The following is a 280,682-nucleotide window of genomic DNA, read 5'->3' on the forward strand; positions in this document are numbered from 1 at the left end:
GTGAAAAGCATGTTACATATCAATCATTTTCCTTTATTTTGTCTGTCATGAAGTCACATACTGTTGATTGATCGTCAGGAGTGGGTTTCGTCCCGTAAAATGAGTGCCCTGTGTTTTTTTGGATATGGGTCAATGACAAATAAGGCTTCCGCAGAAGGTATTTTTAAAAGAACTCTGTTGTATCTACAATATTTTAAGATTATTGCATTCCAGTGGCCAGGTATTTAGTATCTTTAGCGTCCAATTTTACATTTAAAGACGGAATAATAATTATACAAATATACAAATGAATGCATTTAATACAATATCTATTCACATCATAGTTGTCAACCATTCGTTCACTTTAACCTATTATTTATTGGTTTAAATGAATGTTTTATGTGGTCGCACCACCTGACATCAGTTGTGCCACCTGACTTTTACAGCTAATTTTAAATTAGACGGGCTTCTACTTGGACACCTGTATTGGCTACCTTGGCTGTCAAGTTCATACATATCATTTTTAAATAGAATAGGGAGTTTTATGATAAAATCACATTTTCCTAGTTTTACATTGGTTGTACCGTTTGACATTTTGGGGGTTTGAGATGCCAAAATGTAAAGTAACATATATTATCTGAATGTACCTGAAAGGTATTCAAACTAAATAGGTTTTATAGAATAAAGTGATATATGTCATAAATTGATTAAAATCATTTTAAAGGGAAATAATGCACCCGGACACCAAAATATGCATGCCATGTCGTTGACCCATATAGTGTTCATGAGCCTACTGTCATTGGCTCTGAGGGGCAGTTTGGAAGTGCTTATTGCAGTATGTTGTTGTTATCTTGGTTGCGAGTGAGTCCTGAGACGAATGCGTTAAAGCTTCTCTGGACCTGTTGACCCATTTTGGCTGAACAGGGGCATCAAGCCGGCCTGTCCGAACTGCAGTTTGTTGCCACAAGGGTTGCGTTTCTGGGTCATGTCATTTCGGGGGAGGGCAGATCCCTCTCACCTGGCAGAATTACGGCCATTCAGAAGGAGAGACGCCAGAACTGATCATTAAGAAACAAATGATGTAAATTCTGGGCTCCACCAGGTATTGTCGACAGTGGGTCTCGCATTATGCAGAAATTGAGGCACCATTGGCAGCAATTGCCCATGGAGAAGGCCTAAAAGCATCAGACCCTGGTACCTAGACTGACGAGGCTGACGACGCCTTCACTGACCTGAAACTGACGTTACAGACGCCTCCACTACCTGGACTGCCTGACTGTTCACGACTTTTCGTCCAGACTGCGGACGGAAAGGGGGGTTACATGACTTCAAGTGCTACAGCAAGTTCTTAACCCTTACCCTTTTGCCAACAGCGGATGATGGAGAACCACTCGCAACGCTAACATCCATTTGTTCCCCAAGACCTGAATTTGAGTGATGTTGCAATTGACAATGCTGACTTTGATGTTTGTTGATCTTTTTTGTTGTTGGTTCTGCTTCCAGGGCTCCTGCTACGTGAGTTAACATTGCAGGTTTTGCTTTTGGGGCTTTTGTCCCCGATGCGTTTTTTTTATTTTTCCACAGGTAGACCCATAGCGCATCACGTGGATACAATGTTCCTGCCTACACAAATTGCTGTGTGTAAATGTGGTGATCACACTAACAATCTGATTTTGTCTCTCAATGAAATGTTCAAGCTGACGCAGCTGCAAAAGATACTGCGTCCAAACAACCCTTGTCTCTCAAAGTACGATCTGTCTCCCTGCTACTTCCGTCCTCGGCTGTGACCTCGGTTGAGATTGGTGAATTGTAACTAAGGGCTTTGCACACTGAAATATGGTCCTGGGAGGATGCGGACTGCAGGGTAATTAACAGGGTGTGAATGGGGCCCGACGGCCGGCCATGTCTCCCCAAGAATTTCTTCCCTCACTTTGCTTAATTGACACACGGTTTCATGTGTCAAGGGGTGGGGGATGCTTTTCCCACAACAAGACAGGACTCCGCCGCAGTGACCAAGGCTTTGATGCACCTGATAATTCCCAGGGATTCCCGGAGGATTCTGGCGAAAAATCAGTTCAGACAATGGCGCTCCGTTTGTGAGCGCGGCACTGAAACAGGTCGGTGAGTACATGGGCGTAGATATACGACAACATTGCGCCTACCACCCAGCCTAATGTGGTGCTAATGTGGCGCGCCAGAGAAGCAAAAATGGCCTGAGCCCCTTTGAAATCCTGTTTCAAGAGACCTTTAAACAGGGATTGGGCCCGTTTAAGAGGCAGCAGCAAGAAACGGGCCTTTGTGAAGACGAAATGTTACGATATTGTGCAACCTTGTCGTCTGTTTTGTCTGATATCAACAAGCAGGTTAAGGCGGCCCTCCCCAGGCCGGCAGAGACGAAACTCCATGACCTCGGAGTGGAGACTACATCGTGGTCAAAGACTTCAGACGTAAACACTGGAAAGCTCGGAGGTGGAACAGACCGTTCCAAGTGCTTCTGGTGACGGAGACAGCAGTCGAGGTTGCAGAGAGACGTACCACGTGGATCCACGCCAGCCACTGCCGACGGGTTCCTGATCCACGCGCACGCCATGCACCTGATCGAGAGGCCACGGCCGTACCATCCCCTTAGGCAGTTCGAATGCGGCCTAAGGGTGGCGACCAGCGTCCTGCTGGTCGTCTCCTTAGGGGTGAGGTTGCTTCTGCTGCTGTTGGAGAGCCTGCACGATCACACGTCACAGACCAAATGCACGACAATCTCACCTCCCCCAGACCACGATTCTGAGGCGGCACTTGCCCCTCATTGGCTGGTGAGAAGGGCTGCTGTTTACACGAACAACACGACCAACACGGCGTTGCAGCTACAGGACAACATATGGTTCCGTACCATGACCACTGTGACGAGGCAGCTGACCAACGAGATCGATGTGACACATGTTGTTGGACACCTGAATGAATTGTTGCATTTGCAGAGGAGGTCCTGGTTTTCCATTTCAGGGTGGGAAACTGCGCTGTTCAACCTCTCTGCCCCTGAACTGACTATTCTTTTGGGTTTGTGTGTTTTTCTGTATTTTATTGTGCCATGGGTGAAGAAACTAGTAGCTTCTGCCATTCCCACCGCACCTGGACGGTTTGCCCAGGAGATGGACCACAATGATGAGTGGGTTCCTCCTTCCATGGAGGATCCAGAGCTACTTTAATTTATATTCTGCATTAATCCTTCCTCAGGTTGATGATGTTTTTTTTCATTTATGCTGTTTTGAACTGATTATGAGCTGTTATGTCCTGTTGACAGGTTGTGAGGGAATCAAGCATTAGCCCCGTGGTACGGTGGGTTAAAACATGGAGGGTTTTGCCAGGACATGTGGAGAATTTTGTCATTTTTTATTATTATTATTATTATTATTATTATTATTTTACATGTTATCTCATTTTATCCTTGAACTGCATAGTCACACAGTGCCTTTGATTTTTTTCTCTTCTCCTTTTCCCTTCATGGACTATTGTGCTGAATGTGATTTGTTTTGGTATTGTTTGAAGTAGATTAGTTTATATTCCATGATGGGTTTTTCCCCTACGGGGGTTTTTTTCCTTCCTTATCTATGATAGGGTAGCTAGACAGATTGAGTCTTTTGACTCTCCCCTTTGTCTATTGAAGGGAGAGGTTTTGGCTCTTCTGTACCCGTGACTTAGATCCTCTGTTGGGGTTTCTGTAACTCCCGCGTTGGAGAAGGGGTGTGCTAGCGTTTGGCTGGTGCGCGACAGAGCATATTGGTCGCGGGGTAGGTCAGTGCAAAATTTCCTATTTTATTATGGTTTAGCATACAATGCTAAAAGGGGTGGAATGTAATGGAAAATTTTGGTATAACACTGTCTGTTGCCTGTTTTTCATTCCTATGCCAAGGTCATGTTCCTTTGACACAGATCATGGCACGGTTGCCAGGGTGATGGGTGATGTTTTGTCTTTTCCTGCTCTCAACTATAAAATAACCTGTCGCTAATCTTCTTCAGCTCACTCAGGACTGATGGTTTGTGTGACCGGTTGGACTGTGTGGCTCCGTTCAATTGAATGTTTGTCCTCTTTTCATTAAATCTTCGAAAGACAGCTGAGGTGTCCTGACATTCTTTTTGAACAACAATTTTTGCCACCACACTACCAAAACTAGTAATTTATTCTCACAGCCGTCAATAAAAAAATGCTGAAGAGTTTTTGATATTCATATCCATCAGAAAAGGCATGGTTTGATGAGTAAAAACTGGCAAACAGGTGAAAATGAAAAAGTAGCTGATATGGCCAACATTCAAAGCAACTGCAAGTGCTGTAATCAGTGTAATAATACATGTTATAATCTGTGGTGATGTGTGTAATGGGCTGGGAGTAGAAAATGCTGATAGTGAAGTATGCTGATGTTGCTTTATTCTGGACATTTTAACCCCACAAATGGGCTAAATGGCACCGCTCCCCATGAAACAAATTGCCTCATGCTTGTCATTATCAAATTAACTCTGCATCAGCTGTCCACAAAGGACCACAGCAGACATCGTCTTCCTCGCACTTATACACACGTTTCTCATCATCTTTAATCAAGTTTACTAATCTGCAAAAAAAAGATGGATATTCTCCTCTAAAATACTTTTTCTTTGAATTTTATTGGAAAATACCCTGGAGGTAAAGTAAAGAAGGATGACGAGGGCATAGAATTAGATGAAGACGCCAACTCCTGGTGAGGCTTCTTTGATATGCAGAGTTTTTCAAAGAGGGAGTTTGCTTCATTTGCAAAATGCTACACAAAGACTTGGGACATTTTGTATGTCTATTTGAAAGTGATTGGATGTATAAGCCTTACTCATTTATTGCACATCCTTGTGCATGCATAAATACACACGGACACACACATCTCACCAGTGCAGTGTCTTACTTATGCAGACCCTCTGGAATCTACAGAACGGATTCTGATCTTCTGTTCCCATGAAGTGGGATCTGATCTTCATGTAAGCACTTCTCTGCTGCTGATGTTTGCCAGAGAGCATCTTGGCAGTGCAGCAGAACATTGGCCCAAAACACTAAAGTACATCCACCACAGAATGCCTTTAGAAAAAGAAAAAAAGCTTTTTAGAGGCAGGGTCCCTTAGAGAATGTTGTGAAGGCCCCTTCAGAGAACCATTCACAACACATATCCTACAAATATATCTGAGCTGAAATAGTTTTGTAAGACAAATGGTCAAATATTCCTCCAGAACATTGTGCAACTCTCATCCAACATACTTTTTTCATTCCCTTTGTCTGCTTATATATTAAATTAACCAAGTTCGGCATAAACTAAAAGCGACATATGCATTTTAATATTGCTAGAGAGGGTTTTTTTTGCTTTTGTTTTAATTTCTAACTTTTCACGCAAACTATTTTCTTTCATTTTATTATTTTGCTATTGTTCACTAAATTTTACTTTTCATGTCATATTTTTTTGATAATTATGTGTAGCGCCCCTTTAACCGACCTCAGTTCTAAAGGCGCTCCCCAGGTTCACTAACCTCTTTAAACACACACTTTTTTGATACCTAAAATAATAGGTGATATGGATGTTGATAAACGCTATCAGATGCTTCCGTTTTCACACATTTATTACACAATTAAATAAATAAAACAAACCCAACCAATAATATGTTCGTATATCACACACAAAAACAGAAATAAACCACGGGTTCAGTGCACTTCAACCCTGTGGGCACCCTAATGGCTCACTAAATTGTATCAACCTAAAGCCGGCACTCTAGCTTTGATAAATAAACCCTTAAAGGTATTGTGACATCATTTTTAACATGCTTTTAACACTATTAAAAGTCTTGGCCAACATCCCTCAAATGTGTCTAAAAGAGTGTAACAAGAAAAACTTCACTCTAGTACTCCATTCCTGGCTTTTTATTACAGTGTTTTTTTGCGCCGTGAAAAACGGGTCCTTTTTCCCCTTTCCTGTCAATCATTGCTCCGATCCTCCTCCAAACCTCCTCCAACCAACCGCTACACACTTCTGCCGGCGTCTTCACACACACGCGCGCACACCGACCACAAACACCCACATACACAGCCCAGACAGGGCGACTACAGCCCGGGGATGAAGTCCAACCGGGACCAGAGGACCGGGACCGCAGCTCCCCGCGAGCAATACGCTCACAGCGGCGTCGGAGAGTTAAGCCGGGAGCGACAGGCGAAGCATGCACGGAAAAGCAGCAGGGCGAAGCAGACAGTCCACAGCAAACAATCATAAAAATAAAGGCATGCAAGCAGCAGTGTCTCCTTATCTTAAGTCCAGTCAGTGGCCGCGGGTCTTCTTAGCAGTTTTCCTCCAGTGATTAGAACAGAAGAGGCTCTAAACAGCTCCTGATTTATGGTTCTGCGTTAAATCGACGCAGGCCTACGCCGTAGGGTTCAGCGTACGGTGCGCGTCGCCGCGTAACCCTACGCCGTAGGCTCTGCGTCGGTGTAACGCGGAACCATAAATCAGCCTTTATGGTGCGCTGGAGAGGAGAGGAGGCAGGGAGCTGGGTGGAGGGGGCGGTGATTTAGCGGATCGTTACGTAACGATCCGCCAGCAAACCAGGTGCGCCGTTTTTGCACAGTTATGCGGAAAATCCCAGAAAGCACACAATACACTGAATGTTAAAAGTTCGTTGTTTTTTGGGTGTAATTGATGTCAAGACACCCAACAAAACACAAAAAATCAAGAAAAATGTGTTTTTCATGTCACAATACCTTTAATACAAAAAAAACACAGTCACCAGTATTGGGTACCCAAATGCGCAACGTTGCAGGCCTGTTTCAATCCTTACTTGAGCTGGAAGTCAGGATCTCAAAATGGTGGTGCGCCTTAGCACCCAAGCTTAAGATGGCGGTGCGCCTTGCACCAAAGCACAAAATGGCGGGTGCGTCTTAGCACCGAAGGAAAAAAAACCCACAACCTGAAATGGCGTCGTCCCGGCACCACGTGTGGCTCCGCGTGCTGCGGCACTGCCGGCCGTAGACAGGTCCTTGGTCCCCGGTGGTGTATGCGACCAACACTCACCCAGGGCCCGTCAGACGGGTTGACTTGTACAGCTGGGCGACGGTTTCACCTCGTGGAGTGGCTGTCCGCTGCTCACGGTGATGGCCGTCCCGTAATTGGCGCGGGCTGCACCAACTTCCAACCGCACTTTGCTGGGACACTTTCCCAGAGTCCTCTTTAGACGTAGGTTCAATGCTGCATTGGAGGGCGCAGGCTCACTGTCCGTTCACCTCTTTTTCCACTCCAACCAACGTGTCTTCTAACCACAGTCTTTCCGTCTTTCTTTTCCCCAACTCGGTTTTCCTCCCGGCCGCTTCGCCGCTCTGCTCCCGTCTCTCTCCGTCTTCTCGGCGTCACTCTGACACCTCCTCCTGGCTCCGCCCCCCTGCTTGCTGATTGGATCCCCACAGGTAAATTAAACTTAAACTTATTTATATTTTTACATTTACACATATACTTTCCTTTGTTTTAACAGTCATCTTTAACAGACACCAAAATAAACAAATTACATTTAAAGGAGCTTGAGGCTCCTTTTAAGAAATGAGACTCTCTAGCGCCACCCTTCACCACGACGGCCGTTGGGGGTACTGCAGCCAACAGTGAAGCCGGCACGGGAGAACGGGGAGAACGCACATGCAGCGTCATGTGACGTCACATGCGCAGCCCAGCGCGGGAAATTCGGGACTGAATTGCAGCACATTTTGCAGCACACAGCCTGTTCAAGGCAAAGGAGAGATACACAAGAGGGCTCCTTCTTTTGTGTTTGGAACGCTTCATCTGACATTATTACTAAAAAACTTAAAATGTATACGGATTTTTTTCATAAATCTTGCCACAATCCGGCCTCAAGCTCCTTTAAATAAACAATTATTCCGTTCATGGGATTTTACCATAGGGTTACATATGTTTTATTCATTTGCTTTTACTTCCTTATGTTACATTGTTTTTTTTGTTATTTTCCAATTGTGTATTGATTGCTTATTCCTCATCTTTCTGCATATATTAGAGTATTATTTTTTCATTTTATATCACAAATGAGAGTTTTTGTCACATTAATGCAGAGAAACTGTTATTTCCAGTGGGCTCACATAGCTTTCCTTGACAATGTATGATACATCCTCATTTTGATATATATTTGTTCCCCGAGTTGTATTTGCTATTTAGATAGTAATGACATGGAGTCTGTTTTTTTTTGTTTGACTCATATTGTATTTGTTAAACAACAGTTAGATTGCCTTGATCTTAAATTAGACTTGCTGGAATCCCACAATGACAGTGATTATGGCATCCTTTTCACAGTTAAAAATAGTATAAGGATGTGCAATCTGTTTAACTGAGAAAGCGAGTGAGGGTTGATCTTAATGTATCTAAACAGAGAAGATACTGCAATTAGATCTCTCAGCTTTAGGGCCACACTTACAATGACTCATCATCATACTGAAGAGAAGAAAAAAGAACATGCAGTGTTGGTAATAGAAATATAAAATCAAGAGGAGAAATATGACATTTGTTAAGCTGGAAATAGAAGGAACTGAAGTTTAAACAAGAACAAGTGGAATTTTCGATTTTTACTCTGTCATGTACTGCCTAATGGAGTATTTCATACAGTATCTTAGTCCAGAGCACAATGTTAACTGCTAATGTCCCTGAGCTCTGCTCCTGTGCTGCTCAGGATGTACATTTTCCAGGAGTATTGTAGTTTGACTTTTTTTCAATATTTTAATATGAACTTGTAAGCTGTCTGCATTGGTCTTATTGGAGAAAAACTCGGCAGCAAAGCTTTTTTTCCCCCCTCCAGAATAGTTTAGAAGAAGAACGTCTGGGCCAAATAATATTTTCTACTTAATGATATTAAATATGAAAAATGCTTTGAATTTACACTAATCCGTATAGTATCTGCTTCCACATAGTCACAAGTAAGTCTCACAATGCCTCTGTTTCCCTTTAAAAACATTAAATTAATGGGAAGAAAAAAACTATAGCTCTGAAAACTAAAAATGAATCTTAGTTTTGAACCAGTTTACATTGATGAAAACCATGATGAAAATGTACAACTTCCACCCGTTAAATTGTAAACCTCCTTATATGTCAGCTATAATCAAGTACTTGCCTTACTCGGTATTCCTGCACATGACCTCCATTCCCATGCTTAGTCTATATTTGAAGGCAGTCTGCACCACCCCCAAACACCACACTGATGCAACTTCTGTACATTTTAACTGTGAGCTCAGATTAGTGCAGCACCAATGAGGGGGAAGACCTCTGATCATGTAAGTGTCCCATCATGGTAAGAATAGGGTTGCCACTTTTCAGAAATAGAAATAAGGGACGCCCCGATTTCAGCAGCGCAGGCGCCAAGAAAAGGGAACATCCCCAAAACTTCTAAAATGCATATGTATTTATTTTATATGAAAGAACAAAATGATTTGATATAAAGTTTAAAGTGCTTTAATAGCATTGAACTTGCATGACTGTACAGACAGCCAACCATATAGCAACTGAAATGCTATGTATGTTCACATCAGCCAAGATGTACATGCAAGTAAATATAAATATAGCTACAGGTGAAGGTTGGAAAATTTGAATATGGTGTAAAAGTTAATTTATTTCAATAATTCAACTTAAAAGGTGAAACTAATATATTACATAGTCTCATTACATGCAAAACAAGATATATTAAGCCTTTATCTGTTATCATTTTGATGATTTAATTGTTTATTGATTTCATAAAATATTCTAATTTTTTTAATTTTTTTTATTTTGGGTTTTCATAAATTGTGAGCCATAATCATCAAAATTATAACAAATAAAGGCTTGAAATATCTCACTTTGCATGTAGTGGGAAATAATATATTTAATTAATATATTTGTTTCACCTTAGTTGAATTTACTAAAACGAATGAAGTTACATGACATCAATAAATAACAGAGCGTACCAACACATGTTGCTGTCTTTAATATATCCTGTCCTTTATTTTGTTCATTATTATTAATTTGTTGTTCATGTGTGTGCGAGTGTGACAGGCGTGCATCATGAGAACTACAGAAATACAGAATAAACTGCGTTCCGTATTGGAAGAAGGACTTCCCCCTAGAGTCCTATGGAGCTGCAGGTTCATGTTATAAAAGGCTGCAGTTCATTTAAAGCAATTCTAAAATCTGAGAGGCTCTATCTGACCAACTAACCACAAATAAATTAGATTTATACTGTATAATGTGGTTAACACAGAATACAAAAGAAACCAAAAAACCAAACAACATACCGGTGATGCTGGTAAGAATAATGTTTAATAGAATTAACAATCAGCTATGAAGTAATTTTCTCTCTCTGGATCATGATGTGCAGAACAGATAGATTCTAGTAAGAGATCGGGTTAATGCTCTGATCATCTTGTAATAGCGACAGTGAAGGTCTCTTATCTCGTCAACACATCGGTGTAAGGGACTTTTGGAACCAGGTCATAAATTGTTGATTGTGGTGACATCTCTAACAGCAAGGCTCATGGCAGAGGTGTTTACAAGCTGTTTGGGTGGAGCATGAACTAGCAGGGTTTCATAATCTTTGACTTATCAGTCTATGCTACATGGCTAAATGTAAACAAGGGTGTAAGCATGAAATTGCTCACACAGGCTTGCTATCATCCATTATTTATCACTTTGCCTACACACAGGACAAGATGATGTTCCTCCCACATTCTCTCTATTTCTGTCTCTTACGGCTCAGGATTTGACAGATGGCTAAACAGATCACCATAGTTGTTGTGTGATTGTGCTGATTTGGCAGTGCTATAGGGCCTATTGCACTCCACTTTCGGGTCTTTTTTAATTTTTTTTTTAATCTTGTCTTTGAATCAACAAGTGTAAAGTTTACTTATAATATTGAGTTAAAAAAAAGAAGAAAGGCTTATTGTGTCATTGCAAGTCATCTATACATATGGAGTCAGCACATGAACCTGTCCTGCTGTAGCGCTGGACAAATAGAGGAATTTGACGTGATGTTTTAGTCCACCGAACACAATCCTTTAGATTTACACTCCAGACTCTGCAGTTAACCGCAATTTGAACTCAAGAGGACACAAAGTCAATAAATCAGTGGCGTCATGTTCAGTGAAAGGAACTGGCAGCTGAACTTCTTGTCACCTTGACAGATGAATGACTCGTCTCCTTGTTACCCCTTTGAACATCTCCACTTTTATCACTTCTCTTCCTCTCTTTTCCCCGAACCTCTTTTTTCATTTGTCTTCATCAGTTCCTCTTTCACTGAGTCTCACTTGCATTCTTCAAGAGCTCTAATGACCTCTTTCTTTTACATATTACATGTTTTCCCTCCCAGTTGCCTTTAAGTTCTTTTATGTGATCTTCTTTGCTTTCTCTCTTTCTTTCTTCTCTGTGCTTTTGTCCTCACATTCATTCGGATTTGATGGGGACGTGGTACAGCATCGTGTCTCGGGCCACTGGAGGACTTTTAGAGGTCAGCAGCACACCCACACATATTCATTTACACACATACCAATGTAAAGCTCTCAAAGTCCTATCAAAGAACATAACTCCCACAAGGCAAGATGCCTGCAGAGCGAAAAACAAAGAGAAGGAATATTTTCTTTATGTCTCCCATTTTCCATCTCTTTCTCTGCTCTTCTCTTCTTCAGGAGTTCTGCAGTGCGGTATAAACATGCAGAGTGATCAAAGAGCCTGGGCTTCTAGAAGCGAGGGACAAGTTGGACGTGTGTGGACGACAGGATGAAGAAAGAAGGCAGGCAAACAGAGCTGTCAATCATACCCTCCGTCAGACTGAGTGGGGCTTGTTTCTCAGTGGCATGGATTGAGTTTAGCTGAAGAACCATGGCTTTAAAAATCTGGGATTTTAACTTTAGAAATAAGTAACAGAGAGTGGGACATGAAATTCTTTATAATTTTGTCCTAAAAAAATAACAACTCACACTCTAAAAATGAACAGGAATCTGATCTGTGATCATAATGAATTTTAATGAAGACAAATAGCACTTTAAAAGGTTTTGTCATTTTTTTCCTGCCTTTTACAATGAACCCATTGGAACATTAACAATGACATTATGGCATACTCACCATCTATTAAATGGTCTTAAGTCGACATCACAGTCTATTTGCTTCTATCTTCTACTTTAATCTGATGTCAAGTGAAAAGTATATTCATCAGGGAAAACTACCCTAGATCAAACTCAGTTACACCATCAACTCTTTTGTTTTCTAATTTTGAAGAATGCTATCTTTGGCTTGAAAGCTGACAAAAACACTAAAAGAAAGCTTGTTGAGTAACGTTCTTTAAAAAAATAAAAGTGAAGTTGCTATGTAAACCATGTAGTCACAGCACCCTCTTATGGACTCACAGGAAAGAAGGAAAATATCATTTACAATAGTGCAGCGTGTGTCTTTGATTTGAGGTCCAGAAACTGTGCTGTGCATCGTGGCTTGCCTCATACTGTAGGTTGCACTCACTGAGTCCTGCTTCAGCAGCTGTTTGCTGAACAACACAGCCCAGTGTAGGTCGGTCAGTGCAAGGTCCGTTCCTATTAGCTGTTCAGCGTGCACAGGTGAGAGTGGGTCTCGATTAGACACTTTGCCAGTATTTCAAAGTAATCTTTGAGAACATGTCATTAAAAAAAAAGGTAGAAAAAATCAACAGTGGGGCTTTTCAAACATTCTACTACTTTGTTTCCTCAAAGGATATTGCCTTGATCTATTTTTCAAAGTGCCTACGCTACCTGAATGAGCTGTTTTTACATGTGAACTTTATGTAGTCCTGAAATGGTCTGGTCTGAAAATCTGATCTCACTGCACAGAGTAACATTGTAGTTTCACATTATAAGTGAGTAATTACAAAACTTAAAGTAAATAAATAAAAATAGTACTGCCTGATTGTGCCTCAAACCTGTCTCTGAGGGAATTTGGAGGATATGGGGAAGAAGCCTCTGGATTAATGCATGACTATGTCCTAGCTCAGTGGTCCTCAACCTTTTTTCAGTGATGTACCCCCTGTGAAATATTTTTTCAGCCAAGTACCCCCTAACCAGCGCAAAGCACTTTTGGTTGTAAAAAAGAAAAACCTAAAACAGAGCACTGTGCTATCAGTAACTGATTTATTAAACATAAAGATATTGCTGCTACACTTCAACCATGACTCCATCGTTGGTCCAAGTGATTGACAGGTGAAGCCAGGTGGCATTTGACAGGTTAGGTGGAACCATCCTGATGTGGGGGATACTCTGGGGTTTTAGGATAATAAGCCTACTCCTGAAGATAAAATAAATTTTATGAATTTAGACTTATATTTTCCTCAATTATTTATGAAATTTTTATTTTTAAAGGATTTTTCCATGGATGCTACTTTTTAAATATATGTATATTTTAAAATCTCACGTACCCCCTGTAGTGCCTTCACGTACCCCCAGTGGTTCACGTACCCCCATTTGAGAACCACTGTCCTAGCTACACCAGTTGCTGACTGACAATGTTTCTCTTAAGCATAATGAAGTATACCAAGGGGTTTTCAAAATTCTTACTTATCTGTGGATTTGAGATGGTGCATTTAACATTAACAAGCCTTAAATTGCTGCTGTTGTTGTACAGTAGAATGCAGTTTTAAGAAGGAAGGTTGTAACTGTTTTAACTTCAAGTTTGAACTTCATTGATAGAGTTATATCCTGTTAGAGAATCACCTCTGATGTTTTCAGTGAGCCTTCAGTGGCCTTGCAAGGGACTGGTGAAATGTCCAGGGTGTACCCCTGCTCTTCACTAAAAGAAAACTCGGATAGACTCCAGCAGACTCCTGTGACCCTGAATAGGAACGAGTGAGTGTGGATGGATAGATGCTTTTTAAAGAAGTGTGGGCCCAGTAGATGACCTATGACAGTGCTTAGTAGCAGAAAGACTAAAAAGCATCATTCTCTCCTCATGAGTATGTACTCTTGAGTCAGAATAACCAAGTTTGATAGTCTAAACTTGGCATACTGTACCTGGCACATAGAAACAGTCCCTTACATTGTAAAGGACTGTCAAGTTTACAATGTTGCTTCATGATGATGACATCAACCTGTGATATGACATTAAAGTATCACACATTCTTAACTCCTTATTTTGTTACTTGGTGGGGTTGTGGGTGGTGTCAGGCCACTCCTCTCCTTCTTATGAAACCTGTCTGATGCAAGTCTAGACAAAACACCCTTTAGTTTTATTTCCATCTAACAATTTTCAGCCCTAAATAGTGACACTGTTACAAAGCAAGCACGTGGAGAAGCAGCATTATTATTTCCCTTGATAATGAGTTCAGAGTTGCTGTAATTAACCTTTTAGATATTGCATGAAGTAAACAAAGAGAACTCCAGTGTTAGACATTTTCTAACAACTCAAAATATCCCCCTGTGTTGTCTGGATAGAGTGTAGGAGAAACAGGACACGACTCAAAGAGAATTCTGCATAAATCACTGTGTTTTATTTACAGCGACAGTATTCAAGAGTAGCAGACAAAGCAATCACATTGTTTTTAATGCAGGTTTGTGCATTACATTAAAGGAGCTTGAGGCCGGATTGTGGCAAGATTTATGAAAAAAATCCATATACATTTTAAGTTTTCTAGTAATAATGTCAGATAAAGCGTTCCAAACCCAAAAGAATGAGCCCTCTAGCGTATCTGTCCTTTGCCTTGAACAGGCTGTGTGCTGCAAAATGTGCTGCAATTCGGTCCCGAATTTCCCGCGCTGGGCTGCGGATGTGACGTCACATGACGCTGCATGCGCGTTCTCCCCGTTCTCCCGTGCCGGCTTCGATGTTGGCTGCAGTACCCCCGACGGCCATCGTGGCGAAGGGTGGCGCTAGAGAGTCTCATTTCTTAAAAGGAGCCTCAAGCTCCTTTAAGTACTGAAGGTATTTACAAATTCAATCGATATCAACAAAGGAATGCTAATCAGTTCAAAACTAAGAACAAAAGTGCAAATAATAATTATCAGCATTTTCAGCATGTACTTAGCTTGGCATGAATCCTTCAATTACCTGTACAATTCAATCAGGGTTTTTTTGGATGTGGCACATGTGTAAAGAGTGTAAAGACAGCTACTGTCTCATTCACATAGCAGGCAACCAAGAGGAAATCAATTATCGCAAGTACATCCAGGAATGGATTACTGTAAGTGCAAAAAAAGCTATATTTTTTTTATTTGATTTGATTTATTTTATTTTTGTACATGTAATAAAAAAAAAAAAACACTTCATGAGAAGTTTAAGAAAACATAACAACAAAACAAAGAATTTCATTCTTTAAAACTTGCTATCTTGATTTACATGTGCCAAAAAAGGAGTAGGAAGAAACATAAAGAAACATATACAAACATACAATAAAAAAAACCAACAAAATACAAGAATGCTCCACAAAATCATAATGAAGCTTTAGAATCTGTTGCACAAATTGTTAAATTGGATAAAAAAATGTTCGCAACACATTCCAAAACTAACTAACTAACTAAAAAAAGATGATAATGATGATTTAGGCAAACAATATGACATAACCTTCCTGCAAACACGTGTTAGGTACATCATTCCTCCTGTCAAAAAAGCGGAACTGACCTTTGCGAAAAGCACTACTGGATCTCCTCATACCATCACACTTGTTGGTGATAACAGTCTGAGTTTTTCTTTTCTTTTTTCTTTTTATATATATTCTTTTTCCAGAACACACGACATCCATTTTTTAACATTTTTTAACCAAGAAAGAAATTTGGGGCATTGATTCGTCTGACCACAATACGATGGCCCATTACAGATGTTTCTGATCTCAGTGAATTCCTGACTTGCTGTCTTTTATCAACCATTTATTTGTTTGAAAAGCCATCAGTATTTTATGTGTTTTTTAGATTTTTTTCTTTTTGCACAACCATTAAACGATGGATATTAGTATGCTTTCAAAACCTGATAAAATATAAATCATAAATATAAATCTTCAGTAAGGAAGAAAACATATCTTGTTTGACTATTTAGTCACCAATTAGTATTGTGAAAAAAAAGATGTAAACTAATTACAAAGTTTCACACAATTTGTTTATTAATTCCATCAAATCGAGGAGACTCTTTTTCCACCACAAAATTGACTGATTTGGAGTATTTCAAGTTTTTGTGCTTTGGATGTTGCACACCGTTGATGCAGCAGACATAATTTACTAAATCAGTTCAGTTAAAGAAATTGCTTCAGTACCTTCACTTATATGCAAATCTGATGCACTACTGTTGAAAGTGTGTTGATCCTTTGTGCTTATTGTTTTTCAGTTAATAACTTTCTCTAGCTCCCATAAAGTGCTGGATTCAAAATCCAACATTAAGACCTACAAGCAGAAAGCATTCAAGAGTAGGCCTAATATCCAAAAATGAAGAAGCTGACAGGCTAACACACATAAAGTCTGCTGTTTGTCTTTGAAACACGACAGCATCATTCCACCGATCAATTATTCTTCTAAAAGGCTTGCATGGGAAACCTCTTTCTTTCTGAACAGTGAAAATGGATGCATTATCTCACTTGTGGTCACTTCTACTCCTAATGGCTTAAAACTGTTTGCCTTTTTGTTTCTGTTCCTGTCTGGCATAACACTACACTGCTCTCGCATCTTGATTTTCATCTAGATGCCTCCTTCCCGGATCCTGTTCACTTGAAAGCTAATATTATTGTTCTGTTCAGAGGGGTTACAGGCTCCTCCTTCCATCTTTAGCCCACATCCGCATCAGTTCTATTTCTTCATCTGTCTATACACCATAGATGCATTCCTCTGAGCATTTCCTTTTATTTTGAAATAAATATTAAGAGAAGACACGAGATGAGTGACCGGTCAGTACTTGTCTCTTTTATCTCCTGCTGCCTCCCACTCAGGAAGGAAGCTATGGATTAAACGATGATGGCTGGGGATGGGCTGTTTAATTTTTTGTTTCCAGGGCAGGCTGGCTCTGTTCTGTGGGGTCTTCTCACCCAAACAACGAAGGACTGTAGATGCAGTACAGCCTTTCTGTTTTTCACTCCACTGGCACAAGGTGTCCCCTTTTCTTCTAGGAGTTCAAGTGGTCATGTAGCCCTTCAGCTGTGTGGTGGTGGTGGGTGGGTGGGGGTGATGGGGGGGGCTTTTTGAATGACTAAATGACTACTCTGTCTGTCTCTGCTGTCTCCATTGATAAAACATTATTACTCATCCCAAAAGAATGAGGACACTATGTTATCTACCAGAATGTAAAATATAGGCGTTTGGCTGTTTGGGACTAAAAGAAGGAGTTTTGGTGTAGGCTTTCACTTAGTTTTATTTACGATGAACAAAAGCGTAACTTTGTCATCGCTCTTTTTGATCCTATCCTATTTTGATCCTATAATAATATAATATAAAATCCTATAATATTGTGACCACCTGTTTTATGTTCTAATATGACATAATTTTATTGTACATACATGTCAAAACGCGTTTAAGAGGATAGGGACATCACAAGCTTTTCCAAGTGTGTCTGAAATTCTGATACAAATAATCTCTTTAAATCTCTTTTAAAAATACACTTTTTAAAATGTGCTTTTACTTAACATCTAATAATGTACTCTATAATATCCAATGTTAGTATTTTCTAATGTTTTATTGTATTTCTATGTTCTTATGTTTTTATATTTTTGTCATTTTATTGGATTCTGCCTTTTAATTCTGCTCTTGTAAAAGCACCTTGTAACTGTGTTTGGAAAGGTGCTATACAAATAAAGCTTATTATTATTATTATTAAATTATTCTGTCATCTTTTCACTCTTTGGTATCAGTCTGTGTCATTTTCTTTTTTCCATGCATCTATCGATTGTTTTTGTTTTGTCTTGTTTTTTTGTTTTGTTTTGTATTTTCAATTCAATCGTATTTATAGAAAACATTTTACTCTAATTCATTTCTAAAATTCTTGTGGAAAATACACCCTTTATCTGCCCTCTGCTTTCGGCTTTTTTCTCTTCCGTCATTGGACCGACATCCATGAGATCAACCGTTATTAGGCTACAGACACTGCCAGCCATGTCCTGCCTCTAAACAAAATACAGATTTTTTTTTCCATATCATTGTAACGCACATACTAAGAGCAGACTTGCTAATTTTATCTTTTTCTATTTCATTACACTTTTTTTAATTCATAAAGAAATAACGCTGTTTTTAAATACTGATATTTGGTTTGAGCACACGGAGGGAAAATGTCTTCAGCCGCGCAGGAGAGGCGCTCCGGCGCTCCGCTGCTGAGCGCGCTGCTGCTGCTGCTCTCGCTTTCTGGTAAGAGCTCAAAACAGCCAAACCGAACCACAATAGAAATATAACCTATATAAACGGATCAAATGCGCGGAAGGATGATGCTTTCCTTTCACTCATGAATGAGTCCTTGCCATCTCAATGCGGAGATAAAGAAAGGGAGGCGGTGGAAGGAGCATAATGGATGTAATTTTCTCCATTTTGATAAGGCCTTCCATTAATACCATCTTGTCTTCAATACTTAACTGAAATTATTTCTCATTGCCTTTGATTAGACTGAATGGACTGATGTATGCACTCCACCAGTGTTCTGGTGCACCTGCACCCTTTATAGGCTTGTGACGCACAATATACGCAGAAATATTGGTTTAACGTGCGTTAGTAATAACAGATGTTTGTGTTTTCAGTGCTGTGATATATTGAAACGGGCTTTTAATGGGATTGGAACCATCTGATGTTGATGTTTAAATGCATGGGCCCACTCAGCAGCAGCCAGCCTCACAAGTCTTTGAACTTAGGTGAACTACTGAAGCTATAGATGGCATGACACGCAGACTTGTTATACATGATTCTCAGAAAATGTCATGCATATCACAAGGATGCCTCAACACCATGTTGTCCACACCAACTGTGATTACCGTAATCAAATAGGCCAAATATTTAGGTATGCAGTGACAACCAGCTGAAAGAACTGTGACATCACAGCCTCAGGCCCGCCTCCCCATCTTCATCTCCACCCAACTCCCCATCACCTGAATTTCCTGTACCGTGAAAGTTGGCAGCAAAAAGCTTGAAAAGCAGTTTTAAACTTTTTTTTTTTCTGCTTTGGACCATGGGAATCCATCTTGAGAACACTTTGTCATGTAAACTTGTTACGCTGAGCAGCAAACAAGATATTGTGAAGGGTCATCGTGCAGGGAGAGATCATTCCGTGGTCCAGCCAATGGTACGCTGGAGAAAAAGAGAAAAAAAGTTTATAAATAGACCTCAAATCGGGAAAAAAAGAAGCATTGTATCATTAGATGTGTGCAGTCACTTGCGTCATGCAACCTAATCTGGCAACATTTAACCACAGATAAGATTATTTTTGGTTTGGTGGATTGAATGACGCATTCATTTCCTGAATACACTGGCCTGAGCAGCCCAGTTTTAAAGATAAAGATAAAAGATGAAGATAAAGATAGGATGTGCAAAGTAGTAACAGCCAACCATACTGTTGGAAGACTTTCAGAATAACACCATATAAAAATCGAGGTTACTGGAAAATCATGAAGCATTGCTTGCCTTTGAACCACAGAGCTACAGTTCCCACAAAGAAGCACTAGAGGGCAGCAGCGCCATGAGCTGAACAGGCACCAAAAGCAAGGGAGTAGAAAGGAGATAAAAGAAAGGAGCTGCAGAGGAGGAGCAGCCACATCCACGTCAAAATTTTAAGTAAAAGGAGTCTGACAGATGTCATGATAATATATAGCTCCCGGTGCTGGCTTTTAGTTGGTCAAAGCACCTTTCTAGTAAACAAGATATCCAGAGTTCAAATCCCAACAGTGCTTTTTACCCCCAATAATCTGACAACTCATTCCTAACGTAAACTAGTCGTCTCCTGTGACACGGGACGTATTTACTCAGTCGTATTGGAATCAGTCCAAGCATACAGCTACAACCATAATGAACAGTTTTTACACTGTAAAAGAAAGAGGAGGGATGCTGGGACTGCCAAAATGTGAAAGATAGCATTGCAATAGCTCGCATCTGTACTGTAAAAACTGCACACAGGCAATAATGTAACTGTTACAGAAAGATGAGAATCACATCGCAATACTTGTCTGCAGAGTAATATCCAAGTCTGGTCAGTGTGGTTTATCACTTAAATGACTCCTATCTGTCTCATATTGTACAAATCTTCAGCAAAAATAACCTTGTTATTGTTGTTTAAAAGTTTAAACTCACTGTCTCCGAAGTGTACCTTAAGACAGCCAGATTGGAGGGGCAGAAGATCATAGTACTGGAAATATCCTTGAAACAATTTGACTGAAAACGCTGATCTATAGTTTCCAGGTTGCTTGCGACTTAATAGATGATAATAGCACTTATTATTAAAGCAGTGAAATAAGGTCATTTTACAGAACAGTGTGTCCCCATATGTGATTCTTTGTCCACAGGACACTAACACTGCAGCAGCATAAAATACTAACAGACGAAGACTGCATTGGTTCTTTAATGATTTTACAGGTTCTGATAGCCAGCCATATTCTAGTTTAGACCAGACATAATGAGAGTACTCTTCTATCCAATAGGAATTCTGCAGCTCCCTAAGGAACCCCCAACAGACATATTTTAGTAGTGTGCTATATTGGCCCACGGCTGCCGCAGTGTGCAGAACGCAGTGTAACTTTCTCCAAAGCAGGGGGCACTAGCGACTACCCCAGCAATCAACAACATGGCTAAAGCACATGTCAGGAATTCAAAGGCGCCGTGTTGAGACTGAAGTATAACGCACGTGAATGTGTGTATTTTACTAGAAACAAGAGTAACATTTACCACCAGAGCTGTCCGGGGCTACTTTAGAGTTATTGGTCCGCTGTTTACTGTCTTCCTCACATTTCTCTCACACCGAATACACAACAAAATATGGTTCAAGGGCCAAGCAGCCGCTGAGGATACATTTATTTTGGATGAATCTCTTTCTCTGCTCTAATGTGAGCAGCATGATGTACAGTTTTTGGTATTTTATCTGTGACAACTAAAAAACAAATAACCACCTCCTGCACCAGCAGACCATTCATGACCGAATGCAATGCAGAAATTGCAGCAAGTATTGTAGGATCAAAGCTGGTAATACGGTTGACACCACATATCGGCAGCTAATATTGCACTGCGGCTTATAGAACTAATGATAAACAAGCTAAGCTAAAAAGATGCCACTTTTAAAGGGGTTATACCACTGAGTCCCTATAAAGGAAGATAAACCTTTACTTTGAGCATCCTCTCAAGTATTAGCTGTTGGTTTTTGCTCTCTTTAGGCAGCTGTGGACCTTGTGTTTTCTCTTCAAGTTGGTATTCAGTAGGCTTTTAATCTGAAAAGCTTATCATTTTGTCATTGCGATATCACAGATTTCGATATCAGGATTTCACAAGACTGGATTTTCTGGATTGTAGTAAATGGGAGTCGGTTGCATTTCCAAGTTCTATTGATTCACACGCAGTACGTTTACATGCACTAACAGAAAGTCAAATTTTTGCCTTAATCCGACTGATATTGAATTTTCAAAAGCCATGCATACACCTTAGCCGGGCTGTAGTCAAACCGAACTGAAGCTCTTGAGATTGATCTTTTAGTGCCAGATAATGTGGTCCTACTTCGAGTTATCCGGCAACCCACGCTGAACCAAGCTAGCAACTACCCACTATCTTCCGGAAGTGATGACATCGCAAAAGCCAGAATATTAACACAGTAGGAGAAGAAGAAGAAGTGTTTGCCCCCTTCCTGATGTCTTATTTTTTTTGCATTTTTGTCGCACTTAAATGTTTCAGATCATCAAACAAATTTAAATATTAGACAAAGATAACACAAGTAAACACAAAATACAGTTTCTAAATGAAGGTTTTTATTATTAAGGGGAAAGAAATCCAAACCTACATAGCCCTGTGTGAAAAAGTGATTGCCCCCCCTGTTAAAACATAAATTAACTGTGGTTTATCACATCTTTGGAAAGCTGAGTTCAGTTTCTCTAGCCACACCCAGGCCTGATTACTGCCACACCTGTTCTCAATCAAGAAATTACTTAAAAAGGCCTTTCCATGAAAAAGTGAAGTAGATCAAAAGATCCTCAAAAGCTAGACATCATGCTGCGATTCCAAAGACATTCAGGAACAAATGAGAAACAAAGTAATTGAGATCTATCAGTCTGGAAAAGGTTTAAAAAGCCATTTTTAAAGCTTTGGGACTCCAGCGAACCACAGTGAGAGCCATTATTCACAAATTGAGAAAACATGGAACAGTGGTGAACCTTCCCAGGAGACCGGCCGACCAAAAATGACCCCAAGATGACTTATCCAAGAGGTCACAAAAGACCCCATAACAACATCCAGAGAACTGCAGGCCTCACTTGCCTCAATTAAGGTCATTGTGAATGACTCCACCATAAGAAAGAGACTGTGCAAAAATAGCCTGCATGGCAGAGTTCCAAGCCACTGCTGAGCAAAAAGAACACAAAGGCTCGTCTCAGTTTTTTGGCAGAAAACATCTTGATGATCCCCGAGACTTTTGGGGGCTGACGAAACCAAAGTTGAACTTTTTGGAAGGCGTATGTCCCATTACATCTGGCGTAAAAGTAACACAGCATTTCAGAAAAGGAACATCATAGCAACAGTAAAACATGATGGTGTTAGTGTGATGGTCTGGGTCTGTTTTGCTGCTTCAGGACCTGGAAGACTTGCTGTGGTAAATGGAACCATGAATTCTGCTGTCTACCAAAAAATCCTGAAGGAGAATGTCCAGCCATCTGTCGTGATCTCAAGCTGAAGCACTTGGGTAATGCAGCAGGACAATGATCCAAAACACCACAGCAAGTCCACCTTTGAATGGCTTAAGAAAAATAAAATGAAGACGTGGAGTGGCCTAGTCAGAGTCCCAACCTGAATCTGATTGAGATGCTGTGGCATGACCTTAAAAAGGCGGTTCCTGCTCAAAAACCCTCCAATGTGGCTGAATTACAACAATTCTGCAAAGATGAGTGGGCCAAAATTCCTCCACAGCGCTGTAAAAGACTCATTGCCAGTTATTGCAAACACTTGATTGCAGTTGTTGCTGCTGAGGGGCCCAACCAGTTATTAGGTTAAGGGGGCAATCACTTTTTCACACAGGGCCATGTATGTTTGGATTATTCTTTCCCCTTAATAATAAAAACCTTCATTTAAAAACTGTATTTTGATTTTACTTGTGTTATCTTTGTCTAATATTTAAATTTGTTTGTTTAAGTAGAAACAGATTTTCACACAACTGTAGCTAGATTTAGATGCACATGTAACCGCACTGACTTTGAATGTTAATAATATAGTTGGCCTATGAGATTGGTCCCTGCTGCCCCCCCAGCTTAGGTAATGGAGGGTGAATGCTAAAATGTATAGAAATTATAATGACCTTCATGAAAACCGAAGGGAAAGAGAAGTGAGGAAAACAAACAACCCACTCACACACAAAACACACACAGAGTTGTAAACCACTGTATTATTATCCAACTGTTTGGATCAACACTAAATGTATTCTTCCACAGGCCCGGGTCTACGAGGGTGCATAAGCATGCATTGCACCCCTCAGTTTGTGTTTGCATGCTCAGTTGAAAAGACGAAAAGAAAACTGACAAATGCGCGCGCGTCAGCCGGATTTATGGTTCCGCGTTAAATCAACGGCGTAGCCTACGGCGTAGGATACGCGGCGACGCGCACCATACGTTCGCGTCACCGCGTATCCTACGCCGTAAGCTCTGCGTTGGTGCCACACGGAACCATAAATCAGCCAGTGTCCGTCACTGATCTGCTTCCAGCAAGACGCTGCTCTCTGCTGCTCCGTTAACACAAAGTAACGATGGATATTCGGAAGTGGTTCAAGCACAACGATGCAAGCAAGTTTACAAGACTGTCTCAGAAAATTAGAATATTGTGATAAAGTCCTTTATTTTCCTGTAATGCAATTAAAAAAAAAAAGTCATACATTCTGGATTCATTACAAATCAACTGAAATATTGCAAGCCTTTTATTATTTTAATATTGCTGATTATGGCTTACAGTTTAAGATTAAGATTCCCAGAATATTATAATTTTTTGAGATAGGATATTTAGGTTTTCTTAAGCTGTAAGCCATGATCAGCAATATTAAAATAATAAAAGGCTTGCAATATTTCAGTTGATTTGTAATGAACCCAGAATGTATGACATTTTTGCATTACAGAAAATAAAGGACTTTATCACAATATTCTAATTTTCTGAGACAGTCTTGTATATTTATGGTTAAATTTATTTTTGTTGCTATGTTTTATTTTCTGTTGCTAGATTGTCTGATGGGTGAGGTAGTCCAGACTAAATGTAGCATTTTCTTTGTTCTGCAGCGATATTGCTGCAAAAATGCACTTGAAATACACTTCAAATATTGTTGTTTTGCTATTATTATTCCGCTTGAAATTATGGGAAAATGCATAATTTAGTGTTAAATAACGTGCCAGGCATGTGCACCCTCTCTGATCTGAAATGCACCCCTAGTCATCATTTTCTAGAACCGGCCCTGTTCTTCCACACTTCTACTTGAGTTTAACTACTTTGTTGTAAATTGGTCCTCACGCTGGTTTCTTTGGCCATGAATTTACCGGGAAAATAGATTTTGTGCGTGTGTGTGTGTGGGTGTTTTATATTTAAAAGTGTTTACTATTTTAGTAATCTGGCACTCCAGTTAAATTGTATTCTTTTTTTTTTCAACAAAAACATGATATTGCAAAATAATTAATGGATTTACATTTTTGTAACATCTGTACAGGCTATTTAGGGTCTATGTTGGTAGAAAAGCATAAAGTTATTTGTATGTATATTGTGACTTCTACTGTTATTGCAATATTCAGCAATGATATTGCACATCGCATATATTGCTAATGTAGTGAAACCCTAGCTTGTGTCATATTATCCAAGTCAAACTGGATTTAGCTCTGTAAATTAAAAAGTGTCACTTTCCTGATTAAAAGCTTTCCAAATTGTTTTAAAAATGAATAATAACCTCATCAGATTAAAACAACAACAGCAAAAACGTGTACTTTGCATACTGCAGTTCCTCTCCCGCTCAGCTCTTAAGTAGAACTACTATACAAGCATGTGGAAAATTCTCTGGAATTTCAGTCTTGTTTTAACGACAACCATATTTATTCTCCAGTCAATTTAAAATACAAACAGAAAATACCGAGACCTGGCTCTCTTAAACCGAATCTGGCGGTCAACTAATGTTGTTTTTTTTTTCTGTGTCTAAATTGAACTGCTATATGCCTGTCATTTTCAGAATTGTCAAATTATTAGCTGTGCATTCCTAAAATTAACTTTGTGACTAGGGGTGGGTATTGGGAAGGACCTCACGATACAATACGCATCACGATACTTGAGCCACGATACGATACACATTGCGATATCCCGATTATGCGATATCCCGATTATTATATTCTACATAGTTCACCGAAAAATTTAAAAATGCATTACACATCTTAAAATCCAAGTTGTATATATGTACATCAGATGATAATGATGGATCTTAAAATCCGAGTTGCACGTTCATCAGATTATAGTGACAATTCATGGGACAAACTGAGTCAAAACAATGTTTTATTATAACTATACAAGCTAAAGTTACAACATATTTGTAGGTATGTTTTTCATGTTATTTACATCATATGAAATTAACATTAAATCTAGTATGAGGTTGCTTTAATTATGTGGCAAATGATAATAAACACAAGAAAGATGGTACTAAAACCAAGGACAGGCACAGTGATCAGTCAGTATAGATATAAATCCATAAATAAATAAACCTCTGTCCATTATTTTTCATTTTTTAAGGACAAGCAATTGTGTTATATAAAAAATAAATTATAAAATGAAATGAAATAAAACCGGAGCTCAGTGCAGGGCCCTCCCGGGGTTGGTAGAGAGTGGCAATGCCCAGGACTGTCACTTAGGTAGGAGCACTGGGTGATATAATGGGAAAAAAATCGGGGATAAAAAATATATTAAAAAAAAAAAAAAAAAAAAAAAAATCGATATTCAAATTTTGAATATCGATATTGAATCGGCTGGAAAAGTATCGCGATATATTGCCATATCGATATTTTTGCCCACCCCTATTTGTGACACATTTTTAGCGTGTTTAACAGTAGCTATGTTTTTTCTGTAATCCTGCAACACTTTTATGAGTCAGGGACTAAGGATCAGTGAAAATGAGTATTTACACAAAATGTATCCATCTTGCAGGATTGGCATTGTAAAAGCATGTTGCTGTTCTAAATTTAAGCTTGTTTTTTTTTCCTATACCTAAACAATCAGTTTAGTCCCTAAAACTGATATGTTGTTTCCGATATCTAACATGGATTTGAACTTAATGCAAACATGGAGTGCTATGTAAATGGATAACTAGGAAATGAAAGAATATTAAGTAACAGTCAAACCTGTGACTTATTGGAATAAAACCTTTTCACGAGTAAACACTCCAAGACATGCATTTGTTCTCGGTGTTAATATTACTGTGGCAGGTGTGTCAGGGCACCAACACCAAAGAACCCCCCCAGCATCTCAGCAACGGCAGAAAAAAAAAGCACAGTTTTCAACACCCTGCGATAAGAGGAATGATAATCTTTCTAATGAGATAATTCCAAATCTGCTCAAAATATCACTTTGAAAGCACAACTACAGGCACATGCAGACAAGGGGCTTAACCTCCTAACAACTGACTAAAATGCATATTTTCGCTTTAAACATTTATTGGAAATGGCATTTTGCAACCACATTGAAAATGTGGGTCCACGAAGCAAAGACAACGCGGTAGTCCTGCCTTTCTTTTACATCTATACCGCAATGACCTTGTGATACAAGGGAACGGTTAAAGAAAACAAAGCAGTGAGCACGAAAAATGCATAAGGTACTGGAGCACAAAGATGGTTACATAGTGAGGTGGTCGTGGGTTTTGAAAGAGGAGTACGGGGACAGAGGTGTGAGAGGAGGCAAGGGAGGTGGACAAAGATGGGGAGAGGAACGAGGGAGGGGCAGAGAAAGAGGAGTCGCATGAGGGTTGCTTCACTGCAGTATTTCATCTGTTTGCAAGTCTCTGCATCTGCCTCTCTTTCTCACTAGCCACAGGACTGCTGAGTCAGCAAGAGCAGGAGTCTGAACCAAACTGTTTCTCACACTGCATATTAGTGCATGACTGATAGTAGCAAAGGCACTATGTCAGTGCTAATATGTGCATATGTGACAGAGGTGTCTGCTCAATCGCATCGCTGAAAGGTGTGTCTGCAGATAGGTCAGTTTTTACTGGGACGACATTGACAAAACACAGCTATGGGGATGAGCTCACTTTTGACGACGCTCACCCTACATGAGGGTGGTTGTGCATGTCACGTCCTGAATATGGAGCTGTGCTGCTGCATCCACACCAATCACTTAGGTGCGGTGTGCACATGGACAATTGTGTGTATGAATGTGTGTGAATTGTAAATATGGGGTGGGTGGAGATGTGTTAAGTGCAAGTGTGTGTGGTGCAGAGAGGCAGGCCTGTGGAGTGGTGCAGCAGCAGTGGGAAGAGAGCCAGAAACACTCGACTGCAGAGGAGAGATTGGTGCAGAGTCCCATTGCACACGCAAACACGCACATGCTGAAAGAGGCGCAGGGCTTCTGTCTGGGGAGTGTAAAGCCATGCTGAGACGAAATGTTTCAGGGCAGAAAAAAAACTTTTGGAACCTAAACTATGCTTTTGATTCCTTTCAAAGTATATCTTATGTGGTTATATTCTGTAGTATATTATACATTATATAAATATTGAAAGCAGAATGGCTTTCATTTAAAGAAAAGAAAAACCTTGGATAAATATTTTGGGTGTTGTGCATTTAATCCTCTTAAAGAGTCTCTTAAACTGTCTCCAGATTTTGTTTTGGGGATTATTATGTTAAAGACATTCTCCTCGGTCGGTCCTATACTGGTTTACAACAATGCTGGCCAACTATGTCGATCAATAAATAGATTCATTCTTATCTCTTTGGGCATAATGTTCCTGGTGCTGCTCACGTAACACAGGCACAAACCATGACCAACCCACCCCCATGCCATGTCCATGCAATAAAATTATAACATTTTGAACACTGGAAATAACAATAATAACAATACATTCTATGTCAACTTCAGCAGTCCAAAGGACCAAAATGCAGAGGACTTGTTTAGTTGTTGATTTACAAACTTAGGAGGCTAAACTTTGATGTGGTGATATAGAAGGCTCTTTTTTTGTTTCCTAAAGGCTCCTCCATGATGAACACCATTTTGCGAAAGTAGCTCAAGAGTCCCAAAAACTCTCCTGGCATTCTTGCGGCTAAAATAATTTGCACTAACGTCTGTTTAACTTGGAGTTATAGTTCAGCCAAGATCCCTCAAATATCCAAATCCCTCTAATGTATAAATACGGATTATGTTGGAATCATTCACCTAGAGATGCTGCCAAGAGGGACTGCTTATAAGTCAGAGCTCTGGATTTGATTCATTGTGTATTAGCCTACTGCAGTAATGACATAAATGTGACAGACAAAGGCTTACCAATTGATGCTGACAATATCTTAAGTGACCAGTGACTTAACTGGAACTTTAGATTCATACCATACTATCTTTTTTTTTTTTTTTAAGCACTTTAAGCACTGCTGAATTGGACCAAAGTGCTTTGCAGTGGGTAAATAAAAAGGTATGAGACTAAAACATTACAAAAACATAACTTGCATTAGACATAAAAACACAATATAAATAAAATGAGTTAAAATCAATTTCTAAAATGAAAAAGATTAAACCTATGTAAACAAAAATAACAAAAACAGCTTAAAGTCAACGTCTTGCATGGTGGCAAAGGCCAACTTAAAAACAGAAGGTAAAAGGAAGATTCAAGGATTAAGGTTAAAATGATGTACCAATGTAATGTAAAGATGGTGCAAGAGACCACAATATCAACTAAAAATAATCTTGCTATGCTAGCAGTTCACCTGTTCTTAACAGTTTTTTAATTCTTTTAATATTCAAATAAAAATGGAGAAAAATACATATTTCTTTGCTGTTGTTTACAGCATTGCTAGAGCTAATGTTGTTTTTATTTACAGGTTGTTCAAGCATGGATGTAATCGTGCCCAGCCGCATTAATGCACTTAATGGAACAACTGTTATAATCCCCTGCACGTTTACTTCCTGCTACAAGATGGACCTCACCAAGTTTGCCATGAATTGGACGTACCAGGACTCAGTAAACAGCACAGAGATGCCGGTAAAGTGGCTGTACATCTCCAAAAAGGTCATCTCCTGAGTCTGAAGTTTAAAGCCAGTTCTAAACTTTTTCTTCTCTTTCCATAGTTTATGACCTATTATAAGAAAAAAGGAATGCTACCAGTGCGCTCTGAGCGTTTTGGAGACAGGGTTGTGTTCACCGGGAACTTGGACAAGAATGACTTGTCTTTCACTCTATCAGACGTCCAGATGGAGGATGAGGGGTTGTACAAGTGCCACGTGAGAAACCCCCCAGACCGCATCCAGGGAATGGGTCTTATTGAACTTTATGTTGTCACAGAACGTAAGATGTAGACACTTCCTTCTGCAAATACAGAACACGTCTTTACTTGAAACCTAAGCCCGGCTTTGTAAATTAATTCCTTAATTTTGTTACAGCTCGCAGTCGTATCCGGTTAACCTAAAAATTAACAGTTTAATCGGAATTAGACATGCAGTGGGAAGCTTGATTTTACTTTAAAAAGCCATGAACCATTTGACTTTTTATGCCGTCACAGCAAATATATTTACTAGTTTAAGACGGATTGAATGTCTGGCTATACTATTTTATTCAAGAATATAACTGTAAACTGTATCCTGATATTTTAATAAAGAATACATTATCCGCAGCATCTGTAGCATATTGTGTGTGCATTTGCTTTGTTTCTATGGGGATCTGCCGGTGATGAGTCAGCTTTTTTACTTATTAATGACCAACAAGAGGTTGAACTCAGTCTTGCGGCATACCTCTCACTCTCTCCCACACACACAGACACGACATAGGCTAACTCAGCACCACTTTCCTTCTTTCCACTATGTTTAATCAGGCCTGCCGAGCTTTTAGCCAGCATTGCATTTGTCTCCATTCCTTGTCTGCATATGAATTAACCCTCTCCTCTTCCTACCCCAGTTCCTCCTCCAAGAGACTCAACCATTGCAGTTATTATTGGGGCATCAGTGGGCGGAGCATTGGCTCTGCTCATCCTGTCCATGGTGGTAGTGAAATGCCTTCGCCGACATCAGAAACAAGAGCTGATTTCAGAGGAAAAGATGGAGGAGGAAGGGAAGTTGGAGGCGGAAGCTGTTGCGGAGGAGGGGACCAAGTAAGAAATCTCTCCGTGAAATCAATAGTCCTCAACTGGAAATGTAAAACTACATCTAACATCAAAAACTAGTAAATGGTATGCCGTTCTTGTGGTAGTGACATGAGATGTTAATAGAGGTTGGCTTTAAGTATACAGCTGTTCTGGTAGCACATGCCAGAAACAAAGAGATAGTCATTTTGGCTATAGCAGGAAAATTAGGAAACATCTCCAGATCAGCATTTAAACTCAGTCTTTATGGCACCTGGTTAAACTGAAAAAGGACTTTCCCCAAGAGTTTTCATGGAAATAGAAAAATGCACATCCTTTTCTGGAAAAATCCTTGACTTTTAGACTATCTGCCTAAACTAACCCCCATGGTTGCCACGAAAACAGTAGTTAAAAGGAGGCAGATCCTTAGTTCCTGACTCATAAAAGTGTTGTATTCTTGAGGGGGTCTTTACAAGTGATGTGAAGGTTTGGTGAAAGTTTTTCAATTCGGTCAAAACATAATGTGCCAATATGCCTTTGTGCCATGTTACATTTTGGTTTATTAATTACATGACCATACGTTATCAGAACGAGTGCCCTAACACTTCAAATTCATAATTCATATTCATAATTCTTCCCTGAAGGCAAATTAATTGTTGCAGTAGTCATGTTTTTAAGCCTTTCCGAAGAGTCATTGTAGAGGTTTATTGGTGTGAGCAGGAAGGATCAAGTAGCGCAGCATCCAAACAAGGATGAATAATAATTCCAAAACCAATAATATTATTGAACAGGCTAAAATAAATGAGTGAAAAGTTAGTAACGATGGAAAAGCTACTCCAGCAAAGCTACTCCATGCTACCATGAGCAGCACTATTCTATATTCACAAGTGGAGGGAAAACTCAGCAAATTAGAATTGAGAGTTAAATGTCACTTGCTCTTGATTGGCTAAGAGTTTGCCCAACACACATCTCTGCCAAGGAGAAAAACATTTAATCCCACTCAGATTTAGGAAGAGAAGAGGGAACTTTAGAAGAGGATTTTAAGGATTTGGGGGGAATTTTCAGATTGGGAGAGGTTTGGAATCCTTCCAGCTCTCGGCTGCATCTCCCTCTGTTTCGGGCCACATGTCCTTCGACTCAAGGCTTTACCCAAGTTACTTTTGCTTCAGCTCGATTCCAACTGCTTTAACCCCTTTGTCCTGTGGCATCTTCTGTATTTTTAATTTTGGGACCTGCAGAACAAATGCTGCGCCTGAAAGTTTTTCATTTAAATCCTTTGGATTTTTACTCCTGTTTTTGTGCTTCTGTAAATTCCTTTTTTCTCATGCGTTAATCGTCAAATGTATGTCTCTGCAGACTCAAATTCAAGCAGATGTGAGTCTGTAGAGTCCATCTGGGCTTTTTGCCTGCAGCTGAACATGCATCACGTCGACTCACAGATCCCCAGGATCGTTACTTTGTTGTAGCGATGCTGTCTGTGATTTGAATTGCTGTATACATTGGCCAAAACTATATAAAATTAATTACGTTTAATAGATCAAACTTGACTCCCAATTCATAAGATCCAAGTTTAAATCTGCCTCTTCATTTTTGAAGTTTAGGTTTATTTATATTCTTTTTTTTTGCAGTCTGACAATTTCAGTATTATCATTTAACCATATTATAGTCACATATTACATTCTATGGCTAATACACATTTCTCGTACATTTGAACTCTTTGTCACCCAAGTATTATATAGGCAGGCAAATATATTAGGTTTTGTTTTGTTATTTTGGCTGTAACCATTTTTTTCAGAATGACCTTCAGTCTGCAACATCTGCGGTAATATGAGGTACACATGGTTAAAACTAGGCAGAGCTTATTCAGTACATCATTAATGCTTTGCGCTAACATAAAACATTCCTGCATTATCCATGTCCCTGCAAAGCTCTTCCCCTGTACTTTAGGACTCCTTTTGAATTTATTCTCTAGGACAAACAGGTATGGTGTTTTCGAGAATTTGAATAGCGCTTCCAAAATGGGTCAGATGAAAATTCATGACTTCAGATGGTCAATTATTGCTCAATTTCAATTTCTTCCATTAAAGGAAGTGCTAATTCAGTGAGGAGACCATCAATTTAATTGTCATAATTAATCATTCATACGGGTATGCTGCACAAGTGGGCCGGAGAAAATGCTCGCCTTTCTTGTGTAACCACAAAGGAAAGTTTAAACTTTTATTAGCTCAGCAGTGGTATATATCATTAAGAAAGACCAGTGAATCATGTGTTTTTCTTTTTTTACATGGCATAAGTAAGTAGAGAAGTAAAAAGAAAATGCTTCATCTTTTGTGTATGTTATTGTTGCTACATATAGAATAGCATGTATGTGCACTACACATGGCACATATATCCATTTTAAAAACAGAAAAACTAAACAGTACAAAACATTATTCTGGTATTCCTTTGAAAGCTATAGTAATGTGGTATGTTGTTGTGTTCCTCTTTTACTTTCTTTAAGGCAACCATAGCTGGATTTTTTGACTGAACCAGTGTCTCTGGAGCTTCCACTTCCACCAACTCATCAGGTAATAACCCACGACTGTCATCTGAACCATCACTCTCAGGACTGCAGGCAGAGGAGGCCATAAATGCAGGAATTGGTGTGGACAATTATGAATAAACAAATGAAGTAAAATCAGATGTCACACATGAGGGAAAACACTTTCATAGTTAAACAAGAAATAAAGCAGAAGCTACAAAATTTAAGTTATACCCACTACAAGACAAGGATCAAAATTATAAAACAACTGGAAACAACTGAACAATTTAATTAAATCAATCAATCAATCAATCAATCAACCAATCAATCAATCAATCAATCAATCAATCAATCAATCAATCAATCAATCAATCAATCAATCAATCAGTCAATCAGTCAATCAGTCAATCAGTCAATCAGTCAATCAACCAATCAATCAATCAATCAATCAATCAATCAATCAGTCAATCTGTTGTGTTTAGACAATAAAAGCCAATGTGCCATGCTTAATCAGAACCAAAAGCTAGAACTACTCAAAAACTTGTGAAGGAAACTGCTGATGGAGCTAATCTATTTGTTAAATTAAAAGGCAAAGTCAAAAACCCTACCAAGGTTCCTTGCACTTGTGATAGAAAAAAGCTAATAAGTCAGTTGCACTGTTATAACCTTGTACAAGGATGAGTTCTCCACACACGATAATCTCTGTCTTGTTGTTATTCCAATATTAAGAACTTTATTGCCAGTCAAGAGTGTCAGTGAGAATGTCAGATAGCTTTGTAGACCATCTACAAAATAATGAAAAGAGACATTCTGTTTTTTCAAAGCTAGATCCCAGGGAAACATAAAGACCAGGGGCCCCAATAGGGAACCCTGGGGTACCCCACAACTGAGTGAACACAAAGTTGAGTATATTTGACCTAAATTAACACAGAAACTATTTGGAAAGGTAGAATTGGCACTAAAAGGTTGTACCTTTTGATTCAGAATCAAAATACTTTATCTCTCAAGAAAGTTCGTAGGTTCGAGCAACTGCGATAGGCTGGATAGAGTTTATTCAAGGGCACAATGGCGCTTATCCAACACACAAGCCAGGATGAACTGAAACCAGACATTGGAAAAATCCAATTTAATTTGAGGTATGACCGTGATCAATTATAAACTGCCTTTTATAAAAGCTTAGAAATGGTCCTAAATTTAGTAAGAATGGAAGGATCAACACCGTTCCGGTTGATGACGGGCTGTATTTGTGACACAGCCAGACACCAGAGTGAAATTGATTAGATGAACAATTCTACATGTGATTTTTTATTTAATTTAAATATCTAATAAAAACATTTAATATTGTGAAAATTACAATATTGTTTAACATTTTCTGCTTTCTTTCAGACATATCCACCCCTCCCAGGAGAAGTTGTAGCGACTGCTTGAATCATTATCCACAGGACGTGTGTGTGTGTGTGTGTGTGGTTGCGTGCGTGCGTGTGTGTGTGTGTATCAAGTGGATTTGTTGGTATGGGAACTGAATATTTCTATGCGTATGTGTGTATTTTGGTATGTCTACATTAGATGTGTGTTTTTCCTTGAAACAAATCAGGGAGTTGCACATTAAACCTTCTTTATTTTATTTACACCTAAAAGAGGGTGTCACTACCTTTAGGTGTCTTCCATAAAACGCTGAATGCCATTTTCATTGCGTACTATTTCACAGGTTGGGCAGTTTGACCTAAAAATCTTTTCCACAATATATTTTGAATATTGAATTAAATAAAAACACATTTTACTTTTTTCGCTCAGTCTTTCAGAGGATATGATTTAGAATTGATTTTCATTCTTTAGTGGAAAAAAATAATATATATATATTTAAATTCCTTTCAGCTACAGTCAGTAAACATCAGTGACCTTTAACAGAGCTTGTAGAGGCAGAGTCTCTTAAGTTAAAACTTAATTACCTGAGAGCTTTGAGCACTTTTACATATTGAGTCCAATGTTTTCTACATAGCCTTAAAGCCATGTCTTGTAGATGATGTTGGTACAAGTTTAATGTCCCTCCGCAGCTGGATTCTGTTGTCATACATATGGCAAACTAGTCAGCGACTCAGTCAAAAACGTTTACACGCATCAAAAAGGTCTACCTGTGTCTAAGCAGGAGAATATTCTTAAACATTCCTTCCGCTTTTGGAGTTTTGACTAAACAACTGGCCTGTTCACCATCCTCTTTCAGAGAAAACATTGTGATTTGTCACAGTGGGTTCAGCACAGATGCAGGTAATCATATTTGCAGTTACTTCATTCTGTTCATGTGAGGTGTAATGAACTAAATAGTCAGTCACTATTATCTTTGAGCATCTTTTTTTGTATGTGAAGTGTATGTACTTGAGATTGCCCTCAAAAATTCTCACAAGTGATATAAAGGAGAGTGAGAATATCACATACAGTAGACACTATATCTTATTTTGATGGTGGAAGTATTATTTCGGCATTAAAATACATTTGTCAACTCAAAACCACAAGATTTCAAGTGAATTTTCTGGACAAAAGGCATCTGTTTGTGCCATTTTTTTTTTACTTCCACTTTTTACCAGTTAGTTTTTTTTTTATTTATTTTTATTTTTTTACAGCAAACATTAGAAGTATGTTCATGTTTTTATTGGCCTGGGAGTGATATAAATGAATAACTCCAAGTTAATGCTGCATGAATTCCTCTTCTGAGCACTTTTATGAGATTTAATACAAACACTATAGCCAAATTTATATATTTCTACTGCATATCAGACTGTCCACCCCTATGGTAGATATTTGTCAGTTAATCCTGGCTACTGCATCGTCATTTGGACTTTTTGGAAATGGCAGTGGCAGTATGGAGCATTTCACTCACCACAGTACCTACAAATCTAACACTGGATTGGGGGTACATAGATCAAGTTATCATTAACAATGTGACAACGTGATAGTAAAAAACTCACTGCATCACTATATTTTTCTAGTTTATGTTAGTCTCAAGCTAAATTAATATCTATGGCAGATTTTAACAAAGGCCATCACACAGCAAGCAGTTATTTACCACCGCTTACTATTACCCTTGCCACACACTTGGGCTCAAAATAAAAAGGAATTTGTACCAAATAAGTAGTAAGATGTTTACATGAATCGACTGACTACGTAGAACAAAACTCTAAGCACTAATGAACCTTGATTGATCTACGAGGTGTAATCATCCACTAAAAATGGTCAAATGTCTTATTTTGACAGCTGAAGCATGCACAGTTAACTCTACTGCCATGATTGCATTTTGTTTCACATATTACATTTTCCAAAAGACAATTGTTATATTGTAAAAAAAAAAATGTTAGAACTTTATTCTTTTAGAAATGAATGTCTATGTGAGTCAGAGCGTGTTTAAGCTTCCCTTCTCTGTACTGTAGCTATTTATCAATTATTGTAATCCCTGAATATTATTTTTACTTCATTCACGCATTTACCCACACACTTAAGTTTTGTATCGCTGGGATCAAGTTGAACTTGGATGTGTTTGCTTTGCATCCTGCAAACCGTCCATTAACAACTAAATGTTAAAAATATTTTGTATTTTGGAAAAAACGCTAGTACAAGTTTTGCTATTACTCTTGAAGCTGAGCTTAACAGGAACCCTATTATTGAAGACTTGAGAAACAAATAACAGAATGGCTATAATCCAAAATACACACTCCCAAGTTTGTAGATAGTAAAATATAACTATATGAAATAGCTGTTAAGTTTATTGAAAAAAGAAAAAATCATTCTATCGGACTCCAAAGTAATGCCTTTACCTCAACAGTGGTGTGTGAAACCATATGTATTGCTTTGCACATTAACACGCTAACACCTGTTCTAATGTACAGTAATCACCGCTGAGAGCATGAGGGTAGAAGTGAAATGAGGAAAATATATGATGTTCTACAAATATTTAGATGTTTCTTAGATGTGGTAGTGTAATGATCATTCATTCAGTTAGAGCAGTTTGATTGTTCCAACAAGTCATCCTAGTTAATGACTTGATCACTCTTAATTGATCTAGCATGTGAACTTTGAATCTCTGGATGTCCTATGATGTTTTAATTATAATGTGTAACAGGCCTGCTGTGTCACAGAGGAATGTCTTGACTGATACATATAATACTGGAGGATGGTGAAAGCCTCCAGATATGGTTGCGTGGCCAGGCCTCGTTTTCTGTTATTGTTTACAAAGAAAAAAAAAGTATACATGTCTGTGTTTGTGCCTTTTTGGGTCGAAGGCCTCAATTAGGATCTTTTTTAATGTTTTATATCAATTATGATTGTACATTTTGTGTATATTTAAATGAAAAGTATGTCCATGTATATTTAAAAAAGCACATGTTTATCATCACAAAAGTATATCCCCAATGATGTGGAGCTGTTATGATCAATAAAGCACTGGATATTATTGGTTTTTGATGAACCGCAGTAAAGTGGTTGTTAGTTAAAATGCAAAAGTTGTTGGAGAGGGGGAAAAATATCCTTAAACCACACAGCTGTCTGGTCTGGAAAGCCCTAATTCTGTCGCCTTTCATGGAACGCTGATTTCTCTGCGGAGTCATGCATGTTTAAGTTGCAGTTTTGCAGGTTTTGTTTGAAGTATGACATTATAAACTGTATTCTATTTTTCTTGTATTTCTCAAGTAGGAACAAGTAAACCACAAAAGATAACAATATTATATATAAAACAGATTTCCCATTCTGTGTTACTGTTTCCCACCTGCAGCCTGAATTTGCCCTGAGTACTTGCTCTTGTTTCACACTAAATGTTAGTTGACATCACATAAATGCTTGCACTGTGCTGCCTCTGAACAAGTAGCAATCATTATATTATGTATTTTGAATAAAGATATAGAAAAATGTCTCGTTTTTGTCCTACCTCGTATCTCTGCATTCTGTAGCTTTAATGCTGAGTGTCCCTTGAGCTGGTCCTATTTGGCACCAGTCAAGAAATCACTGCATACAAGGTATCACTGATGGGATATGAAAGAAAAGCTACTTTATAATCAACTCACATCGCACGTCTTTGCAATGTGAGATAGAAGCAAGTAAACTTAAAAAAAGGAAAACTTGGAACAACATAAAAACGCATAGAATTGTCTTAACAAACAACTACACAAATCTACCAGCACCCTCAACTCTTTGATCCCCTCAGTGTAACAATCCATAAGCCATTTCTTAATTTTCCCTGGTGCATCATCAAATCTGCTCTATGTTGCGTCCTTTCTTTCACAGTTATATTGCACCGTCATGCATGCATAGTTTCCCAGCACAAGAGCAGTTTCAGTTGTGTCAAAGAATGCCTCCTCTTTACCACAATGACAGCTTAAATATTGAATGTAGCATACATGAGCGTTAACCAAACCCAGTCCTCAGATCTCATCAAGGAGGACAGCCTGGCACCACTCCCTTGAGCTAGTCAGAGGTGACTTTGTGAATGCAGGGTATGTATTTTCAGCTTTTAATGAACAGACAAAATATAATATGACGCCCTTAGTCTGTAAGTTTGGACATTTCTCAGAAACCAAAACGGCATACGTCACAACAATTTCAACAAATAAGATTTTGCAACTCTTTGGAGATGGTTATCAAAGCGACTCCCTTTCACCATGTACATTTTTGGATTGTCACAAATATCACAAGTGGATCTGATGAAAGTAGTGGTGACAGAGTTCACTTCAGTGCCACCAAAAACCAAGATAGTGAACCAGAACCACAGGAATCTTACTCGTCTATTCAAAGTAAAAAAAAACAAAAAAAAAACTGATGCAATGATGTGCAGCAATATACAAGCTGTAAATTTGTGCTGCATTTGTCGTCAGATGCAGCACTCTGGGTACATCTGAGAAAATGAACAGGAAAATGAACACGAAAACCGCAGACCTCCTTGACTACTAAAAAAGTATAAAAATCTACAGTGGCTGCTAAAATTGCAGAAAGCCTATAGGGAGTATTTCATTTGTCTGCTTTAGGACATAAATACGGAAATAAATATGGCAGACTTGATGGAATCTACAAAGCTCCACAGCCTCAACCAAGTGATTATTATTCATTCACACGTGCACTGACACAGATTGAAGACAACCTACTGTATCATATCATCTCTTAATATAAATGGTTCTTTTTAAGGTAACAAAAATGACTTTTGGTTTAAGATAAGATAAAAGTTATACTGAATCTGTTAAGTCGTCTCAACGGCCCAAACAGCAACACCAACTGTACTGCAGAGAATAAAAGAAATATTAATTTTGATTTTAAGCATTTGATATGAATGATCAAAATTAAACAGTGCCTTTAGGATTATTTGGTTTACTGCTCATAAAAGTATTTAAGTTTTTATTTTATCAACAAGCAATGTAGCAATGAAAAGGTCCCTTGTTATAGTTTGCAAGTAATAATAAAGCTTTTTGACACGACTTGATGTCACGCGCTGAATACAGAATCTTGTAACACACAGGTGAACAATATCAATGATAAGAAAGCAGAAGGTGTATTCAAGTTTCCTTGCTTTGATAATCTGATCATTTCCTGCTCAATACCTCCATATTGACACAGATATTCTGAACCATGCAACTTGGGGTAAAACCAAATCTCCAAAAAGGAAGCCGTCACTCAGAGGGCATCTGCACAGTCTGCACAGGTTTCATTACAGCACTGATGTCCGCTATTTAACAACTCCAAATTCTAAAGCAGAGGTGTGTGTGAATCTTTATGTACTGCAGACGCGGCATTAACTTTAGATAAAACTCACCTTTTGATGGTTGCTGTTCCTCACTGAAAGACAGGTGCATGGACACACATTAACACGAAAGGTGCATAATCTGCGGCAACATTACATGCTAGACAAAAAAAAGAGGAAAGAGATGCAACTGCAACAACTACCAAAGGAACAGAGTCAAGCATGCAGCAACTAAATAAAAAAGGTAAAAAGTGAAATAACACAAAAAGATAGAAAAAGGGGATGGACAGATGAAGAGATGAAGCAGGGAGAGGCCCACCCCACTTGTCCTGGTCCACTCAGATGCGCTCTGAAATATGCTCACTCACCGGCTGGTGCAAAGAGAAAGAGAAGCAGGCAGAGAGAAAGGGGGAGGGGAGAGAGCAGGTCGAAGTGCAGGGTGAGATGAAGGTTAATCAGGGAGGTGAAGTAGTGGATAAAAGAATAAGACAGAGGTATAAAAAAGAAATTGCCAGAATTCTCGAAATACTTAGCTGGATTCAGACCAGCTCAGATGCACAAGTCCATTGCAGCATTTTACTGCCTTGGCCGTCCCAGAAACAGATCTTCCACTCCCTCCCTCTCTCCTCCTCCCATCTCACCTCCCTCCTTTGCCTCCTGTCATCTCTCCTCCCCCAGCTCCTGTCATACCCCCCCTACACAATCTCCCGTGCTCCCCTATCCGCCCCTCCCTGCTCTCCTCCTACACTCATCCTGTCCTCCCCGAACTCCTCTCCTCTCACCCTTATCCTCCTGTCCAGATCCCCAACGTTCTCTTCTGCTTCTGCATCAGTGTTACATCCCCAGCCTTCCTTTTACACACTGAATCCAAGGTCACCCTGTCCAAAGACAGGTGTTTGTGCATGTGTGCTCATGTGTCAGTGTGCATGTGCAAAGATGTGTCTGTATCTCATTACAGTAAGTGTTTGTGTTTAATTATCCTTCACTTCCTTTGCATTTGTTTTTTTGTTTGTTTTTGTAATCTCAACTTTGTATCTGTAAATGTACCTACCCATATACCCCACTCCATTACACCATTGTACCTCTCACAATCATATTTCAGATTTTACTGCAGCTGAAAAGAAATATTTACATGTACATCATCATTACACCTTTTTATTATTATTATTAGGGCCCGAGCACTTGCAGTGCGAAGGCCCTATTGTATCTGTAGGAATTCTTCGCGTTATTAGGGCCCGAGCACTTGCAGTGCGAAGGCCCTATTGTATCTGTAGGAATTATTCTTCTTCTTCTTATTGTTCTGACAAAAGGAAGGCCTTTTTGCCCCCCTAAACGTGCCCAAAAAGTCACCAAATTTTCCATGCAAGTCAGGCCTGGCGAAAAATTTGATATTTAATGGTTTACATTAATGGGCGTGGCAAAATGGCTCAACAGCGCCCCCCGGAAAACTTTGTGCCTCAAGCCCCACAATGCGGTTTGTCGTACATGCACGAAAATCGGTACACACCTGTATCATGGCCCAACTTAAAGAAAAGTCTCTGGGCGTCATGTCGAGAAACCGAACAGGAAGTCGGCCATTTTGAATTAATCGTGTCATTTTGGCGAAATTTATGCCTTCCTTCGGCAGTTAATACGGCCCGAACCGTAACGTGCACCCAGGTGTGTTATACATCAAAATGTGCGTCTCCATCCTCCGACACCACGCATTACTTTTCTCTTTCAAAAGCGTTACCGTGGCGACGCTAGACGCCGAAAAGCGCGCCCACCCTTCGTCTGATTGGTTCAGACAGAAAAAACTTTGCGCCTCAAGCCCCTCAATACGGTTTGACGTACATGAACGAAAATCGCTACACACCTGTATCATGTCGCAACTTAAAGAAAAGTCTCTTGGCGCCACGGCCGAAACCGAACAGGAAGTCGGCCATTTTGAACATTCTGAATTAATCGCGTAATTTTGGAGCAATATATGCCATTCCTTCGAGAATTAATACGGCCCGAACCGTATCGTGAACCCAGATGTGTTATACATCAAAATGTGCGTCTCCATCCTGCGACTACACGCATTACTTTTCTCTTTCAAAAGTGTTACAGTGGCGACGCTAGACGCCAACAAGCGCACCCCCCCTTCATCTGATTGGTCCATATTTGATAGTTCCCCAAAAGGCACCAAATTTGGCACGCAAATAAATGTGATATTTCATGGTTTGCATTAATGGGCGTGGCAAAATGGCTCAACAGCGCCCCCCGGAAAACTTTGTGCCTCAAGCCCCACAATACGGTTTGACGTACATGCACCAAAATCGCTATACACCTGTATCATGGCATAGCTTAAAGAAAAGTCTCTTAGAGCCATGGCCGAAACCGAACAAGAAGTCGGCCATTTTGAAATCTGATTGGTCCATATTTGATAGTTCTCCAAAAGTCACCAAATTTTGCATGCAAGACAGACTTGGCGATAAATTTGATATTTCATGGTTTGCATTAATGGGCGTGGCCTAACGGCTCAACAGCGCCCCCTAGAATACTTTTCTCTGCCATAACTTTTGAATGGTTTGACATAGGAAGTTGTGGGTGGTGTCATGGGACTCTGTATGGAGTCCTTGAGCTTCGTTGGCCTTAATTAGCCCCGCCCCTTCTTCTGATTGGTTGTCCCGATTTTCTGCTATATCTTTGGAATGGTTTGACATAGAGAGTCGTGGCTGGTGTCATCAGATTCTTTATGGAGTCCTTGACCTTCATTGGCCTGAATTAGCCCCGCCCCTTCTTCTGATTGGTTGTCCCTTTTTTCTGCTATAACTTTTGAATGGTTTGACATAGGAAGTTGTGGGTGATGTCATGGGACTCTGTAATGAGTTCTTAAGCTTCGTTGGCCTTAATTAGCCCCGTCCCTTCTTCTGATTGGTTGTCCCGGTTTTCTGCTATAACTTTTGAATGGTTTGACATAGAGAGTCGTGGGTGATGTCATTAGACTCTGTATGGAGTCCTTGACCTTCGTTGGCCTGAATTAGCCCCGCCCCTTCTTCTGATTGGTTGTCCCTTTTTTCTGCTATAACTTTTGAATGGTTTGACATAGGAAGTCGTGGGTGGTGTCATTTCTGATATGCTAATGGGGGGCGGTGGCCCTGAGTGCGAGGGCCCGTTCATCGCTGCTTGCAGCTTTAATTATTATTATTATTAGGGCCCGAGCACTTGCAGTGCGAAGGCCCTATTGTATCTGTAGGAATTATTTGTATTTTTTTTATTATTATTATTCTTATTATTTTTCTGACGAAAGGAGGGCCTTTTTGCCCCCCTAAACGTGCCCAAAAAGTCACCAAATTTTGCACCCAAGCCAGGCCTGGCGAAAAATTTGATATTTAATGGTTTGCATTAATGGGCGTGGCAAAATGGCTCAACAGCGCCCCCTTGAAAACTTTGTGCCTCAAGCCCCACGATACGGTTTGACGTACATGCTTGAAAATGGGTACACGCCTGTATCATGACGTAACTTAAAGAAAAGTCTCTTGGCGTCATGCCCGAAACCGAACAGGATGTCGGCCATTTTGAATTAGTCGTGTCATTTTGGCGAAATTTATGCCATTCCTTCGGCAGTTAATACGGCCCGAACCGTAATGAGCACCCAGGTGTGTTATACATCAAAATGTGCGTCTCCATCCTGCGACACAACGCATTACTTTTCTCTCTCAAAAGCGTTACCGTGGCGACGCTAGACGCCAAAAAGCGCGCCCACCCTTCATCTGATTGGTTCAGACAGAAAAAACTTTGCGCCTCAAGCCCCATAATACGGTTTGACGTACATGAACGAAAGTCGGTACACACTTGTATCATGTTGCAACTTACAGAAAAGTCTCTTGGCACCATGGTCGAAACCGAACAGGAAGTCGGCCATTTTGAACATTCTGAATGAATCACGTAATTTTGGAGCAATATATGCCATTCCTTCGAGAATTAATACGGCCCGAACCGTAATGTGCACCCAGATGTGTTATACATCAAAATGTGCGTCTCCATCCTGCGACTACACGCATTACTTTTCTCTTTCAAAAGTGTTACCGTGGCGACGCTAGACGCCAACAAGCGCACCCCCCCCTTCATCTGATTGGTCCATACTTGATAGTTCCCCAAAAGGCACCAAATTTGGCACGCAAGCCAGGCCTGGCGATAAATTTAATATTTCATGGTTTGCATTAATGGGCGTGGCAAAATGGCTCAACAGCGCCCCCCGGAAAACTTTGTGCCTCAAGCCCCACAATACGGTTTGATGTACATGTACGAAAATCGCTACACACCTGTATCATGGCACAACTTAAAGAAAAGTCTCATGGAGCCATGGCCAAAACCGAACAGGAAGTCGGCCATTTTGAAATCTGATTGGTCCATATTTGATAGTTCTCCAAAAGTCACCAAATTTTACATGCAAGGCAGACTTGGCGATAAATTTGATATTTCATGGTTTGCATTAATGGGCGTGGCCTAACGGCTCAACAGCGCCCCCTAGAATACTTTTCTCTGCCATAACTTTTGAATGGTTTGACATAGGAAGTTGTGGGTGGTGTCATGGGATTATGTATGGAGTCCTTGAGCTTCGTTGGCCTTAATTAGCCCCGCCCCTTCTTCTGATTGGTTGTCCCGATTTTCTGCTATAACTTTTGAATGGTTTGACATAGAGAGTCGTGGGTGGTGTCATCAGATTCGTTATGGAGTCCTTGAGCTTCGTTGGCCTTAATTAGCCCCGCCCCTTCTTCTGATTGGTTGTCCCGATTTTCTGCTATAACTTTGGAATGGTTTGACATAGAGAGTGGTGGCTGGTGTCATCAGATTCTTTATGGAGTCCTTGACCTTCATTGGCTGAATTAGCCCCGCCCCTTCTTCTGATTGGTTGTCCCTTTTTTCTGCTATAACTTTTTAATGGTTTGACATAGGAAGTCGTGGGTGGTGTCATGGGACTCTTTAATGAGTTCTTAAGCTTCGTTTGCCTTCATTAGCCCCGCCCCTTCTTCTGATTGGTTGTCCCTTTTTTCTGCTATAACTTTTGAATGGTTTGACATAGAGAGTCGTGGGTGGTGTCATTTCTGATATGCTTATGGGGGGCGGTGGCCGTGAGTGCGAGGGCCCGTTCATCGCTGCTTGCAGCTTTAATTATTATTATTATTATTTTTCTGACGAAAGGAGGGCCTTTTTGCCCCCCTAAACGTGCCCAAAAAGTCACCAAATTTTGCATGCAAGGCAGGCCTGGCGAAAAATTTGATATTTAATGGTTTGCATTAATGGGCGTGGCAAAATGGCTCAACAGCGCCCCCTTGAAAACTTTGTGCCTCAAGCCCCACGATACGGTTTCACGTACATGCACGAAAATCGCTACACACCTGTATCATGGCACAACTTCAAGAAAAGTCTCTTGGAGCCATGCCCGAAACCGAACAGGAAGTCGGCCATTTTGAATTAGTTGTGTCATTTTGGCGCAATTTATGCCATTCCTTCGAAAGTTAATTCAGCCCGAACCGTAACGTGCACCCAAGTGTGTTATACATCAAAATGTGCGTCTCCATCCTGCGACTACACGCATTACTTTTCTCTTTCAAAAGCGTTACCGTGGCGACGCTAGACGCCAAAAAGCGCGGCCACCCTTCATCTGGTTGGTTCAGACAGAAAAAACTTTGCGCCTCAAGCCCCATAATACGGTTTGACGTACATGAACGAAAATCGGTACACACCTGTATCATGTCGCAACTTAAAGAAAAGTCTCTTGGAGCCATGGCCGAAACCGAACAGGAAGTCGGCCATTTTGAACATTCTGAATTAATTGCGTAATTTTGGAGCAATATATGCCATTCCTTCGAGAGTTAATTCAGCCCGAACCGTATCGTGAACCCAGATGTGTTATACATCAAAATGTGCGTCTCCATCCTGCGACTACACGCATTACTTTTCTCTTTCAAAAGTGTTACCGTGGCGACGCTAGACGCCAAAAGGCGCCCCCCCCTTCATGTGATTGGTCCATATTTGATAGTTCTCCAAAAGTCACCAAATTTTGCATGCAAGCCAGGCCTGGTGATACATTTTATATTTCATGGTTTGCATTAATGGGCGTGGCCTAACGGCTCAACAGCGCCACCTTGAATACTTTTCTCTGCCATAACTTTTGAATGGTTTGACATAGAGAGTCGTGGGTGGTGTCATCAGATTCTGTATGGAGTCCTTGACCTTCATTGGCCTGAATTAGCCCCGCCCCTTCTTCTGATTGGTTGTCCCTTTTTTCTGCTATAAACTTTGAATGGTTTGACATAGGAAGTCGTAGGTGGTGTCAAGGGACTCTGCAATGAGTCCTTGAGCTTCTTTGGCCTGAATTAGCCCCGCCCCTTCTTCTGATTGGTTGTCCCTTTTTTATAATAAAATCGCCACGAGCCGCCAGTCGCTCTCGCGCTGACTCCCGCTTCCTGATTCAAACGTCTGCAAGCCCCGCCCCCCGACCAATCGGTGGCGAGTAGGGTGATGACGGCCCCGCCTCCCGACCAATCAGTGGCGCGGAGGGTGATGACGGCCCCGCCCCCCGACCAATCGGTGGCGAGTAGGGTGATGACGGCCCCGCCCCCCGACCAATCAGTGGCGAGTAGGGTGATGAGGCCCCGCCCCCCGACCAATCAGCTCCCTGTAATGTGGTGACGTCAGAAATATTCCCAGCTCAGCCCGGTTACAACCTTGGCAGAATGGTTACAGAAAAAGTAATAATTAAAATAGTAGGGTTTTACTAATATTTATAACTTACAAATATTAAAAAAAATTAGAAAAAACAGCTCCAGACTTACATTACTAAATATCGATATGTTGGTCTCTGCTAAGTCAGTAGGTCAAATAGAAATGAGAAGCTGAGTCTTAGCTCAGCCAGAGCGTTCCCGTCTTTGGAGTCAGCGATCACAGTTCGATTCCCGCAGTATCCAGACTTTTTTGTCAGCAATTTTTTTTTTTTCTACATCAATATGTGCGTCCCTGTCCTGCAACGACGCACATTACTTTTCTCATTTAAAAGCGTTACCGCGGCAACGCTAGACACCAAAAAGTGCGCCCACCCTTCATCTGATTGGTTCAGAGGGAAAAAACTTTGAGCCTCAAGCCCCATAATACGGTTTGACGTACATGAACGAAAATCGGTACACACCTGTATCATGTCGCAACTTAAAGAAAAGTCTCTTGGCGCCATGGCCGAAATTGAACAGGAAGTCGGCCATTTTGAATTAATTGTGTAATTTTGGCGCAATTAATGCCATTCCTTCAGCAATTAATACGGCCCGAACCGTAACGTGCATCCAGGTGACTTATACCTCAAAATGTGCGTCTCCATCTTGCGACTGCGCGCATTACTTTTCTCTTTCAAAAGTGTTACCGTGGCGATGCTGGACGCCAAAAAGCGTGCCCCCTTAATCTTGACATAGGAAGTTGTGGGTGGTGTCATGGGACTCAGTAATGAGTCCTTAAGCTTCGTTGGCCTTAATTAGCCCCGCCCCTTCTTCTGATTGGTTGTCCCTTTTTTCTGCTATAACTTTTTAATGGTTTGACTCCCGCTTCCTGATTCAAATGTCTGCCGGCCCCGCCCCCCGACCAATCAGTGGCGAGTAGGGTGATGACGGCCCCGCCCCCCGACCAATCAGTGGCGAGTAGGGTGATGACGGCCCCGCCCCCCGACCAATCAGCTGTTGTAATGTGGTGACGTTAGAAATAGTCCCGTGCTCAGCCCGGTTAGAACCGCGGTGGAATGGTTACAGAAAAAGTAATAATAAAATAGTAGTGTTTTACTAATATTTATACCTTACAAATATTTAAAAAATTAGGAAAAAAAAGTTCCTGACATTATATCGCTATCTTGGTCTCTACTAAGCCAGTAAGTCAATGTGAGGTATCAGCTGAGATATGGCTCAACCAGATCATTGCGATCTTTGGTGCCGTTGGTTGGGAGTTCGAGCCTGGCAGGATGCTGAAATTTTTGTAAGCTAATTTTGTGTTTTTTTTACATCAAGATGTGCGTCTCTTTCCTGCGACGACGCACATTACTTTTCTCTTTCAAAAGTGTTACCGTGGCGACGCTAGGCGTGAAAAAGCGCTCGTCCCCTTCATCTGATTGGTCCATATTTGATAGTTCTCCAAAAGTCACCAAATTTTGCATGCAAGCCAGGCCTGGTGATACATTTGATATTTAATGGTTTGCATTAATGGGCGTGGCCTAACGGCTCAACAGCGCCCCCTAGAATACTTTTCTCTGCCATAACTTTTGAATGGTTTGACATAGGAAGTTGTGGGTGGTGTCATGGGACTCTGTAATGAGTCCTTGACCTTCATTGGCCTGAATTAGCCCCGCCCCTTCCTCTGATTGGTTGTTCCTTTTTTCTGCTATAACTTTTGAATGGGTTGACATAGAGAGTCGTGGGTGGTGTCATTTCTGATATGCTTATGGGGGGCGGTGGACGTGAGTGCGAGGGCCCGTTCATCGCTGCTTGCAGCTTTAATTATTAGGGCCCGAGCACTTGCAGTGCGAAGGCCCTATTGTATTTGCAGGAATTTTTATTAGGGCCCGAGCACTTGCAGTGCGAAGGCCCTATTGTATCTGTAGGAATTATTCTTCTTCTTCTTATTGTTCTGACAAAAGGAAGGCCTTTTTGCCCCCCTAAACGTGCCCAAAAAGTCACCAAATTTTCCATGCAAGTCAGGCCTGGCGAAAAATTTGATATTTAATGGTTTACATTAATGGGCGTGGCAAAATGGCTCAACAGCGCCCCCCGGAAAACTTTGTGCCTCAAGCCCCACAATGCGGTTTGTCGTACATGCACGAAAATCGGTACACACCTGTATCATGGCCCAACTTAAAGAAAAGTCTCTGGGCGTCATGTCGAGAAACCGAACAGGAAGTCGGCCATTTTGAATTAATCGTGTCATTTTGGCGAAATTTATGCCTTCCTTCGGCAGTTAATACGGCCCGAACCGTAACGTGCACCCAGGTGTGTTATACATCAAAATGTGCGTCTCCATCCTCCGACACCACGCATTACTTTTCTCTTTCAAAAGCGTTACCGTGGCGACGCTAGACGCCGAAAAGCGCGCCCACCCTTCGTCTGATTGGTTCAGACAGAAAAAACTTTGCGCCTCAAGCCCCTCAATACGGTTTGACGTACATGAACGAAAATCGCTACACACCTGTATCATGTCGCAACTTAAAGAAAAGTCTCTTGGCGCCACGGCCGAAACCGAACAGGAAGTCGGCCATTTTGAACATTCTGAATTAATCGCGTAATTTTGGAGCAATATATGCCATTCCTTCGAGAATTAATACGGCCCGAACCGTATCGTGAACCCAGATGTGTTATACATCAAAATGTGCGTCTCCATCCTGCGACTACACGCATTACTTTTCTCTTTCAAAAGTGTTACAGTGGCGACGCTAGACGCCAACAAGCGCACCCCCCCTTCATCTGATTGGTCCATATTTGATAGTTCCCCAAAAGGCACCAAATTTGGCACGCAAATAAATGTGATATTTCATGGTTTGCATTAATGGGCGTGGCAAAATGGCTCAACAGCGCCCCCCGGAAAACTTTGTGCCTCAAGCCCCACAATACGGTTTGACGTACATGCACCAAAATCGCTATACACCTGTATCATGGCATAGCTTAAAGAAAAGTCTCTTAGAGCCATGGCCGAAACCGAACAAGAAGTCGGCCATTTTGAAATCTGATTGGTCCATATTTGATAGTTCTCCAAAAGTCACCAAATTTTGCATGCAAGACAGACTTGGCGATAAATTTGATATTTCATGGTTTGCATTAATGGGCGTGGCCTAACGGCTCAACAGCGCCCCCTAGAATACTTTTCTCTGCCATAACTTTTGAATGGTTTGACATAGGAAGTTGTGGGTGGTGTCATGGGACTCTGTATGGAGTCCTTGAGCTTCGTTGGCCTTAATTAGCCCCGCCCCTTCTTCTGATTGGTTGTCCCGATTTTCTGCTATATCTTTGGAATGGTTTGACATAGAGAGTCGTGGCTGGTGTCATCAGATTCTTTATGGAGTCCTTGACCTTCATTGGCCTGAATTAGCCCCGCCCCTTCTTCTGATTGGTTGTCCCTTTTTTCTGCTATAACTTTTGAATGGTTTGACATAGGAAGTTGTGGGTGATGTCATGGGACTCTGTAATGAGTTCTTAAGCTTCGTTGGCCTTAATTAGCCCCGTCCCTTCTTCTGATTGGTTGTCCCGATTTTCTGCTATAACTTTTGAATGGTTTGACATAGAGAGTCGTGGGTGATGTCATTAGACTCTGTATGGAGTCCTTGACCTTCGTTGGCCTGAATTAGCCCCGCCCCTTCTTCTGATTGGTTGTCCCTTTTTTCTGCTATAACTTTTGAATGGTTTGACATAGGAAGTCGTGGGTGGTGTCATTTCTGATATGCTAATGGGGGGCGGTGGCCCTGAGTGCGAGGGCCCGTTCATCGCTGCTTGCAGCTTTAATTAGGGCCCGAGCACTTGCAGTGCGAAGGCCCTATTGTATTTGCAGGAATTTTTATTATTATTATTATTAGGGCCCGAGCACCTTCAGTGCGAAGGCCCTATTGTATCTGTAGGAATTCTTCGCGTTATTATTATTATTATTATTATTATTATTATTTTTCTGACGAAAGGAGGGCCTTTTTGCCCCCCTAAACGTGCCCAAAAAGTCACCAAATTTTGCACCCTAGTCAGGCCTGGCGAAAAATTTGATATTTAATGGTTTGCATTAATGGGCGTGGCAAAATGGCTCAACAGCGCCCCCTTGAAAACTTTGTGCCTCAAGCCCCACGATACGGTTTGACGTACATGCACGAAAATCGGTACACACCTGTATCATGGCGCAACTGAAAGAAAAGTCTCTTGGCGTCATGCCCGAAACCGAACAGGAAGTCGGCCATTTTGAATTAGTCGTGTCATTTTGGCGAAATTTATGCCATTCCTTCGAAAGTTAATTCAGCCCGAACCGTAACGTGCCCCCAAGTGTGTTATACATCAAAATGTGCGTCTCCATCCTGCGACAACACGCATTACTTTTCTCTTTCAAAAGCGTTACCGTGGCGGCGCTAGACGCCAAAAAGCGCGCCCACCCTTCATCTGATTGGTTCGACAGAAAAAACTTTGTGCCTCAAGCCCCATAATACGGTTTGACGTACATGAATGAAAATCGGTACACTCCTGTATTATGTCGCAACTAAAAGAAAAGTCTCTTGGCGCCATGGCCGAAACCGAACAGGAAGTCGGCCATTTTGAACATTCTGAATTAATTGCGTAATTTTGGAGCAATATATGCCATTCCTTCGAGAGTTAATTCAGCCCGAACCGTATCGTGAACCCAGATGTGTTATACATCAAAATGTGCGTCTCCATCCTGCGACTACACGCATTACTTTTCTCTTTGAAAAGTGTTACCGTGGCGACGCTAGACACCAACAAGCGCACCCCCCCTTCATCTGATTGGTCCATATTTGATAGTTCCCCAAAAGGCACCAAATTTGGCACGCAAGCCAGGCCTGGAGATAAATTTGATATTTCATGGTTTGCATTAATGGGCGTGGCAAAATGGCTCAACAGCGCCCCCCGGAAAACTTTGTGCCTCAAGCCCCACAATACGGTTTGACGTACATGCACGAGAATCGCTACACACCTGTATCATGGCACAACTTAAAGAAAAGTCTCTTGGAGCCATGGCCGAAACCGAACAGGATGTCGGCCATTTTGAATAAATTGTGTAATTTTGGCGAAATTTATGCCATTCCTTCGGCAGTTAATTCAGCCCGAACCGTAACGTGCACCCAGGTGTGTTATACATCAAAATGTGCATCTACATCCTGCGACACCACGCATTACTTTTCTCTTTCAAAAGTGTTACCGTGGCGACGCTAGACGCCAAAAGGCGCGCCCCCCCCTTCATGTGATTGGTCCATATTTGATAGTTCTCCAAAAGTCACCAAATTTTGCATGCAAGACAGACTTGGCGATAAATTTGATATTTCTTGGTTTGCATTAATGGGCGTGGCCTAACGGCTCAACAGCCCCCCCTAGAATACTTTTATCTGCCATAACTTTTGAATGGTTTGACATAGGAAGTCGTGGGTGGTGTCATGGGATTCTGTAATGAGTCCTTAAGCTTAGTTGGCCTTAATTAGCCCCGCCCCTTCTTCTGATTGGTTGTCCCGATTTTCTGCTATAACTTTTGAATGGTTTGACATAGAGAGTCGTGGGTGGTGTCATCAGATTCTTTATGGAGTCCTTGAACTTCATTGGCCTGAATTAGCCCCGCCCCTTCTTCTGATTGGTTGTCCTTTTTTTATAATAAAATTGCCGCGAGCCGCCAGTCGCTCTCGCGCTGACTCCCGCTTCCTGATTCAAACGTCTGCCGGCCCCGCCCCCTGACCAATCAGTGGCGAGTAGGGTGATGGCGGCCCCGCCCCCCGACCAATCAGTGGCGAGTAGGGTGATGACGGCCCCGCCCCCCGACCAATCAGTGGCGAGTAGGGTGATGACGGCCCCGCCCCCCGACCAATCAGCTCCCTGTAATGTGGTGACTTCAGAAATATTCCCGGCTCAGCCCGGTTACAACCTTGGCAGAATGGTTACAAAAAAAGTAATAATTTAAATAGTAGGGTTTTACTAATATTTATAACTTACAAATATTTAAAAAATTAGGAAAAAAAAGTTCCAGACATTTTATCGCTATGTTGGTCTGTCCTAACCCAGTAGGTTAAATAAAAGCATAAGCTGAGACTTAGCTCAGCCAGATTATTGCGGTCTTTGCTGCCAGAGGTGGAGAGTTCAAGCCTGGCTTGATATGCCAAAATTTTTGTCAGCAATTTTTGTGTTTTTTTTACATCAAAATGTTCGTCTCTGTCCTGTGACGACGCACATTACTTTTCTCTTTCCCCTTCTTCTGATTGGTTGTCCCGATTTTCTGCCATAACTTTTGAATTTGAGTGGAGTTTGCGCGCGCAGCTCCCGCGGGGGGAGGGGCTGATGTTCAGCGCGGCCGCCATCTTGGTCGAGGCGCCGCATTGACTGCCTGAGAACGTCGGGCGTGGCCGCCATCTTGGATCGGTATCGCTTTAACTCTAGAGCGTTCACTTCTATTGTGGAAGGAGGTGTCTGCATAAGTAAAATAACTATAACTCACTTGATTTTCAACCGATTTTCACGCGGTTTGCTTTGTTACAAACGGCAGACATGTAGCTATGATACAGGATGCTTGATGTACGTTAAATATGCAAGCTTTCATGCTAAAATACGTTCTGCAGGTAGTCACACTTCAGGTATACACACACACACACACACACACACACACACACACACACACACACTATATATATATATATATATATATATATATATATATATATATATATATATATATATATATATATATATACACACACACACACACACACAATATACACAATACAAAATACAGTATAGCATATTAATGAATGTATTAATATATTTGAATAACAGACATAACAAGCTTAAAAACAAAAAACATAACGGATGACAGCATACAATTGTCATAATGGAGAAAAAAAGAAACATTTGGAAGGAGTGTGTGTGTGAGGAATTGTATATTAGTGTTATAAATTGAAATTATATAATAATGCAATCGCTATGATATATCATTTTACAATATAATACAGTCAAAAATATATGAAATGAAGCAACATACAATGCAATAATACAATATGCTATATTACTGGGTACGCTAATATGAAATAACAACATGTAATATAATATGGTATAATAGATTAATATAATATCATACATTCTGGACCATGAGATACAGCTGTACTGTATGATCGTCGTTCATTTGAGTGATCTGATTTTTTTTTTCATGGTTTGCATTAATGGGCGTGTCCTCACGGCTCAACAGCGCCCCCTAGAATACTTTTTTCTGCCATAACTTTTGAAAGGTTTGACATAGAGAGTCGTGGGTGGTGTCATGGGACTCGGCATTGAGTCCTTGACCATAATTGGTGACAATTAGCCCAGTCCCTTTTTCTGATTGGTTGTCCCTATTTTCTGCTATAACTTTTGAATGTTTTGACATAGAGAGTCGTGGGTGGTGTCATGGGACTCTGTAATGAGTCCTTGATCTTCTTTGCCCTGAATTAGCCCCGCCCCTTCTTCTGACTGGTCGTCCCTTTTTTCTGCTATAACTTTTGAAGGGTTTGACATAGGAAGTCGTGGGTGGTGTCATTTCTGATATGCTTATGGGGGGCGGTTGACGTGAGTGCGAGGGCCCGTTCATTGCTGCTTGCAGCTTTAATTATTATTATTATTATTTTCCTGACAAAGTGAAGGCCTTTTTGCCCCCCTTAACATGCCCAAAAAGTCACCAAATTTTGCACCCTAGTCAGGCCTGGCGAAAAATTTGATATTTAATGGTTTCCATTAATGGGCGTGGCAAATTGGCTCAACAGCGCCCCCTTGAAAACTTTGTGCCTCAAGCCCCACGATACGGTTTGACGTACATGCACGAAAATCGGTACACACCTGTATCATGGCGCAACTTAAAGAAAAGTCTCTTGGCGTCATGCCCGAAACCGAACAGGAAGTCGGCCATTTTGAATTAGTCGTGTCATTTTGGCGAAATTTATGCCATTCCTTCGAAAGTTAATTCAGCCCGAACCGTAACGTGCCCCGAAGTGTGTTATACATCAAAATGTGCGTCTCCATCCTGCGACAACACGCATTACTTTTCTCTTTCAAAAGCGTTACCGTGGCGGCGCTAGACGCCAAAAAGCCCGCCCACCCTTCATCTGATTGGTTCAACAGAAAAAACTTTGTGCCTCAAGCCCCATAATACGGTTTGACGTACATGAACGAAAATCGGTACACACCTGTATCATGTCGCAACTAAAAGAAAAGTCTCTTGGCGCCATGGCCGAAACCGAACAGGAAGTCGGCCATTTTGAACATTCTGAATTAATTGCGTAATTTTGGAGCAATATATGCCATTCCTTCGAGAGTTAATTCAGCCCGAACTGTATCGTGAACCCAGATGTGTTATACATCAAAATGTGCGTCTCCATCCTGCGACTACACGCATTACTTTTCTCTTTCGAAAGTGTTACCGTGGCGATGCTAGACGCCAACAAGCGCACCCCCCCTTCATCTGATTGGTCCATATTTGATAGTTCCCCAAAAGGCACCAAATTTGGCATGCAAGCCAGGCCTGGCGATAAATTTGATATTTCATGGTTTGCATTAATGGGCGTGGCAAAATGGCTCAACAGCGCCCCCCGGAAAACTTTGTGCCTCAAGCCCCACAATACGGTTTGACGTATATGCACGAAAATCGGTACACCCCTGTATCATGTCGCAACTTAAAGAAAAGTCTCTTGGAGCCATGGCCGAAACCGAACAGGAAGTCAGCCATTTTGAATTAATTGTGTAATTTTGGCACAATTTATGCCATTCCTTCGGCAGTTAATTCAGCCCGAACCGTAACGTGCACCCAGGTGTGTTATACACCAAAATGTGCGTCTCCATCGTGCGACACCACGCATTACTTTTCTCTTTCAAAAGTGTTACCGTGGCGACGCTAGACGCGAAAAAGCGCACCCACCCTTCATCTGATTGGTCCATATTTGATAGTTCTCCAAAAGTCACCAAAATTTGCATGCAAGCCAGGCCTGGCGATAAATGTGATATTTCATGGTTTGCATTAATGGGCGTGGCCTAACGGCTCAACAGCGCCCCCTAGAATACTTTTCTCTGCCATAACTTTTGAATGGTTTCACATAGAGAGTCGTGGGTGGTGTCATGGGACTCTGTAATGAGTCCTTAAGCTTCGTTGGCCTTAATTAGCCCCGCCCCTTCTTCTGATTGGTTGTCCCGATTTTCTGCTATAACTTTTGAATGGTTTGACATAGAGAGTCGTGGGTGGTGTCATCAGATTCTTTATGGAGTCCTTGAACTTCATTGGCCTGAATTAGCCCCGACCCTTCTTCTGATTGGTTGTCCTTTTTTTATAATAAAATTGCCGCGAGCCGCCAGTCGCTCTCGCGCTGACTCCCGCTTCCTGATTCAAACGTCTGCCGGCCCCGCCCCCTGACCAATCAGTGGCGAGTAGGGTGATGGCGGCCCCGCCCCCCGACCAATCAGTGGCGAGTAGGGTGATGACGGCCCCGCCCCCCGACCAATCAGTGGCGAGTAGGGTGATGACGGCCCCGCCCCCCGACCAATCAGCTCCCTGTAATGTGGTGACTTCAGAAATATTCCCGGCTCAGCCCGGTTACAACCTTGGCAGAATGGTTACAGAAAAAGTAATAATTTAAATAGTAGGGTTTTACTAATATTTATAACTTACAAATATTTAAAAAATTAGGAAAAAAAAGTTCCAGACATTTTATCGCTATGTTGGTCTGTCCTAAGCCAGTAGGTCAAATAAAAGGAATAGCTGAGACTTAGCTCAGCCAGATTATTGCGGTCTTTGCTGCCAGAGGTCGAGAGTTCAAGCCTGGCTTGATATGCTAAAATTTTTGTCAGCAATTTTTGTGTTTTTTTTACATCAAAATGTTCGTCTCTGTCCTGTGACGACGCACATTACTTTTCTCTTTCCACTTCTTCTGATTGGTTGTCCCGATTTTCTGCCATAACTTTTGAATTTGAGTGGAGTTTGCGCGCGCAGCTCCCGCGGGGGGAGGGGCTGATGTTCAGCGCGGCCGCCATCTTGGTCGAGGCGCCGCATTGACTGCCTGAGAACGTCGGGCGTGGCCGCCATCTTGGATCGGTATCGCTTTAACTCTAGAGCGTTCACTTCTATTGTGGAAGGAGGTGTCTGCATAAGTAAAATAACTATAACTCACTTGATTTTCAACCGATTTTCACGCGGTTTGCTTTGTTACAAACGGCAGACATGTAGCTATGATACAGGATGCTTGATGTACGTTAAATATGCAAGCTTTCATGCTAAAATACGTTCTGCAGGTAGTCACACTTCAGGTATACACACACACACACACACACACACACACATATATATATATATATATATATATATATATATATATATATATATATATATATATATATATATACATATATATATACATATACATATATATATATATATATATATACATATATATATATATATATATACATATATATATATATATATATATATATATATATATATACACACACACACACACAATATACACAATACAAAATACAGTATAGCATATTAATGAATGTATTCATATATTTGAATAACAGACATAACAAGCTTAAAAACAAAAAACATAACGGATGACAGCATACAATTGTCATAATGGAGAAAAAAAAGAAACATTTGGAAGGAGTGTGTGTGTGAGGAATTGTATATTAGTGTTATAAATTGAAATTATATAATAATGCAATCGCTATGATATATAATTTTACAATATAATACAGTCAAAAATATATGAAATGAAGCAACATACAATGCAATAATACAATATGCTATATTACTGGGTACGCTAATATGAAATAACAACATGTAATATAATATGGTATAATAGATTTATATAATATCATACATTCTGGACCATGAGATACAGCTGTACTGTATGATCGTCGTTCATTTGAGTGATCTGATTTTTTTTTTCATGGTTTGCATTAATGGGCGTGTCCTCACGGCTCAACAGCGCCCCCTAGAATACTTTTTTCTGTCATAACTTTTGAAAGGTTTGACATAGAGAGTCGTGGGTGGTGTCATGGGACTCGGCATTGAGTCCTTGACCATAATTGGTGACAATTAGCCCAGTCCCTTTTTCTGATTGGTTGTCCCTATTTTCTGCTATAACTTTTGAATGTTTTGACATAGAGAGTCGTGGGTGGTGTCATGGGACTCTGTAATGAGTCCTTGATCTTCTTTGCCCTGAATTAGCCCCGCCCCTTCTTCTGACTGGTCGTCCCTTTTTTCTGCTATAACTTTTGAATGGTTTGACATAGGAAGTTGTGGGTGGTGTCATTTCTGATATGCTTATGGGGGGCGGTTGACGTGAGTGCGAGGGCCCGTTCATTGCTGCTTGCAGCTTTAATTATTATTATTATTATTATTATTATTTTCCTGACAAAGTGAAGGCCTTTTTGCCCCCCTTAACATGCCCAAAAAGTCACCAAATTTTGCATGCAAGCCAGGCCTGGCGAAAAATTTGATATTTAATGGTTTGCATTAATGGGCGTGGCAAAATGGCTCAACAGCGCCCCCTTGAAAACTTTGTACCTCAAGCCCCACGATACGGTTTGACGTACATGCACGAAAGTCGGTACACACCTGTATCATGGGACAACTTAAAGAAAAGTCTCTTGGCGTCATGCCCGAAACCGAACAGGAAGTCGGCCATTTTGAATTAGTCGCGTCATTTTGGCGAAATTTATGCCATTCCTTCGAAAGTTAATTCAGCCCGAACCGTAACGTGCACCCAGGTGTGTTATACATCAAAATGTGCGTCTCCCTCCTGCGACCACCCGCATTACTTTTCTCTTTCAAAAGCGTTACCGTGGCGACGCTAGACGCCAAAAAGCGCGCCCACCCTTCATCTGGTTGGTTCAGACAGAAAAAACTTTGCGCCTCAAGCCCCATAATACGGTTTGACGTACATGAACGAAAGTTGGCACACTCCTGTATCATGTCGCAACTAAAAGAAAAGTCTCTTGGCGCCATGGCCGAAACCGAACAGGAAGTCGGCCATTATGAACATTCTGAATTAATTGCGTAATTTTGGAGCAATATATGCCATTCCTTCGAGAGTTAATTCAGCTCGAACCGTATCGTGAACCCAGATGTGTTATACATCAAAATGTGCGTCTCCATCCTGCGACTACACGCATTACTTTTCTCTTTCCAAAGTGTTACCGTGGCGACGCTAGACGCCAACAAGCGCACCCCCCCTTCATCTGATTGGTCCATATTTGATAGTTCCCCAAAAGGCACCAAATTTTGCACCCAAGCCAGGCCTGGTGAAAAATTTGGTATTTAATGGTTTGCATTAATGGGCGTGGAAAAATGGCTCAACAGCGCCCCCTTGAAAACTTTGTGCCTCAAGCCCCACAATACGGTTTGACGTACATGCACGAAAATCGCTACACACCTGTATCATGGCACAACTTAAAGAAAAGTCTCTTGGCGCCATGGCCGAAACCGAACAGGAAGTCGGCCATTTTGAACATTCTGAATTAATTGTGTAATTTTGGAGCAATATATGCCATTCCTTCGAGAGTTAATTCAGCCCGAACCGTATCGTGAACCCAGATGTGTTATACATCAAAATGTGCGTCTCCATCCTGCGACTACACGCATTACTTTTCTCTTTCGAAAGTGTTACCGTGGCGATGCTAGACGCCAACAAGCGCACCCCCCCTTCATCTGATTGGTCCATATTTGATAGTTCCCCAAAAGGCACCAAATTTGGCATGCAAGCCAGGCCTGGCGATAAATTTGATATTTCATGGTTTGCATTAATGGGCGTGGCAAAATGGCTCAACAGCGCCCCCCGGAAAACTTTGTGCCTCAAGCCCCACAATACGGTTTGACGTACATGCACGAAAATCGGTACACACCTGTATCATGTCGCAACTTAAAGAAAAGTCTCTTGGAGCCATGGCCGAAACCGAACAGGAAGTCAGCCATTTTGAATTAATTGTGTAATTTTGGCACAATTTATGCCATTCCTTCGGCAGTTAATTCAGCCCGAACCGTAACGTGCACCCAGGTGTGTTATACACCAAAATGTGCGTCTCCATCGTGCGACACCACGCATTACTTTTCTCTTTCAAAAGTGTTACCGTGGCGACGCTAGACGCGAAAAAGCGCACCCACCCTTCATCTGATTGGTCCATATTTGATAGTTCTCCAAAAGTCACCAAAATTTGCATGCAAGCCAGGCCTGGCGATAAATGTGATATTTCATGGTTTGCATTAATGGGCGTGGCCTAACGGCTCAACAGCGCCTCCTAGAATACTTTTCTCTGCCATAACTTTTGAATGGTTTCACATAGAGAGTCGTGGGTGGTGTCATGGGACTCTGTAATGAGTCCTTAAGCTTCGTTGGCCTTAATTAGCCCCGCCCCTTCTTCTGATTGGTTGTCCCGATTTTCTGCTGTAACTTTTGAATGGTTTGACATAGAGAGTCGTGGGTGGTGTCATCAGATTCTTTATGGAGTCCTTGAACTTCATTGGCCTGAATTAGCCCCGCCCCTTCTTCTGATTGGTTGTCCTTTTTTTATAATAAAATTGCCGCGAGCCGCCAGTCGCTCTCGCGCTGACTCCCGCTTCCTGATTCAAACGTCTGCCGGCCCCGCCCCCTGACCAATCAGTGGCGAGTAGGGTGATGGCGGCCCCGCCCCCCGACCAATCAGTGGCGAGTAGGGTGATGACGGCCCCGCCCCCCGACCAATCAGTGGCGAGTAGGGTGATGACGGCCCCGCCCCCCGACCAATCAGCTCCCTGTAATGTGGTGACTTCAGAAATATTCCCGGCTCAGCCCGGTTACAACCTTGGCAGAATGGTTACAGAAAAAGTAATAATTTAAATAGTAGGGTTTTACTAATATTTATAACTTACAAATATTTAAAAAATTAGGAAAAAAAAGTTCCAGACATTTTATCGCTATGTTGGTCTGTCCTAAGCCAGTAGGTCAAATAAGAGGAATAGGTGAGACTTAGCTCAGCCAGATTATTGCGGTCTTTGCTGCCAGAGGTCGAGAGTTCAAGCCTGGCTTGATATGCCAAAATTTTTGTCAGCAATTTTTGTGTTTTTTTTACATCAAAATGTTCGTCTCTGTCCTGTGACGACGCACATTACTTTTCTCTTTCCCCTTCTTCTGATTGGTTGTCCCGATTTTCTGCCATAACTTTTGAATTTGAGTGGAGTTTGCGCGCGCAGCTCCCGCGGGGGGAGGGGCTGATGTTCAGCGCGGCCGCCATCTTGGTCGAGGCGCCGCATTGACTGCCTGAGAACGTCGGGCGTGGCCGCCATCTTGGATCGGTATCGCTTTAACTCTAGAGCGTTCACTTCTATTGTGGAAGGAGGTGTCTGCATAAGTAAAATAACTATAACTCACTTGATTTTCAACCGATTTTCACGCGGTTTGCTTTGTTACAAACGGCAGACATGTAGCTATGATACAGGATGCTTGATGTACGTTAAATATGCAAGCTTTCATGCTAAAATACGTTCTGCAGGTAGTCACACTTCAGGTATACACACACACACACACACACACACATATATATATATATATATATATATATATATATATATATATATATATATATATATATATATATATACACACACACAAACACACACACACACACACACACACAATATACACAATACAAAATACAGTATAGCATATTAATGAATGTATTAATATATTTGAATAACAGACATAACAAGCTTAAAAACAAAAAACATAACGGATGACAGCATAGAATTGTCATAATGGAGAAAAAAAAGAAACATTTGGAAGGAGTGTGTGTGTGAGGAATTGTATATTAGTGTTATAAATTGAAATTATATAATAATGCAATCGCTATGATATATAATTTTACAATATAATACAGTCAAAAATATATGAAATGAAGCAACATACAATGCAATAATACAATATGCTATATTACTGGGTACGCTAATATGAAATAACAACATGTAATATAATATGGTATAATAGATTAATATAATATCATACATTCTGGACCATGAGATACAGCTGTACTGTATGATCGTCGTTCATTTGAGTGATCTGATTTTTTTTTTCATGGTTTGCATTAATGGGCGTGTCCTCACGGCTCAACAGCGCCCCCTAGAATACTTTTTTCTGCCATAACTCTTGAAAGGTTTGACATAGAGAGTCGTGGGTGGTGTCATGGGACTCGGCATTGAGTCCTTGACCATAATTGGTGACAATTAGCCCAGTCCCTTTTTCTGATTGGTTGTCCCTATTTTCTGCTATAACTTTTGAATGTTTTGACATAGAGAGTCGTGGGTGGTGTCATGGGACTCTGTAATGAGTCCTTGATCTTCTTTGCCCTGAATTAGCCCCGCCCCTTCTTCTGACTGGTCGTCCCTTTTTTCTGCTATAACTTTTGAAGGGTTTGACATAGGAAGTCGTGGGTGGTGTCATTTCTGATATGCTTATGGGGGGCGGTTGACGTGAGTGCGAGGGCCCGTTCATTGCTGCTTGCAGCTTTAATTATTATTATTATTATTATTATTATTTTTCTTCTGACAAAGTGATGGCCTTTTTGCCCCCCTTAACATGCCCAAAAAGTCACCAAATTTTGCACCCAAGTCAGGCCTGGCGAAAAATTTGATATTTAATGGTTTGCATTAATGGGCGTGGCAAAATGGCTCAACAGCGCCCCCTTGAAAACTTTGTGCCTCAAGCCCCACGATACGGTTTGACGTACATGCACGAAAATCGGTACACACCTGTATCATGGGACAACTTAAAGAAAAGTCTCTTGGGGTCATGCCCAAAACCGAACAGGAAGTCGGCCATTTTGAATTAGTCGTGTCATTTTGGCGAAATTTATGCCATTCCTTCGAAAGTTAATTCAGCCCGAACCGTAACGTGCCCCCAAGTGTGTTATACATCAAAATGTGCGTTTCCATCCTGCGACAACACGCATTACTTTTCTCTTTCAAAAGTGTTACCGTGGCGGCGCTAGACGCCAAAAAGCGCGGCCACCCTTCATCTGATTGGTTCGACAGAAAAAACTTTGTGCCTCAAGCCCCATAATACGGTTTGACGTACATAAACGAAAATCGGTACACACCTGTATCATGTCGCAACTAAAAGAAAAGTCTCTTGGCGCCATGGCCGAAACCTAACAGGAAGTCGGCCATTTTGAACATTCTGAATTAATCACGTAATTTTGGAGCAATATATGCCATTCCTTCGAGAATCAATTCAGCCCGAACCGTATCGTGAACCCAGATGTGTTATACATCAAAATGTGCGTCTCCATCCTGCGACTACACGCATTACTTTTCTCTTTCAAAAGTGTTACTGTGGCGACGCTAGACGCCAAAAGGCGCGCCCTCCCTTCATCTGATTGGTCCATATTTGATAGTTCCCCAAAAGGCACCAAATTTGGCATGCAAGCCAAGCCTGGCGATAAATTTGATATTTCATGGTTTGCATTAATGGGCGTGGCAAAATGGCTCAACAGCGCCCCCCGGAAAACTTTGTGCCTCAAGCCCCACAATACGGTTTGATGTACATGCACGAAAATCGCTACACACCTGTATCATGGCACAACTTAAAGAAAAGTCTCTTGGAGCCATGGCCGAAACCGAACAGTATGTCGGCCATTTTGAATAAATTGTGTCATTTTGGCGAAATTTATACCATTCCTTCGGCAGTTAATTCAGCCCGAACCGTAACGTGCACCCAGGTGTGTTATACATCAAAATGTGCGTCTCCATCCGACGACCCCACGCATTACTTTTCTCTTTCAAAAGTGTTACCGTGGCGACGCTAGAAGCCAAAAGGCACGCCCCCCCTTCATGTGATTGGTCCATATTTGATAGTTCTCCAAAAGTCACCAAATTTTGCATGCAAGCCAGACTTGGCGATAAATTTGATATTTCATGGTTTGCATTAAAGGACGTGGCCTAACGGCTCAACAGCGCCCCCTAGAATACTTTTATCTGCCATAACTTTTGAATGGTTTGACATAGGAAGTTGTGGGTGGTGTCATGGGACTCTGTAATGAGTCCTTAAGCTTCGTTGGCCAGAATTAGCCCCGCCCCTTCTTCTGATTGGTTGTCCCGATTTTCTGCTATAACATTGGAATGGTTTGACATAGGGAGTCGTGGGTGGGGTCATCAGATTCTTTATGGAGTCCTTGACCTTCATTGGCCTGAATTAGCCCCGCCCCTTCTTCTGATTGGTTGTCCCTTTTTTCTGCTATAACGTTTGAATGGTTTGACATAGGAAGTCGTGGGTGGTGTCTTTTCTGATATGCTTATGGGGGGCGGTGGCCGTGAGTGCGAGGGCCCGTTCATCGCTGCTTGCAGCTTTAATTATTATTATTTTCCTGACAAAGTGAAGGCCTTTTTGCCCCCCTTAACATGCCCAAAAAGTCACCAAATTTTGCACCCTAGTCAGGCCTGGCGAAAAATTTGATATTTAAAGGTTTGCATTAATGGGCGTGGCAAAATGGCTCAACAGCGCCCCCCGGAAAACTTTGTGCCTCAAGCCCCACGATACGGTTTGACTTACATGCACGAAAATCAGTACACACCTGTATCATGGGACAACTTAAAGAAAAGTCTCTTGGGGTCATGCCCGAAACCGAACAGGATGTCGGCCATTTTGAATTAGTCGTGTCATTTTGCGAAATTTATGCCATTCCTTCGAAAGTTAATTCAGCCCGAACCGTAACGTGCCCCCAAGTGTGTTATACATCAAAATGTGCGTCTCCATCCTGCGACAACACGCATTACTTTTCTCTTTCAAAAGCGTTACCGTGGCGGCGCTAGACGCCAAAAAGCGCGCCCACCCTTCATCTGATTGGTTCGACAGAAAAAACTTTGTGCCTCAAGCCCCATAATACGGTTTGACGTACATGAACGAAAATCGGTACACACCTGTATCATGTCGCAACTAAAAGAAAAGTCTCTTGGCGCCATGGCCGAAACCGAACAGGAAGTCGGCCATTTTGAACATTCTGAATTAATTGCGTAATTTTGGAGCAATATATGCCATTCCTTCGAGAGTTAATTCAGCCCGAACCGTATCGTGAGCCCAGATGTGTTATACATCAAAATGTGCGTCTCCATCCTGCGACTACACGCATTACTTTTCTCTTTCGAAAGTGTTACCGTGGCGACGCTAGACGCCAACAAGCGCACCCCCCCTTCATCTGATTGGTCCATATTTGATAGTTCCCCAAAAGGCACCAAATTTGGCATGCAAGCCAGTCCTGGCGATAAATTTGATATTTCATGGTTTGCATTAATGGGCGTGGCAAAATGGCTCAACAGCGCCCCCCGGAAAACTTTGTGCCTCAAGCCCCACAATACGGTTTGACGTACATGCACGAAAATCGCTACACACCTGTATCATGGCACAACTTAAAGAAAAGTCTCTTGGAGCCATGGCCGAAACCGAACAGGAAGTCAGCCATTTTGAATTAATTGTGTAATTTTGGCGCAATTTATGCCATTCCTTCGGCAGTTAATTCAGCCCGAACCGTAACGTGCACCCAGGTGTGTTATACACCAAAATGTGCGTCTCCATCGTGCGACTACACGCATTACTTTTCTCTTTCAAAAGTGTTACTGTGGCGATGCTAGACGCGAAAAAGCGCACCCACCCTTCATCTGATTGGTCCATATTTGATAGTTCTCCAAAAGTCACCAAATTTGGCATGCAAGCCAGGCCTGGCGATACATTTGATATTTCATGGTTTGCATTAATGGGCGTGGCCTAACGGCTCAACAGCGCCCCCTAGAATACTTTTCTCTGCCATAACTTTTGAATGGTTTCACATAGAGAGTCGTGGGTGGTGTCATGGGACTCTGTAATGAGTCCTTAAGCTTCGTTGGCCTTAATTAGCCCCGCCCCTTGTTCTGATTGGTTGTCCCGATTTTCTGCTATAACTTTTGAATGGTTTGACATAGAGAGTCGTGGGTGGTGTCATCAGATTCTTTATGGAGCCCTTGACCTTCATTGGCCTGAATTAGCCCCGCCCCTTCTTCTGATTGGTTGTCCTTTTTTTATAATAAAATCGCCGCGAGCCGCCAGTCGCTCTCGCGCTGGCTCCCGCTTCCTGATTCAAACATCTGCCGGCCCCGCCCCCTGACCAATCAGTGGCGAGTAGGGTGATGACGGCCCCGCCCCCCGACCAATCAGTGGCGAGTATGGTGATGACGGCCCCGCCCCCCGACCAATCAGTGGCGAGTAGGGTGATGACGGCCCCGTCCCCCGACCAATCAGTGGCGAGTATGGTGATGACGGCCCCGCCCCCCGACCAATCAGTGGCGAGTAGGGTGATGACGGCCCCGCCCCCCGACCAATCAGTTCCCTGTAATGTGGTGACCTCAGAAATATTCCCGGCTCAGCCCGGTTACAACCTTGGCAGAATGGTTACAGAAAAAGTAATAATTAAAATAGTAGGGTTTTACTAATATTTATAACTTACAAATATTTAAAAAATTAGGAAAAAAAAGTTCCAGACATTTTATCGCTATGTTGGTCTGTCCTAAGCCAGTAGGTTAAATGAAAGGAATAGCTGAGACTTGGCTCAGCCAGATTATTGCGGTCTTTGGTGCCAGAGGTTGGGAGTTCAAGCCTGGCAATATGCCGAAATTTTTGTCAGCGATTTTTGTGTTTTTTTTACATCAAAATGTTCGTCTCTGTCCTGTGACGACGCACATTACTTCTCTCTTTCAAAAGTGTTACCGTGGCGACGCTAGACGCGAAAAAGCGCTCGTCCCCTTCATCTGATTGGTCCATATTTGATAGTTCTCCAAAAGTCACCAAATTTTGCATGCAAGCCAGGCCTGGCGATACATTTGATATTTCATGGTTTGCATTAATGGGCGTTGCCTAACGGCTCAACAGCGCCCCCTAGAATAATTTTCTCTGCCATAACTTTTGAATGGTTTGACATAAAGAGTCGTGGGTGGTGTCATGGGACTCGGTATTGAGTCCTTGACCTTCATTGGCCTGAATTAGCCCCGCCCCTTCTTCTGATTGGTTGTCCCGATTTTCTGCCATAACTTTTGAATGGTTTGACATAGAGAGTCGTGGGTGGTGTCATCAGACTCTGTATGGAGTCCTTGACCTTCATTGGCCTGAATTAGCCCCGCCCCTTCTTCTGATTGGTTGTTCCTTTTTTCTGCTATAACTTTTGAATGGTTTGACATAGAGAGTCGTGGGTGGTGTCATTTCTGATATGCTTTGGGGGGCGGTGGACGTGAGTGCGAGGGCCCGTTCATCGCTGCTTGCAGCTTTAATTATTATTATTATTATTATTATTATTATTATTATTATTATTATTATTATTATTAGGGCCCGAGCACTTGCAGTGCGAAGGCCCTATTGTAATTGCAGGAATTATTCTTCTTCTTCTTCTTCTTATTGTTCTGACAAAAGGAAGGCCTTTTTGCCCCCCTAAACGTGCCCAAAAAGTCACCAAATTTTGCACGCAAGCCAGGTCTGGCGAAAAATTTGATATTTAATGGTTTGCATTAATGGGCGTGGCCTAACGGCTCAACAGCGCCCCCTAGAAAACTTTGTGCCTCAAGCCCCACAATGCGGTTTGTCGTACATGCACGAAAATCTGTACACACCTGTATCAGTACACAACTTAAAGAAAAGTCTCTGGGCGTCATGTCGAGAAACCGAACAGGAAGTCGGCCATTTTGAATTAATCGCGTCATTTTGGCGAAATTGATGCCTTCCTTCGGCAGTTAATACGGCCTGAACCGTAACGTGCACCCAGGTGTGTTATACATAAAAATGTGCGTCTCCATCCTCCGACACCACGCATTACTTTTCTCTTTCAAAAGCGTTACCGTGGCGACGCTAGACGCCAAAAAGTGCGCCCACCCTTCATCTGATTGGTTCAGATAGAAAAAACTTTGCGCCTCAAGCCCCACAATACGGTTTGACGTACATGAACGAAAATCGGTACACACCTGTATCATGTCGCAACTAAAAGAAAAGTCTCTTGGCGCCATGGCCGAAACCGAACAGGAAGTCGGCCATTTTGAACATTCTGAATTAATCGCGTAATTTTGGAGCAATATATGCCATTCCTTCGAGAATTAATACGGCCCGAACCGTATCGTGAACCCAGATGTGTTATACATCAAAATGTGCGTCTCTATCCTGCGACTACACGCATTACTTTTCTCTTTCAAAAGTGTTACCGTGGCGACGCTAGACGCCAAAAGGCGCGGCCCCCCTTCATCTGATTGGTCCATATTTGATAGTTCCCCAAAAGTCACCATATTTTGCATGCAAGGCAGGCCTGGCGATAAATTTGATGTTTCATGGTTTGCATTAATGGGCGTGGCAAAATGGCTCAACAGCGCCCCCTGGAAAACTTTGTGTCTCAAGCCCCACAATACGGTTTGACGTACATGCACGAAAATCGCTACACACCTGTATCATGGCACAACTTAAAGAAAAGTCTCTTGGAGCCATGGCCGAAACCGAACAGGAAGTTGGCCATTTTGAAATCTGATTGGTCCATATTTGATAGTTCTCCAAAAGTCACCAAATTTTGCATGCAAGCCAGGCTTGGCGATAAATTTGATATTTCATGGTTTGCATTAATGGGCGTGGCCTAACGGCTCAACAGCGCCCCCTAGAATACTTTTCTCTGCCATAACTTTTGAATGGTTTGACATAGGAAGTTGTGGGTGGTGTCATGGGATTCTGTAATGAGTCCTTAAGCTTCGTTGGCCTTAATTAGCCCCGCCCCTTCTTCTGATTGGTTGTCCCTTTTTTCTGCTATAACTTTTGAATGTTTTGACATAGGAAGTCGTGGGTGGTGTCATTTCTGATATGCTTATGGGGGCGGTGGCCGTGAGTGCGAGGGCCCGTTCATCGCTGCTTGCAGCTTTAATTATTATTATTATTATTATTATTATTATGTACTTCAATATATCGCATACAGTGAATTTCTGCTTACATCTCATTTAACTGTCGTAACTTCACATCTGCCTCAGTAATATAAATAGATAAATAAATAGATAAATCCTTCATTATGTATGTGGACTACCCAAAAGGTTTAAATTCAAAAGCATCGTACAGTATGATAAGAGGTGCACCAAAAGATGACTATAACACCAACATTTCAAAGGTGATGAACAACGCACAAGTCTGTGTGTTAGGAAAACATATCGGCCACGAAAATGTCCAACACGCTTCCTGCCAAATGGGATTATGTTGGATGAAGATCTTGACATCCAGGCAGAGGAAAATTTTTTTGCACTCGCTTTTGTGTACTCGTATTACTGAGTGAAAGGAAAATTGTGGTTGGTATACAGGAATGGACATTAGACGTAGCCCTGATGGTGCGAGGGCACTGCTAATGTGTTTGACGATTGGTGTGGAAGTCATGAATCCTGCGAATGAGGTCACGCTGCACATTCCCCTTGTGGACTTTGGCGATCCTTCATTCGCCATTAAATTCAGTTGAAGGCTGAGTTTAAGATTGATTAAAGGTAAGAAATGACCGTGTGACATCCTGGTGGGTGCATGTTTTATAATGTGGTTGTGAAGTGTAGAGCCCTGCTTCCCTGCACCTTGCAAACAAAGTGTATAAAGTCCAACCAGTCTCTGAACAGAACAGAATATTATTACAGTCAGAATTATAGTCATCTGTTTAATTTGGATACGGTACAGCCTTGAGAACATAGCCTCTCATTGATCCTCCACAGAAGACTTGATTTCATTTTTATGAACCACTGACATAAATAAAAAAAGGGTTCTATTTTTTCAGCTACTCGTCTCATTAAATTTAGTTTCAGTCAAAATCAAAACTTCTGCACTAGAAAACCTTCATTGTTTTCCTATCCCGTTAAGAGTTTTGCCACTAAACGTTCCCATATTTTTCTTATTGAACTTTTAATCCTAGTACAGGAGATGCCTTTATGCAGTTAACTCAGTGCCCCGACACTGTCTTGCTGAAATATACAAGGCCTTTTCTTAAATGAAGATGTCTTCTGTAAAAAAGTGTGCTGCTCCGCTATCTTATATACTTAAACTGGAAAGTATGCAATCTCAAAACCTATATTTCCATCCAGCTTTAAAAATCGCTTCAAAGATATACAATTATTGATGCAACATACACCAATTTATTCAAATACCATGATCGTCTCACTCCATCTTAAAGTGACACCAAGGAGTTTTTTTAATGTTTGAGTAATTTATTTCGGTTACACAAGAATTAAAAAATAAAATAATTTAAGATAAATGCATCAATAGACAATAAAGGAAAAGGCTGAAGCTCATTGCTCATTGTTGCCAAATATTGTAAAGTCCTAGAAAAAAGAGCTGTAATTATTATAATGCAAATTGACGGTTTAGTATTAAGATTCAAAATGTTGAGCTTTATGTATATTCTTTAGATCTCCTTGAACTTTAAAGGCTAGCTCAAAATATCAGTTGGATATTTAGTGAAATTAATGGTTAATCACTTTTAAGAAGTTTCATCCAGCACCATTGCCCATCCTTGGTATCGGCAAAAAAACTCAAAGTATCCTTGTTCGTCTCTTGCTACGGCTGTGCCTTGCTTCCTGGTCATGTGTTGCACTTGAGCAACAATGAAGCTAGCTCACAGAGCTACAGTGGGCATCGTGGTGGTTGAGGCAAGCAGGCGACGGAAGCAAGTAATGACTGAAGGGAATACCACCGAGTGACTGAGTCATTTACGAAACAAGAGCAAATCTTGTACAGAGTCTTAAGCAAGTTAGTCTCCACACCTATAGGGGAAACATGTTGTAGTTCTAATTTGGACCAGCGAATACCTTGGAAACTGTATATGGTGTGCTTCTGCAACAGTCAGTTATAAATGGTTAAATCTCTCATAAATACTATTTAACTATTTAATTATTATTTCAGAGTCATTGATATGACAGATATTGTAGTACTATCTGGTATTTTCAATTAGTGCAATGAGTACAATTTTTGGTTAGTATATTTGGCATGATTATAGCACTATAGCACTACTCTTTTTGTGATTGAAAATATAAAAATACAATGAAAAAAAATGGTTAAATCAAAGTCTACGTTCCTGAATTTTCTTTTTTCATTTGTTTTGGTTAACTGTTATTTACATACAATCCTGCAGTCTTGATGATGATTAAGTAATCAATATCACAGTGCAATATTCGACAACAGACTTAATATTCACCACTACTTACAGCAAGTCCTTCTATACAACTGTAGGGGGGTAAGGGAACCTAGATATCAAACGGGTGTTATTGGTAGAAAACTTGCGAGGAGACAAAATCAGAGCTTTCCAGAGCATTAGCCTGCCAATACAGCAGTACGGTAGAAGCATGAAATAGGACAAGCATGAAAGTGAAGACACCAGTTAGGCGTTTATTAAAGACAAGTGTGCGTGGTACGTCTGAAGTACCAAGCCCTGCCATGAGTCTTTCATAACGAAGGCACTGGGTGCATTTTTGTGTGTGCGTGTGCATCCATGTGTCAGCAGACGTCACCCACCGCTCACTCTCCATCGTTTTCTCTCCCCTCCTTCTGTCTCTGGCTCTCTCCTCACCTCTACCTCTGCAGTACCTCGTTCTCGCTCGTTCCTCCCTGTGCTGGCTGGGGAGAAGCGCGCTTTCCCGCTGCTCTGCCTGGCTGCTGGCTCTGCCCCAGCATCCCTCTGTGCCTCTTGTGTGCTCTCCTCCCTCCCCTCCAGCCTGTGTCTACCCCATATGGGGTTTGTTGCATAGACTGCTTGCTTGGCTGTTGCTGCTGCTGGAGCGGTAGAGCTGCTTGACTCTACGCTGCTACGCCGCTACCGCTCTGCCTCTCTCCCCCCCTTCTCTGCCTTCTGCCCAACACTCTGTTTTACCGGATAATCAAAAACTGACTCTGCCGAAGCAGCGACAGAGGACAAGACAGGAGGGAGGCAAAGCGACAAGGGCTCTTCATTCAACAGCTGCATTGTTCTGCGTGTCTGGTTGGTTTGGTTTGCTTTCCTGAGCTGCTGCAAAAAAAACAGTGCAAGGAGCAATCGGACAGGAGGCGAGCTCTTCTCTTTTGCACTTCCTACCTCTGCTTATTCCTGGGACAGAGTGGAGGGGAGAAGAGAAGAGGGAGGGATTGAACATAGGACTCTGCCTTCTGCTGTACTGCTCAGTGTCCCAGCCTGCTTCAGAGGTACACAAGTCAAGCACATAGCCTGCAACTAGCAGACTGGAAGACAGACTGACAAGGACTCACATTCTGTACATACAGAGGGACAGACAGGGACGGACAGACAGACAGACACACACACCGACAGACAGACAGACAGACAAACAAACAGACAGACAGGGGCTGTCGGTGTAATGGCGTCAGCGGACAGCACTGGTTCGAGTGTCTCTGGCCGGCCGAGATCAGGGGACCTACTCCATGCCGGACTGGCAGTGGCACTGATGCTTGGTGAGTTGCAATCCTCTCTCTACCTTTAGGGGCCATGTCATTTATCTAATTTCCGCTTCATCTTTACGTAAACACTGTGTTTACTCTTCCTCTGTGAACATGCATTTAAACCAACTTCCTCTATGGGTTCAGTTGTTAACTGCCTATCAATCTAAACTTATTTCAATTCCTTCCCTTATTCATGTGTCGGCTCTGTTGGCTCCATCTTCTCTTTGTGTTTTATAATAGTAGTCTGAGTGGGTGGATTACTGCTGTTACAGGAAATCCATATCTGTTTTGATGATCCTACAATATTATTTATACATCAGCATTTGTGTTGCCTCTGCTTCAGCTCTCGTATCTCATTAGTCTTCCCACAGCTGCAGACCGAAATGTGTTGATCCTGTTAAATAGGATGTTTACTTGTTGCTGTTCTGAGGACATCAAGGTCGATAACAGCCAACTTCTGGCTGATCAGAATTTTGGATGGACTGGATATCTGGTAGCTGAGCGGGGCAAGTGACCCACCCCATGTGTACTTAACAAATTAAAATAATACAAATCTAAAAATATGATCAAAGTAAAACTTCTTAGCTTTCCAAAAATAAAAAAGAACCTTCATCTATGTGTGGCTAGATGAGTGTGAGTGTAGTATTACTGGTAGTGACGTAGTGGTGCAGTGTTTTGCTCACACCCTCCCTGACGTTGCTGTATTGCCCAATAGTCCCCCCCCATGTCCCGGAAATTCCTTCCGGCTCTCAGCTATAATGAAAGTTGAGAACCGTTCAGATACATGGCACAAACAGAAGACCAATGAATGCATGTGAAAAACATTTCATGCATTTCAAAAACACAAGCCAAAGCCATCAAGGTATATTCATATAAAATGGGGGGGTTTGTTATTGCTCAAATGTATTTAAAATTGAGTTAAAGGAAAATTTAACGCTCTTATCTCAACAACCATGAGTGTGTGCAAGAGATGGTCTGGAGGAGGAGATGGGTGAAACAATCTCAATTGACTCTGAATTTTGGACCGGTTCCGAATTGTTTTCTTTCTTCAAATAGTGCACTTGGTTATATGCAGCTCATTTGACCGTAATACTTTTGTCTGATCTTTTCCTCAAATGTGTACAAGGGAGGAAATAAGTAAACCCACTGAGAGTCAATATTTCTTGTTTTCCTGCACCATTTATTCCAACTGCTTAATGAGTACTACTTCTCCCTACAACACATCCTGTGGTTAACCAGAGATCAATCTGACAACTGGGATCCCAAAAAGGTCCTAGAGGAAGCCAGTGTTACCTGCTCCTTGAAGCCCTTCAAAAAACGCTTTTGAAATGATTACCAAACCCCATCGCACTTGTTGTTTCTGATCATTAATTCTGGTTCATAAGTTTGGTTTACAGTATGTAGTGCTCACCTACCTACAACTTTCTGTGAACCCTCATTCTTCTTCTTCTGTTTTATATATACGCATATTTCATTTATTGAACTAAAGCAGCACAAAGGAGTTTTTTCATACTAAAATAACAGTTTCAATTTCATTTGAATAAATATTTGACTCGTATTATGAAGCCTTATTTCCCATACTTATTACTGAAAATAACAACCAAAGCACATTTGGACTCCCACCCCATCCATATCGCTTAACAGCCGAATGTCGCACATCAACAGTGATGAAACTACCTCACAGAGCTACAGTAGCCATGTTTCTATTACCCCTAGATTTGTGGAAAAAACCCAAATATCGGAAAAGAAAACCAGCAGTCGTGTTTCCATTACACTTTTTTGCAAAAGAAAATCGAAACGTTCAATTTACGATAAAGGTGGCGCTGCAGGGGGGTTGTGTATTTCCATTAAACTGTGTTTTTCAAATAATCTAAATTTTCATTTCTTTCCATATCTTGCCCTGCAAGGCTTCTCTTCAAAACAATGAAAAGGACAATCTCAACGTTAAAGAAGATGGACAAAAGGATCTTTAGTCTTTGGCAAATTTTTGTGATTGCCGCTACCGATGTTGAAAAATGATGATGAAGGATGATCATTCAAATAATTACTCAATAACAAAGCCCTCATGTAATGCATAATGATTAAGTAGTGCACAGCTACATCCTAGCAATGAGTCCAAAAACAGCTGGAAACTAGATTTTGATAACTTTAGATTGACTCCTACGTCACATCCAGCACTAACATCTCTAAATGTATTTGTTTATCAATATGAACATTTATCATTACCTGTCCAGTCGCTCTACAGGACATCTGAAGCTCATCATGACACATACTGTAGCTGCTGAGAAATTGTTATGATTGTGCATTCAAAACCTGTCTGGGTATGTTTTTGTTGAATGACGACTAAATGACAACTAAACACATGGCACACACATCCTACATCACACATATGCCAATATATTGAGGGTCACAACAGCAGCTTACAGTATGTCTTTTCCCTTCACTTGTAAGTGATGTAATGTTTATTTATGGCACAACTGGAACAATAATCATAACTATTAAAAAAAAAAAATCTATATATGTTGATATATGCATATATCCCATTACCGGGTTACTACTAGCGACATCAATGCACATGCACAAGCCACAAATCTCTCCACAAGTTAAACTCAGCCAATTTAACAACAGTTTGTGTGAAAGTTAATTTGAATGATGGTTTTGTTAAATGCCTGTTTCACTCAGCGATAGACTACCAACATCACAACCTCCATTGTTTGAAACACTTGTATCACAATTTTGTATTTTCAAATATGTCTACTGGTAATGTGGTTCGCAACAGAGGTTTTGGGAAATACCCCCCAGATCTACCACCCGACCCATGACCTTCTTTGCAATTAAGTCCTTTGAATAGAACAATCAGCGATAATGTTGAAGACACAGTGGCTTTCAGTTAGAATGGTTTCATTCCAAGGACATTACTACATCCTTGGAAATGCGTTACTTAAATAGTCTCTCATTTTCCACATCGAATAAAACAGTGACAAGTTTCCAGAGAACAAAGGGGACAGTTGTTAGATGATGCCATTTTACATTTCTCAACGGCATGAGAAATCTTATACAACAGTACAACACTATGAAGTCACCAGCCTGCAAACATCACACTTGACAGATTGTTTGTGGTTTGTATTTTTAGTTTTGCTCTCCACCTGCTCTTTTGGTATGTTTTAGGTTAATAATTTGCAGAGAAATAATAAGAGAGAGAGTCATCAAGTGAAATCATGAAAGCTGTGATTGGAGATATACAAGATGATGATGGTGATCATGAACTAAATGTGTTAACCTACAACTTTCCTCTTCAGGTATGTAAATTTCATCTGCACACAACCAATCAATGCCCTGACCATTCCTAATAAGAGCAGATTGTGTGAATGGAAAAGTGGGAAGAATTTGAAAAAACTAAAAATCCTCCTGTAATTTCAACAACGGAGCAGGAAATTGTTCACATCATGTTTATATGATCTATTCAGTTTAAAAGAAGTATCAGTGCTATTGCTTACGGTGTGCTACTGCATACAGTAGATAGTTCTTAAACTTTCCCCCAAAATATTCATAGTTTGAATTGTATTGGTTGAATGTTCTGTGATATTCAGTCAAAGTGTTATGATGGAGTAATGTATGGCTCAGCAGATTTTTTCTCAGCTGAGAATTTACATCAGAACCTGTTAATTCAACATCATATTCTGGTCAAATGGGTTTTTGGATTCAGTTGGAAGTCCAACCAATCGTTTATTATATTCAGTCTAGAAGAGAAAAGAATGATGACAGCATACTATTATGATTTAATTTGGCAAATCAAATCAGTGTGCAAATCCACTGCCTGACTTTCAAGATGACATCTGAATGATTGAATTTGTATCAGTCATTTGACACCCTGATGTTTATTGAACGTTGATCAGGCTCATTAAATCTGGTCAAAATATGTAGTGACATCAACATTCACTACAATGATGACATCTACATGCTGTTTCAGCATGATTTGATCTGGGATATGATCAGGAAAAGAACTGCAGAGGTATTTTAAAGACAGTTTAATCTGAAACTGACAATAAAGTGCTCTCGAGCAGGAATGTTACCATGATGAAACCAGGTTAGAAGAACATATTTTATGTTGATAGAAATCCAGCAAACAAACGTTGCTTCTTCATACACCCCTCTAGAAAAATCCCTTCAATGCCTAAAAACTAAAGACTGAAGAACTAGAAAAGATCCTTTTTAAATAGTAGTCATACACATTATAAATAAATTAAAAGTAAACTGGGTTTAGGTATAAATTCACAAACTGTAGTGAAACTGTGTTGGCATCTCATGACAGTGTTTAAAATTTTTTTTTTTAATATCTGCAACTGTAATAAAATTATATTATGCAACAACTTTTTCTAAAGTAATAGAGAGTCATGCAACCAAAACCATTATAGTACTGTAACCCAATACGAAGAGGCGACAGGATACAGAATTACCGGAAACATTTCACCAGTTGTTGGCATGGAGATGTTATTATTATACTGTATGTTGTTAATTGTTTATTTAGCTATCATATGTCACCTACTTTGTATGCGTAGTGAGTCTAAATGTGAACTGGCCTCACCCCCTCACACCAGTGTTATGCTCTTCCCCGCTGTCCCTCTTTTACCTGGTTGAGGATGTCACATGTCCTCTCCCATTCCATCCCTTTTTCTTTTTCTGTGACTCTTTCAGTGACTTCATATGTTACCTTGAGTTCCCTTTTCACTTCTCTCTTCTATCATCCTCCTTTCCTCTCTCCCATGTTTCCTGTCACTCCTCACTCTCTCATAGAAGTAATGGTGTCCTCACTCCATTCTCTATGGGTTCACTCAGAAATACACCAACTCTTCAGTCTATGGCCTACTTAAAGAAAAAAAAAAGAAAGATCACCTTGACAATCAACCAAGGACACACACACAGAGTTGCTTTTCATACCATCAGTGATTCAGATATTGATGCTTCCCAACTGGGACAAGGAGATACTTGATAGTGGAGCTAAAAATATAACACATTCCAGCCTATTGCTCATGTACACATATTCACAAGTGCTCATATACAGTATGTGCTGTATTCACAGACGAGAGTTTAGTGTCACATACTGCCCAACCACACATACCCCTTTTACACCAAGCTGGTTCCAGGGCTGGTTCTGGGCTAGAGCCAGACTTAGCACCAGTTCTTTGGTTTTACACAGCCTAAGCACCGGCTCCTGGCTCTCAAAACTGGTGCTAGACAAGAACCAACTCTTTGCTGGTCTAGAGGAAAGAACCACGTTACGTCGGGGGCTACGTGCTTACGTCAAGGGCTGGGGGCGGGGTTGGGGGCGGTGTTACTGAACAACCAAAGCAGAGTAAACACGGAACAGCGCCATTTTAAACAACCGAGTGTTGAAGACGGCGGTTAAGTTAGCAGACTCTTTTATTATTACATCCATTTATTTAATAATGGATGGATTGCTGGATCACAAACTTTTGCTGTCCAAGAAAGGCTTGAGAAGCCAGCAGCAACACTTGCAGCACAGCGTAGTCCTCCGTCTTTGTTGTGGTGACTGAATTTGGCGGTAGTTGTACCGGGAAATGGTGACGTACACAGACGTATACAGTAACGTGATGACGTGGCTCTCTGGCCAGCTGCTGGCCAGCACCAGCTTGTGTAAAAGCAAACGGTTCTCAACCGGTTCTTGCTTAGAACCAACCGCGAACCGGCTCTAGCACCAGCACTAGCACCAGCCCTGGAACCAGCTTGGTGTAAAAGGGGTAACAGAGAGGAGAGTACAAAAAGAGTAAAGGGATAGAAAGGAAAGTGTTTGTGCAAAGGTGTTGAGTGCAAAGTGTGAAGTGATGGAGGTGAGCAGTCCATAACTATTTCTTAGAATGCCAGCTTGTCTGCACTGGTGTTCCTCTGTACGTGCCATTATTTGGCCTTCCACTTCAAAATCCTCCATGTGTTCCTGCTCCACCCCTTTTAGTATGCATTACTGGAGATTTTGAGTAGACTAAGTATCCCAAAATGAACCAGCAAGGGATGGCAGAGGAGAAAGCTTAAAGAAACATTGTTATGTAACAGAATGTTGTTTAAAGAAGTTTTTTTTCATGTAAAGATGTAATTCTTTTAACTTCAAACTTCCCCTTCGTTCAGGCAGCTAGAGAAACCTTTTCAACAGAACTTTACTTTCCTCATGGTTGAAATAGAAAGCATGCAGCCATTTTTAAAAACAGTCTAATGCAAAGCAACAATTATAGGAACTTTTACCAGAGCAGTACTGAGTCTTAATTATGTCCAGTGTGTTTTTTTTTCTCTTTTGATGTTCAATTTACTACATTTTTAAATATGTGTTAGCTTGCTAGCTGAGCTGTGATGTCATCAAGGACACTGTCATTTCAATAGCTGAAAGATTGATGTCCAATGTTCTCCAAAGTACTTGCCAAATTTGAACTACTGCAAGTCCACACTTGCTGTTCCTACCTGGTAGCCTACCAAGAAATGGTGCATTTTTAGGTACGATAGAGGACACTCCTCTTAGACACGTAACCAATAATGCTTCCAGTTGATGATGATAGAATGTGTTTCACTTAAATCCTCACTCATAAGCCCTTATATTTGCTTTCTGGACCTCTTTGCTTGTTTTTTTTTTCTTTTTAAATACAAGCATTACATTCCAAGCATGTATTCATAGAGGGTCAGTGTTTATCCACCGGTTTACTTGACTCAGAGTTTAAAAGTACGACTTTAAAAAACGTCTACGCCTTCTTCGATTCCATTCCACCTTAAAGCACACAAACATGGAGAAGCACACCACATCTCTCTTGTTCTTATTTAGTTACAGTATCCCTACGGAGCAGGTTGTGAGAGCAAGTAAGACCGAATGCTTAAAATAAGAGTGTTGGGGGGGAAAGTGTGCAGTGCTTCCAAAAAAAAAACAGAAGTAAGAGCCCATTAAAGAAGAGTAAAACCAGAACAAGGACAGAACAAACACAACACAAAATACTAACGGCCTCTTTTAAATTTGAAAGGAAACTATTTTTGATAGCAACACAGTAGACATAAAAATATAATGTGTAAATATGGGTAGGCTATAAGAGGTGAGGTGAGCGATAAACGGGCTGAGAGTAGCCAATATAAAATCCGGACCTCTGTCCCTCCAGCCACATCCCTACCCCCATCCTCCAAAAGATAGAGTTCATAAATTATGAAACAGACACGTGGATTGGTGACATGTACAGTATGTTGTTTCATGATTAAATCAACTCGGGGGCTGTGCTCAAACCGTATAAATAAAAGACAAACGTAGATGCCATAATAGCAGCTAACTTTTTTGGAAACCAGTTTGAGCTTAACTTTTTGTAATTACAGCCGTTACAAAAAAATGCAAGACTTAAAACTGTCTTGATGATGTTTACGTTTTCCCATATTTCTTTCTTCATGGTCTCCTTTGTTTGGTTGTTTTCTGGAGTGGTTTCAGCAGATTTGTTGTACTTGCATTGTACATAGCAAAATCACCAATTTTGACTTAACACTAAAAAGTGAGTATATGTGCCCCCTCTTTTTTTGCCATTATTCTAACATTGTTTAATTTAAAAGTAACAGAGTAAATTTCATCAAGTATATATTTTGAATTTGACATGTTTTCCAACACCTGCAGTGATAATTGACCACACCCTATTTCCAATATCATGTATTCAACACCTATTCGTGTTCAGCAGTATTAATCCTGACACCATACAGTGTTGGAGTAACTTTGGATCAGTGTTAGATAATTAACTGTTATGAGTGTTGAAAGAACACTATAAAAGAGTAGACACATACTGTATACACACTTTCTAGTGTCCATTTAACACTAATATTTTTGCTATGCACTTTTGTGTGAGACAACAAAGAAAAACTAAAAAGTACCACATCTATGTCTATATACAGTATGTACGTACATACGTACGTACGTATGTATGTACGTACGTACGTATGTATGTATGTACGTACGTACGTACGTACGTACGTATGTATGTATGTATGTATGTATGTATGTATGTATGTGTGTATGTATGTATGTATGTATGTATGTATGTATGCATGTATGTACGTATGTATGTATGCATGTATGCATGTATATATATCATCTCATTCAGGCTGGATAAATGTGCTTGGATGGTGTCCAAGAGATGCAAGATTATCAACAACTCAGGGGGTTGACCTACCAGAGGGCAACTTATTGGATGTTCATGACAGCTACCTACTGTATATACCTGGGGATTCCTCAGGCAAATCGCAACTACAAGGATGCTGCAAAGAAGTTGATCACAGCCAAATATCTGAAAAGAGTCAGATAGATTCCGAATAGCCAGCTGAATGGAAAGAACAAAGTCTTGGCCGTCAACACTATGTCCTGCCAGTAAGGCACCCTGCTGGTCTAGCAACCTGGCCACAGAAAGAGGTGGTAGCCTATGATATCAAAACAAGGAAGCTCACAATGCAAAGAGGATTTCATATCAAGTCCAGCACCATGAGACTACATGTGTCAGGTTGGTGTGGTGAGGACCCAGATGCAGGAGAGCCAGAGGCAGGAGTTCAGCAAAACAGGGTTTATTGCACCAAAACCAAAAACCAAAAGCGCTGCTTGGCAGGATCAAACGTAACACAAAACAGGGATCAAAAAAACTTGAGCAAAAACTTGGCAGGACACATGGAGGAAGGAAACAGGACGGAACCACAAGGAGCAAGGGAAAGACAAGACCAGATATACACATGTTACGAGACACAGGTATGAACAATCAGGGCAGATGGAAGACAGGCGGGGCAAAACAGAAACACAAAGTGGGGGAAATGTCAGACACTGACATAACCCCCCCCCCCCCCCCCCCCCCCCTCAAGGGGCAGATCCCAGATGTCCCCTATGGACAGATCACCCAGGGTGGGTAAAGGGGGCCTGGAGGAGGGCCCAGGCCAACACACGGCCAAAGTTCCGGGGGGCGTCCTCGGGACCGGGCAGACCGGCGAGACAGTTCCGGGGGTCGCCCACGAGGCCGGGCAGACTGGCAAGACAGCTCGGGGGGTCCTCCTCGAGGCCGGGCAGACCGGCGAGACAGCTCTGGGGTTCGTCCACGAGGCCTAGGCTTGGGCCTTGGACGACTTGGCGTGGGCCTTGGACGACATGGCGTGGGCTTTGGACGACTTGGGGTGGGGCTTGGACGACTTGGCGTGGGGCTTGGAAGACTTGGTGTGGGGCTTGGAAGACTTGGCGTGGGGCTTGGACAACTTGGCGGGGAACCTTGACTTGGCGGGGAACTTTGACTTGGCGGGGAACACAGGATACGAGGAGCCGGCTGAGGGGGAACCCGGGTCCTCAGCTCTGGCTGAGGGGGAACCCGGGCCCGTGTTGCTGGCTACGGGGGAACCCGGGTCCGTGGCGCTGGCTGCGGGGGAACCCGGGTCCGTGGCGCTGGCTGCGGGGGAACCCGGGTCCGTGGCGCAGGCTGCGGGGGAACCCGGGTCCGTGGCGCTGGCTGCGGGGGGTCCGGGACCATCACCGCAGCAGGGGCTGATGCGTCCGGGGCCACCGCCGGCGATGCGCCCAAGACCACCGCCGGACCAATCACTCGAACCAGGCCCACACCACCAGGCTCACACCACCTGTGTGCTGCTCCCCTGCAGACCAAGCCCAATCCTCCACCCTGCCACATCTAGAAAATGTTTCGAAGCTCAATTGTAAAACTGATAAAGCATTTCAAGAAATGTATATTCTAAAGAAAATCTCTGACCATTTGAAGAACTTGCTGGGATGTCCATTTATAAGGAGATAGGCAATTGTCTTCAGTGTTTTCCATTGGCAGCCCCAGTTGCTTCTCTAAGATCACTTTTTATGTCTTTCATCCTTGGCATTAGGTTAAATCTTTTTCATTTATGTAGAGTAGTTGTTTAAGTTTTAATGGCTGTTGTAGTGCATTAAAATATTATTGGCAACTACTAGACTTATATGCAGTTGAATGTCTATTATAATGGAAATAACTGTACATTTTTACATACAACTTAGATAAGCATATCCCATGGAGAATTTGCCTGGGGTTTATGATCCGTAATCTCTATATGGTCTTCAACAATTGGATGGTATTGTCAGTTTCTCAAAAACCGTCTGAATTTTTATTTTTCTAAATTTTGCAAATACATTATGACAAAATATTGACTCAGTATGATGATGGTTTATTTATTATGATGATTAATTGATTTGCATTATCCCCCTCATTTTATCTCTCTTTTTTTAGCCATTCTTGCACATTTTCCTGCATATTGGAAAAAATCCATTAAGCAATAGTTTGCAGGCAAATTGATGCAATAAATCTAATCTTCTTGCCTACAATAGTTCTTGGCATGGCTGTTAATTGGAAGCAGCTCAACTCAAAACGTCCACAGACCTTGAGTTGCCTTACACTTTTTAAGATAGAAGAAAAATGTAAAAGAAAAAGGGAAAAAACAATGCTACACATGAACATAGTCTGAGACTTGGATGCCAAAATTTCCCAGGCAAAATTCAGTGAAGAACCCCATGCATTGATAGGAGTCAAACAATATCCCTGTTCTTTTTTAGATATATCAAAAGTAAAATAAGTAAAAGACATTGTAAATTAACAGACTCCTTTTCTCTTAATTCTGCAACATTATGTCAAAGTAAATGTTAGGAAATTAGGTTGTTGTCGGACCCAGGCCAACACACAGCCAGAGCTCAGGGGGCCTGGGCACTAGGCCGGGCAGACAGACGAGACAATTCAGGGGGCCGTCCTCAGGGCCGGGCTGACCGGCGAGACGGGTCAGAGGGCCAGTCTCGGAACTGAGCAGACGGGTCAGAGGGCCACTCTCGGGACAAGGCAGATGGGTGTTCTCGGGACTGGGCGGATGGGCGTTCTTGGGACTAGGCAGTTTCTAGGGATGGGGCTGACTGAGTCCGGGGGGCCACCTTGGGGCCAGGCAGAGTCCAAGTGGGCAGCTTCGGGGCGGACAGGATCCGCGGGGTGGCTTCGAGACGGACAGGATCCGAGGGGCCGGTTTGGGGGTGGACAGGATCCAGGGGGGCGGACAGGATCCGGGAGGCCACCGTCGGGGCGGACAGCATCCGAGGGGCCGGCTGAGGGGCAGACAGAATCCGAGGGGCCAGCTGAGGGGGACACCGGGTCCTTGGCAGGGGCCTGGGTGTTGGCTGAAGTGCGTCCGGGACCAGCACTGGAACAGGGACGGGTGCGTCCGGGACCACCACTGGAACAGGGACAGGTGCGATCGGGACCCCCTCAGGAACAGGGACGGGTGCGTCTGGGACTACCTCGGGAACAGGGACAGGGACAGGTGCGTGCCAGACCCAGATGTAGGAGAGAAGGAGGAAGGAGTTCCAAAAAGCAGTGATTTATTGTAAATAACAAACAAAAGCGCTGCTTAGCAGGATGGCAAAAACGGAACAAGAATCAAAAAAACTACAAACCCCGAAATGGAAACACAATATATATACAGTATATACACACATTTAAACTGGAAAACCCTTACTGGGCAGCCCAAATCAGACTCAAACTTAGACCTAACCTCTAAACTCTAATGAGTAGCCAGACTACGCCAAAGCTGCCCAAAAATGGATTCTAATAATTTTTATGAACATTGAGACATTTTTTTGCATTTTAGCTTAGTTATTGTTTGTGAAATACCACATTCCAGAGCATAAAAGGAATGAGATGGATAACAGCAAACCATATTATTTCTTTAAAGTGAACTCATTATAGAGTTGCAAAACCTTTTAAAGCAGTAAATAGAGATGTCATCAATGACATTTACAAAACAAATTACAAAATGACCAGAGGGATTCTAATGCTTTTGATTCTCACGCTGCTAATGAGATAAATCCAAACATACAAGTGCTGTAAGCCCTTTAGAGACACTCAAACACACATGTGCTTCAACCATGTGCCAATGCAATGTGATCCTGTTCAGGTCAGTGTCGGGGAGTTTATAAATAGAGGTGGGGTGTCTGATAGACATTAGAGCAACAATCTGAGAATTAAAGCAGCTGCTGCTGAAAAAGCCACACAATATGTCTATCAAGGTACAAAATGGAATGAAATGTCTCTCCAGAGACATTTGAAATACCTCCAGAACTAAAATGTTTTGGCTGTACCATGAATAATCAGTGTCAGTGCTTCTATTTACATATTTGAGATGTTAAAATCAGGACCAGCAGTGGACAAGATACATATTCTGATATTCAAGACCAGAACAATAAATTCTTCATCCAGGGATGTTGCATGAAGAAAGAAGCATCTTCAGAGCTGCAGCTGATAAACTGTGTATTGCCTTGTACCAAACATGCTCACAAATCAAGTTGTGAAATCTGAGACTAGTTTTAAGGCTTATGTCTGTGAACAGTATTCTATGATCTCCTGCATGTCATCCAGTCCACTTAGAATAATTTCATTGCTACATGTAAAGACTTCAAATCAGAAACAGGGTTATCATCACTTATGACATCTTAATATTTGATTAATATCCATTGCATTATGTAATGAAACTAATGTTGCACAAATAGTTGCAGGAGATTGGGAGAATTAAGCCTTGGTCTGTTTCTATTGTCACCAAACAAATGCTGGGGTATATGTGAATTGCGAACAATAATAATAATTGTCAATAATAATAATCTAAACTTTATGCTAACACCAGCCTAATCAGGTTAATCTCTGTTTGCAAACAGTCCACGGTGCTGATATAAGCAACTTGGATGCCATTTGGAGGAAGTTTTGAGATGGATAAAATTACATGCCATCAGTTCAGCATATTCAGTTCTGCAAGTGCACACATTGTGTATGGTGTTTAGGTAAGATGGCCAAATGTTAATACAAAATGCACAGACATTTGGATTAGCCATTGTTGCTGATGTGGTCACGGAATGTGGAGGCGCAAGGGGGCGTCTGATAATAGAGAGGGGAATGACAATGCAACAGGCAGGAGATTGTGGTGGAAAAATGAAATACTAACAATTGTAGTCTGAGATCACAAGTCAGTTGCTGCTGTGTCTCCATCTCTTGCTGGTACCTACCAAAAAGGGCCCAAAGAGAATTGGTATACCATCAATAAAGTAATGGAAGCCTAAGACTAAGTGGTGTCTGCCCATATATTCGGATGGCATTAAGTATCTTAATTAACTCATATTTTACAGCACCCCTAAGTAACCAACGGTCCACAGTCCCAGTAAGAGCAGTCCTGGTCAGTGTAATTAATTTGTACCAGCTGCCGTATATATGTTCATTGAGGTTTTTCTTCTGTCTTTCTTTTAATCTAAAATATTCAACAACAATTTTATATGCCAAACTGATTCCCCTTCCCTTCCCTTTCCTTTCTCTTCTCCAAATTTTCAGGTGTGTGGGGCGTTGGTGGATTGGAGGTTACAACCGGTAAACTGTCATTAATTGAAGCATTAAATGGCTCCACAGTTCTGCTGCCCTGCTCATACTCTTCTTGTATTGGCATCAAAAACCTTTACTTCAGCTGGAAATATGAAAACAACGGATCCGACGTAACGGTATAAAAACATACATATACACGTACACACAACTGCAATACACACCAACAACATGTTTATATCTTACAAAAAACAAAATAAAAACGATCTTGGTTGAGCATCAGTTTATTTAAAGGTGAACGCATGCTAATGGACATTTTTGATAACCTGGAAATATACCTTTGCTGTGTAACTGAGAAGATATTTCTGACTGCAGTTATGTGAATCAGTGATTCCTTCGGAGGACGTGGAGCCAAAGGTCAAAGTCACACATGATCGTGTAGAGTTTGTTGGCTCCTCAAAGACTAACAACATCTCCATCTTGCTGTGGAACATCACGTTTGAGGATGAAGGAGTATATGCCTGTTTTGCCAGAAACCCAAAGGAGAAGAATCGTAACCACACTGCTCGCTTGATTTTGAGAGTGGTTGACCAAAGTATGTGACAGATGGGCACTTTCACCTAGGAAACAAAAATATTAGTTTACTCCAACCAAAATCAATACTTTTACACTTAGACAAGAGAGTTCCACTGTTAGCATCCTATCTCACTGTTTTTTTTTTTTTACAAAATATCCCTTTCTTTCGCTCCCTGTCCTTACAATTATTTCCCCTTTTCCCTCTTTTTAGTGAAGGAGGTTGACAACACACTGACAACCATGATTGTCTCAGCGGTGGGTGGAGTCATTGGCTTAATCGTCATTTTCATGGCGATAAAGGCTTTGGTTGTCCACTTCCTGCATAAGGATGATGAAAAGAAGTGAGTATATCACTAGTGCCATTACAGGAATATGAAAAGATACAACTGATCATGGAAAGTAATAGGCTTGTTACAGACTAGGCTTCTGTGAAAAAGAAAGAACAGTCTCGCAATCAACTGAAAGGTCCTCAGCGTGTTTGTTTGTCGCTTTTATTTACCCACACAAAATATTGTAGGAACAATTCAGTAGACACTGGATACTGATAGGGACATATCTCTTAAGAGATCAGGACAGATATATACTTTTTTTTTTCTTTAATCTCTCATCACAATTATCTTTCCCCCTCATGTTAATCATTGTTTATTGTCCCCGTACAGTAAAGAGTGCCTGGTGAGCTCCTCAGGGAACGACAACACAGAAAACGGACTTTCAGGGGCCAAAGCTGACAAGAAAGGGACACCAAAGGCTTAAGCAAACTGTGCAGTATGTCTGTATGTTTGTATATATGTTAGACAAATGTATATTGCTCAGAGAAAAAAGCTGTTATCAGTGGATTGTTTTATCTTACTAGAGGCTAACAAAAACACCTTATAAATGTCCGTTTTTAATTCATGCTTGAGATTTGGGAAGTGGGAAATGTGCGAAGGCCTCGATCACTCTCTCACCAAAAAGGAGCTCATTTGTTGCACGGTGTGCAGCCTATTCCTGGATTCTTCTCTCATCGAACCCAACACTTTATTGACATGAAGTACTGATTCTAGTTTGATGTATTTGTGATGTCCATACCCATTAATTTCTTTTTTTTAATGTTCAGGTATACATTCAAACTAATTATCGTTATAATTTTAAGTTTTCCAAACATGGACCAGTACAAACCGGACACGTACTTTTGACAACTAACTAAATTGCCACAGTCTACATCAGCTGCTGTGATGAACAGGACAAACCTGCTTAAATCACTTGGTGATTTTTATTTATTCATTCATTTATTCAAGTTAAACTCATGTAAGCACTTTTGTCTCAATCACACTGGCTCTCTGTGACACATTTGGGGTGCAAGCAACCCAAGGCTAACAACTGAGTTTTTTATTGGGTGATGGAAGGATCCAGTGCTGCACAGATTTTCTTGTTTTGCTTTAGATAAACACAGGTGCCTGTTCTGCTTTTGCTCCCTCTGCTGGTGGGAGGATAAAAACACAAAAATATGTCTAAAAAAAAACAAAAAAACACTAAACAACAAAAAAACTAACCCTCTTCAGAGACAATCCCAGACTACCCAGCTCCATATAGAGAGGAATTACCATAATTATGCTGCTTCTGACTAATAACCAATGCATTTTAAGCATGTGTGCATTTTGTATAACTTCATATGAGTACATGTTGTGCCACAGTACAGAAACATTTCTGCGTGTCTCTGTACCAAATCACTCTACCCTCCACATCAGCCCGAATTGTTGAAATCTCTGTCAGTGCCCCTGCCAATGTTGCAACAACCTTTTTAACTGCTTTAGCCAAGTCAGGACAATTAAAAGGAAACTTTTAAAGAACTGTCCTGGTTTAAAAATTTAAGAGTGATTTAGTAGCCCTAATTTCAAATCATACAATGAATAAGTCAGACTTAGAATAAGAAGTTGGTCTTAGCAGAGGTTGGCATTAGCAGCTACCGGATAGAAACAGAAAAAGGAGAGCAACAAATGTAGTTCTTTAACCCTGTTTGATTTCACATCTCAGTTTTTATGCACAAACTCTTGTTGGCATGCTTTTAACACGGCCTTGATGATAAACCTCAACAAAACACAAAAAATAGACAACACCTTGAACCTTTGGTTCAACAGACCAGACAAGCCCATTTCCCACAGTAGAGGGACAGACCACTGCAAAAGAATGTAAAGACTGTCAGTTAAAATATTATCCAAATATGTTGCAATATTTATTCATTGTTTACTGACTAGCTGTATTCTATATTTTAAATAACCTGTCAATACTCATAAGCAGTGTTTCTCTTCCAGACTTCAGTTAGTCTGGTCTCTAGTTAATACCCATGTTTGAGCACAAACAAATCAAACGGGTGTTGTTGAGTGAAAGTCTCTGCTCCTTCCTTGCATAGAGTATAAGTATAAAACACTTTATCAGAGTCTAAAGTAGTTTCTTGAAAATAAAAAAAACTAAAACTAAAACTAAATTATAAAGTATATATATATATATATATATATATATATATATATATATATATATATATATATATATATATATACACATATATATATGTGTATGTATATATATATGTGTATGTATATATATATATATATATATATATATATATATATATATATATATATATATATATATATATATATATATATATATATATATATATATATATATATATATATATATATATAGATATATATGTGTCGTATTTTAATAACAATCAGTTTTACATTGTGATGGCATGGCTGATAACAGCACTGCATCAAAATGGTTTTCTCACATGACCAGATCTGGTTTTATTTTTTTAACTGCCCCCCCATGCTTTCAATGGAAGCAATAAAACAGACATCAGATTATGCAAGAACCTCTTAGAAGGCACTTTACTGATGTGTCTGGACTGGTTGCAACTCTGTCCAAGGCACTTCTCCTTGTACCAATGTATGTATCTACACCACACAAATGCAACTCAGTTGAACTATCGACAACACGATAGTGTATCTACATTAGACAGATCGTCTGTGGAAATATATGTAATGGATTCCATTTACAACTGGCATAAAATTCGCTTTAGCAGACAGACGCTTCAGCAGCAGATTCAGCACAAAGCTATGCTATAAATCCCTTTCATGCACTGACTTGTGTTACAGTTTCATCAGTGTACATTTACACAGAATTCAGATATACTGTAGTACTGACGGGATCCAAAGATTGAACACTTTATTTGACACCAAGCACCATGCAAGGCAACTGATTTCCTTTGCTCCTCATGACATTAATGGATTGCATTTTTACCATATTAACATAATGTCAGCCCACGTTGCCACCATAGTGACCATCGTTACCACTCTGAGCCAAATGAACGTTGTGCTTTCGCATCTCAGCTGTGGAATAGTTCCTAGTTGGCGACATATGATGTAATGAATTGGGCTTGTTCTTGTCATGAATATTTTGAGGAGACTTTTCATTCAGTCTGGTTGAATGTGTCTCATATTATCTGCTAAACAGGCTCATGCAGTCACATTTCATCATAGACCCGGTACAACACAGATGCTTCAGAAAGAAGAGGGAACAGATGACACTTGCTGGGCATTTTTACACATTTAATACATTTTAAGTGGAATTCATAGCTGGGTGTAAATGGAATCAATAACAATCTGTACTCATAAAACTGAGTTGCTTGGTGGTGATGTACTGTGGGTACTGTAACAGCACCTAACACCGTAACAACTGTTCACTCCTTAATGTCATACAGTGTTCCTGTTATGTTGTTAGAAAGTGAATATTATGGATGTAGAGACACACACACACACACACACACACACACACACACACACACACACACACACACACACACACACACACACACACACACACACACACACACACACACACACACACACACACACATGCACACACATGCACACACCATTCAATTACAGATCAATTGGTAAAGAAGGTGCATATATACATACAAAGTCTTCCTGTAGGGTAAAGCAATATTTAGGAGTTTATCTGTCTGTTTATTGTCTGCTGTACTTTCCCTACCCTTTAACCCTAATATTAGCAATGATGAACAGTAGGGCTGCTTCATGCAGGGATTGCGATGCATATCTAGAACAAAACTGTGTGTGCCCACACTTCCTATTGTCAGTCCATGTTTAGCTTTTCTTTACTATAATCCCTAACTTGATATATTTTTTTTAATCTTTTCTAAAATTGAGCCAATTATTCCTCATCTCCAGATTTATTTATATATGGTTAATAGGACTAAATTAATAACAGAAAAACTTTTATACTAAAGTATGACCAACAAACTAGATCTTTATGTAAAAGGAAGGTGATCTGGTTTTAGCAATCTAAAGAGGCAGCAAACGCATGCCATTTTTACCTTTTCAAAACAAGATTTTGGTTTCTGCCGGGTGTCTTGATGTGTCTTGTCTCTTCCTCTAAGGAACACCTGTCTTGAAGCTTGTGTAACTCTTGAGGTCAGTTAGCTGCTAACAGTGATGGCTGCAGTACAAAGCAAGTGCACTGCATAGTACAGAAACCTCCTCTTAAGTGGTGTAATACAGCACAGTGAACACGTGATGACTGCCACCTAGTGGTAAATCAATGCATGACCATTTGTGTAATCTCCCAAAATGTGCTAGATAGAAGATGAGACATTCAATATTGTATTAATGGGTCTTGATTTAGATGATTAGAACTGCAGGATGAAAAAAATCATAATTGAATCATAATTTTAACAATCGGTGCAACAAAATCCTTGACTATTTCTACAAAACTGTGTATAGTACAAAGTGTTGCAATTATTGCTATTACTTTATATAGTTCTGCAACTTAGATTCCAACAATCCATAATTCATTTTCCCCTGCAAGATGAGGGGGAACCATTTAATAAATGAAATATGAGTTTACAGAAAGTCTATTAGGCAAACATACTGTATGTATCAATTTATATGAAAGTACTTTTTTGACAAAATGCTGCCAGGATACAGGTATTATGACTATAAAAATATTCATACTGTGGACACTTTTAGTTACTGTAACAACATTCACTTTAATAACAAAGCGTTGACGGTTCTTACTGACCACAGTTCCGTGGACATAATTCTGTTCTTACTGCCAGAGCAGCTGAAACTCATACTGCCAAACCAAGAGTCTCCTGTCTGCTGTTGTTACACCACTATCACCAGACACCGATACATGTTGTATTTGGCATAAGCCGTTGTATGAACTCCATTTGAATATCAAACTGAAGCCTATGTGATATTCCTCTGTACTACTTCTGTATATAGCAGGTGAAACTCACACTGCCAAGCCAAGAGTCTGACGTCTGCTCTCCGCCTTCCACATTCCACAACAGAGCTGCAACGAGGAGTCACGTACTTGATTGGTCATTCGCTAGAAAACTCAAAAACTGCCAACTACAGCATTGATCCTGTTTAACCATCTAAATAGTTTTTCAAAAGTTAATGCTTTTCAAATATTTTCAGATTATTGTCTTTATATTTGTGGGACAAGATATTTAGTAACACAACCTAGCATTTATAGATATTGTAGTGGGCATTTTTGACTGTTTTTGGATATTTTAAAGACCAAACAATTGTTTGATGAACAAAATCACTGGCAGATTGATCACTAATGAAAATACTGGCTAGTTGCAGCTCTATTCCACAGAGAGCAGAAGATCAGAACACTGATCTGATGTTGGTTCAGTTCAGCAAAAAATAAGAAAAAAAAAGTGTTTCCTTTCAGTCCTGATCCAAGGGGATGATTAATGCAATGAAACAGTAGATATGTATGTACACATACACGACCAGGCTAAAGTATGGACACACTTTCCTATTTAAATGAATGGGAAAGTGTGTCCAAACTTTGGACTGGTAGTCTATATGCTCTTGTTTTGGCACAAACACATTATCATCATTACAATTCTGTATCATTGAAGTAAAAATAAAAAAAAATGTAAAAAAAAAATCTAAAATGATTAGTAGTTATGACGCATGTTACGATCTATTGTGTGTCAATATGACATTAAATACTGAACAAACTGCCTTGGAAACCTCTGGAAACACATGTCCTGAGATCACAGATCAAGGCAACCTGGTTAGAGGTTTAAATTATAAGCACAGGCTCACCTTGACCTCCACACATTCTTTTCACAGCATTAGGCTATTTTAAATTCTGTTTTACACACTGGCCTAGGAGCTGTAAAACATAACCCTGTCTCTATAAAGACAAAAAAAAAAAAAGTTTTGATTCACATCTAAACATTTTACTGAAAACAGTCTACGGCTATACAACTTGTACAAATGATAGATTTTAAGAGTAGGTTAAAACATCGCAGCAGTCTCATATATATTGCTTCCATCACCACAGTGTGTTCAACACACATGCAAAGCAGATCTGCAAGCCCGGTTTTCCTGGGTCAGCTTTGGCTGTGAATGTCCAGCTGTTTGTCTGTGTTCGTGACCATGCTGCTCATGCTCCCTTCATGACTATGCACCTCAAACTTTTGACTTATTAAGTACATACTGAAAATAAAGATGTTGATTGAATTTCCCAGAGTCCTGTTGAGTCTTATTGTGTCTTTCTAACAACTGGATCTGAATGAACCTGAGGAATATAGGCTTGAGAGGAATAAAGTCATTTTTGGGATACATGTGTTTTGTGTGTACGTGTAATGTTCTGATGTACTGCTATATTGATTACAGGTGTAAGTATTATGATTTTTTTTATAAGGTCTGCTGAATCCACCATTGCCATTATCATAATCTTTAAACTAAAAACTATACAGAATGGTGGTGTTGTTTTTAACACCTTATAGTCTTTCTGTGCCTTCCAGGGTTTTTCTCACCGCCAATCCAGTTTATTCCCACAATCCAAATATTGGGTTGATTCTGGGATTCTAAATTGTCCACGGGCGTGAGCGTGCATGGCTGCTTGCCCCTGTGATAGAACTGCTACATTTCCAGGGTGTGCACCCCTTGCCAAGGACAGCTGGAATATTTCCTTGAATAGAAAGAAATGGCCATAGGGCTCGGGAACACTCTTCCTTGAATTGCATTGTGGGGCATGGCGAGGATGTTGGTAGCTACACAAATAACAAGTCAAGAGATGATGAATTGTGAGAGATGCATAATCAAGATCCATGCAAAGAAAGGTGGTAAACAATAAAAGAGTAGATTGTGACGCGCAACTTCAACAGAAGCAACAGCAGATTATTGGAAGAAGTCAGAGCCTCTGAATGGTTCTGAATCTGAACCATATATAATTCCAAGTAAAAGGTGGACCGGTAATCTGTATCAGCTACCTCTGCGGAGACACCTGATGTGAGTTCATACACAGCCAAGCAGTTCAGCAGTTAGAAACATCTGGAGGCAAATGTGCAGTTTACAAATGGATGGGTCCAGGATTTACAGATCCTCAAGCATGGTCATGTGATCAGAGGTACAGTATGTGGGATGTCCTTATTTGGATATTTGTTTGACATCCATTTTCAAACTCTTGCATATCTTGACTGCATAAACTAATGTGCACAAAAGAAAGAAAGCAAAGCAGCAAATATGACAAGTAAGAACCAGAAACAGTTTCATTCAGTTTGTCATGAAAGCTTCAGGTAAACTACGTAAACAGGCACAGTATGTTTAGGATTACATGCACCAGGCGTTATTCCATCATCTCTTTTCTCTGTTACAGCTCTGTGAAGCATTTCCAAGTAACAGTGTTTTGCCATATTCAACAAAAGACAATAAGTTGGAACACAAAGTAGCAACACGTCGCTACCACTGGTTTACAGAACAAAATCACCCACTGCGACGCAGTGTGAAGACAGGATCTCAAGTCCAACAGGAAATGGACAGATAACTGGAAACATTCCAACTGTGTCCTCACTGTTGAATAATAAATAACATTTATATTTTCTTCAAAACTGCCCTAAGTTAGGTATTCCCTCACTATCTGGAGAACTCTAAAGATTCACAGGATTTTCAATGTAATGGCTCTCATTGGCTGACTGTAACATACATTAAAAACTGTCACCTACAGTGTTAATCCTTTTTAACCACTTGAATAATCTTTCATGATGTCTTGTTTTAATGATTTCACGGACAAAGATACTTTTAGCTTCCCATTTAAAGATGTTTTAACTGGTGTTTTTAACTGTTTTCGGATATTTTATAGACCAAACAATTGCTTTGTCAATCAGTGTCTGTTTTTCTTTCCTGTTCTTTGGACACTTGATTGTTACACAAGTCTCCTCCATCTGACAGCGCTCAAAGACCATTCGAATATTTTATTGTTAGTGTGCTGTTGAAATTTGACCATCTTAATCATAAAATTGTACCAATATCTTTTTTTTTTTTTATATATATATTTTTATCCCGATTTTTTTTTCCCATTTTTACCACCCCGTGCTCCTACCTAAGTGACAGTCCTGGGCATTGCCATCCTCTACCAACCCCGGGAGGGCCCTGCACTGAGCTCAGGTCTCCTCCTTAACCTGAGGAGTGAGCAGGCCGCATCTTTTCACCAGACAGGGTGGGGCTTCTCCGGCCGGACGTAGCGCATGGAAGGATCACGTTATTCCGGCCGGATCCTCCCCACCCCATCTGGCGCCCCGGTTGGCCAGAGGGGGCATGTATAGCCCAGGACTGTGTGCATGTTTTTGTGAGGGTAGCTCACATTAGCTACCCAAGGGAACACGGGGAGAACATACAAACTCCACACAGAAAGGCCCTTTCTCCAACCCTACCCAGGGTGTGGGCACTGAAGTCATGGAGGAACTAACACGCACTTCAGCGCCCACAGTGTCCCCCGGCGGGAATCGAACCCAGGACCTTCTTGCTGTGAGACCGCTGCACTACCAGCTGTGCCACCGTGCCCCCACCAATATATTTTTTACCGATGAATTTACTTTGTTGACTACCTATCAATTTGGTATCCCATTCCTGTAAAAAATCAGTAAACAACTGGCAGGTAGATTGCCATTATGTTACCGTAAAATGAACAGTAAAATGAACATCCCTTTACTGTTGCTTACTTTAGAGTTTTGCACTGTTCATGAAATATACAGTATGAACTGTTTATGTTATTCCATCCATCCATTTTCTGTACCCGCTTTATCCTTTGCAGGGTCAAGGGGGTTTGCTGGAGCCTATCCCAGCTCGTATTCAGGCAACAGGGGTTCACCCTGGACAGAACGTCAGTCCATCGCAGGGCCACAAATATACAAACAACCAGACATACTGACACTCACACCTACGGGCAATTTAGAATCATCAATTAACCTACTACGCATGTTTTTGGACTGTGGGAGGAAGCCAGAGTACCGGGAGAGAACCCACGCAAGCACGGGGAGAACATGCAAACTCCACACAGAAATAACCCCGTCAGGCAAGGGAATTGAAACCTTCTCGCTGTGAGGCAACAGTGCTAACTACCAAGCCACCGTGCTGCCCCTGTTTGTATTAGTTATACATTTTAATAAACTATTTTTTTTTTCCTTTTTAATTTTTATCCCCGATTTTTATCCCCTACCTAAGTCAGTCCTGGGCATTGCTCTCCCTCTACCAACCCCAGGAGAGCCATACTGAGCTCAACTCTCCTCCTTAACTTGAGGAGTGAGCCGCTGCTTCTTTTCACAAGACAGGGTTGGACTTCTCAGGCCGGACGTAGCGCGTGGAAGGATCACGTCCAGATCACGGCCAGATCCTCCCCACCCCATCTGGCGCCCCGGCTGGCCAGAGGGGGCAGTGTGTAGTTCAGGATTGCTGCAGGTTTTTGTCAGGCTAGCTCACATTAGCTACCCAAGGGAACACGGGAAGAACATGCAAACTCCACACAGAAAGGCCCTTTCGCCCTTTAATAAACTATTTTTTTTAAAACTACATCAAGACATGAATAGTCACATGATTGCATACAATTAAAGGCCCCTTTGTTCTGGAAAACATGTTAACAGATGTAACTGTCACAAAATCTCTGTTTGAAACCTGGCTTCAAGGAGATGGTGAACCATAATAAAATAAACCTACTGATTTTTCAATGCTGTGATTGCAATGTAAGAAAAAAAGCTTCACAGCTTCTTAGTGCACTTTACTTTTTATTTCAATGTAAAGTTGACATGCGCAACCTTCACATGCAGAACAGTTGCATGTTAAATCAATGAATGTTAAATAAAAAAAAAGGTTGGTAAATATATCGTCTGCAATACAGTTCACATTTTTAAAGAAAAAAACATTTGAATGAACATCACTATACAGTACATGTTACAAAACTGTAGATACTGTTAGTGTGTCCACGAACATTGGCAGGACAGTTACGACTCGCTCAAAGACACCAGGTTTCTCAATCCAGCCTAGATAGTTGTGTGTGTGGTGTATGTTTTTTTGGTTTTAACTTTGCCCATTGTCTGGGATACGACTTTGCCTCGTCCAGTGTTGGTGCCTCTCTCAGGGTTATTCCAACAAAACACCTGAAAAATGATAACGTTTATTCAAAGTTGTTACACTGAATCTGATAAATAAAATAATAAAAAGGCAGAAACTGTGTAGAGTTAGGATTAAAAACATAAGAAAAATTCTGGTTCTACTTAAAGTACGGTATGTCATGGAAAAATTCAAACATTGTATTTTTTCCAACAGGGGGGGGAGATCAACAGCTGTTTAAATGCAAATATTAACAAAGGCCAGCTGCGAGAAAGAAACTAAGAAGGACTACGCCTCTTTTGTAATATATGTGTAGATGCAGAAGGATTACGCCTCTTTTGTAATGTGTGCATTCTCTAGGAGAACTGGCACCCATGTGTCTGTCATGCGAGGGGGGTCTTTCATGTTACCAGCATCCAATGAGCTGTCAGGTCTGTCCCATTCCTATATAAAGAATTCAGACCACATATGGCCTCAGACTCACCGTCCAGCCTGCGGGCTGCACGTGACTCTCCTGGTGCGCACCAGTTAAAATAAACTTTGATAATTTCGAGCTCACCGGTGTTGTAGTTTTGTTAAGGATCAGTACTTTACTTTGTGCAATTTATAAAATTCCCACAACAGGTATCTAACTGTTTCGTTTCGTTTAGTTTAATTATTTATTCAAACAGGTTAAAACAAAAACAAAATAATCAGAATACATAAAATGTATATACCAAAAAAAAACAAAGAAAACCATAAGCAAAACAAAGCAAATTAAAGAGACAAATCTATATGTAAATAAATATTTCCTGTTTGAAAGGGTGTAGGATGAAGTTTCAAAAAACTTTTTTAGTCCTACCCCTTCTAATGTTCTGTTTTTACCATTTCTTCATTTCACACAACTTCTAAAAGAAAAGCATAAAAGAAAAGAAAAAGTGGTTCAGCTGGGCAAGGCACTTTGGTCATTGGCTGTCAGTTCATGTGTCCATTTCCGTTTTGTATCCATAAAGAGTATTGTTTTTAAAGAATCGTTTGAACTTACTTGGTGAATTACATGATTTCATTTCATCTTTACAGTTGTTCCACAAATTAACTCCCTTCACTGATACACAATGGGTTTTGATGTTTGTTCGTACATGCTGTTTTTTAAAATTGCATATTCCCCTGAGATTGTGTTTATTTTCTTTTATTTGAATCAACTGCTGGATGAACTCGAGAGTGCATGCTGCCTCCTCTTGCTACTCCAGATTAAAGGTGTAATACGTGGAACGTGGGCTGAATCCCCTCACATATAATGTGTCCCTCAAGGCTGACCATCCAGCACTGAACTCCTGCCATGTCACCTGGAAGCACATGGTACGTTTTTTCTCGTTACAGAAGTTGTCGTGCATCTTGTTGGATTCGTGGATACGGAAAGAAGTACAGCTGTGTTTTATGATGCTCATACAACCATGGTACAGTTGGAGGTGCTTTTAATGATGATCCCACCTTGATCACAGAGTCAGCAATAAGTGTGACACCATGTGAGGATCCCATTTGCACAGATATCTCTAATTGCACAATTTAGTAAGCAACATTGTCTTTTGAATGTTGGATTCAGAAAGTATACAGCTGTTTGCTCATTCTTTTGAAAATAAATTCTTCATGCACTGACCATTACTCCAACCAAGAGAAGTTAGATAACACAGTAAGATGATAATATCTCTATACATCATTGTATTGCATTATGCTTTAATAGCATTTTTTTTGACTTGCATATCCAGTGGTGTAAACATACCAAGCAGTATCAGGCTAAGTGTTTCAGGTATGGCGATTGTCCTCTCAATGTCAGCTGTAGTGGCAGAACCCAGGCCTGGACTGAGACAAAAATTCGGCCCTGGACTTTTTTTGTCCAGACTGGCCCACCACAATCCGTGCGCAGACACTGTCCGTTGATGAACATTAGTTTTAACTGTATAATGTGAAATGGGTCACTCTCCTTGTCTCTTATTTGATGTAATTTAAATTGAAAATCTCCATAAATAAAAACTGACTGAATAAAATAGGTAAAGCATGAACAAATTGGACAGTGGGCTTGACGAAAGTGTATTGATACTTAAAACAGTTTAACTCTGGTGACATGATTTGTAATTATAAAAATTGTAAACAAGCAGATCTGCATGCTCAAACCACACCACCATAAAATAGTGGTTAATGAATTTCTTTTCTGCACCGCCTTTTCGTTATGTTTCTCCGTTTTCGCTTTCTCTTCTCTCTCACAGATTGCTAGTGACATGTCGTTAGCTCATCATTAAAGGTGATTGGACTGGGGGGGGGGGAACTACTGGGCCTATCTCATTGCATATCAAAAAAAAAAAAGCCACAGCCGGCCCATTACTGACCGGTACTCCCTATGGCCAATCCACCCATGCTGAGACATAGAAAGTGAAATACAAAGTGTACTGTTGTAAAGTGAGTCAATGACATATGTATGTATAATAAAGAACCTTACATCAGCAAAAAGGACCAGATGTGTAATGTTCTCTGAGAAGTGAGCCATCAGAAGCTGGATGACACGATATGACAGCTCAACATCTTCACCCAGAGAGTGAATTTCCTTGACTCTTGCCTTGTTCGGTTTAGCCTTAAAGAATTCGGTGATGGCTCTACCACACTCCTCCAAATAGGTATGTGTCCACTTGGTTTTTAAATCCTCAGCTGTTGGTTCTGGCAGAACATTTATGTGGCACTGTTGGAGATAGAAAGTTGTTTCCATTAGCTGCTTTTTTTTCTTTTATACATTCTTGACTGTCTCTTGCAGTTTTTGATGTTTGCTCTCTACTGTGTCTTCACTCTCCTATGGTCAATTGTGTCATGTGATGAACATACAAGTATACTACTTACTATGATCAGTAGGGCAGCAGTAAAGTCATCTACTGCATCTGCAATATCAGAGACATGTTTCAAAAGTCCAAATACAAACGAACAGTCCCTTGCACAACGCAAGGTGGTCAACTTCACAGTTACAGCAAAACAAATACTCTTTAGTACTTAATTTGCGATCCAATAAATATCTTGAAAATATTATTGCCTTCATTTGAATCTGCAGTGTGACAGAATAATTAGCATGCACTGTAGTATTACATATTAGCCTGATTCAACTGCTGAAGTGATTTAGATGGTAAAATGTTTATGCAAGATTATCATAAAGTTTCATGATTTTACTGGCAAAATGTAGGCATCAACAGACGTTAGCTAGTAAATCCTTTTTATAGCATAATGTGCACTGCACATGCAGTAATCATCAATGCAAACTAAACAAATATAATAAAATAAAACAAGGGTATAAATATATAATATACAACAATCAAATAAAATTGCTATATTCACCAAATAATTAGTAATATGATGGATCAAGAATGGCAGGTATCTAGTTTCACATGTGCAACTCAGGCAATGCCGAAAATACTGCATGAGACCATCAGTTGATATCAAAACTCAGAAGAGACACTCTCTACATCAGTTGGAATTAAATGACTTGCTGCCAGCTTAAATATATGAATTACTGAAGTACTTTCTAATGGAGGTTTTTACATATTTGTTTTATCAAATCCATAAGACCATGTGACCCTGAAGAGAAAGAAGTGCGTATAGGTAAAGATGGATGGAGGGATGGATGGATTACTTGCAATTTATCTTCAGAGACCCAACATTTTTGAAGGTCATTCCAGCATATGTAGATGGCCCATCGAAATGAAGACAATGATCATTTCCCTCACTGCAAAAACAGCCCATCTAGAAATAACCCTAATATTCTATAAATCTAGTCAAAACCATTGACTAGAATTCTTAAAACTATCAACATAGTCTCAAATAGTCTTCTATTTTTCTTAAAACAAGGATTTCTTACTTTCTTAGAAATTAGTTTTGCTGTGCTGCCGCCTCCCCCAGCTCTTCCCTGGTGAGGAGGCAGAATTGACATGGATAGATGCACCCAGCTGGTGGGACACAGGACGATGCTGAAGGTAGGGGAAGATGGAAAAAACGGTGATCTGCTGAGGTGACTCCTAAAGGGAAAAGGCCAAAAAAGAAGATTCTCCCAGCTGTCATCCAGTCTCGATGTTGACATAACTGCACCAAAAAAAAAAAAGTTTTTACCAGTACCCCAGTAACAGAATCATAAGCAGATATACTAAAGGAGATGATTGTTGATGGTGGAAATAAATGTTGAGGATATGTGGTATGTATGAAGGGAAAACACAGTCCTTTTATTTTTCCAACCGGCTGATATTTGCTCATTGCCAAATTCTGCAAAAACACTCTAAAGGCTCAAAATGTTCAAGTAACAGAGGAATATTTGCTTCCAGTTTGGTCAGAACACATCATTAGACCGATCAAATCTGGACTAGAAGATTCCCACAGATATGACGCAGACTCTTGAAAAGTTTTACAGGGCGTGATTTGTAAATAATTTATTCTGTTAGTGGAAACTCGCTGCTTTTGGGCCATATGGAGTACTAAGGTCCAACTCAAAAACCACAATATCCTTGGACTTGGTCAAATTAAGACCACGCTATCTTCCAGATAGGATCAGCCTTTAAAGCAATCTGTGATTTGTAAAACCTTTAATTATATTGACATTAACAGAGACTCTTGTCTTTAATGGCCTCTTTTTTTTCTTGCATTTTCACAATTACAATAAAGGTTTTACAAAACACTGATTGTGCTTAAAATACACTTACCATCTGTAGGATAATCATCAAGATTCAAGATTCTTTATTCTTTATATGGTGTTGACTATGCCTGCAGTCTATCTGTGGGCAAACCTTGTGAGATTGTCTCTTGTCCTAACGAGCAGCACAGCAAGGCTGAATTTGTGAGCTGCAATTATGTCACACCACATGAAAACGTTTAGGGTACAAATTGTCCGTAAAGTGGCTAAATTACACCCCCAAATTTACAGAGAAGTGACTCCTGGCCGCCTCCACACGGACTTACTGGAAGACGATGATCTTTTCCAGAGATAAGGTAGCTTAAGTAAGCATTTGTGAAACATCATTTATGAAATGAAAAGGATAAGAGCTGGATTGGACTTTGCATGTTTATTTCTTACTGTACATCAGATATTCTACTTTTTTTTCTTTTTTTTTAAAAACTGATTCAGTTGACTGGGTTGAGGTTATTATGTCTGCCAACAGTAAAACGGTACCAACTTGAACAAGGATCAAGAAGTGAGTCATCTAATTTACTTCCTTCAGCCAGTATGCTGGCGGTACGTGCTTTGGCACATAGTGTTCATTTTGAGGAAGTTAGGTGTTTAAATATGATTTTATAGCGCTGTGATTTTAATTTTTTTTGTGTTTAAAATAGTTAATGCAGTCTAAATCAAGCCATCTAGCTAATTACTGTAGGTCAATGTCAAGCTGTAAGATCATAGAAAAGAAAAGAATTCTGTGTTTTCCTGAAGACGTGTTCAGGCACAGCTGGACTCTTTAAAATAGACTTTTTTTCTTCTGGGTGGGAAAAATAAATAAATAAATGAAGATATGCTTTTTTCACTGGCTTATAAAACTAAAGTAAAAACAATGTGAGATACCACCAGTGTCTTCCCTGCCATGAGGGAGGAGTTCTCCAAGATTCTGAAGAAAAGGGAGCTTTTTAAAATAAACGGTGTATCCAAATAACCTGAATTGAAAATGGAGGAAATTTTTGAATCATCGTCCTCATAATAGCATTACAATGAGAATGAGGATTCAAAAATGTATTCCACTTTCCAGACCTGTGATTCTTGTAACTTCAGAGGTAACTAAACCTTATCTTTAATGGGTCCTTATAAAATTGGCATTGGCTCTCTGAGAGAACCATGATACTGTCAGTCCAAATGAAATATGATATTAACGTAACTGCTCTATGTGGCAGAGATGATGATAACGTTTCTTTTGCGCTGTTAAAGTTCCAGGTGATCTACTGTATGTTTCAGCTGTCAGGAGTCAGCAACACGCATTTCCAGTTATTCACTTGTTACACGTGTGTCTCAAATAGTCCTTTTAACTACCTTGCAACCGGGAACTTGACATGACCTCCCCCCGCTGCTCTTCCTGGAAATGATAGTAAATAAACCTGATAGACTGTCCCATTGATTAGCAGTCGTATACCTTCTTGATGTTACTGGTGCAAGGGGAACATCAACTGAAAATTGATGAGATGAGTTTGAATCTTGGGGTAAGTGTACTTCCACAAATTATCTCTGAGGCGCATCTCTCTTCCTGGAGTCCACCAGCAGCTGTTAAAATGCACTTTACTTCAATTAAGGGCACACCAGCCCATTAATCTGTCTTTTCTGAACTGCTTTCTTTCTTTGTCGTTATTCAAACCTACCCATCAAGTAATCATTGTCCTGTGATTATTGAATTTACTGGTTTCTATATTGATATACCTGATAGGATTTAGCTGGACTATGAGTTTTATGACAGGCATCATTCCCGAACATCGCCCACACTGCTGGAGTAAGGCCACTAGAGGGGAGTAGAGTATAAGGAATTCTCACTGACCGGCTCAACTTTTTTTATTTCATTAAATTCAGGCTGACACACAAGATAATGTGGCATTATGCGGTTTTGTTCTTTTCTATTGGAGATGTTGTTGTCATCGTTATTAATAGTTAGGATGTTTTTTTATATTTTTTTCCTGAAAAACTGAAACAACATAGCTGAAATGACGTAATTTGGTAAAGATATTGCCAATTTTCATGAGTGTAAATGTTCAACTGTGAAGGTGAAAGAATATACATTTTTTTTTTTTTTAAATAGCCCATATAGCTACTAGTTTGGCGAAAAATATTTTTTTAACCCTCTCATTTTCCTCTCAATACAAACCTTTGTTTTCTTTAGCTAAAACATGTAAAATGTTATACACTCTTGCCCATAAATTTGCAATAGATTTGTTTTCAGAAACAATTATCCTTTCCTGGTCCTCTTTTTATTAACATTCGTTTCTTGAGCAGACGGAAAAATCACGTTTTATTCCAATGTTTATTCCAATGGGAAATGGTATTTTCTATCCAGCATCAAGGTCAAACCAATTATCTGTGTTTAACCTGTGTTTTTATTGATTTCCGCGTTCTTTTTTTTTTTTTTGGTGCGCCCTCACAATAAAAGCAAGTCGCCCAAATGTAAATAATACAAAAAAAGGTGGATACCTTTATTTATTTATTTATTTATTTATATATATGTATATATATATATATATATATATATATATATATATATATATATATATATATATATATATATATATATATATATATATATATATATATATATATATATATATATATATATAGGCTACTGTATAAATTGTAGAGCTGTTTGAATGTTTATTGATCATTTTATCTCCGTGTATTTTTGGTGTTTTAGACTGATGATTTTTTTATTTTTCTTTACCCTGTTCGTATTTCGTTATCAGAGGTTTAATAAACCATGACTCATTTCTGCTGTTTTGTCTGTTTTGCATCTTTAATTTTGTTTCCAGGAACAGGTTTGCTTGGACAAAGCGGTGATAAATATTCCTGTTGATCACTTGATTGATTACCTTACTCAAAGGTCACGCGGACCCTGGTAATTTCCTCGCGCCCGAGGCGGCCTTTTCACTTTTAGTATGCCTCCGCAGCCCCGTCTGTAGGCATCATGGTATGTTTTAACCCCTGCCTACTGTAAAAAAAAATAAAAAATAAAAAAGCTGAGTCTGAATGAAGGTTTTTTTTGTTTTGTTCCCACTTATTTATTTGAATTTAACGCCGAGTACCCAAGCAAATAAGTCCTATAGTTTATGCGCTCAACTGTGTGGGTCTAGAGCCCAATTAATTTCTTACACCACGGGGCTGCTCTGCTCCTCCTCTGAGTTCAGCATATTCTCAGAAAAAAAACGTAGTTTACTGAGAGAATGGTTCAGAAGTGGAGAGGAGAACGAAGAAGAGAGGTCCAACTTACAGCCGTAAAAGAAAACTGTTTCATTTCAGCATAATTGAAAGAACCTTGCTCCACGGCCCTTCTCTCTCTCTCTCTCTCTCTCTCTCTCTCTCTCTCTCTCTCTCTCTCTCCATCTCTCTCTCCCTCTCTCTCGCTCTCTCTGTGAGTGGAAGCGTGTATGTGCGTGTGCGTGTGCGTCGTGCGTGCGCCACCTTCTCAGGCGCGGTGCGTCCCGTAGGGGCGGCCCACTAAATAGCACCATTTATGTCATTACAGCAGAGCTAGAAGGAGGAACGGCCACAATAAAGCATCATTATTAACTTCCCTTAAGTGTAAAGAAAGACAACCGATGCAGGGACGTAGGTATAATCATTTTGATAACTTCAGAAAAGAAGTGGAAACTTCCACTGCAAGCCCTTGGGCTCCTGTTTAGATCTATAAACGAGCAATTTTCTGTGATTAAGTTAGAAGTTGAAAGAAAGCGTTTGTCTGCAGTGAAATTTACCTTGCCATGTTCAACTATATATTGTTTTATCAACTTACATTATTTTTCATGATGGCATGATGTCATGACTTTCATTTCTTTGTCAATTTCAAGCCAATTTGGAAGCAATAGGTTCACAGCACATCACTGAGTTCATCTGCGAGGTCAGCATATCCTGCAGATCGAATTAGCTGCCAATTACTTTAATGCAGCTTCATAATGTGAGATTTCACTTTTGTGTTTTTAAAGGTTTCATTAATAAAGCGACTTATAAATAATATTTTTTTTTTAAATATATGTGTATACTAAGTCTCCTTTGTTGTTATTTTTCCTTATGTATCTAAACGCGCCACCATAACATGGTATAAAGCTGAAGACATGCCGTGATCTTTATTGATTTTTAGTAACTGGATGGCATGCATTAGTTAGTGAGGTCTGATTCTCACTAACCCAGTGAATAAAACCCAGAACAAAGAGAAAAATAGACATGAATTCAAATATTTTTCCATACAGATTAGATCAAAAGCCCCTTCACTGTTGAAGAAACAATTCTTTATCAAAGTTAAATCGGGTAAAAAAAGAATGAAAGAGAGAAAAAAACCCTCTTCAGCCCTGCAGCAATTACAAATTGAATTCTTGCACTGTAACAGAAACGTCTCGAGCAAACATTCATAGAAAGCACTTATCGTGTTAATATTTGTCAGTTCAGAAAGAGGGAAAAAGAAAAGAAATAAAAGGGCTGGACACTATATTAAAGCTGTCACTTGAATGCCCGAGAAGAAAGAGAGGGGACGGAATTTTCCATCCATGTTCCCGCTCCTTCAGTGGTCAGTGCACAATCAAAACATATAAAGATCGTAAATGACCACATTCAGCATCGCCAGTTTAAAGTGAATATTGATTTCATTAAAGAAGAAAATGTGGGCGTCTTTATAAATAACGTTCTAGTTCCACTGAAAAAAAACTGACAAAGCTCCCAGTAGTCACACTGAAAATGTGCATTATATACCCTTAAAATCTGACACTTGATCTGTTGCATTTAATCTAGATATTAGAAAGGTTTTCTCAAATGACATTCATTCCCCTTTCCCTGTTCTATGCATGCATATAGATCTATTCAGTACTGCTATTGCAGGATGAATGAAATTAAAACTGCTATGGAAACCTCTAAATTAAATAACACTACATTAAAAAGTTTTCTCAGGGGGAATAACGCTGTGGGTGTCAGACTGCAGCAACTTGGGCCATCTTTCGCAGCGCGACCCGTTTTCTCCACGGTGGCCGCGGGGGAAAAATCTAACGCGAAACGGAATGTCCACGATTCACCCATCACGACCACATCAGGTTAAGTTCAAAGTGATAAATCGTCCCAAACTTTTTTTTTTTTTCTTTCTGGCTATTGCTGCCGGCACATTTGGGGGCTGTGCGCATGTGCGAAGGTGTCCAGACTGACAATGCTGGAGAGATAGCGCGTTTGGATTGAGAAACCCAGAGAAAAAGGACAGAGGGGAAAAAAACAAAAAAAAAAACAAAAACAAAAAAGGAGGAAAAAGAGTCAAGAAAAAGTCCAAACAAATCCACGCCGAAAGACTGGCAGCATGAGGTCCAAAGGCAGGGCGAGGAAACTGGCCACGAGTAGGTGCAACATCCCTTTCTTTTTTCTTTTGAAACATCTTATACGGGCTATACCTATAGAGACTGTCGCTGTTATCACTGCCTGTCAAAACTTTCTGTGACGATTTCACGTCCCCCAAAACGTAAATTTTGTTTAAAGAATAGCAGATAGAGATATTTTCGCTTGGAAAATAATGCGCCGGGTCTCAAGGAGACTGTGAAGTTAAAAGTTGAGGGAGCGACGGAGGAACTTTCTCCCAGAGTCCGCTCCGCTATTGGAATGATGGTTGCATGTAGTGGGCGCTGTGGCGTAACTGCTGTATGGAGTTAAAAGCCCGGCTGCTGCGCCTCGACTCTGTCACTGCCACTGCTGCTGCTGCTCGTCTCGGTGTGCCGGAGAAACATTTCTGGGGGGAAAAATACGAGATTGATGGAAAGAAAATCGTCGAAAACGAGCGCATAGACGGGCATGGTGAACATTCAAGGAAATTGGTGCTGTTTAAAACGTTTGTGTGTCGGAGAGTTTTGTATGTGTGTGTGTGAAAGAGAATCGTGATGTAGATTTCCCTGCTCGTGTTGATGTGTAACATGTGGTGATTGCTTTATGACACGGAAATAACAAATCTAGACTTTGATGTGTTTCTTATTTTCCTGCAAACTGTGATTACAGACGCTATAGACTTCAGGTAAATCTTTTATATTGTAGGGTGTTATTGGACGAAGACTTCTTATACTGTGCTAAGAAATAATTTAGGAGCAAATAAAGGCTTTCACTGTTTCATAATTAGAAATATGAAAGTTATTCTTACGAAAATCAATTAAATACATTTTGCACAGATAACTATGACACAAGAAGATGAGTGACACCGTTATTCACAATGAATTGTGAAGATGGGCCTTTTTTCTGAACTCCTCTTAACCAATTATCTCTATTCCGAGCCTCTATAGAAAGTATTTTAGGTTTCTGTGTGTGGTGTTACGTGTCTTTTAACTTTTGTTAGTAGCTGACTCTACTGCTGTGATCAACTGCAACATGTCCCCCCCGTGCCCCCCTTTTTATTTTTTTATTAACTAGACAGAGTTGTCCAAATAAAAATGTAGACAGGTCTGCAGGTTTTCTGAAATTACACAAAGTTATCCTACGAAACGCTTAAATAAAAGCAGCATTGCCCGTACATTAACTTTTGACTATAGATAAAATAATTTATCTAAATAAATCAAATGAAACGATATTTTGTATCTGCATATTTGTCTGAAATGATCTGGACAGAAAAAGTGAATAGAAAAACAGTGAGTCACAAAGGAAGACTGTAATTTCATAACGTTTTTAAAAAACGGAAATATTCCAATATTGCCATATTATTAAATCGTAAGAGTAACATTCGAATGAATTGCGTATCCAATGCATCATTGTGATCTTGAAAAAACTACAACAGTAAACCCCACAAACTTTTTTTCTATGAGGTAGTTCTGCAGATCTCTTTTGACGTAACAAAACAGAAGTTTACTCAAGAGAGCTTTATCCATCTGAACGCACACGGAGGAGAGCAAACAACTGCACCAAGCTCCTACAGTAAGCCTACATATTTGCACATCCAGAAGGACCAGTTCCCTTGCGCATTTAGGGATTATTAGCATGCATGTCTGAAGAGAAGCATTTCAGCCTCTCAAGTCCGACTGCATGGGGGAATGTTTGGGCCCCGAAGAAGCGGGCCCACACTGGCCCCCAGCCAGGCCTGCACAGTATCAGCAGTGAATATTTAAAATCCCAGACTGCTCATAAGGGCTCTGCTGGTTAAAATCTTTCAGTGTGTGCCTCCTTCTTTGCAAAAGAAGAAGAAAATTGTCTGATTAAAAAGACAGAGAAAGAGAGAGAGAGAGAGAGAGAGAGAGAGAGAGAGAGAGAGAGAGAGAGAGAGAGAGAGAGAGAGAGAGAGAGAGAGAGAGAGAGAGAGAGAGAGAGAGAGAGAGAGAGAGAGAGAAGGGTTGCATGTAATAGAGGAGGTGATGGAGAGGTGGTAAACGTAAGCATGATTGATGGAGGCTGACTGATTAGTCCGCACGTCCAGATGTAATGCGGTGCGCCGCAGAAACTCCCGTCCAGCCGAGGCGCGCAGGCCGCACCCCGCGGTGAGCTGCGGCCACAGACGGATGAGGAGGGGTTTAAGGGGTGATCCAAACTCTGTTCTGTGTGGGCTTAATTAAAGGTTCGTTTAGCATATTTGTGTCTCTATAAAAATAGAGAAACCTATTCATTATGGCGCGTTTAAATGACTTTAAGAGGAATAATACCAAGTTAAATAGATAGGGTACAAGGTTTTCTAAGTTCCGGATGAGATCTAATTTTGAATAGTTGTAAGCTTAACTCCTATAATAATGGAGCATTCGGTTCCAGTTTGTGTCCCACCATTTAAAAATTATTTTTAAATCAACTTCTTGGTTCTGTCAGTCATCGCTCATGTATCCACCTGTCTGCGCAACGGCGGAGCATCATCCCTGTCTAAAGGCTGATTTATGGTTCCGCGTTACACCAACGCAGAGCCTACGGTGCGCGTCTCCGCGGACCCTACGCCGTACCCTGCGTCGATTTAACGCGGAACCATAATTCAGGCTTTATCTTACAAATGAACGCCTGTGGTTGGCACGCGAAAAGCCGCGCGTCAGCGCGTGTGTTGCGTGTGTGTGTGTGTGTGTGTGTGTGTGTGTGTGTGTGTGTGTGTGTGTGTGTGTGTGTGTGTGTGTGTGTGTGTGTGTGTGTGTGTGTGTGTTTTGGGGGGCTCCCGCGCCTGGTAGTCTCGTGTCCATCAGCGCCTCTCGTCCCCTGCGCCCTGCGAGAAGTGCGTCGTCCTCTCTCCACATTGTGCAATGGGCCATGCATCTCGCAGTTTGTCTGGCGGAACTCATTAAAACGCTTAATAGATTGGCCCATTTGAGAGGTGAGAGGGAGCGGGCCGGCGCGAGGAAAGTGAAATAGAGACCCCATTAAACGGCCCTTGTTGTCCCGGAGTGGCGCTCTTTGCCTGCGCCCCCCACCCCCCCCTCGGTGTCGCAGCTCCGTGTCCAAATGTCCTGGATCTCCTTCAGGGGTGGACTCAACCGAGAGTCTAACTTTGGATGATAAGAATCAGAGTTCTTATATAGAGAGATTTACTTTATTTTTTTGGACATTTTTCATGCAATCATGTACAGGCACATTTATAGCACTCAAGACAAAAGCTGTGTATCTTTACATAAAAGCAGAAACAAGTACAGCACAACCTGCAATTAACTGTCTTTTTCAGGAACCTAATTCTAAATGTAACAACTAATGGAAACCTTATGCTGTTGAGTTGTTGAGTTATGCTTTAATGTCCACTAGGGAAATTTGTTTTAGGCATCAAATACATGCATAGCGTATAAAAACACATACAATCAACAGACAGCAACAGATATCAGACTCAATACCACAGTAAAAATAGTGAGAAACCGAGCAGCAGTGAACGACATTCCACATACCCTAGGCAAAAATTGCATCTATCCCGGAGATCTTTCATTATTTGGTACAGTATGAAAAGAGTAAGAACAAAGAATAAAAACAAGCTATTTCCTCAGCAGCATAGTAGTAAAGAAATAAAAACAAGGACTGACTACTACTGGATCAGTAGGCAGCGATCAAATCAGCTCCTGTCCCCTACCTGTCCTGGTGGGGACACTGCCCTCTAAAGGGAGGACAGGTAGTTTATTTAATAAGGACAGGGAGGTGGGGAGAAATGCCATAACTATGTAAGACGGTAACAGTACCTTTTGATTGTTTATTAGATAAAAACACAAGTATGTTTTTAATTATAACGATACTACTGAATCAATTTCAAATTAGGTGTGAAACATGTTCACATATGTATCCAAGTGCTATTCAAGTGCTGTGGGGGCACTTTGACTGTGACCCAGGACTTGGCCAACAACTTTCAACCCCCATCTGTCCTGACTCTGGTCCTATACTCTCCTAAAAGGACAACAAGAGAAGGAACACACACACACACACACAGATACCAGGACATGGTTCTTTTAAAAGGCCTCTAATGTTAATGAGATGACCAGGACTAGGTCTCAAGGCTGTAAACAGAAAGCTGACGAGGTTAGTGATTCGTTTAGGCACTGTTGTCACCCACTTGAAGGATGGCCCCTGTCCGAAGCAACTATGGGGCGCATCAAGACCTTGTCATGGTTCCTTCTCTCAGGCCCTGCCTCATGGGAGCTTCTGTCCTCCGTCTAAATGCTCCCCCGTCTATAATGTACCATTATGTAAGGATGAAATTTGATCAAGCGTTGTAGCATTTGTATGTTTGCAACTATATGTTGACGTGTGTATGTGTATGTGTGTGTGTGTGTGTGTGTGTGTGTGTGTGTGGGGAGGTGGGTGCTGATGCAATGACCCAGACAGGGCAGTGTGGGAACTCCAAAGGATGGATGGAGGGAGGGGAGGGGGAGGAGGGAGGGTGCAGCAACATGTCAAGCCTGGGAACGACTCTGTGTTTACCGCAGGGAAACTGTACCAGTACAGAACAATGAGTGAGCCTTACCCCTTCTAAATAAAAAAAAAAAAAAAGCATTTCTGCTTTCTTCTTCCCCCTAAAGGTCACAGAGTTACAGATAGGGAGTCCACACAAAAGCCTCCAGTCTGTCGGCAGTCTGGTTGGGCCCAGACCGGTGCCAAGGCTGAGGTCATTATCAACAGAGCGGTCCCAAGCTAAGCATATTTTTATAGATTGTGTGTGTGTGTGTGTGTGTGTGTGTGTGTGTGTGTGTGTGTGTGTGTGCTTGTTTAAAGGGGAGGTTAACACATCTACTTATTTGGTCGGTCTGAGTGTATACCCTGAACCAAGGCGCTCTGCAGAGTGTACAATATTGATGTCAAATGAGCGGCATGCCGCCATTTTCTCATCACAAATTGGTCTGAGATAAATGGCATATTGCTGAGTGAAAAAGTTTACATCAGACTGATTTGTGCGTAGTTATGATGTCTGCAGAGATATAACGTCAACAGATTGCTGATGGTGCAGTTCACTCGGGGCTATTAATGAAACCCCGTGAGGAAAGCACGGCTTGGCATGCCTCAGATGTCTGTTAGCTAATTGAAGAAACTCAATCATTTTACGCTGTCCAATCAATTACCTGGAGCAGGTGGTGGAAAAAGGCCCGACACGCCGGCCTCATGTCTCACATCAGCTAAGTCAGTTTACTACATTGTTGAGAGCCTTTATTGGGAGGAAGATTAAACGTGATTTGATATGACTTTATGCTTGCTGCCAATATGTATTTCATTTTATTGTGAACTGTGGACATGATGATAGTTTACAGCTGCTGGATGATCATTTTACATTTTCTGATAAAGTCCAGTCAACAGTTTTTTTTTCCTTTTTTATTTATTTATTTTTGTCTCTGCTTACATTCACTTGTTTTATATCTCATCCAATAATGTCAAATGGGACTTTGTGGGTATTTCATTCCAGTCGCCCAGCTTTTAACGACCCATCAGCTCATTTTGGATGCCATCAGAAATCTTTTAAAGTTTGAGAGGTACCTTTGTACTGCCAGATGTGCTGAAGTGGCATGCTTCGCTTGTGAATGCTGCAGTTTGATGGCTGTTGTGGAGGGTTGATGGAGAGAACAGTGCTCACACACCGAAGGGAGCGCATAGCCATAAACAGGAATTACCCAACAATCGTTTTGTGAATGTGGTGATAACAGCGTGTTCCAGCACTGCTCGGGGATCTCCCCGGGTGGAGCAGGCTCGACCAGTAAAGAGAGGTAGTGAGAGGAAGGTCCAAGAGACGACAGTTTTTTCAACATTAACAGGGGGCAAAACAGGCCATCAGGTCACAACAGGGGAGGCAGGGTGGTAGAATCAGAGTGCAGAGATGTACATGTTCATGGGATCATGTGTATGTGATTCTTGTACAAATTGTATCTTACAACATCTAAGATATATAAGATATCTTATTGTATCTTACAATATTGTAAATTGTATCTGTCCTACCTCCCCTCTTCTTCATTCTCGCAATGCTCATTAATGTCAACTTCTCAACCCAGTAGGACAGGAGTGATAAGGGGAGGAGATGTAATCAAAGTTTGGACTGCAGCACTTTCACCTGATCGTAGCCTTGACTCTGCTGCAGCGTGAGAGACCTACTGGTCCCTCTCTCGCTCTCTCACTGACGCTCTCTCACAGACAGAAGCTGGGGAGGCATCTTAACTTAAAGGGATATTTATGCAGATAGAAATAAAGAATCTTGAATCAGGCATGACCAATAAGAAAACAAAACTGCCCATTCATTTTTGTACTTCTTTTTCTTATGAAACTATATTAAACACAGAAAACAGCTAATTGGAGTTCTTTGGAATAACCTGTTTTTTCTTGTTGTATTCTCTCCTGCAGTTAGAGTCCTTTTTCTGGGAGTTGGATCAGGTTGTTGATATTTGTACTATAGACATCACCTTACCCTTCCACTCCCAACCGCTTGTCTGAGAATAGGAAACACCACGTCCCTGTCCTAATAGATCTGTCTTGATGACTTCCCCCACAACACGTACGTGAACGTCGGTAGAAGCTGTGCACTGTAAATGTGTGCGCGTGTGCTGCTGGTCAGCCAGGGTCGCAGCAGAGGAAAGAATGCTTCTGTGGAAAAGAATGCAGAGCTGATTAGCGGCGCTTACCTGAAAGTGAACTGGACGTGCCGGCATGTGATGAGACAGAGGAAACAGGGGAACAATAGGACAGTAGAGATTCCTTTCCCCGCCACATTCCAGCGATCCAGCAGCCAGGGCCCCCCGCTTGGAGCTTTGATGAACCCTCCTCGCTGCTTCCTGGGATTGTCGCTCCTCCACAAACACAAAAACATAAAGAAGCCGTTGAGTGGGGCTGGGGAAGAGAGAGCATGGCCCTCCTCAGGATGTCCTGTTTTGATTAGTGTTAGCATCCTAAAAGCACCGTAGGAATATTATTCTAACGCAGAGAAGAGCTTAATGGTGACACATACACTTCTTTCCACTCCGTGACCCCCAGGGTCAGATACACTACAATGAGTGAGGAATCAAAGAGGTGCTCCTCACCCAGCGATTTGCCTGAGGAAATCATGAGAGGAAAAGGAGCTGATAAAATGATAGGGAGAGGCCCATCAACAGGTGTCAAGAATGTATCAGTCTGTTTCTTTTACAATTTTCCAAGAAATACTCAACAGTATCTGGAAATATTGTCTGAGAGGTGGTAATTCAGCTGAAATACACTGGAGTTAAATGTAATTAAATATATTTGTGCTAGGTAGTAGATAGTCGATAGTCTTAAAGTGCCACAAGGTTAAAAAAAACTTTTGAAGTAAAGACAAAATGACAAAGATGCTTTTTTCCTGTTGGCTTAAATTCTTAGGGAACACAAAAAATGCTGCTCTAAGCATAAGTGCAGCAGTGCTGCATTCTGAGGACCAGATCGTATGCACAACATGCTCTTTCAGCCGTTTGCGCTACATCTTCTCTGTCTCTTGTGGAATCAGAGAGCAGTGAAGCATTGCAGCATGGTCTGTTGTTTTGCTGTAGCTTGAGGGCTTTAGTTTGACAGGAGGGCGCCACTTTGTTCACCTCAGTGTCCGTAGGCGACCTCTAGGGACCTTGAGGCCCGGACGTCTCTGTCAGGGCTGTGGCAAGACTTGGGCGATGGGGGGCCCCTCTGCTCGCTGGGTCAGTGGACAAGCTAATCAATTTTATCTCCATTTCACACACCATGCCAAAACCCAATTGGCCTGATATTCACTGTTTGGAGGATTTATTGTCCTTCATCTTCTTTCTAGTTTGCTTTTTTTCTAGTTTCTTCCTTTTCCCCCCGTTTTCTTGATCCAATCTTTTGCTTTTTTTCTGCTGGTTTCTCGAGTGAGCATTTACTAATATATTTTCCCCCCTTTTCTCTTCTCATCTTGCTTCCTCTCTCTTTCCTCCTTTTGATGTTAGAATTTAAGCCATTTTTTCTAGCAGTTTACAACACATGACCCAAAGTGAGAATGTGTTTGTATATTTACTATAAATAAGAAAACTGAAATCACTTATTTACAAACTACTCTTTGCTATGGTTCCTCCAAATTGTGATGAGCAGATTCAGTGAAGAAAAACACATGTCCTTGTATCTTTGTTTTCCATGAAATTATTGGCAGGGATAAATTAGTGCAGGGAAATAAGATTATTTTAAGGGTTTTGAGTTTTCCTGGAATCAAATTGGCAAGGCAATGAACAGACAGACTGAAGTAAAAGCCATATTAATTTTATGATAATTTTAACTGATACTACTCAGAAACATTCAGCCAGTCAGACAAGATTCAGTTGCTTTGACAGGATCCACATTTGAGAACGCTATAACAGCTTGTAGGTTTCAAACTGAAACTTATTAACATACTGACAGTTTGAGGAAAAAAAGATTGTATGGTCTTCCACTTGACCATTTGGGAATAACTGTAACACCATGTCCAGCAATCATCAGACACTGCACATACTGATCTCACTTTAGCCTTCAAGATGAAGCACGGTGTTGGCAGCATCATGAAATGGGCTGGTTCTCAGTTTAAAAGATCCTGATCAGAAGGGATGGGAGGTTTAATTATGAATTTCAATTTATTGAGAGTGCATGTGACCTAAATCTGGACTTAAAAATTGTCCTTTCACCACACACTCCAAAGTGTACCCATTACCTAACACTGAAATTATGTATGGGCAAAATGCCAAATTTATGTATTTAGTGATACATATCTATTCTTCCACATTTTTTATACCTTAATTTTTATCTCTTTACTTGTGTTGATGAGAGCACTTTACTTGAGGGAGGCTCATAAGCAAGGCGAGAATCCCCTGTTTTCTTCTGGATAAGCATTGGAACAAGGGAATGAAAGCTTTGGGAATGGTTTGCAACTTCCTATTCAACAGTGTAAGGAGATACCGCGCTGACAGTTAACAGACAGTCAGCCAAGTACAACACGGGACAGCCGCGTGGGCTTAACGCACACATGTCAACAGACAGACCAGACCAGACCAAACACCCTACTCATCTCAAGCTGTTCAAGGACACAACATATTTTAGTATTTCAGGCATTTGTTGTGACCATTTTGGTCAGCAAGCATAAATTAAGTAAATGCCAATAGATGTAATCACAACTAATGTGATAATAAAGAGAGGCAGAGTCAATAATTTATGTGGATGAATAATGAATCCATCCTGTCAAGTGCAGGAATGTTGTTACTTCTGGTGTTTTTTCTTTTTTCTAAATTAGTCAAATTGACAAGTTTCTCAACTTGTTAGACCTTTCAAGCCTGGCATATGAAATAACACACAAATTGTATTTATTTTTTGTTGATTATGTATGTAAATCAAAAACACTTGCAATTTTGTATTTATATGTAAAATGACCTATTGTATTTATAATTATAAGAAAAACTATTTGGTTTGAAATTCCCATCAAAATCATTAAAAATACACTAGGTCAGTTTACGTTTTTTCTTTTTTGTTTAAAAAAAAAATTATTTTTGGTTTGTATAAAACTTTTTTCTTTCTTTATTTTTGATTATGGTAAAATATCTCAGAAAATCATGGGTCCAGTATGATACATTTGGCTTCATTAGGTTAAGAGTCCCTAAAAGAAATCTGAATCAAATATTACAAAAAATGTAAACAGAAATTGCTTTATATGTACCTTATTGATTTTTTTATTTCGTTGAATCATTACAAGAATTTAGCATTTTGCTTCCCTGGACATTTAGCTGCATTTATGCAACCTAAACAGGTGGAGCAAATTGAGATGGGATGAGAATTGGCAGGACGGCACAGGAGTGGACATTGCAGGTGTGTGTCCATGTCTCTCTGGCCAGCCATTAATCGCTGCCATCTGACAGTTCAATCTACGAGGAGGCCGAGAGGAGCAGCCGGATGGTTACCAGTGCAGGTCATTACTGAGCACAGAGGCAGCCAATCGCATCAGCGATCAATGACAAAGGCTGAGCAAAAAGTGAAGGAAAAGTGGAGGGTGGTACAGGTGAGAGAGGCAATGGAAATGTGAGGATGAAGGGAGGGGAAGAGGAGAGGTATGGCAGGATAATCGTAGTTATGCTGCTGAAGGTCAGTTCTTGGTTGTGGAGTGGATGACAAACAGGCTGTCAGCTGCCAAGAAATAGAGATATTCATCCAATGCTGCACAAGAGAAAATATGGCCCCTTGCACGTGCACACACATAAATGTGCACAGACACAGCCATTGCCATAGCAGCTTGATTGAGACTGCAGCAAGGGAATTTAGTGTGAGCCATTGTTTTATGAATTCTATATACAAGGTGTTGGCAGTCTGCACTGCCCTTTTAGTGGTCAGTTCAGGCTGTGCTGTGGTAAATGTAATGACTGACTCCAAAAGAAAAAAATGTAAAGTTCATGAAATCGCCACAATTCCCTCGTGGCCCTTCGTCTGCTGCCCACCATATTGCCATGGGAACAGCTGCAATGGCAAAGTTGGCCCGGTGGTGTTTACCCAGCTCCAAGAAGTCAAACAGAGTGCCCGTCTCGCAGAAGGAACTCCATATCATTGGTGACATTTATCATCGATCGAGCACCTTGTCACCAAGGTTTTTCCATCGAAAAATGTTGAAGAGTTAATGTTAATTGACAATGTGGGCAACCGCATTTGGCTGGGGCTCTGATAAAACAACAGGCATATAGTTCTCATCTCTCCAGAGGCCTAGAGCAGCAGAACTAGCTGTTTACACTGCACTATCTCTCAGTAGACCTACTGGTCCCTCTCTCGCTCGCTCTCCCAGACAATGATTCTCACACATCCATGTACACACACATGCACACGGGCTATCCCAGTGTGGACACCACTGAGTGATGATGACTCATTACAGAGAGGCTGCCCTTCGACCTCCCTCAGTCTTTATGGATCACTCTCTGGCAGAAACATATTCCCTGATGCCAAGTTTGTGTCCATCTGCCTGCCTGTCTGTCAGACAGTCAGGCCCCTTGGTCTCCCCCTTTCTCCCTCTCCTCTGACTTTCACACACACAAATACCTAATAGTCATCCCTGCCTCTGTTTATTTAAAAAACAAACCAGAGAAATATCTCCTTTTCCCAACATAGATATACATGATAGGGATCATGTTTTCCTCTGTGAGAATAATGGACACAAGTGCTGATTTGTTCAAAGACCCCTTATATAAACTCGAGAAATGCTTCAAAAAGTGGTCGGTTATCCACGGGTGTGGTACTTTAGAAGATTAATTATATCCATTTAACCCAGCCTACCATGTTGGGCTTGGCATGTAGCATCTCTGAAGCTGAGTTCCCGGTAATCTAATACATCTCCTTGTGTGCGTTGGTGATAATTCCTCAGCGTACAGAGCTGCAAGTGCAGAAAGGGGAAAGCGGAGGAGAGAAGTCAGTTTAGATTTTGAAACATATTTTTCTCTTATTCAATGTTACTTTGTTAATACAATACTATTGCCCTGCCAAGAGTATTCTGTGTAGATCAGGGTGCTAATATGTTTGTTGTGGGTGCTAGCATTTGATCCTTCTCTTGACAAATGTAATTTGTTTGGCCTGATTTGATCAGTTGCAGCAGCATATTTCCTTGCAGGCAAGAGCATGTAAACCCTCCATACAAAAGGAGTTTAAATGTTTTTGCGCCTCTGGGAAGGGAAACTCTATTACAGGTGTCCTGGGCCACGGGGCCCTGCTGGCTCTGATGAAATGCTCTTTCGGTGTTAATGTAATTCTGATTTTGCTTAGCCTGGAGACCGGCCACCTCTGGGGTTTTGGAACAGGCTCTTACAGGCAGAAAACAAAGTCAGGATCTAAACCATGCAATTACAATGGTGGAGACTCTGAAGGACACTTCCAGTTGTGACGTGGTAATCTCCCCTGGGACTCCAGATTGATGCTATATAATTTTGGAAATGTTTTTGTGGAATAAGTGTTGTTGCATGTGTCTACAGAGCAGCTTGTAAAGTTATGATCCGCACAAGCCATGACATATGATTTACATGGCTTTGACGTGAAACATACTGTACCAAATAGTCAGCAGGAACAAGTATAGGTGACATGACAGGAGATGTAAATAGTATAACATGCCTGCGTCAGGTATAGAATACTGGGAAGAGATGAAATAATAACCACAGCATGCAAAACATTTTTACACAAATGCACGCAGGTGAACAATCCTTTGCTTACAAGCAGATATGAGACAGATAATATCTACTAAGTCCTGTGGTGAATGGCAGTTGGCACAGACAGCCACCTTAACCCATCATTCACTTTCATGACCAGTCCTGAGATGTCACTGAAAAACTAGTTGCAATTTGAAACCATTATTAGCGCTTAGGGTCTCTTCTGAACAAAAAAGGATGGTCATTTCTTGTAACGTTTAAATGCATGACATAAGTCCTATGCCATGGACTTGTAACTGATCCCTCCTGCTGGTCATATCACTAAGGTCACTTAAAAAAATTTGTAAAAAGAAGAGTGTGCTCTAACATCTGATTGTTGCCTGAGGCTGTATTTTAAGTTCTTAAAAGATGCCAGTTACACCTGGGGCCTTTACGAAATGAAACAGCAAGAGAAAAGGATATCGCAAATACTAGCTCGAACCTAGATAATTAATTTAAACAAGTTGTGTGTTGTGTTACGATATTATATGGTTGTTTTACCTATTTTTTGCCAAGAATGTCATGTGCTGTGAAGGGATGGTGCCTTACCCTTTTGATGGAGTTTCATTTTAAAAGATTGAATAGCTTAAACACCAAAAGAGCCAGAAATGACATGCTGTTTACGTGTGAACATGCTGGAAACTGGTGTTCATCAAAAAAGAAAGACTTGAAACCCCATCACGGGTCATCCCGGGCTGAAAATCAGATGTTTTGTTCACCAGCCATCTCCACACATGGACTATGTAGGTTATCAGAAGTCCTTTGACGGCAGATGCAGATGACAATCAATACATTTCTACAGGGACAGTCAGCACGTTGAAATTAGATTAAAGGAGGTCTGAGACAAACTGGGATTGAGAATACGTTGACTCGGTGTAACACATCACGATAACAGACTTAGTTTCAATCACCTCCACACAATGGCATTTTTTCAAGTTTTTGGCTGTATTTTATTAATGGTTGAGGGTTCAGCTCACATTAAAGGCAAAACTCCCCACACTGAAAATCCAAGAGCCCTGTAAAACAAGTGACCCATTTCAGCCCCACTGCGGTTCAGAGGCGTAGGGTGTATGCTAGCTGTCACATCGTCAGCTTTCCCAGGGCTCTGCAGATCAAATACAGGTATGATTTATGTCCCTTGTCTGGGCCTTCACACTGCATGTTTGTCTGCATTGGAATTGTTGGTCAAATCCAACAGCAGTAGTAATTTGTCTCCGTATGTGTGGGAGGAGAAGAGCGGAGGTCAGGGAAATGAAAATGACCAGACCTTACTTAATTGTTGTATCTATTTTTGGTTTCAGACAGACTGTCTGAATGTCTTTCTGTCAATTTGTCCATCTGTCTTACCTCTGTCTTGGCGGCGTGTTTCATGTCAGTGGGTTGAGACCTTCTGGTTGCAGCTACCCATTAGGGGGACTGATCTGATCCAGCAGAGACTCAGGCTTCATTGTAACATGATCTTTTTTTGTTCTGGTTCTTTAACCCTGATGTTTTTTTTCATCCCCCCCGTTACAATATTGTTTGTGAATATTTGAGTGGAGTTACTGAAAATAGCAAATACGCAAATGATGTGATGCTTCAATACAACTGTCTCTGTTTCGGAGCATCTGACAAGGTTAATCCAGTAAATTGTGGAGAGAAAAGCTTCCTTCGCGTGATTAAATTTATCATGTGTAATTACGAAACTCTGCTCTGTCTACACATGATGACCTCTGACCTTGAGTGTGACAGTTGTAGGCGGGCGTTGCCAGACACAGAAGCGTGCTGTCCAGATTGCGGTACTCCACAAAGTCTGGTTTCCATTGCAGGATTGAGGGTCTTAGTCTCTCTTTCTCTCCACGTCTTTTGAATCAAGAGGCTTATCTCAGGGTCTATTGTAAGTGAAAAGATTTGTCATTTTGGCCACAAAATAGCTGAGCAAAACTGAAATTGATTTAAGACAGATGTGGACAGGACCTTTTTCTTATTTATTTTAATTGACAAAGCGAGCCGTGATTGTCTTGAAATAAGTATATACAAAGTTTAAATTCCAAATGGCTGAATTCTGACTAAACTGACAGCAGCTAGTTTTATGATTGCAAATAACACCGTACCTGTAAAGCTGTCTAAAAATATACTCATTTATTTGACACTCAAAGTGATAAACAGGTAATTACCACCAATGTTTACTGCAGTTATAAAAGCTTTGATTTTCCTAAAATAACTTTAAATCTCTTTGAAGGAAAGTAGGAATGCTCCAAATTAAATAATTTCTTTATTTTGCTCTAGACGTTAGGATTTAAGGAAGATAGAATTAGAGACATGTTCCCTGAATTATGGTCCCTAACAAGTAGCAGAAATGTGTGATAAAAGCCAATGGTTCTACCAAAACCGAATGGAAGAAAGCCCAGATTTGATGGCATTTATGAAGAGGACACTAAGTTTATGTCATTGGTAGCCTCTTCAGTAACAGACTTCTCAAGCCCTGCTGGCGTGCTGCTAGTTCGGCTTGTCAATGATGGGACAGTTTTCATTCCATGTGCATGTTTTGTAAAATCTTGAGGTACTGGTCTTGAGGTTGGTGCTACTGGTAGTAATTCCACAAAAATAAAGACACAGTTGCATCGAAACAAACCTGTCTAGTCATTTTTGTTCATTCACTCATTCACTGCCTTTATTTAGGTTTATGCATGTCTCTGCAGAAATTCACGTCAGATTGAGGCAGGTGAGGGTGTAAAAATGCTCGGTGCACCAAAATCTACTAGATCAAATGTTAACAATCTCACAAAAATGTAACAATTGGTTTGATTCATTCTTTGAGTTGCCAGGTTTGAAAACATCCTAAAATAATTAATTACAACCTGGGTTCAACAAAAGTTTTCCTTCATTTTTTTTTCTTCTGCAGTTTCCGTGTTGCCTATATGAGCTGCATGTTTCTAACTCTTCCCTAAATTATAGACTTTCCTCCTTTTTTTCCCCTCCCTACATGTACTTTCCCCTTGTCCACTGCCTTGACATTTCTTCTTCCTTTTCCTATGCACTTGTACCCTTTTTGTGTTATAATTCCCACCTATTATTTCTGTCCCGAGCCCTCATTAGTCATGCCGCTGTCAGCCGCCAGCTGCAGGCACGCACACACATGTACACAACCACACGTATTCCTGCACATGCACAGGTATGGAAGTCATCAAGGCAAGGTCAAAGGTCTGCCTCATTACCCAGCTCCAGCGAAAACTTTTGGTGTGCTTTATGCCGACATCAGAAAGCAGGAGGAGGCGAGTGAGGGGAGGCAAGGAGGGGTATAGAAAAAAGCAAGATAATGAAGAGAACTGATGTGAATTTAGGAGGTAATTTGAGAATGAATGATAGAGCACGTCTCGATCAATGCTCGCCCACCTCTGGTCATAAGTGTAAACCAGATCAATGTTGAGAGAAGATTAACAAAAACCTGCGGCGTTTGAGGTTTTAAGATGCCGGTGAACTGCCCACAGATGCTTCTAGTGTGTTCTGACATTACATACAACATCTTTAACTAAAGTCACTAGGAGGAGGCTAACAGGAGCCCATTCAGTCTTTCATTCTCCTCTGCTTATACACACACACACACACACACACACACACACACACACACACACACACACACACACACACACACACACACACACACACACACACACACACACACACACACACACACACACACACACCCTCTGTCTTTCACTTTCTTAAACATTCATATACAGTACTGCTGCATGGAGCCTACATGGGACATGATATGCTGACATGTGACAGAAAGCAAAGCAGGAGTGTGAGGGAACATCAAATTTAGCCCGGGAGGTCAGAGAGGTGTGTGGACGAGCAGTTGTGTGTGTGTGTGTGTGTGTGTTTCAGGGGCGTCAGCTGTGAGCAGTCAGAGGGACACTGGTGATGCAGACTGACGGGGGACATAAACACTCAGCAGTACGCTCAATCGGCCCATTGTCTCCATGGCAGCCATGTCAGTCCCTCTGTGAAATGGACTGATCTTTCTCTGTATGTTTGTCTAATTGCCCAATCTGTCTCTGTCTGTCTGTCTTCTGATATGTCTATCTAACCGCATGACTGTGCCTTTCTTTACCTCTTTCAAAGCCCTTTTTACCAGTCTATATTTAGACTTAGATTTTTGGCAGGAAACAGACCTTCTTATTTCAAGTCTGGTGGATGAGCTGTCGGCTCCTGACTGAATGTGTTTGTGTCTTAAATGTCTGTTATTATTTATCCATCTTTTTTAATGCTTTAAAGCTGAATTATGCAAGTCTTTAGGATAGCCAACAACGCACGAAATGCCCTAGTGCATATTTTGTAGAGTATTTAGTAAACCATAATACATATAATAGAAAGAAAAAAAGTTCTGCAGTACAGAACACGCACGGGTGTTATTAGTTGCAGGATTTTAGAGCTGTGGCTAAACTCAGAAAAAGGAGGTAAAGGTGTGTGGAGGATATGAGATTTCTGGGGTTGAGGTGCTGGGACTGTGATGAGGTGTGTGAGATTAATGGGAGCAAAGTTGTGAGAGAAGTGAGGAAAGTAAGGGTGAGGTGCTGAGGACATGCTGAGCGGTGGCTTGGGGTTTTTTGTCTGTGCGTGCAGGTTTCTCCCAGAGCTACACATGTGCAGGAACTGGCTCGCCGGCTTACTGGAAGACAGACACATTTAAAAACCTCGGTAATGTTCTCACCTGAAACTCAGACTTGATATCCTTAACCCGACGGCCTGTGACGCTGAGTGAAAAGCCTACTGTGTAATCTGAAAAATGTGTGGTTGTCAATTCTGAAACTGGGCTGTTTTATTCATTTTGCTCAAAGATTTCATTCTACCACAGAAACATGTGTTAAATAGAAATACAGAAAGACAGACAGAAAGTATTAAGATGTCAGAATTTAGGGCTTTATGGGCAAAAACTGCTTTGTATAGAGCAGAACAAAGTTTGATTATGTCAGGGCAGTTTTATGTGCTTGTTTCCACTCTTCAGCTCACACAGCAGTCTCCTTTTTCTCCAGTTTTGCAAGCCTATACATATATATATATATATATATACTTCAAAATGTACTGTACTTCCTTGGTTTATTGCTTTTTGAAGTACTTGCAAGTCTTATTTCAGCTCCACATACACTTTAAGTGTTATTTCTTTCTTTACGCAGTCACCAGTCAGAGGTACTGCCTCGCTCAGACACAGACTGGCACACAGAGAACTCAACTGTGGTAATAATCCAATTACAGTAATAAGGAGCCCGGTGACTGACACCAAAGGGGTTTTACACCATGTTTCTAGAAAGACACGTTTCCGTATGTTGGCCTCCTGTTCATATAGAGGCACACACATAAATGAAAGCACACGCAGCCACAATTCTCCATTTTAAAGTGGGTTTTGCTTAGTTCTTAGTGCTTAGTTCTAGTTTTCCCTCTCTAAGGAAGACATCTTTGGTAGGATATCTTTGGCATATCTGCCGTGGGTATTTCCTATTTGCATTATTTGTTTGTTTTGTCCCTGAAAAACATACGTAAGCAAGCATTGATATCTTCAGAGAAATCTCCGTTTCCATCAGGTGAAGAGCCATGGGACTTTTTTTCCCTGACTGGAGAATATTACTAGTTGATATACCACATGTCTGAGTGAACATGCTTTATTTGATAGATATTTGGTCCCCTTAAATTATAAAGAAATACACAGAGTGTTTTGTATTAATCAAGTTATAACATAATATGTACGGAGTCCACTGGTTACAACTTGGCAGATGACATGCATCACTTTAAAGTAATTAAATGAGGCATTGAAGTTTTCCTGGTTTTCATATTTTATCAGGAATAGCCATCAGTTATCCTCAATTTAATAAAAGGTTGACATGGATTATATCATGCTTTGTGTCATCATACCACATAAGCACTCAGGAGGTTACAGTGTTACACTGGATCATTAAATCCAAACAAATTTCTTTTCACACTGCCCAACTTCTCTTTTCCCAGTTGCCTGCGCGTTACCATGCACATAAATACATCACAGAGGCTCACACAATGGCTGAGGAGGGATGGATGTCAGTGGTCAGAGCAGATAAGAATGACAAAGCTCTGCACTAAGCCACGTCACCAGCAGGCCTCTCACCTGCCTGCCTGTCACACAGACGCACTCAACCATCACCAGTGATTGTTTGTGGCCATGCATATGTGTGTATATGTGCTTGCGTGTGATTGATACGCTTTGCCTTCCGTCAGCTTCACTCCCCCCTGCACCCCTCCCATCACATCGCTCTCCTCTCTGTTCCCACCTCAGTCTGGTGTGTCAAAGGAACACGAGGCCTTAGGAGATAGCAGCGCGCTCTCCCAGCCGGCCCTCGGTGCGCTCTGTCTCTTTTTCTCTTCCTTGTGCCAGTCACCTACTGCTGTGGGAAAAGCAGAGGAGATGAGGCCTTAAAAAACAGATCATTGTCCGCCTCCTAGATTAAAGCCAGAGAATGTGAGCATTGTCCACTGAATGGCTAAACCTTCCTGCTGTCACTCAAATGCAGCTCTGAGCGCTACTTCATGTCTAAGAGGCTTATCTGCACTGAAAGGCCCCTGGCTGCTCCGGGGAGAGAGGACGTAATGAAGCGTGTTTTTTTTTTTTTTTTTAACCCTGTAGGGAGGAACCTGCTGCTGGGGGCTGGTGGGTGGCTACGGGATTCAGGGGGTGGACATGGTCAGTGGGACAGCTGCGGTACCGGGCCCCCTACCCCAACCGTTTGCTCTCTTTCAAACTGCCCTTCTCGAAAGAATTGCCATTTATCTAGTCTCACTTGGGAGCGCCGTATAGATGGCGTACAGTTCTTAACTCAGAGCGAGGTTTATGGGGGGGACATGAGGACATTGTCTGTGGACGCGCCCAGGGACCCGCCTGTTGTCCACGGTCAGCCGTGTGTGGGGATGATCAGCAAGCCACTGATGTGGTCCTCTCTTTGTGCTCCGCTGTATGAAAAGGGGAAAGTTTAAGTGCTCCTCATATTCAGAGCTGAGGGCTGATGGTCAGGCTGCTAGGGTTAGCTAAGCTGTGAAACCTCACTGTGTATGTGAGTGTGTGTGCTTACACCAACATAACTCAAAGTAAGGATCTTTCGTTAATAGCGTTTCTAAACAGGTTTGGCTATGTGTTTGGAAAAGAGGAAAACAGAAAGAGGATTGTTACAACCAAAAACGTAATAATGGCCAATAACGTAATAACTGCCAATAACGTAATAATTTTGGCCATTTCAAATGTAATAAGGCCAATAGTGTAATAATGTGCCAATAATGTAATAAAACTTTTGAGCCAATAACGTAATAACTTTTTGCTGATAATGTAATAAGGCATTACATTATTGGCTGGTTATTACGTTATTGGCCTGGTATTAAAAAATTATTAAAAAATTATTACATTATCGGCAAAAAGTTATTACATTATTGACTCAAAAGTTTTATTACATTATTGGCACATTATTACACTATTGGCTTTATTACATTTGAAATGGCCAAAATTATTACATCATTGGCAGTTATTACGTTATTGGCCGTTATTACGTTTTTGGTTGTAACAAGGATGCTTATTTTTACTTTCTGAAATGTTTAATACACTATGTGCAACTCTACACTTGGTCTGCAAGTGTTTCTCCCATGATCCCCTTGTTGATTGTAAGAACATCTGCCATGATCTCTGACTCTGCTGCGGCATGCTACACGTGGGTTACCCTCCCCATATTAGTTTTAGGATGATTTCAGGAAGCTATCAGACTCTGAGACCGGCTGTCCTGTTCAGTCTAACCTCTGTTCTTGTCCCTCTGTGTCATACACACCTGCATCCTCAGCGGTCCCTCTCATGCATTAGGTCAGACCACTTGGCACTATACTCGACACAGGCCCTATGACGTAAAGGAAGTGCTGAGATTCTGGTACTGTATATGCCACTTCAATGTGTTTAATTCAGATTTCCTGACAATATGCTCTGTTGTCCATACTGTGTAAGTTTGAACATTTCAGAGTTTGTTTGGACTTGATAAAGGTTTTCCCTTCAGTGATCCTGCTTTGGTGTTGCTGAAAAGACTAATAGAATGATTCACTTTCTGACATCAGTGTTTGCTCTCTTGCCCCTCCATCAAATCCCAAGCCTTGCATGCACTCTGTAAATGCAACCTCTGACCTGGGCGTCTTGTGGGGTTAGTGCTGCTTGCACCTATTCTGTGCCGTGTCGGGAGGTCGAGTGGGCTGGAGAGCCTCGCATGGATGATGGGGGGAGAATGGAAGAGGGATGTTAAGTGGTGTGGCCCAGCTGTGATGGTAGCACAGTGGTCCATTTAGTCTACCAGCCTCATGCTGAGAGATGGTACATCCCAACAAACAGAGGAGACTCTACAGCACCACCGCTCTCCTGATGACATCTCCTGATGTCAAAATATGAATGTTGAATTGTCAGAACATCACTTTTGCAGCATGTTAAAGTGGAGGTGCCTTGTGTCCTGTGGTGCTCTATCATTTGCTTGAGACTTCAAGAGTGTCAAAATCCCATCTAAACCGTAGGCAAAACAACTCAGAACTCAAGGTTTGGGTTCATAGCAAAGTTTCATCTTGACATTGTACGTTCAGCCATAATTTCCATCCAGTGTGTCACGAAGCAAAGCAATAGTATTCAAATGATGTCCTCTATGTCACAAAATGGCTTTGTCCTTCTCAAGAGGATGAAAATCGGATTCCTGAGAATCTGAATGTTAAATAGAAAATGATTCATGGGAATGATCGCTACATATCAATGATTCACATAACACAATGTGTCCATGCACCCAAGAGTGATAGGTGCCACATTGTGAAGGAGATGAAGAGTGGATTTGAAGGTTCTTTTTCAGTAAACATTTAAAAGAGTGGAGAAGTGAACAAAAGCGTTAAGAAGGAGCTGTTTTGTTGCCCCTTTTTTAACCTAAATAGGCGGTCTGTCCGACCGAGGCCTTGGCTTCAAAGTATTATCCCACACATGCAATTACCATTTCTATCAACTAGGAGAAAGATTATGCTTTTTGGGTGTTCTTCTGCGTTTCTTCCAGTGGATTCACTTGGTGAATGTGACACGTTTTGTGTCTCCCACCCCCTATTGAATTTAAAAGTTCTCTATTCTCTGAGTGAGCTGAGGAGAGTCCTACACGCGGGCTGAATAGACACTAAATCTTTCAAGGTTAGGACTTAACCTTCTCTCACTCTAATTCATCTTCAAACTTTAGTCTGAAACCAATCAATATCAGATGATTGGTAAACAATGTGCAGTGTCTGATAGGCAGGTACCAAGGGCTCTCAATGGGATTGCAAATGCTTTGTGCGTTCAGAGTCGCTTTTGGTCTAAAGCACTGTCACAAAAAGTGAAATTACCATTCGCTTGGAATGATGCCATTCATCTTTGTCAGAGCGCCATGGTCTGCACACAAGCCGCTCCCCTCAAATTAATTCCTTGTTTTGCATCAGCTGAATTTGCCCAAATCCAGGAGGATGGTTCAGGCTGCACCTTGCCTGCATGTTTTAATGTGGCAATTCCAGATGATTTCGCTATGCAGAAAGCCTTGTGGCTTTATTTACTGCCTAATCCACAAAGAGAAGAAATAGATATGAAAATAAGTTGGGAAAATTAGATAAGCCTGGATGGGAAATTTCGAGGCTGTGCTTTTTCCAAACAGGAGAGTTGGAGTATTATACACGCACCCTCCTGAGAGCCTGCCGTGATGCTATAGTCGATTTGTCATTTTATGTCGCAAGAGCTCCTGCACAAAGGTAATATCTTCCCAGAGGCTCTTACCCATATATTATAAAGGGAAAACCTTGTAAAACAAATGTCTGAGAAATTCATTTGTTATCCTGCATAATGTGCTTTACCACATGTCAGGACAGTTAAAGTATAATTTAGAGAGGAAAATATCGTAAACAAAACACAGTCATTTATTTTCCCTTTTATTAACTTTTTGAGATTCAACCACTAAGTAAACCATGCAAATTGTTGCAGATTACTCTAGATTTTGTCAAACACTGACTTGTTCCTTCTGAGGGAATTTTTGACACCCAACTCTTTGATGAATTAATTCTTCCCAATTAAAGGCAATCTTCCTACTTTTGCTGTTGAGAGAAACAGTTGAAACGTTTCCACCAGGGGGCTGTTGTTTATCCTCTACCACTCTCTAACTAGAGTCAACACTGCCTGCCGGGTAACCCAGTCCCGCATCCATAAGCCAGCCTGTATTTTCGTGGTCACCTCTTTTTTGTTTTCCCTCTCCAGCTCATGTAGATGTTATCCCAAAGCTGTTTCGTGGTGCGGAGCCCACAGTGACAGCAGTGATGAGATTTTAAAGAGTGGGTTGTTCCACTGTCCTCTCCCTGTCCGACTGCTAAAAATGGTTCCGAGGCTAATTTATGGTTGTGGTGACTGTGACCACTGATTTGTGATTGCCCGTGTTTGTGTTTATGGAACATGAACTTATTTTCTTCATCTTATCTGCCGGCAGATGGACAACAGGGTTTGACAGGGTTTATTTAGAAGCTTGCTTTTTCCAGCACAAATTATGATGGAGTGCAATTACCAGGAATGTAGAGTAAAGCCCTCGGGTCAAAGGCCTTTTCCTGTCTCGCTCTCTGACATGAGAGGACCAGTATTTGCGCCCAAGTCCTTGTATAGGGATTTGTAAGCACAGCAAAGTACAGCATGTAGACAATTTTTCAACAAACATTTTAAGATTCTGAAGCTTTTTCTTTTGAGAAATGTCATGGGGAAGAGAGGAGAAGAGCTGCTAAAGATAAGTAGGTCAAGCAGGAGACAGCTCTTCACCTCAGACACCTGCACCTCTCTGTAGATCCCTCATCAAGGACTCGCATTGTCCTAGATTTGGCCCATTGTCCACTGGAGTACCCTCCAGATTTGCTCTGAATACCTGCCTGTGCCACTCCAAGCGAACTCAGTCCAGCTCTCCCTGAGAAACAGACAAAACGGTGGATTCCAAAGTGCCGGCCTCTTGGCATTCCCCTGTCTTTGGGAGATAAAGAGCGGAACTTCAGCCCAATTCACTCCTCCACTCTTCATCCCTCTCCATAGTCCCCCAAAAATGGGAGCTGAGGAACTTGCGAGGGATAGTAGAGGGGTGGTCCTGGGGTCACAGAGTGATTAGTGAGTAGCAGAGTGGCACTCCTTTTTCCCCTTTGGTCCTCCTCCTCTGTGGTCACTGAGAAATGACTTCCACTGGGCTTACTGGGGAGTGTGGGTGGAGAGGGAAATGGAGGAATTATTCCCTTCTGTCTGTCTGTCTGGACTATATTTATACCTGCCTGACAAGATGGATGTTTCTAAGGAAACTCTCCCCCTAGCACAAATGAAGCCATTATGCTCTCCTCCCTGGTCCTCTTCTTTGCCTTTTATTAGAAACTGAAGGCTTGTGATGAAGCTTCATGAGAACAATCAAGATCAGGTTGAATTACAATCTGAGTCCAAATGTAGACATGCCCGGTCACCGCAAGCCCTGTTATGAATCTGTTCATTAATTCTGCTAAATCTATAGCCTATTCTGCTTTAGACAGGTGTATATCTGCACCCTTGCCCACAGACATATTGAGACATATTCAGAGCAGAGGAAATACACTTCAAATACGCACTCTGTAATTTATCCACAGAAACAGAGCCCTGTTGTAGCCGTGGTGAGTATCCCTGGTCCAGGCCTTACACAGGACCGGTGTGGAGTTGGAAGTGATTAGGGAGAAATATGCCTGTCTCCCTGTAATGTCAGTAATAGGCAGCAGCACATCAAAGTCCAGGCCTGTCAGAATGATCCGGATCAAACCGGCGCCCATCTGGAAGCCATAACTGACTTTTCACTCATTTAAACACTCTTAAAACACACCGAACAGACATGGAGCTCCCGTCTCTGCTCACCACTCGCCACTGCTCATATCAGCACCCCGTTCTCTCTGCATATGTATGTGTGTGTGTGTGTGCTTCGCTCTCACTGCCTCGATATGGACTGGTTCTGTATGTATTTTCACACATTATCGTAAGCCCATGTGTTTCACATTTGTGAATAAGGCTACTAAGTTTTAATGATTAACGTTTTCAGTCACAGTCACAGTCTCAGCCATGTGTTTTATAAAAGTTAGAAGCAATAACATCTTAATTGTGCCTATGATCCTGTTTTGACAGGTTTTGATATCTATACATTGCCTAATGCAAAGCCAGACATTTTTAAAGCAACATAAACATCTGCTGCTGATGATAACATTGCTCGTTCTAGAAGAAGCAAAAACTGGCATCAAGTTTGCTTCGACTCATAGATAAGTATCTTGTCTGTGCTATAATGACACAGGACTGGATGTTGACTGGACTCCTGGACACATATTATCTCTCCAAACACAAGTCGGACACAGCTCTAAGTGTATTTTAATTGGCTTGGAACTGCCTTCCTAAAGCAAACAGCTGGCGGGGTAGCTGGTGGTGTGGTGTGCTTGGTGACTGACGGGTGGCCCGCGGTAAGGGTGGGGTGGAGTCCCATTGCTTGTCTGTCCACTCCACCGACAATCAGTTCAACACAAGACTCCATTGTGTTTGTGTCCGCGCATGTTTGTTTAATCTAATTCGCGTGCGTGTGCGTGCTCACGGCTTGCAGTCTGTGTGCGTGCGACTCGCACGGAATGCTCGTCACTTCAGGGTGTTTCTCATTTGAACAGCGCACACTCGCTACTGTAAAAGATCATAACGCCTGGCAGATAGTATCTTGAGCCAAAGTGCAAGTGATTTAATACCAACAATTAAAGCAGGCATGTCAGCAGGCAGTCCAGGCCCCCGTTGTGGCCGGACAGGGAGTGGACCCTCTCGCCTATCTCCTCCAGACAGGGTAGACCGGGGGCCTCCCGCTCCACAAACCATCCATGCTGCTGGCATTCCTTACTTTCTATTCTCTTGTTTTTAGAGAAAGGTTATTGTTTTCTCTCTTTGTAATTTTATTTTGTTTTGCCAAAAACAGATCTTCCATGACATGATCCAGGCAAAAACAACCCAAAAGCTCTCTTTCCTCTTACGGGTATATTGTATTTACGTTTGTGTTGCACTTTTGTGGTTAAAACAGTTGTTAAAACATCTTTTTCAAGCCGGAGTCTAAAACAAAACTTTGTGTTGGATACATGATACCTGCCAATGTGGCAGGGAGGCTTGGAGAAATGGAAGGAGGGATGGCAAACTGTAGAAAAAAAAGTTTGAAGCCTGGGCACAGCATATGGAGAAAAGCCCTAAAAACGATTCATTTTTACAAGAACCAAGGATCTCGCTCTTAACATGGCCAACTCCTCTCTCATAAAATCTATAGACCATCCGTTATAAAACAACCAGGCCCTTATTGCTTTGCCCAGCCCCGGCAACTGGGGCCTTCTGCCTCCAAACCCCCTCTGGAAGTGTTTGAAAAACAAAGCGAGGCTTCACTTCAACCTCATTAACTAGTTATAATAAACAAAACAATGTGTTTTTAATGGATGGCTTGTCTCATTCCCCCCAATTCCTCTCTTAGCTGTGATCCAGACCGACTGGACAGTGGTGGGTTTCCCATGACCGCAGCTTGTAGTGTCACGATGATGGATGGGCATGGTTGGCGGGGGCCGCCTCTTGCCCCGATCCTTTGGGATGTCCCACAGACTGACAGGCACATTGTGGTGCTTGGGCCACGCTGACGCACTTCTCGGCCTGCTGGCACAACTGCAGAAAATGCCCTCTTCTTCATTTTTGAACTCATGCAGGAGACAAAAGTGTGTGCACAGACTGTCACAAAGTCAGTGTGACTTTTACATTTTTGAATATTGCATTAAACATGCACAATGGAGGAGGAAATTTATTGGATTAGATTGACAAAGAATCCTGGTCAGAGGGTTTTGGAATATTTTCAGGCTGTTCAGCAAGGCAGACGTCATTGATGTGGTTTTAGATGAGCACGCAGAAGAAGAACCCGGATGTGAGGACCCCTACCGGACTTCAGTGGGGGATGAAGATGCCAGCCTCCTGCATGAATAAATAGCACCAGGAGTTCAGCCACATAAACACACACTTTTTAAGCTCATGAGTGCCATACATGTCCACATGCCCTCCTTGACTCCATCTCTCTCGCCTTCTCTTTCCCTTTCTGTGTGTGACTCAGTCGAACACACTTCATGCCACACAGAGCGCCTCTGGAACAAAACTCTCCCAGCTAGTGTAAAACAATCCAAAAACAGCCAGCACCTCTGAAAATAAAACAATAGCTCAGCTCATTCTGGTGTTGTAAAACAGCTCAGCCTATTACACACACGTATGTGTAACTAAATTGTAAATTTGCCCTTTGGGTAATAGCGCATTTTTCCTCCATTTGGTGATTTGGGGATTATAATAATAGCGATGTTTTTGTGGATATGTGTCTGCGTGAGCATTTTTCACACCTATTCTTACATTGTGTTTCGCTTCTGCTCTGACTTACTGTTGTTTCAGCAGACTCTTGGAAGGTGTGCTACTTCGTTTTTTTTGTGTGTGCTTATATTTTTCCCAGGGGTCGCCTTTTTAGGTCGAAGGTCATTTGAATAGAAGGAGGAGATATGAGACTCAGACGGACGGAGAGTGAGGGTGTGAGTGACCGTGACCCCTGTGACACTGTTAAACGTGTTTGTAAACAGGATGTCATTAACACTGGGAACCGGCCGGGCTCACAATGACTTTTGTCTCCTCGACTTGGTGTGTGAGTGTGTGTCCAGAGAAAGAGGGAGAGAACGAGGCAGTGTGTGTGTGTGTGTGTGTGTGTGTGTGTGTGTGTGTGTGTGTGTGTGTGTGTGTGTGTGTGTGTGGGAAGGGGGTTAAGTCGGTTGATCAAATTTCAAATAAAACACTTTGCATGCTTCCACTGATAAATCAACACCCCTGAACTGCCGTTGTACTTTTCTGTCCAAACAACATCCAGGTTGACTTTGTCACATCAGATAAGCGCCGGCTAATGTGATGAAATTTATGGCTTGGTGTGGCTGCTGTACTAATACAGCAGTGGGTTGTGTGAAGCTGTACTGAGTGTACTCAACTGTCAGCTCTTATTGTGGTGTCAGTCCTTCCTTCTAATTAGTGTCCTCAGCGGGCAGGAAGTGGGCCTGGGCTGGACTAATCTGTCAGTGAGGCCAGACCATCCTCGCCCCAGCGACTGTTTCCTTAGATAAACTCACAGCCCTTTATCTAAAAGTGCTGCAACGCTCAGGGGGTCTGGGAAGCCCCCGGTGATTTTGTTATTACTTCTTAGATGTGCACTTTACAAGTGTAATCCCAAACTGGATGGAATGCATGTATAATATATATTGATGTATAATTGGGAATAAGTTATCTCTTATAGGTGTGCAAAAGCCCCTGGAGGCAGCACTGTCGCAACGTAGTTCTGATCACAGTCGTGACAGGTGTTGATTGAGCATGAGCGGGAGGAAACGCAGCGAAGGACACTTCCTCGCCGACAGTATTATCAGCGAGGGAGCAAAGAGGTCGGGGGAAAGGCTGGATGAGGTTATCGAACTTATGTAGACATGTGCTATTACATATGTGGCTGGTTTTCCGAAACCCTACGGAGGCCTGGAAGCAGCTCAGAGTTGCTGACCAAGGCAACTGTCTCTTTCATATAAACATTACATGAGTTATAGGCACATACTCGAACCATCAAGTGCAGGATTCGGTTTTTGTTTTCAGCTTATACTACACCGCTACAGTTCAATAGGTCACTAAATGGATGGGACTAGTACCCAAGGGACCTGAGGTTGTTTGTGTATTGTCTAAGGGCACTGACACATCCTGGAGAGTTGGACGTGCTTGCACAGACTGCCAGGTTGCCGTTCAGTGACTAATGTGTGAAGCAAACAGACGACATGAAAAACCAAACATGTATTAAGAAACTTATTTTTGGCTCATCGTCAAACTAGGCACAAAACAACGTCAAAGAAACTCAAGCAGGAAAAGAGAGAAAACGACTGGCAGCCTCCTACGCACCCGCCCTCCCTCCATCCATCTATCCTTTCTTTGCCTCCTCTCCTACCTGCCTTCTCTCACCACCAGCGGGTTCCAATTCCTCCACTTGAGCGCTCAGTGCCAGCAGCAGACTGATTAGACCCACACCCCCAGCCGCGCTTCTCTGACGACTGTGCAGCGGGACGACTTCAAATGCACCTCGCTCCTGTCACCCCAAATAAAACCTGACTGGTCCTAATGGACACGTTTTAATCTCCCTGGGTTATTTGAAGATTTCTCCAGCCCGCTGCTGGCTTTAGCAGAAACAAATTCCTCTTGCTTTGTTGATTAAACTGCCGCCTCTCCACCGCTGCTTATCGTCCAGCAACGAGCCGCTCTTTTTAATTAAAAGTGAGACACCACAAGTGTGCAATTAACAGCTGGTAATTATCGAGCTCTTCAGAAGTGCAACACTCCACCTTCATTTCAATTATATAATGGACAAGTGGCTTTTTGATCTCCAAATTAGTGAACTCTTGTAATATTTGTTTTGTAGCAGATTTGGAGGGTTAATCGTGGCCCGTGGTGGCCTACCTCTGCCATGATTGATGCAAGAGCAGAAAAAGGGATATTAAAAACTGAAACAGTCCATCAGGAAATGCAAATCGCACCTTCATGTTAATGAGCAGGCATTGCACGGGGCTGCCCAGCCATGGCGTTTCATGTGGGAAAACCAGCCGCCCGCTCTGCCGCAAACTGATTAGTACATTTGAATTTGTAAGTTTAATTAAGAGCTTTTAATACACACGTTTTGGAGAGTGACACATAACATTAAATTGTTTGATACTTAATTTGGCTGCCTTTTGATTGCAAAGCAAGCACAAGTAAATTTGCTATGCAAGCGCGAGTGCTATCCCAAAGGAGACAGAAGCCATTGACTTCATTTAAAACCTTTAACTGATAACTGATGAAAATGCATTTAATGACCAACACAGTCTTTGAGTGTATAAAGTGGAACACTTGTTCAGTTTTAATTACAATTGATCTCCATCTCTGTACATGGTTGTGGCATTGTTGGTTTAGAGTTTGCATTCTTTCACTTAGTCCGTCAATATGGGAAAAGTAGACCTCGATTGATTGTTGGCCACATGAGTGCACGCTGCAGGTCAAATTCAGCTGATTATTAATTTGCCGGAACAATTTAATGCCCAAGCTTTCCATTCTGCTTGCTTACTGGATTGTTGATGTATCAATTAGTTCAAAAGAAGGGTAATATTTGTGATGTTGTGAGTTTTTAATTGCTTTACATAGCAAATCAATATAGTTTTTAAAGGGATATATACAGTATTTGGAAGCGTAGCACCCATTGCACTGGATTTACGTTTATAATGATTCAGAATACACGTATACATTTATTTACAGAAATCTAATAATAATGACCTGTCAAATCTTAAAACTACCGTGATTTATGTTGTATCATATGTATTAGTGGAGGTGATCGCTGTTTTACTACATGCTCAACATTTATATGTTCAGGCAATCTGTCATTAATTCCACAGCTACGTTTTTCTAAATATGTATGAAACAGGGAAACCAAAGACAGAAAAAAGCACGAAGTCAACCGCCTCAAGTCACTCAAGAACTCTGGAATTTTACATTGGTGAATATTGGCAGCTCATTGCGAAATAAACACCAAGTATTTAAATTCAAACCAGGTCATTACGGATGGTTCTTAAACAAAATGTCAGTCATTAAGGAAGGCCATGTGGCTCTGCTTAGAGTCCCTGTTTGTTTGAATTAGGAAGAAGTAACAGGGGATTTCTGTGATCCTTCTCTCTGTTCGAAGGACACACTGAACACTCGTTACCAGCCCACCCCCACCCCCCCACGCCACCCCTCTCAGAGCGGGGAGATGGATTGTCAGTGATGTGCTTTGGATTGTGGGTTTGTGCCGGGATCTCGGTTTAATATGTGCTGCTGTTACTGTCATGTTCCTCGCCTTCCCTCATTGTCCTGCTGCATTCCCGCCTTAATCTCACTGTCATTTGGCAGCTGTCACTCCACATTTATGTCCCCCTCCTTCACCCGCATGCTCACACTCACTCGCTTACTCCCTGACCGGCATGACAATGTTTTCATTTAGTCCTTTTTTTTTTTCTAATTCAAGAAATTTTAGAAGTCGTTTTCTTTTCATAATGCACAAACACACACACACACACAAAATAAACAACATTTTGTGTATCGCAGCAGTGTCCAGATTCACACTTACTGATAAATATAATGGTAGGAGTGAAGCACAGTGAACAATAACAAAAATCAGTAATCCACTTTGTCTCAAATGTTCTTAACATTCACATGTTCAAAAACATTTTTTGGCAAGTTTTTGTGCCTTTAAACTAACTACCCCCTCAGCCATCAGAATGCCCGGTGCTGTTTATATCCAGACTACCATACAGAGCTGTGTAGTGTGTCACACTGGAAGACAACAATCCCCATACAGGACTACAATCCCACTCTATTGTCCAGTTAAATCACCTCCTAAATAGAGGGAAATTGACATCCATAACAAATAGCATAAACAGTTTCAGTGCTCTGAAGGGGATTTTGTTGCTCGGGGTGCCGGGTTGAATGTTAACCTTCCAACAATCATTAAACAAACATCCTCTCCAGGACCTTTCTATGCCTGGGTCTATTCCACATGTCGCGCTGTGGTTTGGAAAGTCTCTGCAGCCGTGGACATTATTGCATGTAACAAGTTTTGTAACAAAGTTAAGGCAGACCTGCTGCTGTGGTAGTGCTTGAGGTAAGCAGTCCCTGAGAGGGGAAAATCAACCCTCAGACAAAGTCTATTCATGTACAAAAATATCAAATGTGGAATGTCAGGTTGGTAGTAGGTGGTCAGCCTGTCACATTAAAATAGTCCTGGTTCCCAATAGATTTTCTTTCTTTGCCAAACACAGACCTCAGTGTGAACGAAATCCAGCTTTTTATAGGCATTTCAATCTCCATTGGGGATTTTATTTTTAAATTTCTGAGTCTGTGTATTCTCCTGTGTCCAAATACTACCACCGAGGGGTTTTCTGTATTTGTGTGGTCCATTGTGTAAGTCTAACATTGCCCGCACTGATAAGGTCTGATCTGCTGCAGTGCTGCGTTACAAAGAGTTGAGACTCTTCTGGAACAATTTCAAGAAGCTGCTAAAGGTGAGAGAAAAGTTCTGTTAAGTGAAGGGGGCAAAGGAGCTGCAGCTTACTAACCGTCCATCCTTTGTAAACAGAAAATCAGTTATAGAGACTGAAGGATGGTTAGCAGCACCATGATTACACACTGTAGATACAGTGCCTGGACACAGCCTGGATCTTAGCTTGTTTCAGTGTTTTGTGGTTCAGGTTAAGAAGAGTTGCAGGTAAAGTAATGCACCCATCACTGTCAAAACCTTAGGTGGCAGTATTATGGTCTGGGCTCTGTTCAGCTAGTTCAGGGATGTCATTTGTCCAAAAAATTAGGTCAGCTGATGACCTAAATGTACTGAATGAGTAGATCTTCAACCCATTCATAATCTTTGGCTTGTAGTGGAAAACAATTTACACAACGCTCTACCTCTCCCATCATCAGATAACATCTTGGTAACAAAAATGCATCTGAACTGAAATAAATGTTGTGACATTGCATCAACCTATCTAATCAATGTCTTGGTGAAAAAGCGAGTTGAAATCAAAGCTGGGCCAGGCAGTGTTTGTAATTCATCACATTCAGAGATTCAATTTGGTCGCCTTTGTCTTTTTTTCTGAGAATCTATTTGTGTTGTGTCAGTGTGTTTTTCCTCTGTGTGTGCGTGTGTGTTTGTGTGTGTTTCAAAGTGATGAGCTTGAGTTTGTCAGATGCCTCAGCCCTGACTTGAGGGCCATTTGTCATTGGTGGGATTCATTATATGTGTCCATAACCCCCCCCAAGCAGGGGCCCTGTGATAACCACTGACCCCCTGTGACAACCACGGCACCTTCATTATGTCACCACGGCCTCCCTGTCACTCCAGCAACTCTCTAACTGTCTGGGTGACACCCCTAGGTGGGACTCCAATCTCTCATCTGGAGGCCGGCCTGTCCATGAGCTTGTCTCTGTGTATGTGTGTGCCAATATGTCTGCTGTACGTCTACGTACTGTGCGTTTCTACATTGTTCTCCACTATGCGTTTTGCACTTTTTATTTTATCCTTTATTAACTCCTAAATTGCCATGTAAAAACTTTCACGGTGTTGTTGTCCAAGTAGGTTTACTTTTCTTAGAGGAACAGATTGCCTGGCATTGTGCTAATTTGCTAATGTTCACCCACCTGGTGGGCAGGTAAGAACAACACGTTTCTATTCCAAGTTCTACATCATCTACTTTCCCTCATTAAAGATTTCAGGCTCATAAACTTATGTTCTAAACATTAATAATTTCCTTCTTGAGGGCCAATTCTGGTCACATATTGTCCTACCCAGTGGGATCATTTCAGATAACACACTGGACTATTATACTATTACCTCTCCCGCTATTTTCTAATCAGCAATTATTCAATTATGTCCCATCAGTTGGAGGTTGTTGCCAATGTCACCGCCCTGGGCGTTTAGCCCCTGCTCTCTGTCAGGGGGAGATCCCCGGGGCTCTGCACAACGCCTGTGATTAGTGTTGCGTCTGCAGAGAGGTGACAGAATCCCTCTTCAAATATTTTGTCTTCATTTTACGGCTCTGAGATGCAATTATGGAGCAGCAGTTCATTACGGCAGCACGCGGCGCTTCATGTTTTATGCATGCTGCCTCATTTAGGGCCTTTATTAACGAGCCAGGTCTGACCAAGCTGCTTCAGACTGTACTGCAGGCTGCACAGTGGCCACCACTGCGTGTGTGTTTGCGTGTGTGGGTGCTGGAAGTGTGAATAAGTGAGTGAGCGTGAGTGAGCAAAGGAAAAAGAGCGGGTCAGAATAAAGGCTAGATGGCAAATAGAAAAGAAAAGAAATGTGATTGAGAGAAAAACTGAACGAAGCAGAGAATGTGTGTGGTCAGTGTAGTGGTCACCGCTACACTTTATCCCAACAGCCGGCTTCATAACGTGGCGCTAAAGCGTCGGTGCAGACTGGACTGGCTTTGAGGCAATACGCTGAAGGGTGGGTGCAGCAGGGATGACTAACTACACCTCCCTCAGCAGAAGAAACTCCATCTGCATCCAACATTGAGACAGATGAGGCCAATTTGGCTCCTTAAATTTCTGGGCTGTGATGGATGTGGGGTGGCTGTGCACACTGAGAGGTGTGTAGGAGGGTGTGAAAGAAATCGGGGAGAAAGAGGGAGACAGGTGAGATTCGGGAGAAAGCGGGGGCGATCCAGTGTGAGCGCGTAAGAGAGAATATGCAAGGAAATAAGGGTGAAGGAGACTCACCTCTGAGCACGAGTGAATTTATTGCTTAAATTGATTTGCTTATTGGCATTTCTACTTACCCTTTAAAGCAGATATACAAAGTCAGGACAGAAAAGTTAAAAGGTTCATGAGACACATCGCTCATTCAGGTGATATCAAGTATATTTAGTACCCTATGTTATCCAACCTCTCATCGCAGATGCAGAAGTGCCTCTAGCTTGTTATGCATTTGCACTTACAGTAAATGTTCTTCATTATTCATATCAGACACTGAATTTTGGTTGCGAGACTGTAAAAAAAATACAACAAACTTAAAACATGAATAATGGTATGTTTATCTCTATTCTGGTGTAGTCTTAACTAGCTGATTGTCCTCTTACTGCAGACTCCAGCTTCCATCTGCACTGCAGATCAGCCCTATTTGATAAGAACTACCATCCGTAGGCTTACATAAATATTTTATCAAGCATAATGGAAATTGTCAAATCAATTTAATTGTGTAATGCATTACTAAGACATCAAACTCAAACAAAGCACACGCGCTATCATTTCTTTTAACGACTGGGCCAGGCTGGGCCGGGTTGAGCTGGCGGTTTGGTACCCAGGGGGCCTTCCGCGGTCCTAGAGTGGCTGGCAGCAACTGCTCTGGATATATGTCTCTCTCCGCTCTGCCCAGACCTGCCCCACTCACATTTCATCAAAGGAATCAATTTCTCAAATGTGCACAACTGTGAGCCATAATTATATTAGGGTGCAGTGGCAGTTAGCCATGACATGAGGGGGGTGAAAGCAACGAGATGGAGTGGGAACGCTCAATCTCTGGATGCTTGAATTGACTTGTATGTTTTTGTTTGGAGCATGAATTATAAAAAAAAAATCACTGGTTCGACTTTGTATAATTTAGAAATGTATTTCCAGATTATTGCATCACTGTTTATTTGCAATTTGATATCCACTTTTGTTTCTTTGTATTTGGTGTGAGATATTGCTGATGTCAGTTTCTGAAAAAGGACGCAAGATGAGGACAGGGGACGAGGAAGATGGATGAAACGAATGACACACGTGATCAGAGCAAACAAATCAAAAGCTTAGGATGTTTGACATAACGCGAGATGGGTGGAGGGAATTGAATCAGAGGCGAAGACAGAGGAGATGATGGGATTGATGACTTTTGACAGCACATTCTTTTCACATGTCGAGGCAATGGCAGTACTTTCTGAAGCATGTGTATTTGAACAGATCTGTTTATTTTCATGTCTCCATCACCCTATTATCAGGCAAACATAAGCACAAGCTAACGTGATTAAATCAAGCTTTATCTAGTAAAAGCACACATTTGTTTTGTACGCGGAAAGACGTAGGGAGGGCTACTACTTTCTGTTTATTTTAAACTGTGAAAGTGATCAGAATGAGATGTCGCAAGGTGGTTTCTTATATCCTGCATTATCCGTATTTCATACACATTTAGTATATGTGTCCTCTTACTCCCTATAAGTCCTCTTTACTCTTCCACTTTCCTCCCTCTTTCCATTTCATCTCCCACTCTTTCCTCTCATCTTCTTCATCCCGGGGTCAGCGTGTGATCCGGAGGGCCTTCCCTCTGCACGCCGGCTGATGTATGGCTTGTGGAAACAACGTGAGTGCCTGGTTGTTATTCTGTTTGTTTTACATCTGACAGGCCTGAGTTAGCATCAGACTGGGATCCGATCTCATTAGGCCAAATGTGGGGCTAAAGCAATCATAAAAATCATTTGGCAAAGGGTATCCCACTTAGCAACACCTGTCAACATACAGGCGGAAGATAAACTCTGCAAATTAGAGTCGGGACTGAGATTGAATCAGGGAGCAGGGATAAGAGGAGAGATGCCCATATGCTCCATGTTGTTAGAGACTTAATGGTATGAAGTGGTTTAGTTTATGTAGAGGCCTCGTTGTTGATGATATTGATTGGGGCTTTAAACCGTGTGTGCTTATGTGTGTGTTGCATATCCACCTCTGTGTTCATCAAGACTTCATTCATTAGCATTTCATTAAGAATAAATGTGGTTTACTAATCCTCCATATTGATTGCTGAGCTACTGTGATTTATATTTTGTTACGAATTTATCTAACTGCTTTCTTCGGGGGGGGGGGGGCGGGGAGGAGGGGGGTTAAGGATGCATGCATCATTCAGTATTCTACAACTGCCCGAAATGGTCCACGCAAGAATGGCTTCACTCATACATGCTTTATTTTTCTTCTTTCATGCAAACACTCATTCTCCGTCTTTCTCTCTCCATTATTCTTTCAGACCCCTCTCTTTGCCTCGGCCGTGTTGTCGCTTCCTCGCCCTGTCCAAACATACATCTTTATCAAGCGATTGTTGTCAGACAACATTAGATAATTAATAGGCCATTTGTCAGGCCTGTGAGAAACATGTTAAAATCCCCGAGCAGCTCCCGAGATAAATCCTGCCGCATACACAGGCTCCTTTGTTGTGTCAGCCTGCCATCGGAGCTGCAGATTTACCATTAAAGGACGCTCATTATTAATCACAACTAATGCTAATTAATTAGGTGTCTGAGTGTGTGTGCACAGAGGGACCAGCTCAAAGTTTAAGTTTTGTTGCACAATGTTAATTGCGCAGGTCCCTTAATGGAGTGTTTTCCATTTAAAATGGGGAGTAGTTGACGGGCATAAGGGTGAAAAACACAGACAATGCTCTCATTAATTAAGACTGTTAAGAGCCGTGCTCTTGTTACTGTGGCGTGTGCTTGTGTGTCCATGTGTGTGTGTGTGTGTGTGTGTGTGTGTGTGTGTGTGTGTGTGTGTGTGTGTGTGTGTGTGTGTGTGTGTGTGTGTGTGTGTGTGCTTTGCTCGTTACGGATACCTGCATGTAAGAAGTACTGGGTCCAGTAAACAGGCAACATCAAGGAATGAAAGCCTTATATGATTACATTTTATCTTTAGATATCCATGTAACATATTTCAGTGGTTCATTATCTGCCTGCTTTAACTAACATGTGACATAAATTAGGTTGCATTTGGAAGTTTCACTCCAAAGTTCAACCTGAATATATAAACATACAGATAAAAGAAAAGGTAAATAATTGTTTGCACAGGGCTACCTGTGGATTTGAACGTTTGTGTCTTGTATCAGGCAGTTCCACAGTCACCCCAATGGACCCGTGGACCAAAAGCAGTGTTAGGGCCTCCATTGAGCACAAAGACAGAGTTAATTAGGAAGCTTATTCCCTCTCCCGAGGCCATGGGCCTCCTATACACACCGTTGAAGGAATGCAGAAGCACACTGGTGCACTGTAATTAACAACACTTACCGAATGAACGGGAGCTTTTTTCTGATTGGCAGCAGCTGTGAGACCACAAAAACATTAGCCAATTGAAAGATGATAATTTTAGTTGTCTGAATTCAGTCTCAGTCTCTCAGGGTGTCTTAGTTTCAGGCATAAAGCAGAGGACACACTGACAGAAATGGTGTTGTAGCCCCCTGAAGTCCACACACATTTTCGGGTCTCGTGTTTTCAGCAAATATCTGGTGGTTAGCTTTACAGCGGAGTCATTCTCCCCATGTTCTCCACTTTGAGACTGGAACAGCACCAGCAGCAGCACATTTGCATATTTTTCTTACAGACAGAAGTGGAAGCAGTCGGTTGATAAAAAGGGGGGTTTCATACTGTAATTTGGATGATGACTAACGGAGGAAATCCTGCGCGATTATGTTTGACCTGCAGGACGAGGTTGGCCCCTTAGAACCAGCCAACCTGGTTGAACACTTAAAGTACCTTCTCTGTCACTTTTTTCTGTTATCACAAGCAACAAATGGTGTTTGCAGATGAGTAATACGGATCAGTCCTCGTAAGGTGAGGAGTTAATTTCCATACTTCATGATCTAAGCTCCCATCAGTAAATTCTGAGACCTCTCTGTCTGGTTAAATGAGGTGGTTTGGCTTATTGCTGGGTACATCTTACACATTTACAGCACTTCTTGCTCTTAGCAGAGTTATAGTTAAAAACTTCCTTTTCGTCCATATGTTTATAATCAATTGATTAATTTTGAAGTAATTCCACACTAGTACGGCAATAAACACAGGATTCAGCAAAGACTAATACAAAAATCAGCAAGCATAAAAATGAGCACCTCTTAAAAACAGGCAGCAGCTTACTTGATTCCAAAATAAGTTATACAGAGAAAAACATTTAAGACTCTCTCTCTCTCTCTCTCTCTCTCTCCATATATATATATATATATATATATATATATATATATATATATATATATATATTGTGCAAGAGATAAAATTATCAAAAGGAAAGCGATATAGAAAGAGGAAGAAAAAAATGAGAGGGGAGGACTGAGTGTGTCCACAGGTAGATTATTCTCTCTGTAAACATATGTATCCATTTGTCCCGTGGGTGCGTCCCCTCAGTGTCCCGTCAGCAATGGCTGGGTCACGCCTCCATTAGGGGCTTTGTCACAGTGATTAATAGCTCTTTCTATCATCTTTAATTCACTCCCTGATGATGGCGGCCCTGCTCGCTGCTCGAGGTAATCATGTGATGTATGAGTCCGCCCAACACCTTGTGGCAGAGGTGAAAATCATTCTGCCCATGCAGATAGCAGGCTCGGGAGCAAATGTTTTCCCTCTTAATAAAAATTAATGAATTTGGCGTCAAACGCAAGCATTTGAATAGATGATATATAAGCAAGTGCGCGCATGAGTGTGTTTATACGTGTCATAGTGTATTTTCCTGTGCTAATGGCTGATTGTGATGGGCGAGATTATTTTGTTTTCTTTACTGTTTTGCAGTAAATCATGTTGTGTTGTCTTATGGGTAGCTCAACATCAAAGTTTTTTGAATATTTATTTTTTTAAACACTTGTTTTCTTCCACTATCAGAACGTGTCATCTGTGTTATCAGCACAGTTGAAATTGTGAAGCTGATCCCAGCTGGAGTTCCCCTTTTTGTACCCAGAATTCCTTCTTTGATGAGGGGCGTCAGCTTGCGGTGATGAAGTAATGTCCGTCACTGAACAAACAAACAAGAGTTTCTGCTTTACAAAGGTGGAGACGTAGAAATGCGTGCACATACACACATTTGCGTTCGCAAAGCAATGTGATCATCTGTGTGCATTGTCCCTGCTGCCCCACACTCCCCCGAGCAGAGCCACGGTCTCTGACTTATCAGTCATCTCCACGTGAAACCGCAGTTTTTCAAACCCCCAAACATAGCATATTTGTTTCCAGCCAACGTTTACCTTACAGAAACATATATGTTTATGAGCTAAAATGCTCTCGTTGAATGCTGTGGACCATGAGAGTATCTGGCCTGAATCAAATATAAACTTGGAGAGCAGCGCAAGAGGGAAAATGTCAGAGGGGGAACAGCAATGGAGGGATACAGTTACCTTCAAAAGCTCTCGTCACTCCACCATATGGCAAACTTCACATTTCGGCCTATAACCAAGTTACACAGTTTTGTTACTGCAAGTCTTTACTCAGACTTCCAGCGTTATCTTGGGTTCTGTGTGCAGCTCTTAAAGATTCTTTCCCTCAAACACACTAATAGTGCAGATACTATGATCAGATGTTTACATGATCAGATGCTTACATGTATGTTTCTACAAATCTACTTTTATTCATGAAATCTGATTCATAACATCAAGTCCATATAAAGCCCCCAGTGGAATCATCCCTGTCAATATCCTCATGGTGCTCCTACTTAAATCAACCGCAAAGGCCCAATGAAGGAAACTAGGCAGGTAGAAGTACATTTACCGTTGGTTTACCCTGACTTGCCCTGTCTCTGCAGTGAGGAGTCGGTGTTATCGCTTTTGTAATCACTGAATTTGAACACTTAAAGTACAGCTCCTGCCCTCAGCTGATTTGTGCTGCAGCAACAAACTTTCCACTTTCATCAAAGCCTACCTTGTCCTGCTACTCAAAAAAATTAAAGCGGTCACTGCAGACTTGTAGGATACATGCACACCAGGGTCTGTTTGGTCCTTTTCTAAATGGACCAGAGGTCTTTGGTTCGGAAAGTACGGGTAGGTCTGCTTCAAGCTGATCAAATGCAAGAAATTGACTACAGGGCGGAGCATTTTCGGTAAACGCAACCTAAACAATTCAAATCAATTCAATCGCAACTTATGTTGTCTATTACAACAGAAATTGTCTCTAGGCGCTTTCCAGACACCCAGAACATGACCCCCGAGCAATTATTACATAAACATAACATACACACTGGCAGGTAAAAAACTCCCCTAGTGGGAGAAAAAACTTAAGCCAAACAGTGGCAAGGAAAAACCAGTAGGGCAGAGCAAGAAAAGAGAAAACAGAGAGAATGAAGAACAGAGAAAGGAGAGACACAGACACAATGGCCAGTTAGTGGACCACAGGGACGACTATACAAGCAGATGTAGACAGCAGACACTGAGGTGGTCGGAAGCAGTGGGACGATCAGAGGTTGGGACTGCAGGTCAACATCCAGCTCCTGAAGCTCTGGTCTGCAAACATGCACAAAAGAGAAAAAGAGGGAAGGAAGCGAAGAAGATGAGAGAAGGAGGGGTGACGGGCACCGCTCAGTGGATCATGTCGGTGCCCCCCTGCAGCATAGGTCTATAGCAGCATATCTACAACGAAGCTATGTTGCATGTGTATGGTCAAGTGAAAAATATCACAATTGCTGCTAAGCATTCATAAGAGCAGAGCTGTTTATTGCTATGTACAGACTATACAATTACATAGGCCTCACAAACCACTAGGGGGGCCCAAAGCTGTATGTTAAGCTTCATCTACAACATTTTTCTTCATTTTTTTTTTTTTTTTTTTTTTTTTTTTTCGTTTATTTCGGCATGTTTATATAGACACATTTCATCTCCAGAACATTATACATTGCATACTCAGCACATGACGAAAAAGGGTACGGGAGAAGCTGACGCTTATCAAAGTCCCGCCCCGTTCTATGTAAGATTCATGATCACATCAACAACAGAATTCAGTAAGATACATAGTTTACCACATAGCAATTTGTCTAATTTCATCCTTCACAGTCCAGATAGCATGTATGTTTGTACACGTGTCCAGTCCACTCATCCTGATCACCGTTCCTGTGATTTACTACTGTGTCCACTGTTCAGTTATTTTAATGTCCAAGCCTCTTTTTGCATGCAATCCACTTTGCAATGGAGGTGCGTGTGTCAATGCAGATTTTGATTAGTCGCCGTCCTCTGGCTCTCTAGCCGCCTTTGCCCCCTCCGCTCGTACTGACTTCATCTCCTCCCGAGCTTTGGACACCTCCGACCATACACTGGTCAGTCTCTCCTGGATGTCAGCGAGGCCAGAGAGCAGCTTTGCCTGATCAGCTCTCACTTTTCTCAACTTTTGTAGCATCCAGACCCCGCCAAGCCCTAGGATCACTAGGCCCACCGTCATGCCCATGAAGTAATTTCCAATTACTTCAGGGTAAATCAGAGACTGAAAAAATAAATATATAAAAAAAATGAACAAAGCATTCAGTCATGTGACCCTTAGTTTCTTAAGAGAGGTTTTAAAGCCCATTATTCTTTGTATGGGGCACAGCTATGTTGTATGGGAAGCTAATAAGCTGCCTGTGTCAACAAAGTTAGATTTGGCTCCCAGCTCCTTCAGCGGATCCTGCAAAAATATCACAAGACCTTACAGCAGACGTTTACAGCAGAATATACCTTTGGACATGTTCTCAGTGGTGAAATCAAAAATTAGAATTGTTTTCAGCCGACCCTGGTTCGTACAAAGGGCTGGTTGCTTTGCTAAGTGCAGTAGCATGGCGATTATGAATCAAGAAGGGATAGTGGCTAGCCCCTGGCAGAGCTGACTGTCAATCAATGATATTAGAAATAACTTAAATGCTTTACATTAATTATCCTGGCAGGGTACAAAAAAAAAATTCAGTTTTTGAAATAACATTTGAAAATCAAATGTGTTTAGCTGTTAATAGCCTATCTCTGCTCTAAAGTTGGACATTTTAACATAGGAGTCAATGGAGGTTGCCTTGCTTTTGCAGCCAACATTAGTTGAGGAACTACGGAAGAGTATTAGGGCCATGCAGGAGAAAAATAAATAAAAAATAAATACATTTTAGAGAAGGAAGATTTTTTTTTCATTATGCACTTCGAGAAAAAAGTTGAAATGTCGAGATTAATGTTGAAGTACAATTTCGAGAAAAAAGTCGAAATGTTGAGAAAAAAGTCAAAATGTTGAGAAAAAATTCGAAATGTCGCGAAAAAAGTCAAAATTTCGTGAATAAAGTTGAAATGTTGAAAAAAAGGGCGAAATTTCGACTTTGTTCATGAAATTTCGAGTTTATTCTTGAAATTGTATTTAAACATTAAGCTTGACATTTCGAATTTTTTCTCGAAATTGTACTTCAACATTAATCTCACAATAAAAAAAAATCTTCCCCTCTCAAATATTTTTTCTCCTTCCGTAAACAACTGCAACGAATCGTAGTTCTGCATGAACCTCAACACAGAATTCAGGGCGAAAGAGCATAACGCCACTCCACTTTTTCAACGAGAAAATCTCTGTGTTAACGGAATCCAGTCCGTGTTTTGGTCCTGTTGGCGACATTGGCGGCTCCTTCCATTCCGTGCGGTATTTGAGATGATAATAAATACAAATCCAGTCCGCGTTTTCTACCCTTCGCTCACTGCGAGGAGACTGAAAGCTGCAGCAGCACCGCCATGCCCAGAGACCTAGTGGATAAACTCATTTTTAAGTGGAAAGTAAGTCATCGTCACTGTTGGTATCAATTCCAGCTAACAAACAATACATTATCTTATAATTATTGATGCGAATACTCCCCATTTTGACATATAACATTGACAACTCAGTGACTACTTTGCTAACAATGGAGAAAACAACCCTCCATTGATTGATTGGCTTGTTAAATAAATGGAAATGATTAACAGTCTATATTTTGAAGTCTACCTCATTGACAATCTAGACAGTGAAAGCCAGAAGGAGAGCAACAGGGAGAGACTGGATCAGGATTTTGCTGTTATTTAGGCAGCATTCTTCTTTTATTGAAATTAAGAGTTAAAATAAATGGAAACATGCCAGTCAAAGTTTAAAATATAAAGATGAATTGATAACTTTTGACAAAGAAACGGTGAGGTCAGAAAGGGGAGGAAGTACTGAAATGTATGACAGTGTTGGTACCTTTCAATTAAAAAAAGAAAAACCTACAACAGTCACAGAAATAACTTGAAACTGACAAAAGCAATAATATATGATAATTGCTGAACAATGACCAATGAAAATTGTTTTCTCCAGTCTGAATGTTTTTGTTCTTTCCACTGATGTCCAAAGGGATTTACTTCAGAACACATACAAGGACGCTTCAGAATAGGGCAATGTTTTGTTCTTAGTCATTCTTGGCTGTTTTTAGTTGTGTGTTTTTGGTTATTATCCAATTGGAGGCCCCGTGACCTGCAACTGAATCTAAACTTTCTGACACTGGGTAGCACATTTATCTCCAAAATGTCTTGATAGTTTGGAGATTTCACTGTACTTGCACAGACATAGGGTATCCTGTACCAAATGCAGCAAATCAGCTCCAGAAAATAATAAAGCCTTCTCCATGTTTCACAGTAGCTACAGTCTTCTTGTCTTTCACATCTGTGAATATAGAGCTGATGTGGCTTGTCAAAAAGCTCTCGTTTGGTCTCATCTGTCCAGAGGTTGTTCTTCGAGCTTTGTGGCTGATCATAATGAATTTAGACAAATTCCAGTCTACCTCTTTCAGAGGTTCTTTCAGCAGTGAAGTCCTCATCGGTCATCAACTTTGGTTCAAACAGTGATGGATAGTGTGATCTGACACTGGTGTACCTCGACCTTAGATTTCAGCTTGAATATCTTTGGAAATTGTTATGGGGTCTTTGGTTTCTATTTGTACTATCACTCTCTTCAGTTTGCCCTCTGTTTTCCTCTTGTGTCGACATCCAGGGAGGTTGGCTACAGTCCTGTGGAGCTTAAAAATCTGAGTGAAGTTTCCACCTGTAGTCACAGGAACATCAAGCTGCTTGGATCTGGTCTTCTAGCGTTTACCGTTTACCTTTCATGCTTGTCTAGAATTTTCTTTCTGATCTCCTCAGACAACTCTCTCCTTTGCTTTCTCGGGTCCATGTTCAATGATAGAGAGGTGTCCATCATTACTGTTATTAGCCAACTATTAATTATTTGATCCTATTATTATTTGGGGAATTTGTGTTAGTGTAAATTCTTGTGTTCTTTCTTTCCAAAGTGAAAGTAATTTTTTTAATCCCACATTTGTTGAGATATAGGAGATTGTTGTTTGTCTTGTACTATAATTTCTTATTATCTTGCTTGAACGGCTCGACTAAAGATTTTAGTTTTAATAGGAGAGCTTATCATAATTGTAGCTTGTTTGGGTCATGAAATGTAATAGAATGTGGTATATTCATGAATCATCAAGTTTGCAAACAAACTAGCAGGGAAGTAGCGCTGCATTAACCAATAGATGAGCAGGTATTGTTCTTTGTTTGTCTTGGCGTCTCATTCAGTAATTCTCAGTTCAGCAGCACCACAGAGGAGCAGGGGAATATGGTACTCAAAAGACTGGTTTGTTAGATAAAAAGCGCAGTGTGAAGGCTAACTCGGACCAGCTGAAGGGTGCAATCCCAATCAAACTGATTCCCCAATGGACTATTAGGTGTGACAACGACCTTAGTCCCGGCTCCACAGGTGGATCACAACATTTCAGCATGGCTAGCCAATGGCAGAGCAACTGAGCCTTGCTCAGAGGAAGAACATGATTATAGACTGGTTAACTTGAGTCCTTTGTTCGGTAAAACTGATTTGAGCATCCAAGGGGAATACAAAATGAGTGCTCTTGTTTTTTCCTCTGTTCTTGGATCCCTTCCCTTTATACTTGCAATAAAGATAACTATCAGCATCCACTGAAACCAACAAACAACAGAGCGGATCCTTGAGCAATCGTGTTATGTCACATCTGGCCTTTTTGAAAGATGGCTTGCGGTGAAATAGTGAAATGCAACTTAATTTTCCAGCCAAATTACTGAAATATCAGATTTAATTTTATACAAGGTTATGTCACTCAACATCAAAGCAACAACGAAAAAAGCACACAGAATTCAATGTTTTACTCAGTGATTTAGTCCTAGTGCTGAGGTATTCACTCAGGTTAGTTTGTGACCACCTGTGGACAGCCACAGTGACCCGTTCAGTCAATCAGAAGCCCTCCTAATTCATGGCCACTGAGCACGAAGTTTGTGTGTGTGTATCTGTTTGGATTAAGGGCTCATTGGCTGACAGCGCAGAGGTACAGTGTCACACAGAAAGCCCTTCAGGAATGTTCTTCAGAGCAGGGATGGGTTGTTCAGCCTCATTAGCAGAGCCCGCTCTCTCTGTGACCTGTCAGGCTGCGTTAAACACAACCCACCACAAAGCGGCAGCTTCCTGTGGATCCTTTCTGGCTTTTCGTCTCTATCTGTCTCACTGTGTGACACCTGGTTGGCAGTCTGTCAAGCTGGCCGCCTTCTTCGTCATCTTGCTTTGTTGTTTTGTCAGAAAACCTATCTTGTCTAGTGTCTCCGATGGCCTCAGATGATGAATTTTTGTCCTGTTCGTGCAAAAATGACAGCACTTTCTTTGACATACCAACATTTAAAAAAACAAACAGTTTTGACCAATACTTCACAGCAGTGCTACTTTGCTCCACGACAGACTGTGTCAACACTATGATTAATTTAATCACTCCTCCACCATGCATGTGTGAAGAAGCCCCGTGTGGGTTCAAGGGTCATACTTCTATGTCCTGTTTCGCTCTATTCATAATTAACCCCAATGTGCTTCCCTGTGTTTTCACTGTTCAGCAGAGAAAGAGTTCAGGAAAAGGAAATATAAAACAGTCAGTGCAGTACAATGCTCAGCCAGCCCCGTTTGCCTCCCTTGGCTTCAGCTCTGCCAAATGGCAAACATACCCAGATGCTTGTTTTTGACCCATCAAGTCTGTTTTTTTCAGAATTGAGAATAAATTATACGTGCAGAAACAGGTGGGCTTCCATCATGACCTTCTGTTCTTTACTTCATGACTGTTAAAAATAAAGTCATATCTTGGTCACAGATAAAGTACTTGTTATTTTAAACCCATAAGACCTTCTGTTCTGTTTTTCTGCGCTGTTTTCTTTGAGCTAATCATGTTGACATCTACAGTGGCAAGAAAACTAAAGTTACATCAAATTAATTGGTTTTCTGCATTGATTTGCCACGAAATACGACCTGATCTTCATCGATAAACAAACAATGTGGTTACAACACATACTGTAGGCTATATGATAATAATAATGACTTGGTTTTATATAGCACCCTTCAAGTTTTAGAGGGATCATTATTCATTCATACACATTCTCACCGGTGGTGGTAAGCTACGTTTTGTAGCCACAGCTGCCCTGGGGCAGACTGACGGAAGCGTGGCTGCCATATCGCGCCAAACGGCCCCTCCGACCACCACCAACATTCATACACATTCACACGGGGCAAAGTGGGTAAGGTGTCTTGCCCAAGGACACTACGACAGCAACTGTGAGGGAGCGGGATTTGAACCGCCGACCTTCCGATCATTGGACGACCCGCTCTACCACCTGAGCTACTGCCGCTGTATGATAATGCAATTGATGCTGATGAACAATTATAATTTCTCCACCTATGAAACATTTATAGTGCTAGAGGAAATGGATGGCTTCAGCTCGATAAATGTCATTTGGAGGTAAAGACATCTCGCAAGTGCTTTCACTATGTCTGGATCAGACCTCCACATGTTCAGGAGGAATTTTTTGATGATTCCTCCTTAAAAAACTGCTTTAGCTTTGACGTATTTGTAGGATGTCTGGAGTGAATAGCTCCCTTCAGGTTATTCTGCAGCATTTGTTTCTTCAAAAAGGCTGCTTTTCTTTTTCTGAGCCCTTCTGTGGTGGATATGCTTGGATGCATAGTCATTGTCCTGCTGCATTACCCCACTTCTACTTTCAGTAACTTCAGCTGGCGCACAGCCGACCCTGACATTATCCTGTAGAATATTTTGGTAAACCTTGGAATTCATTTTTCCCTAACAATAGCGACTGGCCCCAAACCCAAATCAAGATGCTTTCACAGTCATACTCTGCTAATGGGATGATGCCAATGTGCTCTTTGGTAAACAATAAACTCATAAACAGAGTTTCAATGATGTCTTCAAGAGCTTAGCTGTTACTTTTACCTCATTGAGGATTCAGCATTTTGGTTTTGGCATCATCCTGGCTGGGTGCTGGGAGAGGAACTACAGTATAAAGTGTCCATTTATAGACAAATTGTCTAGTTGTGCACTGATGGATGCCTACTTTGAGAAAATGTTGTTTTCCTTTTCCAGTCGTATGCAGATCAATTACTTTTGATCTTATGTCTTGATGGATCTTCTTCTTATTCCGCATGGTTCACATCAGCAGACACGTTTTAGTGAAGAAAAATGTGTTTTATTGGGCATCTATTACAATAATAGTTGCTTTAAACTGCACCTTCAAATGCATTTCATCATTTGGACCACAGATATGCCAACGATAGGCAACGTTTAGCTTTCATTGAAGTAACTAGTCTACAGATTCAGCAACTGCATGTAACGCTTTGCCCTCTGTAGGTGAAAATGTATGCTTCCGTATGTTTCTGAACAACACTTTCAAATACAGACCGTCTCTTGTTTTTCTTTTCTTTTTCTGTTATTGCACAGGTGACGGTGATGATGGCCTCTATCCAGCTGACATATTAGACGACATATGTGGTTCTGATGGCGATCCTACACTGTCTTTGGCCCTAGCCGAGGACCCCGTGTCCCCTCTACTCTCTGACGATGAGTCTTCGACCCAGCACCCCTTTTCATTGCAGCACTCAAACCTCTTTTTACCCCAGGAAGATTTGACCATTCCTCTGGACTTTGAACTACGAGAGTCTTCAGTTCCAGGTGGAGGTCTGGGGATCTGGACCCACAGGAAGGTGAACATTGGGGAGCGCTTTGGACCGTATGAAGGAGAGCACCGGCCTCGCCTTCAGGATCCCACTCAAGGCTGGGAGGTAAAAACATACAGCTTTTTACTATCTTTTCATCCTTTACTTGACAGTTTTAGTTGAATTATTTGAAAAGAACTGGAGAGATGACTCTGAAAGGCAACATTTTTCCCAATTAACACATTATTAAAAAAACTCTTTGGGGATATTTTTTAAATAGTTTGAATACTTTGCAAACTAAGCAACTGTTCCTTGTGTGTGCTTGCACTGTTGAATGTCAAGAGCTGATGGAAAAGGAAGTTTTAACAGCACACAGACCAGCACACAGTCTTTTTAAATAGCTTGAGGTAGCTCTCATGGTAACCTTGTTTAACAAATTTGTTCTTGAAGCAGAGCATCCTGAGCTTTAATGTGAATATAAACATGAAATTTGCAGCTACAGTTTTCCTGCAACAGTAGAAGAACATTTCTGACAAGGGAACGGGGGTTTCTTTGGCCAATATAAACTGTAGCATTCACATCAGTCCTCTTTTTATTTCCTCCCATGTCGTCATGTTCACATTTAGTCCAGTGACCACAAAGCTGTTGTAGTCATTTGTTGCCCAGTGATGTAATGTTAGCTCAGTGCAACTAAAAGAAAGTGAGTTGAGGTTGTGCTCTTAGCTCAATTAAAATGAAAAGCCATAAATCCCTTCTTCGTCCCAGTTAGAGACCCAGTGCGCCCATTGGCAAATCACATATTGGTCAGCAGGCACAAAAAAATCGAAGCCTGGGTCACAGGACAAGGCCAAAGGTTAGATGTGGTCTCTGTCATTGTCAAGCTGGCTTGGTTTTATGGAGCTGGTTGAAGAGGCTGGCAGAGTATCAGCCTCATTTGCTCTCGCCGAATAGATCCTCTCTAATTTGAACGTAAGGGTTTAGTCCTTCACATTCAAGCCTTTGTCCCTTTGTAGGACAGAGCCAAGCTCATTAAGAATAGCTGACAATGCAGTTCATAAAGGGAGAAGTCACAGATTTAAATAAAATGACGATTCAATACAGCATTCCTCCTGCTGCCAGAGTCTAACACCCAAACCATTCAGTTCATTTTGATGCTGCACTTTATTGCTACAGTAACTAAGAACATGTTGGTACAGTATCAACGTTCAGCTCATACAAATAGTTTGGGACCTGGAGTGGGGCTCTTTGGAGCTGCATCATCCAGCCTTAATCACTGTCAGTGCATTCAGTGGTTTTGGCTTGGACAAAACCAAAATAAATTTCCCTCTTCTTAAACCCTGCCATACATTTTTCCACCTCTCCGCTTCTTCCACTTTATCAACAGCATAGTGGAGTGCAGTCTATTACTGTCTGTTAAATAGAGGTGAAGACAAACTCTTTATTTTATCTCATTTTCTATTGCGCTGAATTTTAATAAATGGTCCCTGTCCCTCGCGAGGAGATTTACAGTTGGTTGAACAAGCTGGGCTATTTCTTTCTTTTTCTTTTTTTCTCAGGGAAGAAAATAAAGGAAAAAGAGCTTTCATGAATTTTAATCCAGGGATAATTTATGGGGAGCTTGAATAATAATATGTATTTAAAAAGCTGAGGAGTTTGGACCTGCGTTGTGTGTGTGTGTGTGTGTGTGTGTGTGTGTGTGTGTGTGTGTGTGTGTGTGTGTGTGTGTGTGTGTGTGTGTGTGTGTGTGTGTGTGTGTGTGTGTGTGTGTGTGTGTGTGTGTGTGTGTGTGTGTGTGTGTGTGTGTGTTTGGGGGCAGGCGGATGAGGTGGGGGGGTGGGGGAAAAGATGGGATCATGGTGAGGCAGCACTGTATCACAATGTTTAATTACCATCCTGACAGCGAGCCATAACTCTTTCCATTAAGTAAATAAGTTGTAAAGAATTTATGATGAAATGCCACATTATTCAGAATGGATATTCAGTGATGACATCGCTCTGCATTAAATATGGTAAACACCATTAAGTTTCACTGACCCCCCCCGGTCCTGTGCCCAGCCGTTCAGCATCCCTCGGCTATAGCTCAACTCCTCCCCCACTCCGCCTGCAAAGCGTCAATATGCCAATAAGCCAGTAGAGGGTCTGTAAAAATAAAATTGATTTGGTAAATGTGAGTCAAGACAGATATGTTTGCTTTCATCATCAATTTCGTGTGCCGCGGCAAGGTGATGTCACCGACCGGGGAGCGATAAAGTAGCGCTCCCATCTGGAGCCCGTGATGCAGGACCCCGACCGGCCCAAGCCAGTGGTGACAGAGTGGGGAAGTTTGTCACCAGGGAGGCCACCACTCCACAGCACCATCACCATAAATTTGGGAGCTTTATTCATAAAGGGGAAGGGTGAGTTATGGCATCGGTGATGCTTTATGAATACAGGAATGGTGACTTATGGGAAAGATAGCTTCTGTAAATAAGAGGTGGAGAGGCAGCTGCGAGGGGTCTGTCAAGCTCACCTACACTGTCGTATGCAGAACTGAAGTGCTGAGTCTGCCAAAGTATGCGCACACTGGGCATGAGTTTGTGTAGGTGTTTACATCTGTGTGTATTTGACTCTTGACAAATATATTTATTATTGATTTTTATACAAATAAGTTCTGTTTATGTTGAGGCTGTGCTCATGTATTTAATTCTCAAGGTCTGCTGTTGATGTCTGGGAAAAAACTGGATAAAAAAATAGCCTAAATGATGCGTTAAGAATGTGAATTAGTGATGAACACAGTCGGGATGAAGGAGGGGTAAAGGTATATATGGAGTGAAGTCAAAACATCTGCGGCTGCTTTGAAAATCTTCCATCATTTCCAATAAATCCTGAAATAAGATCACAATTTTTGAGAAATAAACATTTTTAAAATAAAATTTCTAGCATATTTAATGAAGAAAACTTTGTATGTGGTTGTTTTTCCTTGTGTTGAATTAGACACCTGCACTGAATCAACTCCCCTCTGAACAATAAGAAGTATTTCTGCATTCTATCCAGACTACAATATTTCGTTTGCAACTTTGAAGTAGAATTTATCGTGGAACATCCCCTCCCTGCAGGAATTAATTGAGGATCAAAAAGGACCAAAGTATGTGAATTGTCATGGAGTGTTTGCATTTTTGTGAAATGTTCTCTGATGATGGGCCGAGACTCACTGGTATCTCCCAGATCAAAGGTGATGAACTGTTTCTAAAACCATCATGTAAATGTGTGCAACAGCTCAAAAATAGTTGAATAACAGAAGCTCTGATTTTCCAATTTGAAATTATTGAAAATGTTTACTTTAAAAATGAACGTATAAAAGAAAAAAGAAATGAACCTCAAAATATCAAGTTCTGTCTTTCATTAGTCCATATAAGGATGAAGTGGCCTGTGTATTTGCATGTGCTTCTCCATGGCCTCTTTGAAAATCCCCTTAACGCCTGGATGCCCACCAGTCCATATTCTGCTGTCTCTCTCTCTCTGAGTCGTTAGGCACATTGAATTTCAAACTCCATTTCTATCCTCTTCTCAGTGGCAGGAACAATACAACAGGGAGTCTGAGTCCAGAACAGAGTTATCCGGCACTCAATGAGCCTTTGGGCTCACCCAAACTTGCAGCCCCACGGGATTATGGATCCCGGGCATAGAAAAAGCTGAGTCCCTCCTGCTGTAGGAGTGATGGGAGGAGCAGGTTAGGGATATGCAAAGGGGTGGGGGGGTAAGTTGAAGGCAACAGGGGCACTCGGGGTCTTTGTGCATCTCTTGAGTGAGAAGCGGAGGTTGAGGTGGAGGCGATAGTGTCAGTGGTAGTGGTGGTGGGGAGGTGGGGAGGGAGATTAGCAGTGATAGTGAATAGAAATAGAGGATTATATGGCTGGGCAGGGCCTTTCCTGGCCCTGGCTGTCTTCTCAACCTCCAACTCCTGAGAGGATGGAAGGGGGACGAGAGGCAGATGCCAGACCCAAAGGAGACCCATATTTTTTTCATTTCTAGCAATGTGCCGCTCTCTGTATTTTTTTTTAATGAAAAATGTTCAGAATGAAAGCATTTCATGATGAAAATCTGTTCCACATAGTCATTCTTGCATTGTTTACTCAAGCTACCTTACAAACGATCTTAACATGCACATTTTTCAGGTTGTATGTTAGTTCTTTTGCTGTATGCACAGTGAGAATGAACAGTTGGAAGCTGGGTTTTGTTTATGTTCTGTGTCGACCTGCGTGCATGTGCAAAACATTCTGTGGGAGTGCTGATAGAGGGCGTTTCAAGTGGGCGTGTTTCTTGGTGCACGGATAAGCCGCTGTCCTGAATGAATGCAGATGTCTCTGGCTGGCTGTCCGCCCGTCCCCTGCGCGCTGACGGCTTGTCACCTCTCTCTGTCACAGGGAGAAAGAGCCACTCACAGTCTTGGCTAAAAGCTCCCCTAATCCTCCAGCCCCTGCCACCTCCCATCCACTGTCAGCAAAGATGGCCCTGCCCACAGCAGCGCTTAGAAAGACGGGCACTGGGGATGAACTTCTCTGTCACTCACGCACTCTCTCAATGGACACACATCCTCACATTTTCACACACCCAGAATCACATATACTTTTTAGAAATTCAAAGTGGAAAAGTCTTGCATCTACAAAGACCTTCTAAATGACGGTTGTCAACCTATTGTTGCCGCGTAATCACAACGGCTGCACTGTGGGAACTTATGAGAAGAGCACCAACTGGCTGCTGACATACTGTGTGAACAAAAATGAAGGAGCAGTTCATGTTATACATTTGGTCTCACCGGCAACATAAAAATCTGCCCAAGGCCAGTCAGTAGAAGCCTGCTGCAGGTGACACATATATTCTGTTATAACACATTTACTATATGCAATTACAGCTATGAAGCACATGAGGTTGTTTATGTGTGGATACTTTCATGCACGACACCCAACTTTGTACTGTGTAACAAAACAATATGGTCTGTTTCTGTTTTGACCCGTTTTGACCCGTTTAATCTTAATTAAAATATTTAGTCACCTATCAATAACTATAGTATAAACTAGATATTTATTATCCATCACAACTAACTTTCTTTAACTTCCTCATGCCGTTGGATCAAAATAATAATCAGGTTAGCTATAATCAGGGGTTTTGTACATTCATCCTTTACAAATATTTTTGATCTAAATACACTTTTTCATCTACTTATACTCAATGTCAATGTCAATGTCAATTTTATTTATAAAGCACATTGAAAAACAACCGAGGTCGACCAAAGTGCTGTACAGCATACAAGAAAATAAAACAATACCAAAAGAAAAACACAGTACACAGTGTAGAAACAATAAAATCACTAACATACTAAAATGATCAATAAAATAGTAATAAAAAATAGATAATAGAGAATAGACGACAAAGAACAGACACATAAAGTGCACAATCACTTCACACAGATGTGGGGAACTAATTTGTCACACACTAAAAGCCAAAGAAAATAAATACGTTTTCAAAGAAGACTTAAAAACCACTAGGATGTCTTGGCAATATCCGACCCTCAAAGGTCTTATTTTTTTTGTAGATTTTGTAGATTGTGCACAATTTTTATGTGTGTTTTTTTCTTTTCCAATATTAATGGTGTTTATTGAAGGCTTGATTCTGCCATGACATTTCTATCCATCATGAGTGAATTAAAAAAGAAAATTATTGTTCAGATAGTTAGACATGTCCTGCTGTTGTCATTTTAAACATGTTTGAATAGTTTTTTTCTTAATGATATTTTCTAATCAAACAGTACCCCTCATGTATGTTTACATTATGTTTTCACCTGCTGAGCTATCACAACACCCCCGGGCTTCTTATTTCAGTGGTGCAGCAGGGTGTTGAGCCTCTCCCCTGTAAAACAGCCCCAGAAATGCCTTCAGCCATGTGTGTCAGCCCCAGCCTTTGTCTCTCTGGTGTCTGTGAGGGAGGTGAGCTTGTCGTCCAATGTAACTGGAGCTTGATTGTCTTGGACAGGAGTGATGCCCATTCAAAACCCCAAAGACAAAACAAGCTGGGGTCCATCTCCCTGCCTCTCAGTTGACTGATAATCCCTTTCTTTGGGTTAATCTGTTGTTTGCTGGTGCTGTTCGAGGTTGCTGTGTGCCTGTTTGTGTGCATGTTTTGGGGGTGTGTGGGTGAGCTGACGTTCTAATCTCATCTGAGAGTAGCTGTAAAGGGAGACGAGGCACGCTCAGAAAAAAAACAAATGGGTGTAAGACAGAAAGGGAGAAGTGTGAAAGGATTCTCCTACATTCAGTTCAATTCAATGTGATTTAATAATGCTTAATTAATCCCCGAATGGAAATTCTAAAACAATTATACATGAAAGCAGGGTCAGCCAAATCCTCTACTTCATCTATTACCAAAAAAACCCCCCAAAAACCCAGATTTTAGTCTCCTCTCATTCCTTTACACTGACTCCCCTCTTACCCCACCCTTTTCTCCTCACTCCCCCTTCCTCTTTCCCCTTTCTCTGTCTGAGTTCCCAGCAGGGAGGGGAAGCTAGGTTAACTAACTGAACAAAGTCAGAGTAAATTGTGGAAGGACAAAGGCGGGCATGAGTGGGGGCTATGCCAGTTGGAAGGTGTAGCCAGCAGCACAATACCAGGTGAAGGGGCCTTTCTTCAGGGGTCCACCCAAGCAGGGCAAAGGTTACAAGACCCTATTAGATCTCAAGTGAATGGACAGATATCTTTGATTGGAAAAGGAGGGATGGAGGAAAGGAGGAGCCCACCTGTTCAAAAGATTCAAAAGCTCAGCAGAGGGCCTGTTTCTTCTCCTATTATATCTTTCCCATCAAACTGGAGAGACAAATTGAGTATCTGATAGCTTATGGTTGGAAGTACAACATGCAAGTATTCTAAGCTGAGAAAAGCAGACTGACCTGATCATGAACACAAGCAGGGTGAGCACAGTACGACAATGACACATGTCTAGACAGCTACAGATGTAATAGAATTTATAAGCAGGTGCATTGACTCATTGTCGGGATATAAGTGCTACTGCACTGTAACATGCATTTACATCGTCTTTCTTTAGCTGTAATAGCACTCTGATAGAAGAGCAAAGCCTCAAAGTTGCTGTCAAATCTATTATTTAAAAAAGAAATCTCTATTATTGGGCAATTTACATTGGAAAATAAAATGAGAAATGAGAAAATAGGAGATGTGTTGCAAATGTTACCGGCTCGATTGAATTTCACAAGAATTAGACCTTTATGTTGCAGGGCAAAGAGTCGTAAAGCTTTTTTTTTTCTTTTAAAGGACAGCCATAAAGAGAGAGAACTTTTGTGTAAAACGTGAGACATCCTCCTTCTCATTTACAACAATATAGGCAGTAAAGGTGGAGAGAGTGTGTTAACATTAGGAAAAGAGTGAAGGGCATTCACAAGAGCTGCTGACTCCCTGATGGTCGGCAACATGACATCAAAGAACAAACCTATATTAAATAGTTCTATTCTGTACTTGAAGAGATCAGCACATCATGTTTAAAAATCATTTTCTTAAACACACATTAACCCTGTAACCCTCATACACTTGTGCACACAAACACACAGCTACACACAACCTGTGAGCCGTGCACTCTGCACAGATAGAAGTGGAAATGAGGGGACCCCTAAACAGCGCACAGGAAACGGAGGTGATGAATTCCGTGTGCGGGGCTCGAGAGCCAGGCTCATAGATACCTTATCTAGGGGGATTGATAGGGGAAGGGCCTTCCCCTAAAACACACCACTGATTGTTTCCAAATGTCTTCCCAATGGGGCAGGTCAGAGAGAAGGAGAGACAGCGACTCAGGGGCAAAGCTGCAGGACTTTTATTGGTCCGCTTTGAGGAAACGGAGAGGGAATGGCGACTTTGTCGTGGCTTTCCTGCCCTATGTTGCCGCTCGTGCTTAACTACCAGTCAGATCGCATTACCCAGGCAGTAAATCTAAGTACCGGTTAATGCAAATAATTAAGAGCTAATACTGCTCTACGGAACCACTTTCTCTGTGTCTGTGGTCAGAGCTGTGCAAACAGGCACAAGCCAAAACCCCTGTCCTCTTAGCCTTCGCCACACTCTCCCTCACTCTCTCACGGCTATTATATTCTGCTCATAGTTATAATCTCCATGTGAATAAATGTATCCCTTATGGAGTGTGTACCTTTGTGTGTCTACTTGTGTGTATTCATTCATATGTTATATCTGTTGTGTCTGTGCTGCCTGTCAGAGGGTAATGGAATAGTTTGAACTGGTTTGAGAGCTTATTGCTGGGATACATTTTAATAATAGTGGTTGGACAAAATTCACCACAGTAACACGGTGCCTCGTTCCCAATTACTCTATATTGCTGCTCCAATTAGAATAAAGCAGGGCTGTGATCTGCCAGGTCTAGGGGGAGTGAAGGCAGGGGCCCGAGGTGGCAGTAATGAGGTCTTAACCCCAACTTTCCTCTACTATGTCATAATGCTTTAATGCAACCCATATGATATGCTGCTGTGCACTCGTATGCTATTAAAAAAGTCAATATTTGGGAGCTGACCCTGTATGTTCCCCTCAGATATGGATATATGAAAGTGTAAGAAGCCAAAAATTGCAGAGCCGCAAACACTGGGCTGAAGAAAAGACTGATTCAGATTAAAATGCAGACAAGAGATCACGGAAATGTCTTTTGAGTACAACTATGAGGTATTTTGATTCTTCACATCCACATTTGACTGGGTTTCATACCTTACAAGGCAGCCAGGTATTTACAAGGCTATGAGCTACAAGTTTCTGTCAAGTGTGCTGTAGTTGTGACCAGTCAGCAACATGTTCTTTATACTTTTGATAGCAGTTTATTATCCTGAAGTGGTAAGCAGATGAAGACTTTTCTAGGTGGAAAAGATACTTTTCTCATCTATTGCGTATTGTGAGCGATATTTATTTATTTATTTATTTTTTTGGTATCAACTGGTTCTGCTTGTCAACTTATGTTGAACTGATTGTTTAAAGTCCACTAGCCAGTGGGAGAGTAATTAATCACGCAGCTCTGCTCCGTGATGTGGTCGCGCATCCAGATATGCATGAATTTCAGTAGATTTAGCGAGTCTCTATCTATCAGTCTATAACAATAAAACTTGCATATGTTTCAGCACCAAATAAATTGGTTTTATAGCTGGTTTTATAGGTAAAACAATTCTGGTAAGAACAAAATCTATCTTGTTTTGGCTTTCCTAAAATGAAATGCTCAAGGAGCTGCTTAAAAAAGACCTTCTGCCTGAATGCAACACTTGGACATTTCATTATAAAATCACATTTCCCCCAAAAAAGTAAACAAAATCCTTCCACTTTAGTGGGCCACACCATTCAAATACTATTTATCTTATGATGTATTAGTAGTCATTGTAAATTAACTACAACCACAATCCAGATAAAGTTGGGACATTTAAAAAAGTTTTATAGTGAAGGCAACATGAACTGTTTCATCCCTGATGTCTCTGTGGCCAGAGACATTGACGCCACCTGTGGACAAGCTTAACTAAGGTAGTTCTTGATAGAGTGCTGTCTGATTGATCAGGGATGACGCACACTGCACTCATGCACAGTAGAAGGAGAAATATGCCAATCCCTCCAAATACTATTAGGATCTATTAGACATATCAAACATCTCTTCATGCATTAACTGACGAACTGTAGATCCATCGTTGGGTCTCAAAGATTAAAACTTAAATGGATGCTAATTTTTTCTCAAATCAACATTGCAATCACCCGTTGACAGCGCTTCTTTTATTTCAGCTCTGCACCATCACTAAATAAGTATACTTGTCAAACCCCCAACTTTCAGGTTGGCAGGTGACCACTCAGCCACCCCATCGGAAAAAAAAAACATTATTTCACAGTGTCTATAAATAGATACAAGTTGAAGTAAATGTAAGAATGGCAGTGCAGTATTACAGTATCTTACAGTAGTTCACCCTGGTCGCAGTGAGACACGTCAAACCTGCTGCACATGATGACAGCGTTACTGTGAATCCGAAAGGTATTTATTTATTTGTATTTTGGTCTGCTGCTACTCAAAGTCCCGATTAAGGACCAGTTTATTTGTTCATATTTTATACAATTATTAAAGGTCACTTTTTAAATTAAATACTTCATGGGGTTAATTACATCGGTAATAACCCCAGATCACACCGCAGTCAATAACTGTTTTTTAATTGCTTTCAAGTTGCACAGTAATGATACAGTCCATCAGTTCCTGTCATGCCATAATTACTTTAGCAAGTGTTTAATTATATATAGAAATAAATATACATTTCTTTTTAAATAAATGTAGATAATGTTTTAAGAAGGGAAAGCTATTTGTTTTGCCAATTTATACTGTTTTTGATTATTAAGGTGTCAAGATCAGATTCATTTGTAAAGTTAAAGGAGTCTGTGGAAGAGATTATGAATTAATGCTGCATAACTGTAGCTTAAACACCCCTACTCTTCTACGGGCATTTCAGCCCTTGATACTGTTGGCTCCAAATGCAGCTCATAAAAATTAATTTATATTTTTCAAACTCCTTTCAAGGTATATATTTTTATATCTGTCATTATTAATTTCCTGAAGATGTTAAACTTCCTGCATGAGCCTCAAGTATTTTATAATGAGGTGATTTGGATTTTTGTTAAGCTCCATTCATTATCAGTTTCTATCAAATCCACGATGCAAGTCCATCATCCAAAAGTAGTTGGCAGTGCTTCTTCTGCTGTTGGACAGTGAAAAACCCAGAAGTGACTGGGATGAAAAGAGGACCTAAAATATGCTTAGCAACTGGGGGGGTGGTCTGGAAGAAGATGGGATAGGCAAAACTAAACAACTAGACAGGGCAAAAAGAAGAGTGATAAATGAGGCAGAGGAGAAACAAAGACAGATGTTCGGGAGTGAAGAGTACCACAGAGAGAGAAAATCAGTCAAAGTGAATGAAAGAGAGACAGAGGGAGCTAAGGAGGTGGAGAGGGGACTGTATGTCCTGCCTCCGATATGTGCTAAGGGAGGCAGATTTCCCGGTGGAGTGTTCTAAAGTGTTCCCCTGCAGTTGGTAATAGAATTTTCCAGGCTGCAGCAGGTAGTCTGTGAGGGAACTTTGTTCATGGGAGCTCACAGATAAGGGTTAATGCAGTCCAAAGGTTTCTCCACTGCACAAGGCGCTCTGAGAGCCTGTCGCTCCCTCCTCATCTTCCTGCATTGTCAGCACCAATCCGTCACAAAGGATTTCTTTTTGCAAAACTCAGTGGCCATTTCTGACATGTTCAACATACTAATTGTTGTCTCCAGCCCTGGCAAGCCCTGTGAAGTCCTAACGAGTTAGTGTCTTCTGCGTGGATGAGAAAAAGTCCTGCAAAATCAATTTCTCAGCGGAATTACGCTCGATCATTAGCCTAAAATAGGAGAAGCGAGGAGACAGATCAGGCTAGAGTCTCTTAGAGCATGGTTCATATCATCCATAGTGTCTTCTCTAGTTTTTTCCATCCAGTTCATGTCATTTCTGTTACATTCTTCAACCTATTCAATTTCCTTGCTTAATGTATCCAGTACAGGTCTGCCGGGGGCTGGACCCCACCCTCAACATTATCAAGAGAGGTGGAGTGCAGCCTGGGCAGGTAAATAGGCCACCCGAGGGTCACACAGAGACAAACAACTAAGTAAACACACGTACAAGCACCGGGCAGATCCGATACATGTTTTTGGACAGTGGGAGAAAACCATACTCCACACACAAAGACCCGATCATAGATCCAAACAGAGAAACTTCTTCATATGAGCAAACAGTCCTAAACCCCACAGCTAATTCAGTTTAGTCCGATATGGTATAATAGTGTTATTTGTTGAAAGGATTTCAACGAATCTTTATTTTGATTCAGTCCTCCATTGTGCGCATGAACGGGGCAGCAGGCGACAGTGAAGAGGACGGACTCCCTTTAAACATTAAGAGAGCATTGTATTGTCTTTAGAGTTCTGGGCAGCATCTGACTGGGTCATGCAGTGCTTCTCTCAGGCAGGAGTGACAGTGGGATCAGGTCCAACTGCCACCCAGGACACAGAGCCATAAATCATCCTGCTGGCACCAGGCTCCATTTCCTGAATAGTTACCACTTCCTGCAGGGGATAAAAAAAGGCCTTTGTGAATTTCAAGCAGCACAGACTTCTTCCCAGTTTTGAAGAGCTCGATGCGTATGAGTGATGCTAAGAAAGATTGCAAAGGAGAAAAAAGAAACGAGTTTCGACACACACTCTAGTCTTATTAAGGAAGTTTAATAGGTATGTGACTAAGCTACTGCTCAGTGAATGCGAACACCTGTTGAACAGCAGACAAGATCAAATCAGCCAGTGTTTGTTTGCATGTGTCGCCATGGAAACCTCCAGCTGACATTACTTCATGAAGATAAAGTCATCAACTCTTGAGTTTCTGCAGGAGTCCAGCCTGGCAGTTTCAGCTCTGTTAATATAAGGACTCCGGCTGCCAGAGCTGTGGCGACCCTCGCCAAAGCTGGCTCAGTTCCCTCCCTCCTTTCTTTACATTCCTCTTTTCCACTAGTCTCCGTCTTCCCCGTGTGTTTGGATGTCTGCACCTCACTGTCAGGCTGTGAGGGACGGCTGTTTTCCTTGCAGGCCAGATCAAGACAGGGGATCGTCCCCTGGGGGCCGAGGATGTGAAGCTTCTGACATATCCCGTAAATCTGGGGTGTCCCATCTCCACCGCTCAATCTGCACAGAGCAATGAGAACACCAATGAGGCGTGAGGATGAACATTCCTAAGACTGTTCTCACACACGAGGCTCTGGGTTATGCTTGGAGAATAGAAGTTCTCTGATTCTCTTTTCTGACTTGTGAACTGTCCATCTCAGCAAAATGTTTGTCTTTCCACTGTAAGCCCCAGTCTTTAGCCATAAAAGCTTTTACACAAAGTCTGATATGAAACGAGGATTATGAAAAAGACTGCTGTTGGTCCACGAGAAGCCTTTACGATCTACTGTTTGATGTGCTAAAGTCCAGAAATTGTCCAGCTTATCTGTTACAATCGAACAGCATGAAGCTGGCAGAACACCCCAAACAGCAGCAGTCCAACTCACACATAATTGGATACACACAAGTCCTTACACATCTTTGCACGCATCTTGGCAACTCAGTGCTCCCTTGTGTGATGCTAGATGGAACTTGCTTGTGTGTTTATTTAACTTTTAAATTGAAATTTTACCAGCGCTGCTATCAGATGAGAATTCGTCTTATCGCAAATAGAAGTATGTAGAAGAAGAGAGATAATCTCTTAATTGTTATGCGGCTTTGTGAGTCTGTCTCAGTTTGAGAAGCACGTCTGGCCAGTCCTATTGATTTTGAGAGAAATGGGAAAGGAAGTCCAAAAGGACAGAAAAAAGATTAAGAAACCCACCGACCAAACAACAAGAAAACAGCAGACATGTTGGGCCCCTGCAAGCCTATGTGGCCCCTTTTTCCTCCTCACCCGTGTTGCCCACGTTAGTCAGATTTTTCACCCAAATGGAAATCCAGCCTGTCACTTCCACGCAGCCTCCAAATGCTTCGTCTGTCCAATCTGTTACAGCGCCCCAGCGCCCGCACAAATAGGGCTGCCACTCTTACTGTCATCTGAGTAACGGATGTCCCATCGTTACCACAGGGTGGGACCAGGCGGCACTTAGGTCCCCTCCTCCTCAATTTTTCCTCCATTCCTTCATTCTCTCTCCACTTCCTCTCATAGCCTCATCCCGCAGTGATGAGCGTATTGGACCTCGAGGACTCTAAGTGTGAGAGCAGTTGTGTTTGCTAGTGCTTTCTGAGAACACAGGGGTGTGTATTTATTCCTCTGTGCGATGAATGCTTTCCCCGATCTCCCACTCCGTGCTCCAATCTCCCGTCAAGACTCAAAAGCAGTGGTATAATAGGAGCAGGGGTGGGATGAAATAAATTGTGTCCTGGACTGGTAACCTAACAGCCATAATAAATAATGTAGACCTATTTGAAGGGGAAGATGGGGCATTAGAAGCTATTTACACTGCAGGAGCCATGCTATCGATCAGCATAGGACGTCCCATAGATAAGAATGGGATGATGTCATGGTTATTGATAGTGATTCCTGATGGTAAGGCTACAAAGGGGATTTTGGGGCGACAGCATCATCAGTTTTTGGGGTGTGGGGGGCTTGATGCATTCTGCCATCAGTGGAACAATCAGGATGGCTGAGGGAGGTGCTACGGGTGCATGGCTCTGACATGCACATAACCCCACACACATTCAACCATTGTCTCGCACAAAGAGACGCAGAGAGTCTGCACACACAAACCCACCACATCCATGAAAACAGACGCACCAGGTTAAGATAAATGCCAGCTGTGCCAGTGATTCAAGTGTATGTATAGCAGTGCGAAGGGATACCTCATAGGAGATCCTGTACATCTCTGTATATATATATATATATATATATATATATATATATATATATATATATATATATATATATATATATATATATATATATATGCTATGAAGAGAGCACAATAAAATACTATGTTGCCACTAGTGTGCTGTGAAGTGTGCCAAAGGCCATATTCAATAGGAATCTGAGACAGAATTGCCGTACGGGGATCGCTGGTCAGGTCAGATGAGTACGGGAGCATCAGTTGTATTAAAATGAAAATTTAGGAACTGTGGGACATGGAGACTGGTGATGGTGTGCCTTGGGATACCATATATATTGTAGGGGAAAAGAAAAAGAACAGGGAGGAATGTAGAAAAACTGTTGAAGATACCATTTAGTTTAGATGTCTGGCAATCAAAATATGATATAAACTGATATAAAAGAGTTAAGAAATACTTAATATAATTAATAAAGCTATATGGAGCACAAATTAAATTATTTGAAAGGCTAGAAGGACGCTCTGATATTTCATAATGACAAAAAACAAAAGGCTGAAGATGCCCCTTTTGGATTACTGCTTATCTCAACTTTTACACATTGCTGTGATGTTATACAGGCTTATTTAAAGTCTGTTTTAAAGTATTAAGTGGGTTCACATGGATATAAAACTGAGATAGTATGTTTGAGCTTGCCAACAATATTCACTCATGTATATAGTAAATGATTATTTTCCATTAAACGCCGCCGTGTCTTTTGCTGCCATCGGCCAGGCGTAGACGAACTGAAATGAAGTCAAAACTTTTGGCACCGCTTTAAATGGTCCACATAAACACACCTCATTCTGCCATAAGCTTATAAAATGGCCAAGTCTGGAGAGCCAAAATGGTAAAGTGACAGAAGGAGAGGCTCCCAGTGCTGAGGGAGGCGCGGTGGGGCAGTGGAGAGCAGGAGGAGAGCAGAAGCTGGCACGACTCCACAGGGTTTTCTGTCGCTGGCCCCTCGGAGCATGAACATTATTGTGAATATTAGTTCAGAACTTCTGGCACCCATCCAGACCGGCCTCTGCCTGTGCTGTGGGTGGGGAGGAGGGGGTGAGCAGCAGGGTTCGAGCCCCATCTTACAAACACACACCACTACTGCCATTAACCAACAGCCCCCCGCCCCCCCATCTCCTCAGTTCCTCAAGACTAGAAAGGCTCAACAACAACAAGATGTGTGGAGCCTAAAGTCCTGCCCAGCCCTGATAACAAGTCCCAGCTTTTTAAAAATAAGTAAACACATGTGGTTGTTTGATGTCCCCCCCTTATCTCTGTTAACTTTAAATTCTCTGAGTTTTTCTCCAGCGAGATCAAATCCAGTAATTAATCTGGTAGCTTTTTTTTCCCCCTCCTTTTTTTTTATTTAGTAAGAATTATTATTGAAACAAACTTTTCCTCAAACTCAAAGGCACACAGCTGTTTCTGTGGAGTTTAGGCAGGCTTCTTTCATGCTGCTAATGAGAAAGTGTCAGAAGTAAGCGCCCACGAGGACTTGTTCTGCTGCAAAATGCTCAGGTTGTGTGTTTATCAGTGGATGAGACTTGACAGGGTACAGTTTGGTGATAAAAAAAAAAGAGTGAACCCCTTGGAATTTGTTGTTTTTCTGCGTTATCTTTGCTATAAAATATGATTTGATATTCATCTAAGTCACAATAACCGCACAATACTTAGTCATTGAACACAACATTAAACATTCTTATTGAAGGAAGAAAAAAAATGAATTCTTTGAGTTAGTAGCTAATTGAACATTCGGGAGGAATGTGTGCCGATTTTTCGTTACGAAATGTCTTCTGCATAGATGTAGGTGTAGGATGTCTGGTTTGAACAGCGTTTTTAAGGTTACAGTCTGTACTCGGCTTGTGCATGTTGTACCCGGTTGTTGAGTTGTTTGTCTGTTGAGACTTATACGAAGGTCCGGCCACATTTTATGGCCTTCCAAGGGCTCAGCTACTTTTTTTGACTTCATATATCAATTTGTGTTTTTGTCAGTATATGAGAAGGCATAATTCATAATTGTTTTGTTGCCTCTTTGGGTTAAGGTTCAGATTGGGAATAACTTGGTCACTTGCATTTTAAAGGAGAATGAACTGAGGTTTAACCTTGGAGCTAAAGAAAATGTAACCAAGAGAGATCATTGTAGTGGTGACAGTGTTTCAAAGTAGTCCACAATGTAAAAGCAGTGAATTCTAATAACTGAGCGACAGCAGGCTGACACACAGCCAAACAACGGTTGTGCAAAGAGTCTGGAGTAAGAGTCTGAAACCGTGGAATGAGCGCCTCTCTTCCAGGGGAGGAGGAGGAGAAGGAGGAGGAGAGTGGCTCCCAGAGTCTATTCAAGAGGAATAAGGAGACACAATGCTTCTGGGTCAAAGCTGGGTCAACAAAGTCCATGAACTCCGAGATACTGGCGGTGGCAGACAGCGCTGTATCTGCAGAAGGCAGACAGGTGAGCTGTGAGCAGTCTCAGCACAGAAAGGAGCTCCGTGAAGGACATCAGAGGGCCCACATATATGATCATAATGGCGCCTGACTCTGTGTGTGCTTTAGCTGGCCTACACGTGCTCGTCGTTCAGATTGAAGATGTTCAGAGGTTTTGTTAAGAGCTTTTTGACAAAGCCATCAAAAAGGTCATGCGTCTATAAGTATTGCTTTGACCTTTCACCCGTGACCCCACAGCCCAGACACCAAGGGAGAGCTGCTACCATAGCAACAATACCAGTGGGTCAGTGAGGGGGCAGATGGGGTAAAGGCTCTTTACATATATAGATGTATGTGTTTTCAGAAACAGTGCACTGTCACCCTCATCAGTGCTCTGAGTGAGAGCAGACACCCCATCCTTTTACTGCACTTTTATCTTTGGAATTAAAGGCACCCACCTCACTGTTCAACTAACGTGGATGAGTCCATAGGCTCCCAGGTCTGTATCCCAGCTCACCATGGAGTTGGGAGGGATGAACAAAGTCAGGTTTTTGTCTCTCACCCCTCCTTTTGTGAGAGCACCCCCTGTAATAAATCTGGATCTGGTAAATAGCCCATGAATAAAGAGAGATTTTATCCTCGGTGGCAAAGGGAAGATTTAGTGGGCAGAGGCAGCGTCACCCCTCTTCTGAACAAGTACAAAGTGGTCACTCAGCGAGCCTTAAGAGGTATAAAAAGCCTGTGGTAGTTCATTAAATCTCCAGCATGAAGATGGGACCGCCGTGGCTCTGATTTACAGCAGTCAGGTGCATATATTGGCGGTGGCACCCGGCCCCACCTCTCGTTCTCTGTCTGTCCCAATAAAGAAGTAACTAAGCATGCTGTGCTATTTGTTGATGACATAGTTGATAAAACACAGAATGAGCAAGATTTGGAGACTCAGGAACCAATATGAGCTGTGGGTCTTCAGCTTGTTTAATTTTTGTTGATAGTAAGAGATTGTACCTGTGTCTTTCATAAGTGCAGGACAAAAAGGGAAGACATGAGTTCATGAGGTTCTAACACGGCTGCTTAATTAGAGGGAAACACTGTCATTCATGATTTAAGTTCTTCTTTAGCCGTCCTTTTTAATGCATTGTGATCCTAAATCATTTCTTATAACAAAGTCAGCGTTATGGAGTCATCTCGCTGAGAAATCCCTCAGTGCAGCAGTGCATCTTCAATCTGTCTTTCCGTGCATACGAACTGTATTTCTTGATCTGAATTTACGTCTGACTGCAGACCACATATTTGTCCAATAACTGCCTTCTGAAAAGCATTTATCACCATTATGATAAAATAATGTTGTGCAGGTAATACACAGATATATTCAAATCTACATCCTCTCTGATCATGCTGTAACCATTTCAGCGTACTACTTCCCATATTGGATAAGTCAAACCCCATCACCTGGACGATTTATTACCAACTCACTCGCATAGGAAACATTAAATATTTGTTTGGATATTCTCCATTATTGAGTTTGTTTCTGTTCAAACATTCACACCAAGGCTTGGACCTCGGGTAGAAAGTGCAGTGTGTACGATCCTTTTCTTTTACACAAACAGTTTTGATAGTGCTGCCATAGAAATGTGCGATGTTTTGATTTGTATTGAGTTCTGAGCTGCACAAAGCGGACATGTCAGGCTTTACAGATGCAGAGGCTGGACTTTTGTGCACTTCCAATGCCATTCTTGCATGCTGCAGCCTGGACGCTAACAGGATTTTCAGTGTGACTTTCAGGCATCAGAATACCCAGCAGAAATATCACATTCATGCAAAATTTCTATCATTGTTTTCGATGCAGTTTTCCTGGTACCATGTTTCTTACTTTATAAATTGGTATCAGGTGTTTTAGAGAAAAAAAAGTGAAGTTATTCCTGTCTATTTCAGAAGGTCATGTTATCCTGAGCAATCTGCAAAGCAAATCTGCTAATCTCCTCACTGAAGGACACCGTAAGGGCAGATAAATGCCATTTACCACGGGAGTAGTACTGCAACATGATTTCCCAAATAGGATGATTTAGACTTGAATTAATCAAATTCAGAAATGTCAAGTTTCCCTCTACATTTTTAGAGAACCCCTCCTTTCCCCCATTTTTCTTTTCTTCCATCGGTGTCATTCCTCTCTTTACCCTTCATCTGCCTCTCTTTCTCTCTCTGATGTCAGTATAAAGACGTAGGGCCTGATCAGTGGAAGCTGATGTCCTAATAGAGAAGTAATGAGAATAGATCTGCCGGCTGCCTGGCTGTCTGCGTGTCGCCGTGTTCAACCACTTATGAAAGACACAAGTGGGGGAGAGGGTGATGTGCTCCGGCCCTTAGCACAAAGATAATATTCACTGTTTTATCCACCTCTGCCTGACAAATGACTGTCATCAATCAGAAAGTCCACCCAGTGTGTGCGCATGCGTACTCATGTATTCATGGGCAGAAAAAAAAGTAGGATGGAAGGTGGATACTGCCTATGAGGAAGAAAGGAATAAATGCAATTAATCAGACACACACAGATACAAATACTTTCTTAGATAAAGACAATTATTAATTTACTTGTTGGCTGAAGGGAAGACATGTCTTTGATAAAAGAAAACTGAAGCAGGGGAGGTGAGAGAAAAGACCATGAGAAAGAGCGGGTACAAGTGGGAAGGTAAATAAGTAAGTGTAGAGGTTAACAGGCACAAAAGACCCGTTTTAGCCCTCTCGCTGGCTGAATAGAGACAGAAAGGGCCCAGGGAGAGGGCCTTTGTGTGAATATGTGTCACCCTTCAGTGTTATCTTGGTGACGAGTCATTGATCCCTATGCTGACAGAACACACAAAAATCAGGCGCTTGGGTCACATACTCCACGTTCACACTACACGTCCTAATGCTCAAATCTGATTTTTTACAGAAATCCTTTTTTTTTTCAGTGGTCGTTAACATTATCATTTTAATGCAAACTTCATCACACTTAAGTGTACACGGTACGCAGCCCTGAAGTGACAAGCATGCACGGAGGAAAAATGACGTCACGTAGCGCGTGGTGTTTACATAACTAAATATTCATGCTTCACGTGTTCGTTAAGTAATTTGGAAGTATTTGAATAATCCGAACCAAGAAAATGATGATGAAGGAAAGAAGGAGATTGAGAAAAAGGAGGGCACAAATGTTAACGATGGCCTTTTGTGAAGCAGTGGCCGCTACCTCTGTACAGACATATCTGTGGATGTGGAGTCGGAAACAGGGGTGGTGGCGTTAAAGTCGGACTGCGGCCGCTTCGACACGGATCAGATATGAATTCCATTTAGGGCCACATTTGAAAGTGGCTTGGGTTGGATTTGAAAAAAATCGGATTTGCACCGTTCAGATGGTCGTTAAAATATCTGATACGAGTCACATAGGGGCACAAATTTAGAATTGAGCAGCAGTGTGAACATAGCCACACATGCGCACACACACAAGTCACATACGATTGCGTACAATTGTGTATGTTTTATGTGTCCATTGTGCTCTCTAATGAACCTGTCCTGCATAGAGACGTACTTCCCATCTGCTGTGGAGCAAGATAATGTCCATTATTACTGGGAGGTGAATTAGATACAAAGAGTTGCTGGACAAGACCCAAACAAGAGTGAAAAGGAAAAGTATCCAACCTGATTTATTGCAGTTTACCAAAATGTTAAAGCCTGCTCTAAACTCCGGCTACAAAACATCTCACCACACACAGTATAAAAAAGCCACCCAAAATGTCCTTACATAAATACAATTTGTGTTGGGGAGGTCTGCATGGCCTGCTGTGACAAGAGCAGAGAAGTGTTGGCCTGCAGAGCTGGTATCATACACAGAGGTCCTACTCTCTGAGTTGGCTCCTGGCCCGGGGCCTCCCCTCTGGCCTCAGTTTGGCCTTGGTCTGGGGCTGCTTGTACTCAGCCCTGCCAAACCTCCACCACATCCCCTAGGAGCATCACTGCATCACTGATCTCTGCTTTTTCACTGCATTTATGCCAAGTACACACTCCAACTGCCCAACCTAATCCAGGCATGACCTGACAGGTACACTGCCCTGACTGTGAGTGGAGGCTAACCTCAAACACAACCTGCCTCCTCCTGTCACCTTTTTCTTTCCATATTATATTTCAAAGCCCGATGCTAATATCTTTATTTGTCTCTGTCTGTTGCTGTTTTATATCCTAATTCGCTCCACAGTATTTTGACAATGGAAGCCCTTTCATTTGAGCTCTTGGCAAGATCAGAACAAATGACTTTATGTAGTGCTGCATGTTGTCATACTGAACTCTCTTACACTCCTTATTTACAAGCCTCTCACTTTTTTTGTGTGTGTCCCAGCAAATGAAGGGAGCTCTTTCATTTACTCGTATCCCATCTGAGGCAAAGGTCGCACCTTTCCCATATTTAATTTTCCTCTCTTTTTTCCCCCCTTCCTCAAGGAACAAAGCTACAACAGAATAAAGCCGTGCAAAATACATTTTTTGTGTGTCTCCCTCTCCATGTTTTAAACAACATGTTCCTTCCCTTTCCTCTCATAATGTGAGATCACAAAAGCAGGCTTGAGCCCAGAGTGGGTAAGCTCCAACTGGGATGTGCCCACTAGGGAGCAGCCTGCTGCTGGAGCATTGCCGGGGCAGCTGAGCTGTTCAGCTTCATGAGACCGCTAAGTTACTGTGGTCACTCACAGGAGGGATCCCAGTCCCAGCTCACAGTCGAGCACCACGTCCAGGAAGCCGTGCAAAGGGAGCATAGAGGAAAGCAAAAGTAAAAATGAGGTCAGGGTGGGGGGAATACAGAGAAATCTGCATGCACACTTCTGTAATAGCAGGCAACTGTTGTGCATGATCAGTGTGCAGTAAATCTGATGCCGCTGTCCTGCCGCAGGTTCTGAATTCTGCTTTGACCATTTAAAATGGTGCTGTATTTCACTGCACCTCCTATGCTTCCTGCAGTTCCCCTGCATCCTCTCTGGTGTGCAAGGCCCACTGTCTGTCCCTCACCCCCGTTTGTGTGTCCATCCATTAGACAGTGTCCTGAGAAAAATGTGAGGCCTCCACATATGAGAGCATTTAACAAGGCTGTAGCCGTCGTGTTTAATAGTTCTGGTGATGATAATTGTGGGCTGCGTGATGGCTTGCTCGTTAAAGCTGCTGCAGTAAGACTGGATTTCAGGGCTGTAATTGCCGCTTGTTAGGGTAATGCCAATCAGGAGCTTTGGCATGTGAATTCACTGTGGCCCGCAGTTCCTGAGGGCCCGCTTGCAGACCCCGTGTAGTACAGCAGCAGCAGCAGCAGAAATCTTTCCTAAGCAAAACCATACAGTGGACATATTTCATACAACATGATGTTTTGATTTTGCTCTGTCATGTAGCATTCATATGGCCCATTTTTGCTGAGTTTTAGTAAGATGTAGTTATAGCATAAGCTGCACCTTTTTATTTCCAAGCCATTGGGGGATTCTCAGGATTTTTTTGCTTTATTGGTCCATTTACCTCACCCTCTAATAACTCTTGAGCAGTCAATGAGCAGATTGAATATATTTGTTTTATTTAATATTGGTTTGCTTTATTTACCACTTTACCAAGGTAATAAAATTTCATTCATTCTAAGATAAATTGTGGTAAGGGGCTACATTCTCGGATAGATTTAAACACCTTTAGGTCAAAGAAATTAAAAGGAAAAGGAAAATTGCTAACTCATTTATTTTCCTGTAAAATCTGTATATGGGCTGGCACTACTTTGCCCTGTGTGTCATGGTTTAGAGTTTGACTCAGAGCCAGGTTTCGCCAGCGGTGGAAGTGGGAGCTCTGATGTGGCGTCTGTCCCTGCGTGGGGGTGCATATAGCCGCACATGGCTAGTGTATAATTTAAGATATCTGGTGAGTTAAATGGCACTTGAGCTCAATAGCCATCAATATGTCCGCTTGTAAAGTGTCTGAGACCAGTTGGAGGCTGGCTGGCTTGTTAGGCACTGGGAATGTTGGAGGCAGGTGGTGGAGGGCCAAGGCCAAGGTCCATATGGATCTGATCACGGAACAGTAGTGGCAGCTTATGGGGTTCTGTTGCTTTATTCCAGCACATGGTGTCTCTCTAGTTCCTGAAGTCAGTAGCTGTGTCTTGGATCATGTCAAAATATGTTTCCTTCTTCTTGTGTTTCACTGTAGGTGTTTATGCATGTTTATATCACATAATACGTATACGGTATGTGTTTTTATTTACATCAGGTTAACCTTTGGGGTATTTCTATCAGACTCACAGAACTTCAGCATCGTTTGTGATGTGCATCTGCAGTTCTGTGGAGCAGTATCTGAAACTGAGAATGAAACTGTGTTTCTCGCCAGACCGCCTAAGTTTTTAATCACAATGTCATGTTTTCAAATGAGCTAAATGAATCCTTTCTACCCTCTTTGTCTCTAACCTCAAATATTTACTGTTGGCGTTGTCTGTGGGCGGCCGGCGGAGGCACAGGCGGGTGGAGGGTTGAAGGAGCGAAGAACTCTGCAGTGTGCCTTGGCCAGAGAGGCAGAACTTGGGCCCAGCTCAACCCAGCCCCGAGGGCCTGAGTGTGTAGCCGAGCTGCTTAATTGAGATCTCAACGTGACACAGAGTGCTTGTAAATTACAATGTGCTAGCCAGACAAGCTGGAGGAGCCTTGAACTCAGCAGCAGCCCCGCAAACATGTGTGTGTTAACAATTGTGTGTATGTCTGCGTGCATCTCTTTAAATGTCAGCAAATGTAGTTGGCTCATCCTACTTTTTTCAACCTTTGCTCTTCTATTATTTGACAAGACTCTGAAATATCCCTGCTCATTTAGATTATTACAGCTGGGTAAAATATTCTCTCTTTTTCCCCTAACACCAGTCCATTCCCTTCAATTAATCAACACATCGCACAAATCTTCTTACTAGACCTGAGCGAACAACCGCTAGCAGGCTGTTGCAACTTAACTGGCACAATCAGAGATTCATTTCTAATATTGTTATGATTTAATAATATAGGATAGGCTTTTGAAAAATACTATGAATGATAAAGCATCAAACATAAAATTGTTTAAAGGAAACCTGATTATAGGCATCACCAGTATGCAGAGGACTGTTACTGACCGGCATATAGAACACAGACCTACACACACTTTCACCCTAACCACATTATAGAAGAACCACAAAAACATGCAGGCACACATGCATGTATGCAGACATGTCAGTCAAGCCATGTGAGTGTTTATATTTAGAAGTTGTAATGAGTGTGATGTCATTCCTCAACGCTCCTGAGAACAATCTGGCAATCTGGATACTGTCAATCACTTGGTGCCTGCAGGCCCTACCAGACCGAACTGGGTGCCTGTGTGCATGTGTGTTCGCAGTGAGGGAGGAAGGGGGGGTGGCTAAGTTTAGAGAGTGTGTGTGCTTCTGTGAATGTGTTACTTTGGGGTTTTCATTGAGCAACTCTTTAACAAAGACCCAACATATGAGCTGCACATGGTGGTTTATTTGAGGAATGGGCTTCATCACGATCACCTCATCACTTCAGCGGCTGCACGCTCGCAGAGGCGCACACCCAGACCCACCTACACTCAGACACACACCCTCACACGTCCACGCTTTACGCCCCCTACTCATGTATTGGTGCACCCCGTTACCGTCATTCATACACACAGCTGCGTGCTCATAACATGCACAGATACGAAACACCCCACACTGCCCCCTTCTCCTCCGTGACCAGTGGAAAAAATGGGGATTTGTTTTCCTTTTGAATTTTTTCCCATGCTGCAGTTACGGAACTGTGTGAAGGAATGAACTCGAAGGACACAGCCCTGTTGTATGTGTGAAAATGGTGTGACCGAATGATTCATACCGAGAAAGGATACGCTTTTCACACTACGAACATCAATGTGTACATCTGTTGATCGAAACGCTCGTAAAGTGCAAATCTCAACCGGTGCTCATTAGCATAATACAACAGTAATTACAGGTGACTTCAGAAGTTCCTTTGCAGAGCTTGCGGGAGGACAGAGGGAGGGCAAAACTCTTGAACGGGTCAGGCGAAGCGGGCGATACAAGTAGGGGACTACAAAGTGACCAGCCAAGCAGCCGGCTCCATGTCTGCGTCCTTGCTCTTTCTGTCAAGTGCATGTTAATGTATTAATGAAATGCAAAAGAAAGGGGGGTAGGGGGGCATCCATATAAACGGCTAATTAAAATAATGAGGAAGGAAAAAGCATGTAGTGCAGTGTCACTACTGATTAATTCTTTCATAAAGAACGGGCGGGCACAGCGGGCATAGGCTCCCGACAACCCTTCCACTTCCACAGTTTTCCCAGAATGCTCAAAGAAAAGGAGGCGAGCGGGAAACGGGGGCAGACAAGCACGTTTATCGTGGAGTTATCAACTATCAACACGCTTCTTTATTTAGCTACTTAGGAGGAGACACTTCTAATGCACTGTGATCCCAACAGGTCTAATAAGTGATGAGCAGAGATATCCGGAGTATGGGATAATTACATGCCTAAACGGTGTCACGAGCATCAGCCTCGAGATGCATCAGTTGTGCAGGCAATCAGCAGTGCACTGGATTTAAACATAGTTGACGTACGTATGTATGTCTGTGTTTATGTAACATTTAATCATTTCTTTTACCCAGATTGTACTTGAGATGACTTTAGTACACGTCTTCATCACCTTCACCATTTGATAACTTATAAACTCTTAAGTTTTCTTGTAAGTACATTACCATCTTGCTCTCTCAGCGTCCTCCGTGTTACTCTCCACATTAGACTCAAAGCGAACAATGCCACACCTGAGATTTATTAGTGCACTTAAGACAAATGCCAGGGCTTTCATAGTTCATAGTTTCAAGCTTGAATGTTGTTCCTTACTTGTAAACTACTTTGAAAAAAAGAAACCTAAATGCCCAAATACCAAATGTAAATGTTGACCATAACATCTCAGCATAGCTTAAACATGTTCAGCTTTTCTCATGCTTGTCAAACAACAGTTAATCTATTATTTTGTTTGTGTTTCATGATTGTGCAGTGAATAAAAATAGGTTTCACTTCATATAAAAAAAAATGCATTAAGTATTATGATACAGTACATAAATAAACTTCGGAAGGAAGGAACAAAAAAAAAAGTCGGCTGTCAGACTTTGTAATCAAGCATTTGTAATAACTCATGTGGAATCAAGTCCCCTTTTTTTCTTTAGATTTCCTGTGAACCTCTGACATGCCTCATATTTCCATTTCCTCTTCATTCTCTGACTCTTTTTTTCGTGGGCCCGTGTGCAGTCGGCAGCGGGCAGCTTGAGCGCAGACAGACGTTCTCTGCTCCCTGCAGAATCAGTGCCCATCAATCATGTTAACATGTTAATTAGTGGGATTTATTTTATTCAGCAGAAATAACAGTGAGGATCCCATTACAGAGACTGGCCTGAGGGCTGAATTTGTATGTGTGTATATGTGAGTGTGATGTGTGTAAATGTATGAGTTGGGGGTAGGTCCTCTGGGGAAGAGCCCCTTCTCCTCTTGCGCAGCATCCAATCTCTCTCAATAGCACACTGTGAGAAATAGCAATAAAGATGTAATCAATCACAAACTTTAAGTCAATCAATTTTTTTTTTTAGAGAATCAGAAATTGTGTTTTGTGATTTGTGTTATTACTCAACATAAACAGCACATTTCCAACACCATTGAAAGCAAATTTGATTTTTTTTTCTTTTTTTAGTAATGTGTAGGTGTGAACTTGGGTCTTGCTTAGATATGATTAAAGATTTCACTACTCATTTTCAGACTCTTCATATGATTAACAAATAAAATGTGGCATTCAGGTTACTCCACCTGCCTGTAACAGTCTACAACAGGGTTCTTGTTTCTTGAACATAGCAGACACATGTATCCCAGTCTGGCTGAGATGCATTAAGTGGTGATGATTTTACATGAGTTCATTCAATGTGCCTGTTCAGTGCTTAAACTGATCTGTGCATCTGAATGATCACTAATAGATGTGCAGTATGTCTGTTTTATCATCATGTAAAGCAGCTAGAGGGGTCATCATCTTATGCCTCTGATCTCAAAATGTTCTGTAAGTGAAAAAAAAAGACGGATGATGGTACCACTGAGCAATCTGGAGATGCAGAGATAGTAAAACAGCATTTCTTTCTCCGATTTTCTGTTTTAGAAAGACTAATAATTGCATTACTTAGGTAGTTTCATTCATTTCTTATGTAATAAATGTCAGATAAGGAACAGGATGAAGAGGGACGGCCATGGGGCACAGCTGTTTTAAACACCTGGATACCCTTCATGTACTTTTCTAATCAGTGTGAGGCAGGGCGTGTGCCGCTGACACATGAAAAGAAGGTGAAAGGCGGAGGAAGGAAACGGGAGCTGGGAATCCGATCCACCTTGTCTTTCTCTGGACCAGTAAAACAACACCACGCTCCACAGCCATTCACCCGACTGCAGATCTACACGTGGAGGCTTCCGTGTGTTACCTTGCGCGCATGAGTGTGTGTTTGCACGCGGTTCCCCGTGTGTATAGTTCCATAAATGCCTGAATATGTTTATGGCCATAAAAGTATTGATATATAAAGAGATCAGTTGGTTGCCTTTGTTTTCCTTTTTTTTTTAAATGCTTATTCTTGTACATGTATTATTTGTGTGTGTGTTCATGTGTGTTTGTGTGTCAAGAGTGGGTGATATAAGTGTGAGAGTGTTTGATTGTTTCACCACCTGTGCCCGCCATGTCCACAGATTAGTGCCTCCCACCCTGACACTCAAATCAAACACATCTCGAGTTTCTCAGCTGTCTTTTGTGTCGAGCGTGTTAAGCGATTTTTAAAGTGGCCCTATCCGGTTTCTCTTCTGGACCGAAGGGACAAAGTTTCACTGCCTCTCTATCTCTAACTTTCTCCCAGATTACTTTTTCTTTTCGAAGACCAGTTCCAGTACTCTCTATCTTTTTTTTCTTTTGTACTTTCTCCTTTATATAATGTGACAAATTGAATTTTTCCAACATCAAAGAGAAAAGGGAGAGTCTGTCTTCACTTTAGAATCCATTCCAATTAAAATCTGCTTCAGTGAGAGCACCAGAGCCACTAAAGAGAAGTATTTGCCTCATCTGTTTTGTCCATGAGTTAAAACCTTGAGTGTCGTTCCTGATTCAGTACTACGCTGGCATCCGATTTACATAACTGAGAAAAGGGGCGAAGGACTGGGATCTGTATGCGAGTGTGTGCGTGGTGGCTAATGAAGTGGCCTGGAGAGTGCATGGATGGATATTTGCCAAGCTACACCCCACCCGCTTGCGCCCAACGCTCACTCCCAATCCACACCCCCTCACCCCCATCCCCATGCACGTTGATGAGCAAACCCACTCTAAAAGCTCACAAATTCTGCTCCCCGTGACAATGGTTAGGTCAGACTAGATAAAGCACATCCATTAGAAGAAAGCAAGCCACGGGACAGAGTGACAGAGATGGACAGGAGGGCAGAGAAGAAGGGGAAAGAGTGGGAGAGCTTTGACAAAATACCAAAGGTGGACATAACTCTTCTTGTCTTCATTGGAAATTTTAGCTTTTTTTTTTCTTTTTGTCAAAGCCTTTTAAGTGTCTGTGAATCAAATGGGCTTTAATTAGCGGCCCCTAAGTGGTGACAGTCCTTAGGAAGCTCATTAGCATGTGAGTGTTTGCTGTAGAGATAGAGATGCCAGTGCCGCTCTGTGGGACTCCCCGTCTTTTCACCATAGGAATAACAGAAGCAACAGACTTGAACTTGTTCCCCATTCCCATCGTTCTATCCTTGTTTATTGTTTTACAGTTTCTCATCTCCTTCCTCCCTCATTTCTACTCCATCCTCCCCATTTTCCCTTTCTCCCTCACTTTCAGTGGTTAGCTTGTGGTTTTGTGGCAATGGAAGTTGATAGCTGGCGGTCGGCGGCTGTTCTGTACGGGCTTTAGAGGAATCCATCTGTGACCGTGTGGTTGCGGTCGAGTCAGACCGGCCGCTGCGGCAACGGTACAGAATGGTACTCGAGATGAAAGCACGGGACGTGGTCATCACATAAGCCGTCGTGGCATGGGGCATGGGGAGCGTACACCCCGGCTGCTCGCTGCTCTGAAGGAAAATTTGCATGGAAATTAATCAAGACACTTGGCCTGCTGGTTTCAGCGTGTTTTATGATGACTGGAAGTCCCTCTGGACAATTTATGGCCGAATAGGAACAGATCAAGAGTTATGTCAAAGTATTAACGTCACCAAGCTCTTGAGGTTCCAAGTTAACTTATTACAGATCAAATAAGTTTAGAATTTATTGAGGGAGCTGCTACATTTTTATTAAACACATATAGCAGTTTATACATATGTGTATGTATGTACACACGTGAATACATAGGATAAGTAATGCTCAAGGAATGCATTTGTCGTGATTTGAACTGCATCTGTGAGTGCTGTGAAAAATCAATAACTCTATCCTGAGCATTTGGAGACGTCACTGACTTATCAAAGAGGAGCGAGTGATGTGAAAGGGGTTAGAAGAAGTTCCTGTCCTCATAACCTTCACTAAATCTGTATTATCTTTGCTCCTTAAATCTATATTTTCACCACTTCCTGCCATCTCCTTCATTCTGCTGTTTCCCTCCTTCGGCCCATCCTTCCTGGTCTTTGCACCCTCTTTCCTCCCTCTCCTCCTCCTTTTCTGTCCCTCCCTTCCCACTGACATCATTCTCTCCCTGTGTTGTAATGTGTAATGTTCTAAAGTTGGCTCGGCCCATGGCAGACTGCTGCCGATATAGACTGATTAACTATAAATCTTACTTCAGTGACCAGTTACCTCATAGGGGTCAGACCGACTGAAAGACAGCAATGAGAGGAGACTGAGTGAGTAAGTGAGTGTGTTTGTGTCAGGCTGTGTGCGGATGCAGCTGTGGCAGAACTGTCTTACCAACCAGGCCTTATTAATACAGCGATGACTGATAACACTCACTTTCAGTCCATTTAACAGCCAAGTTTAAATATTAAACCATGATCAAAAGCCAGCGCGATGACCTGAGCTTTTCCAGGGCTCTACTCTGAATCCAGTTTGAATGGGAAACACTTGAAGAAATGCCAATAGTGTTTTAACTAATCCCACAGGAATGTGTTTGCACGTGCATGGGTGTCTTAGTGCAAGTTTGCAGTGCATGTGTGCGCTTCCACTCCTTTTCTCGCCCGTTTATACAAAATCAGAGCTATTATTATAATGCACTTGACCATATTAGCATCAAAATGTAACTGATTCATAATGGTGTATGAAGACAATAACACAATTATTTCCAATTAATAATTAATTAAACCATTACAGTTGCCTGAAATAAGTTCATGTGATGCTATTTTCACAGAGCAAGTTCTGAATTACATCTCTTAGGCTATTATTATCTTAAATGTTTGTTGGTATGGTTTGTTCTATGAAACAGTTCCAAGCCCAATGAACATTAACATTTCTGACATTGACAGATTACATAAAGTGTATTTCAGAAACACAGACACTTGTTAGAGGTTAGTTTCAAAGATAAATTGCTTGGACTATTACACTACGTGCAAGTGATTTGCTATGGATATTATTGGTTAAATGATGAATGAATCAATCGAATCTAATGATAAGATCAATCAAAGTTCATGTCCTCTGAACCTTACTCTAATTAAATGCTATGCACAATTTAGAATATCATGTCCCTGACACATCTTTGGACTGACAGAGGAAAGCGGATCATCCAGAGGAAAATCCCTGCAAAAACTGGGATTCTGGCCAAATGTTGCACAGGAAAGAGCCAGCATGGAAATTGTGTATGGAAGATTTCTTGAAGAAGCTCAGCCATTTCTTAAGAAGCTGTAAATATGCGCAAAGCACCCAGCAAATTTCAACCAGGTTTGAAGGTTGCGATTTGCCTTATGCAGCTCAGTTCTTTAGCTTTATAGATTAGATTTGTGGTCACACAAGGGAGGCACTGATGGGAACTATGAGCAGACGATTTGACCCAGCACTTGCACTGTGGCTTTGCTCCGGTGAGCTCAGAGAATGGCCTGCAGGTACTCCCACAGTGTTCACCACATGTCAATTAGACAGTCCAGGAATCCAAGCTAATCTCTGCTGTTATCGGGTCTCAGATATTGTCCCACCACAGCTGATACTCGGATATTATTTGTAGTGTGCTTGTCTGCACAAGGAGGAGGGAAGGGGCAAGTGGGCTGTGCAGACTTGACGAGACAAGCAAAGCCACTGTATATTTATCTCAACAATTCAGCAGCGTTTCATCTTACTTACTGCAAAGATTTTTCTCACCTGAAGGAAGTTGTTGCAACTCATCAGTATCGCTAAACCAGTGGGGGCAGAGAGCTACTTACCCCGCTAAAAGAAGTAGCAGTCTCACCTCGAAATTCCAACTAATGTTGGGAATATGTACAATTATTCCGTTCCTCTTTCTGTCCCAAATTCAGTGGTAAAAGGTGATGAAAGGTGTAACCATGCAGGTTATGTAACATTCAATGGCATCATGCTATTTATCATTACGGAACGAGTAATGTTGTTTTGGATGCTTGCTTCAATGTTAATTTTTTTCTCTTTTTTTTTTAACAGCTTAGTTGAAAACCTTTTCCTTATGCAATTGAATCTGGATTTTAAATAAAAAGACCTTGAAATTCCTTAATGTTGCATCCATGGGTGCTGCAGGGCTACTTTACTGGTCCTGCATTCAGCAGTTTTTGTGTGTACCATAACTCCAAATCAGTCAAATAGCTTAATAAGGCCATTTCAATTTTACAATTATAGCATACATGCCTTCACACTGCCTTTTGGTGTTACTGATATGTGTGTATCACAGGACAATACCAATACTGCAGTCTTGTCTTGCAAATTTTAATCTTTCAAGAGATTTTCAGATTAGCTGACATTTAAACATAATCCTCAACATAATCTAAATAGCTCACGATGTTCATACACAAACTCAATCTATGGCTTACTTTGTGGTAATTTTAATGCTGCAACATTGTTTTTACTTTAAAGCTGGATTGATTTCATTTTTAAAGCTTCAAATTCTTTGTAAACGGAAACAGATTGAAACCTTGTGGAGAAGTGACAATACATGCAGAGGACATGTGTCAGGGAAAAAAAGCAGTCTTGCATGAGAGCTGTGCGTTGGAAACATGTCTGCACCGTGAGCATGCTGTTCCACTCAGCAGACAAGCCCCTCTTCACCCAGTGTGTCTCCATGTCTGTTTCTTTTTCAAATTGCATTAATATTAACACATGATAATGAAGGTCCAGACACAGACAGAGAGGCCTTTTCTCTCCTTCACTCACACTCACTCATTCCCCCTGTATGTCTCTGTCTCACTCTTCCTGTGACAATCTAAACCAGATGCTATGGGTCAAGGAGTTAAGGCAGAGGGTGATGGTGGTAGCAATGTGTGTATGTGCCTGTGTCAATGTGTCAATGTCCAGATATGTGTGTGTGTGTGTGTGTGTGCATGCATGATTTGAAAGGGATCAGAAGTCAGAACAGGAGGAGAAGGAGAGAGGGAGGAGAGGGGAGCGGAGAAGGAAGGGAAGGGACGTGCCAAGCCAGGAGTCAATCGTCAGGGATTGGGGCTGGAGGGGGGAGAGCATGGGTCATTAATTTGCTGTCCTTTGTTTTGTCAGTTTGTTTTCATGAGGCTCTGGACAGGACGAAAGTAAAAGCAGCCAGCCTGAAAATTGTCTGGCTGTTCTGCAGCGTGTTCTCCCCTCAGGGCTGACCAAGCCACCCCTGGGATGAGTGGGGTGCTGAGGAGAGAGAGAGAGAGCTGGAGTCGGGAAGGGTGAGGTGAACCGGGGGGAGGGCTGGGGGTACAGAGGTCGACCCCACTTCTCTCATACCAGCCACTTCGGCCAAGATTAATCACAGATCACAGATACCAGCTCTGCCCAGTCCAGCGACTCCTCTGTCTCAAACTTTGCTTGAGCTGCTTGTGTCTCAGCCTCACTTTGCCTCCAGACAGGCAATCAGATAAGACCTTACCCCAGCAATTAATATCAGGAAATGAGTGCAAGCCGTAAAGCTCTAATCAATGCACACTCATGAACTCGCGGTTAACTCCTTTGCTTGTTTGATCAAGGAAACAGAACTTTACGCTTTTCTTTTGTTTTTCAAATTGGCTTGACCTCACAGTGTTCCAGGATTTGGGGGAAAACTTTCTTTCGGAGTTCAGCCTTGTGTGTTGGTCTCAACAAATATGGCCATTCTTAAAATTTGCTCAGCCTGGTCTCACAAAAATACCTGATATGCTTTTGAACTGCACTAGGACGCTATCGCTAGTTTGGCAAGCAGGAAATGTGTAAAAACCATCTCTCAATATCTTCTTCTTCCTAAAGTTAGACGTGTCACTGTTTTTATGTTGAGTTTACCTTGAGTTACCTTTGTTAAAGGAGCATGAGGCTCCTTTTAAGAAATGAGACTCTATAGCGCCACCCTTCGCCACGACGGCCGTCGGGGGTACTGCAGCCAACAGTGAAGCCGGCACGGGAGAACGGGGAGAACGCGCATGCAGCGTCATGTGACGTCACATCCGCAGCCCAGCGCGGGAAAAGCGGCCCCAGCCTTGCAGCACATTTTGCAGCACACAGCCTGTTCAAGGCAACGGACAGATACACTAGAGGGCTCACTCTTTTTGGTTTGGAACGCTTCATCTGACATTATTACTAGAAAAATTAAAACGTGTACAATTTTTTTTCTCGTAAATCCAGCCTCAAGCTCCTTTAACACAACGTTTACAAGTTCTTTTGAGGCCCAAACCTGATCAAATGGTAAAAATTAGACAATAAATGATACAAAAACACTGAATCCATGTTTACCCCCAAGCTTTTCAGTTGGCATTGGTTTCGCTGCACTAATATTTAAAAGCCCCACATAATACATTGTCAACATGTTGAGGCCATATGGAAGATAAAGCTCGTTTTGCAAGAATAATAAAGATAAAACGTATACTTTCCATTGTTTAATACAAATGTTTAGTTTTTGATTATACAATTTGTAGCATAACTGGCTCACACATTGTTTGCAAATTTTTTTTTTTTCCTGCAAAAGATGTCAATTGTTGGCATCAGTGGTAATTCCTGCCCTTCAGACTGTACACAGTTAGAATACACAGGCTTCATCTTCTGTTTCATCTCTCGCCTTAGAAATTTTGATATAAACAGTCTGTGTTTGCTGTATTTGCTTTCCATGTTTTGAGAATAATCTCTTTGAAATGCAACACATTCCATCTAAATTATCTTCATACTGACTTGAACAGATCATGCCAGAGGTTAGATTAGCACTTTGGTGCAATGGCAGCAGCTTTATCTACAGACTACATGCTGCAGAGAATAAAGCATCGCTTAAACTAACAATATAACCACTGTTTTTTGTAAAACAACACGTGAATGGAACTGTTGCTTGTGCTAGGGCATCTTAGTTAGGACAGAGGAAATTTGGGGAAAGTTCAGTTTTGCTTTGTCAATGGATACAAATAAAAGTTTTGGGGAAATTGAGTGTTAAAACTTGTGATTTGTTTGTCACAGAAAAGAACCGTGTGTGTGTGTGTGTGTGTGTGTGTGTGTGTGTGTGTGTGTGTGTGTGTGTGTGTGTGTGTGTGTGTGTGTGTGTGTGTGTGTGAGTGTGAGTGCTCACCGGAATAGCAGTGTGTATGTGTGGACAGCAGCCTTCTGCACACTGAATCAATAAAACTGAAAATCTGTTGAGTAAAACACTTTTGTTCTCTGGTTACACCCCCCGTGGTTTTCTGCTGCGTGCTGGAATTCCCACCTCTGCACCCTGAGGTCCACCTAGATTTCCCACAATGCACCACTTGGGGGGAACAAATTCCCCGTCGCTCTGTCAGAAAGAAGTAGTGGGGCAGGGAAGGAGGAAGTTAAGGAGGTGAGACAAAAGAAGGGAGGATGAGAAGTTCAAGGTGTTGGCACCACTCACATTCTGGCACAGCGGACTGCAGGTCACAGGGCGAGTAAGTTGAACTGCGCTGGCGATGAGAAGGGAAGGGGGCTGTGGGCAAATCTGACTCCCAGATGTCACCCTTCCAACACACACCCAGCATTGCATTCGTACCAGAAATCCACAGCAGCTCAAAGGTTAAGGATGAAGTTTCTGCATGTAAAAGAGCAGCATGTTGCAGGAGCTTGCTCTGTGTGTGTGGCAAATGTACGTTTGCGTTGCCTCAGGCATGGAGGCCTCGTTTAATGCAGCCTCATGGCCGCTGAACCTCAGTGTCTGTGTGTTGCAGGGGTACTTTAGCAGTGTTGTGGATGGAGAATATTAAGAGTAAAAAGAGGGAGGGTGCAGAGGGGCATATTTCACAGAGGCTCCCCTGCTGAGCGCTGTGTACCCACATTGTTATGAGCGCACAGATCTTTAGGCCTGTAAAAATACCAGGGCTCCACTCAGCAGCGTACAAAGGAGAACCCTTGCGCTTTGTTGCTCTCTCAAAAACGCCAAATGACATCAAACTCCCCCCATCTCACTCTCTCTTTAATTTCTCCCTCCCCACACACTTCTCTTTCCCTCTTTCTCTCCCCCTTCTTTCTCTGTGTCTTGTTCAAAGTGTGTGTAATGGTGTTGTAATTTCTCTAGCTTGTCTATGCTCTGGGAGGCCCAGTGCAGCCAGATGACTGTGCACCGACTAAAGTTTCACAACATGTAATTAGGGCCTAAGTAGCAAGGTCAGTGCTGGCCGGCCCTGCGGCTGGCCCTCTCACCCCTCCTGCCCTGCACAGCTACAGCTATATCTCTCCCTCAGTCTTTCCTTTTCCATTCACTTTTTAATTATGTCTCTTTTTTTCCTTCCCCGCTACCTTTCCTTTTTTGTTTCTCTCTCTGCCTCTTTTTCTCTGCCCTTTTTCTTCCTTCCTTCCCTTTTTCCCTCCTCTACTCTGAGGCATCCCACTCCAGCTGCTTCACATATCCACACCATCTCATTTAGATAAAGCCTGCCATCTTCCAAAAAAGAATGGAAATGATGTGACAGGCTCTTTATAGAAACTTTTAATTTAATTGTAGTTTCTTCTCTTATAAATGGTTAATTGAAATGCCGGAGGGTAGCCGGGCTCGAAAGTCAATAAAAAAGTCCTCAGAATAGAAGTTTATAGCGGTTGTCTATGTACATAATTAAACCCTTCAGGCACTTTAGAGGGAAAAAAAATCTGTAAAATAAATGGTTATGCAAGAACAGCCTGCTGAGAGAGGGGATCAAGAAAGACAGAGGGAAACAGATAAAGAGAAAATGAGAGACAGAGACTGTCGGGTCGGTGGAGCGCACAAACCAGCGGACCTACCAACACCTCAGGGATGCTTTCACGGTCGCTGACAAGAGCAATACTCCAGAGTGCTCCGCCTCTCCAAAAAACACAACGAGGACGGAAGGATAAAGCACCCATTGATATTTTATAAGCAAAGGGTGAAAAAGAAATGATGCTTTACCATGAGGTTGCTTGAGATGTCATGAATTTTAAATCAGCTTTTACCAAAACTCATTGCAAAATGGGAATATTTTTCAGCTGCAAAGAAATACTCTGGAGCACGCTGCCACTTTCAGTAATTTGTACTGAAGGTATGCACATTTCTGGATCTTCAAGGTTAATGGGTTGAAACAGTGTGCACTAAATAGGCAGTGGGGTGCACAGGATGGTGTAGGGTTACACACACACACACACATCCAAAGGCACAAGTTATATTCTAATGGTTACAGCATACTTCAGAGAAGCCATTAAGACACTCCTGGTCCTCTGGGCCGACGCAGGGAGGTCCCAACCACCACAACTTTGTTTGCATGTGCTCACAAGCCCATATTTCATTCCACATGGGCTTTATGAGTTTTTCGTGTGTCACTTTTAATGACATGCATATATCCACCACATTTATTTTATAGCTGCCCATCTCTTTTTTTTATGTTGCTGTCAGCCACGTGTCTTTGAATGTAAGCAAGCGCACACATGCAATCGTAGGCCGTCCATGTGTGTATGTTTTTACATTCCCCCTTGCACATCCGCATGTGCGCTCTCTTTACACATCTGTTTGCACGTAGATGTGTGCGTCTCTCAGACTGGCCGTAGAGGTGGCCCGGCTTCTCCAGACTGATGATAAATGACAGCGCCAGGAGCAGATAACCCTCCAGGAGTTTTCGCTCTTGAGAACAGCGGTGGAGAACATTCTGAAACTCCCCGCTGACCTGACACACACTGCAGCCTCTGTCCTGTTTGTTTTCTCTGCCCGGCTCTCCCTCTCTCACTTTTTCCTTCTCTTTTTCTAACATCTCCACCATTGCCTCCCGTCCCCCCTTCACCCCATCTCCCTTTGCTCTGGTCAGCGATAGAGAAAAGGGCCCTGAGCGACCTGCGCACTGTGGGCAGTACGCCGTTCTTGGCGCCAGCCAGTCGCAGGAGCCCACCCCAACCCCCCCACCTCCCCACCAGGGATCTGGGAGGGGTTGCTTCTGCTGCTTCTCTTTCGCCAGTGTCTTGTACAGAGGGGAGAGGAAAAACCTAAAAAGAGAGGTTGATCTGTTATCAGGTAGCTGCTGTGCGGGTCATACTAGAGCTCCTGTCGCCCAGCTGTACATTGGGCCCTTTGTTTGCACATGTGACATTTGGTTGTGTGTGCACAGTGGGTTACAGTAGATCTGTGTTTTTTGTCAAAAGATGTAGGCGGATGAGAGGATGTATGCATGGTAGCGCGAAACTAAGGGCCAGCAACAAACCAATCTCGCCTTAAATCAGATGCTCAGATATTGGGGAATGAGGAGGGGTGTGGAGGGTTATAAAGGGGTTGTGGAGAGGGGGGAGCTGGTTAAGAGGAGGGGATGTGGTGGGTTGCTTTTACAGCCGGGCAGCAGCAGCAGGCTCTGTTTAATATGAAGTAAAGAACAGATCCAACTGCGTCATTAACTCTCAATTACAGCCATGAGGCTAGCAGGCCAAGTCGAGCTGAGCTGTCGTGTGTGTGTGTGTATATGTGTATATATGTGTGTATAGACGTGTGTGTGCAGGTTTGAAGCAAATAAATGCACACTGATGGAGAACATACTGTTGTGCTCGGTATAAAAATGGAGAATTAATGCACGCAGGTATGGCAAGCAAATTGATTTCTGTTTTACCATGTTTGTGCACAGTAAATATGTGCCATATTTGTGGGTTTAAGTAGTTATTTCATCTAAAAAGTGCATTTTAGAATCTGAAGTCGACATTCTCCTGATGTTCCAGCTGTGGTAGTTTATAGAAATTATCAACAAGGAGAGGCAAGCTCTTTTTAAAGCTTTCTTAAATGCTTTAAACTTTCCAAATCCTCTTCATGTTTTTTCTAATTTTTGCTTGAAGTATTTCTGGAGGCAGTTTACTCACAGTTCAGCTCAAACCCGTCTGAAAATTAATATGAAATATATTTTTCTGTCATCCTTCAGAGTCAGCTGCAAATCCAACCACTTCACGAAGGGCTGCAGTTCAGTTTTAACATCATTGCTAAGCTCTGCAACTGTCAGCCAGGCTACTGGCAGAAGTCGTAGTCATAGGAAGTGCTGAGTGAATGAGGAGACAATTTTAAAATCTATAAATCTGCAGCAGGCTGAATAAAGTGGAAATGGATTTTCCACATGCAATGTAGGCAAACGTGAGAGAAGGAAACACAGCTGAGACCTGTTAGGATCATTTCGCTTAATTAAATGCTTCTATTATAACAAAAAGATGACTGTATGTCCGTGAAGGCCCGTCATTTAAAAAGCCAAAGCACAGACACTTCTAATAACTCCTCATCGTTCCCTCTCATTGTCCATAAGTTGCTCCTCTGTCAAGTAGATGAGCAACTAACTGATCGGTGTGATCATTGCCCACGTCGGACTGAGATATGTGTGCGTTCGGTTTTACATAAAGGTGTTATTGCTTTGCAGTAAGCTGGGCGACAACATGAGCAGATCTGCAGACACAAACAGCCACCAGCTTATCTCGTGATACATTCCAGCTTATCTTTTGATTGAATGATTTTCAAGTTGTTGTTTTTTTTTTTCCAGTTCAGTTATTTATTTATTTATCACCGACAAGCGCATGGCTGGTTAAACAAACGGGTAGTGGCAGGAGCAGGTAAAGAAATGAAAAGAGCAACAGGAAACACATTTAAAGTTTACATAAACAAGGCTGATATGTAGAGAAACCAGATTTGTTGGGGTTTCCAACCATTTTTTTGTGAAGGGTATTTTTGGATTATCTTTACGTGAACTGTAAACCACCTAATTCAGTGAGAGACAGATGTATACGTTACAAAGTGGATTTGAAAAGTCGTTCCAGAGCTGTCTGGTCTCCGGGATGCCACAATGACAGTCTTGTTTTATTGGTTTTCTTTGAGGACATTCACATTCGGACTGGCTCCCCGTCAGTGTTTGGGGTTACACAGAGTTCTTCTTGGCACCCAAAAAGAGGTTGGACCTGACTCATAATATACTCTCCTTTGGCATGCCAGGAAGGGTTACAACAGCAAGCAGTTTGGGCTTGGCAGACTGCAGCTTGGCTTGGCACTGCTCAGATTGGCATTTCCATCAATACGGAACTTTAATGAATGGCAGCTACTTTCACGGTGCTCATCAGTGGCTACCATGATGATGGTCTTTGAGCAGAAAAAACCCCTCAAAAACAAGGAAAGCTGCTCACTGATATAGTCCGATAATGATTGGCCGATGGAAGAAAAAGAACAAGAGTAGAGCAGCTGCCAAAACCATTAACCGTTAGTGACAACGGACGCTGCGCCATTACAATGACTGCGGTATTCAGTGTCTCGTGTTTTCACATATTCACATTATCCTCCTGCGCTTCCCTCTGTTCTTTCTATTGTAGTGTGTCCCTGTCCCATCCGCTCATCCTCCCACTGTGTCTGTGTGAAGAAGCTTGTACCCCTGCTGGGCCAGGGTGCAGGGATGCCAGGGTGGAAGGGGACCCAGGGAAGAATGCTTTTTGAACCCCTCTTGTCCTCCTGGTTTGATGCAGTACATCTCTCTGTTGTTTGGCTCTTTGTCAGTCACTCCAGGAGGTCCAGTACTTCAGACTCTTCCAACGACAATGTTTGAGTCTCCCACCCTCCTAAAACTCCTGTCATCCTCTGAGCGCCACTGTCCTCTCCTGTCCACGGAGAGACTGATAGAAGAGCTCTCCAAGAATCTTCCATTTGTCATGAGAGATCACTTACCTGCACCCTCAGATTCAGCCCTGTCATAGTAGAGGCTTGTTCACTCCACCTCTGAGCGCTAGATTGGAATATGGATAAATATAATTTTTGTCAAGGTTTGTAAAAAGAGTCATCTACCATTAGGAGTGTCAGCGGTTCATCACTGGCCTCTCCAGTGCACATGTTGAAGTAATTTTGGGCAAGACACTGAACCCCACAATTCCCCTGATTCATTCATCGGTGTGTGTGTGTGTGTGTGTGTGTGTGTGTGTGTGTGTGTGTGTGTGTGTGTGTGTGCGTGTGCGCGTGTGCGCGTGTGCGTGTGTGTGATAGAAAAAAAAGCACTACATGGGACAAACAAAAACTATGCAGACGAAGAGGTGCTGTGTGAATGAGTGAATGTGGCTTGCAGTGTAAAAGCGCTTTGAGTGGTCAAGTGCTATATAAATACAGACCATTTAACATGGACAGAATGATCAGACTGGAAGAAAATAAAAGAAACATCTGGGAACCACTTTGTTGCCCAGCACCAGACATTTCTAAATCATATCATTAAATGTGGATTGATCCCGCATCTATTCTGAACAGGGCAGCTGCTCAAGAGCCGCTTGTGTGCCCGAGGCCATGTATGTGAAGCTCTGCGAGGGACTGCACAGGCCTGAGAATCAGTGGCAGAGTGGTGTGGTGTGCATGGCTTCTCCCTGGGCATTTACTAGGAAATCAGACTGTTTGGATTGGCGATTTAGGATGTTCACAAGGTCAAAGAGCACAATTATACGCAGGGGCCGGGGTCACGGATTGCCTTTCTGACAACTCTTCTCAGATTACCCAGGATGCCAGGTCCCCAACCTCTATCTCAACTAAAATGCCCACCTCTGATGACCTAATGTGTGATATTTTCAATATCCCTAGACATCCCTGGACAATTCAGTATCAACAGCGTAAGCATTTTCACAATACAGGCAATATAAGCTGTCCACTTGGATTGTGTTGTTTGACTTCTTTTGTGGGCAGGAATAATGTAAACAAGATGTGACTAATCGTGCAAAAGGCCAGAGCTCGGATCACACTAATAACAATGGACAGTGTGATGACAGTACACCCCACTTTGAAGAGCTCACTGAAACACTAATCCTGTCTCCATGTTTTTATATTTCTCATCTATGGGATTCTTAAGGAGTTTTATGCAGGTTTTGCGTTTTTTCTTCTCCCTTTTTCTTTTTTTTTCAGACGATGCTGGAGAACACTAGTGCATTCAGTATTAGAAAGCCCTGAGAACTCATGGCACCTTTTATGCATTTGAGGAGAAGAGTCAGGAAGATTTTTTTTTTTTTAATTGCTTTTGGCTGGTTTGATTGTTGGTGTGGGCTCAGCAAAGATATGTCATTTATTTCACACTGGCGGTCTATTCTTACTTTTGCGCAGGATGAATTAAAATCATTACATAAAAATGTGGAACTGTATTTTTATTTCTTAAAACCATTCACGGTTTGCACGCAATGTAAGTTGTCACGCCAGAGATGACCAGAAGAAAAAGTTTACAACTCTTCAACCTCAGTAAATTTCATTCATGTGCCATCGCTCTCTCTCCCCTTTTTTTTTCTTTTCCTGCCATTCCTTAGAGGTTGTGGGTCTTCCCCTGTGTGACCACTGACAGGCCTTTACGGTAAAGAGCTGGGGGAGCTGAAAGCCCATGTGTGTGCAGGAACACCCTGACTCCCCTGCTCTCCTCATATGAATACATTAATTCATTTACCACTTTGAGGTTGCCAAACCCAAATATTTGCCCCTGCACATATTTAATATTTATGATGACGGAAGCAAACACTGCCTGTTGGATTGAGTGACACAGAGAGGTCAAGCTCTGGGCTTGGCCGGAGGGGGCAGGAGGGAATGTTATTTGGTGTGTGGATGTGAATGTGTGCATGCTCTTTCCTGAGAGAGCCAGCCCACATCACAGGAGAAGTGCACACTGCTCTGTTTACCTTTAAACACACATGCAAATATGACAAGGCTCAGCAAACAATCATGAATTTGTGTATTATGGATTCATGAGTTTAATTGCTGTGTTGATGAAAGCAATGCTACGTGTTGGCCTCCTGTTGTCTGCCTGCGTCCAGGTGTGCTTGTAGTCAGATATACTGTCTCTGCATGGACTGATGTGCAGTGCATGTGTTCCAATGAGGTGATCCATTAGGAGGGACAGTTTTATGAGCTGGTCTCAGATCTGGATCTCCTCTGATGAGATCCTATTTCCTTTGGACCGATTTCCCTCACAGACGATTCCGGCTCAAGAGCTGCATGACTAAATGGTGCATACCTAATCTCTTTTGAACTGCAACCCAATAGAAGCAGCCTTAAATTGTCAGATCAAGTTTACTGACAAGCTCTACTTTCAGATTAAGTTGCCTGCAGCTTTTGTAAGTTTATAGCCTTTTGCTTTAGAGCGAATCTTTGATTTCAACATGATGATGTGGTGTCGCTCTCACTTGTTATCTTTTGCTCACAAGTACTTCTTATTTTCCAAAACATGAACATATGCATGCATGCATGCACAATGTGTCGAAATATTAAATCAGCACTGACACACATCCGATGTGTTGACATCTGCAACCCACCCAACGTTGGAGAAACCTCACAATGACCTCAGAGAATGAAACGTTTTGAGGAAGCAAACTCTTGCGCACACAGATTACCTCCTCACCTCCCTACCCCTATCTCTACTCATTTCTGGCTTTCATCCTTTCATCATAGGAGCTATCTTTCTTTTTTGCCTTCTTCCTTTCACCAACGGTAAGTTATTGTGCAAGAACTTGGAATGTACACAGGCCAGGGATCTCAATGAAGTGTCATTGTTCTGTTCTTTCAAAAAGATCTGCTCTCTCTTTTATTCGTTTTCTTTGGATATAACCGAGGGAAGAAAAGGCCTTCATGGCAGACTGATAAGAGTCTTTTAGAGAAAGAGGCAAGAAAAGAGGAGGAAAGAAAGAAGGACAGAAAATCTTGAGACAATATTTGACAGTGATTCACCTACAGGTCATACCACCAAGGAGAGATATAGACTTAGTGATTTAGTCAAGGGGAAAGCAGGTGTGAGCATTCACCCAAATAACATGTGTTTATCTGAGTGTTTATATCTGTGTGAAAAAGAGATAGAGCATGAGTGATCATTCCAACGCCTTCAGATCACTTGTGTTCAATTTCACAACAAATGTCAAGGCTTATTTGACAACAGTGGAGGAAAAATCTGAAACAGCAGCGCAGTCTTCACACACCGCTAACAGTAAGTTATTCGCATGAAGAAGAAAAAAAAATCTTCTCAACTGGCCAATTAGAGTGAAGCCACTCAGACAACCCATGGGACCAATAGCCCAGAAGAACGGAGAGAGAAACAGCAATGACAGACTCCTGCTGGGTCACAGAGGACCCAGCACGTTAAATCACTTCATGCCCATGATAGACGATGGATGGATGGATGGATGGATGGATGGATGGATGGATGGATGGATGGATGGATGGATGGATGGATGGATGGATGGATGGATGGATGGATGGATGGATGGATGGATGGATGGATGGATGGATGGATGGATTGATTGATTGATTTTCAAAGGAACACTTTAAAGCCAACTCATAACTGTCCACCCTGAAACCCCTCTCACATATTAAAATCCATTATTTTTGTGGGTTTCAGGTAGGGCTGCAACTACTATTTTAACTAATTTTACTCTTCAAATGCTCGTGCATTACCGACGTGCTCCCGTGAAAAGTAAGGTCGGCTTTGCAAACTTTGAAAGTCATCTTTTTATTCGCCGTATCCAGGCTAAAATGCTCCCAAACTTTTGAAGCTTTATTACGCGCAGCTGCTGAACAGGACGCCGTCATTTTTGTTTACCCGCTACCGCTCGGCAGAGACCCTATCGTGCATGCGCGACTCTCGGCAGAGATTGTATTAAAGTGAGACACCTCACTCCATTGGAAAAACACGTCTGGCGACAATTGTCGACAATGGAATTCATCGTCGACAATTTTGGTTATCGATTTTTGTTGACAACGTCGACAAATCATTGCAGCCCTAGTTTCAGGAGCTTCATAGTGTGTTTGACACATGCAAAGTCCATTCCAAAACTTCAATAAATAAATAAACTAAAATCCATATCAGCCGGCCGATGTGTTCAGGCATTACGTTTGAAGTCTATGATTAGGCCACCCATTTGTGAACTGTATCAACTTCCTTTTCCTGGGTAAATCTCTTCAGATCGTCACAGGCACAGAGTACTGTAACAACTCCAAAGTTTTCTGATTAAATATGGATGGCTGTAGTGTGTAGTTTTCATTTGGCAAACATCAACTGTTAAAAAAAACGACTGGCTTCATGTTGCATTTGGCCAATGGGTCAGTTCAGTTTAGTTTAAATCAGATGGTGCCGGGACCCATGTACGAGATCCTCGTAATACGTACACTTTCCACTGCCCTGATGTGTGTGCAAAATTTCACAAGCTTTCAAGCACGTTTAGGCTCTCAAAATGCCGATTAATTTAGTGGTCCGAAGAATAATAATAAACACTGCATTTTCTGCAGGGTATTATATACACCCTTGAGTGCTTGGTTCACACAAATAAAATCCACAATTCACATTCATTGTTCATATTTGGAAAAAATTGATTAATCAGCAAACAAAACAAACAACACCCCTGATGAAGTCTAGCGAAGATCACTTACATGTATTAGAAAAAGCAAAGACACAAATTGATCCTCTCAACACAAAATAGCTTTCAGTCCGCCAAAAAAACAAGTTCCTAGACCTCAAAGAAAAATGCAATTAACTTCCAAACCATGAGGAAAATTGTTTCTGCTGGAAAGTATAATTTAGAATGTTGAATTCTCCTGATAAATATCTTTTTTTTTTCAAATGAAAGGCTTTCATTACAATTTATTTTAAAGTGTTTTTCTATACAAACGTATAAAAGTAGGAAAAATAAACAGAAAAAAAGATCAGAGTTTTTGGGGGGAACAGCAGATTTGAACACCAGACCCCTGTGTACTTCAGAGAGCAAAGGTTGATTAAATGCAAGACTTTAGATCTATCTAGTAGATGATTCTCACAAAGACAAGAGGAGTCACTTTGTGTAAATTAGTGGAATAATGTTATTGTTATGAGGGGATGGGTCAGTGCCATGTTCATGGTGGAGGGGTGAAGCTCTGTGATCTTTAGCGGGGCAGCTGGCAGCACTCCCTTCTCTGCTTTTGTCGCCTCTAACCATTTGATGCCATTGAAACATAGCAGGACATTGAGGGAGCAAAGGCGAGTGTTAATGTGAAGGTGCAGAGCAGCGTGATGCAATGCGAGACAGCAGCTGAGCGAGCTGTCGTGGTTTGCACGTGTGTAAATGTGTGTGCGTTGAGCGATGACTGAGTTCATTCTAATAGCACCAACTGGTCTATTATAACACTCTCTTTTATTAATACACGCTCGTTCCTCACCCTCCGCCTTCTTCGCTATCCAGGAGGGAGCAGTAGCGGTGATGACGGCAGCGTTTTGGAGAGGGGATGGGGGGGATGGGGGCGGGGGGGGGTGACCATAAGTGATGTTTTGAAGGTTTTGAGAGTTCCACACCTGTGGGTGTCAGGACAGTTTGTAACCTTATCTCGTGCGTATTGTATGTCTCCCTTTTCAATGGTGCTGGATATGAACAAAATGCGTATTGTGTTTAGGCAGAGGCCAGAAGGATTTCGAAGGAAGGAAGCCGGCGAGTCCAGGCTCTGCACAGCGGTAGCCTGAGACGGGAGATCAGGAGTGATTCCATGTGTAAGATTCCTTCCTTCTCACGGACAGTGCTAATGAAGTGTGTGCACTCTTTGTTAGAGAGGCTCCTCAGGCAAGGCCAGACACTCTCACAGATAGCCCAGACATGTTTCAATTACATAACTTTGGGTTAAAAGCATTTACTGCATTGAAGTTACACCAAAAAGGTATTATTTTAGGCCTGTAGATTGATATTTCACAAAGAAACAAGAAAGAGTCATGGGCCATGACAAACATTTGATCCTGTGACATGGTAAGTAGCATATTGGTGTTTTTCTTCTTCGACCACAAACTACCAGTTTCCTTGTTACAAGTACAAGTTGTAAGATTTTGTAAACCGATTTTCAAGCGTCACTCTCGGGTTTCATACAATTTCTGGACTTAACATAAATTAAAAAGCATGTAAGCGTAAACTACCATGTGGAAACATGAGAGGGATATGTTTGCGTGGAGATTTCGGAGTCCGTGCCTGCCGTCATGCTCACTTGTCTCCGCTCTGTTGCATGCAGATGAGAGGGTAAATTAGCCAGTGTGGGAATATCAGAAGAGACAGTTACCCGTGTCACAATGTTGTCCAATTGAAATACTCCTGTTTCCAATTATAGCTGGCTGTAATAATAATGCAGTCTGAGTAGCAAGACAATAGTACAACAGTCCATCTAAAGTCCTGGTCTGTGGCGCCTGCAGACAGAGTGAGGGGAGCGAGAGGAGGAGGGGAAAGGGGGGAGGAGGTGTCGAGCTGATGAGTGGAGTAGCCAGACGGAGGGAAAGGGATGAACTGGAGAGGTGAAGCAGTAAGGAAAAACAGCGACCAGGAGGGATTCATTTTTTTAGGCACATCCTTGTCAAGGATGTTCACACAGTAAGGGTGCAAACCAAGATCAAATAAACACACAAGTCCAAATGACTCCAGATGCTGTCTCTTGTTTTCTCTTTTCAAATAGGCCCCCACTTCTTTTATTACCCTGCTCGAGTCTTCATTTCAGTACTCATTGGGATTCGAGAAGCTACCAAAAAAAACGTACAGCATCACAGCTTGGGCTCCCGCAACCCTCTTTTACTCCCACTCCACACTCTATCTGTCTTGCTCACCCTAGCATGACCCCAGCATTCAGCCAGTGACTTCTGAATGTTTTCTGTGGACATACAGAGAAGGTATAGAGCCTCCAAACCAAACCTCAGCCATGCCAGGCCTATGAGGGAAGGAGGGGCCCCCTTTGAGAAAGTCATCACAGAGTCCAAATAACAGGGCCATCCCCGCCTGGGGCCTACTGTCAGGCCAATGATAGATGGTCTTAGCCTCCAATCCCTGAGTCAACTGGCCAGTGGTAAACAAAGAGGGGCAAATATAGAGTCAGAGATGGACTCATCCCTGCCACTGGAGGGAATTATAGTTAGTCAGAGAGAAGGAGTGAGAGCGGAAGAGAGTGAAGGAGGATGGGAGCTAGTCAGCTCCAGCATGTTGATTACTGGTCTCTTCTTTGATTCAAAAAACAGACGTGTCGTGCTGTTTTATTTTGTTTGTAACAAATCCAGAAATCGCCGGCTTGAAGCAGCGCTGCGTTTTAGTGATTGCAGCTCCCACAGCTGTGGCCACAGGAATGCCGCCTGCCCTCCATGCCTCCTTCCTTTCCTCTCCATCTCCAGTCTATCTCTCATTTAAGCCTTCTCTGGTTTCCTCACCTCCGTGCCTACCCTTCGTGCTCTCGCTCTTTCCGAGGCAGTTACTCTGGCCCTTCTGGGAAATCTCTGATTAACACTAAGGCCTCTTTCTTTTTTACCAAAAAGGTCCTTCTTTCCCTTCTTTTCTTCTTGGTTCTGTTCTCTGTGCTCAACATAGGTGTAGAGATATCTGGGAGGTGCTCTGCCAGGCTCCAGAGGTGTGTCATCCTTTGATGAAATTGTGAGAGGGTGACACATATTGCTTTAGTATTCTTTCACTTTGTCAAAGCTGAAGGTCTTCTTAGGAAGTTCTAGGTAATATAATGTATTTTCTCTTTGAGGTAAAGTCATTACTGCATTTTTGGGCCACACAAATACAATTTTGTCCAAAAGTTATTGCTCAGTCTTATCAATGACCTGTCCTTTGTTCTTTGATAAATTACATCAAATGGGCCAGTATCTTCTTTCACAAATCCAAAACCACTTCCGAAAGCATGCAACCCTGTGTAAATTGTAAACAAAAACAGGTTGCAAAACCCAAAAATCTCTATTTTTTTAACACAATTGAACATAGAGAACGTGTCAAATGTTTAAAGTGAGACACATCACAATTTCATGAAATGTATCAACTTCTTTTGGATTTGATGGCAACAATATGTCTCTAAGAAAGTTGGGAAAAAAGGCTGGAACAGAAAGCGTTGTACAGTTCGCTTTGAGGAGCATCCTGCAACTACTTTGGTTAATTAGCAACGAGTCACTGATGTGATTGGGTATGAAAAAGAGACCCTAAGAGAGATGGAGTAACTTTACAAAGGTTCATCAGTTGAAAGAAGAAAAACAACAGAATAACCTTTGGAGATTAACGTTAGTAAAACAGTAGCAAGACTACACACTGTTACATGTTCAGGGGCAGCTTCCTTTCCTCTAAAGTGCACTGTATTGAATAAATCGGCATTCCTCAGCTTCCTTCCAGGAGCTCAATCATTTGAAGTTAATTTTATATAACTATTGGCTGGTGAATCCAGTCTCCTTAAATTTCCTTAATGCAGTTAGATTTCAGTATCACCCACCAATTTGTATAGATGTATATGATCTATGATCTGGCCTCCCAGAGAAATGACATACAATCTAGGCATGCACAGAAGGATGTAAAGTCAAAGTAATCAGAACAGGTGTTTACATGGTGGATGCTTTCTTTTGATTTTGAAAGGTTTGTCCGACATCTTTCAATGTGATTGAAATTTTGATTGAGTTGGGCCTTTTTATTCTGAATGTTTACATAAATTATTGTCACTGCGGTTGGCGAATTAAAACAATTGTAATACAATGCTACATGTAAACGCATCCACTGTCTAAAAGACCAAGTTTGCCATGCCATCCATAAATGCAGGTTAAAGCTCCTTCACACACAAAAAGACACCACATGCAGTTATGAAACACTGCGGTTTTCTTTGGTCAGACTAGTTGTAATTTGACATTTCTTTCTGGAAGCCGTGGATGCCATAGATGCCATGTCCTTTAAACGAAGGAGAAGAAGGACTGTCCAGGTTTTTGTCAGTGCTTATTTCAAACTCCTGTATCTCGGGTGATATAGAGGTGCATTAGTTCCTATGAACCTTTCGCATCTGGAGAGGAAACATCAGTGCCGAAAGGTATAGAGAACTACTGTATATGCTCCCATCCAGATATCTTTAACATGGAAGTCTTTGCTTCTTCAGCAAGAAAAGGTCTTGGTGTTAAACTGTCACCAATTAAAAAAATTAGAAAATTGTCTTATTGAAAATAAGACAAAAGTGTACATTTTATTAATGACAGAAAGAGAAACAAATAGTGCCCCTGATTGCCTGGCAATCATCTGTTCTAAGACACTGAGGTGAGCTGTAATCTCACTTCTTTTCTTTCTTTTTTTATGGGTTTTTACATGTTCTTTATACTGAGCCAACAGCTTATATTAGTGAAAGCCAGCTCCATGTATTTACAGTGAGAAATAGGCCTTGTTATTTGGCCATTTTATAAAGACTTGCAGTATACAAGACACGACTATGATTAACTGAAGCTCATTTTGGGCCCATGTAAATATAAGTGAGCCGAGGCCCCGCCATGCTAGAGTGAAGAGTAGGCCATTGTGAGAGCAGAAGCGCGGCGCTGCCTTCAAGGGCCCAACACACAAGTACTTATTGTTATTCCTGCTCAGCCTATAAGTCAAGCTAAGCTGACTGAATGTACTTGACCCTCCGTCTGCTCTCTCTTTTCTCCCATACTCCTCCACTTTTCTTCTTCTTTACTTGGTTCCATGTGTGCGTGTGGTCTCTCTTTAGCTACCTGTCTATTTTCTGTGTTCCCTATCTATATTGGATATAACTGAATTTGATTTCACACATTTGAACTAACTCAAGTACATTTTTCTCATCTCAAGAATTAATATTACTACCATTTAGTCCTCCGAGGTGGCTACTTTGTGTCGCCTCTCGCCACATCAAGAAAAACAATCCTTTTCTCTAACACCTGGTGTGTTCATTTACTCCTTTTTACTTTCCTGGACACATTTCCTTATAAAGATGTGAGTAATGAGGAGTAAAAGAATAATTCAGGGGTTCAAGTGGATAACTGTTGATGTCAATTTGAAACCAGAAAGGCTACTTTACTCGAGTCGTGTCATGAAACAATAGCTTGAAAATAATAGCATGTTCATGAACTCATCCGACAGTAATGGTGTTTCAGATGGAATCCTTGCAGTGAAAGGTAAATTGCTTTCATTCTGATCTGTTGTGCAACATCCACTTTAGCTGATTCAACCCAAGAAAACCAGGCAGCGGGGATTGCAAGCATACAACAAATGAGCATCTTCAACCACCCATACCAATAAGCATAAAGAAAATACCATCTGCTAATCCAAAAAGGGAGCCACCTGAGCAAACCAGTCTAGCGCTAGTGTAAAGTATGTTTTGATAAATGAGTCATTGACTGACCCTTTTACGTTTGGGCAGTCCTAACTTGCTCCTCAAGGACTTCAGCTCTGTTTGTGCTCTTAAGGAGTGTCCAGGGTATAGGTCATTCAACACTTTTCGCAAGTATGACGTACAAGTACGGTATCATGATTTAACGGGTCCTCTTCTTTCTCTTAAAGAGCCAGACAGAGCTTTTTAATGGGCAGGAAATGAGTAAAGTTGCAGTGATGAGGATGATGCTCAGAGGAAATGACTATGGGTGACCATATGACTAGAAAGGGATAAAGAATTAGGGAGGGATTGTGTTTGTGTCTCTCATCCACTTTTATTACCAACCATATATGACAAAACACTGATAAAAGTTTGTCTGTTGTGACTAGATTTAAAAAAAAAAAAACATCACTTGGTTTTAAAACTTTTAGGAGAAAAAGGTTGTCTTCTCACCTGAAATAAACAAGCTCTTTGCATAAATGTATCACATTTACATACCGCACAGTCTGTGCTACGTATATTTTATAGTGTAATGGTTGGAGTTTTTCTGTTGTAGAACATACTGTCTGCTTTTTAATGACGTTTAAATAGGATATTTGATGTACTCATTATATTAGATTTTTTTTGAAAGTAGCTAGATTTCCTCTTCAAGGTTCATATACAGTAGTTTTTGTCCACTTTGTGTCAGTTTTCATTCATACCAGCTTGTAAAAGTGTACCCTGCTGGACAGCTGCTGGTGAAGAGCCTTAGAAATGTGATGGAGGAATGCTGCCCGGCTGAGACGTGGTGTACGATCTGCTCTCACATAGGTGAGCGTGTGTTTTTGTGCTGTTCTTAAGGTGAGGCAGATCATTTGGTCTGCTGCTTTAAAACAAAAACACTCTGGTCCAGTTTACTCCCAGGGGTAGGCATGGAGGGAGTGAGAGAGAATGACACCACGCAGCTTGTTGGGCTCTCCAACACTTATTCTTCCACACTACTTTATGGGAGGGTCAAGGTAGTTAACTAGTGGCAGGCTCTCAGATGGGTTCTGCTCCGACTTCAAACAGGGAACATTATGGGCGCGCGCGCTCACAGGATATTGCACTGTAAGGCCACTGAACACGGCTGGGTTAAAAAGAGGAGGCTTTGTATTGAGCCCATTAGAGCCCTAAACCAATACTAATGAAGGCGTTTCCTGTACAAACGGAGGGGCTCAAGGGAAACTGGCTCTAGCTTTTAATAAGGCCCTCTCCAATCCCAGTTAAGATGTTGAAATTTTTTTTTATCTAAGTACTGAGTGGGTTACTGCTGGTTCCAAGCAGAACCTCCCTTTGGAAAAGTTAATTACGCATGATTAATGGAGCTTTTTCCTTCCAATGATATCTGTGACAGCACAAAGCTGTCGTAAGGCTTGTCAGGCCCAATTCGAGCTGAATAAGTATTTATGTGATCGCATGTGATGGGCCTCCTCTCACCAGCACCAGCCCTCATCAATCAAGCCCTGCTGCTCGCAGTAGTGGGAAATTGGTCTATCAGCGTGGCTACCCCGCCGCCCCCACTGCCACCACCACCACCACCTCCCTCCCTCCCCATTCAATCAGGCCCGGGGCTACAATGCTTCTTTAGCTCTTACTTCTGACCAACGCAGGGGTCACGGGGGGAAAGTGGGAGCCAGAGCTGAGCCCATCCATTACAGCTCTTGTTTCTCTCGGTGGCAGCCGGACGACGGGATTCTATTAAGAGCTCCGTCTATTCAGCAGTGAGATTACACCAGGGCCCTCTCTTCGGGCACACCTCACCACCAACCCCCGAGCTCTCTCCAAAACCCTATACCTACCCCGAGGGCCTTATAGCCCCACCGCCACCGCCACTGCTGCTGCAGCTCATTCCACCCTTTCTTTTTTTTCCCCCAGTCTCCCTCCTTGAAGTGTTATGTTTTTGCCGACGACCAAAGTGACAATAATCGCTGACAGAAAGATAGGAAGAGAGAAAGAGACAAAAAGACAGAAGGAAAAGCTTAGAAGAGAATGAGAGCAGACACTTCAACACTAACCTGCTCCTTGTTGAGATGTGGACAACCACAATGTCTACTAGTGTGGACAGGATTTGGCCTAGAAACACTGCCACACACACGCAGCCCTGCAGGGATTGAGTGCACACACACACACACACACATAGACAGATGCCAAACCCATAAGCATACTCTCCATCTCAAACAGCCTTTGGAGCTTCAGCACCTGGTTAGGAGATCTGCACATTACAATCTAAACACCCTCAGATTAGTAATATCACAAACACAACTTGACTGTACTTTTGCCATAAACATACACTGACACCAGTTCACACCGCCAGTCCTGAAACGTAGGAAAAGCTCGTTTGTCTCCTACAAGCCCGAAGAGCCTCTTGATTTACTTAATATACATGTTAACACTTCAGAGAGAGAAAATGAGGGGAGTGCTGCCTGGGTCGCGCCCTCACTCAGACGGATGGGCTCTTCTTCCCAAAGAGATGCAGGGAGACTGTACTCCTGTCAAACAAACAGAACTTTAATATGTTGCTTTATATACAGGATGTCCACAATGTGTACATACTCTCTCGGGCTCTGTCATGAATAACGCAGTCTGTCTTATAAACAAGTGGAATGAAGGCTTTCATCTGGGACAGAGAGGTAGAGGTGTGAAGTTGGAAAGTTGTCCCCCTCGCTATGTTTTCACAAAGACGAGATGACAGAGCAGAAGAGATCAAGGGATGGGAGAGAAGAGACTAGTATGAAATAAGAGTAGTGATGTGACAAAGGAGGTAAGAAGTGAAAAGAGTGCAGATTTTAGTCCTGGGTAGACAGAGGGCGCAGCAGGGTGGGGCTGTGGTTCACTGCCTTTGCGCAGTGCCTCAGTGCATTGCTGCGCGGTTTGCCGTTGGCTGCCAGCGTACGGTTTAACAGGATCGGAATGCTTCTTCAGTGGCAGCGTAATCAGTACCAACTTCCTCTGATTCAGAAACCGTAGGCCTCGTTCTCCGCGTCCTTTGTTTCAGCCGGGCTCCGCTGACAGCACAGAGGAAGCAGCCGCTGGACGGTCGGTGGAGTTGTTGAATGTGCATCAACACTGAATACAGGGAAGGAGAAGAGGGAGAGAAAACTGAACTGACAAACTTCAGAGTGACTAATGCATCTGCGTGGTGATGGGTGCATAGGCATATATGCACATACTTGTTTGTGTGTCTTGGCGGAGTTTTGCCCACATTACCGGCCTCTCCCAAGAGAAAACACGCAAGAAAATAGTGAAAGAGGTTGTATGAGGAATACTCTGCACACTGGCTTGTCAGGCCAGTCATCTCCAGCTGCCTGACGGAGATTTTTGTCTTTGTTAAATGTTGTGTGACAATGAGATTTTCCAAAGTGCCACCTAGATAAAGAAGTGGATTGGGAGTGAGCGTGGGTGGGGGGAAGAAGAGGGGAGACTCCAATATGAGCTGAGATGGTCTGGTCATAGTCCAGCAGCTCTTCATCACTGCTGCAGCTGTAGATATATCTCCTCTCTGTCTCTGAAGCATTCACATACACACCTTCATCACTTTGTCTCTCTCTCGCTCTCTCGCTCTCTCTGTCTCTCTCTCACCTTCATAAACTAATACACATATCTTACAGCTGCACCCATTCTCAATGCACACACTCTCTCACACACAAATGCACCTGTATTCCATCACCAGAGCTCTAGATCCTCAATCGATCCTCACAGCACCCCGGCCCAGGGCAGACACCTGCAGGTGATTGATCCCCAAATCAGTCCCTCACAACCCCTGCGCAATAAAAACCATAACAACCCATCATAAAAGCTGATTTATCTTCACCTAGTGCTGGACTTCACGGTTAGAATATTAACCCAAAAGTGTATGACACTGGACTGATTGGTTTGAAATTGAATAAACCTGGTGGGGGGGGTGGGGGGTATCGATGAACATATCTGTTCAAATCAAGTCTCCCTACTGACAGGTGCCAAGTGAGTTGTATTATCTCTGATTTGACCCTCAATATAGATTGTATATACACAAATGTGAAGTACTCTTGATGGATATCTTACATTATGCTTTTAGATTCACAAGTTTCCATGGATTAGGTCAGAGTGATTATTCATTATTATCTTTGGCTTAAAAACAGCATAGACTGTCACAATATTTCTGTATTTGAGTTAATTCAATATGCACATGAACTTATTGTGCATTTTTTTGTCATGCAACTCATCAAAGCAGAGTATAGTTATGTTTGTCTTTGCAAGCATAACTTTGATTACATGTCATTCTGCAAATATATGAAATGAATTGCCAAATCGCATATGAAATTACCAAACCTCATGCTTATTTTTAGCAGGGATGACAATTTTAAGAGAGGAAAGGGGAAAAAAAATAGTTTAAACTATGACAAAGTGAGCACTCGAGGAAAAAATAAAATGCATCAATGAGCTGTCATAACTGCAGTATATGACAATAATGTTTCCTTTTGTTGGTGGGGGATGTCTTCTCGTGTGGGTGTTTATGTGTTTTCTTGTGTGTCCATGCATTATACCGTGTGTGTTCCCAGAAGAAATTGTGCCCAAGCCACATTTTAATGAGAGCTTTGGATGAGAGAGATGCCAGGAGCATGGTCTGCTGGCAGCAGCATCAGCATGTGCCCTGTACTCGGCAGTGCAACAAGCTCCCCGGTTAAATATAATCCCAGTCTAACTCAGGGGCCTCTTTGATGCCACTGAAAGCCAGTGAAGCCTTAAATGGGAGACACTCCATGTCCCTGCATTGTGAGTGAGCTGCTCAACTTGTCTGCACTCATCTTACGGTTGTTGCAACTGATTTGTTGTTTCCCAAGTTTATCCTGACTTTAATCATGTCCACACAGGGGTGGTTGAAGTCAGTGAATCCTTTCAAACAAAGTTTCAAAACCAGCAAATGACACAAAACTATTACATGGGGAACATTTTTGAATAATCCACTATTCCATATGAGTGGGTGGCAAGCTTTGGGGTTAGCCTTTAGCACGAAGGTGAAATTATAATCAGGCGTTTACAGCGAATACGACGACAGCGTGAGTGGAGCTACGTTATTATTATAGTTTTTTGTAAGATTTTTATAGGTCCAAACTTCACAAAAATATGTATGATTTTTTTTTTGTTTGTTTTTAATGGGGGGGGGGGGGGGGGGGTGTTAGAAGACAAAAAGGGTTTAACAGAGAGAAGTTATGTTTGAAAGATTGGTAAGCAACGCAAAGAGCAGAACCCAAACCAACCTGTAAAGCATGGTGATGTAGTATTGTGGTTTGGGCTTGTTTTTCTAAATCTGGCATCTCAGCTTTGCAACACTGAATGAACAATAGATTATTATATTTGATATCTGATATTAGTTATCTCGGCAAATTCTAAAAAAGAAATGTGAGGACATCTGTTTGTGAACAGAATGTCAAAAGAAAGGCAGCAAGTCTAAAGCACACAACAATCGGCTAAAGAATAAATATGGTGTTGTATAATGAATGAAAGTCATGACTTTTAGTCAATACAAATGTTCCAGAAGGACAAAAAGTATAAACGTTTGAGGAAATCCAGCAATATGCCTCAGTTCAAGCTGGCCTCTACATGAGGGTTATGTTTCTTCAATCCAGTGAGCAAAGCTGATCAATAGTCAACCTTTAGTGATAGTTGGGTTTTTACAACAGGTTAATATAAAAGTACAAAAGTCTCAGAGGTATTTGGGAGTAACCTGCTGTTGTTGTTGAGCTTTTAACAAAAATGTTAAAATCTTTGTTATTTATTCCATAGAAATGTGCCAGTTGTAACGCGGTCACAATCGACCTCTTGGTTTTAAACTTTGACTGTTTTTTTTTTCATAAATGTGATACCAGTAGTCTTTTCTCTAACATCCTGCTTCGTCGTGTGCTGTATACTGAGCTGACATGGCAGATAAGTTCTTCTATCACAGTGAGCAAGTGTATCGTCTTTGTCTGATATCCAGGAACATTAAAATATTAGCCTTCCAATTGGACACGGTATATGAAAAGCAGGTTGTCACAGTATTACAACTGAGCCCTGGCTTTAAACGTGAGAAGAGAGCTCAATAAATGTAATGAATGTGTGACACTTGAACATCTGAAGTGCCGTGTTCAGTTGCATACCACTTCACCTCTCGTACATAAAAAGCTCTTTTAAAGATGATATCTATGAGCGTTTTAGAGCCAATTTGTTCTCCCCGCGGCAAAAGGCAACATGCTCTAATTACCACCCTCTTTCTCCCCTGAACGACTGGGGGGGAGTGGGAGGGGGGGGTTGAGTTGTTTAAGTTTCCAGTCCGTCCCATGCTCATAGGAGTCGTGGGCATGCTGAATTTATGCTTCAAAAACGTGACCTTTGACACTTGTGCAGCTTTATCGCACCCCAAAGCCCACATACAGTGTGGCCCTGTGTGCAGAGGCTCAGCAGAGGAAGTGTCTGTGATTATCACAGCCTGTACTACTCTGTGTACATCGCTTCCACCAGCCTCGCCTCCCTCGCCTTGCCGCTTAAAGATCACCAACTCTCTTCAACTGCACTCTAACCTCTGCTCCGCTAAACATGGTCACACATAAAGTTGCCCAGTTGTCTTTATAATACAAAGAATTGTGCACCATCATAATCCCACCAGCCAGTGTGCTGCTGTTGCTGCTGCTGCAAAGCCTGGTCACAGTGTAACTTCAACACAATCAAGAGCATCCTGGTTTAAGAAACCATTCAAAGCCACTTTCATCCTGCTCAGTTGCTACATGTTTCACTGATCCTATGTGTGCAATTTGTTATTGAAAACCTTTGCTTTTGCTACAGCCTTTCTTTATTTTGTAAGAAAGTAAAGTTTGTTTCTCCTTTTTTAAATGTATCTGTTGTTAATAGAATAAGGGAACTGTTTCTTCCTATGTGCAGACTTTGCAGATGCATAGAAACCCCACTAGAGGACCCCCAAGCAACAAACTCAGCTTCAATATATAGTATTTGTGAAGAAGTAAGATTACCTTGTAAATTCTAACATTTGTAAAGTCATCAATTCTGGGGTTTTACTGTTAAATTTTCAAGATTTCAAAGTCACAATTTTGGAGTAGTACGATGAGCCTAGTACACCAACATCCTACCTCATTTAGCATCAACAACATGTATTTTAGCTAGCTAGGTTTATTCTATTTATTAGCTCAATTTTAATTTTAATTTTAAAGTTACTAATCTAGTCCTATTTTCTCTTATAGTGTATCAAATTAATGCATTGGCATTGATCATCATAAAGTGTTTGAAATCCCAGAATACCCTCTATAGTTTGACAAGACATGGGCCCCCAAAAAAGCTGGAAACAGCCCTGCAATGTAATATTAGAAAAGCACCACATTCCCTATTGCATCTCTGTGCTGGGCATCATGTCTCGGTTACTCTATTTGTACTTCTAAGTTGCAAGTTCAACAGGAACCTTCTGTAAAGCTGGAATTCCGACTCAGAAAGACAGACAAGCCTCATCCATCCTGACTTTGGAATGTGGCTGCCACTTTCAACTTTCAAATTCTGCAGTTTTGTCTCATTTTATTCATATTAAGTCAGACTTTCACATGTTCTGTTTTTAGAGGATGTGAAACGTGAACGGCCTGTTCTCTTTTTAGCGGTAGACTTGTTGCTACTTTTTGTTCGCATGCAGTTTTGTTAAGAATTATTAATGCTAATTATTACAAGCAGTGCCAGTGGCAGATCAGGTGTTTGGAGAGGTTCTTTTTCACTTTGCAAGAGGAATTGTTAACATCATTCCAGGTGATGATCCAACTTTAGAGGTCAGTGTACTGGTAATGTTCCAGTAATGAAGATTGTTTATTGCTTAAAACTGATTAAACAACTTAAGGGTACAAATTCAGACATTACATTAAAAATGAACTCATCTTTCCATGTTGGAAAAAATCTATTTTTTGCTACCTGCATATGTTATGAGTGCCTTATGAGCTGTCAAAAGCAAGAACAGACAGTGCTCGAAAACAAAAATGACCGCCTGCTAATTCAGCAAACACGTCAGGCTTGTTCCTGACAGGCCACAGAATTTGTCAAGAAATCGTCCCTCTCTCCCTCTCTGCCGGAATGCCTGGCTGACCCCCGGCAAATGAAAATAATCCAAAGTAATTAGAAGTGAGCTGGTCTGGTCCTGAGAGCCCCCGGGCGGCCGGGTAAACATGGCGGAGGGTCCGGGAGGGGCCGGCAGAGTGAGAGGGAGGCGGGAGAGCGTGGTGGAGAAGGGGGTGCTGACCTTGTCCACATAAAGCAGTGATTTATGAAGTGCAGGGCACAGCAGCAGGGCTTCTGTCTTCTCCCGCAGAACCAAATTACTGAGGTGGAGATTAACACGCCGCTCACAACGGGCCTACTTCCAGACTCAAGGAAATTTCTTATTTACATTTTCTCCTTTCATTTCCTCTGCTGTATTTTAATGCTAATTGGGATATATGGATACCTTGTCTGTCTTGTAATATAGAGGTCCTGAATCTGCAAACTCAATATATTGTGTGCTCTAATGTCTGATGGATGTGCTAATTGAAGAAAAAGTTGCAGGGCCTTGTATTATGGCCTAACCGAAGGCTAACCGCTCGTTTGAGCTTTGAATAAGTTCCCACCACCTTGTCAAGTCGCCCCACATTTAAGCAAAATAAAATGCACAGGGGGCCGTGTGTATACAGACCCATGATGGAGACTTAATGCAGCTTTGCGTCGGTGTCAATAGGAGGTCTCCACATGAATGGTGGAACTATTTCATGTGGATTTGGCTGCTATATTTTCTTTCTTTCGGTTCTCTCTGTCTTTTTCTTTTTTTCTTTTCTTTCCGCTCTCCTGGAGGATGTGCAGGAATGCGCCACACAGGCCTTCCCAGTGTTTCCATGTGGCCCCTCGGCTGCAGCGGCTGGCTCCGCAGCGCGCTCGGTGGAATCAGTTTGCAACCCACACGGGAATCCCCCTCTTCTCCAGCTTGTCCCATCTGAATCCACATGCCTCTGGACTAAAGCGGCAGATCCCAAATCACTTTTCAGACTAGATAAATATTGCTATAAAGTCATCCAGAGCATTTAAAAAAAAAAAAAAAGAAAGACAGGCCTGTGTTGGCCTGAGAGACTCAACCTCAGATCAAGTAAAATATGAAACTATTTCAGAACAGAAATTCTCTACATTTGTTTAAGGATCGGCGGCAATGACTGAGCCCCTAAAATAAACAAGAAAGCCGCAAGCAATATAAGCATGCACCCATTAAGCCATTCAACCCCATTTTAAGAATTTCAAAGCACTTTCAATCCTGAACACCAGCATTATCAGGCTGCGGAATGCTGTTAAAGTACCCTAAACAAGTATGAAATGCTGTGTAGCATGATATAGTCGGGAACTAACAAACCCTGAAGCCTGTTTGGTTTGTAATTTGTTGATAAACAGCTTTTCCACACCGCTATTTAGCACGTCACAATCATTATGACAAAGGCATGGCATAATTCAGATAAAACAGATCTATTTCATCTAAGCACGCTTGAATAGTGTTTGTGGCAGATTGCTCAAACAAATATGAATTAGAGCTATAGGCCCAGCAAATCACTCTCGCGGTTTATTAATTGAACAAGCGTTTTAAATTCACCCCATCGGTCTTCAAGGGCTTGATAGCCGCTCGTTGTGTGATTACATATTCAATATTCAAGCACATAGCTACAGCTGGATCTTTCATGTCCCATCTAATTTGACGCCTTTATGTAGATGTTTGCCACTTGCAGTTCATACAGACAAAAAGAAAAAAAGAAAGAAAACACCTTTACTATTATAGTAAGTCAGAAAGATAGAGCCTTTTACAAAATGAGATATGACTGTTCTTTTTTTCTTTTAATGCAGGAACTTAGGCTACTTTCTTCATTTGGTGGTGGTTTTTGTATCCAGACATCTAATCTCTACTTGCAAAGCTGTTTATATTGGTTACATCTCTGGAGATAATACGAAGATGTCCAAGTCCATCCAGTTTCATTAAAAGAGATTTAAGCCCTAAAGTTAAAGTCTAGTTCATAGAATCAAACTTTGTTTTCTGGGTTTGATGATTAAGTTCAATATTTTCTTCAGAACAGCAGCACATTTAATCCAATCAGTGTCCGGTGTATCGCATTGCCTTTTGACATGTTCAAATGCAACTCAGAACTGTTTCAAAAGTTCCGTTCAGTTGAGCACGCCATCTGCTGGCCAGGCCGAGAAGCGCAGCAGCTGTCCGTGTGGCCAGGCCGAGGGGGTCCAGCTTCTGCTATCCCACTTCTTCCCCCGATCATATCACGAACTGCGCGTGTTTGTCTTTTTTTTTTCTTATTTTATTTTATTTTTCAGACGTTTCCTCCTTTCCAGAAAAAAAAAACAAACCTGTGAAACCTTTCTTCCTATCAGAATCCTCGATCAGACTCGGAGAGGCCGTGGAGCAATCACTTTCCCAGATTACTTGTATTTAATACACAATGCATCATAAAACAAATCCCTCATCCTGACAGGAAGAAAATAGAACAGCTCATTCGACTTGAGCTTTCCCAATTTATGGCTAAATTAAAAAGGGTTCCAACAATGGACAAGTCGAGGAGAGGCAGGAAATCAATGACCGGGCGGACCGGGGTCTCTCCTCAGTTCTCAAGAAGTGCGAGACGATGGGAATCGGTGGCGGGGTCCTGCCTTATTTACACATGATTTTTCCTGTCCTTCCTGCACATTTTGCTCCGCGATTTTGTAAAACAATGGGCATTATCTGGGATGGAAGGTCAATGTCACAGAGTGAGCAGTTATCCATCATCATCTGCTCTCATCAGCCAAAGCCCTGTCCTTTCTGGCTTTATGGGCTGCCTAATAAACTCCGCTTATTATCCCATACCCTTGCTCGTTTCTTCACATAATCAGCCCTCCTGCTTTAGAATTTAAAATTTCAGGAAAACCCTCAGGAAATTAGAATGTGCGACATTTTTTCTTTTTTTTTTTTGCGTCCTCTTTTCGGGCTCTTTTCAGAGCAGGTGCACAAGAAGTGGGAGCAATTAACACTAAAATAAAAAATACAAATAAAACGAAACTCCACAGTAATCCGTTTATGTTTCTATATAAAAGGTGGAAATGTGATAATTTGGAGAAAAAAAAGAAAGAAAAGAATCACAATAAAATCAAGTCCCTTTTACGCTTGGTTTTGTGTGAGTGGTTTATATTTCATAGGTCAGAAAAAAATCGATGATTCGGACAATGTCTCTAAATGTCACCAACATATGGACATCTGCTCGCTCATATGGATTTTTCCTGGAGCTGCTCATCAGAAACATGACGGTCAGCGGTTGCAGTCATTTCTAAAAAATGGGCAAAGTGTTCGATTTTTATTATAGATTCATTTTATTTTATATATTAGTTTTTACGCACGCCTCCTGCAAAAAAAATGCAACTCCGATCTGAAAACAAATCCTAAGTGAACAGATAATTCTAATAGATTCGCGAGTTAATAATGTGGTAAAATAGTTGAAGCGGGTTGGGCGCTGCATGTTGTGAAAAAAGTTCGGGAACACGTGGAGCTTTAAGGCTGATTTATAGTTCCGCGTTATACCAACGCAGAGCCTACGGCGTACCGTGCTCGTCGCCGCGTAACTTACGCCGTAGGCTACGTGCGTCGATTTAACGCGGAACCATAATTGAGGCTTTAGCGCTCCGCTTTGATGCTCACGGTGGCTCGAGAGTGTGTGTGTTTTCATCCCTTCAGAAGCCCCATCTCGACCTCTGCCTGACCCCGCTCACCCTCTCCCAGCCCCGGACCCCTGTCACTTTAACATTTACTGCAGAGAGGAGTCTCTGTCTTTCTTTTGGGGGAAACTGGATGGACGCGCAGGAAGGATTCTCTTTATCTTCTAAATGCGTGAATGAGAAACGTCACGCAAACTGGACAAAATAGGAGGCGATGCCCTGAAATCTAAACCAACCCCTGAATCTCCGCGTTGTCACTATAGACGACACATCCCGACTGCCCGAGGAGAAGGAGGAGGAGGAGGGGGGAGACAGGAAGAGAAAAATGAAAAGTTGAATGGCTGCTAGGACACCTGGTCAGGACAGGAGGGGTGACAGGAGACGAGCAGAACTACGCGCAGGGAAAAGTTGGGAGCAAGTGGATGCGCCAGAGGGGGGTTTAGTCTCGTCCCGCGATGCCTGCAGGACAGTGAGAGGAACATTACAGAGAGAGCGCTGTCTGAGAGACAACACGGAGAGAGGATCTACTTTTACAAGCCGTCCGGTGTCTCGTCCTCGGTGAATTGACGGCGGTGCGCGGACCGGAGACCCGCACACACGCAGAAATAACAGCCGCCCTGGCGCTCACACATCGGACCTACGCGCCTTAGAAAGAAGAAAAAAAGGTTTTATTATTTCTGACTTTCTAATTTCTCCCTTCGTTTTCTGAGTTACTTTTTTTTTTTTTTTGGAGTTTTCATCACTTTTTGGTCAGTTCAGTGAGCCCGTTGTCATCGCAACGTGCGTTTTTACACGACTTTCAACGGTAAGATTAATCATACTTTTATTTTTAAAGTAAAGAAAATGTATATAAAAGTTGGCTTTTATGGGCGCAATTTAAAAGAAAAAGAGAGGAAAATAACTCGCATCGTTTTGTCGTTTGTCGCCGATGATTTCAAAGTGCGTCTCTCTCCTGAAACATCAGACAGACAGGCTGGTGTGCGGGGTGCGTGCGTTAGTCCGGACAATGGGCTTCGGAAAACCTAAATATTTATTCAGGGGCAACGCAATACAAAGACAGAAAAGGCAGATTTGTGACCCTGAAAGAGATTCTGTTTTGCATCCTAACAATCGGCTTGTCTCTATAATTCTTATCACTTGCGGTTTCCTGCAATTGATTTGTTTCCCAGTAAAGTTTACAGCTGCACTGTAATACATGTTGGAAATATTAACACCTTGAAACAATGTCATATGCAATACTCCGAGTAGAAATTAAGCATATGTGGTTTGAAAGTCAACTAATGAGAAAATTAACTTATTTTATATTTATTGTAATTTTCTACTCAAAGTGCAGAATTGTGCTGCTATTGTGGGCAAAGCATATAATAATAATAATAATAATAATAATAATAATAATAATAAAATATTATTATTATTGCTGTAAAATTAGAATAGTTTACAATTATAATTTTTCAGCTGCAAATTCAAATGTCAGCTTCAGTCAATTTAAATAGAAAATTGTTTGAATTTATAAAAGGCCAGTTGATTTATTTCTTGTCATTTTTGCTGTTTTCTTTTGTTTATTGTTATTTGTGAACCAAAAATAAATCATACTACTTCATAATAACAAAAACAAACCATAAAAATTTATTTTAAAAAATCAGTTTGTGGAATACCAATAATGGTGATTTCTTTATGTTTTATATCATCTATTCATGTTGGGTTTTGTGCTGGTATTGATTTATTCTTGTGTCTTAAAAATACACCAGTAGAATTTATATTGTTATTACTGATAATCCAATTACAATATTTTGGAAAATCTAAAAAAGTCATAGATGTGTAATTAATTTCAGAAGCTTTTGTTATTGTTTTTATATATCCAAATGTATCCTTACAAATGACTGATAATGTAATTATGTGCCCATGTATATGTGTGTGTCTCTTTCCTTTGTGTGTGTGAGTGTGTGTGTTTCTCCACAGATTGGTCTCTAGCGTTTGGTATTTCTCAGTGGGAGGTTTGCGGTTAGGCGGTGTTTGGACACAGTAACCTGGTCTGATACTGATCAAAGTCTGATCTCTCTCTTTTTGCTCTCTCTCTCTGCAGATCCTGGATGGGTCGGGCCATGTAAAATTCTGCGTGGATGCCAGCAAACCAGATATAGGCAGCTGGCTGAAGCACATCCAGTTTGCCCCTACGGCCACACAGCACAACCTGACTGCGTGCCAGATAGATGAACAGGTACGTGGAGACAGAACTCCTCAACACAAGAGCAATATGAGCCCAAGAAAGAAAAGAAACAAGAGGGAGGAAAAACATTTTGATGGTTTGATTTTAAATTCCCAAATGGTGATGTTTCTTCTGAATCTTGGTGCCTGGCAGAGTGAATCAAGCTTTTAAGCTCTACTCAGCCCCCTTTCTTTTCTCACATTTAGCTGTCATGCCTGCATGCTGTTGTGTTAAAAGGTGTTATTGTGATCCAAGTCAGATAGGCCCTTAAGCAGTTGGCCCACCTTGCCTTGGCTTTACACACACATATCTCTTCTCCCATGCTGCACTGCAGAGACTCCTCGCTATCTGTGCATGTTTTCCTTCTGTAATTGTGTCCTGGCTTCTGCTGTGCAAAGACCACAGGGCACGATCAGAGGAGGCCGGCAGAGATGATAGTTCCACACACTTCCCTGTCACGCTTGCGATATAAACACTCAGATATGCCAGGAATGCCACAGACCTTTTGCTGCTCACCTGGCTGTAGAGAGTTGCGTGCTGCACACATGGGGGTCCGTTCAACTCAGTAATCCCATAGCCAGAAGCACACAGAGAGGCAGAAAGACAAGAGCCTAAACTTTATTTGACGCGTGTGCGCAGCATACCATTGCTTGACCCGGATAAATACAGCGTAATCTAGCGTGCATGGTTGTCACCACTTCTCACCGGTGGTCCATCAAGGTTACTCACTGGGTGTCATCCTTTGCAATCTTTCCATGAACTGCATTTCCCTGCAGTGCCTTTTAGTGATGTGTTCCAAGCACTTTGGTTGCTTATTTAAATTAGAAACATTTAACACAGAACAGATTATTTAGATGATGCTTTTGGCTTGTTTTTGCACTGAGATCATTTGATTAACGACTTAATAAACTTAGTACTAGAAACAAGCCTCATCCTCATCATCCCTTTTCTCATTAAAAAAAAGAAACAAAAAACAGAGATCATTCAGCTGAGGAACTTCCTCTTAAGGGAATGCGAAACAAGAGGAGACGTTTCCCAGACGTACTTACGCTCACGCTCTTGTAACAGACACAGAGACAAACGAGCGGAGAGCTTCCCTGAGCTGCCCTCTACGTGAGGTGTGACTCGCTGTCAACACTGTGGTTCTGCTTGGTTAGCTGTGTAAGGCTCCGACAGGTCACAGACATGGCTATGATGAGGTGATTGTTAAGTATTACACACTGTCACAACACAGGACAATGTCCTGTCTTTAAGCCTTCCGGCCAACATCGGTGTGTTTTTGAAAACACTGTAGCCTCTCACAATGCCTGTCTGTATGTTTAAATTGAATAGACTTAATCTGGGGGGGTGGTGGTCTCTTAAAGTTGCTGTGAGTTGTTGGAACGGTGTGTGTGTGTGTGTGTCCATGAGGGCTACCTGTGTCCAAGTGTGCACAAGACATTTATGCGAGTTGACTCGATGGGAGTGTGTCAAGCTTTTCATTATGTCTGTGAAGTGTGTGCACACACCACCAAGTGCCCGTGTGTCTGCATGTGCACGAGGATTTAGAATTGTTCACTGCGGTTCAGATGACTCCCCACGCTCCTCATTCTGAGCTGGAAATGTTAAAGCCCGCGGTACCTGAGTCCAAATGAGAAGTGCTGAGTCTAAACCCAGCCTGAGACCACATATTACGCGTTCGCCACATGCTGTACGACGCAGCCCATCTCCAGATTTCCACAGAGGAGCCTGACAGAGCCGCCTGCAGCTTAAACACTCCCCCGTCCTGCTAAATCTTCCCTCAGACACGAATTAAAAGAAAAATGTCTCATGCCATCAGACAGAAACGATTTGTCACACGATTTATTTTAAGACACTGTCCTGCAATGACAAGCAATTTCCAGGTGTGTTGCTCGTTATTTGGTCCTGGGTTTTTTCAAGCAGTGTTCAAGCTCTGCCAGTGCGAGAGTAAAACTAGCCTCCATCCTCTTATTTCTGACCCAGTTCTGTTTATCATAAAACTTTATGACCAATCTCTGGGGAACAGGGGAGTGAGAGCGAAGTGAATGGCTGAGACAAGCGCCTTTTTCTTTTCTGTTTTTTTTTCCTCACTGGAGAAACCGTTAAAGATTCCGTTTTTCCTTCTCAGCTCTCTTTCGCTTTCATTTTATCTATTTTTTTTCCTCATTGGCCATGTTAAAGCAACTGCACAGAATCTGAAAAAAGGGGGGAAAAATCAACTAAAAGCCGAATTTTTTTTTTATTAGTTACCTATCTGACCTCATAAAACAACACTCTCATTATGAAGGGGGAAAAAAGTGGCAAACATTTATTGTGGACAAACATTACTGTTCATGCGTATTTTTTCATCTGCTTGATCCCAAATTCAACAAGGACAAGCTTATATTTTTTATACGCTTTCCTGTTTTAATGCTCTGTGTATTTGACAGCGATGAGTGGAAAGCAAGAGGAAAGACTGGAGAGGAAGGAGATGGCAGGTGTCGCAGTTTGTGAACCACGCCGAAGTCTTTAATGAGTTCAGCGTGCTACAACTGGCAGGTCTGAATTTAGCCCCATACTAATAAAAACAGCTCAGTGCAGAAAAGCAAATAACAAACAGATTTTCATTTTTAATTACAACCTCACACAAGATTCACTAAGTGTAATTTGTAATTGCTAAATCTTTTTTTACTGACAATAAGACCTGCAATTTAAGTTGAATATGAGCTCTTAAGGATATGTGTCATTTCTGATGCACCGTACGGGGTAGTCTGAGCACTGACAGTCTGCATGCATCCCTCCACGACCAGCATGTTTTGTCGTTAAGATAATTAGGGCGATTAGCGCCTCAAAACCCTCCACTGTGCTCTCTCACTCCACTGATTCAACTGAATGGAGAATTGATTAAAAGTGTAATTAACATCATCCAACGAGACCCTCAAGAGCCTTTCATAAGATAGTACAGAAGGATATGAGTGTTAATCTCATCCGCTTTATTGATTCTCACTCAGTATTGAGTGCAATGAAGTGGCTCGGGGGTATATTAGAAAAAAGTGACGGCCACTCACCAAGCGAGCGTTCTGGCGCTGATTGTAAACTCACAGAAATAACAGCATGAAGCCTTCTAGTGCAGAGAGGAGCTTCAAGTCTATTTATACACACAACTAGAAATTGCATGGATAAAAACTTAATGGCATCTCCATTTTCAAGTTGTTAAATGTTATATCATGACTTTCGAAGACGAAGAGACCTGAAAAGGGCAATAAAACAGATGCAAAGTTTATAACTCACGAGATAAATTTTGAAGCCATCCTCGGTAAGTGGCATCGGTCTGACATAAGCCGGTCCAGTGGGCTTCATCACATATTCATCCAATTTGCTGCACATCGCGTGCTTTCATTCTTTATTGCAATCCAACTCACGTAATGGTTTAGTTTAGAAGCCAAACATTGTTGACGGCTGCCAAACATACTGTACATGCAGCATGCCCGTAATAACTACAGAGAAGGCGCAACACATGTGGACATATAACACTGCCGTTGTGCAACAGTCGAGCAAGCACAAGCAAACAATGGCCTGGACATTTCTGTTCAATGTTTTGAATTGCCCAGCCTGGAGATTTAGTCATAAGCAGCAGTTTTTAAATGCTGAACTGTCTGAGATTTGAACTGAACTGATTTTAAGCTTTTGAGTAAAGAGCAACGTCCAGTGCAGTCAGACGCAACAGTGTAAGAGAATCACACTTCCTGGAAAGAGCCTGCAGAGGGGGGATTGTGTGTGTGTGTGTGTGTGGGGGGTAACTGTCTTTGGTCTCCCAATAACTAATGCTGTCAATGTAACAACATGTCCGATTGTAGCCTCTGATCCTCTTATGGTTGTACCCTTTGACAGCGAGAGGGTGTGAAAAGACAGAGTAGACATCATTCATAAACAAAATGTCAACTATATATATATAAATACTCAATATACAATGTTTTTTTTTATCAACTTCAGTAAAAAAAAAAAAAGCCTTATGTGAAAATGCAAGATGTTCTTGAGTCTTTACTGCACTCATGTCTGTTTGTATTGTTGGTAAGAAACGACTGGTGCTGAAGCAGCAGGTTCTCACAGCACGAACTCAGGCACCCTGGCTGTCTTGGCTCTTGGTTATTATTTGTTTTATTTGTTTCAGCCACCATTTTGCAGCAGATGTGTGTTTGTTAGTACGTCCATAAAGCGCTAAAAATTACCCCAAGAATCAAAAACTGTGACTCCTCCTTTGGTGTGAATTGCTGCCTATTTGTTTGTGTGTGTGTGTGTGTGTGTGTGTGTGTGTGTGTGTGTGTGTGTGTGTGTGTGTGTGTGTGTGTGTGTGTGTGTGTGTGTGTGTGTGTGTGTGTGTGTGTGTGTGTGTGTGTGTGTGTGTGTGTGTGTGTGTGTGTGTGTGTGTGTGTGTGTGTGTGTGTGTGTGTGTGTGTGTGTGTGCGTGCGCGTGTGCGTGTGTGTGTGGGTGTGTGTGGGTGTTTTCACTGTTTATCTGTGTGGACCTTCAGGGGAGGGGTGGAGCTGTTGGAGGAATTTCCCTCCTAATCGTAGTCTCTTTTTTCCTGCTTGTATGTACTTAAACTACCGTGAAAAAAAACAAATAGAAAAAAATAAATAAATATTTTTTGTATTTTGTGTAAAGGGATTTAGTCCTCAAAGAAAGGAAAGACTCAGCGGCAGAAGAAACGAATGAAAACGTTGGTGTGGTCTAAAGAATGATGCATGTCTTCCTTCATCATGTGACAGCTCTTATTGTAGCATTTTACCATTATCATGTGTGGCTGTTTTTTTGTTATAAAAAAAGGAGCTTGTAAGTTGTCTGTATATCGCTGAGGTTTTACTACACACCCTGGTAGCTTTCCAAACGGCCTCCGGCATCAGCCTCGGTATCAGTCTCTCTGAGCGGAATCGCTGCCCACCAACATGTCTCTGAGCTTCTCCGTGATTGTTCCCAAATCACAATATTTTTGCGACCTCGCAGGGGTGATGGCCTGTGAGGGGCTGTTATGTGTTTGTCCATACACACATCGAGGCTCTTTGTTGGACTGTCCGTGTCCACACGCTGGTGTGTTTATGATAAAGACAGAAGCTAAAGGGAAAAATGTCAGGGATCAAGGACCCTCACAGTTCAGTTCCCTTAATTCTTTTGTTGAAGCGGTGGGGGTTCAGCTTTGCTGCTGCTCGCTAGGACTGTTATTTCCCTCCAACAAACCCGCTAAGACGCTGGCTAACTTTTCTCCGCAGCGCTTCAATAAACTCATATGAAAACCTTCCTCGCAAAAAAAGTGGAAATAAAATACAATAAAAGTGGAATATGTGGGGATTAAAGTTGGAGGTTAATAAGAAATAAGTCTCTCCTGTTTTGGGCAGCTGTAATGACTCTGGTCTAGCCTGTAATGGGACACAGACTCAACAGTGGCTGCTCCCTTCCCACTGATTTTCTTGGAGTTTTTTTACGTTTTTCTAATGCTTGAATTTTAATGATACTTCTGTGACACCACAAAACAACATCAGCTACTGTGCAGCGATCACACTCTTAGTTTACTGGCATGCGAGAAGTCCTGAGCTCCCTTTACCCTAATGCAGTGATGTGTTTAGCATTACATCCTTAGCCTAGAGTAAGAACAATAGCTCATACAATTATAAAATAACCCACAGAATACCTCTCAAGCCGTGTTGTGACCAACCTTCTGCTGAGCCACTTTGTCTCTGATGTTCAATTAATTTCAGGAATTCCCTTCATGAGCGGTCCACCTGTGACTTCCCAGAAACCCCCCCCCCCCAATTATACTTCTAATAAATTCCTCTATCGTCATTGTCATGTTGACACAGCAAAGGAAGCTGACACGCTAAACATCCAGGGCACACCAAAAATACCCCAATGTGTGATTGTTTCACAGAGAAAAGCTATTGTGCATCCATCGGAAGCTCCGCAGTCTCAGCTGATTCTTGAAAGCTCCCCCCCCCCGAACACACTCACTCGTCTGTTTTGTAACGTTCCTCTTTTGTAGATGAAATAAGATATGTTTGGATGCAGTTGAATAAGGTGGCTACGGAAGACGTTTGCAGTAAAGTGAACACCTGGAGGTGGTTTTACTTCTCTGCGAGAAGTCGAAATGCTTAAATGAACATTTTTTAAACAACTTGTTTGTTTTGCTTGCTGTCGAATTAGCGTGCTTGCTTTCCACACATTCATTTACCACTTCCTGGCCAATATAATCTTACCAGTGTGTGTTTATGAGACAGTGTATTTACTCTGCAGGGTGGTTGTTAGTACTTTCATTCATATACCTGAAGATGGATGTCTCATATGATGATGAATTACAAGTTAACAAGCGTGTGTATTTTCATGTATACGTCTGCCCGGTGTGGTGGCGCTGGTGGTATGACAATCATGTACACAGCTGAGGCCATTTGTGTGTTTATGTTTATATTTGTACTGTACCAAGAGCTACCCTTACGGACTTCTGTTGCTTTTGTAATTTGGTAACGTTGCCACATTTGGGTGTTGTGAGAGAGAGGGGAAAAAAAGAGTCGATGCGAAAGCAGCTGCAAAATATTTTGAGGACACCAGGAACGACCAGTTTATTACATAAAATGACATGTTCCTCCCCACAGTTTTGTGTGACTCTTGTAAGTAAAATGCACATGATTTAATAGGAAAAATATAAATATATACTGTGTCTGTGTGTGTGTGTGTTGCAGATCTTCTACAAAGTCACCAGAGAGATCTTTCCCAGTGAAGAGCTGCTTCTTTTCATGAAGGCTGAAGAGTATCCATGTGACACGATGGCTCCAGACATTCATGGTCTGCATTTTACACACACACAAACAAATCTTTTCTCCATTTTCGAAACATTTCAGTACTCAGAACTGATTTAAGCACACCAGATGATCATTTTTCTGAATTTCCACTGTGCAGAGGAAAGACAGTACCGCTGTGAGGATTGTGACCAGCACTTCGAGTCCCGCAACCAGCTTCTGGACCACCAGAAGCAGCCCTGTGGGATGCCCCCCTCCTCCTTCCTCAACCCAGGTTTGAATTACTTTTCCTAAATAGGTGTGCCTGTTTGATGCCGCTGTAAGCACTTCATGGTGCCGAGTGACGGGAGGGATGAGTGGCTGAGGAGGGGAAACTAGTCATATAAGCCGCAGACACTGAACTCACAGTGAAGCTAACGGTTAAAGGAGTAGTCGACAAACTGGCCTACAAGGTGACATTTTTTTTTAAAAAAGAAGAAGAAGGGAAATAATGTATGATCTTTCTCCTGACATGAGATGATTGAGCTCAAATGAGCAGAGCTGCGTAATACGGAGCAGTGAAGAACGTAACTTTCCATGATACTGCATTTATTATATGCAGTTACAAGACATGCGGTGTAATTTGAGTGTCCAGTGCCTGCAGCACTGCAAGTATGATCTAAGGCATAGAACAGTCAACGTTCAGACTGCAGACAGACCTCCAGACTTGAATATTTGGACACGTTTGGGGCAAAATCCTGAAAGGACATTAGTTGAGAAAGAAGGATCCCAGCAAAATCCATAAAGGACCGATATGTGTACAAGTTATTCATTCCCACAATATGTCTTCAAAGTCAAGGTGTCCTTTTCTTACATCTTATCTCCCATGTATAGGGGGGGACAGTGACCTGAAAGCTCATGAACCTCAAGACCTGCGGCCCCTCCACGCATCACACGGCCTGCATGAGTGTAAAGAGTGTGACCAGGTCTTCCCTGATGTGCAGAGGTAGGCACGTAGCAGGCACTTTTAATCCCAGGATAAACTCTGCAGGGGTTTCCTGTGACCGTCCAGACCTTTTATAGATGCAGAGAACCGGTGGCGACTAACAGTCATGAAATGTAAAACAAGGTTCTCTGTGACCCGATGAGCCCGTCGTTGATTTCTGGTTTGTGTTTGCTTCAGCCTGGAGGCCCACACTCAGTCCCACTCGGAGGAAAGGGAATATAAGTGCGATCAGTGTCCCAAGGCCTTCAACTGGAAATCAAACTTGATCCGGCATCAGATGTCGCATGACAGCGGCAAGCACTACGAATGTGAAAACTGCTCAAAGGTAAAGTCATGACTTTTGGAGGGGATCGTTGATAAGTGAACTTTCTTTTTTTTGTGTGCGTGAGTTTCCACATGCCTCTTCTTTCCCAGCGGATTTGCAGAAGCAGATAGTAACTCCCCTCCGTATGTGTGTTCCTTTCCCCAGCAGGTGTTCACAGACCCCAGTAACCTACAGAGGCATATTCGCTCGCAGCATGTCGGTGCACGTGCCCATGCCTGCTCTGACTGTGGCAAGACGTTTGCAACGTCTTCAGGCCTCAAGCAACATAAACACATCCACAGCAGTGTCAAGCCCTTCATGTGTAAGTCACTAAGACCCTACCTGTGTAAGTCTCCTCAGTACATTACAATAATAATATTCATACCATGCTTTGACTTGCTTTTTAGTTGTGCAGAAATATGCATTCTGTCCTCAAGTATTTCTCATGTTCTGCTGGATTTCAAACTGGTGTTTTTCATCATCTCTGGTGACACAGTTGGGTTTTTTTTTTTGTCTTAAGTGGACATTTAGGCAGGGTTTTCTGCGTGAGCACCCTCGCACGCTGCTGGTGTGAGGGTGCATGTTGCCTGTCTGGATGACCCAGTGTGCCTTGCTGTAGATGCCACAGCTAACAGCCTTTTTCTCTTTCTCAGTTGATCTTATTCTCTGTGACCTTTCACACTTTCACCACCTCACACGAGAGAACTGATCTCTCATCAGCTTAAGTTTTATGTTTTTGATCCTTTGCCCCTTCTTTCTTTCCCTTTTTTCCCCTCTTTAACATACATAAGTTCATACAAACCTGTCCACACTCTAAATCCACAGCCTTCTCCTTTTCCAGCTAACACACACACACACACACACACACACGTAAGTGCAGGCAGGAATGACTGCATCTCCACCGAGGACCTCATACACCCCACTCCATCCTCTCTGCCTGCACCACATTCACCATTCCTCACAAATAGCAACCACATGTACGGCCCTGCGAATAGTCTGTTTGCTGTAATCAGCAGAAAATATGCAGGTTTAAAAACAACTAATGGCTGCGTAAAAAAGAGGGGAGACAAAGTGAACATGACGGCTGCCTGAGCGAGATCATGTGTGTATATTTGTGTATGTGTGAAGCGTCCTCTTGAAAGGCTCGTACATGCTTCGGACAGTCGTACTGTACGCACACATGATTTTGTTTGTGTGTTGGTGCACGCAACGTGTCAAGAATGTGTGCGTTGTGTCTTAACACGTCCAGTTTTGAGATGAAAGCGCTCAGTTTACCAATACATGTCTACCCCTCTCCCCTCTTGGATGTGTTTATAAGACTTTGTTTCAGAGGAATACAAGCAGATCCCACACTCAGTGCATAATACACATGTTTTTATTGTTGGTTTTTTACTTAAATATCTTAAATATCACAGAGGATATCCAGAATGTATTAATCAATATTAATCAGTGTTGCAAGGCACAGACTGGACAGAGAAGAAACATAATAAAAAAACCACAGGACTCAGACTCCTTCCACTTCTTTCCACATGTTTTTAAAATGTATTCTAACACCGTCTTGCTCTCTTTGTTTACTCATTAAACTCGATTTCTGCATGAGATGACATCCACTCTTGGCTTCGAGCTTTTCCCATTTGGAGTTCCTCTCGACTGTTTATTCAAACCTGTTTCCCAAATACTTTTTCCTGCTCTTCCTCTCCATCTCCTCGAATTGCCTCTTGTGCACCTTGTGGCTGGAAAGAGGCCAAAGTATGCAGAAGTGTAATCAAAGTGTGAGCCTAACCACTTCCTGATCCTCGTTTTGAACATCTAATAACAATGTGAGCAAAATCCATCATCCAGAGATGCCTCCGACGGCTCTTACTGAAATGTAATGATCAAAGACTTATGGAAGTACAAGCTGTAATGCAGCCAGTCTACAGAAATCCTCCAGTGTGACAGAGGTCAAGTCAGGGAGATGTGTTTTTCATAAATACCATTTGCGTTTGACTTTTATTACAGAAAGAAAAGAAAAGAAACTTTAAAACAATATACAATTGGCTGCTATTACTTTATCAAAATAGTGGGCTGGTAAGCGATAACGTGCGGTTTTAACAATGATGAAAGATAAGATCAAACGGTGGGGTTTTGTTTTAGCGATGGGGTGTTATCACCGCACATCTTCCGGGGCCAGACGGAGTGACATGCCAGTGCACAGAGTTTGTCTGTGGGAAGGTCACTTAGCACAGGACGACATGGCCCCAGCGAAGGGGACAAGGTGAGGGGGCTGCGGGGTCGAGACCAGAGGCCCGGAGGGGAGACAGGGAAGAAAGGCAGTAGAGGACGTGAGACCTGTCCCTGGGAACTGAACTGCAGGATAGGATTCATTCAACTCCACTTCCTTCACAAACTTAAAATAGAGCCATTGTGCTGCATGCGGCTGAGAAAGGGTGTGTGTATCTTTACGTCTGCGTTGCTGTGTGTGTGAGTGTGTATGTGTGATTCAGTTTCTTTGTGTTGTGCGAATATTTTGCAAATGTGCCTGTATGTCCATATGTGTGTCAGTGTGTGATTGTTTATGGACTCCTTGGGAGCGTCCCTGAGAGGACAATGGGAGTGGAGATGCCTGGGAATCTGGTTTGATGTGCAGGTGATGAGTGGCAGCAAGTGACTCACACCATCAACGGTTCAGATTCCTCTACAATACCAGGATCTGGACACGCCTCTCCATTTTTATTTTGCTGGAAAGCTATTGTGAGAGTATTGATGGGAACACAAGCGATATCACTCATACTGCATTTCCTCTTCCCTAGCTTCAGTCAGCCTGAAGTATGTTAACTAGAGATGTCATTGTCATGTGATGTCATTTTTTATGAGTGTGTGTGGGGGTCAGTGTGACTGTAACACTGATATATACATCTGTCTTCATGTCCCTGCAGGTGAGGTATGTCACAAGTCCTACACCCAGTTCTCTAACCTTTGCCGCCACAAGCGTATGCACGCTGACTGCCGCACGCAGATCAAGTGCAAGGACTGTGGGCAAATGTTCAGCACCACTTCATCCCTCAACAAGCACCGGCGTTTCTGTGAAGGGAAGAATCATTTCACCGCAGGGGGATTGTTTGCCCAGGGTATGCCACTTCCTGGCACCCCTGGCTTGGACAAATCAGCCCTGGCAATGGGTCACAGCAGTGCTGGACTGGCTGATTATTTCGGGGCTACCCGCCACCATAGTGGGCTTACCTTCCCTGCTGCCCCGGCGTTTCCTTTCAGTTTCCCTGGCCTGTTTCCCTCTGGACTCTATCACCGGCCACAGCTCATTCCTGCCACCACCTCTCCCGTCAGACACCCAGCTCATGCACCTGTTGCAGGGCCTGGGGCAGAGTTGAATAAGAGTCCATTGCTTCCTCCGAGTCCCGGTGCTCTGGAGTCCCGAGAGCTGCTCAAGGCTCTGCGTAAAGATGGCACTTCACACAGAAACAACATAACAGACTTAGAGCGACACAACCAGGGCTCCTCGTCATCTACGAAGCAGCAGAACAAGCAAAGTGACCAGTCTGAAAGCAGTGACCTGGACGACGTCAGCACCCCCAGCGGAAGTGACCTGGAGAGCACGACAGGCTCTGAGCTTGAGAGTGACTTGGACAGTGAGAGGGAGAGGGGGGCTGCTCGAGAAAATGGCAAAGGCCCCAAGAGGAAAGCCAGTGAGGGAGACCCCCAAAGCCCCAGCTTGTCTGGCAGCGGCCCCGCAAAAGACTTTCCAGGCCCTTCCCTCATCCCGTCCCCGCTGGATGAGCACACAGCTGTAACCGGAGCTGTAAATGACTCTATTAAGGCCATCGCCTCCATTGCTGAGAAGTATTTTGGCTCAACTGGGCTAGCTGGCTTGCAGGACAAAAAAGTTGGGTCATTGCCCTACCCCTCTATGTTCCCACTGCCTTTCTTCCCTGCTTTCTCTCCGCCAGTTTACCCCTTCCAGGACAGAGACCTGCGGCCCGCGGGCGTCAAAGGTGAGCCGCAGTCTCCAGGAGATGACTGTAAGAAGGCTCCCGGCAAATCATCCGAGTCACCGTTTGACCTCACTACCAAGAGAAAGGAGGAAAAGTTAGCCCCGTTTGTTTCCTCAAAACCAGAGGCCTCGCATCCTCTCGGTCAAGATCAGCCATTGGACCTGAGCCTGGGGTCCAGGGACCGTGGACGTAAACCAAAAGAGGACGAGGCCAAGAAAAACCTGAGTTATGAAGACGACAAGGGAGTGGTGGAGATTCCAAAGGCCGACAGCTCCCTACAGCATGCCCGGCCCACTCCGTTCTTCATGGACCCCATCTACAGGTATTGCCATTCCCAGTGCCTCGTCTGGAAGCATCACAATACACTTGCACTGATGTTCCACATTTTCATAATATAAAAAACTACATTCAGGGAGTACTCTGCTTAGGGCTGTTCGATTAATCGATTTTAAATCGTAATCGTGATTATGTAATTAGAACGATGTTAAAACGTGAAAATCGTAAAATCGATGTTTCACTACACAGATGTGGTAGACCGGCTCGTGTTCCTTGCAAAAAACTTGCAAATGTGAATATCAAATGTAATGACTGACATTACACACCTCTACCTCCTTCATTGGTTGCATTATTATTTAGCATGCAAAGACCCAGTTTAGTTTAATTAGAACATGTCTTGTTTTATTTAATTGGAAATATAACTTACTGTATGTTTACAAGTGCTGATTTGCTGATTTTTTTTTTTCAGAGATAAAACTGTATATTTTATCATATTTTTTAAAACTTTTTTTCAACTTATTTTACAGAGTTTTGGACTTTATTCATTCATTTTTGGTTTAATAAGAGCAAAGTTTGCACTTAAAGCCCAATGGGGCAAATGTTCAATAAAAAAACAGCATATTTGAAATAATTTCTTTGCCTTTTGTCAATTCACAAAATAATCGTAATCGTAATCGAAAATCGGATTTTGAGAGAAAAAAAACGATTTTATTTTTGGGCAAAATCGAACAGCCCTAACTCTGCTTTTATGTTACATTCATGCATTTGTTAGTTTTTAATTTCTTTTTCACAAACTGAGTAGAATAGTCCCAATGTTTGCTGTTGTGCTTGTGTTAAGAGCTGATAGAAATCTACTATTAGCAGGGTTGAGAAGAGGAGAATGAATGATCCGTTCGAGACTCTGAAAGACAAGTACATGCGGCCGACTCCAGGCTTCCTCTTCCATCCACAGGTAGGTTCTGAACGTGTGAACTGGGGCAGCTTGGAATATTTAGAGGGATATTTAACTCTATCCTGTATCTACCCCAGACCCTAATTTGTTTGGGGAGGGACAGCTCTTTGTGTTATCCATGTGTTGTCATGACGACTCTAATGCAGCACCAGCAGTCTTGCAAGTTCACTGTTAGCATGTTACATATACAGCTGTGACAGCAGCGTGACTAAAGAGGGAATATTATGATTCTTTTTAGTCTGAGCTTTTATTCACAATGGGGGTCCCAGTCTGGCCAAACTGAATTAATGAGGATTAGTATACAGTCCCAGCCTTATACAAGCCACTGCCTGTTAAGCCCATAGTTGGCTATCTGAAACAGATGTGGCAGAAAGAAAAGGAACATTGTGACACATCTTCCCGTAATATGTCTTTGATTACAATATAAAAAAATGATATGCTCTTAAAGCAATGATTTTTGCCCCAGGGTATTCTGTGCCAGTATTTCCAGTTTCAAGCCCCATAGAACCCTTGTGTGTCTGTGTGTGTGTGTGTGTGTGTGTGTGTGTCTGTGTGTGTGTGTGTGTGTGTGTGTGTCTGTGCGTGTACTTGTGTGTGTTTGTGTGTCAATGACACATTGCGTTGACGTTCATTTGTTCAATCTTCCCCCGAGGGTGAGAACGGCCTGTCGGAAAGTGAAAACACCACTTTCTCAGCCATATGATTTTTTTTTTTTCCTTCTTTTCAGGCCGTTTCAGGTCTGGTTTTTACAGGCTGTTTCATTTGTCTGATTTATGTCCCCTGTCCAGAGTGCTGCATGGGCTCAGCCTGCAGCAGCCGCATGGCTATCCCACACGCCTTAATGAGGTGTCCTATCAGTAGAAACACTAACAGAGTGCTTAGTCCATCTTTATGACTTTATGATGTCTGGACATACAAATCATTCCCGCAAATACCAGGCCTGCATGGGTCTAGGGCAGACTAGCCGAGAGGCCCGTCTGTACACATTTTAGGGGGTTTGCTTTTGGTCACCTGACTCACTCTTGAGCAATATATCAAAAAAAGTAGGGGGGGGGGGGTTGCAAAACTGAGGCCACTGGACCTTCTTTTCAAAAACTGTAGTGATTCAGCTTTTTATTTCCTGGAAGGAGATTTTACTGCTAGGCAAAACTGGTTTAGATTACATACTGGAATTGTATTTGTAGCCTCTTATAACGAGCTTATTGAACACCGGGAAGTGTTGGAAATTATTAGTCTCATATAATTCCAGTGCCACAGCCCGGCAGATAGGCAGTTCATTGCGGATTCAAATTTAATTGCAGCAAACCCCATCATCCCTCTGTATCCACATGTCCAGACAAAAGCTGTTTATTAGTGTGTCACTTCATGGTTCTGACTGCTTTCCCCCCCCCCCCTCTCTTCTGCCCCTCAGTTTCGTTTGCCAGATCAGAGAACTTGGGTAAGTTCCTCTTTAACCTACAGTTCTGTACCTCCAACAAAAAGACCCGGTCCTGTAATTAATGCACGGGCTGCACAACACATCGGCATGGCTTTAGTCTGTCATCACGGAGCTCTGATGAGGCTGGTCATTGGATCTGTTTCCAACACATCAATATAAGGAAACTTCAGTTCCATATTTATTTTGCACGGTACATCCTGTTACATTACAAGTCACTGGGCCTGGCTTTTTTGATTTGTTTATACATTTACATCTAGACTCTACGCTGATTAACATGAAAGGGTTTAAGTGGGAATTTCCATCTGAGCTACACCCACTCTATGACCTGGCTCTGAATATATGTTTGCTTACTTGGAGATTTAAGGAGGACGTTTTCAAATGGACACTGAAGGGGGGGTGAGTAGGGGGAGGGGCTTAGGAGCGCTGCTTTACATCAGGGAAAGGGTAACAGTCTCTTTGGGACCTTGGCTGGGGGAGCGGGAGGTTAGGCCCTCCCTCCAAACATCTGGTTCCCGATAAAGATCAACAATTGAGAATGCATCTTGCTAATTAAAGCCCTAACAGCATCATTGACATCTGAAGATAGCCAATCAAGTGCTGGTCCCAGAGCGACACTACAGCAACAAGCAAGTTTGCAGATGCACATGCACTGCCTGCAGGGAAGGACAGGGGGTTTCAGGAGGTATGCATGTGTGTGTTTTCAGCGTACATATGTGTTGGGTCTGGGGGGGGGGGAGTCGTCTCCTACACAGAGGAGTAGGTGGTCTATAAAACCATTGAAAAATCACTTTTAGATCAAACTGTGGAGGTATTTATTTTCTTGTCCTTTAACTCGAGCATTTCACACAAAACCCTGTCAAACAGTGGCCTAATGAGCCTGACTCATCATCCATAAAACAGTCCAGGGGCTGAAAGTCTTTTTGTTTTATTTTGTGTAATTCACGGCAGACTGGTTGTTACCAGCCTAATCCTCTAGACTTGATGTGTGAATCTTAAAACTGGAAAGTAGTTGAGTAACTTTGGGGGCATTTAAGAAAAAGAAAAAAAAACTTAAATGCAGATTACACCAGTCTCACCAATGTAACCCTATTCTTATCTTTTTTAAAGTTATTTCAGTTTGCAAATCACCCTTCCAATAACAAATGCTAAGTATGCAAAGTCATTTGAAATATTCCACCATCTTTTCGTACGTTTCTTCCTTTTAAACAGATGCAACTCCTAACTGCATCGTGAGTAGGCTGAGCTGGGATCACTGTTCCCCAGTAGGTGGAGCCAAGATAGAGTGGTGTTCAGCTCTAAAAATGTCTTATCGAACAGGCTCGATACTGCCGACAGCTTTAGGGTCCCTAATGTCCCCGAGAGTTATGGATTCTCATTGAGCAAGGCAGACAAACTGAGTATCCGCTCCAGTGTCTGCAAAGAGTCCAGTGAAATATACGGCGCGCATTCAGAAGAAATGTGAAAACATTTCTTCCTCACAAATTTTAGTCTGCCCCTCACTTTACTCCCCTCCTTCTTTTTCTCACTCCCGAGCTTTCTCTTGTTCTCCCTCTGTGTCACACTTTGATTCATGGCGTGTAGCACTGGCATATTCATAATCAAACAGACCTGACACTCCACATCCTCCCTCAGTGGGAACGTCGACGGCTGCGGCAGGAACTTTACACTCGGCCGTCACTCCTAATCAGCCGCTCCCAACGCCCGACTCCGCTACCATCCATCAGCCATCAGTCCCTCTCCCTCTCCAGACCCTGTTCGCTCTCACTTTCTGTCTTGTTTGCATGCTCTTTTGTCTGTAATCTCCCTCTGCCTCTCACTTTTTTCCTTCCCTCTTTCATCCCTCCTCTCTCTTCCTCCCATCATCGAGTCCTTGATCGTACTCTTCTTCTCCTCCTCTGTTTCTTTTCCCCTGGTCTGCTCGATCTTGGCGTGAAGCCTGAGAGTGACAGGGGGTGAAAGCAGGAGATGGAATGTCAGAGTGGGATCAGGGCTCTGGTGGAGGACCCGAATCACCATTGATTTGTTGCCTCATTGAAATGAGAAGAAGAAACAGGCTGAAAATTCAATACACACAAAACAATGCAAATTTCTGTGGCTCCTTTATAAAATAACAAAAAAACACTCAACTTAGTGTATGTGCGTGTGTGAGATGGTCTGACAGGCCCTGCGGCCTACTGGGACCCCCCTCCCCCTCCTCCTCCCTCCTTCACTCCCCCTCCAGCCCCCCTGCTCCTCCCCCATCCCGCCCCCTCTCAGCACAGCGATATCATTATTACCCGTGTCTGGCCCTTGATCAGTAATGTCAACATCTTTCATATTGACGAATGTGCTGTCTGCCCGCATTGTGCACAGAATGGTTTACAGCCCAGCAGTGGACATGAATCACTCCTCTGCCACACACGCACAGGCAGGCGCGCGCACGCGCCCACACGCATCCGGCAACACACAGATACACACGACGCCCGTGCAATCACGATCGCGTCAAGCGCACTTTCCTGTGAGCACACGCACCGTGGACACGCGTGCACTCCCGCACATAAAAAGGCATTACAAACACATCCCTCTCCCTCACACACGCAGATATATTTTCACCTTTTACACACATTGAAGGCAGTTAATCAACTATGACCACCGTGCTGCTTCTTGTCCAAGCGGACACACACACACACACACACACACACGCAAACAAACACATCCCCTCAGAGGGTATCTGATGGAAGTAAATGTTCAGTTTCATTAGAAGATTGGCTGCAGTCTTTGTGTGTGTGTTCATCGCATGAATCCTTTATGATTATTTGATTGAGAATGAGACTTGGCCGACTTTAACGTTCAGAGCTGCACACCTGCTCTTCACAGAGCATGAATGGAAGATAGCGCTTTATTTTGTGTGTGTGTGTGTGTGTGTGGGTGTGGGTGTGTTTGTGTGTGTCATAACAAAGTTATGAATCAGTGTCAGATGCACTCGTCTTGCTTCTCAGGAAGTATTTCATCTTAAATACATGAATCATTGATGACTGTCTTAATAAGAATTTGCCCAACACCTGTCTCCCTTCTTTTACTGTGAAAATCAGTAAACAGATATGTTTAGAAATGTTACCAATGTCCAGGCAGAAACCTTTTGAAGTATACCACAAATAAGTCTGTGGTATTTTACTTATTTGCATATCTTAATAAAATGTACTAAAAATATGAAAATATGTGATTTGGCCAGCTCTTAAAGTTTTCATTCTTCAATGACACACCCAAAAACTCTCTTTCTGAAAAGCGTCCTTCAGCATAAACACACCAGTGTCTACTGAATTTTACTTTCATTAAAGAAAAAAAACGTCAAACCTCAAGCCTTCTTAAGTATCACGGTCATGTAAAGTAAAAGTAAGAGTAAAAGTCCACCCTTGTCTCAGTCCTCGCCGCCTGTTGTCTCCACAGATGACGGCTATTGAAAACATGGCAGAGAAGCTGGAGACGTTCAACTCCCTGAAGCCGGAGTCCGGTGAGCTGCTGCGCTCCGTTCCCTCCATGTTTGACTTCAGAGCTCCACCTTCTGCTCTCCCGGAGACCCTGCTGCGCAAGGGCAAAGAGCGCTACACGTGCAGGTATGTGTGGCAAATGGTTCAGTGCGTTTCGGCTGATAATTTTTAAAACCTTTAAAACCATTGGGTATTTGTTTCAATGAGAGCTCTGCTCTTTTATAGATACTGTGGAAAAATATTCCCTCGGTCAGCCAACCTGACTCGCCACCTCAGGACTCATACAGGAGAGCAACCATACAGGTAACTCTATCCCTACACGCCTACAGACTCTCCCTTGGAGTGTGTTTCCGGTTCTGAGTTCTTACGAGAGAACAGAAACATTGTTGCTGAGCTTCCCCGTGTCTCCTTCGTGCCAGCGTCCGATCTCTTCCTAGTCAAGAAGTGCATTTACTCACCTATGCAATGCTGCTTCTCTCACCAAGGAATTGTGGGTAAAAGCAGCAAATGTGCTTTTGCACAACAAAGACACACAGCTCATTTGTTTGCAGCATGTGGCTGTTTTATCATCAATTACTCATCTATAGTTAGAGCAGAGTTTACTTGTGTTTTCCTGTGCCATGAGCCTGGAATAATTATCCTACTGCTAAATAATGTGCCTGATGAAAAATGGTGTCCGTCTCCTCGCGTCAGGAGGGGATAGGGGGAAGGTGAGCGGGGAGGAAGGGAGGAAGTTGGTGGAAATGTGTGTGATGAGGAGCACGGGCAGATGTCCAGAGCTGGCAGCTGTGGTCATTTCTCTAAAAGCCATGCGGCCAGAATCAAAGAGATGTGCAAGCTCCTGGCTATAAGTGAGACGTGCCTACGATATAAAGCCTACCACAAGATAATTGTTCTTATTTATTTATTTATGAATGACTCCTGATAATAAGACTAATCCCAGCAATTCTGTTTCGTCTTCAGGGAGCTGTCCGCCTCTATAAAACATGGCCATAGTAGCTTTCTTTTGTCTGTTTTTGTCAGGTTTTTCTGAGGTAGTTACAGCGCAACAGCCATTTGTTTGGATAATGAATATGTTCTGGCTCAAGCTGCTCAACTTTGCAGTTACTAAGGTAGAGGAATGTTTGCCAAAACTTTGGAAGAGGCCTGCTGACCACAGGGGAGAGAGAGAGACAGATGCAGCCCTCTACTGCCCCGGCCTGATAGCCTGCACATTACACGCTGGCATGCTATTAAAGATCGCCGCTGTTTATTGTAATTTTTTTTCGTGGAGATAAACCGGGGGGTTCCTGAGGGACAGCCAATCGAGCGAGCTAATTCCTCCAGAAGAAAAGATGTAATCTTCTTGTATAATTTTGCATGAAGAAACTTGGCAAGGGCCCCTAATTTTGCAGAGCTTCAACCAAATCTGTTGCGTGCTTATTTTGTGAGAGAAGAATGCAATTTTATTGCGCTGGCTGGAGATAAGAGGCAGAGCTGTTTCACCTTAAACAAGCTCCTCCATCATGTCTGGGGCTGTGGGACTGCTGAGGCCGTCTGGATGAGTGTGTGTGTGTGTGTGTGTGTGTGTGTGTGTATCCTGCATTATGCATTCCCACAGAACAAACCCCAGGCTCTGATTCATTATGCAGTGCATTGGTATTTATTTATGACTAGCAGTGTGTATGTTAGTGCTTATGTAATTTCATAATTCAACAGTTTAAGTGAAAGGCCTCCATTTTTTTTTTCTGCAGGTGTAAATACTGCGACCGCTCCTTCAGCATCTCCTCCAACCTGCAGCGTCACATTCGCAATATTCACAACAAGGAAAAGCCCTTTAAGTGCCACCTGTGCGACCGCTGCTTTGGTCAGCAGACCAACCTGGACCGTCACCTGAAAAAGCACGAGAACGGCAACCTGTCAGGTGAGGAACACACCTTGAAAAATGTATCTGACGACAATTTTTTTTCACATTCATGTGAAGCACTCCTCTTTCCTCTTCCCATATTCAAGAGAGAAAGTCGCTTTGCCGACTTCTGACATTCATAAATCCCACTACTGAAATGTATAACAAATAATTTAATCAAGATTGGAGACATTCTTTGAGGCTGAGAAATTAAATCATATAAATCTGCCATGAACCTCTGCAATAGCACAAAATATTTTTGGAATGAGCTGCTTTCATCAGCAGCACAACTCACAGGTTTGATAGGTTGATCAGTCTCACTGCATCAGCAGAACCAGCGGTGACACCTGGCCAGAAGCCGACAGCAGCAGGCCCTTTATCATACGCAATGTGCAATATATCATACACAAATATCAATTATAAGCCTCAAACAATATATTTCTCAACCCTCAGTGCAAAAGGAATAGGCTAAAAATGTCAAAGAGAAACAGCATTGCTCGATAACATTAAGTACACCTTTCAGATATTCTGGTAAGAGTTACGGTTGCAGTTAACATAGTTTAGCATCTAAAAACGTTGTTTTAATTCGGAGTTCAGGTTCCTACAAACACAGAATGTTGTATGCAATATGAAATTTGATGCAGTCGTGCTGCTGTACGACGTGAAGAGAATTGATGGGTTTTCACCGCAAACAATAGAATTTGAGCACAGCTGTGACATTTTGTGGGATGTCACTGGTGAAACATCCGCCCTCATCAGGTTTCTTGTTCTGTCTGCAGGAACTGCAATGTCATCTCCACAGTCTGAACTGGACAGCGGCAGTGCCATATTGGACGACAAAGAAGACTCTTATTTCAATGAAATAAGAAATTTCATCAGCAGCACGGGCCAGAACCAGACGTCACCGGACCCTTCTGAGGAAGGGTAAGCTTCAAGTGTGCCTTTGTTTTGGCTGATTAGTTCTATATCGAGGAAGATAATCTGCCATTGCCTCTCATCCACCAAGCTCCAGAGTGGCTTTAACGCTTATATTAATCGGTCAGCTGCAATCTTAACATTTTCATACCACCCAGCCAGCCTCTGTTAATAATCAAACCGTGTTCTGGGGTCTGGATCCCAGAGTAATCATCTGTGATGACATAATCACAGGTTTTTTTTTTCGAAATGTTTAAGGAGGTCTTTATATCAGTTGCCTTTTGGCCTCACAGAGGAAAAGATATCTGTGTGCATGCAATGTTGTCTGAGCATTTTGCAAATAAAGCCTTGTTTCTGTGATCAGATCAGATCGCTGTAGAGGGGCCGCTCAGACCTCTGACTTTGTTTTCACATGCGTCATGTTGCTGCGATCACATGGCAGATTGTACGGCCAGAGAAAGATCTCGCAGATTGTTCAGAAGGCCTGTGAGGGCAGGACCGTGCAGTGGAGCGTCAGCGGGGTTGGAGAGAAGCAGGCGGGAGCGGGTGGTGTTGCGGAGGAGTCGGGGGGGGAAGTTGGTTTGCAGTAGTTAGATTACCACATCTGGAACCAACATGTCTGCAAACAGGAAGAGGGTAGAGGGGGTGGGGTCAAAGGGTCAGCCTGTGTTTCCTTTCAAAGTGCAGCGCTCCTGACTGCTTCTGATAGATACTTTATCCTCAGCAAATTACCACTTTTGAAAGCGTAATTAGCGAATCTGTTTTCTTAATCACAGAGTTCTCACTCTGTCTTTTGGGGCTGGTTCCTCCCCGCCGTTGTGCAAGCTCAACACCGGACGAATACCACCTTCTCAACTCCCTGTTCCAGTGTGAGCTCAGTTGAAAGCAGAAACATCATCAGCTAATTTATTTATATGTCAGAATATAATCTGAAGTAATCCCATCTGTTCCCTCCCTGAAGTCACTTTTTGCAAATAGTGTCTGTATTTTATTCCAGTGCAAGTATCATATACTGCATTGGTGTTGCTCCTGGTGTGTTTTGTTCCCCTTCCGTCAGCTTCGCCCCATTCAGTCCCCGTCCCTGAATCCTTTGTGCAAGAAATGGCATTTTTGCAAGCTGACGAAAGATGTCCCAGAGTGTAATTAGTGAATCAGTCTTAATGTGGTTCCAGATGATTTACCAAATGGTGGTTTCCTGTGGCGCTGAGACAGAGGGACAGATTAAGACTCAGGCAGTTTGGATAGCTGGCCCTCTCTCCCTCCGCAGGGATAAAGGAATGGGCCGGTTGGCAGCGCTCTCATAACTCTCCCACCAAATGGGGCTGTCAGCTAAATATTTTGCCTATTAGATGAATACGAGATAGTAGGGAAAATAAACAAGGCGAGAGGCAGAGCACTCCATTTAAGTGCTGCAATGATCAACTCAGTACTGCTGTGCCCAAAGGGGCCCCAGAGCCTTGATGACAAACGGGATTCTGGCTCTGCTCAGTCGCAGCTGCCACAGTCTGCCTCAGATCTACTGCGTCTTGCATTGTTTATGCTGAAACCTTGCACAGTTTAGGTAGAAAACTGGAGCAGATTCTTGCAAGAACTTGCAAGCAAGCAAAAACAAGCCCAACATCTTGTTCACAGAATTTGCACCGACCTTAAGTGTAGAGTGCATTCATAAAACGCACAGTATTTCCATATTTAGGCCTCTAGGAACGTCAGCTACATCATCAAACTTCTTTAATTGAATGACTTTTCCTGGTTTTCAGGATAAATGGAGGTCCGTTTGAAGAAGGGAAGCCCCTGATGGCCAGCCACAGCTCACATGACCTGGAGGATGATGAAGCAGAAGACCTAGGGGCTGATGAAGAGGAAGCTGAGGAGCAGAGTGAAAGCCCTGAGAAAAGGGAGGCCAAGATGCTTACGAGCAACCTTAGTGACGACATCTTACAAGAGGACATGGATTTCAGCGAGCCAAATGACTTGAAAACAGATTGCAAAACTTCTCCAATGAGGTAAATGCCGCGCAAATGTTTCCAAAACCGAATTATGTCTTTAAGAACGTTAAGTTAGATGATGCGAGCAAATTGAAAATATCTGATTCACATTTTTTTAAAACAACTTCCAGGTATAAGGAGGAGGAGGAGGACGAGGAGCAGAGCAGCTACTCGGCCCTGGATCACATTCATCGTTTCTCCGACATGCGCAAGCTGGAGGAGAGTGAGCTGAGTGAAGGGGATGAGGACGACGGCTCGTTTGGCTCTCCCTCTCTGACTGACGCGGTCAAACCTCCCCTCTTTAGGAAATCCAAGTCTCAGGTAAAACAAATATTGACAGTTTATACACACGTACTCCCATCCAGTTCAGGAAATGTCAACTTTTGAATTGAAAGACGCTGGTTAAATGTCGTCCATCTGCTCCCTCAGGCCTACGCCATGATGCTGTCTCTGGCTGAAAAGGACTCTCTCCACTCGGCCTCCCACACCCCGGCCACCATGTGGCACAGCCTGGCACGGGCTGCAGCTGAATCCAGCGCCATCCAATCACTCAGCCATGTATGATGACACCCCGCTGTGTCTCCACTGTCACCTCTCAACCCCAATCTACCTATGGCACTGGGAGTACATCACTGGGGCTCTCAGCAGGGGCCCCTGATCGTCCAACAGAGTGACTGCTGAGCAGAACCACGGCCCATCTGACTGCCTTACACACAACGCAAGGGTCCCTGTCCTCACCGGGCCCGGCCCGCCCCCCACACACACACACACACAAAAAATTTAAATTGGTTTTTCGTATCGCAGTGGCCATGAGTAGAAAATAATAATGTTAAAGTAATAATAGCTGTATTTATTCTTCTGAGTCTCTATGTTTTGCACAGAAAAGGCAGCTGATAGTTGAGTAAGATGGGTGTGCTGATGTGTCATAGCTGGAGCGAACCTACCAGCCCAGCACATACGGGGCAAGGAGAGCATTTTATGCAGAGTTTGTCTCAAAGACAGCTGGTTTCAGCCTGGCATGTTTCACTGTGTAATAAGCATAGGAGCCAAAACAAGAATCCCCTTTTTAACCCCTGGAGATCGGCAGATGTTCCTCATAAATACGACGATAAGAGTGAAAGGTGGGGGTGAGCAGCCTTCAGATGAAACCCGCTCCATGTAAGGACAACACTAGCAGCGCTTTAATATCACTGAAGTCATTGAAGAACAAATGAGAGTTGTTAAACTTAAATCAGACCGGTCTCCCATCTGCGTTTTTGTTGCTGCGTGTGTCTGCACAATCAAAGCACTGTACACAAGTGTCCAACAACTGTTCTCCGCTGCACTCCATCCTGCCCACCTGCGCTATCTGTGAAAGGATATAAATAGACAGTCTTTTTAGTGGAAGAAAAGAAAACACGTTGTCTTTTTTTTTCCTTTTTTTTCTAAATTTACTGAAATAAGTAGCCAGTGCTGAAGTTAATTGTTGTTCTGTAAAGGGCAAATGCCTTTTTCAAAACCCTTGAATTCATCCTAGTCAACCAACAATACCACTAAATAGCCTGAATGCTAGTCGTTAGCTACTCCATGCTCATGTGTCTTTCATTTTAGACAATCATTTGTTTTCTTTTTCTTTATTTTTTTTTGTTGGTGGTGTCGTTGTTAATTGCTGTTGTATTTTGAGAATTGTATTTATTTCTTGGCAAACTGTAGTTTGTTTACTGAATAGCACTGCTCTTAGCCCAGGTGAAGGAGAGATTTCCCAGCCGGGCCTATCCCAGATTTCAGTGGGGTTGTAGATTACATTTGAGTGCCAGATAGTATTAAACATACAATTCACTCCTTATTCTACTAATGAAACCGGTCTATGAATAGATATACTTTAGCTTTTGTTTGTTTGTTTTTTTTTCTATGACAATTTAATGATTCAATTGTAAAAAAAAAAGAAAGAAAAAAAAAAAAAAAGAAAAACGTTATAAAGTATGAATAATTAAAAAAGCCAGGTGTAATTTCTTCATACACGCATGATTGGTCTGGTAAGATCTGTATCTGACATTTTCTACGGTTGTCTGCAAGCTTGTGAGATGTTCAGTTCATGTTAATCCCTTGTGCCAAACTTATGATAAATAACAGATTACTTTCATTTATTCTCCCATTTTGAGGGACCAGATTTCCTGTTTGTTTTTGTCGTTGTTTTGTTTATAATCGATTTTAAAAAGTAATCAGCAAGTTGAGGTACTTTGTTTTAATGCTTTCTATAATGTAACTGTTATGCATTTTGATTCAATACTGTGGGAGGAACAACTAAGAAAATAAAAGACTACAATGTGGATTGACATGTTTCCTCTTCTTTCTTTATTTCATCCCAAACATGTTGCTCACCCTTCGCCCCCCCCCCCTCCCTCCCCTCAACTCCATCTAGTCCTTCTGGCTGCCTCGTCATTTTGGCCCAAAATGAAAATTATACCAAGAGTCATGAAGTCAGAACACCACCTGGCTCTTTCTTCTGGCGCTCTCATGGCCTCCAAGAGCGAGGGAGAGCCTGAACTCTGGTCTTCTTTTTTCTCCTCAAGGCCTTGGCTCACAGAAGAGAGCAAAGCAGAGAAAAGGCTGGAGAGGGCTTGAATGTGGTAGTGGGAGCGGAGGCAGGAATGTGTCCTCTTTATTTGTGTCCATTTGTGGGGCATGATGGATGAGGTGGGTAGATGTGATGACCTGGCTCATCGCTCAAACACTCAATAAGAGTCCCATCCTGCAGCAGGCCTCCCCATCCGGCACCCCCCCCCCTGTCCCTGCTGCCAGCCAACGTGGGCGGACATTGTGGCTGGGAGGGTTGGAGGTTTAGTGGCCCTATTGTCCGGCGAGTAGCTTGATCGGGATGGGGGGGGGGGGGGTTGGTGAAATTGGGCATGACAGTGAGGATGGTTGGCGCTGACGCTCCACATTTACAGTGCTCCTGGCACCCAAATGGATGGTTTGTTTTCTTAGGGCCTGTCGTCAGCCTTCAGGGCTCCACGGGGCGTCCAGCTTTGATGAGGTCACAGAGGCTAAGGCAGCGTTGATGAGGTCAGCATGGGTCGTCCAGCTTTGATGAGGTCAGCTGCATTAATGCTTCTGGAGACCTAAACCGCAGTCATAATGAAGTGTTGGTATTGTTTCCGAGCATTAGTTTTGGCACCTGTACTATTGTGGACGATTCCATGCTTTCATTAGTGAGAGACTTCAGCAGCAGTTATGCAATTCTACATTTTCTCTGTGAAGCAGAGCAAAACATTGGTATATCCTGACCTGTAAATTGATATAGTGGACCTGGCATCGACATGAAGTTATGTCAGATATTTTATTTGGCAGGCAAACAACTTCCAGCTTAAAAGCCCCCGTACTGAGTCTGCCACCTGTGAAAAGGCCATCTAGTGACATTAAAACCAACGTGCATGCAGCATTTGTTTCAATGCCTTTGCACTATATTTAGTACATTTGCAGCTGTTCACATTATGCTGATTTCCAGATATCTTATTGTAATCTTTCTTCCCTCAAGAGTAGCTCCGCATTCAGCAGAGGCCGAAATGATTTCAGACCCACCATTACAAGGAGGGACACATCCGGAAAACATGAGGATTTTGTCACAGGCAGAGCTCAGACAGCGTTACCTCAGATAAGTGTCTTCGTGTGTGTTATATTCGGTTCCTGTGGAGATGAGCATGAAATAGATCCCGCGGCCTTATGAGGATACTCTGCCCCAACTTGCACCGGAACGAACAAGTGATCTTAAAAAATTATTGCAACCAAGGGCCTGTGTAACTTTGCAAGTCCTGATTCTTGTGTATTCCACAAACAGGCTGAAACATCATAAACCAAATGTTTTAGAGCCTCTGGTCACAAGTAAGATGGCAGCGATTATAAGTCATCATTATAACACTATAGGTAGGCCAAAAACACACAAAAAGGATTTAAGACTGCTTTAAGAATTCTTGTAAGTCCAAGTTTTGCTCTGTTAACCCTTACAGTTGTGGTACATTACAGACTGAATTAAGAAGATTTTAAAAAAGAATAATAATTTTATCCTCAGATGTATATTTAATGTTTTGCACAACTGTTTGGTGCCACACATTTAGCATCTTCACTTACATCTCATATGTATATTTCTGATTATTTCGGTGTCTAACGCGCTGAGTCATGTCATCCTGTTGGTCTTTCCTAAAAAACATAATCTATGTTCAAGAAAATCAAAAAATAATGTGGGCATTCTTCTGATTGAGAAGATTAGAGGATTAAGGAGGTGAGCGTGTGTTTTTGATCTGTACAACACAACTTTTCTCCTTGACTCCATTATCACCAGCAAGTCACAGACAGCTTTATTTTTATTTATTTGTTAATCTTTTGTGCTAAACAGTTATTAACCGATAACGACTTCTTGCCACCCATGAAGCCGGCCAAAACAGGTCAGAGAAATCTAGGCAAAAGTGGGGAGCAGTTGACAGTGAAAACAAAACAATGATGTGAAAGACAATATGGGAACACTATGGGAAGTTGAGGGCAGCTGAACATTGGGGTGCAAAATCTGTGTGGACTTGTGACACTTGTTTTTGAAGTTCATTTTATCCTACTTCATCATAAGACTGTTGATAAAAGTTTGTGCACATCTCACTCTTTATTCTTAAACAATTTATATTAAATTCAGATATCACAACAGATGAGATGAGGGGGAGCCTCACATGCGTGCATTCACTTCTGTTTGTCCCTAATCATGAACATGCATAAGTATATAAATACTTGTGAGTGTAGAGATAGTTTCAATGATCTTACATCAGGAATATGATTATCTGCAAAACAAAAAACCTTTTGCATCCTTCTGCATTGCCGTGACAAAAGATGTGTAAATACTAGGACTAGCTCTGGGAACTGAGGCCTGCCCACCGGCCTTTCGGTGGCCTCAGCGAGTCTAATAGTTTATGTACCTGCTTAAAAAGCCTCTGCAAGAAAGTTTAGTAGTTTTACCTCTGGCACGAACCCCACCATAATATAAATATGCAGACCTGCAGACTGGACTATGTCGAAGTGTGTGCAGTGAGGTGGCGTAGGGGGGAGTTTGGTGGCTTAGCATTCACCGTTGTGCCTGATTTGATTAGCGTTGATCAGCACATGCCAATGTCACTTATGTATCCTCTCACACTTAATCAACATGTTGTGATGAGATACCGCTGTCATTAACCCCCAGCGTCTCATAAAGGGCCAGTGTGGTGATGTGCAGCTGGCAGGAGGAGTGTGTGTTTAGCAGCAAAGGAAGTCAGATAACGGAGCAGCACATTAGTCAATACAACGTGCATTTGTTGAATATGTGTGTCGGAGGGGCCGGACCCCCAAGCTGCTGTGTCCCTCCAGTGTGTGCATGTGGTCTGGTGGCCGCTCTGTGGCCGGCACTTCGCAGAGTTTGGAGCCACTCAGCTAATGGGGCGGCTGGCACAGCATCAGAATCCATCAGGCCTCATTACGGCTTCTGTACGGCCTCCTCTTTTCTCCCCTCATCCCAGCCCTTCCTTCCTTTCCTCTGCCACCCATCCAACCCTGTGTGGCATGTAACTGCCCCGCTCCGTTGCTGGAATATACATCACACCCCTGGAGAGGGAGGCCATCCCAGCTGGCAGCTCTCACACTGATTGACTTGGCACCGGTGCTGACTCAGGCACCAGGGGAAACATTTGAGAGGTGGAGGCCCGGACGGGTGAGGGTCTATCCTTTAAAGAGAGATGAGGGGTGGAAGAGGCCGGTATGGAGAGGTACTTACTAACAGCTGGTAGAAGTGGGAGGTGTATATCTTAGCGTTTGGGTGGGGAAACTCCACAAATCACCACATCAAGTGTTTGTTGTATTTACAACATCGACTCCTCCTCTGTCTGGATCCTCCGTACAGTACACGCATGCATGCAGAAGACAAAGAGACAATCAGGCCAATCAGAAAAAAAACTCCCATCTTTGCCTCCTTTCCTCACGTCTACTTATCTTATGTCTTTTCTGCACCCACTATCAGCTCGCTCTGAAAGAGCAGAGGCATTTAAGGTTGTGGTTTTGTTACACTGTTTGTTTTTGTCCCTGGAAGCCACGGGTCATTACCGTTATTGATGGACAGTCCGTACAATTCCACAAAACCGAGCAAGACGGCGCTGAGCAGCCATGCACATGGTTTTAATATGAGGAGTCTAATCAGGACAGGCGTGGTGGTGGAACCACTTGGAGCTTCTTTGCTCATGGATTAGATTAGAAAATAAGTCATCTGGACATCAGCTCTCTGTTTGAAGCAGAGCATTGATGAACACTGATGGAGCAACTTCCATATAAATTCTATGCTTTAGTGTAACACAAAATGACTCCGCTGCATCCTTATATTGAACTTCTCAGTCAGACTTCCCGTAGCAGGTTCTTTCCGGCGCAGAGCTCCACCTAGTGGCGGAAGAAGCAGATGCACATGCACGCCTTTAGATTTGAACAAATAACTTAACAATGAATATCTTCTTTAATTACAGCAAAAAAAGGAGCAACATCAATTCTGGTGGAAGATATGGGCATTTTATTTCATTGGCTTAATACAGTTAAATCAAAGACACAATTTTCACAATACAAATTCTGAGTGTGGGAGAGTTTCATGATAAGCATCTTTTTACAGCCCTGAGATTTAAAATTTATTTTTTCAGTCAACAACCACACAAATGGTGCAAGACGTGTTGAAATGATCACCCGCCCCCGTCTTCATTCCTCTATTTGAGGAGACAGCTTTGTCAGCTGGAGTTCAAAACACCAAGGCCTTCTGGGAGATCTGGTTCAACGCAGAGGGCCAGAAATGATCTCTGAGACATGTAACTATGCCAGTGAAAAGATAGAATCTCTTTTGCAAAGAGTGGCGTATGCTTAATTACAGTGAAAAAGTACCCATGATGCGATCTCACCTTTTACGGGCTATTTCATTGCCAGTTTCCTGAGCTCCTCTCGTTTTCTGACTCCTGATAAGCAAGCATGCATGCAACTGTTTGGATTTTATTTTCCTTTCTTGTTTTTTCTTTAAAACCTTTTTAGTACAAAGACCCTTTTTATTTATTCTCTTGCATTAAAAAAAAATAAGAAAAGAAACAGTGGCTTTTAAGCTAAAAATCGAAAATGTGTCTGATTCAGCTCCAGCGTCAAATCAAGATGGAAGGGCGTCAGTGTGGTACGCATACACACGCACACACACGCACACACACGCACGCATACCCACACACAAGGCTTTGCATTCCCTATCTTTTGGATCTCAGCATTTGGATATATTTTGGCATGCCAGCTTTTCATTTGTGTGGATGCTGCTCTCCGAGTGTTACGTGCGGAGGGCTGATACACGAGTCCAGTGGCCACCCAGCGCTCAGTGGATGGATGGCCTCTCTGGGCCCATTTGACTGGAAACAGGTGTGTGTCATCTGAAGATGAAGGCCCAGCCGATAAACATTATTGGAGAACATCTGCTGCTGTCACAGCACACAGCGAGCTGGAGCGCTCCACCATCCATCAGCCCTACCGGAGTAAGATGCATTGGTGTGTGTGTGTGTGTGTGTGTGTGTGTGTGTGTGTGTGTGTGTGTGTGTGTGTGTGTGTGTGTGTGTGTGAGAGAGAGAGAGAGAGAGAGAGAGACAGAGAGAGAGAGAGAGAGAGAGAGAGAGAGAGAGAGAGAGAGATAGAGAGAGAGAGAAGGACAGGGAGCTCCATCCTCAGCTCTTGAGCCCGTTCACCCATCACTCACCCCAGGGATGCGGGACATGGGGTGCACGCCTGGTCCAGGCACCTGCCTGCCTCTGCCGGACCATGGCCACCTTTGGCCAAAAGGAGGAAAAATGCTCCATCAATCTTGAAAAATGGAGGAGAGCGCACATGCTCTGTGATGCTCATATCTACCACAAACACACACACACACACACACACATACATACACACCTTAAAGCAGCACAGCTCAGCTGTGCCCCCCCCCCCCCCCCCCCTAGACCAGCGCCAGGGAGGCAGCATGACCTTAATGCTTGAACTTGCCCAGGCTGATGAAAGATGCCTGGTAGTAGCCATGAACAAATATGTGCACTCCATCCACACACACACACACACACACACACACACACACACACACACACACACACACACACACACACACACACACACACACACACACACACACACACACCTGAAGTTCGACAGCGGGCACCTGCCTGCACCTTTTGTGACATCCATCCCTTACTTCACCCCCCCACCTCACATATGGAGGACAGAAATCAATACTGAGCAATGTTGTACTCAAGCCACACAGTTTAAAAATAGATAGTTGAAGGGCAAGTGTTCACACGTCTGTTGTTATTTATTTGGTCTTGATACTCCTATTATCTCAAAACATAAAAACACATGTCATCAACGTACAAATAAATGCAATTCATCACTTTACAGAACGTCCTGTAGCACCATTAACATACCAGAGGATGAGGACAGTAGGATAACGCTGATGTGGTATGAACATTTCTCTATGACTGCAAATATTTGAGATAAAACATCTAAAACATTCACTCCTTTTATACAACTTCAGATAAAAACATGCTTCTCAATATTTCAAGCAAGATAAGTATATTGTTTTGTGCAACTTTAGAGTGTGTGTGTGTGTGTGTGTGTGTGTGTGTGTGTGTGTGTGTGTGTGTGTGTGTGTGTGTGTGTGTGTGTGTGTGTGTGTGTGTGTGTGTGTGTGTGTGTGTGTGTGTGTGTTTGGGGGGGTGACTGTAACTCATTTCCACAATAGAGGGCCTCAGAGGAGCAAAACGTAATGATATTAACAGCAAAAACAAACACAAAAAGCTAAAAACGTGGAAAAAAAAGAGCTAAAAAAACACACAGCATGACAGTGAATGTATTTTCTGTTCTGTTTTCAGGCATTATACAGTGCGATGAGTGTTTACTGTTTCGTCACAGTTTGTCTTGTGAGAGTGTCGTATTTTTCTCTTTTTTCGTGGTTTGCTGTTGTTGTGATTTGCTTCATGCTGCTGTATTATGCACCTTATGGCCACCATTAAAAGGCTTCAAAAAAGCAATCGAGAGTTTTCAGGTAGCCGTTTCTTCAATTCATAATGACATTAAGCAATGGAAATTAAAATTGATGTCAGCAAAACAGTGAAGGCCAAGTTGAGGTATGAAGGATGAGTTTGCTAGAGAGGCAAAACAAGACCTGTTTATTTAGTTTATCAGACTGAGTGGTGGTGGACTCCTGCGCAGCCTCACCTGCCTAAATACGACAGTGGTGGACGAGTCATGAGAGGAAAACCTTTTCTGCATCCTCACTGTAAAAGTTTTCCTCAGAAGATTGAAAGTTTGCATGTAAACAAAAAGATGCACTAATCAATCTTATCAAATATCAGGTGATTTTGGAAGCAAAAAATCCTTGTGTCTTAAAAAAAAGACACAAGGATTCTTGTCAAAAAAATGACAAGATAACAAGAGAAAGTTCACTGTACAACAGTACAGTGAACATACAATGTCAGTGATTTTAAGAGGCATTGCTGAAGCTTTCTGCTCAGGTCTTCTCGGTCCGACAGGCGGAAGATCATCAACAATCGATAGATGGACCTCTAAAGGGAAGCCCTTATAAAAAGCAGCACATGGGAGCTAGCTTTAGGATCTCAGGACTTGATGAATTTTGGTAGAAGATTGGGCAAAGCACTAGAAATGAAGGATTCTCCAGGCTAAAATGAGACTCTACAACCTGCAGTGACTTCCCAAGGGGATTTTACTGAACAAAGTGCAAGAGATGTTTTATTTTTGATTCATCCAGGGTTTCTAAACATTTGCCTCTGTCATTTTTCTAAATTGTTAAGCATTTTAAAACTCAGTAATCTTGCTTAAAACATTTAGGAAACGTGTCATCTTGAAGTGTAAATCCGCTCACGTATTCACAGCTATATACAACGGGACCACGATTTCTGAGTGCCGCTATAAGGGGCAACTACCTGAGATATGAAAAAAAAAGAGGAACAAGAATATAACTTTGCGTACCTCATGGATATATGGATGATACCTAAATTCACTATCATTCCACCCATTTGACCATAAATGACTCAGTCTGTGCAAACGTGAGAGCATGGAAATAAGCAAATCAAAGGCGTATGCGATACGACTCTGCCCGCACAGAACAGACTCCTTTCAGTGTTTAGTGATCGCATTGATATAACTGAGCTTCATAACAGTCTCTTTGACTAGACCATAACTTTGTATCTCTAAAATGCAGTTTTTCTTGTCTTTAGAGGTTTTTTTTGTAGTTTTTTGTCTTAATACATAATTCAATGATCAACTGTATGTATATACATATATACATATATATATATATATATATATATATATATATATATATATATATATATATATATATATATATATACAGTATATATATAAATGATTCATTATTTCATTTGTCTTGTTTTATACATGGTTATAGGTCACTCGTCTTGTCAAAATACCGTTAAAAGCTCATTAAATGCTAAGAATGGTCCACATTTGATCAGCAACAGTAACAAATATGCCGCATGCAGAAGAAGCCTACGCAACCGTGGGTTTGAAATCTCAGACAGACTGGGCTAGGTTTGAGTCGAGGGTGCTTTGAAGGCGTCTCACATGCCAGCTCCTGTGGCTGATTGTGTCAGCCGTCAGACTCAGTGATGTAGTGCCAGTCTGTGACAGCAGAGTACCGGTTGCACAGAATCAGCATCACCTTTTCTTCAAGATGGTGAGAATTAACGCTCCACCGAGCCCAGTTCCATCTTTGAGTGTCCCGTCAGGAGTTTGCACCTATAATTCTGTTATGTGGCTTTGCCGCCTGCTCTTCTCCTTCTGTGAGATGCAGAGAAACTCAGCGCTTCTGAGGTTTGGTGCAGTGAGACTGAAAAGGAAAAAAAAAATAAAAAGAAGGCAAGAAGACATCAGCACAAGTCAAAAATCAAAAGCAAATGTTCTGGGTTTCTTTGGAGAAGTAACGGCTACGTTGTCTCCCGTGTACTTGGCTTTGAGTGGGTAAAACGAAGACAGCCCCGAGCCGTGCGTCAAGCTGAGTACAGATTAAAATAACTGTCAGGAGAAAGGAGCGGCTATTGAGGGAGACAGGGTGACACGCAGAGTGATGGGGCTCAGCCTCTCACAATTCACTGTGTTTCACCAAAGCTGGTTCAGCTTTACAGCTGCTGGCCTTGCGTGTGTGTGTGTGTGTGTGTGTGTGTGTGTGTGTGTGTGTGTAGGCTTCAGATTTCTCTTTATTTTGTGTGTATGTGTGTTTGGGTGTGTGTGTGTGTGTGTGTGTGTGTGTGTGTGTGTGTGTAGGCTTCAGATTTCTCTTTATTTTGTGTGTAGAGGTGTCAGTGGCAGCAAGAGCTTATATTTACCTTCACTACAAGTCGGACCGAGCCAGGTGAGCGGACACAGGCATCTCCCACTCACCCCGTCACAGCGGGCCCCGTGGGAACACTGGCACGGCAGGGTGCAGTCGGGGCCAAAATGATCCCCATTACACTCTGATACAGAAAAGTTCAAATGGAACGAGATGAAGAGGTTTCAGAAAGGAGGAAAATTCCTGCCTGGCAGATAAAGTGTGCATTTTCTGATTATTTAATGTTTTCAGGTCAATAAATGTCTGATTCCCTCAAGGTAGCAACCCTCCCCCAACTTTCTATATGTACACATACATATGTAGATTTTATAAATATAAATATATATATATACACATACATATGGTTAGTACCAAATTTGGCAAAACCTTAGCATCACATGTATATGCAATTTGGTCATACAAGAAAATTAAAAAAAAGGGGGGGGGGGGGGGGCGTTAAAAAGGGCGCATTACTTCTGGCACATCTTGATCCTGTCCATCCTGAAGGACAGAGGCACCGTCCCGTAGCTGGGTCACATGGTGCTGCACCGGCACAGTCACATGACTTTGCACAACTTGACCCAAAGTTGCCAGGTTCACAACCTGCAAGCAAACACACACACACACACACACACACACACACACACACACACACACACACACACACACACACACACACACACACACACACACACACACACACACACACACACACACACACACACACACACACACACACACACACACACACACACACACACAGGCGTGCACATGTATTACTGCTGCAAACACATTTATTGCCTTTTTTTACACCACCTTTTTCTAACATATTACAGCTGTTATGGCTCATTGTTAAGCTTTTCCCATAAAGTCTGGTCAAGTTGGACATCTTTATGGAAATGTAAAATGCAACAAACGTGTGCACATGTACTCACTCTTAATAATGTGTTTATTTTGGGCACAATAAATAAAATAAATATACGCACGATAAATATGTATTTCCATACATATGACACAGACAAGCCAAGAGATGGCCGGGCCTGAATCATGCAGCAGCTCTACAGTGCTCAGCTCTATCTCCTGCTGGTGCTGAAGTGGCCATTTAGGCACTCAAACTGTGGTGAGGGTCCCGCAAGCAGGCAGGAAGGCGCGAGGATGCAATAAGAATGCATTAAGAAGTCAAGACACACCTGTCTGTTTCCCCACCGACCTAAAAGACTGCCTGTGCCAGCATGTGCACACGTGCAAACAGTGACGCACTTTATTTTCTTATCCATGCGTACTCATAGCTGCCCTTGTATTATCGCAGCTGCATATGCAGATGGATTTTTTTAATGAGCACAAACATGTGTGCCTTATTCTGACATACGTCTTATTCAGCTGGATATTTATGGATCTTACCCATCTCCTACCCACCGTCTGTAAAAATATTTCTGTTAAAGTCCAGTTTTCTGTTCACAGATCTTACTGAATAGTTTCAACATTTATAATGTACTCACGTCTTTGGCACTGAAGCCCACGGTAGCCTGGAGGACACAAGCATTTGCCCGTCACATGGTCACATGCTTGCTCCACTTTACAGTCACACGTGTGGACGCAATTCACTCCGTAATACCCAGGAGGGCACTCTAGAAACATTACAAAGGACAGAGTCCAGGGTTAAGTTACCTACTTTCAGGGAGCAGGTAAAAATACTCAAGCTGCATCGTCCATTTCACTTGAGTAATAAAAAAAAAAGAAAGCTTCAGCAAGAGTTCTGGTAACATTCTCATCAATGTGTTTTGTACTAGACGTGCAGCTTTGCTCACCATGTTGGCAGGAGTGGCCGTAGTAGCCTGCAGCACAACCGCAGCTGCCGGTAAAACGATCGCAGGTTCCATTGTTCAGGCAAGGACAGTCTTGTGTACAATCAACCCCATACTTTCCCTGTGAACAAGCTGCACACACACACACACACACACACACACACACACACACACACACACACACACACACACACACACACACACACACACACACACACACACACACACACACCAACTATAAAATTATCTTTATTACCAGATCAACACCAGTGGCAAATTTCAGTTGTACAAAGGTGGGACAGGCAAAAAAAAAGCAAAAAAAAGTTAATTTTTAATATATATATATATGTATAGCCCATTCCTCTAGAGTGATTGACAAACAAAATTAGTATTTTTCCCATCAGGTGTATTTATGTTTGTCTTGACAGATTCAGACAAATGAAAAGATTTAACACTTGTTTAACATGTTCCCAATGATTTAAGTATTTAAAGAAAGAAGAAAATCTTTTCAGTGATGAGATTGTTCAATAAGATGCATGGACTGAAAGAGGGAAGACTCCCCGACATCCACTTGGGTGGCAAATGTGCAAATAAACCATTGAAACCCACACAAATATTTGAAAACATCTTAAGAATCCCTCTCTGCTGTGATCACTATGTGAAATGGTAAGACACTCTAACCCTGCAGAAAAATTGTCACTTTCCATAACAGCAAGACCGAACAGTGTTCATACTACATGGGAGACTATGCATTGTTGCAGAGCTGTAGTTCGTACTCTAAGCTCTAAGATTTGGAAGTACTGAAGTTATAAAATACCTGTGTCACAACGGGGTCCAGTCCAGCCCAGTCCACACTTGCAAGACCCGTCAACAGGGTCACATAAGGCCCCGTTCTGACAGTTGCATGCGCCTCTGCACTGCAGGCCGTAGCGCCCCCTCGGACATCCTGGAGAAACATTCAAACATCACCATCATAAGACAAATACTGCAGATTCTTCTGTTCAGCTTGCAAACCGATGGATCTGTTCTCTGTCTGTCTGTCCCAAACATACACACAGACAGACACGAGACTGCAGACACACACCACCAACCACATTCATGTTTATTTAAGCAACAGTTCATTAAAGAGATGGCAAAGTAGTCTAATTTGGCGCTGATATAAAGAATAATCCTGTTTCTCTGGGTAATTTAGAATTGGAAAAACAATAAGCAAGCTATCTTTGATTTCCCTGTTTATTTATTTGCTTGCTTGCCAAGTCCAGCGACACGGAACACGGAGAATGAGCTACTTCTAGGTTTCTGTAAACACTCAGCGAGAGGAACTTAAGTGGTGGTATGTCCAAGTACACGCAGGAGGCTGAAGAAGAGAACATTTAGTGCAACCACTGCTGGAAACCCCCCGTTCGCAATCCATCTGAATTGCTGATAAAGAGAGAGATAAAGAAAACCCAACTCTGCCTCTGTTTCCCGGGAGTAAAAACCCTGTGATCATCTGAGGCTATACTCTAAGGAAATAGAGAATTTGTTCCTTAAATATACAGTGAAAAAATGTTGAAAACTACACCCTCTTTTTCGTGGTTGTTCCTCGCTCACTAATGAGGTCTCTTGTTTCTAAAGAACTCATTAGAGCCAGTGGTTCCTAATGATGCATGTCAGCCTTGGTGGTGACTCTTTGCTTACTCATGAGAACGGTTAAAGATAAAAGGCTGAATAAAAGTCTGGATTGAAAATTGTGATATGCTTTCAAACAATGAGTTCTCTCAAGTGATTTAAGAGATAGTCATTTTTTCTTGCCTCAAAACTGCCTCTCAGTTTTAAAGACGCCAGTATGAATTATCTTCAGCCAATGTCCTATGGATATTACCAACCACACAGCTACATGACACAGTTTCGGAGTTTCTGCACAAGTTTAAACCACCACACACTTCGTCTCCTATAAACGTACTAATAATGATTCACGGAAAGAAAAAGAGTTTAGACGTGCCTTGTTGGCAGGACGGTCCCGTCCTACCAGGGCTGCAGATACACCTCCCAGTGGCATGGTGGCACTGCCCTCCTTCCCCACAGAAGCACAGCTTTGCACAGTTTTTCCCATAGTAACCACTTGGACAACCTGTGCAAACACATGCTGTCAATAACACTGAAGCACAAAGACTAAAAAGATGCATGTCATTTCATTGGCTTTGTGGATTCAATCTGTTGCAGTTAGCTGGAATTTGACAATAAGGAGAATCGTTTACAATTTACAGGGACATTTGTTGGATCGGAGAATCCCAAAAGCACCACCCACAGTTATTTTTCATTTTGGAAGGCAAACAGGTTCACAATGTTTGACATTACTTGAGCTGCAATCGGCTCCAATGTAACCAGGAGGACAGTAGCAAGTCCCGGTCCTGAAGTCACAGTGACCACCATTGGTGCAGCTGCACCTGGACTTGCAGTTTGGTCCAAAAGAACCTGCTCGACATCCTGGCAAAGCAGGAACAGAAGAAAGAGACAAAGTTGTTGCTCAGTCGTGTAGATGTTGCATCCTGATTTAATCATCGTCTGTGCAGAACAAAGCAGGCGAGTTTTGATCAGTTTTAATCTGTAGTTCAGATGTTACTGTTTTCACGTCTCACATCTTGATAACAAAGCTACATAAAATGGACATTTTAAGTAAATGCAACTCCCAAAACCAGGCAAAATGACTTTTAACAAAATTACAAAGTAAAAGTTAGATTACTCAGGTAAATAAATGCTATGTCTGCCCCATGGGCCCATTATGATGTATTCATAATGTGTGGGTCATCAGTGTCACATCAGTGCTGCCCAACGCTTTTGAATTATTGTCTCTTGAAAAAGACCACGAGTAGCGTGATTAGCTTCCATGGTATAATGTTCATCTTTGCAGCAAAAGAAACTTAATAAAGCCGGGTTCAAAAAACAAATTTGGTCTCCAAAGCTAGATTTGACGTCAGTGACAACTGCAGATGGCTGCATTGGCATCATTTCCAGTAGGAGCAAGTCTGTTTATACTGGCATGTTTATTATCACTGGCGACATACAGGGCAGCGCTGTACAAACTACCCACGTGAAGGGTATTGTGCTCATTCATGCGGGCGTTGTTCTAATATATCGATTGAAGTGTCTGAAGCTTCTCTTAGTGAGTACTGAGCTTAGTCAGTGAAGTTAGTTTTATGTTGGCTTTTCAACAGATAATAACAACTTATTTAGCAACCGTCATTCACCACGGATCCGAGACAAACTCCCTTAGGGACTGTCAATACATATTCATATACATATCTTTTTTATATATATGGGGAAAAATGTTTGTCATTTGTTTTCCAGGGTTTTTTTCAATAGCTTTACAACCATGTGAGTTAGAAATTTCAAATGTATGCCAAATTGTAGGAATCCAATAGAAATATGACACACCTCTTTATTTTGTGTTTGAAGACTTTTTATATTACATATTCATTTTTATATTGAAAAAAATAAGTACTGACAGTGTTTTTCTTGGGCTTTTTTCAATATTATTTATGAATTCTGTCCTGGTCCAATGAAACAAAGGTTAGACAGGGAGCAGCAGCAGAAACTCAGATCTGCAGTAAAAAGCTGATTTTGATTTATTGACCGTGAAAGTAAGAAGTTTACATAAGTAGTGAACACAGGATTGATGAAATTATAAAGTTGAATTAAAGAAAAAAAAATGATAGGCCTACTCCAACAATGTTTCCAACATGGTTTATGACTCCAGCTTTCCCTTCAACATTTATGGTTTTGTGTTTTCTTTAATGTCAGAAGACAGATGAGGAGGAGTCCAAGACACGAAGAAGCAGAAGTTACATTAACCCTTTCGTGCACAAAGTTATATAATTAAATGGAAAAAACAGTGGAATTGACTAACGTAATCTCAACTGTGATTGCTAAATGCATATAAATGGTGCAGATTTCTAATTTCATAAAATTATTCTCTCAGTTTGTAGTCCATTATCCTATGCAGAAAAGCTTTTTTCTCATAAATATTTTAGGACCATACTTTCTGGCAGAATATATGAATATGTCCATCTTGATTATTTTGTTGATTTTGTTTCACAATAATTCCAAAGTATGTAGAAATGCAGGAAATTAAGTCACTTTTTTAGTCTGCTCCAACACTTCAACTCTCTGTTCTGTTCAAACATTTGTTTGTAGGGGGATAGCTTCTACATTGCACAAGTTCCTGAATCATTTTAGAGTTGGGGGGGCGGGGGGGGGGGGGGCATGATGGTAAGAAGTGTTAAGGGAGGAGAAGTGTAGAAGAATTTAAAGAATCACCTGCAGGGGAAGGAAGCACAGAGTTGCCACCTTCCTGTTAGATCCTTAAAATTTCTGCACTTCAGTAGCAGCACGCACTCAAAACTACCGGTACATGGCTTTAATCTCAATTTGAAAAGTCAACCATTAAAGTGTTGTAAGCGGGATATCATTTCTGTCAATCTTTTTATGAACAGGCAAAAGCTAAAACGAAAAACTAAAGTAACACAGCTCTGAATAGAGATTGGTAAAGTTCTCTGAAAAATCATCCATCAATCCATCAGTTCGGACACATGTAAACCCCCTGTGACTTTTCTTTTCTTCACATTAACTCCACATTTAGACATATTTAAGTACATATTAGCACATGCCTTGTGATTATCAGCAGTAGATAATGTAACAGTGAACTTACGAAGCTCACAGCGTGCCCCGTAATAACCAGGTAGGCAGCTGCAGTTCCCGCTGACGGGATGGCACTGCTCGTGGAGCCCTGAGCACCGGCACGACTGGCGGCAGTCTCGTCCAAACGTTCCAGCAGGGCAGGCTAGGATGACACAACCGCAAACATGCAGCATTATGTACATTTCAACAAATAGCCATGGGAGTATAGGATTTGGAAGGAAAGCAGAGGATCGTCTCTTTAATTTTACAAACCCATAACAACTGAATGAAAAATGCAAAGATGGCGTGGACTTATCCATGCATGGTTTTGCAGAGGCCTTAACTTTCAAATTTGAGAATTTTGTGGGAACCAGGACACATGCCATTTCCCTTTCCTCTCTCAGATAATTCTGTGAACCAACCGGGGCATTGAGCATTTGACTGGTGACAAAAGCAGCACTCCCAACAACTTTCCCTGGAGCCCGAACCCGGGCGGACACGGAGGGGCATTCTTTCACACACCATTTCTCCATCCATACGCATGCACTCATCACAATAATGAATGAAATCGCAAAACAATCAGTCATAGCGATCAAGATGAATCTGTGAACCAAACATGTTGTTGGGTGAGACCGCAGCGCTCGGCTCCTCAGTCAGGCAGCAGCAGGCAGTGTGGGGGACAGATAAGAAAGGCCTCCAGACTAAAGAGGCAATTACGGCGCTGTCATTATGCATGTCTGCCTTCCAAAAGCCCTTATCCGCCGCCGAGGAGACAAAAACAATGCCTTCTGTTTTACTTGGCAACCGGTGTGTAACATTTATCAGATGTCTGGGGAGTGTGTGAGGAGAGGAAGGGAGCTGTGGCCATGATGGGGGGGGTGGGGGGGGGGATGAACACAGCCCTACAGGCTATGCTGTAGATAATTAAACATTCTCATACAGTCCGATGATAGTGAGGGTCTCGTGCAGGAGTGGAGTGCATTTCCTAAAATAAAGTAAGTGAAATCTTTCCCAGGGATGGAGGGTGAGTCGGGGTGGGGGGGGTGACATTTAATCATTATGCAGTGAGCTGCCACTCACCTTGGCGTTAAGTTAAAATTGTTTTGCTGACATAGCTTTTCTTTTCCTCCTTACTTTTCTCACAGCCAGGCCCTGTGAGTCCAGCTGGGCAGCCACAATTCCCGCTCTCATGGTGACACGACACCCCGGCCTGGCACCGGCACCGCTGGGCACAGGAGCCGCCGTAAAACCCCGGGAGGCAGGCTGGGAGATGATACACACCCAAACGTTCAGTCCTGCCAGTGCCTTTCAGTGGCACTTTCTCCGGTGCTGCGCACTCACTTTTGTCGCACTGGGCTCCTCTCCAGCCTGGCTCGCACTCACAGCGGCCTGTCACATGGTGGCAACTCCAACTGTGGACACAGTCGCACCTCTTTTCACAGCCTTCTCCGAAGTATCCCTTAGAACAGGCTTCAGACAAAACACACAAGCATCCGTGGCCCGCATACGTTAGCATCCAGGGAAGAGTAAATCTCATTACCTTTTCTACAGTTCCTTCACGTGTTCAAGATGCAAACAGAACAGCTGCACTTCTGCAAGTTTTCTTTACATTTCATATCAAAACGTTGCCATGTCACACTTCTCGAGTTAACTTTTGCTTGGTCACCTGTTTGGCAGAACTCTCCTGTCCAACCAGGCAGACACAGACATGTTCCTGTCACTCGGTCACATCTCCCTCCACTTTCACATCTGCAGGTCTGTGTGCAGTTCTCTCCATAACGCTCGTCTTCACACTCTAGGAGAGAGAGGAAGCACATTAGACTGGGACTCGGTTAATAAAACAGGTAACAAATGTTTCTTTATGAAACCATGACACGTTTGTTACAGTTCCTGCCAGCATCAACACTCGACCTGCAATTTCAGCCCTTAAAAACAGAAACATTTTGATCTTCTGCAGATGCTGTTTTGGTCTGCAAAAGCAGCTGCTGTGGTGTAAAGTGATTGGACTAAACCTAAACAGTTTGGAAACAATGCCTTAGTTGCACTGATTCACTCTGTGATCTCCTTTTGGGTCGCAATGCATCCGGTTTCACCGAGCTTGTATCATGTGACCATTGCTGGAAGATGACACACAGACGCCCCCTGACAACAGTACAAACAACAACACGGAGATGGAACAGTTTGTGCTCTGACTTTGTTGTCCACGGTATCAGCTGTTGAGCAGCCAAAGTCTGTATTTAATAACGCTGCAACTGCCAACGTGCACAGGAGGAAAGACATTATGAGCTATTATGAAAGCAATCTGCAACGAGGGTTATTTCCAGAGGAGTTTATTTCCAGCGCACGCATGTCCAGCGCACATCGATGGCTGAGTGATCCATGTTTACGTGTTGTGTAAGTGAATGGAGATGTGTTTGACACTACGCTGTAACACTAGTGTGGATGTGGATTGGTTTTGTTTTGAAATGCCATTTTAGAGAGAATACAGACTCGTGTGGATGTGGTACTTGCTGTGGGACTCACCTAACTCACAAGCAGCCCCGGTCCACCCTGCTGGGCAGGAGCACCGCCCACTCACACCATCACAAGATCCTCCATTCTGACAAAGGCATCGACCAGAACAGCCTGGTCCGTAGCGTCCGACGGGACAAGCTACAGGCGTACAGACACACATAATACGGTTGGTAGTGTTAATGAGATGAATGGCTTTTAAAAGAGTTGCAGATGAAGCGTAATCTAGTAGCAACGAGAAAAACTGCAACCATTTGATTTTAAAAAAGCTTTTCCGTTGATTTGCTTTGCTCATTTTGCTTATTTTGCTCTCCACACCAGCTTTATGCAGTAACTGACAAATATGGCTTGGGCAGAAGCAACGAAGATATCATTGGTTTTCATCATGTCATCCCGAAGGCGATTATAAACAGTTCAGTCACACCAGCTAATTTGTAACTATCAAAACTGTAATACCGTATTTTCTGGACTATAAGCCGCTACTTTTTTCATAGGTTTTTAACCATGCGGCTTATACAAAGGTGCAGCTATTCTGTGGATTTTTCTTCCACCGCTAGGGGGCGCTCTAATCGGAATTAGAATCAAAACTAAGACAAAATAAATGCAAAGAAGAATACGCTACTTCTTCTTTAACAGATAGAAGTAGATAGAAGCAGATTTCAAACAGATAAATACATAAATAAATACCTAAATTTACATGTAGTAAATATCTAATCTAACAACATAAATATCTGCGGCTTGCATATCTTTTTTTTTTAATAGAGTGGATGCGGCTTGTATATCTTTTTTTTTTTTTTTTTTTTTTAAATAGAGCGGATGCGGCTTATATTCAGGTGTGGCTTATAGTCCAGAAAATACGGTAATTGCTTAAACTGCAACATCAACCTTTCAAAAGTCCAATGAAGATTTCTTTGAGCCTGATGATGTAGTTTATTTACTGATATTCATACAGCACAACAATCCAACACTGTAGGTGTCTAAGAGCTGAGAGAAGCAACCAAAGTTCTCAAATACGGCTTCAAGTTTTACAAACTGAGTGCTCTTCTTGTAAAACGTCTTGTGTTGAGCGCATACCTACTGAAGTGGTGAACTACTCACGCAGTTGGCAGCTGACTCCAGTCCACCCGGCCGCGCAGCCGCATCGCCCGGTGACGTGGTCACACCTGCCTCTGTTCTGACACCCGCAGGTCTGACTGCACCGCTCTCCATAATGACCCTCTGGGCATTCTGGCCACACAAACCACACACAGGCGTGACAACACAGCACATCAGCAAACGGCACATCAGGGAATAGCTTAGCACGCACCACAGTGTCATCTACTGGAAATGTAAAACGACAGCAACATTTTTAGACGTCCTCTACGGTCTTTTAGTGCACATGCTGAAAACTTCTCATTAATGACCAAAGTTCAACATGACATTTGGAGTTTGGGAAATAGGAAAATGCGCTAATGACAGAGATGGACCATTAAGTCATGCTGGTTGGCTTTCTGCTGACTCTGGCTCTGGCAGTCAGAACCACAAAATGGCTGTGGCAAGAGGAAAGTCTTGAAAGCTGCAGAATGACAGACTAAGAAGTTTAGTGGGCATTTCACAGGCTTCATTAAAACAAAGGCATGAAATCCTCAAGAAGCTTTAACATGAGAACACTGATTGGTTAGCTACTAAAAGAATCTTCCCAGCTACGCTCTCTCCTTCCCGATGTTGATCTCTGGATGCATGTGGGTGCATTTATCCAGAATAGACCTCAATTAAATGTTGTAATGCCAGAGGGTACTGTTGTCCTCCCTCCTTTCTCCTCCCTTACCCATCCCTAAAAAAAGTCATTGGCAATGTCTCATTATAGAGATAATTGTTCACAAACACATCTTAGTTGGGTTTAAGGAGAGGATGTCGTGATGGGTCGCAGTGAGGGCCTCCCTCACACCCTGTTTTAATGATGTGGCTTCCATTACCTAAAATGCAGTGTGGTCCTGCCCAGCCGGCGGTGCATAGGCAGGCTCCTGTGATGTGGTGGCAACGGGCACCGTTCCTGCACTCGCACATGTGGCCACAGTCAAGACCGTAAAAGCCGTCCGGGCACACTGTGGGCCGAGATAAAACATCCGACTGGTTAGAACTGGCAGCTTCACAAAAGAAGAGAGGAAAAGGTTTGAATGCCAGCTTTTTTCATTGAGTTCTTTCTCTTCCCTTCCCCACCTCTCGCCCTCCTCCTCCTACTTTCCCTCTTTGTCCTGCCACCTCCCCTAAAATACCAATATCAAATTGCAGTACCACGCTGCGGCTGCTGCAGAGCGACTGCGTTCGTTAAGCGCGCTCCTGTCCCACACATGTGCAGCGGATCTGGGCCACATCAAAGTTTTACGGCGGCTCGGAGGCCGTTCCCTTCAGGGGGTGGAGGGGGCACAAAGAGCCGGTAAATAGAGCACCTGCTGAGTCCACGGGCCCCACCAACACAGGGCAAAACAAAGGCTGGGTACTGTGCTCCACACACATACCTACAGTGTAGCCGCTGATGGAGGGAGACGCCTGAGCGATGTCTGTTTCCCATTCTCAGGTAGAGCTGGAGAGATTGTTTAAATGTGTGTACAGGCAAGTGATACTCACAAAGTTTGGTAAACACCGTACCTCCCATCCAGAAGTAGCTTGCCAGAGGCTTTGAGATGAATGAGCCTATCCGCTACTGGGATGTAAATATTGTCTGCAAGCATGACTTCAACAGTTCGGGAAAAAAAGACTGTGTTTATTCACAGCCTGTTTTTAATCACTCAATTTGTCAATGTGGAAATCGCCGGCTAACTCGATAGCTGTGTTATAACAAAAACTTCTGCCATTATGGTCTTTTTTTTTTTTTAAACATACATACAAAAGTACATTCTTGTTGAGAGAGCTTGAAGAGCTTGAAGTGTTTCCCTACTGATCCCAGCATTCTGCATGATCCTAAATGTCATTTATACTTCTGTTTCAGTATGTTTCCCGGACGCATCACAGCCTCCTCCTCATCCTCCTTCTCCAGCTGAAGGTGCTGTCCATCGCCCCAAGGCCTAAAATTAAGAAAAGTATCTTTCCCGCTCAGCGCTTTCTGGCGTAGCCATCGCTGCGTTCCCACGCTGACAGCATGACGTCTTTGCCTGCCTCTGTAGTGGTTAGACGGCAGCGTTATTAAAGTTAGCCCACTGTGGATGCTGTCATCTTAATACAGCTGTACATTAACTCAGTGGTAGCACTGTCCCTGGTTTATAGTCTGTTGTTTATTGTTAGGACAGCACTTACTGGCACCATGGTAACGAGCTCAGCAGCCGTGTCCTGAAGGAGAAGATCATTACTCTGATATATCAACTTAACGGGAACTCGGCACATCTCTGATGTTAAAAGGAGAACACTATGCATCACACCAGCTAGGAATGGGCGATATTTTACCGTTCACGATATACCGTCAAAAAAATTCCCCACGGTAAGAATTTATCATCTCACGGTAAAAACGATAAATTCCCGTTGATGATGTTTTTGTGTAAAGTCGAATTTATGGTTCTGTGTTACGTACGTGAAGGAAGGAAGGAAGGAAGGAAGGAAGGAAGGAAGGAAGGAAGGAAGGAAGGAAGGAAGGAAGGAAGGAAGGAAGGAAGGAAGGAAGGAAGGAAGGAAGGAAGGAAGGAAGGAAGGAAGGAAGGAAGGAAGGAAGGAGCCAGAAAGAAAGAAAGAAAGGAGCCAGAAAGAAAGAAAGAAATGAGCCAGAAAGAAAGAAAGAAAGAAAGAAATGAGCCAGAAAGAAAGAAAGAAAGAAAGAAAGAAAGAAAGAAAGAAAGAAAGAAAGAAATGAGCTAGAAAGAAAGAAAGAAAGAAAGAAAAAAAGAAATGAGCCAGAGAGAAAGAAAGAAAGAAAGAAAGAAATTAGCTAGAAAGAAAGAAAGAAAGAAAGGAGCCAGAAAGAAAGAAAGAAAGAAAGAAAGAAAGAAAGAAAGAAAGAAAGAAAGAAAGAAAGAAAGAAAGAAAGAAAGAAAGAAAGAAAGAAAGAAAGAAAGAAAGAAAGAAAGAAAGAAAGAAAGAAAGAAGGATAAATTACTGTTGATGAGGTTTTTGTGTAACAAACATGGCGGATCTGAGAGCGAGATAGATTTATAGTTACAAAGGTGGAGTTGAATTGGTATTTTTTTAATCGTAATTTTTATCGTTATCTGGAACAATGCCAGAAATTATCGTGATACATTTTTTAGTCCATACCGCCCATCCCTAACACCAGCACACATCCTCTACACTGAAACCTGAGGCAATTTGAATGACATATTATCCATTTATGCCAGCAGGGGGCGACTTGTTTCCATTTTTACCACAGAAAGGCAATATGTTTCCTGATGTTACAACATTGTCTGATGGTGTTTGTAGATGAGGACTCGTCTCTTTGAGTATTTGTTTGTCGGTGGACACAGAGGAGTCAGTTTAGCGCCGCACTCACATTCATAAACACGCATACACTGCTCCATCGCTGAAAGACTCCATTTCTAGAATAAATGAGCTCTTTAAGACAGCAGGATTACTTCCAGATCCCTGGTTGTGTAAGAGCCACTGCTGTCAGCCCATAAAGCAGGTCCAGGGACCACACAGCCGGAGAGAGCCGACCACAGAAACAGAGCGGATAGACAGAACATAGAACTTCCTGGTGCCACTCAGGGTCTATACAACAACTGAACAACCGAGGGTAATGCGGATGTTCGGAGCTAGTCGAACCAGAGCTCTTTCTACTGCAACCAAATAAACTGTTTTGAAGCAGACATCAAAGCGGCAGACCAGCGGGATCCACGTTAATTGAAGAAGTGGCGAGCTGGACCCGTGTCAGCACGGAGCCCTGTTTCCTTCACTAATAATTGACTGAAAAGTTTAGCATCAACGCCAAGCACCACAACAATGCTTTTGGTATGGTAATGAGGCGTCTGAGTCTTGTGGAATTAGTTATTTCTATGAATAAACGGCGTGTGGAGCGTGCGGAGGAGAATCGCTCCAGCGGGATGGAGCACTGCACACTCGGGGCATTTCTTTCCGTTTCGACTCCGATGAACAGATGAACTAAAGAGATCTGGATCTTCTCACTGTGCAGGCCTCTTCCTGACTCCTCCTGAAGGAAGAGGCCCAGCAGAAGAACGAGAAACTGGACACCTCTGTTTAAGGGAACGGGCCTTCAGAAAATGAAATCTGGTCAGACCGATAGCCCCATTTTCACAGCTACATCCAATCAGAGTGACGGCTGCCTGTGAGGCCTTTCGACTGTTATGACTATGGGATGTGATGCTCAGTTCTGGTGTAACACAGCCATGATTTACACACCCTGTGTTCTACAGAGGTGGTATGAATTTCTAGGTCTGGAAGCAAACTCACAGTAAATGTTAAGGTCTGTGGTCAAAGAAGGCCACATCAAGTTAAAAGACCGCAACCTTTGGCAAAAAAGAAAAAAAAATAAGGAAATACTTCTCTCGGGGATGTCCATTCTGTTTTATGTTTATTTTTAGATTTAAATTTGTTTACCTGAACAGAAAAAAAACAAGTGGACTAAAGAGACGCAGTCATGGACTGAGATAAATGAAGGAAAGTGAGGATTCTGCAGGGAGATAATGCCAGATTATCTGTTTATTAAAGCCCCAGTGAAGCATCTACTGTAAGTATGAATGACTGAAGGAAAATAGATACAGCCAAACAAACAAACAAACAAACAAAAAAGCTATTTTCCACAGTAAGTTGCTGATAAGATGGGGTTTTATGTTTGATAAAGGACAGATGGACGTCGGTAACTCTAACGTAAATCCTCCGGTTGAAAGTAAGTTTGTGATAATAAAGTAATTTTTTGCCACCAAGCAACTAGTATTAAAGCATTTCTTCCAAAAACACATGACCATCAAAAAATCCAGATGTCAATCAACTAAATATTTTTGATGAAATTCAACACAGGAACGGCCCGTGAAAAGTCATCCTGTAAAGCTGATTTGTCAGCTGTTATAAGAGTAAGTTGGAATCTGATTCAGGGGGAATATAATGTTTTTGTTTTCATTAGTGAAATCCATAACCCAAAAGAATTGAAGCACTCATGAAAGTCAGAGGAGGGGCGACAAAATACTGACTGTGACCGTGTTTGCAAAATAAAAATTCATTTTCTCTACTTGACCAAAATAAATATCATTAATTTCAAGTTAAGCAAGTACGTTAAATCTCTTATGTTGCAAAACCAGAATGTCTGTTTAAATAGTTGTATGTCATATCTAATTATTTTCTGTTACATAATAAAACAACTGAGTGAACATTTTCTAATAATGGTGATTCTATATTTTTGATGGGGATGTATAATGAAGTAAAAATATATTATATTGCTAAAACGCTCAGGCTGTTGCAGACAGCACAAACATAATGATAAAATGAATAGTAACAAGACGGGTTTTCTATGGCAGCGCAGCTGCACAGCTACGGTCCATCTATCCCAGAATGACTAATCCAAATTACATATTGGGATTTGTGTGGTTTTAAAATGGTTTCCCTCGTGGCATCACCCTAGCAATCTGTAGATTCACTGAATCTGTGCGATGATCCACCGAAACTGAGGCAGGAATGAGAAAATCAGAAAGATGTCCTGCAGCGCCCTCTAGTGTATGAAGATCAGAAGGGGAGCAACAATAATGCAGAGAGGAAGCATCACTTTAACGCAGGGATGGACCTCACTTGAGGACCCTGTCCTGCTTTAACATGTCCCAGATCAACTGAAACTCAACCACATCAACTCTTTAACAATAATGCGAATCATTATGTGTAATAAAAATGACATAATATTATCTGTTGTTATAAACAATATACATATTATAGTTTAAGGCAGTAAACTGGTGCTGCTTTTATTAGCAATATATCCCAGGCTTTTGTTATAAAGAACTAAACTTTCCATTATTAGATTCTCTCTTCGGGGAGCTGGGAAAACAAGGTAAACATGAGCAACACTTCCCAGTCAAATTGGTAACCCAACAGGATAGAAAAGTGGTATGAAGCCCATCCAAGACAAGTCTTTATCCGTTTCCAAGTATGTAAGTATCAAGTATGTTAAGAAAGTAATTTGTTTTATAAGCAGCTATGTACAAATATGGTTTTACTCTAGATATATTAAAAAGAAGGTACAAACAAATAAATAAATAATAGACTTTCATCATGTCAAATATTTTTCATAAACACACATTAATCCTGTAGACAATGAAGTATAAAATGATGCAGTAATAATATACAGGTGTGTAAAGCTGATTCAGCAATACATAACAGATGAGCTAGCTTAGCTGCAGATAAATGAAAAAAGGAATAAGAGCCTCTGATGATTTTATGAATTAAAATGACTTACTTTTTTCGCAGAAGGTTCCAGTGAATCCAGAGGAGCACATGCAGGCTCCGCTCACGTGGTCACAGATGGCTCTGTTGTGGCACTGACACAGCTGGACGCAGCCCTGACCATAACTGCCGTTCACACACTCTGTGAAGGACAACGTGTGTTGAACGCAAGAAAAAGCACATTTAAGCCCTGGTGTATTCAGAACCAAGATGCAAAATGTCTTCAGTGGTGAACTTCTAACAGCAAAACAATTCCAGTTACAAACTGGTTGCATATGTTTGTTACCTATAAAATATTTAATATATTAATGCAACAAGCAAATCATCTTTATAACATTAATTTTAAATATGCAATTACTAAAATCCCCACATGGCGGCAGCATTTCCTAAACTATACATTTTGAACGGTGCACCTTTACTGCTCACTTACTCTCTTCACAGTGGTGACCTGTGTAGCCAGCCTCACACACACACTGACCGCTGACTGGGTCACAACCCACAGAGCGGTTCTGACACTCGCATCTGGAGGTGCAGCCTTGCCCCCAGAGGCCAGGTTCACATGCTGAAAGCACACAGAGAACAAGCCTCAAAAGTTTTAGATGAGACACATAATATGCTTCTATGTTTTCCTGTCAAATTGTCGTTGCTTGTTTCAATTTCCCACCAACAAATCCTTACATGCTGCACAGTCATGGCCTCTTTTGCCAGGAGGGCAGAGGCAGCGTCCGTTCTCTGGGTCACATCTGGCATCAGGGTGGCAAGAACATTGTGTTAGACAGTCTGGTCCATAGAACCCTGCAGGACACTCTATGTACAACAAGTAATCCGTCAGAAAACGTTCTTGATATGGTTCATTCAATTAAACAAAATACAGTAAGCCCTGGAGATTTGGGGCAATGTGAAAAACTTAAAGAGAAACATTATGCAAAGATTTGTAAATCATTTCAATGATCTCTATGTTGCATCATCTCTTGCTCTGTTGATGCAGGCTTTAATACCGTACTGTACATTGTGTTTCATAAGGCTCCGTTTTAGTGAATGGCAATCATACTGTTGATCTGTTTCTATGAAACAGCAGAAGTTGCAAATCCTTTGACTTTTCACTTTCAACATTTGATAAATGATCTTCATCCATATAAGTCAAATATAGAGTTTGGAATATTTTCAAACAATTGATTCAGAATTCACACAACATCCCAACATGGTTCTGCTTGACTTGAGTTAATTAAAGCAGATGTGATAGCATGTACATTTATGTCTATATATCTTTATTAATCTATTTTCAGTGTCATTAAAAATATACCTTGTTGGCACAGGTTCCCCATGAAGCCTGGCTTGCAGTCACACGTGCCAGTTTGCTTGTTGCAGGATCCGCTGTTCTCACAACTGGGACAGGACGACTGACACTTCAACCCCCAGAATCCATCAGGACAATCTGGGGAAGCAGCCATCGTCCTTCAGATTAACTGAGCAGTAAACCACTTAATGCTGCTTATTTCCATGCAAAGCACCAAATCTACTTATGCTTAAATGATTTGAGGGGAGAAACGCTTCAAAGGGTTGGAATGTCTCCCTGTGCAAGTAAAGCTGAAAAGCAAACATCAACTTGGTAATTGATTTACCATAGTGAAGCAGAAAAACACCACGGCTGTTTAATGAGCTAAAGATATGGCAGCCTTTCAGTGTCAGGGAGTTCAAACTGGACCTCGTAGGATTGTGTTTTCACTGAAAACAATTATTAAAGGACAGTGTAACAGGAAAAAAATACCTTCCTGGCATGAGTTTCCTGTCTTCCCAGCAGGACAGATGCACTGTCCAGTTATGGGATCACAATGAGCTCCTTGGCAGTCACAAGTGAGACGACAGTTCTCACCGTAGTTTCCAGCTCGGCAGGCTAAAAGGAGAAAAACATGAGAAAAAATTAAAGGCAGAGACAGATAACACGCCAGTCATGACTTAACTCGCACATGCACAAAAGAAAACAGGAGGCAAGGTAAGAATGAGAGCTGCACAAGTGAAAAATTAGAGAAAGTTTATTCAGCCTTTGCCAAAAGCTTCTGGAGTAGTAACTAAAGTAAATCGGCCCTGTCACAACCTGGCTAGTAATACGAGCTGAGAACAGTCTAAAACATGGGAATAACTCTTCTTTTTTCTTTCCTTTTTAATTTTTTTTATTGTATTTGACAAACTTAACAGTCCTAAGCTCTGTCGTGTTATCTCGGTCCAGTCCGCACAGACGCAAACTTTCTTCCAGAGGCTCACCAACAATGTGCAGTATCCCTTTAGAGCACCGCACAGAGGGTTGAACTTTTCATCAACCAGCAGAGTAAACAGCCAGAGGACGCCCTGTTGTGCAGGAATCCTCACATTTGTGGTGCAATTCATAATAACAAGAGCACATGCTCCGACCAGGTGAACAAAAGAGAAAGCCATGTTTATGTCACTCACTAAATCCACTCAATTCGTCAAAAGTAGCAGAGAATAAATAGAGAAAGAATAGAGGTTGATATAAGAAATTAAATTAAGAAAAAACAACCCTAAGTTCACCATAAAGGTGGAAACCTAAGTAATTACAGTTTATGTTGCTTTGTTTGTCAGTGTGATGTGATTTACAAGCAGGAATTATGTAAGTAATAACCACACGTCAACACGTGTATGCAGGCCCACACACACACACACACACACACACACACACACACACACACACACACACACACACACACTCATCACATCACAGAAGCAACAAATGAAGTTATGGACGTATGAAACTCCACAGCGTACCCGATACACTTAAGGTAAATGTTAATGAGGTCGTCTTGTATGGGAGATGTTCTTTATAATGCCTCAGCGGCCTGTTTGGTCTCACCCAGCTGGCACTGATCCCCACGAAGGCCTGCGGGACACCCCTGGCTGCACTCTCCAGTTCTGGGGTCACATGAGCCTCCACCTGGACAGTCACATGGCTGTTCACAACCAGCCCCGAAGAAGCCCGGCTCACATTCTACATTGAGAGATGAACATGACAGAAACATGACAATGCTCTGTAAAACCGTGTTGAACAGACAGCCCTGCACTTTCACTCCTAACCATGAAATCCTCTCACGCCATCATCTTGAAATGCTTTCCAGCAACAGACAATTATATCAAAACTGCTTTTCAACAATCCAAGTTTATTTTCCCTCAAGGGGTTCAGATAAATGCTGGATCAGGTTAAAACGTTTGAAAACCGCGTGTGCAGTAGCCTTCCCTCTGGATCTACCTCCAGTCGGACGCTGCAGGTTGGGATAGCTCACCTGGAAAACCACTACAGTGCAGATCAAACCCAAGTGAGGTTATGTGAAGCCCTTTTACCTTTCTCACACCGCGGGCCGTGGTACGCAGCTTTACAGAAACAGCTCCCTGCCTCGGGGTCGCAGCCAGTGGACTGTTCTTGAATGCAGTCACATTCCTTGGAACAGCCTGCGCCGTGAGTCCACCTGGGACAAGCTGAGGAGTGGACATCGTTAGCTTAAAATCTGAAGACAAAGAGCTCACGTTAAGCTGATGTATGACAAAAAAGAAAAAGAGTGAAAAGATGTACAGTATGGTATGTGGAACTGTGAACCCCTCCCTCTCGCTTGTAATGAGCTGGGATAGGCTCCGGCAGACTTTTAAAGGTATTGTGACATGAAAAACACATTTTTCTTGATTTTTTGTGTTTTGTTGGGTGTCTTGACATCAATTACACCCAAAAAACAACGAACTTTTAACATTCAGTGTATTGTGTGCTTTCTGGGATTTTCCGCATAACTATGCAAAAACGGCGCATCTGGTTTGGTGGCGGGCCGTGACGTCAAGGCCCGCTAAATCACCGCCCCCTCCACCCAGCTCCCTGCCTCCTCTCCTCTCCAGCGCACCATAAAGGCTGATTTATGGTTCCACGTTACACCGACGCAGAGCCTACGGCGTAGGGTTACGCGGCGACGCGCACCGTACGCTGAACCCTACGGCGTAGGCGCTGCGTCGATTTAACGCGGAACCATAAATCAGGCTTAACACGGAGATGTTTAGAGCCTCTTTTGTTCTAATCACCGGAGGAGAACTGCTAAGAAGACCCGCGGCCACTGACTGGACTTAAGATAAGGGGACAGTGCTGCTTGCATGCCTTTATTTTTATGATTGTTTGCTCTGGTTCTCCCTGCTGCTTTTCCGTGCATGCTTCGCCTGTCGCTCCCGGCTTAACTCTCCGACGCCGCTGTGAGCGTATGGCTGGAGGAGGAGGAGGTTTGGAGGAGGAGCGGAGCAATGATTGACAGGAAAGGGGGAAAAGGAAGCGTTTTTCACGGCGCAAAAAAACACTGTAATAAAAAGCCAGGAATGGAGTACTAGAGTGAAGTTTTTCTTGTTACACTCTTTTAGACACATTTGAGGGATGTTGGCCAAGACTTTTAATAGTGTTAAAAGCATGTTAAAAATGATGTCACAATACCTTTAACAATTAGACAGGTACAGAAAATGTATGTATCTACATCCACATTCAATTCAATTTGCTGAATTTATTTATTCATACTTGAGTGACAAATGGGAAATGGACCTGCTGGTGACTTCACCACATTACACCCACAACACAAGTGTATTTGGATGGATGGATGGATGGATGGATGGATGGATGGATGGATGGATGGATGGATGGATGGATGGATGGATGGATGGATGGATGGATGGATGGATGGATGGATGGATGGATGGATGGATGGATGGATGGATGGATGGATGGATGGATGAGAAAATATGCAGAAAGATATTTTCTGAAATGAAACTATCAACTTTAATTTCCCTGTGAGTTAAGCAAACACAGCGCGTTTTCCCAGCGCCAGACTGCTGCTTGTCCAAGTCATGTGATCACCGCTCCCAGGTTTTCACAATTTATTGAACTTAACACAAATTACGGGGCACCGTCCATTTGAATCCATCAGAAAACTGTTTACAGTACAGAAAAGTATTGTTGGCATTCTTCACATGGTTAATCACACGTAGAGCAGCATTGTATTGATGGATTTATAGATCTGAGGCATTTCCATAACCCCAATCGCAGAATCTGAATCTTGCCAAGATCGTCCCCAGTCATCAACAAACACTGAACAGCACTCCACCCTGTCCCTCCCGACACTGGCTTCGTGTTAGGTGCAGCTGCAGGCTCTGGTTACACCCTCTCCACCCTCTACATGTCCCACTGCAGGATGGAGCAGACAGCTGTGAAAATCTGATAATATTCCTTGTGCAAACTCCTCCATCAGTCAGTTTGGGCTTTGAAGCCTGAGGAGCTTCCACGGTGAGGAGTCAAGGACAACATTTGTTCGCCATGTCCATCAGAAGGTTTAGGAGCACCCCGAAAACCGTGAAGGATGTTAACATGGTGACAGAGGAGCTGAAGAATCTTTATTACAAGAGGCTGCTGCCGATAGAGAAACACTGCTCTTTCCATCACTTTCACTCACCGAGCTATGAGGATGCAGACTTTGACAACAAACCGATGGTGCTGGTGATGGGTCAGTACTCCACGGGGAAGACGACTTTTATCAGGTAAGACTTTGAGTGATTTACAATGATAAAGATGTGTAGAGGCAGGTGTGTTTGCAGAAAGAATGATAGGAGCCGTTTGGATCACGTATAACCTCAGGTACCTCATCGAGCAAGATTTTCCTGGTAGCCGAGTTGGCCCAGAGCCAACCACCGACAGCTTCACTGCCCTCATGTACGGAGAGGAGGAGCAAGTCATCCCGGGGAATGCCCTTACAGTGGATCCCAAAAAGCCCTTCCGCAACCTTGACCCGTTTGGAAATTCGTTTCTGAATAGGTGATTCTCCGTTTTTGGTTTTTATTCATTCATAATTATAGAAGCACTGATGAAAAATTTACATGATGAAATTCTGAGGGGTTTCCTTTCATTTCTTCCTTTGATTTACAGGTTTCAGTGCGTCCAGTTGCCAAATCAGGTCCTTGAGAGTATCAGCATAATTGACACACCAGGCATCTTAACGGCTGCTAAAAGAAAACTGAGCCGAGGTGAGTAGAAAATGCTTTCTGAGTTGTTTTTAATTATCAGGAAGCAACTGAAGGTCGCTGCTCCCAGATACTCAGTCACAGACTGTCAGCCTTGGACTGTGTTTCTTCTGTCAGGAGTATTTCAATTCTCGTGAGAGAGGAATTATAGTGAAGACAATAAAGTAGACCCAATGACCCCAACATAATTCACTTGCATGAAGTCAGAAACACAGCAGATGATGGTGATATAACACCGAGTTTGTGTTTTATGGACACATTTTTCTATGGGTGTAACTGAAATGGCTTGAAACCAGTAAGGGCCACTGGGATGCATTACACGTTTCTCCATGCCTTGAGCCTGTCCGCCTCTCCCCATACGCCCACTGTTAATGAAAACCCTGTGTTTATGTTCCCCTTCCCACAGGCTACGACTACCCAGCAGTGCTGCGCTGGTTTGCAGAGCGTGTGGATCGGATCATCCTGCTGTTTGATGCACATAAACTGGAGTTCTCCGATGAGCTCACGCGCGCTTTCGGTGCTCTGTGCGGCTATGAGGACAAGCTGCGTGTGGTTCTCAACAAAGCCGACAGGGTGGACTCTCAACAGCTCATGCAAGTGTACGGGGCCCTCATGTGGTCGCTGGGGAAAGTGTTTCGAACCCCTGAGATCTTGCGGGTTTATATTGGATCTTTCTGGTCAGAGCCGAGGCAGATGTGCGACCACTACCAGCTGATAGAGCTGGAGGAGGAGGACCTCCTGCAGGACATACGGAACCTGCCACGTAATGCGGCGGTTCGCAAGCTGAACGACCTGGTGAAGAGGGCGCGATTAGTGCGGGTAAGATAACACTTTCGTTTTAGGTTTAAATTCAAAGCCCCAACTGCTATTATGGTGATCATATGTGTACCTGTTCTGTTCATATCTTAGGCTCATGCACATATAATCAGCTATCTGAAGCAGGAGATGCCAGCACTTTTTTGCAAAGAAAGCAAGAAACACAGTTTGATCTACCAGCTTCCAATGATTTTCACCAAGATCCAGCAACAACAACGAGTCCCAGCTGGCGACTTCCCTGACTGCACCAAGATGCAGGTCAAACCAAATAGGAATGGGCGATATTTTACCGTTCACGATATACTGTCAAAAAAATTCCCCACGATAAGAATTTGTATCTCATGGTAAAAACGATAAATTCCCGTTGATGATGTTTTTGTGTAAAGCTGATCCACGCACAACGTACATGAAGGAAGGAAGGAAGGAAGGAAGGAAGGAAGGAAGGAAGGAAGGAAGGAAGGAAGGAAGGAAGGAAGGAAGGAAGGAAGGAAGGAAGGAAGGAAGGAAGGAAGGAAGGAAGGAAGGAAGGAAGGAAGGAAGGAAGGAAGGAAGGAAAGAAGGAAGGGAGAAAAGAGGAAGGGAAGAAGGAAGGAGAGAGCAGGAGGAAGGAAGAGAAAAAGGAAGGAAGGAAACAAGGAAAGAAGGAAGGGAGAAAAGAGGAAGGGAAGAAGGAAGGAGAGAGCAGGAGGAAAGAAGGAAGGAAGGGGGAAGGAAGGAAGGAAGGAAGGAAGGAAGGAAGGAAGGAAGGAAGGAAGGAAGGAAGGAAGGAAGGAAGGAAGGAAGGAAGGAAGGAAATGAGCCTGAAAGAAAGAAAGAAAGAAAGAAAGAAAGAAAGAAAGAAAGAAAGAAAGAAAGAAAGAAAGAAAGAAAGAAAGAAAGAAAGAAAGAAAGAAAGAAAGAAAGAAAGAAAGATAAATTCCCATTGATGACGTTTAGTAGTATTTAGTATCTTTTAGAGCAGTGTCTCGGGGGCTCCAAAGACTGAATTTGGTGATAGATTTATAATTACAAAGGTGGAGTTGAATTGGTATTTTTTTATCGTCATTTTTATCGTTATCGGGATAAATGCCAGAAATTATCGTGATACATTTTTTAGTCCATACCGCCCATCCCTAAAACCAAACTATTTATTACTGTTTAAATGATTCTATATTTCATAGCCATCATTTTCAGTAGAGTACTGTATGAGACTGACATAATTGCATTCAATTTCAGGAGAAACTTTTGGGTCAAGACTTCTCAAAGTTCAAGACGCTGAAGCCAAGTCTGATGGCATCCTTGGAGAAACTGCTCACCACTGACGTAGCCAACCTGGTGCCCTTACTCCAAAAACAGGAGCAGAGGAAGAAATCCCTGCCTGGCATGCTGGACGGAGAGTTTTTGGGAACGTTCAGGCGTGATCATTTCAAGAGAGATCCCTTCAAGGAACTCCCCAAAGACAATGAGAGCAGTGAGGCCGACTTTGACGAGTGGTCCGTGGAGAAATATAAACCTAAATATGATGAGATTTTCTACAACCTAAGTCCACAGGACGGCAAACTTAGTGGCACCAAAGTCAGAGAGTGGATGATGACCACTCTCCTGCCCAACTCTGTGCTTGCTCATGTCTGGAAGCTGTCTGACGTAGATGGGGATGGTATGCTGGACAATGAGGAGTTTGCTCTGGCAGTCCATCTTATTGAGGGAAAACTGGAGGGCCACTGGCTACCGAGAGAGCTTCCTTCTCACTTGGTTCCTCCATCTAAACGGTCGAGTACACCGAGTGATGTATCAGAGTGATGCATCATAAGGAGATGGAAAGCTCAATATACATTAAATGTAATATTTGTACAAAAATGTTAAGATATCAGCCAATATGGTCACAATAATTATCACTATTATATACTTTTTATACAGAAGTAATCCATGGGAAGAAGAAAATGCACTTCTAGTTATTATCAATCACATGGACGTTCCTTATTTGGCTGATGCACTGAGCATTTTAAACTTTTCTAATAAGTAAATGCATTTTGTTACTAATGTCATTAAAGATTGTAATCTTGCTGAGTTGATCATTTTTCATTGTCTTCAATATTATTATTATTGACATCAACATTAGGCAATTGTAATCTTGAACTTTTCACTTACCCAGATGGCAAAAACGACCATAAAACCCTGGAGAGCAGAAGCAGGCTCCATAGAAAGGATGGCAGGGCCCATTGTTGGGGCAGTTGCACTTTGTCCTACAATGCCTGCCGAAATACCCCGGGGGGCAACCTGTGAATGAGAATAAAATCAGAGAAGTCCTCACACTTTCGGGGTAAGATTGCTGCTTCTCCAAAATGAACTCCATTTACAGCCCAGAATCTAAAAATGGAGCCGGAGTGCTGTGAAATGTGTACACAAAAAAACACTTGAAAAATTATTTAAACTCTAATTAAAAAGGATCAACATGCCAAATGTTGCAGTGGAAAATGTTTTTGGAAAATATTTACTAATTTGAACTCATTCATTCACTTTTCCAGACAGTTCCCGCAGGAGTAAGGTTACCTTCGACTTGTGTCACATTTTCTGAAAAAGGAAGCAGATTTCTGGACTTTCAAGAGACAAATGTTTGAATGTGCATAAATATACCCCATACCATAATAAGTGTTGATTATGAGATGGAAAATCCTGTGATGCCTTTTTATATCCAGCCATGATACTGACCACTGGCTATTTACCCAAATTAGCTCTGAGATGTTCCACAGAATATGTTTTTTTTCTTTTAATTCGTCTTCTTCATTTTACTAATAATAATATTTTACTTTCTCATCCTTGTTTTTGTTTTATGTGGCACTGAAATCACAAAAAAAAATCCTCTATTCTGCTTCTATTTGCATTTTACACAGCTTTTCAAATGTGTCACTTTTAAAGCATTGAAACCAGGTAGAGGTGTGTGTGTGTGCAGCGTGTGTGTGTGTGTGTGTGTGTGTGCACATACCATCCTCACAGAGCAGGCCTCGTACCCCGAGGGGGCACACACACTTCCCGGTCACAGTGTCACACGAGCCTCCGTTCTGACATCCACACACACCGTTGCAGGCCTGCCCGTAGCTGCCCTGCGGACAAGCTGGGGGAACGGGAAGTGGAGTATTCAGGATTTAACAGATGCCATATTTTTTCCTGGATCAAACAATGGGAACCTCACTGTTGCTAAAACACAAGCATACATGCATCCAATGAGAAGGTTTTGTTCCTGTTATTTAAGGGTGTTATTTATTTCCCCCATGTTACGAACTCACCGGACTTTCCAAAAACTCTCTGGCCTTGTTATCAGTTCTCACATGAACCAGCTGGATGTTAGGATGTCCAACCACTTTATATCTGCTTAAATCCCTCATCACACTTTGTTTACAACAGCTTGATGTCCCTCCAAAATATGATAGCTCAAAATAAACTGGATTTTAATGGACGTATAAAGGAAGTAGCAAAACCATACTGTAGTTAACAAGTTACAAATTATACCAAAAAAAAAATGTAAACAAAGAATAAGTGGCGCTTTAGAGTCTGATTCATAATAAACTTTATTCTGGTGTTCGATGGACTTGAGGCCTGTTCAGAGAGGCAACAAAGCAGGCTGTTTGTATTCCACGCTTAATTTATCAGAAAAGTTTGCACGATTAATATGATTTGAAACATTTGTTTTCAAAAATAAAAAAACAATTTTAACATGTCATTGATTTGTAGATTTTGCACACTCGACCATGATGCAGCTGTGCTTTGGGGATTCAAATCCTTGAGTGCAAACTCTGTAAATGTATTATATACATTTCTTCTACTTAATTTTTCACTACTTAATTTAGTTAAGTTTAATTTGCACAAAATATGAATGAAGGGAAGCCGATCAAGTCAGATCAAGTCAGCGAGCACTGTACTCTGTGCCTTTTCTTCCTACAGCTATGTTGTTGCCTGTTGCAGCAGTCAACAACAGGGCTGTCTGGACCCACCGCGTTCAGCCACCACAGGAGCAAAAGTTACAGACTGCTTCTCAGGGAAGTATCCCACACATCCTCCAAACTAAAGTCATTAATCATGAACCAGGCGGTGGAGCATTACCCTCAACCCCTTAGTGGATACCCTTGGCCTCGGGCTGTGGTCTTGCTGGGGGCCCTGGCCATAGTTCAGTAGCACAAAGACCCCCCCACCAGTCCCCTTGTGGTCTGAAGCCCATAAACCACACAATCACCCCCGCAGAGGAAATGACAGTTTTTTATACATGGCTCTGGATCATTGCACACAGCAAGTTTTTAAATCTCCTTCTTACACTAGAGCTGAAAGGTAGTTAGACACTGGTACCTTTGTTAAACCGGTGTCTCCATCAAGGCGTTCATTATGTGACCGGGTCTCTTAACTTGTTTATCTGTTTGTCGGCAGAATTACTCAAAAATGGATGGATGTGCATCCAGTTTGACCAGATGTGAATGTGTGGCATCTGGATGTTAATCAGAGGTTGAATTTTGATCCCATATTTTTTTTTCTTTTTTAAATTTAAGCTTTGTGGGGTAAAACAGTTTTAAAATTGCTTTTGTGCCACATGAGATCTTATCATGACCAGTGTGTTTTAGTCTACCACACAAAATAAACAATAGTGTAAGCTCAAACATGCTGACTGCAGCCAGATAACAGCCTTTTAAGCATATTTCTCCAACATGTACCAAATGTGTATGGATGATGAAGGAAAAGACAACATTCAAATGTTTTGCTAAGAGTTGGAGAGAATATATGTAAAAGGCAGATGTGCAGATCCTTACTCTCGTTGCAGACAATCCCGGTCCAGCCAGGCAAACAATCACACCGGTCTCTGCTTTCACTGCACACCCCATTCACACAGTCTTCACAGCTCACACTGCAGTCCTCCCCAAAGGACTCGTCTAGACACACTAAGAAAGAAATGGGAAAGCCATAGTAGGTTTTTCTGGTCTCAGAATTACACAGTAAACAATTACATTTGTGCTTTTTACTGTACCTATGTGGCTGGCCAGTCTCAG

At 42.1% G+C, this 280,682-nt stretch overlaps 5 protein-coding genes across 15 annotated transcripts in view; 4 read left to right on the forward strand and 1 right to left on the reverse strand.

Moving 5' to 3' along the window:
- The first annotated feature begins 18,013 nt into the window (after nucleotides 1-18,013).
- On the forward strand, nucleotides 18,014-37,785 carry scn2b (sodium channel, voltage-gated, type II, beta). The gene is made up of 6 exons (XM_061719136.1): nucleotides 18,014-18,307; nucleotides 29,155-29,315; nucleotides 29,402-29,618; nucleotides 30,225-30,417; nucleotides 32,888-32,954; nucleotides 34,295-37,785. The coding sequence occupies exons 1-5, from the start codon at nucleotides 18,232-18,234 to the stop codon at nucleotides 32,895-32,897; spliced, it is 657 nt and encodes a 218-aa protein (XP_061575120.1). The 5' UTR covers nucleotides 18,014-18,231; the 3' UTR covers nucleotides 32,898-32,954; nucleotides 34,295-37,785.
- Nucleotides 37,786-70,964: 33,179 nt separating this feature from the next.
- On the forward strand, nucleotides 70,965-88,212 carry scn4ba (sodium channel, voltage-gated, type IV, beta a). The gene is made up of 5 exons (XM_061719135.1): nucleotides 70,965-71,790; nucleotides 85,158-85,321; nucleotides 85,518-85,737; nucleotides 85,930-86,059; nucleotides 86,378-88,212. The coding sequence occupies exons 1-5, from the start codon at nucleotides 71,697-71,699 to the stop codon at nucleotides 86,469-86,471; spliced, it is 702 nt and encodes a 233-aa protein (XP_061575119.1). The 5' UTR covers nucleotides 70,965-71,696; the 3' UTR covers nucleotides 86,472-88,212.
- A 17,828-nt stretch (nucleotides 88,213-106,040) lies between these two features.
- On the forward strand, nucleotides 106,041-243,421 carry mecom (MDS1 and EVI1 complex locus). 11 transcript variants are annotated; one of them, XM_061719138.1, is made up of 18 exons: nucleotides 106,041-106,186; nucleotides 153,501-153,841; nucleotides 218,033-218,167; nucleotides 224,864-224,966; nucleotides 225,081-225,194; nucleotides 225,794-225,905; nucleotides 226,083-226,230; nucleotides 226,375-226,555; nucleotides 229,128-230,520; nucleotides 231,336-231,426; nucleotides 232,838-232,864; nucleotides 236,291-236,457; nucleotides 236,557-236,634; nucleotides 238,065-238,234; nucleotides 238,996-239,140; nucleotides 240,889-241,134; nucleotides 241,248-241,437; nucleotides 241,546-243,421. In XM_061719138.1, the coding sequence occupies exons 1-18, from the start codon at nucleotides 106,150-106,152 to the stop codon at nucleotides 241,678-241,680; spliced, it is 3,813 nt and encodes a 1,270-aa protein (XP_061575122.1). In that variant the 5' UTR covers nucleotides 106,041-106,149; the 3' UTR covers nucleotides 241,681-243,421. The 11 variants fall into 11 exon arrangements, with proteins under 11 accessions (XP_061575122.1, XP_061575123.1, XP_061575125.1 ...); XM_061719139.1 differs by having other exon boundaries at nucleotides 231,339-231,426; XM_061719141.1 differs by having other exon boundaries at nucleotides 226,375-226,531; nucleotides 231,339-231,426.
- Nucleotides 243,422-251,534: 8,113 nt separating this feature from the next.
- megf6 (multiple EGF like domains 6) overlaps nucleotides 251,535-280,682 on the reverse strand; it is a 60,649-nt gene continuing 31,501 nt past the window's right edge. The window contains exons 13-38 of the mRNA XM_061719149.1: nucleotides 280,661-280,682; nucleotides 280,446-280,574; nucleotides 278,636-278,764; nucleotides 277,801-277,929; nucleotides 272,167-272,301; nucleotides 271,682-271,816; nucleotides 270,584-270,709; nucleotides 270,119-270,250; nucleotides 269,494-269,622; nucleotides 269,246-269,377; nucleotides 268,829-268,957; nucleotides 263,427-263,555; nucleotides 262,570-262,698; nucleotides 261,484-261,612; nucleotides 260,627-260,755; nucleotides 260,302-260,430; nucleotides 260,095-260,223; nucleotides 258,992-259,123; nucleotides 256,642-256,770; nucleotides 256,286-256,414; nucleotides 255,119-255,247; nucleotides 254,305-254,433; nucleotides 253,996-254,124; nucleotides 252,971-253,099; nucleotides 252,513-252,641; nucleotides 251,535-252,016 (exon numbers count right to left, since the gene is read on the reverse strand). The exon at nucleotides 280,661-280,682 is cut by the window's right edge and continues 212 nt beyond it. Coding sequence (XP_061575133.1) covers nucleotides 251,937-252,016; nucleotides 252,513-252,641; nucleotides 252,971-253,099; nucleotides 253,996-254,124; nucleotides 254,305-254,433; nucleotides 255,119-255,247; nucleotides 256,286-256,414; nucleotides 256,642-256,770; nucleotides 258,992-259,123; nucleotides 260,095-260,223; nucleotides 260,302-260,430; nucleotides 260,627-260,755; nucleotides 261,484-261,612; nucleotides 262,570-262,698; nucleotides 263,427-263,555; nucleotides 268,829-268,957; nucleotides 269,246-269,377; nucleotides 269,494-269,622; nucleotides 270,119-270,250; nucleotides 270,584-270,709; nucleotides 271,682-271,816; nucleotides 272,167-272,301; nucleotides 277,801-277,929; nucleotides 278,636-278,764; nucleotides 280,446-280,574; nucleotides 280,661-280,682 — 3,216 coding nt within the window. The 3' untranslated portion in view covers nucleotides 251,535-251,936. The remainder of the gene's footprint in view (nucleotides 252,017-252,512; nucleotides 252,642-252,970; nucleotides 253,100-253,995; nucleotides 254,125-254,304; nucleotides 254,434-255,118; nucleotides 255,248-256,285; nucleotides 256,415-256,641; nucleotides 256,771-258,991; nucleotides 259,124-260,094; nucleotides 260,224-260,301; nucleotides 260,431-260,626; nucleotides 260,756-261,483; nucleotides 261,613-262,569; nucleotides 262,699-263,426; nucleotides 263,556-268,828; nucleotides 268,958-269,245; nucleotides 269,378-269,493; nucleotides 269,623-270,118; nucleotides 270,251-270,583; nucleotides 270,710-271,681; nucleotides 271,817-272,166; nucleotides 272,302-277,800; nucleotides 277,930-278,635; nucleotides 278,765-280,445; nucleotides 280,575-280,660) is intronic.
- LOC133441643 (EH domain-containing protein 2-like) lies at nucleotides 274,041-277,719 on the forward strand. Its single transcript, XM_061719150.1, has 6 exons — nucleotides 274,041-274,377; nucleotides 274,475-274,651; nucleotides 274,763-274,860; nucleotides 275,264-275,676; nucleotides 275,767-275,931; nucleotides 276,889-277,719. The coding sequence occupies exons 1-6, from the start codon at nucleotides 274,157-274,159 to the stop codon at nucleotides 277,450-277,452; spliced, it is 1,638 nt and encodes a 545-aa protein (XP_061575134.1). The 5' UTR covers nucleotides 274,041-274,156; the 3' UTR covers nucleotides 277,453-277,719.

The sequence above is a fragment of the Cololabis saira genome, chromosome 4 (assembly GCF_033807715.1).
Source record: "Cololabis saira isolate AMF1-May2022 chromosome 4, fColSai1.1, whole genome shotgun sequence".
Classification (NCBI taxonomy): domain Eukaryota; kingdom Metazoa; phylum Chordata; class Actinopteri; order Beloniformes; family Belonidae; genus Cololabis; species Cololabis saira.

Excerpts from the sequence above, each read along its gene's own strand:
- mecom (XM_061719138.1), top strand. The coding sequence starts at position 106,150 with ATGAGGTCCAAAGGCAGGGCGAGGAAACTGGCCACGA. Across the intron at positions 224,967-225,080 it reads GATGGCTCCAGACATTCATG|AGGAAAGACAGTACCGCTGT; the intron begins GTCTGCATTTTA and ends TCCACTGTGCAG. Across the intron at positions 231,427-232,837 it reads GCTTCCTCTTCCATCCACAG|TTTCGTTTGCCAGATCAGAG; the intron begins GTAGGTTCTGAA and ends TCTGCCCCTCAG.
- LOC133441643 (XM_061719150.1), top strand. The coding sequence starts at position 274,157 with ATGTCCATCAGAAGGTTTAGGAGCACCCCGAAAACCGTGAAGGATGTT. Across the intron at positions 274,652-274,762 it reads GGAAATTCGTTTCTGAATAG|GTTTCAGTGCGTCCAGTTGC; the intron begins GTGATTCTCCGT and ends TTTGATTTACAG. Across the intron at positions 275,677-275,766 it reads AGAGGGCGCGATTAGTGCGG|GCTCATGCACATATAATCAG; the intron begins GTAAGATAACAC and ends TTCATATCTTAG.
- scn2b (XM_061719136.1), top strand. The coding sequence starts at position 18,232 with ATGTCTTCAGCCGCGCAGGAGAGGCGCTCCGGCGCTCCGCTGCTGAGC. Across the intron at positions 29,316-29,401 it reads TAAACAGCACAGAGATGCCG|TTTATGACCTATTATAAGAA; the intron begins GTAAAGTGGCTG and ends CTCTTTCCATAG. Across the intron at positions 29,619-30,224 it reads ACTTTATGTTGTCACAGAAC|TTCCTCCTCCAAGAGACTCA; the intron begins GTAAGATGTAGA and ends TTCCTACCCCAG.
- scn4ba (XM_061719135.1), top strand. The coding sequence starts at position 71,697 with ATGGCGTCAGCGGACAGCACTGGTTCGAGTGTCTCTGGCCGGCCGAGA. Across the intron at positions 85,322-85,517 it reads ACAACGGATCCGACGTAACG|TTATGTGAATCAGTGATTCC; the intron begins GTATAAAAACAT and ends TTCTGACTGCAG. Across the intron at positions 85,738-85,929 it reads TTTGAGAGTGGTTGACCAAA|TGAAGGAGGTTGACAACACA; the intron begins GTATGTGACAGA and ends CCCTCTTTTTAG.